We start from the raw sequence: 288,358 nt of genomic DNA on the forward strand, positions 1-288,358 counted from the left end.
GAAGCACTGAGTTATAACTATGTCCTTTATTTTTAAGCTCTATGAAGTTTTAACTATGCTCAGATAGCAAATATAAAAAATAAGCTAAAACACTACACCAAATCCTAATTTCCCTGGCCTGATTTCACGCCTGAGGATTTACAGAATTGAAAATTAAGTTTCTCTCATAATAAATAATAAATAACTGCAGCCTGAATGACTTAACCCTGGGCCAAGATTAGATGACTGCATCAGGAACCAGGCATTACTCTGTTTTACAACAAAAACAGTTTATTTGTGATCCTTGTTTTATACTCTATACATCCTTCACAAATTTAATTTTACATAATCTGAGACTTCATTTAAAACAAACTTTGAGCGGCTAGTTTTTCCCCTAGAACAGAAGGGCTGGTATAAGTTATTATCGGAAAATGAGGTAACGTTTCACAGAACTAGGTTTTTTGTTGGGGGTAAGGGAATGGAAGGGGTAGAGGGGTGTGTGTGTATGTGTGTGTATGTGCGCGCGCACGTGCCCACGCGCATATTTGAGTGTGTGTGTGCGTGTGTTTTTCCTCAAGTTTTAGAGAACTAAATTTGCATTTGTTAAAATCAAAAAATCAAAAGTAGGAAAAGATGTTCTTTACAAATCATTTTTGCGCAAGTTATATGTTCAAAGGAAACCGGATAAAAAGGCTTGTTCTCTCTTCTAATATTCGGGACTGGACTGGATTGTTGCTCAATCAATAGGAATTAGCTTCAGCCATTTGCTAAAAGAATGAGTAGTGGGGAACTGGATAGGTTGGGAATTTCATAACGGGCAACAGAACCATTCTCTTGGGTAAACCTACAGAGAGAAGAAACGGAGAGGACTCCAAATGAGTTTAACAATCCAAAAATCAGGTTAAAAATTCTTAACAGTAATAATATTAACCCTTTCCAGATTAGTCAGTCAATGCATTTGGTTTTAGGAGAGGTCCAGCAATTAGCATCACAAATGTATTCTTTTATTAGGTATGATATTTTGCCTGACAATGACTGCTTTGGGATTCATCTTCTTCTCTCCCCTCCCCCAAAATACAAATTTTCTCTCTCCTCCCCCAAAATATAAATGTAAGTAAGTGATCACTTACTATGATACTATTTTGTAATAATAATACTATTTGGTTGTAATTCTGAAATCACTTTCAAAATACAAATGGCTTTTCTCAAAAGTTTGGTTATGTTTTCTGGGACCAAAATAAATTGTGAAAGTCAAGCCCAACTCTGTCTCTGGAGATTAGCCAACTGGGCTACGGAAGCCCCAACCAATAGAATCCTTAACAAAGGAGAGGGCAACATAACGATAATATTGGCATGGCAAATCTGGAAAGATTAATGGCTTGCTGAAGAATTTCATGATTAAATCAGTTCTTGTGGCCTCGCAAACTTCTGCATACTCAGATAGGTTTTGAAAATCAGCTCCTATTTCTATTCGCTCAGATTTAACCTATATAGAAATCACAAAGCAGCAACAGCAGGTATTTCAGAGCACCAGATGATCAGAGGAACGTTTCCCAACATGCAACAGCTTTACAAAGGCCAAAAGACATGTTTCCCTTACAGCCAAAAGAAAGCGCCATTTAAGTAGTTTTGCATCACAAGAACATTTCTTTAAAAAAAAAAAAAAAACCCTCTTTATGTGGAAAAATGGGGGCATCTTAATATCACACATTTTTGAAGTCAGTTATATGGGACAAAGAGAATGGGAACATTTGCAAGTCAGGCTCTATGTGGACAGAAGCACAGTATTAACAGGACAGAGAATAGTGATTAGGTAAAGAGCAATGGAAGGAATAAAGAATATAGTTTGGACAGAGGATAAAACTGATATAGAAAAGTGTATGCTACCCCTATACTAAGTGGTAATCATTCAATATGTGTTTATATGTTTGATTTATGAGCTCAGATCTAGATTTTAGTACTAATTTCTACCACTTACCAATCAAACACGGGCAAGTTAAGCTCTTTAAAACTCGGTTTGCTCATCTGTAAAATGGAGTCAAATCACTTCCCCAATTTTGTAAGATTATAAGAATCAAATGAGAATGTATACATTTAACTTTGAAACTTTCTATTCTCATTAATCATTCTTATTTTCAGCAGAGAATTAGAAAGTAGAAGAAATTTAAAAACCAGACAATAAAGGAGATTTTAAATTTTAAGCTTAGAAAGAAATACAAAACTTTTGCAACTGAAAAGAGAATTCATGAACTCAGTAGATTAATTTCAATACCTTTATCATTTTTTCCTCATTTGTCTGTGATAATTTGTTACGTCCTTGGACTAGCATGTGCGAGACAAGGAAAAAAATTTCTAAAAATACTAATTATGTACATTAGTTTGGCAAGAAATGGAAGGATGAGAACAGGAATCCTTAAAAAAAGAAAAGAAAAGAAAAGAAAAGAAAAGAAAAGAAAAGAAAAGAAAAGAAAAGAAAAGAAAAGAAAAGAAAAGAAAAGAAAAGAAAAGAAAAGAAAAAAGAAAAGAAAAGAAAAGAAAAGAAAAGAAAAGAAAAGAAAAGAAAAGAAAAGAAAAGAAAAGAAAAGAAAAGAAAAGAAAAGAAAAGAAAAGAAAAGAAACAGAGCACAGGACCCTACACATAATATTCCTAATAATGTTTATCAGAAGGAATTGCTGAATGCTAAAATTTTCATCAGATGGTTTTAGGAGAACAAAAACTTATCTGCATGTAGAGCTTTACATATATGATCTCATTTGATCCTTCCAAGTCTATGAGATAGTTAACAAGTCACACTTCTATGGCATATTGTAAATACTATACTCACAACAATGTTTGAAGGCCCACCATTTTATCATCATCATTATTATTACTCTATTTCCATTTTACAGATGACAAAATTGAGTTGTTGTAAAACTATTAAGTGCTAGAACCAGAAATCAGACTCAGATCTTCTGACTCTAAGATTTGACCACTGTTATCACTGTGTGAATAATTGTCCTCTCTATCTCACAGACCTGCCTCCCAGCAGGTGGCAAAGTCATAACTCAAAACAGATCTTTTGACTCTAGATATAATGTGTGATAAAACTGGTACTTGATGACTAAAAGAACATCTAAAATCCATTTGGACTTTACTATATTCTGCCAAGATGTGTCTTTCATTTTATTGGGAATATATACTAATACAAATTCCTAAGATAGGTATGACCATTATAACAGGATCAAAAAAGGTTTCCATTTGACAGTAGTTTTAAGTCAAAGGCATAACAATGGTAAATGCAATTAGAAAGTATAAAAGCACCAAGATAAGGGCATTATCTAATATGGTTGCTAGTGATCATGTTAAAGATTTTTCCTGGTACTCTAAATACACTACTCACTTCTCTACATGTGCATACACATACACAACCGACATTTTTTTCTTTCTTTCTTTTTTTTTTTGCTGAGGCAATTGGGGTTAAGTGACTTGCCCAGGGTCACACAGGTAGGACATGTTAAGTGTCTGAGGCCAGAATTGAACTCAAGTCTTCCTGACTTCAGGGCTGGTGCTCTGTCCACTGTGCCACCTAGCTGCCCCACAACAGACATTTTTCAAACAACTAATTCAAAAACATGGAGCCCAAGTTAGGGCAAGTATGTATGATCATATTACTGACTCCAAAATGTTCTGCCTCCATTACCACATAAAACTCATTCAAAGTTACCAAAAGAGCCAGGTGGGACAAAACCCATGATTGGCTATTAGTCTTTCTACTGCTTACTCAGTGGTGAAAGAAGATTTCATCCAGCCAACTGAAATCTTCCCTAGAACTTCCATGTTCTCTTTAGAACAGCCAGTCAGTGAGATTATGGAGAGTTATAAAGGACCTTGGAAAAAATCACTGAGTCCAATTGCCTCATTTGAGAAGATGAAAATGGAGCCCAGAAAGCAAAAACTGACTTGCCCAGTGTCAGAGGATGACTTCAGTAAAGCCAGATTTAAAATCTGGTGTCCTGGCTCCCAAGATAAATTCCATTACACTATCCTCTCATTCTTTTCTCTAGACCTTTAATCTATACTGGGATTTAACTCCCAGTTTATATTCTGAAGAAATGAATTGCTACCTGGTTTTTATTGTACTTTCCTAAGTCTTATCACTAAGGTTCAGAAGTATTATAGCTAATTAGGGTTACCTACAACTGAGAGCAGCCTATACAATTTGCACATCCCCAGAATTTAATCCTGCATCACATACTTGTGGCCCTGAGGTTGTCTTTGAATGGAGTGTAAATTGGCTGTAAGGAGAACTCATTAAAATAGTCAAATTCAGTATAAGAAAACAGGCAGTTAGACAAGCAGTCCTTCAACAACCAGGAAAAGCAACAAAGGAAGGAAGCTACTCCAACCAAACCAAGAACCACAAGGTTATGGCATTATTCAGAGTGAATTTTAGTGTGGTCACCATACTAATTGAGTTTCTTAGGGTCCCTCTAGTTAATTGATACGAACCCTGAAATCAAACTGGAGTTTGAACTGCTGGGATAGAGTCAGGAATGGCAGAGGTCAGTAAGAGGTTGTACATACCATAGGCTGGAGCAGCTGTGCTATAGCCATAGGGTGTGCCGTAACCTAGAGCAAACAATGAGATAAGAGATCAAGGCTTTAAAAATTAAAACCAAACCGCACTCATAAAAATGAGCTAGTACATTCACTAAAATATAGAACATTAGAGTTGCAATGATCCTTAAAGATAGAAGTATCCTTAAAACATGTCAGATCTAGAAGGAATCCTAGAAAAATATCTTTATACTAATGATTCTCACTCCTCTATTTCCTTTACAATTTACAAATCAATTGACTGTACACCTGAAATGAAGAAAGAACAATGATTATCACACCCATTTTAGCAGCTAGGGAAATTAAGAAGAGAACAGAACTGATTTGCCCACATACATAGGACTGGTAAATATTAAGTAAAACAGAGGTGGAGCCAAAATGGTGGAGAAAAGGCAGCAACTTGCCTGAGTTTCCCCCAAAACTACAAAAAATACCTTTAAATAATGCCAGAACCCACAAAAGGATAGGGTGAAACAGTTTTCCAGCTAAATGTAATTCAAAAGATCTGTAGGAAAAGTATGTTACACCTAGATGAGAGTGGAGCAGAGTTCAGCACAAATGCACCAGCATGGACCCAACCACAGACCAGGAGTAGGCCTTGGGGGTGACTATCAGCAGTGACAGTGGCTGTATCTAGTAGCTCTCCGTCCACAGACAATAAGGGGGTCAAGGGTCAAACAAGTGAACAGAAGGAGATTACAGGGATTTCTTTCCCAGCCCTTTTCTTTTGCCCACACTCAAATCTGGGTCGTGGCCCCAGAGGGAGGAGCAGCATTAGCACACCAGAGTTTGAAACAAATGTGAAGCAGGAACCTTTAAGGGGCAGAAAAGAGTACTGGCCACTTATTGACCAGAGGGGCAGGAAATATACCTCTCCTTAGATCATACCATCTTACAAGAGCCAAAAACAGGGATCACTAGAAATATCTCTGGAAAAAAACAGCATAAAACCTCTAAAGCCCTACTTTACCAAAAAGCAAGAAACAGACTGGGAAAACCAAGTAAAAACCAGGGAAAATTCTGACAAACAATTAATACAACAAACTTTGGGACCTAGAGCAGGGAAATCCTAGTATGAGTCCTAATTGGCGCTAATATTTTTTTCCCTCTCAGGAAAGAGCAATCACATCCCATGTCTAAACTTCAGTGTCTTCATTTCTAAAACTGACTGGGCTGGATACATGAAAGGACCTTAAAGATCATATAGTTCAATCCAACTTTAATTTAAGTATCTGCTCAAAGGAACAAAATCAGAAATGTGAACGCCTGTCTTTCTCTTATAGCTCAAATTCAAATTTCCCTTCTATCATGCTATTTTCTGTCAATCCCTGCAAGTTTTATAGAGTATAATGCAAAAAAGCATAGAAATCTGTGAAGAACTGGATTATATCCCATGTCTTCTTATTCCAGGTACAGAATTTCTCTTACCATTCTAAATTCTTTTATCAAGTTAAAGACCAGCAAAAATTAATTTTCATCTGTAAATTTTTACTTAGAGCTTTAAGAAAACCAATATTCACTTGCAAGCATCTGTAAAAGACAATAGTTAACAAGGACATCACAGACACAAGCAAACTAAACATGAATTACTTGATGAATTTACATGTAAGAAAAAGAAAAATAATAATCGCAACTCACATTTACAAAACATTTTGTAGTAACAAAACCCATTCACTTTTATCTCCCATGTGACTCTAAGAGAGAGTTAACCATGGTTTAAGATTTCCTCACTTATCACCAAAAAGGATTGGTAAACAGAGAGAAAAACTTGGGAGATTACTTAAAACAATCTTTTCGTGATGTTGGTAGAGAAATTGATATATCCACAATCATTCAAGGATTTTTATAAAGGTATTAAGGAGCAGATGAAATGAATTTTTCACGATTATATCAATGACTGGTACTAACTCAGGTTTTCTCACCTCAAGTCACAGCTTTTGCCTTCACATCACAGCCATGTATCCAAGGCCTTTAGGTTAAGTTATTGTATTTCCTAATCTTATAATAGGGAAAAGCATTATGGTTGAGTGGCGAAAAGATACTATGGATTTAATCAGTAAACTTGAATTTGAATCATAGTTTTACTTTATGACCTTAGTAAATTCCCCTGGATATTGGGGGGAGGTTTCTCATCTAAAAAATATCAGCAATAATAACAGCTGCAGAAATCAAATGGATCATTGTAAGATTGATTTGTAACCAAAAAATGCTCTATAAATTTAATATTAGAAAGGACATCTCTTTACCATGAGCTCACTCAAGTAGTGAACATAAGTAGTAAGCATGAGACACAAAAATAAATCAGAAGAAACAAAATAATGTTAACAAAAGAAAGCCTACCTCTACACATATCAACTCCAGGCAAATATATTATACATCAATTACTATTTCAATTACATCAGTAAATAAATCAATAAAGATACTATTCAAAGTATGCCAGCTTCCATAATAGAGCTCTTTTAAAAAAATAAAAAGCAGAGCCACACGAAAAATTGAGCTATAGGAAAATATGGTGAACACATTTTTTAAAACTCAGGAGATAACAGGTCTGAAGTAAATTCATTTCTCTGATACTTCTCAGTTGTATAAAATCATACCACCACTCATTTTACAAATAAAGATTAACTCAAATCTTATGCCACTTTCTTTTAAAAAAAAAAAAAAATCCCATCAGCTCCTTTTCATGAGGAAATGTGAGCTCCAACAGTCATCTAATAACAAAAATACTAATTTTCAAAGATGAAGACATTGGAGAATGTCAAGAAGAGACAGGATATATATATTTATGTCCCTTGCTCTAGTTATATCATATGTGAAATATTAAGTCCAAGTGTAGCTGACACAATTTCAAGAATAACACTGACAAGCTAAAACTTCTAGAGAGGAGAGTAAAGGGTCTGGTAACCATAATATATATACACACACATAATATGTCAAAAGTTAACAGCTATAGCCCTTTGAAGGTTGAAATAATAAAAACACAATGAATTTATTAGGAGACCTGGGTTCAAGTCTCATTTTTAGTACTTATTAGATGTGAGCAAATTATAATTGGAGTGTCAATCCTCATATGTCAAACAAAATGCAGCAATATCAGCAACTATTTACAGAGAATTGTAAACACAAGGTTTTTATTAATAAAGCACTTCAGAAAGTTAGAGAAAGCCAAATATTATAATCATGAATTCAAAGAACTAGAGAAAAATATTGGGTTATAAATGGAAAGAGGATTACTGTCTTCAAGGATTTGAAGGGCTGTACTGGAGAGAACTAAGAAGTTACAAGGAAGTAAGTTTCAAAAGGAAAAACAAAATCAGAGAACTTCAGAGCTAAAAAGGATCTCAGAAATTTAGTTCAACTCCCTCCATATGTGCAAGAACATGTCTCTAACATGAATTAAAAACAATGTTCAGAACATTAAATTTTCTCATATTTAATCTCATCTAGTGCTACTTCTTCTAAATAACTCAGTAGAAGCTTTTTTTTTTTTTTTTTAAAGTACACATATTGGAGCAGCTACATGGTGCAATGGAACGAGCACTAGCCCAGACGTCAGGAGGACCTGAGTTCAAATCTAGTCTCAGACCCTTAACACTTCCTGGGTGTGTGACTCTGGCTAAGTCACAATCCCAATTGCCTCAGGGAAAAAAAAAAAAGCGAGAGAGAGAAATAGAAAAAAAGAGAGAGAAAAAGAGAGAGAGAGAGAGAGAGAGAGAGAGAGAGAGAGAGAGAGAGAGCGCGAGCGCGCATATATTATAGAATGATTTTATGTTAATCAGTTTATACACATTTATATCACTCAATAAGCATTGCTTGCTATGAGGTATATGCTTAGGATATAAATATAAATAATGTAACAATCCCAATTCTCAAGGATGCACAGTCTAACTAGGGAAACAAGTACACAGAAACCTATTAGCAGAATAAATATAAAATAAAAAATAAATACAAGGTAGTCTGAGAGTAAGAGTACAAAGGCTTCATGCACACAATATGTAGGAGGAAGAAAAGAATGACACAAGACAGGAATAAACAGAGTTTTATTTCAAATGCAGAGGAAAGCTATTGCCAAGGTATGGTGATGAGAAATGGAATACCACATGAAAGGAAGACAAAGATGAACAAAGTAGTTGCAACATGCTGCCTAAGGAGTAGTAGTATCCAGTAAGTCTGGAAAGATGTAGAGAGCCACCAAGGTATAGAAGGTATTAAAAACTAAACAAAAGAGTTTATATTTGATTGTAGGAGTAAAAAGGAAGAACTTGGAACTGCCTCGACAGGGAAAGTGACATGATCAGACGCTAAGAAAATCATTTTGGTTACAACAGGGAGGAAAGAGTAGAATGAAAGAAAAAACAAACAAAAAAAAAAAATTAAAGCAGCAGAACCAATGAGGAAGCAAGGTAATAATCTAGGTGAAAGATGACATTGAAATAGCTTAGAAAGTAGGGATGGGATATAGAAATGGTACGACCTAGCAACTGAGAAGATATGTGGGATAAGAAACAGTGAGGAATTGAGCATAATGCTAAGGATATGAAACTTAAGAGATGCCTTTGACAAAAATAAGGAACTGGTAAGAAAAGTGGGTTCTGAAGGAATGAAAATGAGCTGTTTTGGACATGACTATTTTGAGATGTCTCTAGGATATCTACAACTAGACAATTATTGATATAGGACAGAAGCTTAAGAGATTCAAGACTAAATATGCAGCACTGTGACTCATCTGCATATAGATTATTTTTAATCCAAAGGGAGTTTATGTATTCTTAGTAATACAATGATGCAGGACAGTTATAAAGGACTCATGATGAAAAATACTATTCACCTCCTGAGAAAGAACTGATAGACTCTGAATTCAGATCAAAGCATACTACTTTTCACTTTGTTTTTTTCCATGGGTAATTTTTTTGGTCTGTGGCTTTTTTTTCTCACAATATGACTAATATAAAAATGTTTTTCATGACAGCATAAGCTATATCAAATTTCTTCTTTCTCAATGGGGGAGGGAAAGAATTTGGAATTCAAAATTTTAAACATGAATATAAAAACTGTTTTTACATTTAATTAGAAAAATAAAGTATTTTTTATGAATTTTAAAAAAAAATTTTAAGGGAGTGATGAAGTCACCAAGAGTATAAGAAAGAAGGGCCAATGAGAGAGCTTTAGGAAATATTCAGTTAGGGGCCATGACATGGAAGAAAATCCAGCAACAGAAATAGAGGAATAATCTGAAAAATTAGGGAAAAAACAAGGAATATAATACTATCAAGAAAACCCATAGAAAAGTATTCAAGAGAAGAAGGGAGTCAACAGTGTCAACTGCAGCATATAGCTACATCAAGAAATAATGAGAATCAAGAAAAGACCATCAGTTAAGTGAGAGGATGAGATGAAATGAGATACCACACTATCAAGAGTTATAAGGAAGAGGCAGAGAAGTAAATATAATGAGTATAGACAGCTTTTACAAGGATACAGAAAGAGGGGTTGATAGGATCTAGTATGAGTTTTTAAAGAAAGGGGGGAAATAAGAGAATGTCTGAAGGCAGTGAGGAAGGAACAATTAAACACAGAGAGGTTTAAAGGAGAAAGAAAAGGAATGGGAACAGCGAGAGGAGAGGAAAGGGAGGAAGGGGATAAAGGGCACCTCATTAATGGAGCCTAGGCAAAAGGAGGAGAGAATAGAGAGTGCCATCAAGGAGTTCTGAGATGAAAAGAAGAGGAGGAAATTCAACAGCAATGATCTCAGCATTTTATTCTTTTGTGTATCTGCAGGCAGCACAATGTACTGTCAAGATCTGAATGCAAACCCAGGTCTTCTATTTACTAGTCATTTGGCCCTGGACTAATCTTTTCACCATTCAACTAGTTTCCTCATCTGCCAAACAGGATTAACATGAGAGGTGTGGTTTGTAAAACATGAAGCACTTGAGAAATGGAAGATTGTTGTTTTGGTTTAATTTTTTTTTTAAAACACCCCAAAGACTAAGGATGGGGAGAGGGGGTGTAATTGTCAAAGTTCAGTTGAGGAAGAAAGTCAAAATCTTTTGGAGATAGATAGGCTTGGAGACCCAATTTCAAATTTGGCCTCTGATCAAGTAATTTAACCTGTCTTCCTAATCAATCGTAAAATAGGGATCATAGCAAAGATCAAATGAATATTTATAGAACATTTGTCATAGCACACTGCTTGAGACAAAGTAAGTACTGATTGCTTATCCCCACCCCACCCCACCCCAAATATGGTATCCTACCTGGAGCTATGTAACCAGGGGCAGCTGCAGCGCCAACAAAAGCTCCTCTTGCCAGGGTTCCTCTTCCTCTTCCTCGAGCTGCCTGGACAGCTGCGGACACAGCTGTATTTACTACACCCTTGGCCTGTTACCAATAACATACTGTTAATTACTTATAGAAATTGGAAATGTAATCATCTTACCTCTTTAATGCATATATTATAAACATATCAAGATACTGAAAAAGACCTACAGTTTCATAAGATTATATGTTCTTTCTACTGACACAAATCCCAATCCTTTTATTTCATAGTGAGATAATATATTTTTTTAAACTCATGGTTACCAATTTTCTGGTTGAATCTTTATTTCCATGACTAGACAAGTCCTTAGAGGTTATTGACAAGTCTGTCATTGGGCTATAAATTCAAAGACATTCAAGTTTAAGCACTACTAGAATTTGTACTCTGTGGTGATTTTCTTCTTTAAAATAATACTGGTTCTCTCTGGGAGGTTTCTTGGGGAGGTTTTCTGGAAGCAGCCTTAGTTTCAGTTAAAAGTAATAATAATCTCAAAATGCAAGCCAGCTGATAAAATGCAAACGTTTATTTTTTTTCCTTCCAAAACAGCCCGGTTAGTTTTTCTTAGAGGCCTATCTTTTTGCTTGGTTCCAAGAGCTCTTGCAGTTGTCCTTGTCTCTGCTTTCTTCAGCCTCCAGCCAGCACCAAGATGAAAGTTGGAATGGAATCTGTCTTGCCTCCAAGAGAGGGCTTGTGGGCTTCTTCCCAGAGTGCTCCTCTCCGATCCCTGGCAATGTTCTGAAGTAATTCACTTGAATGGCTTCCTGAAGCTCTATTTATGCTCCTTCTCCAAGAGTGGGATTGTGGGTTTTCTCCCAGAGTGCTCTCTGGCCCTAAGAGCTTCAAGGGAGGTGTGAATTCACAAAGTTACAAAGTTAACTTTGTGAATCTCCCATACTTGTGAACTCCAATGAGTATTTAAATACTTCTTGCTTATATGAGCTCTCTAAAGGTGTGAACACAAGCATTGTTTCTATCAGTTGTACTTAGTACCTTGTTTCTTCTGGCCCATAACATCTCCTTGTAAGCTCAGATCAATCATACTGAACCATGCTAAATTAGATAATTATTGTCTCTATCAACTCTAATGACTTAACAATTTGTAAAGATTCCAACAGTACTTCACTGGCACAATACTGTTGGAATCTTTACAAACTGTTAAGTCATTAGAGTTGATAAGAGACAATAATTATCTAACCTAGTGTCAGAAGATATCATGTCTGTCATTCAAGGACAAGCTGAGAAAAGTACAAAAGCTCATCATCAGAAAGCTAGATATAGAAACTCAGAAAAATGTCTAAAGTGTAGAAAGGATTATAATCTGTGTCAGTAAAAGTGGAATCCAAACTAATATAGATTTCTGTAGAGTTCAAATAATGTTACAGTTCTTATTGTTTCTCCTGTGCAACAAGTCTGGTAGTTAAAACTAATAAAAGTTGTGAATTCTACTACAAAATACTGTATCACAAAAGAAAAGAATCAGACAATCCATCAAAAGTTGACCCATCCATCACTAGATTATTTCAACATATATCTGGAAAAATATTATTAACATCAAAATGAAACCCAGGGAAGCCTTTAGGATTTTGAAGCCATGGTCACTAAAAATGATTTTAAAGACCTCTATCTTTAGAAGACTTTTATTTAAATTCCAGCTCTTAAAGTAACAAGCTGTAGCAATTCTTAGAAAAGTGACTTCCCCTCTCAATGACTCAGTTTCTATAAAATGTTGATAACATGCATTGTTGACCTTACTGTAAAATACTGTAAAATAATAACTTTGTAAGCCTTTAAGCATAATAGCCATTATTATTACCAACATTTAAACAATTCCCAAGCAAAATTCAACTTGTAGGGGAGAAGGAAGATTTGAAATAGTGCTGAAAATAAAATAAGACAATGTTGGTAAAATTTGATAATTCCTTTCTAAAAAGGACTTACAACTTTATGTCCACTTCTAATTTAAATATCAGAAATTACTATGTTCGTATCCAAACGATGAATTTAGTGATCTAAGAAATAGATGTCAAAGAAAAACACTTTTTAATTTATTCAAAAGCATCTCATCCTCTTCCATCCCTTTAGCTTTTTTTCTGTTACAACTATATTATGTTCCACTGACAAAGTAATTTTCACAAGAAAAAAGTTAAGACCATAAGCCATACCTGAGGAATAATCTTCTTTTTCTTATTATTTGCTGCATTGGGTCCTGAAAATAGCTTCTCCAGGGCAGCTAATGCTGCACTGGCTTTTGCTACCTTCTTATTTGGACCTGCACCACGGAATTTCTGTCCATCTACTTCTACCTGAAATAAAAAGTTGCACTTTTACTCATGAAAGCAACCATATTTTACTTCACTAAGATTTTTAAACAGAAATACATTAAATTTGGAGGGAAATTCTGCCCTTTTTCCCCAATACCAGGACATGAAATTATCTAAGTGTAAAACAGCAGATACCACAAGGACCTTAAGTTAAAAGATGTCCCCAAAAATTATTCTCAAATGGATAAGAGTATTTTTTCCTCTCTATTTTCTATAGATGTCAAGATGAGCTATTTGACCATCTATCCTCCTTTTACCCTTTTTTCTTTATGAGAAAAAATAAAAGTAAAGCATTTCTTGCTTTCATCCACAACCTTTTCAGCTCCAATGATATTAGTGATACCTTGCCTATAACCTCTACCTACTGGTCCTAGTTTTGACCAAAGTAAGCCAAACCAGACACAGTGTAGATTTCCAATGCATTTCCTAAACACAATGCTCCAAATATAATAGAATAAAAACAGAAGAAAATGGGACTAACAACTCTTTTGCCCTAAATACTGGTCTTTTATTCAGGAAATGTAAAGCTACAACTTTCCTGGAAGACAGATCCTTTGAAATGACTCAAAGATTGGCTCCCACCCTTATTAAACTCACCTCCATAACAAATCGCTTATCATGGCTTCCACCCGTTTCAGAGATGAGTTCATATTTGAGACCTCTTCTTTTTTCATTGAGCTCCATGACAGGGTTCTTACCACTCGCTGTAAGGATAGGGCCCTGAGTTCTTACCTGAGAAAACAAAAGAAAACTTGGGAAAATGTATCATAAAATTTCACAAATCTGAGTAGCCTAATTCAGAAAGTAACTTGCTGGAGGGGGGGGGGGGGGGGGCGCGCAACTTAGCAGAAATACACAATTTAAAGCTAGAAATCAAGTATTGTTATATCCATCACATAGACGAAGAAATCAATTTAGCAGACAAAACACTCTTTAAATAAACCAATCTATGTCCTATAATTTACTTATTAAATGATTTCTACATTGCAAAGTATGGCTAAGAGCAGAAATGGAGAAGGAACTCATTTACAAAGGAGAAACAAAAACATTCTCAATGGGAAGGAGCAAAATGAGTTATCCAAAATCATATTCCTACTGGGGCATAAAATAAAAATGTAGAATAAAAAGATCATACATGATTTGAAGTCAAAAGATCCAAATTTAAATATAGCACCAAAATTTATTCTCTCAGTGAATATAGGCAAGTCACTTTCCTTTCTGAGGCTCAATTCAATCATCTATAAAAATGAAAGAATAATTCCTGCACTACTGACCAAATATGATTAGATTATATTCTGTAAACCAAAAGGATAAGCAGAAATTGGAGCAGTAATTACTCATTAGCTCAATTTCCTCATCTGGAAAATAGAGTTAATAACTTGCACTACCTTGCTTCACAGTATAGTATAAAGTACTATATAAACATTAGTAAACATTTTTAATTTTCTAAGAATCTAAGACTTCATGTCAAGTGTCTATCCTCCCTTTCCCTGACAGATTATATGATATACTTTCATATCTTAGACAACAGTCTTTTTAACTTATAGTTGAAGATTTTATCACTGTTACTCCAATCTGGTGATAGAGCCTCTGTGAACTTAATTAGGCTGTTTCTAAGATGACAGATGGTCTTCCCATTTTGGTAACATTTGCCAAAACTTCTAGTTTAATTACAAAACCTTCAAAAACCTAGGATTATCTCCTCAACATAACAAGGTACTACATCATTGAAAATACTGAAGAGGATTCTGAAAATCATATATTGCTATCAAAATTTGGCCATTATCAAGAAGAGGTATAGAATCCAAGTATCCCAAATCAGTGTTCATTCTTAGCCACCTTTCCAAACTACTCCATTCTCAAAAAAGAAAAGTAGTTTTTCAGCCACTGTAGCTATTCACCAATATTTAATCTAAGAAAGCATCACTACACCTTCCATTTTAAGAAAGGCATATAAAATAATCACATACCAGAGGAAACATTACACATCATTAATAAAAGGCTGCAAATCTATAGGTCTAATAAGGGCTTTTCTTTCAACAAGCCTATATAAGTAAGAAGTGAAGATATTATTCCATTTTACAGATGGGTAACTGATACTAATACACAACTTGTCAGGATCTACAGTTAATAAATGACACTATTATTCTTATTATTAAGTCTCTTAATTAGCCAGTGTGTGTTTGTTAAAAGGATTATGTTTATCATAGTCTGGGGAAAAGTCCAAGAAGTATAATTTCAACAAATCTTCTTACTTCTTTGGCAGGAAACACTTTTACTTAAGAACATATTAACTCCAAGCTCATATTTAAAACTTGCATTTCAGTTTCTAAAATCTTTTTTTTTAAGTTGATAAAAAATAACTTACGAAAACTAGGTTTTTATTATTGCCTCTACCCACTCATTAAGTTATGCTCCCATGCTTCCACATGGGGAGATTATAATCTCAGCCTTGAAGATCGTACTACAGCAAAGCATAAATTCTGACAACTTCTACCAAATTGGAAAGCTTCACACATGGGCCCAAGAAACTATGTCTGCTATCAGAACAGTATGATAACTTAAGTATAGCGAGTCTTATCATCACTGAAGAAAGTTTTACATTCATAGCAAACACTGACCCTAAGGATCTGATTCCCAATCTTTCTTGAGTATGATCAATTTCTTAACTACTACCATAGGAGAATCTGCAAAAGTTTGCATTAATAATTATAAATGGTGATGAAAACAACAATGCTTGGTACATATAGGAATTCATAAATCCCTTTCAATAACTCCGCAAACCCCCAGTAGTCCAATACTCATAGGCTAGGAACATTCCTAGGGCTGATATCTGTATTAAAAAAACCAGCCACAGCAATAAGAACTATCAAAGTAAAAAATTAATTGATTATTCCTTGTCTGCCAATCAAGTCTAAGACTATTTTTCAAAAATGTGACAGGTTTCATTGGTGATATCACTTCTTTTTTGTTTTGTGTAACTGGATGAATGAGATAGATGGAAGGGTATGAACCTTTGCTTCTTTATGACTATAATGTTGCATTTCATAGACAATTATATATAAAACCCAAGAATGTATCCTTATATATATACTAACAAAATCAATGTGTCTCTCTCTCTCTGGTTCATATTATCACAGGCCATATTGGTTTCCTCTTCTCATGTACCACAGAAAAAATCTTATATATGCATCTGGTTTTGTAATTATTTTGAATTTCAGTCTTTCCTGATGAAACACTTATTTACTACATGTTACCATTCTTGTGCCATCTCCCCAAATAGATGGGTCATTTTCTTCTAGAAAGGGACCATACCTTACATTTCTTTTCTTTCCAGAGTGCCTGAAAAAGCTGGACATACAACACATGTCAAAAATCAATAAGGCCGTGACTGTTGTGGACAATGAATGAAAATTTCATCAAAACAAAATTTTCTTTAGTCATACTGAAAAAAAGTTTTTCTAAATGCCTTTAAATTCAGTGAGAGATATCTTCTGAGGAAATAATGTGAAATTCACATTCTTGGCTCACAATGGCAGAAATTAACAGTATTTTCCATTTTAAACTATTTTCTATATATTATCTCATTTCATCTACAGAATATTGCACAAAATGTTACTCCTCCCATTCAAAGAAACTCACCCACGGTCAATGATAATAAGTTTAGACTCCAACCTTGATCTACTGACTCCTAGGTGGTCTAGCCTCTTATATAATTGCCAATATAATATTCATTCCACCTATAAGACTCCCATCAAACACTCAATTTCAGAGAGCAGGCACTCTAAAGTTAGGGCAAATTCGATGTTTTAAATTTAAAGCTTAAGCAGCTTGCTTTTCATATAACAAGTCTTTAAATATTACCAAGTCTTTAAATATTACCAATTGATGGTAAGCATAGAGGTTTCATGGACCCTCTGTAGATGTTACTGACAAACCTCCTTGTCACATCCAGGTTTTAAATAACTAATACACACACACACACACACACACACACACACACACACACACACACAATCATACCTCTAAGGTACTGGAGGTTTCGGTTGTAGAATTTCCAGTATTATTGCTTGAGTTTGAAGACACTGTTTCATTTTTGCCTTCATTATCTGACTTTTCATCAGAGCTCATACATTCAATATCTGCATCAAAACCTGTAGGATAGCCCATTGCCTGCAAAACCTAAATGAATCAAAATAAAATGCAAAATAGTTAAAATTAATAAACTTTAAATTAAATTAATTTAAACTACCACAGATCTAAATATATGGATGAAAGGAAATTTTAGTTTGGGAGTGGGGGGTGAGGAGGAGGTTATCAGTGATATATTGTAATTGTTGTTAGAAGAGGAGATAAATTAAACGTTAGAAAAATCAAGTTCAGACAATGACAGAAATGAAATTCTAAATTTTTTTCTACACTCCCTATTCTATATAGTCACATCTTGATTAGATTCTAAGTGACATCAGATTATATATATATATATATACATATATATATATATAGATATATATAGATATAGAGATACAGATACAGATATAGATATATATAGATAGATATGTAAATATAAAACCATTATCTATATATATAACTACTTAAACAACTAAATGATTACTCATCAATGTACTCAAATATGAGAAAAATGTATTATTTTGGAGGCAAAATTTTAGAATATATAGATAAATAAGCCCAATGAATTTACCTTCACTGCTACATGAAGTTTTGCTGTTTTCTTAGATGGTCCTGATGCTTCATATGTTGTGCCATCCACATCTACAGACATTGTAAAGACAGGTGCATGAACAGGGCCAGACTGGGATAAGAGTTTATACTGGAGACCAGGTCTGATCTGGTTTAGCCTCATCAGAGCATTCATTAGATCTATTGCTTTACTGTCCAGAACTATGAAAAGATGGGAAATAATAAGAAAAAAGAATGAGAAAAGCATTATTATTCTTACAGATAAATAAGTGACCTTTGCTCCAGAAAAACAACAACAGTTTCAAAAGAGGGGGTTTAAGCATGGCACATAGTTGGCCAAAAATCTGCTTTCACTTCGTGTGGTTTAATTCATGGAAACTTCAAGATTCTTCACACCTCACATCAAAAACCACTTCCTATTTAAGGTGGGGCTTTCCTGGGCACCCACTCCTCAAAAAAAAAAAAAAAGGTTCTTAAGATATGTACATGTTGTAATAATTCCCTTAATAAACTATAAGCTCCTTGTAGTTAAGACTATGTTCTTTTTGTTTCTGTATCCTCAGAACAGAGCATAATGTCAGATACACAAGAAATCAATCAGAATGTAAGCTGACTGGTAATTCAAAATTTAAAATTTGGCAGGGTAGGTTCCTACTCCATTATTAAACATCACAGTCCCTCCACAACTAAGTCAACAACTAATAACTAAACTCTTATTTTCAATATTGTATATTTTATGCACTTATATAGTCATATGCCATTCTATTCCACCAGCAGCCATGACTGGAACAAAATAATCATGAGGTGATGGCTAAGTGCTCAATAGTGAAGACCTTTCCTGTCCTTAATAAGGCTGGTCCCAGCCCTTTAAGATATCTCAATGCTGTAGAATTTGCCAAAGCATGCATTTGGCTAGAACAGCCTATCCAAAATCCTGTGTCATCTCCATACCACAATGAAGCATCAGAGTACAGCTCTGACAGAAGAGATTTTCTCACTATCCTCACTTAATTCAATATTTTGAATGAAGGAGTTATCATTATACTGTAGTGAGTTATTCCTTCCATTGACATAAAATGCAATCTATTAAATGGTCTTCATGAAAATCCTTGATTCAAAAGAAAAATTTTTTCATCCAGTGGTCAACTTTCTTATAAAAATCCTCTTATGCTCTTCTAAACTGATCCTTAGATAACACAAACATTGGGTTGGCAAGACTGACTCAAAGCCTATTCTATGGGTATAATTTTTGTGAAGAGTCATCTTCACAGCATGATGAATCATGTGTAGATGACTTTAGAAGAGTTAACCTGAATAATAATTTCTATGTTTGGAACTATGAACCTAACCTTGAAAAATATTGCATTATTGCTCATGAACAGTAAAATGAATTTAAGAAATTAAAGCAGAGACTCAAGAGATAGTCACATTACATTAAACATCTGTATTTACCTTTCAATAGTCTCAAAACTCATTAATTTTTTAACTTCTTTGTCTATTAGATACTAGTGTCTTTTCCAGATCATATCTATTTTAACTGAATAAACATGAGAAATACAATCTATACATACTCTTTCTTAAGTTTCGCTTCATCTTTTTATTGGGATCTTTATCATCTAATCCATCTTCAAAAGGTCTCTTCAGAGCTGAAGAACCAGCACCTGAGAAAAGTTAGTCAAAAATGGAATTAAGAAATGTCATCACACTTCTGTCACCCAAAACAATATACAAAACATTGTCATCCCAACAATTCCTTGAAAACTGTAGCAAAAGGCATTATTACCGCCATTTTACAGATGAAAAAAAATGAGGCTAAGGTAAAGATACATAGTCAAGTCAACACTCAAAACGCATCTTTACTAATGCCCAATTCCAGTATATTTTCAACTATATCCAGCTGTTTCATTTCTTTCACATAAGATTAATATTCTGAAAAGGCAACTTTACAAACCTCTTAGCCTAATAGAGTTTCTTATGACAAATGTTGTCTGATTATATTTGTGCCATTTGATTTAAAAATAAAGCTGCTATTATACAAACTGAAGTGTGTCATAAACAGGCAAATGTCTTGTCACTACCTTTACTTTGGGGAATAATTTTACTTCTCGTGGAACCCTCAACTGTATAGTTCCTAAAAGTTCTAATCAAGTCTATGAACTCGATGTGCTTTTAAAGAACAAAAGTATTTAGAAATAGACCATATAGTATCCCTTCTCATCTCTGCTTACCAAAAAATTTCCCTTTGAATACTTATTTCATGGACCACTTGAAGTCTTCCCTAGCTACTCTTTTATAGCTCTTATTTTCAATATTGTACATTTTGTGCACTTATCTTATATATAGTCATATGCCATTCTATTCCATCAGCATAATAATATTATTATTATTTAAGTTTCTTCAATGCAATTGGAAGCTCTTTGAAAACCAAAAATCGTCTTTCTTTTAAATGCCTATCACAAAGTTGAGCATACAGTAAGGTACTCAACAAAATCTGTCAATAACAAGGGAAAACTCTGCTGAACAGGATCAGATTAGGTCAGATACCTTATTTTTGATAGAAAAATAGCAACTTATATTTGCACAGCATTTAACATATACTGTTACTCTTGACAACCCATTAGCAGTAGAAAATTCAATTATTAACATATCTATTTTATGAGTAAGAACGATAAAATTTCAGAGGAATAAAAAATGAACACAGGAGAAAATGCTGAAAGGGATATTAAAGAACATGTAATCTACACTTTTAACTTAAAAATAAGGGAACTGAAGCCAGAAATATGAAGTGATCTTGCCTAAAAGATGTTTACACATTACAACCATTATCCTAAAAGGCCATATCCTTTTCCCAAAATCTGCTTGTATAAGACCTTCAACTTGTATAAAAAAGTGAATTTTATAAAACCATCACATTTAATAAACTGTTAATTATAAGCAATAGCCATATCACCTACAATTGTAATTTTATGTATTTATATTTATGTTTAGAAAAGGGTGGGGAGTCTTATTTTAGTTTTGGACCATAGAATAACTAGTAAAACCAAGATTCTAACACAGGTCTGATTGTTCAAGTCCCCTATATCACTTAAACTACAGGTTCAAAGATAATTTCAACAAGTTTCACAATTCAAAAGCTGAACAATTCTAATCCAAATCTTTTTGTTTAATGTTAAGGGTGCCAAAGAGGTAAGGAATGCTGATGGAAGAAACTTACAAAATCATCTCAGCTAGGTAGAATGTAAGGAGGCCTTAGAGATTTATGCAATGCAATCTAATCATGTCAAGAAGAGAAAAATGAAAGCCAAAGAGGTTAAGTGATTTGCCAAAGTTCAGACAGTAGAAAGCCAGGATAGAGAACCTCGGTCTGCTGGCTTTTTTCCCAGGGCTCTTGTCTCTACATTCTTTAATGCTCAATAAACTAACACTACAATAGAAATAATCACAAAAGATTGTAACAATACTTATAGAGATTAACTTCATATTCTGTAATCAAGATTTACTGTCTCAGACTAAATATTGAATTTACACTTCCCATTTAGATTAACCTTGATGTCCATTCCGATAGAAAATGATATATGCTTTGTATTACAAATCAAATACAACACATAAAATGTTGAACATGTTAAGCTTAGAGATGGCAGACTTGGAGAAAAGTTAAGAGTAAACAAGTTCTGTTCCAAACACACTCCAGTTCATCAAAAGCTGCTTCCTTCAGCCTGGTAAGAATTCAGAGATTAGCTTAAAAGTAAAAAAGGTAAACAAATTTGCAGCCCAACTATGTAAACATAGCTTTATCTGCTATGAGCAAGTCATTCAAAGAAAGAATAAACTCCAAGAGCATGAGGGAAACTTTAAAAATTATCGAATTACTTCATTTCACAGTAGAGGGGAAAAAAAGCCTAGAGAAAGGAAGTGTTCTGCCCAAGTATTATCTCCTTCCAAAAATGTACCAGAAAACATTTTAAACAATTTTTTAAATTATTAAAAAATAAAAATACTTTTAAAATATCAATGGAAATGATTCTCTTTAAAAATGTTTGGTTTTTATTCAATAAGACAGTAGCAACATAATGTAGTTGAATAAGCACAAGATAATAATATCTACTCATTAACCTCTCCAAGTTTGTTTCTTCAACTCATGCAACATCGGCTAGTATAATTTAAACTACTTGAGGATACCGACTATCTAAGTTTTGTACCTATATGCACCAGAATCCAGGCACAGTACTTAGCAAGAGTGGTAAGTATAACGATTTAGCTTATCTAGAAAATGGAGAATTTGGTTTCATATAATAAGCACTTAGATAAAGATTCAATGGAGAACTCAAATATAATAATTACATTAAAGTAATTATGGCAAAATGAAATTATTATTCATATCTTTACCAAACTGTTTCAGGACTGTTTTTTTAAATAAAGGGGCTACAAAAACAAATCCTTATTACTCATATCAAATTCCTGTCCCCAGAAAATAATATTCACATAAAACTTATGGGATCATATTAAAAAGAGAATCATCGAATATTCTATCGAGCATTTTCATAAAGATGGGATAATTTTCTTTAATGCCAAAGAAAGAGCATATAGTATATGAAAATAACACTGGATTTAGGTCTCCTCTTTAATACTGTCACTGTGACTCTATTGTACTCTTTCCTCAATTATAATATCAGGGGACTTAACTCACAAGAGTCTTTCCCAAAATGGTTGTAAGGAAAATACTTTGTAAACCTTAAAAGACTTTGAGTTTTTTATTAATGTTTTATTGTATCAACACAGTTGGACTTTAAGGATCTTATTAACAGATATTAATACATCAGAATTGGAGAGGGTCTTAGAAGTTATAGCTTAGAAGTGACCTTACAGATTATTTAATCCAAAACAAAATACTATTTTCCTGATTAGAAAACTAAAATTAAAGCACATAATGGCTAATTTGATTCCATTGAATGTGAAAATTAACTAAACAATACATTTGGACATGATTTGGTGAAATGATATAGATTCAATAGGGAACCTAACATATCAGAGGCACTAGTTGAGAAATATTTGATAATTACCATTCTCCTTGGGTGGATTCATAGTACTGGCAAATGAAATACTACTGACACAAAACTTTTTCAAGGCAAGCAAACTCATTTTAGAAAAGCTGGATTAAGTATATACTTCCAAAGTCAAGGAAATAGAAAGTTTTTTGTTCTAAAGAATATACCTTTCCATATTTCTGTAAATGTGGCTAACTCTGTAACACCAAGTATAAAACTGCAAGTAAAATAATTTATTCTGGCAATCATTTATTAAAGGAATATTGTAACAAATTCCTACATTAAGTACTATCAATAATAGACAAAATTCTCTTATCTTAGAAGAGAATAATTTGTTAGAAACAGAAAGAAACTTAAGAGATAAAGTAATCTAACTACCCCAGTTAAGATCAAAAGCCCAGAGAGGTCTAGTGACTTTTTTAAGGAAAGCCATGATTAAATCTCCTGATTGAATTAAATTCTCTTCCCTGAACACTAAGCTAAGAAAAGGCCATGAGTAAAGACTAAAAGAAAGAGGGAAGTCTTTTTACTTTTTTTCAAGTGCCTTAAATATATAGCTAAATTTCACTGACAGAATAATAGGAAAACAGACTGAAAGCTTGAAAGAATCTTATAAGACCATCTACTCAACTCCCCTGATTTTAGCAGAAGAAACTGAGTCCTAGAAAGGTTAAATGACTTATCCAAAGTCACAAAAGGTAATAAATGTAAGAACTAGTATTCGAAATCCTAAATTCAGCACTCTATTACTCCTCTCAGAATATAATATGTTAAGAACTCAACAGAATTTAAAACAGAGAATTGTTAGAGATGTTAGACATGGAAGGTTCCTCAGGCCCCAATGTTGAAAATTCATTCCAATTTCTCCCCTTCCCCCCCCCCCAATTTTTTTTTTTAATTACTCACCTTCTTTGTCTGTAACAGACCAGGAATATTTTTGGAAAGGCTTATTAGATGGGAGGGGATCCATCTCCAGTACTTTGTAAATCTGACCAAAAGCTGATAGTCTGAGTGCATGCTAAAGGAAAAAAAAAAAAAATCTCATATATTCCCCATTAAATAACATGCAAGCCCCCTCCACCCAAATCCTGAAACAGCAGTAAAAAAAAGACATGGTTATCAAGAGAAAAAACATCTCATCTTAAAGCCGAAAATTTAAGACTAACAGAGCAAAGGATATGTGTTCCATCAAAATTGAATCATAGAATCAATTACAGTCTACTATTTCTCAACCTGAACAGAAATCCCTATTACAATGTCCTAGATAAGTTGTCATCTAATCTCTGCTTTGCACACCTCTAGTGATGGGGATCTAAGTACTTTACCAAGGAAACCCAGTATACTTTTAGATAAACAGTAATTCTTGTCTCTTCTTCATTCTTCCCACTTTTGTCTTCTGAGGTCAAGTCAAAAAATTTAATTCCACTTCACATGATAGGCTTATCAATAATCGAAGATCAATGTCTTCATAAGCTGTCACTTCTCCAATTCCCTAATGTGGTTCTTTGTACAACACGTTTTCCAATCCCACTAGTCTGATGACCTTCTCTTTTGTAGATCCTCTCTAGGTTATCAATCTTTCTGCTATTGTTTGGTTTCCAGAATTTGGAAACAACACTCTAAATGCTGTTTGATTAATGTAGTGGTAAATAGTAACATTATATCTATCTGATCCTGAACACTAAGCACTCTGAACATCATTCATTATACAGCTTATTAGAGCACATTAGCTCTTTGGTTGCAACGTCACACTATTTTATTTTTATTGATCTTGTGATTCACTAAAACCTCAGTCTTTTATCACATGAACTGTTGTTATATACCAATACCTCCCCCATTTTGTTAATGGGCAGAAATTTTTTTAGAACTCTCTATCCACTAAAATGCTTCTAAAAGAACCAATTTCAAAGGATTTATTCTACTTTTACTCACAAAATGTTAGCTAGATCCAGCTCCTTAAGATTAATATATTTTACCTGGGCGCTGTGTGTAATATCTTCTTTTTGTTGAATTGTCATATAACTCAATGCATCAGTTGGATCCCTCTCACAGGGATCATGGAGACCTGGCCCCCCTATAAGAAAAGAAGAAAAATCCCAGGTACAATTTAGAAAGCAGCTCAAGTTTAGAAGAAATGGATTCAAGTTAGCTGTTAAGAGTTAAGGACAGGACTGCATGTTCTCACATTTAACTTCTCTCCCTATTAGAACCATGAACTTTAATAGAAGCCATTAATTTAGAAAAGGCCAAAATTACATCTAATTTTGAAAAGGACAGGTTTATGAGATTGAAAACTGATAGGGACCTTAGAGGTGGTCAAATTACTGGGAGGGAAAATGATTTGCCTAAGATTATAGAGAAATTTTTTTGGCAAAAACACTTAAGGTGAGTCAACTCTCTAAAAAGTTAATATCAAAAAATGTATTTGGCATTTTCCCGATCCCACATCTATAGGAATTTATATATATATATAAAAATATATTTTATATATATATAAAATATATAAAGCATGATTTACACTTCCCATACAAGCCCCAAATCCTTAAAGGGATCATAATATGAAAATAAGACTATAATTTACCTGCCCACACACACACAGTCATAGCTACATATTTCATGATTTCTTTTAAAACCTCCATGAAACAAACAAAAAAGTCTATTTTTCCAAACACAGATATGTAAATAAAGCAATACCACAATCAGCATCCTGCATTATTAGTACCTTTGTGTTAGTAAACAGAAAACTTGGATTATGTCTAAAAGATGAGCTTTTCCAATGTAACTTTTCAAATTCCCTCACTCTTCTAAGAATTCCAAAGGGAATGCCTCCCCCACACTACTGTACTGTGCAGAGCACACATTTTGCAGACATTTTAAAAATAGACAGATGAGATTTTACTTATTTTTGCTCTCAGAGTTTAAAACCCTTACCAGGAAGAAGTATTCCAGATGCCAAACACTCCATTACTCGTCTCAAAGCCTCCCCAGCGCCCAAAGGTCTATTACAGGTACCTATAGACTTTTCACATATAAGCTCTAGTGGCTAAAAGATATTAAATTACAAATTAGTACATGCATCAAGTGTTAAAAGGAATCCAGTTAAAATGTGAGCTAATAACTCACTATGAAGATTTGAACAAGTCACTTCTCCTCTCTAGATTTCAATTCTCTCATCTATAAAATAAAGGGGTTAGACTAGATGATCTACAAGATTCACTTTCAGTTCTAACATTCTATGTCCTATGTTCTAACATTCACAAACTCACAGAACTACAGAGGGCAAGAACATTTTTAACATAGGACAAAGACTATTAAAATCAGAAAGTGCCTTGATCATAGAATGTTAGAATCTAGGAATGTTAAAAGTTGGACAACCTCAGAAAATAAAGAGTGCTTAACTATGTAACAAAGAATATCACACTAGATAAGACCTTAGAGACCAGCTAATTCAATCCCCTCATTTTAAACATGAGGAAGCTGAAGATGAGAAAGGCGAAGTGACTTGCCAAAGGTCACATAGCTAGCTGGACAAAACATTCAAACAGCAAACAGCATCACAAACATCACAAGAGGAAATTGTCCCAAGTGGCCTCTGCCAACCACTTAAAATAAGTAAAGGGGCATGATCATGTGCCCCTTCTTAAAAATATTACTCATAATGATTTTAGACAGCTTAATCAGATCAGAAAAAAAAAACATTTTCTTGATTTGTGGATTTTTTTTTCAATTTTTGCTTCATATTATATTAATGTTGTTGCTAGAGATGACTTTTTACTTCAATGGCATTTTCAATGGATCTATAATAAAGGATAGGATGAAGTCCACCATGGGAATTCCCATGTCAAATAAGGTTTGCAATACAATTAAGCACTAAATATAAATAAGCACTATATACGAATATACGCATATAATGTTCACTACTATAAATTCAAGGATACCTATTATAGTTTCAAAATTTAAGAGAAAAAAAGACATCCTTTTAAGATACCAGACTCAACCATTTTCAACTACAAACAATAAAAATAATTTCAAAAGGCCAAGGCTTAATGGCATTTATATGAGCATTCTATTATATGGGCAGATTTTTTTTTTTAATGCCTTTTGGAAATATTTGCCCAAGAAGCTCAAAAAAAGATGACAACAAAATAGGTCTTTCAAAGATAATGAAAGAAGGCATCTATTTTGCATTGAAGTACTGTGGTACTCAACTTCTAGCTGGATATTCCCAAATTTACAATATAAAATTTAAGTGGAGCTTATAATCTCAAAGCAATGCATAGTGATGATAAATAAGAACACATGTTAGAAAGAAAGAAAGAAAGAGAAAGAGAGGGAGGGAGGAAGGGAGAGAGACAGGAATGGAAGGAGGGAGGGAAGGAGGAAAGGAAGGAGGGAAAGAAAGAAAAACTTTTAAGTGCTATTTAACATGGCAATTTTATGATTGTCTTTTTGGTATATTATATATGACTTTCAAAGGCATTTAATTTTAAAGGTAAGCCCTATATTCAGATTAACAGACTGCAATCATATATTGGGTGGTTACCCTTGTTAAGATTACAAACTCCATGACTGGAGATTAGATCTGGAAGGGGAAGTTAAAAATTATCATGTCCAACACTCTTAATTTTACAAATAAAGAAGGGAAATTATTTGAAGGTTACACCTATTAAATAACAGAGGTGAAACCTTATTTAATTATCTTTGTATTATCTCTCTTGCTGTCTAGCACAGAGCACTACTCATAGAAGACACTTAGTAAATCATTTCTGAGTGAATGGTGAGAAATAAACTAAGGATGTTCACAGCACTAATACTGGAAAATAAAACCATAACATGCACATGGGACAAGATGAGAAGTGCCAGGGGCAAATAATAAGACTTCAAAGGGGCTCATATCTGAAAAGGGAGCATCTGATAAGGCATTTCTCAACTATTTCCTAATGAAACAAAATCAGGACTATTAAAATTCAGCAGGAACACATAGTATTTCTGAATGCTTCCACAAAATAGAAGCCTAGCATTTGTCAGTTTACCCATTAGCCATTTTTTACGTACTTACCCATCCTTTTAATGGAGCCCATGTGGGTACTCTGTTGCACAAATCACGCAGAATGCGGAGGACAATTACACATGATTTTAGTCCATTTGCCCTTGCCTAAAACAAACAAAAGGGTTCCAATACACCTACTGAAATCCATTCTTCATTTTATGTACATTGGCCTTGGATAGGTCCTTTATAAAATGATTACTAATTAGCCAGTTAATAAATCAAAATTCATGCAAACAAACAAACAACAACAACAACAAAATAAAGCAAGATTTGTGTTTAGAAAGGCAGGCTCAAAAGTAAAAGAGGGAAGCTTAATGTTAAAATTGCTTTTGTAGCCTCATGATAAACAGATACCCATTAACGTTCTACTCATCTATAACTTTTTCACATTCCCCAGACTATTTTGTTTTGTTTTGTTTTTTAATCACCTGAATTTCAAAGAACTAGACATCAAACAAGTACTGATTCATAGGACATATGACCTAGAAGAGGTTTTGGAACAGGAGTATTCAAATGGGATAGAAGCACAAAATAGAATCAAAACTATATAAAAATTCAAGCTGTACAGAGGCCTTATAAGACATCTACCTCACATTCCAAACAAGTGACTTGACCAAGGTCTTTGGAACCAAATCCTTCTGGATTCTCAGACTGGTATGTATTTCGGCTAAAATATGTTGCCAACTCAAGCTGCTCCAGTCAATATTGACAATCTAACCCTCATAAGGCTACAATAACAATGAGGTAAGAACAAATAGCCAACCTGAAACCATTTGGCATGTCGGAGAGACGCCAAGGCGTTCAGGCATTTCTGCCTGTCCAATAAGTCCGGTGGATCTTTCATCGAAACATTTTCTACTGGTAAAATGGGATAAAAAGAGACAGATACAATTTGACCAAGGGGTTTCTGTCACATTACCAAAAAAAAAAAAAAAAAAACAAAAACAAACAAACAAAAACAAAAACAAAACAAAAATTGCAGCAGCATCTCAGTGAGCTAATAAGACTCCCAGAAGGTTTAATGGTGTTTTAAGAAGTGCACAGTTATTTAATTCAACAGCCATTAAAAGCAATAATGTGCACATGTATAAAATATAATATAAAGGCATTCACTCAGCATACAGATCAATGACCATTGCTACATACAGTCTGGGATCTTATTAAAAATGTATAACGGTAACACATTGTTGCAGGGCAAAAAATAGGGATGTAGCACTTTTTCCTTTTTACTTAGAGATGACATTTAAATAGGAATTACTGAGCAACAGTTAATTTCGTTTTTCTAGAAATGGTTTGGGCCCTTGGTCAGCTTATATTTAATCAAAGATTACTTATAAAAAGATTGGCTAAATTCTCCATAGTTATGTGAAACTGCTTATTAACTAAAACTGTGACCCACTGAACCCAAGGTTAAATCCCCTAAATCATCTAGGAGATGTGTGCCTCAGCTCCTTCTCCAAGTAAAAAGTTATCATGGTGGCTTTAAAGGTTTCAAGCTTCCTGTGCATTTTATTTTTAATTTCCATTTAAAACAATAATAATAATAAATATCATTATGTTGCTTAAAATTTGGAGGCTAAATCCATATTGGAAAAGAAATGTATAATATATAAATAATTGTTAATGATACCAACATGTTAAGTAGAGAATTTTAGTACTTCTCTTGCAATAATTATGAGGTGAATGATGCATCTCTATTTTACAACATATTTTTGTTGTAACATACAATATATTTTTACAATGAGGCATAAAGATATTAACTTGATGTGGATCATGCAGCTAATAACTGTCAGACAAGATTTAAGCTAGAGTCTTTCAACAATAGGCCAATGCTATTTTTACTAAAACACAGTGTTTCTAATAGCTATAATCTGGTAAGAGGAGAAAGGAAGGATATACACATCTGATATGGAATATGTAGTCAAAACTAAGATAACGTGTCTACTGCAGTGTAAACCTCTTATGGGCAAGATCAAGTTATATTCATCTATCTCCTCCAAAGTCTAGTATGAAGTCCTATACACAGCAACATCATATATGCTGGTAAAATGATAAACAAATTTCCCACATATATGGCAAAATTACTGTGAGTTTGGTTTTTTTTTTTTTTTTTTTTTTTTTTTTTTTAAAGCTGGGGGCTTGGTAAATACAAAATAGACCCCATGGGTCAATTCCCAACTCATTACTTGAAATAAGTCAGAATAGGCATTATTTACTGTCATTTTTTAGGAACTTCATTTTTGTGCAGCTCAATGTGTTCAGACTTTTTTCATTAATATAGAAATAAGGAGGAATGGGAAAAGAGAAGGGAAAGGAAAAAGAATAAAGGATTCACAGAGCAGGAGGACAATAAGGAGAACAAAAAGGAGAAAGGAGGATTAAGAGGGAAAAGTAGGGGAATGGAGAGGTATAGAAGGTTCCTAGAAGGAATTCTTAACTTAGGGTCCCCATGAATCTAGTTTTTTTTTCTTTGTAATCTTATTAATTTTATCTTTATAAAAATATTATTTTGAGAGGATATCCCACCAGCTTCCCTGAACTGTCAAGGGGAATCCATGACACACTTACCATCACCCCTCCAAAATTATAAAACCCCATCTAAAAGGGTTAAAATATTTTAACATTAATGTCTCTACTTCCTACAGAGTATTAGGGAAACTATTACTTTAAATTCAATATGTATTTTGGCAAATAAAAAAAAAACTTAAAGCTAAGCTGTATAGTGCTACAGAGGACAAACCTTTCAGCAGTTTTTGTCATTTTGTGGTACACTCAGCTAGTTGTGTTCACCAAAGGATGAAGTGCTACATGCTTATTTTCTGACCTGTTGAGCCCAAAAGCAGATATTTGCATGTGTTCCCAAAATCCATCGAAATGTAAACCACAACACCAGGCAAGGCTGGCTTTCAAACCCTTTTTCCACAACAGTAGTAAGGGTCAAAAGATGGTTGTTATCTTTAGTGATTTTTCTAGAATAGAAAAATTCCATTGTTTGCAAAACTTTATTGGTTAACATTTGGTTCTTGGGGTTCAAGACCCAAATCCTTTTAGAGAGTACTTGTACTGGCTTTGTTACATTAGTACCTAAAATATAACTGTGGGCAATACATGCAAGCATCTGCAAAAAAGCTCATATAGCAGGTAAAACAACTACTATCAATTATCAATGAGTAATTAGAATTGTTTGAAAAGTTAGAAATGGCAAAAGTTGACTGAATGCAAAGCAGTTTAAATCACCAAAGGGGACTGAAACTGAATATTCTGTTCTCAGTACTATTTTAGAGGGCTAGAATGTCAAGAATAGAAGGACCTCACAAATCATAGCATTCACTCCTTACCCTAATGCTAAACAGTTTTACAACTAATAATGACTGTCATAAACATGTTAAAATAGTAATAAATTTATACACATTATTTTATGAAATGGAGAGATTTGAGGGTTTTGGGGGGTGTTCTAGGGATTGGGGGATTGATTGGGGAGTTAGGTATGTTATAGTCAAATTGCAGGGCTAAAAAATTTTTCCTTGACTTTCACTCAGTATAATAACTGAACTCAAACTCTTATATGTACTTTGTAGTTGACAGAACATAACAGAACAGCCTCTTCCAAATACTCCTGAAAAGGTAGGTGGCAAGATAAGTGTGTTTTATCCACATACAACTTAACTCAAATACAGGACTCAAATACAGGTCTTATGAGCCTATATTCTGACTCAGATTCGATTCTTAGGTCTCCCACTTCATAACTGTATGGTATTAGGGAACAAATGGAAGTGACCATGCTGCCATGGATAGTCAGCAACTAATTTTAATAACATCTCACTGTTACTGAAAGGAAATCTGGCATCAGGATGCCAAAAAAATAGAAGAACTATCTTTCACTTGGATATCACATTCAGTTCCCCAAGTAGACATTCATTATCTTACAGAATGTTTACATTATTTTGTTGCAGACAGTCAACATTTGGTGCAAAATTCTACAGGAAAAAAAAGAAAGAAAAAAAAAAGAGGAAGAAAGGAACAGGCAGTGAAGAGAAGACTATATTCCTTTTTACACCAACATCAGAATGGCCATGTTTCTTCATGCTCTGCTGGTCAGGAAGTGAACTACTCAAGATTTTCCAATATTTGGGAGGTTGTGGTTTCGTGGTTGGTTTCAGTTTTTTTTTAATTAAATAAGAAGGGGATAACATGTAAATGTTTGTTTAAAATTTCTTTTTAATCAAACATTATACAGTCAAATTCCAGCAAACAAAATAAGATATTTACAAATTCTCTCTACTTATTTTCCCTTGCTAGTGGCTTCCAAAATACTTTTTACCTTCTGAATCAGATAACTATCTTATACTTACAGAATTTTAGGGTTGAAAGGGACCTTAAGTGATCATCTGGTCCAGTGTTTCCCAACTGTCAGTCTGTGGAAAATTTTTTTACCAATCCACAAAACTTTTAACAATAACAGCAGCTAACATTTACCTAGCATTTCATCGTTTACAAAGTGCTTTATGTAAACCTATTCATTTGATTCTCATAACAGCCTAGGGAGAGAAGTGTTAAATGGATAACTGTTTTATAAATGAGGAAATAAAGCTCAAGAAAAGAAATGTGACTTGCTCAAGGTCACACAGCTATTAAACCAAGATTAAACCTAAGCCTTTTGAGTCTGAAGTCAGTTCTCTTCCAACTATTTTATACTGCAGCCCCAGTACTTTAGCATAGTGCTCAGCACTTAATGCAGGACTACTGGCTAATTTTTTTTATGCTTCCAATGCCTATCTACATTGCACTATACTATACTCTAAAATTTTGTTTTATTAATGAGGTTTTCTATTGAAACCATCATCTAATGCACATCAAATGTTTGTTGGAGTTGACTGACATGACTACCTAATAGGTTCTTTTTTCTAATGAAAATTCCTCCTTTCTACCAGGTGTACTACCTGTAGAAAGCCATTACACTGAAGCTGAAGGGGGAAGAGAAAGCCATCCACAGAAGAGAATTTAAGTATTTTACTAGTTTGGATTGAGAAACACTAAACTAGTCCAAGTACCTCATTTTATAAGGAAAAGAATTGCCTGCTTTATTTCTTTACAGATAATATTATAAGGTCTTTTTTATTGGACTAACCCATTTAAAAGTTCAATCCTAAATTTAAGAGTCAGAAGACCTAGATACCTGTCATATGATTCTGGAAAGTCACTTCACTATTCTAATCTTCAGTTTTCTCATCTATAAAATGAAGAAACTGGGCTCTATGTTCTCTAAAGTTCTTCATATCTAAGATGCTATTAAACAGTTATAATTAAAAAAAAAAAGAATGTCACAAATTTGAGATTAGAGGAATACAAAATTGGAAGAAACTCTGGAGACATTTAACTCTCATTTCATAAATAAGGAAAGTGAGTCAAACAGAAGTGAATTATATCCAAAATAAGTAGTAGATCTACTATTTGAATTCAGGTCTTGTAACTCCAAATCCAACTTACTTTTCTACATTGTTTCAACAGCAGATAGTTGAGCTCCCAACTTAGTTTGCAAAATGTAACATCACAGCAAAATTTCATGTGCTTAGGTTGTTGACTACTTGATTTATGAAGTAAACAGTCTTCAAAAGGCTGTATGTGCTCTTGAAGAAAATGTCTTTAACATGTTTGTGAAAAAGCAACTATGAAGAACTGTTGCTTTACCCAGCAAAACATGTTTGAAGACTCCAATTTTACATTACTGGACAAGTTTCAAAATAGGAGTTTCAATTTGCTAAATAGAAAAACTAAACTTCTAAAAAAATGAAAACAACTTCAAGGAATATTAATGGAGAAGCAACATGATGGAGCAAAAATGAGGAAAGCTGAATTCTACCTTTTACCTTGCTAATTTACAGTGGTACTGACTAAGAAAAGGCTACTTCCCATCAGTGGGATGCTTTCATTTATTAAATGACATAAAGAAATTATCAAGATAAATGCTAAAATTGTGTTTTATTTATGAAATTTTCTACCAAAACCATCATCTACTTATTTCTTTTCTAGTGACCAGTGAGCATTATTGTGTTGTGATCCATTATTTCTGTTAAGATTTTAATACTATTCTTATTTTAGAGAAGGAAAATTTAAAAAGATCCAAATACAACCATAGAAAAGAAAAACTGAAGTCCAGAGAAAGAAAAATTGACTTGTCCAAAGTCGTGCAATTAAATAAGTGGGTAAGGAAGAATCAAACCTATGACTTGAGTGTTGGCCAATTCAGTGTTAAGCATATAAGTTCATTAAATCTTAATTGTTTAGTGGGTAGGAGTATAAATACTTACTGATGAAGCAAAAAGAGCATGTTTGTATAAACCTTGCTATTTCAGTCCATAAACAGACTCTAACATAATTAGTGAGGAGTTCGAAAGTCTTTTAATTCAATGTGCAGAATAGGAAGTTTTTAGCATAAGTGTGAAAACTGCCAATTATGTGACCTTGGCCAAATCATTTAATAGTCCCTCTGTGAGCTTCAGTTGTTTCACCTATAAAATAACATTATTGCCTAACACTACTTTTGGGGAAAGTATAAAATGGTAAATTATTATTATGATTAATTCATTCACCTGCAAACCCACTCTGGATCTTATTTTGGAAAAACATGGTAAAAGCAAAGTGACTTTAAAAAAAATAAAAAGGATAAGGAAGGGCAAGCATATAAAAATATTATTCAGCAATAGGGCATGAAGGCACAAAAAAATTCATGAACAATGTAAGCACTGAAAGAGAAGTCCATTATGCCTAACCACGTTTTAATTGATTAGATGTTAATCACTAGAATCAAACCATACAAAAAGGAAATCTTGGTCAGTTTCTCTCACTGCCCTTAAAGAATGCTAATTACTTTACCTCCTAAAGAAAATATTGTGTTACACATATGAATAAGCATAAACAAAACTTGATTAAAAATGGCAGCTAGTCTTCTGAATCCTATAATCTCTAAAAATGAATTATTCGCTTATGCTAGGCTCTTCATGGCTCTATAAATAACTTGGAAATAAACTGACATTTTAAACTACAAGGTCTAAGAGAAAAGGGCCTGTCTTTCACCTAAGCTCATATCACACTCAGTGTTTAGCAGAAAGGTCTACATATAAGCAGGGGATTAATGTTTTGTATACTGGGTGAAACTAATTAGATCAAGGCTAGACAGAGAAATAATTCAGGTTTTTTTTTTTTTTTCTTTAAACTACGAATCAATTTTAAAAAGCATTTATTAAGTGCTTATTATGTGCAAAGAACTTGTGTATAAACACATACATATACATAAGTGTGTATGTTTGTGTTTTTATTTTCATTTGTTCCCCACACACATATTCTCTTTATATACATAGGTAAGAGGAGTGTATGTATGCATAGCCTCAGCAGAGAAAATACCAACAAACTGAATACAGAAAGAGAACTGTGGTATGAATTCAGAGAAAATAATTATCTTCTCATAGAATCTAAAAATGTTGGAAGATACTAGTTTAAATTCTGACTGAAGCATGACCCACCAAGCAAATGGTTACTGGGCCACTTAATTATAGTATCTACAGTAAAAAAGAACTCTCTAATGTCAAGTAATTTCATTTTTGAAAAGCTCAGATTCTTGTTCAGAAAAAAGTTATATTAGATAGCTATTAAGATCACTTAAGTATAAGACTCTTGCAAAGTTCTTCCTTACATATAAGTGAATACTATGTCTATACATCTACTGTGGTTTTTAGTCTCTTTCCCAAAAACTAGCAAAAAAATCTATCTGTTCTTCCACACAAAAGCCACTGAAAAAATTATCATGTTCCTTTTCTAATGTTAAACAACTCAACTTCCTTCAATGTAGCTTCTTAAGTTAATAGTTTGAAATGATGGACATCCTTCTCTCAGCACACGTCAATTTGTCAAAAAACCTCCTAAAATGTGGCACTCAGAACTAAACATTTTATTCTAGAGGTAGAAACAATGCAAGTAAATATTAAACTTCATTCCACTAATAAATTTTTAGCACAGCCATTAATGAATTCAAGAGTCTTTTAATTCAAAAGCCATAATGAGAAGCTATTATTGCCAGTTCTGACAACTGCAAACTATGCAATCGTAGGCAAATCACTCAGCCTCTTTTATTTTCAATTTCCTCATCTGTAAAATGAGAATATTTATTATTTAATTGTAGGACAACAATCACCACTGTGCCCTCACCCCCACCTCCCAATGCTGTATACCAGACCTTCTATTGAAAGCAACCGGAAAAAAAAAAAAAATCACAATTTTTTTGATTATCACATCACAATGCTGACTCAAACATTAATGAACAACCAAGTCTTTTTCACACTAATTGCTATTTAACGACTTATCTTACTGTGAGATTTTTACTTCAACCACTATTAGTCTGCACCCAGTAGATATATAAAGAGGCCTTCTGAAAGTACTTTCTGCAATATTTTCTTATCAATTATTACAAGTACTAGAAGACAAAAACTGTGTGGTAAATTTTGTCTCTAAGATCCCAGACTTGAATAATCCACTATCCTATCCTAGGATGGGTTCATGCTTTAAGAGTTGCCTGCCAGATAACAATGCAAGTAAAGTTCACTAACTCAACTTTTCCATAAACCTTTGAAAATCTACACTATCCAATAATGGATAAATTCTATTCCAACCCAAACCATAGTTATCATTTCAGCTTCTCTGAACGTCTGGCTTATAACAGTACCATACTTTGAATGGGTGGTGGGGTGAGGGGGTCATCAATAAATCACATCTTTGCATTTTACTTTTTGCAGTACCTTCAAATCCCAGCTAACTGATCTATAAAACCTCTCCTAATATCCCCACATTTTACAGTTATCTCTCCTTTGCCCAATTCCACATTCTAGTGGTGTTTATATTATATTCATATTATTATATCCCACCTCACCCTTGCACAAGAGATTAAGTTCCATTTTCAAAAAATTCAATCAATAAAGTATTTCATGCTATTGAGACAAAATTTCTGTTTCTTCTACCATTCAAACTCATTCTTCTCTTGAGAGCTTATTATATGACAACAATAAAAATTAGTAATACAGGCATAAAATTAGAGCCAATTTCAACCAGAGAATTATCTGAAAGGACTAACACCAAGAATCTAGTCTTGCAGTCAATCACATTATATCATTCATTATCATCATTCTTACTATTTTCAACAAATGACCATCTCTAGCCTGTACTCAAAAAATTTTCAGTAAACAGTTCAACTCACTCTTGAACAACTCTGTTAGGAAGTCTTCCCTTATATTAAGCCAAAATATATTCTAATATTCTAGTGATCTGTTTCCCTGGATGAAGGCTTTATTTGAGTCTGTAATAAGAGAACAGACAACAGATAGAGGGGTAGAAATCAAGCTAAGGGGAAACCAACTTATGGGAAAGTCAAAAAAAGAGAAGGAAAGAAGGACATAGGAAATAGCCAATGGAGTCATGGAACTGTGTAGCCTAAAAAGGAAAGAAGTCTCATGTCTTTTTTTGTTTGTTTGTTTGTTTGTTTACTAATAGCTGCAAGAAATTATGCTAAGGATAAATTCAAAGGGTTCCTGAATAAACAGGAAAATTAAGAAAAACTTTAGATCTTTCTCCTAACTCCCCCCAACTCTTTCAATCTAAATCCTTCAAGTTTGTAAAGGGCTAGAACTGTGGAGAAGTATACTTGAAACTAGGATACTTACAAGGTGTTTACTCAGTGGAATTGATGAGATAATGGTTCTCTAGTCCACATATATCTAGTTTGATATAATGATATAATCACTCTAGATTGGCTTATACCCAGTATGCTATTACAATGTAATTAATTGTAATACAGTATTTAAGGGCTGAGAGAACTGGTGACAAGGTCAGTCAATCAGAGTGAACAGACTGTGAAGGAGACAATAAAAACTATCCTCATGGTGACTATCCTGCTGAGACCAAGGCCCATCCAAAGGACCTTCAGAAAGCTAGCCCAGATATTACACAAGTTGATTTGGAGCTTCCAAAAGCCCTACCAAAGAGCAGAGTCATCTTTGGAGAAGTTCAAATTTCACATCAAGTAAATCACAAAGAACACAAAAAGCAATCCAGAGAACTAGGGCAACTCTTGTGGACAACTATTTATTATAAATGGTAAAGAAAGGATTCTTTTCATTCTCAAAGAATATCTGAAGAAAAAGTTCTAAATCAACAATTTCAATTAAGTTTTTTTTAATATTCTGTATGCTCACTAGAAAGCTGTCTCTAAGCTCTTTGTTTTCAAAGAACTCTATTACAGATTCTTATAAGTGGATAAAGAACACTGTTTATCAAATCTAACTAAAGACCTAAGAAAGAGTTCCATTTCCAATTAATTAAAGCTGGGTGATTCTCAGGAAGTCATCTGAACCTCTTTATGCCTCAATTTCTCACATACCTACCTCAGAATTGTGGAATATGTTTTATACATATTTAAATGTCATAAAAATATGAGTGCAAATGTGAAACCACCCTAAAAGTAGAAATGTTTATTCTCTGATAACCCAGAGTCCTTGGAAGGCATCTTTAAACCTACAATTAAACAAAATTCTGTTCTACATCACCAGGGGAAAGAGCATGAAAAACAATCAAATCTGGTATAGTAAGAATAAGTTTTAAAAAAACTTAAATATTAACTGTCTAGAAAGGGGCAGACTAGACCATGAAAAGGACCTGATAATTGACAAGCACCACTCTTTGACAAATGAGAAAACTGAGATCCAGAAAGAAGTGATTTGCCAATGTTTGAATAGTTTTAATGACAGACCAATCTCCTTACTCTCAGTCTAGAGCTCTTTCTACCATAATACTTTCTTCAAAGAAAGATCTTTTAAAAGGGTCTTTCAAAGGCCAAGTTATATTTTACATGAAAATAAACAGTCATCATGGTCTGAATTTAAGAAAGTTCTATAGTCAAGCATGCTATAAGATTTTTAAGAAAATGATTAGGGGGCAGCTAGGTGACACAGTGGATAGAGCACTAGCCCTGAAGTCAGGAGGACCTGAGTTCAAATCTAATCTCACTTAACATTCCTAGCTGTGTGACCCTGGGCAAGTCACTTAACCCCAATTGCCTCAGCAAAAAGAAATAGGAAAATAATTAAACATAGCTCCATTGCTATGCCATTTAATTATTCTACTCAGGCAAAAATTACTAGCTTCCAAATAATCTCAGATGACATCTGATGTCTCTGAATTCAATGAATGGATTCCCAAAACTAAACTACAAAATCACTCTTTTGTCCTAACAACTGTTCAACTTTTTTCTAGCAGTCACAGGTAACATAAACTGTGATGCTACAGATACATTTTTACATAGCTAGTGTTCATGAAGAATTGCAAACCTAACAAAAAAAAATTCTAAAGATAATGAAAGCAAGAAATGTACATATACACAGATGAATCTAAACTAGCAACTCTCTTAATGTCAAATTTTAAAAATATGATTCACTAATTATATCTACTGGCTGGAGTGAAAGTCATTTTAAGATTCAAAATTTTAAAGACTGTCTCAATTCTATTTGTATAGCCCAAAACTCACAACTAAAAAATATTAAATGCTTAATATAATGGTGAAAGCAGTCTCTGCTGTCCTTATCATCTATCTGAACCTAAGTGAGAAACTGACCAATATTTCTTAATGTACTGGAACTTCAAGTGTGAGAATTGACATATGTACAGATGGAAAAATAACAAGAAGTTTCCCACATTGGTCTAGATGAATCCAACTGCCTATATTGTAATGACAGAAATTAGCCAGTTGGTCAAAGGTCTGACAAATATGGTAAAACAAGACTCTAAGAACAAAATTGGGGAGAGAGAATGAAATTGAAAGCAAATATTGATAAGATAAAAAAACTCTTCAAAATTAAAAAGAATCTTTTCATCCTTGTGTACATCTCTGCCACTGACCCGGATCAGAAGTTTTCCACAAATCAGAAGCAAGTCTTCGTGAATTCTTGTGACAAAGCTCCAACACCTGGTGGGCAATCTGTTAATATTTACACTCAGCTAACTCTATGCTGAGATAGGATGATTCTTGAACAAGAGACATTTCATTACTGAACCCCTAATTCAAAGATATTCCCAACTTGAACTCACTGTTATAATCTTTGAAGTTGCAGGATCATCTCCAGGGACAAGGATTTAAAACAGTAAATGGGAGGGAAATGGAAAGAGAAGGTAGTGAAGGGAACAATCTATCTCATATCTTTATTGTCTCCAGATTAACAATTTCCCATCTTTCTTATGCTAAATCACTGTTGAATGTTCCCCAATATACAACACGTGGTAGGCATTCAACAACCAGGAAATATCGTGAAGTATAATTTCTCCAGATAAACTCAGAACACTACATGGAGTGTTAGAAATCTCAAGAGGAAATATGTAGTGTGTGTAAACATTTTCAGAAATAAATTTCCAACTCATCTCCCAAGTAGGATCTCTAATATTAAAAAATAAACATACATGAGCATATTTGTAGGTACATATGATTAGATAACAAAAGGATCTAAGCTACAACTGAGAAGATAACATTTACAATTTACAATAGCATTTAAAAGGGTGATGTGCAAACAAGACTTATTTAAGAAATCACCAACATATATAATACCAATTTAAGACTACGTACTAGACCATAAAATCCATCACACTAACCAAAGTCATGATGTGTTTAAATGAGTACCAACTATGCATAACAAATTTAAATAAAGCAAAATGAGGTCCTCAAAAGCTATTAAACTATAGTAGTCATGATAGGATTCTAAAAATAAGCACAGGGTTTTTCACACATTAAACATTCTATACATTTCTACCCTGAACTCTTTACCAAATATGCAAAAATACATATTTGGTTATTTTTAATGTTACAAACATAAGACAAGAAAGAACAGTTATATGCTCAAATCTATATGACATAGCCAACATAACATCTGAGATAGAAGTCTTATGTAAATAAAATTAAAAGGGGGGGGAAAAAAAGCTTTATATACCTCCATCTTTCTTCTCCAATTCATCTCTAATTAGAGGAGAAGTAAGTATCACCTTCAGCGTTAACGTGGGCTCTTTTGTATTTCGGATAATAATAGATGCCTCTTTTATACACTGCTCCACTTCATATCTCTCTTCTGTAAGTTTCTGAAAGTCACCAAATAAGATCTTTATAATGTCCAATTAATTAGAATTACAAATCACATAAAAAAGAAATGTTTGTACTATATGTAAAAGGATCTCAAACTGCAATAATGAGCTAATATTATTGTGTTTAAAAAAGCCCTCCAAATGTCTGCTCAACAATGGATACCTATTTCCTTCCAAATTACTTGGTTCAAAATTAACAAAAACTCTTTTATTGTGGCTAGAGGCAAGTTGGTGATTAAGAGTGCTGGGCTTATAGTTGAGAAAACTCTGAATTCAAATCACCACACCAAGGCTCTCCACTTTTAATTATTGGAGATATATTATTAAAAAATAGACTATATGGGAGTGCCCTAAACCAGCAGTTTACCTGGATATATCTTCTCAAACTATTAATTTCTAAGTCCTCATAAAAAAATTAAATGGGGGGGAGAGAACAGAAAGGAGATGGGGAGATTGTTTTGTTTTTTAAAAGCATGTAAGCATGAATAAAAACAGGGAGCCATAGTAATCTGTCTTCAGTGGATGAAAGCCAAAAACCGGGCCCTTTTTGAAGTTGAGAGATTGATGAGACTCAAGATTACAGGACAAGCATTTGATATTCACAGGGAAATAAGATTATGTGATATATTAACAGTACAATCACATTACAATTTAATGTCCTGGCACAATATAGCAATCACCTTCCAATCATTTCAATGCTTTGCAAATATAGAGGCATGCTCGTAATATTCAATACTTTTTGCACATCCACAGGAAAAAAAATCACTGGATGTACAAATCAGGATGCAAGTCCTGATTCCAAATCAATTTAGCTACCTATCTAGAATCAGAAAAGTCACTTTATTTTCTTGCATATCAGTTTCCTCATTTCCAAATGAGGGAAGAGAATTGGATCTCTAAGATTTATCCAGCCCCAATGTCCCTATCAATGTCTGCATCTATGGAGTGTCTTTGCTAACATGAAGGACCAGTGAAAACTATCTGACAAAAAAAAAGGTCAAAGAATCTGACCCAAAAATCTCATAGCTCCACAAAGGAAAATGTGCATTACATCCCCGTGTATGAGGTAGCAAAACAAAATTATATGAAAATAGAATCACACAGTAATAAATGGGGATCAGAGATAAGATAAAATAATTTGAAAGATCATTTATTCCTCATTTGACAGATGAATAAACTGAGGCCCAGATGCAAGAAATAAGTTATCATACAGGAATTAGTATTACAACTAATATAAAACCCTGGTGTCCTAGTTCAAAGTCTAATACTATTTCCATGACACTAATATATTAAACCTAGAGTCAAGTAGCAGTTGAAAATCCAGTTATAAAAACTAGATAGTAATGCAAACTGGGACAAATAATTTCACTTGACAAAATCAGTATCATTGATAAAATAATGTTAATATTTCATTTGGCTAATCCTCAAGTGTTAACAGAAATGTGAATTGTTATAACTGTTACTACCATTTCATATCTTTTAATTCCTGACTCAGTATTTAAAATTCACAAAAGCATTATTATCCTATACCATATTCCCAAACATTCAGAATAACTATGAGAAAATTAAAATTTTTCTATCATCTTGGAAACAATTTCGTAAGTATAACACTAAGAGGAGAAAACAGTCTTCCTATTTTAGACATGAAATTAAGAACTGAAGCAAAATAGGATTTTGAGTTTGCCATCAGTTAACCCATTATATCTTCAACATGAATAAAAAGGTTTCAGTGTGCTGTTTAGTTTCTCCCTATAAACTGATTTTTTTTGGCTCTTAAATGATCAAAAATTTTTGAATATATCTGGGCATGTATCAAATTTAGGGGGGAAAGATGTCCTTTTTTTATTAGGGATCAGTCTGGTAAAATTAAGAGTACAAGAAGACACAAGATGAATGAGGCAAAGCAATGAAGAAAAGCTAACAAAGTGCTTCAGAAAATTCTAACCCCAATATGAATACAAGAATTGAGTCAAAAAACAACATGAATATGTGCACTGAGAGACAAATTTGAGTCAGGGATATCAAAAATAGCCCTGAAAGGCGAGCTCTATAGGAAGACTATCCATTTATGCCAAGGATTAGACACAGATTATTACGAAAACAGAACTCCTGGATCAAAGCAGATCAACGAGGAGACAACTATAATAGTTGAAATAGGTAATAGGGATTAAGAGTGATAGCTTAGCAAATGAGAAAATGACAGATGTCAAGAGATATTTTAAAGGTACAAAAAAGGCAGCAATTATCAGGATATGGAAAATAAAGAACAACAAACAAGTTGAGGATGACTCTCAAGCCTTAAAACCTAGATGACTCGGAGGCTGATATCACCATCAGAAAAAAAGTTTAAAAAAATGTTCAGTCTAGGTAAAATAATAAGCCTTATTTGGACCTATTGACTTTTAGATATCTATGGGATATACACTTGAATATGACTGAAAGAATATGTTCAAAAGGACATTTAATTGGAGAAGTAGAACTAGAGGTCAAAAGATAGATGAGTGTTGAGCATAGAAATCTTGAAGCAATCTGAAAAAATGATAAGTGAAGCCATTAAACTAATAATTCTCAAAAGAGGAAAGGGGCTCAGGACAGAGCCCTGGTTAGGGATAGAATGTGAAGGATAAGGGTACAAGACACATAGAAAAGGAAAAGCAGATAGGAGAACCAGGAGAGGAAATAATAAGGAAACACTATAAGAACAGAGTAATCAGGAGCAATCAGCAGTCAACACAGTCAACAGTTAAATTATGACAATAAGTCAAAAAGAATGAGGAGTGAAAAATAGCTGTTGAATTTAGGGATAGAGATTGCTGATAAATTAAGTTTCAGTCTAGTGGCAGAGTGCAAGGGGTTAATAATTAGATGAAAAGTAAAAGTAACAAGGATAGAAAACTTTTTCTAGGATTTGGGCAATAAAAGGGAGATATTTAATACAAAAGTTTAATAGCTTGAAGGGATAACAAAGTCAAATGAAGGTTTTATAAAGACAGGAGAGACCTTTAGTTGTTTGTCAACAGCAGGAAAGGAGTCAAGAGATGAAAGAGGGAAGATCATAAAGAGGAGAACCCAAAGGAAGAAAGAAGCTTTCCAGGAGATGGCATAAAATGAGATCAAAAGTACAAGAGGAAGGATTAGCACAGTAAATGGATCCCTTTTCCTCCAAGACTAGAGCAAAGGATGAGAGAATGATGAATCATATTGAAAAGATCTGAATAATAGAATTAGGGAAGGCATTATAACACAGGACCTGAAATGTTTCTAACAAGCATGAAGTAAGGACTTCTGCTGGAGAGGTAAGAATTAAGTGTAATTAATTTAGAGGCTTGAGAAGACTAGGTTTGGAACAGGTGGAAGTCAATCAAAAAAGGATAGAGCTTGTAATGAGGGAGCAGTTAAGATTAAATAAATTTGTAATGGACCCAGTCACGAATATTCTTTGAGGTCTTCTAGCAATGTTCAGCAGGCTGAGAAAAAAAGGATGGTATGCATGACAAAATCTTTGCATTTCACAAAGCACTTTCCTCAAAACAATGCTATGATGAGGAAACAGAAGACAAACTTAGAAGGATAAAATACTATCCTAATGTCATATAGCTAATAAATGCAAAGTTGGAATGAAACTCAGGTCTCCTAATGCCAAATTCGGTATTCTTCACATTGTGCCTGTTCTATTTCTTACACACATTAGAGAAAAATTGGAGCAATAAAAAGAACTTTTATATTTTGTTTTGTTCTGCTTGATCTGTGATTTCATCAATGTAAAAACACTCCTAACAGAAAAATTCTTCACAACGATGTAGACTGGCAAGTTACCTACAACTTAAGAATGAAGAGAAAATCATATTCGGATAAATTTTAGCTATTTTCATTCTTATAAAAGGGATTATTAAGAACAGGACTTATAAGCAGAACAGACCTTTAAAAATTGCCTACTCTAATCTCATTTACAGATTAAAAAATTGAGGCCCACAAAATTTAAGTCATAGCTTGCCTAAGATCATACTGATGATACAAAGTGACAAAGCCAGGATTCAAACCAAAGTCCAGAGACACCAAGCCTAGAACTCTTTCCACTGTCCATTCTGCCTCTTGAATCAAAAGAGAAAAAACAATTTTATGGTTTGTACTCTGTGGAGTGTCATTTCCCATCGGAATGGTGAACAATAACTGAAGAGTTGATTACTATAACAAGCTGTGAAATCATGAGTTTTAGATTCATAAAAGAGTAAGATGAAAAGATGTTATGTTCATAAATCTAACTAAATATCAGAACTGGAAGAAGCATTAGTAAATATCTAACTCACCTGTTGACCTGATAATTTAACAAGTTACTACCAAGTTTCTAAAACTTAAAAACTTCTAAAATTCTATAATTATCTTTACATCAAAAATTGAAGGACCTGTCATTAAATTAAATTATTAATTTTTAAAGGAAGCTTGGATCATGCTTATTATTAATCTTAAAATTTTGCAAAACAGGAAAATAATCACTAAAAAAAAGTGGGGGGGGGGGTTAACAACCTACTGACTTCAAAGAATGAGGAAAGGATTTTTGGAATATTTAAGCACTCTAGAAATATGTATTATCATTTAGGAGAAATTACATGATGTACGTAATGTAAAAGAGCCTTGGAGTCAATTCCTTCTAACTCTATAAAAGTATGATTTCATAAAACCTAGGTTCAAATTCCAGCTCAATACTTACTAGCTGTGTGACCAGGGACAAGTAACTTCCCTTCTCCGCAATTCCATTTCCTCATAACTAAAAAAGAAAGAATATGTGCAATTCCTACCTCACAAGGCTGTTGTGGGGAAAATGTTCAATGACCCTTAAAATGCTAGTAAGTTATCCTGGAAAACCTCCAGTCTTCCAAGTTTTCCAAAGATTTAGTGACAATTTCAAGTAAAATCAAATAAAAAAAAAATATATATATATATATATTTAAGCATCACACTAAGTTCTGGAGAAATAAGGATAGAAAGCTATATAACCTGTCAAGGAACTTAAAATTCATTTAAGTTTATATTGAATCACCCCATTAGTCCTTCCAGCTTTATGGAGCCCACAGTTCTATGAAGTTCATGCCAAAAGAATTAGTTGAAGAGAGTTTGGGTTTTGGTTTGTTTGATTATACACATATACATATATGCAAAATTAAGTGCAAACATTTCAATTTTCATCCTTTATGTCACACAGCTAAGCTCACAGACTTATACTTTAAAATTTGGGGGTTTTTTAAGTCTGGCTTTTAACCACGTTATTTAAATGAAACTGTTTTCTTCAAAGCTACCAAAGACCTCTAAATGCTAAATTTAATTAACCTTTTCTCAATCTTCATCCTTTTCATAACACTGCTCTCTCCTGATCTTCCAATTTATTTGACTGTTCCTTCTTAAGTCTTCTTTACTAGATCTTTATCTAGGTTGTACCACTAACCTTGAATGTCTCCCAAGAGTGGTCCTGGGCTTTTTTTTTTTTCTCTTTTCTCTCTATACTTTTTCACTTGATCTTATCTGCTTTCATAGTTACAACTATGAACTCCATTCAATTCATTGTCAGACATGAGTAGGCTACTAACCCCACTGTTGACCTCCAGCATCACGTTACAAACTATTTACCAGACATCTTGAAATGGATGTCATGTAGAAATTTTAAACTCAGTATGTGCAAAACTGAACAAAATCTCTTTCCCAAAAAAATTTTCTCTTCTTCCTAATCTCTATTGTTCATATTACTACCATTCTCCAGTAATCACGTAAGTATTATACTTAATTTTCCCCTCTCTCAACCTCTCCCCATCTTCCCCCAAAATCTGGTGCCAAGACTTATCAATTCTACCTTCAAAGTGTTTTTCCTATACACTTTCTTTCCTCTAACACTGCTATCACCTTGGCACAAGTCCTAATCATTTCACACATGGATTATTGCAAAAACCTGTTAGCTGGTCTCCCTATCCCCTTCAGTTTATCCTCCACTAAGCTATCAAAGTAGCCTGACTAATCCTAATATTCAATAAAATTCTGTGACTCCCTATTACCACTAGGATGAAACAGATCTTCTGGTTTTTAAAGTCCTTCATTATCTAGCCTCCACCTATTTGTCTACCTTCTTCCACTTTATTCTTCTTCACTTATCTGTAATTCAGACATCAGGTGCCTTACCATTCCTCCAACTAGACAATGTGTCTCCTGACTTCATATTTTCACTGATTATCCCTCATGACTAGAATGTTCTCTCTCCTCATCTACATATCCTGCCTTTCCTGGTTTCCTTTTAAATCTCAACTAAAATCCCATCTCCTTTATATTTAAAAAAAAAAAAAAATTTAAAAGCCCTTCCTGGTGCTCCTTTATGTAAGTGACTTCTCTCCAAAATTATCGCAAATATTACTTATATAAGTGTATCTTAAAAATCTTAGTGTGGTTTTAAATTATTATTTAAATCCATATGTTTAATTAAACTACTAAAGCTTAAAATTACAGTGACTTCTGAGTGATTTTGCATATCTTATTTGTATACAGCAGTTTGCATGCTGCCTCATTAGACTGTTGAGTTCCATAAGAGCAGAAAACAAAAGGGGTGTTTGCCTTTCTTTTTTCCCCAGAGCTCAGCACAATGACTGGCATATAGTAGATGCTTAACAAATACTTTCTGACTTGAATGGACATTTACTACTTTTACCTGTGCAAAATCTATCTGTAGGGATAATTTTATAATTTAGAACTCACCTGAATCTGAATAGGAAGATTGTCTTTGACAGTATGTAATAGAGTTTCCGTGGGTTTATCTTTGCACATCAGAACCAACTCAAGGTCCATATCATCTTTTATCAGCAAGCCTTTTGCAACTAAGCCAATTCTCATTACACCACAGAGTGTCCGGCCACCTTGATCCCTTTTAAAAGAAAATTTTGAATGATTATTTCTACACATGTATGCCAGGGTATTTCACAGTTTAAATATACAACTAAGGAGTACATATATGAAGAATAAAATAAAAGAATAAAAAGAAAAAAAGAAAATCCTAAAAGTTCTGCTTTCCTATTAATATGACAGAAAAGAAAGATGTTACATGCTTTGTATGGAGGAGGAAACCAAGGCTCCAAAGTAAACAAGTTACCCAAGATACAGGGCTTTTAACAGTGGAATAGCAATATAAATTTAGTCATTAGTACAGAAAATATATCAAATGATCTTGGCTAAGTTATTTAATCAGTCTGTGCCTCAGTTTGCTCCCCTAAACAATGAATTTCATCATTCCAGGTGTTTATTCTGAAATTGAATCAGTAATCGTGGAAATCATTACAACCTCAAGATATTTTAGAACTCCTGAGAATCTCATTCTATAGAATACGTTGGGGAAAGAATTACTATTTTCATCTTTAAATTATAATGAAAATGTTAGGTTTCTTCTCTACTATTACAATTGTAAAAAAAAAAAAAAATTAAGGGGCTAAGTAGAAAACACAAAACTGCTGAGAGCAAAACCAGACAGCCCTGAAAATTATGTAAAATCACCAACAAAAAGTTATACAAACATCAAGGGACTTACATTTTCTCTGAAACCAGGAAAAACTTCCAGAGAATGACTCCTAAATCACTTCTTTCTTGATAATATTGCCCGCCAAGAGTGTTATCTTAGTGTCTTTCTAACAATAAAAGCCTTTTTTTTTAAAATCACAGCCCGCCTACCTTGGTGCTTTGGAGAGCAAGAATCTCGCACTCATCCTTGCCACACAACCCTACCCTCATCAAGACCACTGAAAGAGTTTCTAGGACCAAGAACCAAAAAAATCTGAGTTCTGTTTCTTTCACTAGCTCACATGATGATCTGGGACAAGTCATTTTATTTCCCTTGGTCTGGTTTCCCAAATATCCAATTAAAAGGTTGAAGGAATTAATCTCTTAAGATCTCTTTACTCCAAATTCTATGATACCACGATTTGTTACATAAGGTTATGGAGAGAGAAAATGACGGACAGAACACAAAATGACAAAGAAGTACAGCATTGTTTTTATGGTCCTATTTAGCTATAAAACCATATGGTTCTAAGACTGTTTTGAACTATTGAACAGATTACACTGTGGGAATATTAAATAGAAAAAAATGCTTAAGATATGGTTCTTGCTCTCAATTGAAGCTAACTGGGAAAACAAGGCATAAATCAAGTTACCTCTTTGAGACTCAGTTTCCAATCTATTAAAAAGAGGATAATACTTTGCACATCTATTGTGAAAAACTTTTAACAATGCTATAGGAATATGAGCACCAAACATATCTGAAACACAATAAAGCAAAGACAAACATCAAAACCTGTAAGAGTTTACAGAAGAGTATCATCAATGTGGGTTAAAATTATGGAGGAGGGTCTCCTAAAGAAGAGGATACTTGACTCATTTAAATTTAAAAAAGTGTTCCAAGGGGGACTGTGGCAAAAAATAGAAATACAAGCCAACCAAATCTGGGCAGACAATGACAGCCTGAAGCAGTGATCTATGGGAGAAGACCATTTGATTTCAGGTAAAGAATGTGGGGTGAATCCTTGCTATATTTCTTACTTTATGGCATTTCCATAAAGTAAGCCAATTCATTTCCCTTCTCTATATCTCAGAATATTTAAAAAAAAAAAAACAACTGAACTCTATTTTTTCTAACACTAAATCCATGATCACAGGAGAGGTAAAAAGTTGAAAAGCAAGACTCTAGGAATATTGTGGAAGTAGCTAAATACTAAATTAAGAATGTAAAAAAAAAAAAGAAAGAATGTAAATTTTATCCCATGTACAGTGAAGGTAGTGTAGTAGAGAAGTGATTACAGTAATGAGCAAAGCTTCTAATATTACTCTGCCAACAACATGCAGAATAAATGAAAAGGACCAGAGAGAGCGCTTATTAAAGCTCTTGTGAAATGTCAATGTTTCAAAGACTAATGATACTGGTAAGGGATACATTTAAGAGGCAAAAGCATCATTTTAAACAAAACATCTGAAGAATTTATGAGACAACTCAAAATTTCCCAACTGAGGTGGCTTCAAAATCTCCTAATCAGAAAGATTTGTGAACTCTAAACTGCTTTATCATTTAAAAAAAAAAAAGCATACATGACAATAAACTCTTAAGCAATTAGCTTGTTTGTTCAAAATTAAAAAAAAAAAAAAGATGATTCATTAATTTTTTATTTGTTCTTGCCTCCTGGGAAGCTGAACTATGAAAGCAGGTCGTTTCTCCAGCAATGAACAGTTATAAAATGTTCCACTCTTCGAGAGAGGAGATTGGAGATGATGTCTAAATATTTAATTGCTCTATAGTCACTCCTGATTACCTAACCAAGACAGACAAAGGGGTGGCACGAATAATCCACAACAGCAATTAATGGAGGAGGAAGGGAAATTATTTGATTTGTTAAATATACACTATCCCCACAACAAATTTACCTTCCTATTTTGATCAGATGGTAAACTAGTTTACAAGTCATCTTAACTGAAAAACAGAATCTCAGAATATTAGAGCTGAATGATATCTTAAACCACCATTCAGAATGTGATCACAGAACATAAAAGTATAAAGACTATAGCATGTTTGAATATAGTATTCAGAGTTAGAAACTGCATTAATGATTCAACAAAACATTTATTAATTACTTAATATGCATAGAGCATTAAACACCAGAGGATATAAAAATGAAAGAAATTCCCTAATCTGTTGAAATTCACACTCAAGTAGAGATATAACATATGCACATATAGTAATATAAAATGAAGAATAAAAAATACTTGAAAAGGATAAAAAGTTATTCAAGAAGAAAGAGGAGGAAATTTTTAAATACATAGCTCAATAAAGGCTTCATGAAACAAAGAAGTAATAGCATCTGAAGGAATGCTAGCCTACCTTGCTTTATGTGGAAACTGAGGCAGGCCCAGAAACATTAATTCATGGTCATATACTTAGTTAAGTTAGTTCCAGAGCCAACTCTAGCAAATTCCAATTTGTGGCCCTTCTAGATTACCATTTCTGATTTTGAGTATAATGTTAGGGAGAGATGCTATCATCTTTGGTTTAAATATTTACCAAATTACTCCATAAATTGCATTATCCATGTGGCCAGTATTGACTTTATTCACATAACCAACTTTGTTACAAATCCCAAAGTTAATTCTGAAGCCCATAAATCTTTGAACCTTTAAAATACAGTGACTTCACCAAGTTAAACAACAGTTACCTGGAGAGCTTTTCCAGAGTATGCCAGTTCTGGATAAAAATATCTTTCAAGTTAAGATTCGTTAAGAATCCAGGCACTTACCTAAGTACATTCTAAATTTGTTTAAAGGTGGAACTGTTCAATATCCATATCATTCAGAGAAATAAAAAAGAGATTATTGAATGACCGATCTCATTAAGACTTCACATAAGTCCCAAGTTCACCAGAAAGATTTGAAAAGGTCATTATGTATTTTATTTACATTAGAAGGGTACTGAAGTACTGCCAAGGGACTGAGAAAAAGTCTCTATCTAACATTCTATATTATGTATTTTGGCCACTTATTAGGGCTGTCCTAAAATGGAATGGTTGCCTCAAGAGAGGGAGTTCCTCCATCTCCTGAAGTCTTCAAGTAAATGCTGAATGATCACTTGTAAGGAATGACTGCAAAAGGAATTTACATTATGAAATGGATAACAGGAATCTTAAAGCCCATCCACATCAGTAATTCTAAGACATCACCAAATATAATGTATCTTCTCCAAGAACAAAGCTATCAAATAAACTCTACTTCAGCAGAAAGGGACCATAAGGAATAGAATGTTGTTATTATGAAAGGCACTAAAAGAATTTATTCTCAAATATAGAGTAGAATTTTAATTGATCCAATGATTCTGAAAAGAAATGTGGAATTATGCTAAGAAATAACTTAAAAATATTCCTAACATAAGGCCCAGAAATCTCACGGCTAGTAGTAGGTCAGACAAAAATTAAGATCTCAAATATGCCTAATATTGTAATAGTATTTTTCTGGAAACCAAACAAACTATAAAACCAAGTAGATGCCTGTCAATTGAGGGATGGCTAAACAAACTGCAGTAAAAGAAAATAATGAAATATTACTGTCCCTTTAGAAAAGATAGCATGACATACACTTTCAGATTCAAATTAAGTGTTGCTTAGTTTTGTTGGGACTTTTTTTTTTCTTTCTAGGGTTTTTGTTTGTTCAGACAAGGGGACATTCAGAAACAAAGGTAATATAAAGGAAAAGAGGCTGAAAAGATTTTAAATTCTTTCCTTCCAAATTTCCAAATTTATTTTATTTGAAGAAATAGATTAAGCAAAAAACAAACAAACAAACAAACAAACAGAAAAGCAATACAAAACAAAAGAATATTGTCATGTGCCCAGCAGACCATCAGGGAGGATTCAAAATATATAATAAATACCAATTTAATAAAGTATATATAATAGTAGAAAAAATTAAATTCATAAGTGTCGATCTTGTTCTTTATTTCCTTGTAAATTGTTCTTTTGTTATCTGCTGTGCACTTTTTCCCCCTTTCATGCTCCCGAAAACAGGCTATCGTTAAGAAAGGATATATTAATATATACATATGTGTGTGTAAACACACAAACCCACCTTTACCTCCCTTTCATTCTCCCCACTCTCAAAGCAAGCTACAGTTAAGAAATATATTTATGTATACATATGTAGAAAAATGTTAAATTCTTTAAAAAGTCATCGACTTCAATACCTTCATTTGACAAATAAAAATGTTGCCACCCAGAGAGGTGAAATCATTTGACAAAAGACCACAAGCGCACAACCTAGATATGCTAGCTCCTAGTTCATGCTTCCCGTCTCAGTTCAGTGTGCTATCCACATCACTATCATCTTCATTTTAAATTTATTTTCATGCAATGTTGACTATTAAGATTTTAAATGACTTATACTATAATGCCCATCATCCTCTCTTCAACAAATGCTATTGCTAGTTATTTCAAATAAATCAAAGGGGAAAAAAAATCTTAGAAAGTTTTCTGAGAGAAAATTAAAAAACAAAAATAGATTTTTCACTGTTATATCCTGGCTACTAATGGGACAGTGAAATCTGTCACAAGATGGTTGTTAAGGAATAAACTCTGTAGATCTTCAAGAAATACATAAATGAGAATTGTTAAAGCAATTTTAGGCCTTCTTTCTAGAGTCCGCTAACAATTTAAAATTTCAAAGTGCCCACCTGTCAGAAAATCACTTTAATAAATGCTAATTTACTTGAGGTGGTGAAGCCCTTAAGAATGATTTAATTTAATAGTACTCTCAAGGCTACTCAGCCTTGGGAATGATGCAGTTAAGAAAAGTCATATTTCTCCTCTTAGACATGGGGATTGCCCATAATTTCCCCTGTACAGCCATGATGCTAAGTCCAAAAGATTGCTAGCTATCAGATAACCCACCCTCTGGCTAATAATAACAGGATCAAGAATGAGGTACCTACAAGTTAATGCAGGCACAATACAAAATTGGATGTTCACCACTTGACCCAGTAATGTTTCAGGCTTAAAAAAACACACTTCCAGAAGGTACTTCCTTCCTCCACCACCACCACCCTTCCATGAAGTTAGCACATCAGTGACATGAAGTACCTGGCTTCCTTTCTCTTACTTTTCTTTTTTTCCTCTTTATTTTATTCTGTTTGTTCTTTCACATTATATTTTGGGGGATTTTCTTTTTAATTAAAGCTTTTTATTTTCAAAATATATTCATGGATAATTTTCAACATTCATCCTTATGTTCTAAATTATTTCCCTCCCTTCCCCCTACTCCACTCCCTCCCCCAATAGGCAAATGATCCAATATATGTAAAACACCTGCAATTCTCCTATACATATTTCTACAATTATCATGCTGCACAGGAAAAATCAGATCAAAAAAAAATGCAAGTAAACAACAAAAAAGTGAAAACACTATGTTGTGGTCTACATTCAGTTCCTATACTCCTCTCACGGTTTAGAAATGGTTTTCTTCATCACAAGACCATTGGAACTGGCCTCAATCATATCTCACTGTTAACATCTCTCATTTTTCTCTATAAATTTACTTGCTTCTTAATCTTTGTCATCTATCTCTTTTGGAATTTAGCTTTAATTGTCATTACCATTATAACAAACTTAATCTCTTGACTTAAGAGATGGATCTGAGTCTGCAAAATCTTTTGAGATACTTCATGATGACATTGACATTTTGGGGCCCCCCTTGAAACCTAACAGACCAACTTCCGTATCCAGTTACTTCCTAGTTACACTCATATATGTCAAGAAACATGTTGCACAGTAAAGCATTATAAAAATCAATTGACTTACTTAGCAGAGTTGTCTCCAGCTTCATCCTTTTTCACATCTACATCTCCCTCTGTTTTCCCAGATTTACTCATTTCATCCATCCAATCTGAGACATGTTTAAGGGCACATTCAACAGTGGATACCATATTCTGAACAGCTTCAAGTTCCTCTGGAGATGGATAAATTGTTGAATGTTTCACCATGACATGGCGATCATCATTAGCAAAAGATCTGATAGATCTCTGTCAGAAAAGTAAGGGAAGGAAATGTTACTAGGCTGAGATAATAAAAGTAGCTTCCGATACTATATAGCTTTATGGCTTACAGTAGGCAGCATCAAATCTTATTTCAACTTTACAAATGCAAAACTAGAGGCTCACAAAGGCTGCAATGTTTTTTTGGATAAGAACCATGGGGCTAACTCAAACTTCTAATCCTTAAGGCCATACAACTCTTTCTCCTACAATGCACTGCCTCTTGAAAATTTCTGGATTATAAGGATTAGCCCAAATGACATTTAAAAATTGTCTCTAAATATGAACACTTGTCAAAGAAAACTACAAACTTTAAAAAAAAAAAAAAAAAGAAGTGAAAGAATGTTCCAAACGACTAAAAATTCTAAAAATACAATCACAAACAAACCTTGGAGTTTCATCTCACACCAAGCAAATTGGCAAAGATTAAAAACATAAGAATAGTGGCATACTAATGCACTGTTAGTAAAGCTATAAATTGGTCCAGAGATCCAGGAAAGAAAATTAAAGCCATACTAAGAAAACATCCAAATCCTTCAGCTGAGATGCATCTACACCTCAAAGGAGATCAATAATTTTTAAAAAGGTTCTATATACATCAAAATACTTATATCATACTTTATGCAGTAGCAAAGAACTGGAAGCAATGCCCATTAATCGAGGAATGGCTAAACAAGTTATAAAATGTAATGTAATGATATATTACTGGACTGTAAGAAATTACAAATCTGATAAATGCAAATAATCACAGGAAAACATATAAACTGATGAAAAGTAGAAACAAAAAAAAAAAAACAAGGATTAAAATAATAATAGTAATGATAACTGGATGCTACGTAATTATAACAATTCTGAATGTGAAAGTACAGATGTTAAACTTTTTTTGTTTAGTTCTATTAAGCTAGACTTTTTCCCCCTGTTTTTATTATTTGTTATTAAGAGATGCATCTCTACTGTTCAATTCTGCACATATATATTGTATCTAGGATATACTGCAACATATTGAACATGTATAGAACTGCTTGCCATCTGGGGGAGGGGGTGGAGGGAGGGAGAGGAAAATCGGAACAGAAGTGAGTGCAAGGGATAATGTTGTAAAAAATTATCCAGGCATGGGTTCTATCAATAAAAAATTTTAATTATGAAAAAAAAATTTTTTGAAGATTTTAACCCCACAAAAATAAAGACATTTGCCTTTTCAAAAAAAAAAAAAAAAAAAAAAAAAAACGTAGAGATACTCTGAGAAGTGAAGGTACACTGGGGAATGCAAGTATTTTTAAAATCAAAGTTATCAATAAAACTATGAAAAATAAAGTTTGCTAGGGGTGGGGAGAGTTTAAAAGCATTTAATTTGTTTTTTAATTTTTCAAAAAGTGATAGAAGACTTCTATAACCATCAGTTGCTGAGAAGGGATAATAGAACCTCATTTTATATTGGTCTTAGAGCTCATACAATAATTTATAGAGAAAGATCTCAAACTGTTTGGTCTGAAAGTAGTTTCAAAGGCATTAGAACAATTACTTAAATACACTGGTGAGGAAGAGTAAGGTTGGGAGGGAGGGGAATTTCAACACAAAGAAGTTCTAACAAGAATTTCTAGTATAATACTCTTTTATAAGCTAGACTTGCATATGGAACAATTAAATGGAGTGCATGTTTGTCATTCTAAGACTAGATCAATTAATTGGAGATGCCCATTACTAAAGTCTGATCAGAATAGTTTAGTCTATGGAAGTGTTAAAGGTCAACAATCTCCATCATGAGAACCCATACTAAAAAAATAAGTGATCATGAAACATTAAAAAATGTCATCTACTGAAATTGAAGTTCTCTATTGTCATGTGAAAAAATGCTCTAAATCGTTATTGATTAAAGAAATACAAATTAAAATAACTCTGAGGTATCACCTCATTCCTCAGATTGGCTAAATTGATAGGAAAAGATAATGACAATTGTTGGAGAAGATATGGGAAAACTAGGACACTAATGCATTGTTGGTGGAGTGGTGGAACGATCCAATCATTCTGGAGAGCAATTTGGAGCTATTCCCAAAAGGCTATAAAACTGTACATAACCTCTGATTCAGCAGTGTCTCTACTATGTCTGTATCCCAGGGAAATCATAAAAGAAGGAAAAAGATCCACATGTGCAAAAATGTTAGTAGCTCTTTTTGTGGTAACAAAGAATTGGAAAATAAGTAGATGCCCATCGATTGAGGAATGGCTGAATAAGTTATGGTATATGAAGGTAATGGAATATTATTGTTCCAAAAAAAAAAAAAAAGAAAGAAAGAAAAAAGGGAAAAAAAAAAAAAGATGAATAAGCTGATTTTAGAAAGGCCTGGTAAGATTTACATGAACTAATGCTTAGTGAAACAAGCAAAACCAGCAATATATTGTATACAGTAACAAGAAGAATGTTCGATGATCAACTATGAAAGGCTTGGTTCTTCTCAGTGGTTCAGTGATCCAAAGCAATCCCAATAGACCTGGACAAAAAAATCCAATCTGCATTCAGAAAAAACTATGGAGATTGAATGTAAATCAATACATCCTATGTTCACTTCTTTTTGTTGTTTTCTCTCTCAGTTTTTCCCTTTTGTCTGATTTTTCTCTCCAATATGGATTCATAAAACAATGTGTAACTTAGGAAAATAAACAATTAAAAAAAAAAAAGTCATCTACTCACATCTGTAGAATGTTTTAAAGTATGCAGTGCATTTTCCTTAACATAATCTTGTAACATATAAAAATAATCACTGCTCTTTTGACAGATGAAGAAACAACATCACCTGGATGTGAAATGACTTGACCAACATCATGATCAGCTAAGTACTGGAGCAGAAAGTACTACACCCAAGTCCAGAATTCAAAGTTCTTCCCTTTCCAGCACAGTGCAAATCATTATAATCCTTATAAGTTACAATTTATAACAGTTACATATTATAACACTATTACTGCAATATAGTAACAGTAAAATTAATTAGAACTGGCACTTTACAAAGCAATCTTGGGAGAGAAGCAGAGTATACTATTCCCATTTGTCAGATGAGGAAATTGCAGCTTTAAAGAGGTGAAGTTATTTTTCCAGGGACACAAGGCTAAAAAAACACAGCCAGGATTCAAACTACAATGGTTGTTCCAATAAACCTCTATGCTGCCCCTAATCAATATACTCTAGTATACAGTTAATATGATCTTTCTGCTTTTTACCAAGGATTAAAAGATTCTAAAGTCATTAATTCATTGTTGACTTAGAATAAGTTGATTTATAAAACAGGTTTACAGTTTTAACAACCACTTCCCAGAGAGAGAGAGAAGTGAAAGAACTGCATTTTACAAATGCAGAATCTGGGTCACAGAAAGGTTAAGTGACTTAACAAAAGTTCATGAAATAAGTTTGAAACAAGAATGACATCAAGATCACTCTATTTTCTGGACAATTTACATACCTGATAATTTTACCTCTGAAAAACAGGTGCAGCTCTCATAAAATAAAGGAGAATGGTACTATAGTCCATACACACATAGAACCCAGTCCTTCTGTCCCTCTAGTATAAATAAACTACTCATCCTGCCCTTCTCCTCAGCTGTTTCTCACTCACCTCACCTGGGCACTATATCTTCAGTTCCAAAGCCTCTCTCCATTTAATTGTGACAAGAGTCTTAAGATTTGAGAGCAGAAGAAACTATCCCTTCTAACTGCAAAGGATACAACTGAGTCACGGAAAAAAAAAGACATTTGTTCATGGTCCTCAGACAATAAATACACAGTCTACTTCAAGGGCAATGTTTGAAACTTTCCTGTTTGGTAAACCTGGCAGAACTTGTGCTCCATGGGCACAGACTTTGTGCCCAGGGATTTCTCCGTAACATGATGAAAACATCAAGGGAGGTATATGTTTTTAAAAGAAAAAAAAATGACCTTGAAATAGAAGTCTAGAAGCAATTCATATAAACTATAGTTCAAGGTCATTTAGTTATCTGTAACAGTTTGCCAGTTTTATTAGAAAACATTATTTATGAACATTCTCTCATTTGAATTTAATAATTCATGGCCAGCAGGCTCACAGGGCTCCATTTTGTGGTTTAAAGAACACTATAATATATCATACCTCATCTGCTTTGCTTCAATAGCAGCACAGTGCCATCTCTGTCCCTAGCACTGAGCCAAAAAATTAACACCTTTTTCTAATGTTAACTTTTCAAATATCAAGTTAAAAGACTTTGAATAAGATCAAGAGAATTAGTGAAAATTACCTACCATGATTTGCTAAAATGTTTTAGCTTCTTTTTTTCCGTTCTTTTTCCCTCTTCCTTGTTGTCTTCAATAGACACTGTTTTGTGAGACAGAACCTCCTCATAAGCCTTTTAGTCCCCTGACAGACTGAGTTAATGTGGCAAAGATGCCCCAAGAACTACTCTCTGGAAAACACCTGAAAGAGGAATAAGGGGGGAAGGGGGAAGAAGGGGAGAACAACACATCTTTTTTAAAAAGTTAAGTTGTGATTACTATCAAGTCTGTGTCTAACTCAACATAATGCTACTAACTAAAAGGCAAAAGGTTTTAAAGAAAATCATGGGGATTTTGTTTTGCTTTTTAAAAAGCTCATAGGTACAGAAAATGGACGTTTGAGGGCATAATATGGATTATAATATAATAATATGGGTTAATTTAGGTAATATATTTGTACCTGAAAACGTAATAGTAATAACAGAAGCATCTATATTCAATAAGTGCTTAGACAAGCTTGTATAATACTTATCTCACAATTAACTTATGGAGTTAGGCATTATATCATTCCCATTTTATCAGTAATGATTTTTCTTACAATTATATAATTTCCTTACTGATATATTCCTAAAATACTTTGCCTGACCTATCCTTTTACAGCCTGACACCCCAACCTACTTTGCATCATACTACTTATATCATCATGCTCCCACCTCACCCTATTTTCCCTCCTTCAAATACCAATTAATTCCTTGGGAATAAGGATTTCTTTTTAAGAAGTTATGTCCTCATTGTTTTGCACATAATAAATGTCTAAATGTTAGTTGAATGTATTTCTATCAAACTTTACAAAATGATTTTCTCACATAACCATGAGAAGCAAGCAGTGCAGAGATTTTCACCCCCATTTTCCAGCTAAGAAAACTAAGACTCAGAAAATTGGAGTGATTTTCCCAAGAGCTAGTCAGTGCTGGAACAATGATTTAAATCCAAGTCCTGACTCCAAGTTCAGAATTTTTCCCATTGCACCAAAGCAATCTTTTCTCTGGATTCACTTAATTACAACAAGCTAACACTAGATAAATCATTTTATTTTGGCATTGGTGTTCTCATCTATAAAATGGCAAAATAAGTTATTACCTCCTTACCTAGTTTTCCGAGAATGAACCAAAGTCAAGGTACTTTCAGCTAGATTAAGACCTAGATTTGTCTAAATCTCTAACATAATGTTTAAATCCATTAGGTCTCAACTCCTTTGTATTTTATTTTGTACAACTTTTGCAGGGACCAATTTATTCCATTGTTTAGAAAAATGTGAATGTGTCAAGCATCAGTGAAACAATTCTGGAATTATTATATATAATCCATGCAGTTTCCAAACAAAGCAAACCTAGAGAGTTAATACCAAAATACAACAGGTGTTTCAGTTGCAGAGGTAGCAAAGGGAGTAATTAAAACTGTTTATCACCTAACTCAAAACAAGGGAAAATTGTTTCCCTTCTATTTAAAATACCTCTCCATTGAAAAGATATTTACAAGATGAATACTAACAACTTAACCAATAGAAATAGCTGCTCTATCTTCTGTCCTCCGAAGAAAGTCCCACTAGTTTTTTTCAGTGGATGCATGTAAGAAATACAGTGTCTTATACGGTAGACACATACACAACTGTGTCCAACTGATAAGCCAACTATGTATGACCTACATGCAAAATTATCCATGTCATTACTCAAAATTCTGTGAGTTCAGCAAACTCACCTAAATTATATCACTACTTAGGTTTAGTGATTTCAAAAGGTTCTAATGAATGAAAGCTATTTAAATTAATATTCTGATGATAATGAAGATAAAATATAGTTAATAATAATATTCATTAAAGTGCTCCCCCCCTCCTCCATTAAATCCTAGCTCAATTTCTTACTACTATTGTCAAGTCACTTCACTTCTCTAGGTCACAGTTTCTAAACCTGTAACACAAAATTGGAGTAGATAATTTCTAAGGCATCTTCATATCTTAAATCCTATAGCAAAAGACCACTCGGAATTTTTTGTTTATTTTACTATTTATTGTGATGAAAAACAGAATGATCTTAGTAGATAAGAGCACTGTGCTCAGACTCAGGAAGACCTAATCATAAATCCTATTTCTGACACTTAAGAGCACATCATTGTGACTCAACTGAGTCTTGAGACCTATGACATATGCACTAAATTAGAGATGAGTTTCAGTTTGATCTGCTGGTATATAGAAAGCTTCCATCACTGGAGCTCTCTACACTAATGAAATGCCATTCAATAACTCTAGTTATTGAAATTATTGAAATGCTTTCAATAATATTTACAGATACTTTTAAGATTAGCTACTTACCCAAAACACTCTTAGAAAGAACATACCCCCAAATGAATATAATTAAGAAATATGCAATGACTATTATATTTGACCAGTGTTTTATTGCCTCTTTACAGTGATTTTATTTACATTATTGTGGTAATATAAAACCCACTAGCGAAAGAAAAAAAGAGGGGCAAAAAAGGGGAATAGAAAATAGTACCTAAGTTGTACTCTTCAAAATAACTATTTATGCTTTATTGTAAGATTAATTAAGGTATTCCTGTTCCTGAATGTGTATCAAGTTCTGTAATCCTATACTACTTTATAAAAGAAGGCCCTAATGCTCCCCAAAAAAGTTAAGTATCTATGTCTGCTATATCTTCCTGAGACAAAAAATTGGATATCAAATACCAAAACAAAAAAGTGGTACTTTAGTAGTACTTATTAATGAAGTTTATGAGATAAGGGTGGCTTTTAATTTTGTTAACAATATGGAGTGGGGGGATGGGATGGAAAAGGAAGCTAAGATACCCCAATTTTGTTAATACAACTTCAGAAAATGCATCTTTTCTCATTTTAGCAAAAATGAAAACCCACAGCTTTAAAATATGCCTTCAATTCATAAAGCTGGAACACACAGAATTTTTTTTTTTTTTTTTACTGTACTATAGACTATAGACTACTTCTAGAAAAAAATATGCTAGATCCTTCTGTAATATAATAATTTTATTTCTGGGCCTTTGCCAACACACTCTACTCTCTGGCACCATCTACCACAGTTTGGAAACTGTTATCTGGGTCAGAAAAGACAAGTTGCTTTCTGGAGCTCAGTTCCTTCAGCAAAGTATGGATATTATAATTTCACCTTTTCAGAAACATCCTTTCAAATAACAGGGGACTCAACAGATTGTCTAAAAAGAGGAAAAGAGGTTCAGGTCAGGTTGGGGAATGGGAAGAAACAAAAATAGTTTATATGTCATTCAGGAGTTGGATCAGGCCCCTAGCTATTACACTTGAACTCTAAGTGAAACAGGAAGACAAAGTCTACACCCCCTCCCCCCAAAAAAACTATAAAACTTAAAAGCACTATGAAAAGAAAGGGTATTATCATTATTAATACATAAGGAAATGAAATGGATATTTATACACATACATAAAATCCTTTGAGATTTGTGAATTAACAACATTCATGAGTTGGTGAGGAAAGAGAATCTGCTGAGGACACTCTGCACATGACTGGGCTGGTCTCTAATATACACACCATTCCTTACTATCTTGCCTTAAAAGAGCAGAACCTTCTAGGAGGCTGAAAAAGCAGCTACTATGGCTACTACAATCTACTATGGCTAAGATTCCAATCCAGGTCAGGGAATACAAAGCTCAGACCAATAGCAAAGAACTCAGACCACTTTAAGAGTACTGAAATCTTTCAACTGCCAAGTCTCCAGCATTACCTGGCCCTGTAATCCTGAAAAACACAACACTAATAATAATGCAAGAAAGTAGCAACAAAAGTGCTAAGGTTCTAATCCCAACATAAATCCAAAGTCAGACCTGGAAGACTGTACAAACCAAAAAAATAACTTAATTATGTAAAAAAAGGCTGTTATGGTGACAAAAGCTCAACACCAAAATCCAGATGAGAATGATTCCAAAACATATACAAGTAAAACCTCAAAGAAAAATGTAGTTTTGGCATAAAGTCAACTAGAATTGCTGATAGAAAATTTAAAAAGTTTGAAAAGTATTTATCAATGAAATGAGAGCTCTTCAGAACCAAAAACCTGTACATAATAACAGCCAAGATTATGTGATAATCAACTGGGATGGACTTGTCTCTTCTCAGCAATACAGTAATTCAAGGCAACACCAATAGACTTGGGATAGAAAATGCCAACCACATCCAGAAAGAAAACTATGGAAACTGAATTTGCATCAAAATATAGTATATTCACCATTTTTTGTTTTTCTTTCTAATGTTTTTTCCCTTTTTGGTCTGATTTTTCTTGCACAACATGACAAATATGGAATTAAATTAAATTAAAATCATTATACATGTTTAACATATCAGATTGCTTGCTGTCTTAGGGAGAGGAGAGGAAGGAGGGAAGGAGCAAAATTTGTCAGACAATCTTTTTTCTTTTAAATAGTATTTTATTTTTCCAAATATATGTAAGAGTAGTAAGCTAGATTTTACAAAGAGAGTACCAGCCCTGGAGTCAAGAGCATCTGACTTCAAATTCAGTCTCAAACACTTAACACTTATTAGCTGTGTGACCCTAGGCAAGTCACCTAACCCAACTGCCTCACCCCCCACAAAAAATAATAAAACCCCAAATTCATCAAAGATAGTGTCACCATTCACCTTTGCAAAAAGCTCATGTTCCAAATTTTTCTCCCTCTCTCCCCACTTCTCTCTTCCCTAACTCAGAAAGCAATCTGAAATAGGTTAAACATGTAAAATTTTTTTAAACATATTTCTGTATCTGTCATGCTGTACCAAAAAAATCAGACCAAATGGGGGGAAAAAACAAGAGAAAGAAAAAGCAAACAACAAAACAAAAAAAGGCAAAAATACTATGCTTTGAACCACATTTTTTCTCCATAGTTCTTTCTGAATGGGATGCTTTGAATCATCTCATTGCTGAATAGAGCCAAGTCCATCACAAAATCTTGTTCTTACTGTGTATAATGCTTTCTTGGTTCTGCTCACTTCACTTAGCATCAGTTCTTGTCCAGACTTTTCCTCTATGTACATTTTTTAATGTGAGCTTTTATATTTAGGTTACAATTCCATCTGCAACTCATTGTGGCATATGTAAGATAAAAGTCTAGTAAGACTTTTGGGGGAAAGAGGATATAAAAACTTGGTTTTTTCCAGGAGTTATCAAATTGCAAAATTTCCCTTCAAGCAGTTCGTTTTATAAATTTATCAAAGATTTGATCACTGAATTTGTTTCTGATTCTTGCTTATCTCAATTTCACCACTGATCAACTTTTCTATTTTTTAACTAGCACCAAATAGGTTTGACAATTACCAGTTTATAACTGAGGTCTGTAAGTGCTTCATATCCCAATCAGTTGCCCATTCTGACCACTTTACCAACTCTTGCCACCTCATGCTACTAAGAACTTCTGGAATAGACTAGAAAATGAATCAATAAATATTAAGGACCTGTTATATGCTAGCCACTGTGTTTGTGCTAAGACCACCAGAAAAAAATCTCCAAAACCAATACTATTACATATCTTTGGAAAAGATATATCAGTCTGCCAACCAATAGATCATCTCATCATTCCTATACAACTCCTTTTCCTGGACATCACTCATTCCCACAGATGAGTTTCTCCCCAGTCCCTATCCCCTACTAAAATGTAAACTTCCTGAAAACACTTTGTATGCTAGAGTATAGCAGAGTGCCTAGCATAAAGAAAGCATTTGAGATTTTTTTTTCATTTATTCTTCCCCCTTCCTTAAATTATTATTTCCCCTAAGAGAACTAGAATTCTTTTGTTCCTCCAAATGAATTCTATTTTTTTAAATCTAGTACTAAAATTCTTTTGTTAATTGGATTAATAAGGCACAGTCTAATCTGTAGATTAACTGAACAAATATCATTACTTTCACCATATTGACATGACCCTACTAAGAGCAATGAATCTATCTTTAATTATTCAAGTTGACCTTATTATGATTAAGTATTTGTTTTAAATGTGTCCAAATACTATATTTCTGCATTTCTTTTAAATAGGACTTCTCTATAATTTAATGACTCCTGTTCTTGAGATATAGAAAGTCATGCTGTTTAGTTATATATAGTGCTACCTTACTTGAGTTATTCTATAAATAAAATTTTCTTTTGTCCAGACTATAATATACAAATGGATACAAGGTTTATATAGGTAATCAGTACACATATCTTAAGGCATTAAAGATAAGAGAATAAAGTGGATCTAAAAATTATAGAGGAAGAAGAGAGGAGCCTGAAATGCATCTGGAAAACTTTTATTTATTTATTTTTATTAAAGCTTTTTATTTACAAAACACTGACCCTTGCAAAACCTTGTGTTCCAAATTTTCCCCTCCTTCCTCCCCACTCCCTCCGTCCCCTAGATGGCAGATAATCCAATACATGTATACATATTTATAGTTATCTTGCTGCACAAGAAAAATCAGATCAAGAAGGGAAAAAAACTGAGAAAGAAAACAAAATGCAAGCAAACAACAGAAAAAGTGAAAGTTCTATGTTGTGATCCACATTCAGTTCCCACAGTCCTCTCTATGGGTAAAGATGGCTCTCTTCATCATAAGACCATTGGAACTGATCTGAATCATCTCATTGTTGTAAAGAGCCATGTCCATTGCATAATTGTCATATAATCTTGTTGCTGTATACAATAATCTTCTGGTCCTGTTACTTAGCATCAGTTCATGTAAGTCTCTCCAGACCTCTCTCAAATCATCCTGCTGGTCATTTCTTACAGAACAATAATATTCCACAACATTCATATGCCATAACTTATTCAGCCATTCTCCCACTCAGTTTCCACTTTTTTGCTACTACAAAAAGGACTGCCACAAACATTTTTGCACATATGGTTCCCTTTCCCTCCTTTAAGATCTCTTTGGGATATAAGCCCAGTAGAAACACTTTTGCAGTGTTTTTAATGAATCCTAACCATCTCTTCTTTGACACAAAGGCCCATCTTCACAGTACCAATATTGTTCCTACAATACTAGAGGGCTGCAAATCACAATACCACAGTTTCTGAAGAATTAAAATTTCAGTTTATACAAAGGCACAAATAAACCGTATTATTAACGATGCAAACCAGAAGTGGTACAAAATATATATACAAAATCAGAAAAGGAGTTAAGCTAATCAATTAGCCCTAAGGGCAAGATATAACAGAAAAACATACCATGTGTGCTATTAGCATTTATGGGCTACAAATGAAATCCATTAAAAAATGTATCCCTAGCACACTCTACTACCAAGCTTCATTCACAAGCCATTTATTGATATATAAATATTATCACTTCCATTTTACATATGACTGAGGTTCCAAAAGCTTCATTTCTTATAATTATTACTTATCCCTAATCATAAAATATACCTAGGAGCCAGGATTCAAGCATAAGTTTTCTGATATCTAGACTAGTATTCGTCCCACTGTACACAAGCAGCCAATATATACCTTTCTTTTCTAAGCAGTAAGGCACACTTTTTCTTCAGTTGGAAATTTTTAAGAGATTGACTTTGTCTTTGAAGAAAACAGAAAACTTCAAGATCCTTAATAAGAAATATTCAAAATGTTCCGCTGCCTCCATCTATTCCAAATCCTCACAAAGATGAGGAAAATGAAGCCTAAGATCATGGGCGTTGCAACAAAGGACAAGAACGGAAAAGGGTAGAGAAAGAGTAGATTAAGGAAGATGTTAGTCCTAAAGAAAACAAAGTCTAAAAATGAACACAAATAATTATAGCTATTTTTGAGATAGCAAAAAATGGAAATGTGAGGTGTCCATAACTAAAGAATATGAATACGTTATAATATATAAATGCAGATAGTAACTTCTTTAAAGTCAGAGAATATAAAAATGTTTTTTGATTAATCATTAATAGAATGCTAATTTGCTATAAAAAATGAAGGAAATGATTATAGACAACTAAGAGACCAAAATGAAGTAGAGTCAGAACAATTTACACAGGGGGCAGCTAGGTGGCGCAGTGGATAAAGCACCAACCCTGAAGTCAGGAGGACCTGAGTTCAAATCTGGTCTCAGACACTGTCTAGCTGTGTGACCCTGGGCAAGTCACTTAACCCCAATTGCCTCAGCAAAAAAAAAAAAAAGAACAATTTACACAAATATAACAATATTGTAAAGTTAAGTTTAAAAGGCCTAGGAATTCAAAAAATTGTGTTGAACAACCATTCTGTTTTTCCTTTTTTATTTTGGGAAGTGGGAGAGACAAAGTTAATTTTTGCTAGTTGAAAATAACAAAATTTGATTTTTTTTCCTAAAAAGTAAGTTATTTGAGAACAGGAATCATTTCTTTATATCCCCAAGGATATTGTATATACAGTGCCTGGTGCTAGTAAAATTCTTAATAAATGCTTTCTGATTGGAGGATGAAAAAAAAAGCTGGGGGTATGTTATAGATACCAGAGAGAATCTATACCTGTATCCTTCTAAAGCTAAATATGACCAAAACTATTGAGAAATTCTACTCAATGTTCTTTTATTGTCAGGAGGTAAAGCTGGATTCTAAATGGGAAATTCTAAATGTTTTCCCTATAAAACTTAAAAATTCACTTTATACTCAACAAATTCATCAGATTATTATGTGTCAATTGCATTACATCTGGATAGTGTGTCTACTGTCTGTCATCCTGCCCCCTCACACACACACACACAGAGTTTTCTCCCAGACATGTTATTCTGAGGTCTATTACCTAAGGCAGATAAGTCCCAGGGCCTCAAAATAAGAGCATGAAGGAAGATCTCTTCTAAGACTCTTCCAGATTCTTCTAATTTCAATAAACTATGACTTAGTTCCATGGTTCTGGTAGCAATTTTACTAGATAAACTTGAAGGTCACTTCAAACTCTTTCAGTGCAACAGTTACCTTGAAAATATGAAGTTAGCATCGTGCATAAAAAGTAACACCAAAGTCTTACTATGAAACCTCACTATGAAGGTAGCCATGGGCTCCCAGGGTTCTGCTAGCAAAGTACAATCTCTGCATGGTCCTACTAAATTGGAAAAGATTTCAGTGTAAGATCAATAATGGATTATCTATATATCTTTTTGAGGTCCAACCTAACTAAGGGAAAGATTGATCACCAAGTTAGTTACCAGGGAAATAAATTTTGAGGTCAAAACAACTCTTGACAATTATCTAATAAGCAGTCAAATTCTAACTGGCATTATTGAAAATAAAGTCCACACTGATAAAGCCAAAAGTCATTAAAGTATTTTAAATAGGAGTTACATGACAAAGATTACTGAATATGGAATCAAACAAATCTCCTTTCTGTTTCTTAATACCTGTGTGACCTTGGGACAATTTCAACAAGTGACCATTTCTAGCCTATACTCAAAAGATTTTCAGTAAACTGTTCAACTTACAGCTCACAACTCTGTTAGGAAATCTTCCCTTATATTAAGTCAAAATATATTCTAATATTCTAGTAATTTGTTTCCCTAGATGAAGGCTTTATTTGAGTCTGTGATAAGAGGACAGAAAACAGGCACGCTAAGGGAAAACCAACTTATGGGAAAGTCAAAAAATTCTGACAAAGTACTCTCCTTTTTTGTCTCAATTTCCTCATATGTAAAATGAGAAATTGGATTAGATAATATCTAAGATCTCTTCCATCTCCAAATCCAAGACAGCAGGAGGTATTAACAACACTTCTTCATTAGCAACAAAGACTTGGGATTTGAAATCTACTAAAACTAAATACGTAATTTAACAAGATTAACACAAAATATGTAGACTTCATGTTCAACATTACCCATGCTTGCAATAAATGGGAAAATATTTACTCTGAATATGTAAATATTTATTATTCCTACTTCACATATGATGTAAATGAAACTCAAAGTAATGAAAGTCATTTGCCTAATAATCCTACAAATATATATTCAACCCAGAATTCAAATCAAAATATTCAGATACCATGTCTGATAGTCTTCCTCATATAATGATAAACTTTCTCCATAAGAACTCATTAGAGACTACGCAGGACCATTTTTTAGAATACAAAAGTACTTATTACCCATGAATTAAAAGAGTAATATGGAATATTCTATGAATAATACAGAAAACAGTATAGCACAGAATTTAAAATATTGGGCTCAAGATCTGGAAAACATGGGTTCAAATCCTGAAAAATCACTTACCTTCCTCAATATACAGGTAACTCTAAAACCACAAGTTATAAAACAGATACCAACCTGTATTGGAAAGTGTGCCTCACTACAAAAATGAAATTACAGGTCCCAGCAAAAAACAAAGACAGCTTCTGCTTTGGTTCTTTATATCTCGGTTTCTATCTATAAAATAAGAGGCTTAACAGAACCTTCTCAGGTGCCTTTCAACCTGCTCTAACATTCTATATTTGTTGTCTAACATTCTATGACTATGACTTAAGGTCTTTGGTAAATTTAATTTGATTCTATGAAGTGGGGAGGGGAGAAAGATTCTTCCTAAGAACAGGAAGAAGAGGAAAAGGGGAAGAAAACAAATTATAGGTGAATCATAATAAGCTTGTATTTCCTATACTTCTCAAAATTTGATGCATTTTACCTCCAATCTATGATCAATAAGTGTCACATAATTAAGCTGAAGAGGTTTCCATACTAAAAATATTTGCTCTGAAAATTTAAAATAAAAATTACTCAAAACACAAGAGTTAAAGAAATAAGACGATGCTTAGAAAAATTAGGGTTTGTAGATTTTTTTAAAAATGAAGCTACAACACCCAAAGAAAGAACACTGGGAAACGAATGTGAACTATCTGCATTTTTGTTTTTCTTTCCGGGTTATTTACACCTTCTGAATCCAATTCTCCCTGTGCAACAAGAAAACTGTTTGATTCTGCAAACATATATTGTATCTAGGATATACTGCAACATATCCAACATATATAGGACTGCTTGCCATCTAGGGGAGGGGGTGGAGGGAGGGAGGGGAAAAATTGGAACAGAAATGAGTGCAAGGGATAATGTTGTAAAAAAATTACCCTGACATGGATTCTGTCAATATAAAGTAATTATTAAATATAAAAATATATATATTTTTTTTTAAAAAATGAAGCTACAGGTAAGTATTTTGGATTTTAGTTGGGCAATACAGCAAAGATTGGTTTAATTTCATCTTTATTACTGGTATATACTCTTTTCATTTCTTATACTAATAATTTGGTCTTCTTTTTTTGAATTATATTAAACAATGTCTCGTCTCATTGGTTTTTTTAATAATACCAACTCAGCTTCATTTATCAATTCAATAGTTTTTTTACATGCAGTTTTATTAATGTCACCATTAATATTTAGGATTTCCAATTTAAAGAGTTTGGGGGGGTTTTAATTTGATCTTTTTTTTAGCTTTTTCAGTTGAATCTCCAAATAACTGGTCTACTCTTTCTTCATTTTATTCATATAAGAACTTAAAAGATATACTTTCCTGATTACTGCTTTTCCTGTATCTCCTAAGTCATGTTGCCACATGACTGTCATTTTCTTTAAAGAATTTTTTTTCCCTATGCTTTCATCTCACTCATTCTTTAAAATTAGGCTGTTTATATGTCCAAACTGTGCATAGCCTTTGATCCAGCAGTGTTTCTACTGGGCTTATATCCCAAAGCAATCTTAAAGGAGGGAGGAAGAGACCCATATGTGCAAAAGTGTTTGTGGCAGCCCTTTTTGTAATGGCAAGAAACTGGAAACTTGAGTAGATGCTCATCAGTTGGGAAATGGATGAATAAGTTATGAATGTTATGGGATATTATTGTTCTATATGAAATGATCAGGAGGATGATTTTAGAAAGACCTAGAAAGACTCATATGAATTGATACTAAGTGAATTGATACTAAGTGAAGTGAGCAGAACCATTGTACATGGCAACAAGAAAACTATACAAAAATCAATTCTGATGGATGTGGCAAACAAGATGATTGACGCCAATTTCAAGTCTTGTGATGGAGAGACCCATCTGCATCCAGAGAGAGGACTATAGGAGTGTGGCTCACAACATATTATTTTTACATTTTTTGTTGTTGCTTGCATTTTGTTTTCGTTCTCTTTTTTTTTTTTACTTTTTGATCTGATTTTTCTTGTGCATCATGATAATTGTATAAATATGTATACATATATTGGATTTAATATATTTTTAACATGTTTAACATAAAAAAAAAAAAAAGGGATTAGGTTTCCATTTAGTTGTTTCGACGATTCCATGGTCCCTTAATATAATTTTATTATACTGTAATCATGAAAGGAAGTATCTTAACACTTCTGCTTTTAACTATTAATATTTTTATGCCCTAATATATGGTCAATATTTGTAATATTACCTTGTACTGATAAGAAAAAGGTGTATTCTTTTCTATCCCCGTTCAATTCTCTTCAGATATCTGGTTTATCTAAAATTCTATTTACTTCCTTAAAGTAAATAGGTCTTTATTTTTAAAGCTCTTATTCTGAATAGAAGATTAATGCCTTCCATTATTGTAATACTAATATTTATTTCCATCTATAATTCTTTTAAATTTTCTTCTAAAAATTTAGATACTATAGTATTTGTTGTATATAGATTTAATATTTATATTACTTAACTATGGTATCTTTTATTATAATGCAATTAAGCTGTTTATTACTTTAATTAAATCTATTTGTTTTAACTTTTTCTGAGATCATGATTGCTAACGGCTTTGTTTTTGCATCTGCTGCTGAATAACAAAGTCGACGTGATTCCTTTATTTTAACTGTGTCTCATTCTTAAATGTGTTTTTTATAAGGAGCATATTGTCACTTTCTGATTTTTAATCCATTCTGCTATACCTTTTATGGATGAGTTGATCTAATTCACATTCAAACTTGTTATTACTATTTGTGTATCTCTCTATCCTATTTTTCCTCACCACCATCCTCCTGAACCTCTTTTTATCCTATTTTTCCTCTATTTATAATACTACCTCCCTAATCCATACTTTTTTAAAGAATCTTTCCCTTATCCTCTACACTATTCTATATTCTACCCACTCCTCTAAGAATCTCTCCCTATTCCTTTCCTACCACCCTACTAAATCTTAATCTAAATGCCCTTCTAAAGAAATGCCACATCTCTGTTCCCCTTTCCATTTACCCTGTTTCCTCATCTTTTTAATCTCTTTATAAATTTAGAGGACTGTTTAAGCCTTCTAGATGTATATGTTGTTCTCTCTTTAACCCAGATGTGATGAGAATAAGGTTCCAGTCCAGCCCTCAAACCCCATGGTTTTTTCTCCATCACTTCTTCCGCTCATGCCTCATCTATATGAGATAAACTGGTAGGAAAAGGAGCAATTATTTTTGAGAATCATCCCGTCACTCAGTTCAGCCCAAAACTTACTTTCTTTTTTTTTTTTTTTTTTTTTGACTTGAAAAAATATTTATTTAAAGCACTGCTAAACAACCTATAGGCATTTTGGCATACCTGAAATATTAAAAGAAGAGAAAAGCTTACAGTAAACTAGGTAATCTCCAATAAAGAATCTGTGGGAGATAATAAAGAAAAATAACCTAAGACAAAAAAAAAAAAAAAAGGAGAAATTTAGAGCTCATATTAATGAGAAAGAGTATCCACACTATTAAAAATCATCAATCCACTAAAGAGCCAAAATAGCCTTAATTAAAATAATTTTCTTCCAAAACTTACTTTCAAATCACACAAGGCCAGATGACAATCTTGAGAATATTGATAGAGGCAGCTAGATGATGCAGTGGATAAAGCACCAGGTCTTAAAACGGGAGGGTCTGAGTTCAAATCCTGCCTCAGATACTAATACTTCCCAACTGTGTGACTCTGGGCAAGTCACTTAACCCTAATTGCCTCAATAAAAAAGAAAAAAAGGTAATACTGATAACACTTTCACATATAAATAGTAAATATTTTGGGGTTTTTTGATGATCTTAGATGTTTACCTTTATAATTCTTCAGGATCTTATATGTCAAATTTTCCATTAAGTTCTGGTACTTTTGTGACAAATACCTGAAAATATACTAAGTCACTTGTAATGGGCTGAGGCTTGAGTTGAGGGTCCCAAGCACATGAGGCTAAATAGTAATTGGACCATACCCTATTAATATATAAGCTTGGAGAAAGAATGGCCCCGCCCACTCTTTGTGCAAGTCTTGATGTGTTGTATAGGAAATGACGATTTTGGTGGGTGGAGGCAGGGGAGTGGAAAAGGAAGGGGAAGGAGAGACTTTTGGCATTGCTATTGCGTCGGTTTGCTCAGCGCAGACTGCTCTCTGTTAGCCGGCTTCCTGTCACAGCTACCCATGTTGCTATCGCAATCTTTATTCACCTCTTCACTTTAATAAATATTTAATAAATATTGAAGATTTTTCCCTTAACCTGAATTCCTGACTCCAGCTGATTTTAAATACGCGGTCATTACATTTGGCGCCCAAGCGTGGGAACCAAGGACCCTACTTTCACTGAAGAAGTCTCCAGTGACCAGGAACTTAGGTGAGTATAAGACAAACAGGGAACTTATTTTCTTAAAGACTAAAGCAGTAACTTTTTGGCTGAAATGGGACAGATCCTAGGTAAAGATTCTCCATCCCCCACTCCAACCCCCCCAACCCCAGCCCCACCCAGGAGTGGTGCTATAGAAAGCCTGCGTGATCTGATAGAAGATCAAGGGCTACTTGTAACTTGGGAACAGGCAGCTAGACTTCTGGGTATATTAAAATGCACCTCCTCTTGGTTCTTAGAGGTAGAGCAAATCTCTCTAGATAACTGGGCATTGGTTGATCAACAGCTCTCCGACCTGTCCTCAGTCAGTTCCCTTCGAGGCATTCTATTTATACAATACTATACTGTTGGCCTTAAAATACCATATAAGTTCTAGGAGAAAAGGAAAAAACTCTAGGAATAGCCAAAGGGGGAAGCCTGAGATAAAGGAGGAAGACAAAGAACAGATTAATGGCCATATCCCCACAGGGCATGGAGGCTTAAGTGAGGCTCAAGGGTGGGGTTGAATCTGAGGCAGCTTCAGCCCCACCTGAGGAGCAGGTAATTGGCTCTCCTCCATCAACTCCACCCTCCAGGATGGAAGGAGGAGGGGGAGTGGGGGGGGGGGGGGAGAGTGACAGTACCAGCACCTCCCACCCAGCATCCAGTTGCTCCTTTGAGTAGATTGCAAAAGGGACTAATTAAGGCCAAAGAAGAAGGGAGAAATGTATTGGAATTCCAACACCACATTTTTCCAGTTATTCAACAGTTTAATTCTTCAGGTCAAGAAAGTAGAAGATACTCTCCTTTTGATATAGAAATCCTCAAAGACCTGAAAAAAGCTTACACTCTTTATGGGGCTACATCAACTTATGTTAAGATGTTATTACAGAATTTGGCTTTTGAAATCTTGACCCCTAATGACTGGAAATCTATAGCAAAGATATGCCTAGAATCTGGACAAAACTACTTGTGGCTTTCTGAATATAGTGAAAATAGTCAAAGTGGAGTTCATGCTGCAATCACCTATGACCTACTAACAGGTGTCAGTCCTTATGCAGATGTCGCAGTACAAATTAATTATTCTATAGCAGCATATGAGCAAATTGCTGCTAATGCTATCAAAGCGTGGGCTGCTCTCCACAATAAAGACGACAAGGGGGGGGCCTTCACAAAAATAACACAAGGGCCAAATGAACCCTTTGCTGACTTTGTGGGATGTTTGCACACCGCTATCACAAGAACAAATGGAGAAAATCCAATAACAGACATTTTGATAAGGCAACTTGCTAAGGAAAATGCTAATGAGGTTTGCAGAAGAATTATACTAGGACTGTGCAAGGATGCTCCTTTAGAGGAGATCATAAGACGCTGTGCCACAGTGGGCACAGATGCCTTTTATACCCAGGCTATGGTGCAGACTTCCCAAAATTCAAACATGGGAAGACAAGAGTCCCTCTTGGCAAGGGACTTCCAGAGAGATTCGTAGATGCTTTCAGTGTGGAAAAGTAGGACATCTGAAAGCTCAATATTGGTATAGAGATAGAATGGGAAAACAGGGTGGGAGAACAAGACCCAATACCCCATGTCCAAAATGCAACAGAGGATTCCATTGGGCCTCAGAATATAGACAGATTCAGGGAAACGGGATGAGGGGCCCAGCCCCAGGGCCCAAGGCAAAAAACACTTGGGGCATGATGGCAGCCAATGGTGCACCCAGAGAGTTCCTAGAAGTCCAGTACCCAGACATGACCAATCAGCCAGAAAGCCATATGATGGGAAAAGGGGATTATACAGTCAACCAGCCAGGAAGCAACCTGATGGCAGAAGGGAATTACAATCGGAGAGAATAGAGCTGTATGCAGCTGGGACAACTGAGATACCCCCTGGAGAGGTGAAATCTGTTCCTCTCCAGCCTATGGATCCCCTACCTCCAGGCACAGTAGGCTTGACCATTTCACCTCCTTTTTGTATGTACAAAACAGTGTCCATCCACACACTGATGTGGGAAACTGGGGAATGTGTAGATAATATCCCAGTCACTAATACAGGTAGACAATGTGTGACTTATCACCCAGGAGAAGTAGTAGCATCAGGTTTACTCATACAGAATCCTAATAAGCAACCTGGTGATAGTCACCCAGATTCTGACTCCAGACCACAAAATCCAGGAATATACTGGACAGCAGCTGTAACAGCTGACCGCCCTATGCTCACGATCTATATAAATGGCCTACCACTGGAAGGATTGGTAGACACAGGTGCAGATCGTACAGTTATTAGAGGTGCCAACTGGCCCAGTCACTGGCCAAAGATTAAAGCAGACACCTATATGTCTGGAGTAGGAGGATCAATAGCACCTGAAGTTAGTGCTGCCCCTATGAGATAGACTTTTGAAGGCAAAACAGGAGTTTTTACTCCTTTTATAGTTGAAAAACTCCCCATCAATCTGTGGGGAAGAGACGTTTTACAACAATTAGGGTTAAAAATGAGTACTTCGGTTTTTTTAAGCAGGGCTGCTGTTGAAGACCTGCCAACACTTTCACCTGTTCCTATCCAATGGAAAACTGATATACCAGTGTGGATAGAACAGTGGCACTTAGGTAGCGATAAAATTCAGGCCTTATTAGATATAGTACAGGAGCAGCTTGAACAAGGACATTTACAACCTTCTCTAAGTCCTTGGAATTCCCCAGTGTTCGTTGTAAAAAAGAAATCGGGAAAATGGAGGATGCTCACTGATTTAAGAAAAGTAAATGAACAGATGGAAACTATGGGAACTCTTCATCCTGGACTTCCATCTCCTACACAATTGCCTAGAGAGTGGCCTCTTTGGGTCATCGATATTAAGGATTGTTTCTATTCTATCCCTCTGGATAAGGAGGATATGAAAGTGCCCAGCGTTAACTTAGCTGAGCCTTATAAAAGATATGAATGGACAGTTTTGCCACAGGGAATGAAAAACAGCCCCACTATGTGTCAAATGTATGTTGCTGCTGCTCTTACTCCAATAAGAAAAGCATTTCCAAAAGTTATGCTATTACATTATATGGATGATATATTGGGATGTGCACCTGAGGAACAAATGCTAGAAGCATGTCTACAAAAGACCATAGAAACACTAAGATACTACAAATTATACATAGCTGAAGAGAAAATTCAAAGACATGCTCCTTTTCAATATTTAGGATATGAAGTATACCCTAAGGTACTTACAGGACAAAAACTGTCCTTAAGAACAGAGAAGCTAAACACCTTAAATGATTTTCAGAAATTGATAGGAGATATCCAATGGATGCGACCAGTGTTAGGCTTGACTACCTATCAGTTACAACCATTATATGATATTTTAAGGGGAGACAGTGCTTTAGATTCACCACGCCAGCTTACAAAAGAAGCTCAAGAGGCTTTGAGAAAAGTTGAACTGGCTTTATCCAATGTGGTTGAAAGAGTCACTCAAAAACCCTTGGAAATATCAGTTTTTGCCACACAAGAGGCACCCACAGCAGTCCTTCATCAAGGAGACAGTATGATAGAGTGGGTGAACCTCCCGGCACAACCAGAACAAAGCCTTACTCCTTACCCAGTGCTTGTGGCTAGAATTTTGTTAAAGGCCATTAAGCGAGCAGTACAATTATCTGGGGCAAGACCTGATAAGATATACACCTTTTACACCAATACACAAATTAATGTGTGTTGTGAGACCATCCCAGAGTGGCAAATTTTATTAGCCATGGCTCCAAATTCTACACATGGGTCTCCATTAAAGATAACCAGACTTTTACATAATTGGCGATGGATTCTTGAAGAAAAAATTTCTATAAAGTTCCTCTTAAAGGACCATCTTTACAGATGCATCCAAACACATATCTGTGCTGTATACTTTCATGAGTTAACTATAGAGTAGTCAGAACTCCTTTTCAGTCCACTCATCAGAACGAATTAATATGCAATCATGTTAGTTCTCACTTATTACCCAGGAGACATAAATATAATATCTGATTCAGCCTATTCAGTAGGTGTGGTACAAAGAATTGCCACAGCCCAAATAAAATTTGCAGCTTCTAATATCTATCAGCTCTTTAAGGAACTTCAGGAGCAAGTGAGAAAACATCCAGGTAAGATTTATATCTTGCATGTCCACTCACATAGTGGACTCCCAGGCCCTATTTTTGATGGGAATTCAAAGGCAGATAGCCTTTTAACTATGTTAGCCAGTACACCTTTATTTCAGGAGGCCCAGGAATCCCCTTCTAAATACCATCAGGCTGCTCGAGCTTTGCGTTTACAATTTGGGATAACAAAAGAGGAAGCTAGGAGCATAGTAAAAAGCTGTACAGCTTGCCTTCCTTTCCAGGCTCCTACACTGCCTCCAGGGAAGAACCCTCGTGGTTTGAGACCCAATGAAATCTGGCAAATGGATGTGACCCATTATAAATCTTTCGGTCGTCTGTCTTTTATCCATGTTGTGGTAGACACCTTTTCAGGATTCACTTTTGCCATACCAGCAGCAAAAGAGACAGCCCGAGTGGTCACTGAATTCCTCATGCAAGCATTTGCCATTATGGGTGTGCCACAAGCAATAAAAACAGACAATGGTCCTGCATATACCTCCAACCATTTTGCACACTTTTGTGCACAGTATAAGATTTTACACACCACTGGCATACCCTTTAATCCTCAAGGACAGGCAATAGTAGAGAGGAGAAACAGACATTAAGACGCTCCTCCAAAAACAAAAGGGGGAGCCACAGGTAACCCTAGAGAACTACTAAATCTAGCACTCTATACTATTAACTTCTTGATTTTTGACAAAGATGCACTGGCTCCGGCAGACAGGTTTTATAACCCACCTGAAGGGCAATGTCCAGTGCGAGCAGCTCCACTATCTTCAGATAATCGCCAGGTGATGTGGAGAGACCCAGAAAGTGGTGAATGGAAGGGACCAGATAGGCTAACTGCTTGGGGGAGAGGGTTTGCTTGTATCTCTACAGGTGGAGAAGGAATCAGATGGGTGCCAACAAGCCGCATTCGCCTTGTCCATCGCAGAGAGACGGAGCAGACCCTTGAAATGAAGGAGAAGACTCAAGAAACATCGGGTGGTTCTGTTGCTGATTGTGCTCACCATTGAAAGAGTGTGGCAGTTATGGCAATAAAAAGTACATTCACAATCACACAAGACCTACCAGTAGCTATAATAAAAGACTACAAGTCTTGGAATACTATATATCAAAGATCTATAGTAGTAGGGCTGTGGCAGAAGATGTAATAGCCAGCAAAATTGAAGATAATATTAAACAAAAGAATATGGATACTTAATGAATTGCCAGATTTTCAGGATTGTGATAACCTGAATTTAGTAGAAAATCTAACATAAATGTCAACATCAAAGATTAATTTCAAGGGATTCAACAAGGACAAACTGTTTAGGTTTTATGCATGGAAATGTAAATTACATATCTAAGACCATCATTAGTAATTTGGGTAATTCAAAATAAAAATTGGGATAGAATTTAATATGATGTGATTCTAAAATGTAAAACCATGCAGGAAAAGATTTTAAAAGAGTAGTTATATTAAAATAATGAGGTATAAGAGAAGGCTAGTATTTCAGAAATCCTATTCTCATTGGGAATGGCTAAAGAGGGATCAATATACATACATACACACACACATATATATATACACATACATACATATACATACATACATACACACACATATATATCCAAAGGGTATAAAACCCTCCAAAATTTATAAAGATATAAAGAAGAGGATGGAATAGGATAGGTGGAGGTATAGAAGAGTGTGTGATATTAATAGGACTGGGATAAAGAGGGAGGGAAAAAATGAGGGGAAAGAATAAGGCAAGGGTAGGGGAAAAGGTTTAAGTTATAACAAGGCAAGCTAATAGAAACAACTGAATGGCAAATAATAGTAAAGCAGAAGAGTTAGCAGGGATAAGAAATAAGATATCTACAAATATAATTAACAATGATCAAGAGTAGAATTCACTGGAAAAAAAAGTAGGAGTAGTAATCATCAATGTTAGACAAAGTCAAAATTTAAAAAGATTTAATCAAGAAATATCTACATTATACATCAGACATGTTGATGCTGTTTTAGATGTATATATCTGTAAGCAAATATATGTATGTGTGTATATATGCAAGTGTATATATGTGATGTAATTAATGTATACACATAAATATAATCCATGCTTGAGAAGGTAAAAGGAGAAAGGGGATAAAAAAAAAAAATCAAGTAAAATGTACACAGCAGATAAGAGAAAACCTACAAAGAAATACAGAAAAAATGGATAGTTCTGAATATTATCTTCTGTTATTATATATGCTTGCTTGAAATGGAAATTTATTTTTACATATTTTGAATATTTTTGTGTTCTGAAATGACAAATTTTTTTCTTTTTCTTTTTTTCCTATTTAAGTTTTAAATAAGTAAATGCCTTTTTTTAAAAAGAAGGATTTAGCATCCTTCTTTCATAGAAATACTGCTGAACTGATATTCTTAATACTTGGGTTCTACCCAACAATATATTAATTTATTTTCTGACATTAGGCAAATCATCTTTCCTTAATGAATTTTAATGTTTTCATCTACTTAATGAAAGGGTCGAATTTAGTGCAAGGTTTCTGAACTTTTTTATGTGTCAGGGACCTCTGTGGTAGCCTGGCAAAGCCTCTGAACCACTTTTGAGAATATTTTTTAAATGTAAATGCCTAAGGTTGCAAAGGAAATAAATTTTAATAATATATCAATCAAAATATTTTAAAAACACATTGCCAGATTCCAAATTACCAAAGGAAGGAAAAAGTTAAACTATGTTTTAAGAAATCCTGGATCAGATAACTCTCTAAGATGATCTCCACTTCTTTTTTATGATTCCATGATTCCATTTTATTTCTGTTACTGAATGAGATGATATTTACAAAGGACCAATGCTCTGAATACAGTTAGGTTCCTCATAAATGCTTATTCTCTCCCCCCATTCCCTCTACTTTATAAAGAAACTGGATACTCAGAAAACTAAAGTGATTTATCCAAGGTAGTAGGTGGCAAAGCCAAAACTCACCCATGCACCTTAACATCAAGTTCAGCACTGACAAAACATTGTTTTTTATTTATGGTTGTGATAACTAAAAAATGATTTCTTCAAGTCATTCCAATGGACACTTTCTACATATATTTTAAAACCACATTCTTAAATATAATTAGCAAGGCATAAAAAAAACATTTAATTTCTCTCATTTTATTCTGAGCTTGATCTTCTTAACAGGAATTTGTCCAATAGTTTGCACTCTTGAAATAAAATTTCCCATTGTCCTTTCCTGATGATATTTGAAGACACTTTTAATGCTGCAAATCGACACTAGTTCCTTAGCTACATATTTGTTTTTCAACTTGTTAAAAAGATTAATGAGCTTTAGTTTTAACGCACTTCCAGGCTGTCGGTTCCAGTGCCTCAATGACTTTATATGATTTTATAGAAATAAAATTTTAACAGAAGCCAGTTTTTTACCAATTATTTTTCGAGGTATGCTGTTGAGCAGCCTCAGGGTAATCATAGCATCCTGAAATGACCAAATTAAGCAATGCCTATGTTAGGTTCAAATACCGCATATTCTTAGATCCCTTCTTATTCTGATATACTATTCTATAAGATCCTTTCTAGGACTGTATGTTCTAGCCCCTGCTCCATTTAGATGCCCCATGTTAGCAAGTTGGCAAGCAAGACTTATTTTCCTGAGTTCAAATTTGTCCATATGTGATCCTAGGCAAATTATTTAAACTTGTTTGCCTGAGTTTCCTAATGTGTAAAATAGGCTGGAGAAAGAGAAAACAACTCCAGTTTACGAAAAAAACCCTAAATGGGATCACAGTCTCTGATAACTGAAAATGATGGAACAAAAACGTTCTAGTATTATATTCTTAGTTTCTTCAAGTTTTATAACTATGACTACTTGTAAATTTAGTTGATGTTTCTACAATTCCTATGCTTTTGCTTTAACAACCTTCCTTATTACATTTTCTCTTCAGTGTTAAACTCATTTAACAATGATTTAACCAGGTCTTCTATCTCTCTAGTTCAAGGGTGTAAAAACTTGTTTTTAAAATATCTTGTTAACAATATTTCAATATATTTGGGTTCTAAATATTATTCCATATGATTCCATATAACTTTTGCCAGAATGCCAAAAGGATCCATGACAGAAAAAAAAAAATTAAGAAATCTTGCCATACTCAGAATTCATATTCTCAATCAAGACTCCTTCTCAGGTGAACTGTTTTTTCTTGATAAAATACACCATTAAGAAATGTTTTAGGAATTATATGACACATGTAACCCGCCCCCCACACACACACAGAAATAAAACTAAAATTACAATGAAATGAAATGAGATATAGATCAAACCCGTTATCCTGTCTGCTACTGGTATTGTGCCAAAGATGTTTTCAATGAACCTTCAAAGGGTAAGCTTACAAACTTATACACTCAAGTATAAAAGGAAATTGTTTCATGCACCTGTGCAATAAGCCACATAACACAGAAAATAGGTTATTGACTTGTTGCGGGATCATTTCTATCTAAATCTCATGATAAAAGATGGGAAAAGCATAATTACAACATTTATACAGTGCTCCAAGGCTGGCAATGCACTTTACAATTTATTATCTAATTAACATCTAAATAAATCTTTTCCCAATTTAACAGAATAGAAATTACAAAATAATTCAGAAGTTAAAAGTAATTTGCTAAGAGCTAGCATGTAGTATGCACTACATGCACATTGCTTTATTATATTAAATGGATATTATTATATTACATATGGATTGGCTATCAAACCTATACACAAAATGTAACTTGAAAGCCCCACATTTTTTCTGTATCTTCATGCAGAATCACTATCCAGAAGAATCAGATCTAAGTGGAAACATTCACCCTAATGCCAGCAAATTAAACTTCCTAACATTCACGTTCTTTCAAAGCATCAACAGAACACCTAAAAGCTAACTCAACTTTATAATTCAAGACCTCCGTGATCTTACCCCAATTCACCTATCCAACATTTTTTTTTGTCGACACTATTCTGGATCTTCTTACTTCACCATCAGTATAAATTTTCCAACTTGACATGAAATCTTTGTTCATACTGTCACTAAACTCTTCATCCCAGCAGATCATTTCAGTACTGGAATGTACACCTAGGAAGTACCATTAGCTCATTTGGTTCCTCTCAGACCCTCCCAAACAATCCTGGATTCCTCTATTATGTACCATATGACCTTCCCTCTACCCCTTTCTAGCTTCCGTTTGTGTGTTTTCTTCCCCTATTAAAATGAGTTCTTTGAGGGAAGCAACTGTCTTTTGTTTTTACTTAGATTTATTTCAAAAAACTTAGCACAGTAGTTGGCCAATACTAAGAACTTAATGAATGCTGAATGATTGACTAAAATGAAATGTCCTCACCATTTTTCTGAATTTCCTCAGAAATTTCCTTCTCATTCGTGAGAGAACTTGATTCTAAGATCTATGAGAGTAGAAACTAGTCTCTTCATGCATAATTTCAATATCAATGGGCACATTATGTGCCTTTCAACCTTACTCCACACCACTTCCTCCTTCACATATTACTTTCCCAAAACACAGGCCACACTTACTAGCCTCTATACTTTTATTTGTTCATTTGAAATGGCCTCCATTCTTATCTGACTCAATGTAACTTCAATTATCACCCTTTCCCCCATCAAATCTTCACTGATCTTCCTCAACTAAAGAGATTTTTCCCTCTTGTGCACTTTGCTCTTATGTGCTCTATATTATATTTATCTCATTAATCACCACTCAGACTAAAAACTAGAAGAACTGTACCTTTTTAAGTTATCCACACACACAAATTAATAAATATTTAGTAAATAAATCAAACTATGTTCCTCCATATCAAAAGACAGGTAGGTATCTAAGTACCTAAGAGATATTATTAATCTGGAAATGTTTCAAGTACAAGCCTAATGATGCATATCTAATCAAAGAACCAGACTTACTAATAAAAGCAAAAAAATAAGGCACCAGAAGATGCACTCAGGGGCCACAGCAAATCATAAATAGCACTTAAGCTAAGCTCAGTGACCTGTGGAGTAGAGATGTGGGAAGAAGATGATCTCTCAATGGGCCAATATTCATCATGCTGAATCACAGATCTTTGAAGGACTAAAAATTATATGTCAATTGGGAAATGACTTTTTGTGGCAGCAAAGAACTAGAAACAAAGTAGATGTCCAAAAATTGGAAAATGACTAAACAATACTAAATCAATTGTGATACATTAATCTAATGGAATACTATTAGTATAACAGATAATGAGCATGAAGAATGAAACAAAACTATCACCTTTGTCAACTGTGATAAACTTGGCTCTTTTCAACAATGAAGTGATTCAGGGCAAATCCAACAGACCTGAGACAGAAAGAGCCATTTGCACTCAAAGAGAGGACATATTTTCACTTTGTTATTGTTTGCTTGCTTCTTTTTTTTCCTCACATCTTTTCTTTTTCTTTTTTTTTTTGGATCAGATTTTTCTTGTACAACACGATAAATGTAAAAATATGTTTGGAAGAATTGCACATATTTAACTTTTATTGGATTGCTTGCTATCTAGGAGGAGAAAGATGGAGAAGGAGGAAGAAAAACTGGGACAAGGATTTTGCAAGGATGAATGTTAAAAACTGTCTTTGCATGTATTTTGAAAAAATAGTTTTTGTTTTTGTTTTTTTGTTTTTTGTTTGTTTTTTTTTGCTGAGGCAATTGGAAAATGGCTAATTGCCCAGGATCACACAGCTAGGAAGTGTTAAGTATCTGAGGTCAAATTTGAATTTAGGTCCTCCTGACTTCTGGGCTGGTGCTCTGTCTCTCCTGTGCCACCTAGCTGCCCCAAAAGCTATTTTTTTAAAGAGTAAACCTTCCAAAGAGATAGGGAAGAGAGAGAGTGATGTCAACCTGAGAAACAAAATGAAATGAAATGTAGGAAGGCAGAAATAGTAAATGCTTTCTTTTCAGCTCACGATGCAATAAAAACTACATTCAACAAAAAGTTAGGGGTAAATAGACCAAAAAGTAATTGGAAATTAAATAATCTCATCTTAAAGAATGATTGGGTGAAACAGCAAATTATAGACACAATTAATAACTTCATTCAAGATAATGACAATAATGAGACATCATACCAAAATTTTTGGGATGCAGCCAAAGCAGTAATAAAGGGAAACTTTATATCTTTAGAGGCTTACTTGAATAAAATAGAGAAAAAGATCAATGAATTGGGCTTGCAACTTAAAAAAGCTAGGAAAAAACCAGATTTAAAACCCCCAATCAAATACTAAATGTGAAATTCTAAAATTAAAAGGAGAAATTAATAATATTGAAAGTAAAAAAACTAATTAATAAATAAAACTAACAGCTGGTTTTATGAAAAAAACCAATAAAATGGGTAAATTGGTAAATCTGATTAGAAAAAGTTAAGAGGAAAATCAAATTATTAATCTTAAAAACTAAAAGGGGAACTGTCACCAATGAAGAGGAAATTAGAGCAATAATAAGGAATTATTTTGCCCAACTTTATGCCAATAAATTTGATAACTTAAGTGAAATGTATGACTACCTGCAAAAATATAGCCTTCCCAGATTAACAGAGAAGGAAGTAAATTACTTAAATAGTCCCATCTCAGAAAAAGAAATAGAACAAGCTATTAATCAACTCCCTAAAAAAAAATCCCCAGGATCAGATGGATTTACATGTGAATTCTACCAAACATTTAAAGAATAATTAGCCCCAATGCTATATAAACTATTTGAAAAAATAGGAAATGAAAGAGTTCTACCAAATTCCTTTTATGACACAGACATGGTACTGATACCTACAGCAGATAGGTTGAAAACAGGGAAAGAAAATTACAGACCAATCTCCCTAATGAATATTGATGCTAAAATTTTAAACAAGATATTAGCAAAAAAACTACATAAAATCATCCATAATACATCATGATCAAGTAGGATTTATACCAGGAAGGCAGAGCTGGTTCAATATTAGGTAAACTATTAGTATAATTGACCATATTATAATAACCAAATTAACAAAAACCATATGATCATCCCAATAGATGCAGAAAAAGCATTTGATAAAATCCAACATCCATTCCTATTAAAAAATACCTGACCATTTATTTATTCCTATGGAATAAATGGTCTTTTCCTGAAAATAATCAGAAGCATCTATTTAAAACCAGCAGTAAGCATCATATATATGGGGATAAACTAGAACCATTCCCAATATCAGGAGTGAAAGAAACAAGGTTGCCCTTTATCACCATTACTATTCAATAACATATTAGAAATGCTAGCTTTGGCAATTAAGAGCTGAGAAAGAAATTAAAGGAATTACGAGTAGGTAATGAGGAAACCAAATTATCAGTCTTTGCTGATGATATGATGGTATACTTAGAGAACCCCAGAGATTCTATTAAAAAGCTATTAGAAATAATCCACAACTTTAGCAAAGTTGCAGGATACAAAATAAACCTACATTAAGTCATCAGCATTCTTATGTATCACTAACAAAATCCAACAGAGTTACAAAGAGAAATTCCATTTAAATTAACTACTGACAGTATAAAATATTTAGGAATCTATCTGCCAAGGGAAAAACAGAAACTACATGAGCAAAACTCTTTCCACACAAATAAAGTCAGATCTAATCAATTGGAAAAATATTAAATGCTCTTGGATTGGGCGAGAAAATATAATAAAGATGACAATACTACCTAAACTAATCTATTTATTTAGCGCTATACCAGACTCCCAAAAAACTATTTTAATGACCTAGAAAAAATAACAAAGTTCATAGGGAAAAACAAAAAGTCAAGAATTTCAAGGGAATTAATGAAAAAAAAAAAATCAAATGAAGGTGGCCTAGCTGTACCAGATCTAAAATATATTATAAAGCAGCGGTTAGCAAAACCATTTGGTATTGGCTAAGAAATAGACTAGTTGATCAGTGGAATAAGTTAGATTCAAAGGACAAAACAGCCAATAACTTTAATAATCTAGTGTATGACCAACCCAAAGACCCCAGTTTTTGGGATAAGAACTCACTGACAAAAATTGCTAAGAAAATTGGAAATTAGTATGGCAGAAACTAGGCATTGACCCACACTTAACACCGTACACCAATATAAGGTCAAAATGGGTTCGTGACCTAGGCATAAAGAATGGATTATAAATAAATTGAAAGAGCATAGGATAGTTACCTCTCAGACCTGTAGAAGAGGAAGGAATTTATAACCAAAGAAAAACTAGAGATCATTATTGATCACAAAATAGAAAAAATTTGATTACATCAAATTGAAAGGTTTTTGCATAAACAAAACTAATGCAGACAAGATTAGAAGGGAAGCAATAAACTGGGAAAACATTTTTACAGTCAAAGGTTCTGAGAAAGGCCTCATTTCCAAACTTTTATAGAGAATTGACTCTATAAGAAATCAAGCCATTCTCCAATTGATAAATGGTCAAAGGATATGAACAGATAATTCTCAGACAAAGAAATGAAACTATTTCTAGCCATATGAAAAGATGCTCCAAGTCTTTATTAATCAGAGAAATGCAAATTAAGACAACTCTGAGATACCACTACGCACCTGTCAGATTGGCTAGAATGACAGGGAAAGATAATACGGAATGTTGGAGGGGATGTGGGAAAACAGGGACACTGATACATTGTTGGTGGAATTGTGAATACATCCAGCCATTCTGGAAAGCGATTTGGAACTATGCTCAAAAAGTTATCAAACTGTGCATACCCTTTGAACCAGCAGGGTTACTTCTGGGCTTATATCCCAAAGAGATTTTAAAGAGGGGAAAGGGACCTGTATGTGCAAGAATGTTTGTGGCAGCCTTCTTTGTAGTGGCCAGAAACTGGAAACTGAGTAGATGCCCATCAATTGGAGAATGGCTGAATAAATTGTGGTATATGAACATTATGGAATATTATTGTTCTGTAAGAAATGACCAACAGGATGATTTCAGAAAGGCCTGGAGAGACTTACGTGAACTGATGCTGAGTGAAATGAGCAGGACCAGAAGATTATTATATACTTCAACAATAATACTATATGATGATCAATTCTGATGGACGTGGCCCTCTTCAACAATGAGATAAACCAAATCAGTTCCAATAGAGCAGTAATGAACTGAACCAGCTACACCCAGGGAAAGAACTCTGGGAGATGACTATGAACCACTACATAGAATTCCCAATCCCTCTATTCTTGTCCACCTGCATTTTTTATTTCCTTCATAGGTTAATTGTACACTATTTCAAAGTCCGACTCTTTTTATACAACAAAATAATCATTTGGACATGTATACATATATTGTATTTATACTTTAACATATTTAACACATATTGGTCAATCTGCCATCTGGGGGAAGGAGGGAAAAAATTGGAACAAAAGGGTTTGCAACTGTCAATGTTGAAAAATTACCTATGCATATATCTTGTAAATAAACAGCTATAATAATAAAGAGAGAGAGAGAGAGAGAGAACATACCTTCCAAAGAGGTGGGGGAGAGAGAGGGTAATGTCATTGAAACTTGAGAAGATATATGAACAAAATGAAATGCACAGAACCAGGAGAACAATACAAATCTATTGTAAAGACAAATAACTTAAAGATTTGAGAATTCTGATCAACACAATCACCAAAGTTCCACCTGCTAGAAATAGAGGTGATGTACTCAATGCAGATTAAGATATATGTTTTGTTTTGTTTTGTTTTGTTTTAAAAAACATATTTAATATGTGAATGAGCAGACAAAATGCCAAGGAATTAGGAATATTAATCTTTCTGAGTTTAAATCTGGCCTCAGGCTAGCTATATGAACTCTGGGCAAATTAAGCATTATTTGCCTAAGTTTCCTCATCTATAAAATTAGCTGGAGAAGGAAATAGCAAATCAGTCTAGCATCTTTTTCAAGGAAACTCCAAATGGAATAACAAAAAGTTGGACACAACTGAAGATGACTGTATAAAATGTGGGAATATTTTGTTTCAACTACATGTTTGTGACAGGTTTTGGTTTTCTTGGGTTTTAATGAAGGAGATAATTCAGAGTTGAAAAGAAAATTGAATTTAAAAAATAAAATAAGTATGAAGAATACACAGAAAAAATTTAAAAAATTAATCAAATATCCTTGATGATAATACAGAAGTTTTTTAAAAGAGGATAGGATTTGGAAGAAAAGAAAATGAGTTCAGTTTTAGACAGGTGTTTAAGATATATACACAAGACATCCAGTTTGAGATATCCAATAAGCAGCTAGAGATATGTAACTCTTGGAACATAATCTCAAATTGCTTTTCAAAATGACTAGACCAATTCAAAGTTCTAGCAATAATTTATTAGTAGAATATGTATTCCTAAGTGGCTGCTGTTCTTATTCCTTCCTTCCCTTCTGTCAAGATTGCTTAAAAGTAGCTCCTCTCAGTCAACCTCACCAAAAAAAAAAAAAAAAAAAATCTAAGTATAATTCACTCAAGTTATCAAAAACAACAACATAACTAGTCTAATGGCTTAAAATAATCATCCTAATGTTTCAAAATGTTTCTGGCACTTCAGAGTGACAAGTAATGTCTTATTATTTGGATCATTTTTTAAGCTTTCAATAACAAACCACCAACCACAACCACAATTCACATTTCCATAGTGTTTTGAGGTTTGGCAAAGCACCTTCCCTCACAACCACCCTATAATGCAGATAGCATATATGCTATTATCCCCCCTTTACAGCTAAGGAAAGGTTAAATGTCTTCTCCAAAGTCATACAATTAAAATCCCAATTGGAACCAAGGCCTCCAGAATCTAAGCATAGTACTTTCTACTATACCGCACTGCTTCTCTGAAAGCATCTATGATTTATTACTAAAAGAAAAAAAGCTTTCTTTAGATGGATTGCCTTTAGAAAATTGAAAAGATAGACTGATTAGTTGTCCTTTGTTCTTGAAGAGAACCAAGATGACATCACTGTTGGATAAGTAACAATGTATCCAACTGTGACTGATAAAGTATACTTAAAAAGGAAGGAAAGATGTTAGCCTGTTGCCTTATTAGAGAGCTTTATCTAGATTCAAAAAGTGGTTCAAAGAGCTGTGGATGGAAGTGGTTAAATAATATGAACCTTTAATTCACATCAACAATATCCAAATCCAGTAAATGGCATTTACCAAGTTAAAAGTCATTTTGGGAATGGATTTGAAAAAGATGATATCAGGAGAATTTTTTTCCCTGTAAAAATCCCCACTCAGATTGCCCAAAAATATTTGGTAAAATGAAGGGGGCTGGGTTAAGCATGAAACATGCCTTTCCCCTTCTGCTGCTAGAGATAATAAAGCTAATAATCCTAGAGCTCTAGATTTCTAAAGTACAATGGGCTAATAAAGCTCATAGGGTATCCAAGGCCATTTCCAGTTTTTCTGATCTGAGATGGCTCTGGAGGAAAAAGTGAGACTGGTTACCTTGCACAGTCCTCCTTCCCTTAAATCCAATTCACTTGCATGCCATGGCATCACTTCTCTGATGTCATGGTCCCCTTTAAATACAACAACAAGGAACCAATATAATGAGCACCAAAAAGAGATCATCAGGTTGCCTTAAGAAGGGACAAACTGACCCAAGTCAGAAATAGAGTACATCAAAGCTTCTGAAGCAATTAATAATGGAATGAGGCCCATGTGAAATTATTGCACTTCCAGCATGGACAAGATAGGGAGACCCTGTGATAATGATATAAAAGGATAATGGAAGAGGAGCATAAAAGAAGATGGAAGGTGGGACAAAGAAAGAGAAATTAAGGACTAAATGAAGCATGAAGTTGCTTTTAGCATGTGCCCAAAGGCAACAAGAAACATCTTTTCATGAGACATAGTAGGGTCACCTGATAATAGAAAGTCTTAATATAATTCTAAGTTTTAATAGCTATGCATTAATAATGATGTTATGAAGTTAAAAAGAATTCATAGGTCTCAGGTATAATGGATATGAAATGTAAAACACAAGATTTAGAATAAACCTTAGAAACTATATAGTCAAAAGAAGTATGAGGATGTCATATTAGGATTTAGGGGAAATCAGCTGTCTCTCAAATATCCCTGTAAAATTCTAAAAATGAATCAGAAGGAATAGGGATAAAAAAAACAAAGAAAATCAGCTATAAAACTCTTTTAGCCCGTTCAAAACTACTCAAAACCACTGCTAGAATCCTATGAAAGTAGAGCAGTGATAGCTAAGTAGAAAGCAAGATGTAAAGCAGTTTAGTCTGACAAGAAAAAGACAAAGCCAGAACAGAACTCACCTTGAGATGACACCCATTCCCTCCAGCAAGAGACAAACATTCAGACAACCTATGTATGAACCACTGCCTGGAGAAGCCCAATCTACCATTCAGGCAGCCAAGAACTAAATCACAACACAAGACATAGCTAGACAATTCCTGCAAAGGTAGGGCCTGCCATTGGCCCTTGAAATCAAGAGTATACCATTATTTGACTCAATCATAACCCCATTTTCTCAGGGGAGAGGGAGAGAGGGAAAGAGAGGGAGAGAGAAAGAGAGGAGAGAAGAAGAGGAAAGAAAGAGGGAGAGGAGAGGGAGGAGAGGAGAGGGAGGAGAGGAGAGGAGAAGGAGAGAGGGGGGGAAGAGAGGGAAGGGATTTTTTCTCATTTTTTTCCTTTTTGATCTGATTTTTCTTGTGCATCATAAATATGGAAATATGTACAGAATAATTTCTTTCTACTAACACAATAAAAGATACTGTATTTGTTGAAATTAAGTTTTGGATAGGAAACCCAAAAAAGAGAGAGACAAGAGATAGAATACACAGAGACAGAGTGTTAGAATGTAGGTGTATACATATATTTAATATGCACAACTCATTATCGCCTACATTTATGTAAAACATGCATATGACATCCATGAAAACAATTACTAACAGTAAACACATATCCCTGTTTGTTGCAGAACGGTAATGATGGAATGTGATGACAAAATGACATGTATGTTTTCAAAGTTTCATTTTACTTAGATATATTTTCTGGTTAAAGGGAAAGATGCTTTCTCCCAAATGTCTCATATACATACACACATACATACATATACATACACATATGTTTCTTTATCTCTTAACAGTGAGCAAAATGGTTTGCATATAATTACTGAGTTTAAAATTTGTTAGATGAGTAAATGATAATCAAAAATAAACACAAATAGAGACTCATCACCTTTGAGCTGTCAAGTTTGATAAATCGTAAAACATTAGAACATTAAAGGAGCTACCTCAAAACCTTCAAAGTTTTCTAGTCTAATTCTCTCATTCCTTGAAAAGAGAAAGTTGAGATCCAGAGAAGTAACTTGTCCAAAACTTAACACTTATCTAAATTGTGAGAGTAGAACCCATTTCCTAACTCCCAGGCCAGTGCTTTTGGATAATTAATGATCCACGAACTACTCAAGGAATTACCATTCTTTGCAGAGTTTGAGGATATTCATTCTCTGAGTCAGAGGCTCTCAAGCAGCATAGATATAAATGAACTGCCCAAAAGTAAACAAAAACATTGAAAGCTAGTGTATTAAATCAAGCACAAAAACTGACAATTTTCCAGATGCTCTAGAGCTCAAAAGCTGTCAAAATTGGTAGCATGGACTAATTTTTTTAATGGTGTAAATCACAATCATCCGTGAATGTATAAAAAGGAACAATTTTTAAAGAAAAATACACCTCTGTGTTTACTCAAGCCAATGAAAGATTTACTCCCAATACCTTCAATTCAATTAAAAAAAAAAAAAACCCAGTAAGCAAGGCCTTGTGCTTTCCACTAGAGAAAACTTTGGTATCAGGAGGAACACAACACTTAAAAATTATTAAGGAACCTCAATATTTTTATGTAGGTTACAACTATCGATATTTATCACATTAAAAATAAAAAGCCTTAGTTAGAGTTCCTATGAAAGTAGTCCTGACCTCACAGGCCCTCTGAAACAATTTTTAAGAACATCTGTATTAGATGATACAAAGAGTTTTCACAGTACAGAGCCTGCTCTCAACACTTCTCATCTAATGGGGAAACAGGTGCTCTAGAAGGGCAAAACATACTAGGAAACTGCATTACAAGAGTTCTGAAAGACACAGGCAAAGTATTATAATAAATTTGAAGGAGAAATCACTTTGATCTGGAAAGATAAGAAAAGGCTACTTTAGAGAATACTGAAGAAAGAGGTATCTGAATAAGGTCTGAAAAGAAGACATTTCAACAGGTTGAAATAAGAAAAAAGGAATACTTTCTAAATATGGGCATGAAAAAAATAGGTAGAGAGAGATGGGAGATAGCAGAATGAGAATGGAGGACACAAGAGTCAGGATGAACTTAAAAAATTATACAATATCTACCAGGGACAAGTAAAATAATTTGGAATCAGATTACTCAGAGCCTTGGATGCTTAAGTATCAACTAACGACATAAATTTAACTTTACACATCTTATAGAAAAGAATGTAAATACCCAGTGCCTCATGAATTATATAAGCATACATTCTTCAAACATGTATTAGGTATCTGCCATATGCAACGAGAGGCAGTGAGTGTTAAATAGTAGATAGAGAGTTGGGCTGGCTTAAATCAGAAAGACCAGGTTTCAAGTCCAAACTCTCATTCATGGCTATCTGACCCTTGGTAAGTCACTTAAATTTATAGTCCAGGCAACCAAGATTATAAATTAAAATATGCCATTCTGTGCTAGTAAAGGGAGTTTCCTAAGTAGGATTCTCTCACTGAAATGAAATCACACTAAACAGCCAAAAAAAAAAAAAAACACTAAAACAAAAGAACGTACGATGCATTATGCTCGCTGATGACATGATAAAAATATAAAATGATTATGACAAAAGCAAAATTTCCCTGTACTGCATTCTGTCAAATTTTCTATTCCTTATAGAAGAAATTCCTACTTTTGGTGAGAACTAGACAAGCTGCCTTTTAAATATTTCTTCTAACTCTAAGCACAAAGCACATCTCTTTAAATTTAAATTACAACATGTTAACAAATGAAAGAACCATCTCATCTATCCCCCTATTTCTCCAAATGAAAAAAAATGAGCAACATTTTAAGAACACTGACAAGTTGAAGCACATACAGAAGATGGTTACTAGAATGACAAGAAGACAAGAAACCAAACAACATAAAAGATTAAAGTAATAGAGGATATAGAAGACATTTAAAGTCCAAAAAATAAGACTTGAGGGTAAATGAAAAACATCTTCAATACCTGAAAGGAGTGAAAGGATTAGATTTTTTTTCCTCTTTGATCCTAATGAGTAGAGAATTCAGAAAAGAATGAGCAAGTTAACATGGATCAGTGTAAAAAGCAAAAAATTCACAATCCCTCACCCCAAGGTAGTTGTGAGTAAAATAAATTATAAAAAAGGCAGAATAGTAAAGGGGGAAAAAATAGTTACTGGAATATGAAGACTATCCCTGGTCATATCTAAAGCTTGGGCTTTGATTTCCTCATGTGTAAATTAGAGGGATTGAATGGATAACTTCTAACAGTCTATCCAGCTCTAAATCTACAGTATGATTCTATATAAACATCTTTATACACTTAAGAGATCACTATCCTTCAAGATTTCCCAGAATACTCTGCCCACATTAATCTTTGTCTTTTTTTGAAGTCTTGTTTCTTTATCTGGTCAATATTCTAATTTAGCATTTAATATTTTTTCTGACATTCTTTTCCACTGCCACTAATACCTTTGCCCTCCCAAGTCAGAAAGAAATCATGCCCACTAGAAAAGTCCCCATATGGAGCACTGTATCCATCTATAGATGTCTTATTTTGAAAACACGGAAAAACTAGAAGACGTATAGTGGAGTATAATTATGATGGTGAGGGTTAGAAGACCAAGTCCTACAAGACTTTCTAATTAGGAACTTAAACTTCCTAAACTATCCACCTTCACTCAACTTCAAGAATTGGCTATATATACACAGTGTTCCTCACAATATCCCACAAGTATTACTACACTTTCCTTGTGCTATGGAATCTCAAATTATATATATAAAATATTCAACCCTAATTTCCTGCTCATTTACCTCCATTACTCCTCCATAAACCTATTCTTCACACCAAAATTGTTGGGATAAAGTCAAAGCAATCCATAAAGGAAAATAAATGCCTCTCTCTAAATACTTTCATCAATAAGAGAGATATGACCCTGGGCAAGTTACTTAACCCCAATTGCCTAAGGCCAAAAAAAAAAAAAAAAAATTAAAATGTCCAATAGAATGAAAAACGGAACACCTAACCCAACAGAGGGAGAAAAAAATGTTAAACTAAAATAAGTGAGTTTTCAAAGAAAAAAAGCCCAGAAGCATAAAGATTTGCATGTAAAATCTAACACTAAAAAAAAGTAAATTCCAATATTACAAAATCAATCTGAAAAAATCGAAAACAAAAATAGAAAAAAAAGAATAGGTCCTATCAAATTTCTTGTTGAAATACAAATAATGATATTGATACCTAAACCAGAAAAAGTCAATACAAAACCAATCTGAAAAAATCAAAAACAAAAAAAGAAAAAAGAATAGATCTTATCAAATTTCTTGTTGAAATACAAATAATGATATTGATGCCTAAATCAGAAAGAGGCAAACACAAAAAAGACAAATATAATTCACTGTTCCAAATGAATAGATATAAAATTCTTAAGTTAAATGATAACAAAGGATATCATAGTAAAATTTCAAAAATTTTAAGCTAAGATCAGATTGGATTTACTTATACTAAGAATATAAAACTGATTCTATTATTAGAAAATTATAAGCATAATTTGACTGTGTTAATCATTAATAAAAACCATAATCATTTGAGAGAAGTCACAAAGACTCAGGACTAACCTAACTAAACAATAATACATCCTTTGTCCCAATGATACCACTATAAGAGATACTTAAGAGATCAAAGAGAAAAAATGATCCATATGTTCCAAAAATATTTATTGCAACTGTTTGTGTGGTGGCAAAAAATAAAAAAAATTTAAAAAGTGGAAAAAAACAGAATGTCCATTGACTGGAGCACTTAATAAACAAGTTGTAATATATAAATGTTATAGAGTATTATTTTCCTGTAAAAAATAATGAAGACCCAAATGAAATGATATACAAAAGTAAACAGAACCAGAAAAGCAATTTATATAACAAAAAATATTGTATAGCTAAATAAGTTATGGTATATGAATGTAATGGAATATTATTATTCTATAAGAAACAATCAGCAGGATGATTTCAAGGAGTCTTACATGAATTGATGCTATGTAAAGTAAGCGGAACCAGGAGATCATTGTATATGGCAATAGCAAGATTACGTGATGATCAATTCTGATGGGCATGGCTCTTTTCAACAATGAGATGATTCAGGCCAATTCCAACAATCTTGTGATATAGAGAGCCAACTACACCCAGAGAGAAAACTGTGGGAACGAAAACTATGGGAACTGAACGTGGATCACAACACAGCATATTTACATTTTTTATTGTTTTGCTTGCTTGCTTGCTTTTTTCTTTCTCACTTTTTTCCTTTTTGATCTATTTTTTCTTGTGCAGCATGACAAACATAGAAATATGTTTTAGAAGAACTGCACATATTTAACCTATATTGGATTACTTGCTGTCTGGGCGGGGGGAGTTGGGGAGAAGGAATGAGAAAAATTTAGAACACAAGGTTTTGCAAAAGATAAATGTTGAAAACTTTTTTTTTGAAAATAAAAAGCTATTATTAAAAAAAAATTGTAAAGACAAACAACTTTAAAAGACTGATTAACTCAATATCCAGCCACAATTCCAAAGGACACATGATAAAACAAGCTACCTACCTCTTGACAGAGACTTTTTTGTACACAAACAATTCTAGATTTTCTTTTGTTTGACTCTAAATTATCTGGACAGGTATTCTGGTTTTTTTTTTTTTTTTCTTTCGAAAGGGGGCAGAATAAAACTGTACTTTCATTGAAAAAAAAATTTTAATTTTTTCCCCAGCTTTTTTCTCCTTCTATATCACAAATTCTAAGAGTGATCATCCTTCTGTATAAGGCTCCCAGCATTCCATTCTGACCAACCAATTCCTTCTGATTGATGAGAACCACATCCAGAATACAATGTTTCCATTTCTTGGTTCCTCCAAGTCAAGAAATTATTTAAATGCTTAATTTTTGGCAGAGAGTGCTCCAACAGATTTATAGGAAACTGAAACATTCCATACGATTACCATATCATGTCTTCACAACAGGGTTTCAATGTTTCCTACATTTATGTATTTCCTTTCTTTAACTGGTCTATTCCAATTTAGTCTATGCCAATGATAATATTGCTCCTGTTTTACCTCCAGTAATCTTCACTCAAAAGCTCTCTACTTTACTGACTCTTTGAATGTATTTTGTTTCAGTCCTTTATCTTCAAACTCACTCCTTTTGGCCCCTGAATTCTCTCAAATGAGCACAGCTTCAAATATTGAATGCTATTCCACCTTTTCCCTTTTACTTATACTATTTCTTTTGAATGAGTTATATATCCCTTTTACAATTGTACTTCCATAATGGGACTCATTTCACCAAGACTCATTGTCGGGTAATAAGGCAAAATTTACTTGCTTACATTCAGATCTCTAATTAGCTTTCCATTTTACCTACACTTGGTGATTTTGTTTATAAACATATGAAGCCCCTTTCTAGGATTCCTTTTCCTGGTTTCTGGAAATCTTTGCATTTATTATTATTCTTTTATATTGTAGCTACTATTATATCAAATTTGGTGGACAGACACAAATAGGTCCTTTCTTTTCCTTGGCAAATTTTGTTTTGACATATACTTTCAAATATCCAGACTACTGGCCCAAAGTATAATTGCCCCAAAATAGTTAAGCAAAACCAGTATACTACAATAAGTGCAATTGTTAGTCAAACACTGTTTTCTTAACTAGCTCTGCTCATTTCCTAAAATTGATTCTCTACTTCAGATCTTGTCTTCAATTAAGAAGTAGTAATGAAAATACTACCTGAGGTCCCTAAGGTCTTCAGTCTCTTTTCTTTCAATAATCCTCTGCATCTGCCTCTAAATTCAAAAGAATAAAGTATGGATTGTTACACAGTCTGAGCATTTAATAATGTTTCAAATACTAAAATATGCAATAGTATGGAAGATCTTAAACTGGAGTCAGAGAACCTAGAGGTTTTTTTTAAATATATTATTTCAAATAATTGTTCTTTTTGTCACTTTTTATACATTAAAAACATTTATCTTTATTTCATTAGACTATCTAAAATTTATCATTTCCATCAATTATTTTAAAATATGTCAACCCTAAAATGTCTTTCTAAAATTTCCACTCACTGCTCCTGGTTTTGTCATAAAGGAAAATGTCTGATTTCTATTCCAAACAATAGTGTTTCAAGATAGTTATGTCTTTCCTCAATAACCTCACTCTCAAAACTCTTCTGCAAGCTAAAAATTCCCTTTCTTTTTACAACATAGGTCTGATTCTAATCTGTTTTTATCTCTTCATTTTATGAAAGAGCATAAGTACAAAAAAAGTGTAGTCACTTCAGTGTCACAGAAGCAAGACCGCCAAATCCATGATCATCATTTCACAGCTTTGAAGACCTCAAGGATCAATTTAAAAAGTTGTGTATTCTTCAACTCCATACGCAGAAACCATCCTAGGCTCTAATAGGCCAATTTACACCTTATTTAATTGGGATTTTGGCCTCTACTTCCCACAAAAATAATCCTGGGGAAAAAAGAGAATCCAAAATTCAAACCTCAGCTAACTCTCTCAAATGTAGATCAAACCAATAGCAAGAGAAGGCAATATAGGTTATTTTTGTATTTAAAAAAAGTTTCTTTTTGAAGAAGTTGAGTGAAAGTTGAAAAGTCTATAAAAGTATATTTATCAATTAAACTTTTGTAGTTATAAAATGCAGCAATTCATTTGACTAACAATGAAAAATCTTGCTAAGCAAATCTTACCATTCTTCATTTAAGATTCGTGACCTAGATCCAAACATAAAAGGAAAACCCATTCACAATATTCATAATTTATACTATTCATAAATAACATGAACAAATGTATAATATTTCACTGGAAATGTACATTTCGAGTAAATTACAAAACTCCAGTGATGATCTTTTAAGGAAAAGACAATTGGGAAAGCAAAGCCAATCAGGCAGAGAAAAAACAGGGACCTAAGTTCTCCCCAAAATCCCTCCAATAACGTTCAAAAATGGCCTAAGACAAATTCTAGCAATTCTAGCAGAATCCACAAAAAAATTGGATGAAACAATATTCTTTTTTTTTATCTTATTTTTATTTTATATTTATTTTTTAACACACAATGACTTATGAATCATGCTAGAGAAAAAAAATCAGAGCAAGAGGTTTAAAGCTTGGGATTAAAAAAAAACAACAACAACAGAAAAAAGAAATGAACATAGCATGTGTGGGTTTAGATTCAGTCTCCTTAGTTGTTTCTCTGGATGCAGATGGCCATTTTCTGACCAAGTCTTGAAACAATTTTCTATCCAAAGACAAATTACAGTAAAAATGTTGCACCTGGGTGAGGCTGAAGTGAAAACAGAAATCCAGAAAACCAGCAATAGGCCCAGAGAGCAACTAAGTCATGACAGTGGCAGTTTCCAGACCTCTCAACTCACAGGCAATAAGGGAACTAGACAGCTGGTCAGAAGATTACAGAACTTTCTTTGCTACTAGAGTCCTGAGTGTTAGTCCAAGGCTAAGAAGAAGCACTAGCATATGCAAGTCCAAGGTGGAAAAAGTGCTTCTAGTCACTTACAGGCCAGAAGAGTAATAAATACACTTCCCTGTAGATCATACTACATTGAAAGAATGGAAAACTTGCAGATCCTCAGAATTATCTCAGAAAACTGCCCCCCCCCCCAAAAAGACTGAAGCTTGGAACATTATATTCCATGAGCCCCACTTTCACTGAAGCTTGGAACATTAAATTCACTTTCGCATATAGTTAAAAGTCAAAAAATAGGCTAGAAAATTGATCAAACAGCAGAAAAAATTCAAGACTAGAAAGTCACCATGACGGCAGGGATGATCAAACACAAAGACAGAAGACAATAAGGTCAAAACTATTACATCCAAAGCCTCAAAGAAAAAAATATGAATTGGTCTCAGGCCATGGAAGGGATCAAAAAAGAATCTTAAAAATCAAGAAAATTGGAGGAAAACTTGGGAAGAGAAATAAAAAATTGATAAAAGAAAATCACTAAAAAGTCAACAGTATGGTAAAAGACAAAAAAAAAAAACTGAAGAAAATAACTTTGAGACACTGAGAAACAAAAACAAATCTAAAGAATGAAAAAAAAAAAAGGAAGAAAATGTTTAATATCTCATTGGAAAACTGACTTGGAAAACAGACTGAAGAGAGCTAACTTAAGAATTGTTAAGCTACCTGAAACCATGATTTTAAAAAAGAGCTTAGACAGCATCTTTCAAGATATTATCAAGGAAAACTGTTTTGATATTCTAGAACCAGAAAGTAAGAAACATGAAAAAAATCTACCAATTATCTCCTAAAAGAGATCCCAAAATGAAACCTCCCAAGAATATTATAGCCAAATTACAAAGCTCCCAAGTTTAGGAAAAAAATAACAGTCAAAAAAAAAAAAAAAAAAAAAGATTCAAATTTTGTGGAGCCACATTCAATACAAGATTTAGCAGTTTCTACATTAAAGATTTGAAGAACTTGGAATATGATATTCTGAAGGACAAAAGAGCAAAAAACATAATCAAAAATTAACAAAACTGAGTATTATTCCAAGGAGGGAAAATAGGCATTCAGTAAAAGAGAGGACTTTGAAGCATTCCTGGTGAAAAGACCAGTGCCGAATAAAAAAATCTGATTTTCAAATACAACATGCAAGAGAAGCATAAAAAAATAAACAGGAAAGAGAAATTCAAAGGAATTCAATATGGCTAAACTTTTCTACAAAGGAAAATGATGATTTCATCAAAGGGTATGAAGAGGTAGTTTTCAGATGAAATAATCAAAACTATCTACTATCATATAAAAACTTATTTAAATCACTCCTGGTAAGAGAAATACAAATTAAACTCTTGCACTACCACCTACAACTATCAGATTGGCTAATATGACAAAAAAGGAAAATGATAAGTGTTGGAGGGCACTATTGGTGATTTTGTAGAACAGTTTGGAACTATGCCCAAAAGAGCTAAAAAATCATGCATACCACCCTTTGATCAAGAAATGCAAATCCTAAGTCTGTATCACAGAGAGATAAAAAACAAAATGGAAAAGGACCTGTATGTACAAAAATATGTATATATTTCTATGATGGCAAAGAATTAGAAAATGATGGAATGTCCATCCAACTAAAGCTGAACAAGTTGTGATTGTGGGTAGAATATACTAGTTATAATTATGAGCAGGATTTCTCAGAAAAACCTGTAAAGATTTACATAAACTGATGCAAAATGAAATGAGCATTAATAGGAGAACAGTGAATACAGTTATAGCAATAAAATATGATGGTCAAAAACATGATGATAACGAATGACTTGTACTCTTGGCAATACATAGTAATCCAAAACAATTCTGAAGGACCTACAATGAAAAAACTATACATTTCCAAAAAACTAATTGATTACAAATTGAAGCATACTGTTTTGTGTGTGTGTGTGTGTGTGTTTTCTTTCACCATAGATCTAGCATGGAAATGTTCAACATGACTACATGTGTATAATCTATTCAAATTGCTTTGCTTCTCAATGAGGCAGGAAGAAAGGGAATTTGAAACTCAAAAAACCATTTTTAAACATGTTAACTATTTTTACATGTAATTGAAGGGGGAAATAGAATATTAAATTTTTTAAAACGGAAAAGAACTGATTAGAAATCAGGAAACCCAAGTTTTAGACTTGCCTATCAAGCCTCTTCTACATCTAACATTCTATGTTCCAGAAGTGCTTGTAGCTCTGACATTCTGACTCTTCAAATCTTTAAGAAAAGATTCAAGGGCAGCTAGGTGGCTCAGTGGATCGAGCATTAACCCTGAGCTCAAATCTGATCTCAGACACTTAACACCTCCTAGGTGTGTGACCCTGGTCAAGTCACAACCCCAAATGCCTCGGGAGGAAGAGAGAGGGAAGGGGAGAGAAATTCAACTCCATCACAAATAAAAATGGCCACATTTCCCACTAAATATCAGAGGACACCAAAAAAGAAAAAACAAACAAACCTACATAACAACATATTCTGATGACTGTAGGTGAGAAACACAACATGGCTAGCAGGGAATTCTGACAGAATTACGTGCTCAAGTTCATATTTCTTTTGCCTTAAACTGTACTGATGTAATAATAATAAAAAAAGGATTTATCTTTTCAAATAAAGATGCAATTTAATTTTTAAATCCTGGAATTAAAAAACTCAAAAATTTAGCAACACACAATGGATATGACATAACAAGGTTTGACATTCATCTGCTGTTTAAAGCTTTTAAATGATAAGGTCATTTTAAAATACATGTAATCATTTTACAAGTTCAGAAAACCACAAATTACAGACCTAAAACCACCAACTATTCAAAGGAAAATTGTAGCTTATAAAATGCTGGCTGACTGCCCATATAAATATCCTCTCCCTTCCAGTTCTGTATGCCACAATAGGCATTTTACACACAAAAAAAAAAAAAAAAAAAAAAAAAACACCCCACAACCTATTATTCAATCCAAAAAGCTAAAAAGCAAAAAATAAGCCAATTTTAGGCTAACAAAGTAATAGTAACTAAAGGTTAAGAGAAAATAGTAAGCTTAAAAATGAGTCAAGAAACCCTTACAACCTTTCTCCAACAAAATATTCTACTCAAGACTTCTCAAAAAAATATTACTTTGGACAGAAGCTGAGGAAAGGAAAGAAAAGGTGATTCCAACAGGCACACATTCCTTTCTCACCACTTTATAAAATGTGTGTATATGTATACACATCTATTTTTTAAATCATATAAAATGAAAACCTGAGAAATCAAATCTGATTCAGTGTAAAGAACTGAATAAAATATATTTTTTCTAGAATGAAGGAAGAAAGATTTAACTCAAAGAACATAAAAAAATCAGAAATGGAAATACTAAGACCTTGGACCAGCTTGTTACAGTTAAAATAACACTTTTAAATCACATAATTCAAAGTCTTAGTATGCCCAAGTGCAAATTTGGGCAAGTTTCTCTAAGCCTTAGAGTTACCAATAACCAAAATACTTCTATTACAAGAAATAAAGTAATGAAAGTCCTTTGTCACTTAAAAAAAGGCAAATAAATGTGAACTATTATCATTTTGTTATTATGGAACAAAAACGGATTGAAAAATCCCACAAATTCCTATTTCTCAATGTGAACAATGACAAGTAAAATTATATATAACACATCTTAATTAGTGACCAAACTGAACTGAGAACAACACGATTCCATGTATTCCTAAATTCCAAATTCATGGTCACATATAAAATTAACCAATATTCTAAATAGTAAAAAAAATCTCTAAGACATTCTTGAAATGTTTGATATTCTCTGCCCAATTTTACTTTGTCCACAGTACAAGAATCTTGAAAGTACTTTTACTATGAAACATGGATACCACCAGTTGAACTAAACATCCTGTCCTTAAAGTCCCCATTAGATGAGCTTTCATCTTTTTATTTGTAGTCAAGCTACTGATGACATCACATTTTCTAAAATATTAACCTAATTTTGCAAAGTTTTTTATATATTGTTTGATTTTCATGCTCCTATGATGAGAAAAACTTAATATTAACAAGACTAATTTCCCCCAAATAATACTGTTATTATATTAAGAAAACTAGTGTTTTGTTGAGTCATTTCAGTCATATGCCAACTCTCCATGACCCTATTTGGGAACTTCCTGGCAAAGATACAGAAGTGATTTGCCAGCTCATTTTACAGATAAGGAACTGGGTCAAAGAAGGGTAACTGACTTGCCTAGGGCCACATAGCTAGGTGATTATTCTCCCAACTAGAGGGCCATTCTCTAATCACTAAGCTGTCCCAAATAACTGGGGTAGAAGTGTTCAAAACAAGAAAAATTTCATGGGTGTATACGTTGTAAATATTCTTTCCTTCTTCAATATACAGAACCCTTTCCTCAGCTAAAATATGGCAGAGTAAGAAAAATATCCCCATCCAACATCATTGACCTGTCAGCCTCTGACAGATAGCCTCTCTAGAGCCTTATGCTAGGCACCATCTAGCTTTTCAATCCCCTATTATCTTCCTTGAGGTCTCCAAGGTAAGTAATAAACATGAGCAGAGTATAACTATTTTTTTTAAATAGCTAAGAAGCTAGAATTTACATTCACCATGAGGTTTTCAAAGCAATATCCACAAACCAGTGATAATGGGAACAAAGGCAGAGTGGTATTAAAGAAACACTAAACTGGGAACTTGATTTGTATTCATACTTTTGTGGCAAACTAAGTTGTAGGTCTAACAATTTCTATATTTATGTTTTGGGGCTTTAAAACTCGTCATTGTACAGGAGCAAGGCAATTTGAAATGTTACCAAACACCACCTTAAATAGGCCTTTTCTGAGCAACCATTTGGAATTTGATCTACAGAGAAAGCATTAAGGATCCCCTCTCCTCAGTAAAATAAGACTTCTTTCAAAATTGCTCCAAAAATTCTAATCAGGAAACTAAAAAAGCCACCTTAGCACCACATGGTAATTCTCACATCTGAAGAGGTCACCTCTACCTACATAGCCTTGTTAATATATTGCTTAGTAACAATGTTTTTAGTAATCACTACTTAAGGAAGAATTCTGCAAAGTATTTTGTATGTTTTGGATATTCAAGTATGCCCCTGCCAAATTGATCTGATCATTGTCCCCATGTGCTCCCTCACAATTATATCTTTTTTTTCAACTGGTCTCCCAAGAAGATTATTATACAAATTCTAACTTTTTAAAAACTCCATCAGCATTTACTGTCTACCACATTCATTTAATACAAGAGATAGTACACTAAGATGGATTGGAAAGGGTCTTAGATTAAGTCCAAGGACACCTGGAATCAAATCCAAACTCTTGACACATTTATTAGATGTGACATTGGAAAAAATTTACCCTATTTCTGAACTTCAATTCCTAATCATTGTGCTGACATAACAGTCCTTATACTATTATCCTGCAACAGAATTATAAGTAAAAGACTTTGGCAAGCAAATATTAACCTATATAATTGTAAGAAATGGGATTTTGCAATCTTGGTTGTTTTGCTTCCACAGGTGTCCTTGAGAAAAGATAATTGGTTCCAGGGAAATGTGATATGGAAAGGGAGTTTGTCGCTTGAACAAGGAAGGACTTATGGGTAGACATGAGCAATACCACAAGTTCAAAGAACCAAAGGAAGAACTGCTCTGGTCATAGTTGGCTTAAAAGTGGGTATATTACATATCTTATAAGGGAGCACGGTAACCTGGGGCTAAGAAAAGTCCATAAAACGGCTTGACCTGACCTCTGTAGGTTCCATTCTATGGAACTTATACCTATTCCTGAAAGAAATTAATCTTTCCTACAATCATCAGTGAGTCAGTAGAATTCTTGGTTGTCAGCAAGAAAATGCAACCCAGTAATTTCAACAAAACCATGGATCAGCTCCAGTGTCCCCCTCTCATATGCCATCCAAGATCTTAGGACCACATTGGTAACTAAGACCACTGAGGAATCCAAGAAATCATAAAGGGAAAAAGAAGTTAGGTTCCATGGAAACCAGGCAACCCTGTGCACAGGCCAAAGGTAATTACGAACATGGACTATGTAGTATTGCCTTTGGTGGCTGAGGAATCTTGCAGGAGTATGAAGTCTCAAACAAATTCCCAAAAGATGGGGGATTTAATGGCACCAAGAGATAATAAGGGAACCCCTATGAACATACTTCTCAATAGTCTTAGATGAGAGAGGATGTAAGGAAATCTAGGGTTGAGTAAGTATTAGTGATCTGGGATCATTGGAATGTAGAAAGGATTGTACAGGATGTTTATAAGAAACTCTAGGGGAAGAGGAATAAAGATTGGGGCCCCAGAAGAGACTTTCTCAAGGAAACAGGGAAGAAACAACTCTGTACTAGTCAGAAAAAAAAGGAATCGAAAAGCTAGCTCGCTCGCGTTCTCTCTCTCTCTCTCTCTCTCTCTCTCTCTCTCTCATGCGCGCGCGCACGCACGCATGTATGTTGTTTTTTATGTTTCTTTTAGCTGAATTACAAATCCATTTATGATTTAAAATTGCTTGTTTTGTATCTTTGTTTTAAATCTTTGCCTGTTAAGCAATTTGATTCAAACTAACCTGAATTTTTCTTAAAAGTTAAGCTTTCCAGCAGTCATCAAAATCATTTGGTACTGGCTAAAAAAATAAAGAGTAGTTGTTCAGTTAAATAAGTTAGGTTCACCAACTAAGGCACCAACAGTTAATGACTAGTAATCTAATGTTTCATAAACCGAAAGACTCCAGCCCCTAAGAACTCACTATTTGACAAAAATTCTTGGGAAAATTGGAAAACAGTATGGCAGAAACTAGGCATTGATCAATACCTAACACCCTATATACCAAGATAAGGTCAAAATGGGTCCATGATTTAGATACAAAGGGATATTATAAAGCAATTTAGGAGAAGGGATAGTCTACCTTTCAGATCTATGGAAAAGAAAAGAATTTATGGTCAAAGGCAAACTAGAGAAATAACATTATGGACTGCAAACTGGATCATTTTGATTATATTAAATTAAAAAGGTTTTATACAAACAAAACCAACGTAGGTAAGATAAAAAGGGAAGCAGAAAACTGGGGGAGGGGGGGTAGAAGGGGGAGGAATTTATATACAAGGGTTCTGATAAAAGCCTCATTTCTAAAATTTATAAGAATACAAAGTCATTTTCCAATTAATAAATGATCAAATAAATGACAAATGAAATTTTAAAATTTCTGTTCATATGAAAATGCTCTAAATCATTACTGTTAGAGAAATACAAATTAATAACTCTGAGGTACCACTACACAACTTTCAGATTGGCTGACAGGAAACGATAATGATAAATGTTGGAGGAAATGTGGGAAAACTGGAATACTAATAACACTGTTGGTGGAGTTGTGAACTGATGTAACCATTCTGGAAAGCAATTTGGAACTATTTCCAAAGGGCTGTCAAACTATGCACACTCTTTAACCTAACAGGGTCTATATTCTAGAGAGATCATAAAAAAGGAAAAAGGACCCACATGTACAAAAAATGTTTGTAGCAGCTTTTTGTGGTAGTAGGATGATTTCATAGAGGCCTGGAGAGACTTATATGAAACTGATGCTAAATCAAGTGACTAGAACCAAGAGAACATTGTATACAGTAACAACAAGATTATGATGATCAATTCTGATGGATGTGGCTCTTTTCAACAATGAGATAATTCAGGCCAGTTCCAATGATCTTGTGATGAAGAGAACCATCTACACCCAGAGAGAGGACTGTGGAAACTGAGAGTGGATCACAACATAGAACTTTCACTCTTTCTGTTGTTTGCTTGCATTTATTTTTTTTCTCAAATTTTTTTCCTTTTTGATCTGATTTTTTTCTTGTGTAGTAAGACAATTATATAAATATATTATATATTATAATTATATAAAATATATTACATATTAATATATAAATATTAATTATATGTAATATATAATGTATTTATAATATAATATGTTGTATATTATATATTTATGTAAATATAAGCATATTATTATATTTTATATAACATATAAAATACCTTATTTACATCCCTACATAGGATGATGATACTTGGAACTCATGAGAACTTTATCTTCCATTAGGGCAATTAGAGGGAGTACATAGAGACAAGAGGTATAAGTAGAAGCCGACTCTGATGTGATGCTATTAAAGAAAGATATTAAGGAGTAGAAAAAAGATTGTAGTATGAGGAGAAGGGGAAGGTAAAATGGACCCAATTAAATCACATAAAAAGGCACAAAAGATCAAGGGAGGGGTATCCACTGGCTGAAGCTTGGTCTCATCAGTTTTGGCTCAAAGAAGGAAAAATATATGCATTCCATTTGTACAGAAATTATATGAATATGTATGCATATACTGGATTTAACATATATTGGTTAAAGCAGTAATGTTCTGAGGAATAAGGATTTTAGTGTCAGAGTGAGAACCATAACTTAGGTCTTCTCATTCATCTTGGTCCAAGGTTATTTCTCTTTAACTATACTATCCTGCTTTAACCATCACTAATTCTCTGTTTTATTTTTTTATGGACTTGGCAAGGCTCTTACTCTCTTTTTATTTCCCATTACTCCTTTAAAATGAATTAAGGTATGAGCCTAGATCATGTTTAAAGACTGTTCTAATTGTAATGATCTATGTCTTTTGTTTAATCACAAAACAACATAAATGTAAAAGGAGTTAAAGAAAATTATCTCTAGAATTACAGAAATTTATCAATGGAGATTATAGAGGTCATCTACAATCCAATGTATACCTAAACAGGAATCCCTGAATAAGAGGAGTGGAATACATTGTTAGTGGAACTAGAAATGGTCAACCATTCTGGAAATCAATTTGTAATTATGACAAGATAATAAAGAGGTGTGTAGTACAAAGAACTGGAAACAAAGTAGATGTTCAAGAATTGAGAATGGGAGGGGAGAGGGGAGAGGAGGTGTATTACATAAATGTAAAGGAATATTACTACACAGTAAGAAACAACTAATATGATAAACTCAGAAATCATGGGGAAATTTATACAAATTGGAGCAGAGAAAAGCAAGAAGAACCAGAAAAACAATACAACCAATACTAACTGTAATGAAAAGAAAAATAATGAAAAGTTGAACCCTATAAATATAAAGACAATGAATGACCCAAAAGAAGAGATGAGAATATATAAATTTCCCCACTGTCTTTACAGAGGTGGGGTACCGCTGGTGTGGAAGACAGTAAATGTTATTAGACTCAGGAATTATATTGGTTAGTTCTGCTAAACTGCCTTTTTTTTCCTATTTATTTTAATATTCTTTGTTACAAGAAATAGCTTTCTGGGGAGGGGAAAGAGGATTATTTTCTGTATTCATAGTGTATTCATAACTTAAAGTGATGGTAAAATCTAAAACACAGCAACATCTTTGACAACTAGTCAGTCTTCAATTAAAGGGAAATACACAATTTTTGAGACAATTTATTTTGGATACACCAAACTGTTAGAAAATTTTCTTTAAGAAACGACCAGCAGGACAATTTCAGTTTGACTTACATGATCTGATGCTAAATGAAGTGAATAGAACCAAGATAACATTGTACACAGCAACAAGATTATGTGATGTGGCTAGAAGCTGGAAAATGAAAGGATGCCCATTGACTGGAGAATGGTTGAGTAAATTGTGGTATATGAACTTTATGGAATATTATTGTTCTGTAAGGAATAACCAGCAGGATGAATACAGAGAGGACTGGCGAGACTTACATGAACTGATGCTAAGTGAAATGAGCAGAACCAGGAGATCATTATATACCTCAATAATGATACTGTTTGAGGATGTATTCTGATGGAAGTGGATCTCTTCGAGAAAGAGAGCTAATTCAGTTTCAATTGATCAAAGACAGACAGAAGCAGCTACACCCAAAGAAAGAACACTGGGAAATGAATATAAACTGCTTGCATTTTTGTTTTTCTTCCCGGGTTATTTATACCTTCTGAATTCAATTCTCCCTGTGCAACAAGAAAATTGTTCGGTTCTACATACATATATTGTATCTAGGATATACTGTAACCTATTCAACATGTAAAGAACTGCTTGCCATCTGGGGGAGGGGATGGAGGGAGGGAGGGGAAAAATCAGAACAGAAGTGAATGCAAGGGATAATGCTGTAAAAAATTACCCTGGCATGGGGTCTATCAATAAAAAAGGTATTAAAAAAAATTATGTGATGAACAACTCTGATGGACTTGGTTCTATTCCACAATGAGGTGATTCAGAACAATTCCAACAAGCCAAAAAGAGGATTATATTTTCACTTTTTTTGTTACTTGCTTTCTTTTTTTCCCCTTTTTTCCCTTTTTGATCTGACTTTTCTTGTGCAGCATGATAAATGTGGAAACATGTTTAGAAGAACTGCACATGTTTAACCTATATTGGATTACTTGGTATCTAGGGGAGAGAAAGGGGGAAGGAAGAAAAATTTGGAACACAAAATTTTACAAAGGTGAATGTTTTAAACTATCTTTGCATGTATTTTGAAAATAAAAAGCTATTATTTAAAAAAAAAGAAATAAAGAAAATTTTCTTTAAATTGAGATAAAATCTATTATCACTATAACTTCCTTCCATCAACTACTTCTAGTTATGCCCTGAAGCCTATCAGATTTCTTCCAGGTCCAATGCATTATGTTCAATCCCAGAGACCTCTACAATGACCTATCAGTTTCAAGTACCACTATCAACCTAAGCTAATTAATGGTTCTTGATTTTTATGCCCCTTCAAATTTATTCTCATCATGGAAGGCATCTCGCATTCCTTCCCTTTCTCTTTCTCTTCCCCCATTCCAGTCTCCTCATTATTTTAAATTTCCCCCCCCTTTTTTTTTTGCTATACACCACTACTTTCTAAAAATTCACCCCCATTTTGCTATTAAACAACTTTAGGGAAAAAGCTTGTAAAATGAAAAAATCAGTATAGAAAAGCAATATCAATCTATATAGTTACAATGTCAAAAAATACACCTTTGAGTTCATTCTTGAGACCATCACTTGTTGTGTAAGTAGATAAATAACATGCTTTAAATAGGTCCTCTTAAGCCATAGTTCATCAATGTTTTCAACAAAGGTCTCAAGTCTTTTAAATCTGTTTTCCTTAAACTATTAGCATAATTGACCACATCAATAACAAAACTAACAAATTATATAACTACCTCAATAGAAGTAGAAAAAGATTTTGTCAAAAAATAGCACCCATTATTACTATTAAAAATACTGAAGAGCATAGGAATAAATGTAGCTTTCCTTAAAATGATAAATAGTATCTAAAACCCTCACCAAGTTTAACCTGCAATAGGGATAAGCTAGAAATCCTCTCAACAAGATCAGGAATGAAGCACGAATACCCTTTATCTTCACCATTATTCAGTATAGTATTAGAAATAATTGCTTTAACAAGAAAAAAAAAAAAGAAAGAAATTGAAAGGATTAGAATAGGCAATGAAGAAATAAAGCTGTCATTCTTTGAAAATGATTTGATTGTGCACAGAAAATCCTAGAGAATCAATTAAAAATAATGTAGCAGTCGCAGTATATGAAATAAACTCATAAATCATCAGAATATCTACACATGACCAACAAAGATCAGCAACAAGAAATAGAAAAAGAAATTCCATTTACAATAACTGTAAACAATATTTATGGGAGTCTACTTGCCAAGACAAACCAAAAAACTGTATGAACACAATTACAAAACACTTTTCACACAGTCAAATCTAAACAACTCTTTATTGTTCATGGGAGGGCTGAGCTAATGTAATAAAAATGACAAATCTACCTAACAATTTACTTATTCAGTCCCATACCAACCAAATTAGTAACAAACTTCATCAGAAAGAACAAAAGGTCAAGAACATCAAGGGAATTAATGAAAAAATGCAAAAGAAGGTGGTCTAACTTTCTCAAGCTATATTATAAGGCATCAATCATCAAAACTAGTTGGAACAAGCTAAGAAACAAAAGTGGTAGATCAATAGAATAGATTAGGGTACACAAGACACTATTGCCAATAAACACAGTAACTCAGTGTGCTGGATAAAGCACTATTTGATAAAAATTGCTGGGAAAATAGGAAAGCAGTACAGCTGAAACTAGGCACAGAACAACATCTCACACTACATCAAGATAAGGTCAAAAACGGGTACATGAATTTAGACATAAAGGACGATACCATAAAGAAATTAGGAGAGCAAATAATAGTTTACTTATCAAATTTATGAAGAAAAGAATTTATGACCAAAAAAAGAGAACAAGATCATTATGAAATGCAAAAAAGATCACTTTAATTACATTTAAAAGGTTTTATACAATCAATGCAACCAACATTAAAAGGAAAGCAGAAATGTCTCTGATAAAAGGCCTCATTTTTGAAATCTATAGAGAACTGAGTCAAATTTATAATACAAGTCATTCTAATTAATAAATGAACAGATAGGTTTTAAATTTAAAAAAAAATAAAGCTTTCTATAGGCACATGAAAAAATGCTCTAAATCACTATTAATTAGAGAAATACAAATTTTTAAAAATTTGAGGTATCACCTTACATCTATCAGATTGGATAATATGACAGAAAAGGAAAATGATAAATGTTGGAGATGTGAGAAAATTTGATCCATTAGGTCTATATCCCCAAAGATATCCAACATAAAAAAGGAAAAAGATTGATATGTACAAAAATATTTATAGCAGATCTTTTTGTGGTGGCAAAAATCCTGGAAATTGGGGAAGGGTTCAACAAGTAGTGGTTTATGAATGTAATAGAATAATACTGTGCTATAATAAATGATGAGCAGGCTGATCCCAGAAAAACCAGGAAATACATGAATTGATGCTGAGCAAAGCAAGCAGAACCAGGAGAACATTGTACATAGTAACAGCAACATTGTATGATAATTTTGATAGACTTAGCTCTTCTCAACAATATTATAATCCAACACAATTCCAAAAGACTCATTACAGAAAAACTATTCACATCCAGTTCTTTAACTATAGAGTCTGACTGCAAATCAATGCATACAGTTTTTACTTTGGGGGAGAGGAGGGAGAATTTGGTTGTGGGGATGACTTTTCCTTCATATTCTGTTTCTTGTTTCACAACATGAGTAAGTTGGAAATACATTTATATGACTGTACATGTACAACCTACCTCAGACTGATTACCATCTTGGGGAGGAGAGAAGAGAGGGAAATATAATTTGGAACTCAAAATCTTATTTTAAAAATGAATGTTAAAAACTATCTTTACTTGTAATTGGCAAAAATAAAATACTATTTAAAAAACTCTTTGCCTTTACGTTTTTGCTGTTTCTTCTCCTGGTTCTATCAATTCTCTCTTTCAGTTCAAATTACCCAGGAATCTCTTGAAATTATTTCTTTTATAACTTATGATGCAGCAATAATCCATTAAATATACATTTTATTCAGCTATTCACCAATGATTGCAACTCCTCCTGAAAACCTGGTTCTCTGTATCTCTTTCATATACACATCCTTTTAATACCTGCTTCTAGATCATGAAATTTCACTTGAAACTATTTCCTCCCCATTACTACTTCTTTATCCCTTTCTCCCATTCTCACTTCAAATGAACACTCTCTCCCCCAACTCATATTTGTTAATATTTTCCTCATTCTTTCAAATTATGAAGTAGCAAATTTCACCTCCTTTTTCCTTTCTACATTAGTTTATTCCTTTTAGCCCTCCTTCTCTTTCCCCCTTTAAAATTCTCAGAACAGAATCAATCCTTCCTAAGGTCCTCTTTTTTTTTTTTTTTTTAAATTTAACTTCTACCTAAATATGCTTTAAAAGACATTCAATTCCCTCTTCCTCTATCAAAATGTTAAGCCTTTCAAGAAAGAGCTGTCTTATTTAAGAGCTTATTATACTGCCTGGTACATAGTAAGTGCTCAATAAATGACAACTTTATTGCACAGGTCCTTCTAATTGCTCAAATAAATTTACATTCCAAGGTTTCTCTGTAGTCTCCAGTTATTATTTCAAAGTTCCAATTCAGCTCTGGTCTTTTCATCAGAAATGCTTCAACATGCTGTTTCAGATGCAAAATCAAGATAGATACCCAAGTAGTATTACAGCAAGGTCCCATTCCTTACACTTTTACCAAATGCCTTCCAATCTAGCTCTAGAAACTTCACCATACAAGTCCAAATCAAGAAAACCAATAAAAATTACAGTCACTTCTCCAGTTTAACTTGGCATTGGGAGCAGGGGGTCTGAAGACACTAGGCATTGGGTCTGGATAGGCAAGCAGCATATCAGTGCAGAAATTCCAACTTTAGCCTCACACCAGTAAAGTAGGAACAAGTCTAGAGACCTCTGAATCAACATCAGTACTAACAGAGACACCATTAACAACTTGAAAGATCAGCAGAAAAGTTCTGTGGCAACAGGGTGAGAGTCCAGGACACAATCTCAATGCAGGCCATGATAGCATAGCCCCGGCCCCAGCACTAGCAAAGCAAGACTCCTTGCAGCTTCTTAACAGCTACAAAAGAGCAGGAACATTCCCAACAGTTCCAGGGCAGAAAAAAGAGATTGTAGTCAGGTCTTTCAGATCTCTGAAAACAGCTACACAAAACTATCGAAGCTTGGGACAGTGCATCCTCTACCCCAGAAACAGAGTCCTACTTTAACAAAGATTTAAAAGCCAAATAATAAGCTAAGAAAATGAGCAGACAGCAAAAAAAGTTTTTGACTATAGAAAGTTACTACAATGATAAGGAATATTAAAAAACACACTCGGAAGAAGCTAACAAAGTCAAAGCGCTCCTGCATAAGAGAATAACAAGAATTGAGTTCAGGCCATGGAAGAGCTCAAAAGGGATTTTGGAAATCGAGAAAGGAAAAACTAGGAAAAGAAATAAGAGCAATACAAAAGATAATCCAAAGAGCTAATCAGGAGGAAAATGCCTTAAAAAACATCAAAACTGGCAATTGGGAAAGGAGGTATAAAAGCTCACTGAAGAAATCAAGATACAATAAAGCAAAACCCCAAAAATGTGAAATATCTTGTTGGAAAAACAAATGACCTGGAAAACAGATCCAGAAGAGATAACTTAAAAATTATTGGTCTGCCTGAAAGGCATGATAATTTAAAAAAAAAAAAAAAAAAAAAAGAAAGAAAGAAAGAAAGAAAAAAGAGCATGACATAATCTTTAAAGAAATTATCAAGGAAAACTGTCCTAATATTCTAGAACCAGAAGGTAAAATATAAATTGAAAGAATCCACCAATCATCTCCCAAGATCCCAAAATGAAACTTTCCCAGGAATATTATAGCCAAATTCCAGAAATCCCAGGTGAAGGATAAAGTATTGCAAGCATCCAGAAAGAAACAATTCAAGTAAAGTGGAGCCACTCAGGATAACACAAGATTTAGCAGCTTCTACATTAAAGGATTGGAAGGCTTGAAATATGATATTCTGGAGGGCAAGAGAATTAGGGATTACAACCAAGAATTACCTATCCAGCAAAACTGAGTATAATCCTTCAGAGGAAAAGGTGGACATTCAATAAAATAGAAGACTTTCAAGCATTCTTGATGAAAAAACCAGAGTTGAATGGAAAAATCTAATTTTTAAATATAGGACTCTGAAGAGGCATAAGGAAGTAACAAGAAAAGTGATATAAAGGACTTAATAAGGTTTGTTTACATTCCTACATGAAAGGATGATAGCTGTAAAACTCATTAAAACTTTCTCATAGAAGTTTGAAGAACAGAATATAAAAGTATAGTATCTTTTAAAAATGATGAAATTAAGGAGACGGGAATGTACTAGGAGAAAGGGAAAGAAGAAGTGTTAATGGTATAAATTAAAAAGAGGCAATAAAAAGCTTTTACAGTTGAGAGGATGACAGGGAGGAGAGTTATAGTGAGTCACTCTTATTCTCATCAGAACTGGCTCAAAAAGGAAATAACAGACACTCAATATGGATATAGAAATCTATCTTAGCCTGCAAGAAAATAGAAGGGGAATGGGATGATACAAGAAAGGGAGAGAATAACAAAGAGGTACACAGTGAGGCCACCCCACATGAGAAACTAAATACTTCTGAGGAGGGACAGGGTGAAAGAGAACAGAATGGGGGAAATATAGTTAGCAATAGTAATTGTAAAAAGAATTCTGAAGCACATTTCTCTGATAAAATCTTATTTCTCAAACATAGAGGGAACTGAATCAAGTTTATAAAAAGTAAGAACCATGCCCCAACTGATAAAGGATCAAATGATCTATGCCTAAAGGGCTATAAACTCATGCATACCCTTTAACCTAACTATCACTACTAGGCATGAATAACATAAGAAATGTATTATTTAATTAATAATAATAAAATAAAAGGAAAAGAATCTATATGTACAAAAATATTTATAGCAGTTATCTTCTCAGGGCAAAAAAGTGGAAATTGACGTGACGTCCATTTATGGAAGAATGGTTGAATGGTATGTTGATTGCCATGGAATGTTACTGCTCCATGAGAAATGATGAGCAGGATGCTCTCAGAAAAAAAAACCTGGAATTCAATCCATGACTTCAAGCAAAGTGAAAAGTACTGTATACAAAGTAATAGCAATGTTCTGGGATAACCAATTGTAAATGACATTGCTATTCTCAACAGTATAATGATACATACATACCTACTCAAAAGGACTTAAGGATGAAAAATTCTATCCATAACCAAGAAATTGTGTCTGAATATAGATTATAGCACTGAGTCTCATTCATATCTTTTTCTTTCTCTCAGCTTTATTTTTCTTGAGTGTTTGGGGTTTTTTTTAATTAGAGTGGGACATCTATGTTTTTCACAACACTACTTTTCTGGAAATATTTTGCATAACTTTGCATGTGGTTTCTTAGGGTGGGAATAAGGGAGAGAATCTGGAGCTCAAACATTAGAATAAATGTAAAAAAAATTGTTTTAAATGTAACTGGAGAAAATATTAAATAAATTTTTAAAAAACAAACAATTCAGGTACCAATAAAGTAAAGATCACACAAAACTTATCAGCCACAAATAGAAAAGAAGCAGAGACTTGGAATACAACACCATAGAATGCAAAGGATAAAATAGGCTCACAACAAGAATAACTTATGCAGCAAAAAATGAGTAAAATCCTCCAAGGGAGAAGATGATTCTGGTAAATTTCAAGCTCTCCCGATATCCCACACAAATAGAACAAATTTGCACCTCTCAGCTAACTCTTGAAAAATCAAGACTTGGGCAGACCATGGGTCTTCCTGATACAACCTTAGAAGATCTGAAGAAAAGACCAGAGGGACTAAACCAGTGTGAAGTGCAAACACTTCCCCTTAAGCTCCACAAAAACACCAAGTACGGAGCCCTGGGGCTAGCTGGTTAAGGCTGGAGCCTCAGCAGAAGCCACAGAAACTTTCACCTCCAAGATTGTTTCTGGAATCCAGGTCTGAGTTCAAGAAGACTGAGGGAACCTCAGATGGTCAGGAACACCAGGCCTAGTTGTGTTGTAAAGATGAACCTAGCTGAGAAGGAATATCTTGCATGCAGAGGCAGTTGCGCCTCTGTTGAGAACTTGGGAGAATGGAGCTATTGCTTTCAGGTTCCTGGTCAAAGGGGAGAACTGAAGTGAAGACAGACACATCATTCCCCAGCCCAGGATTAGAGGTACTTACAATATTAATACCTCTTATTAAAAAAAAAAAAAATGAACTGGCAAAGAAGAATGAATCCCAACATAAAAACATACTATAGGAATAAGGAAGACTGGGGTTCATCTTCAGAGAACACTGAAGTAAAAAAAAGCTTCTACTTCAAAGAGTAATATGAAATGGCTCTCTACCCAGAGAGAATTTATAGAAAAAATAAAAAAAGAATTTAAAAATCAAACGAGACATTGAAGAAAAATTTTTAAAACACCCAAAAAAAGTTCAACTAGAAAAGGGTCTGTTAGAGTCTCAAAGACAAAAATAACTCTTTGAAAATTAGAATTGGATAAGGGGGAAATGGTGAATCTATGAGACCAAGGAATAACAAAACAGATCATCAATTAAAAAAAAAAAAAAAAAAAACAGAAGAGAATGTGAAACATAAGAAAAACGACAGATTTGGAGAACAGATCAAGAAGAGAAAATATAAAAATTGGACTACCTGCAAGTTGTGACTAAAAAAAAAGGGTCTTTTGACACAATAATGCAAGAATAAAAAAAGGCGCATAGCACAGAACAAAAGAACAATTTACAAGGAAGTAAAGATGAACACTCATGAATATAATTTCTTCTACTAATACACTTTCTTGAACTGGTATTTGTTGTTAGATATTTAGAATCCTCCCTGATGTTCTGCTGGCCACATAATAATGTTCTCTTTTGTTTTGTTTCATTTTGTTTTATATTCCTGTTTTTCTTTTTTCTTATTCTGTTTCTTTAAATAAAATAAATGTGGAAAAAGAAAATAAAATCCTAAGAGGAAAAACGAACCTTTAATCAAATCAGGGACGCTAAACATCACTAATGAAAAGACCTGAACTGGACAGAAACTTTAAAGTATGAAAAAGGAATCAAGAAAAACATAAAAGGGTAAACATGAACAATCACAAGAGACTAAACAAAGATAAACTATCTCCATTCTAATATAGAAAAATGATGTCCTTTTCCCTCTTCTCAAAACTTATCATCAAAGGGTCATTATTAGGAAGTTTAATTCAAAAGAGGGTCTAAGAACAGTTTTGTTTATTTAAAAAAAAAAAAGGAAAGGAAAGGAAAAAAGAAATAAAATATGTGAGAGAAAGGGACATAAAGATTAAGGAAAATTATCTCACATAATCAGGATGTACAAGTACATGACTATACAAATAAGAAGGAAGGAAGGGAGAACAGGAGACACTTGAATCTCACTTTCATCTGGTCAGAGAAGGAAATACATAAACCCCAAAAGTTGGATACAGAAAGGAAGAGAGAAAAGGGTATAAAAGAGGAAGGGGGAGTATTAGTCTTAAGCAAAACAAACTGAGCGTATGTAAAAATACAGCAATTCTTTTCTGTGGGGATGATTTGACAAAGGGCTGAACAAGATATGGTATATATGACACAATACTACTGTTATAACATGGGAAAACTTGTATGAATTGATGTAAATGGAACCAAGATAATTTATATAATGGCAACAATAATATAGCTAAAATTGAAACTGAAAAGATCTATAAACTCTGATCAGTCTTGTGACAAAACAATTCCAGAGGATTTTCTGAAAGAAGTCTCAGGGTACAGAATAAGACAAAATGGGGGAAAGAAGCATGGCCAATGTAAAAATGTGTTTTGCTTGACTGTAAATGTTTGTAAGGGAAAAGGAGGGAGGTAGGAGGCATTCCATGCTTAACAGGAGGAGGGAAGGAACAAGAGGGAGGGGAGGAAGGAAGGAAAAAAAGAAGTGAAAGGAGGGAGGCAGGCAAGGAAGGAGGGAAAATCCTCTACTCCATTAAACATCCATTTTTCTCCAGGAGGTCTATACTGTAGAATAAATTTGGACAACTTTCCTTTGAAATAATATATTCCAAGATCTCTCCCTTGCTGTAGAAGCTTCAAGATTTTGCATAATACTTAAGACTCTTTTGGTCCTTAAAGTCCTACTTTCTGGATTCTTATAGCATTTTTCCTGTGACATGGAAACTCAAAGATTTTAGAGATTTTTTTTTTTAATTTTAAGAATGTATTTTACATCTTTTGTTTTTTACACTGCCTAGATTCTTATGTTCTTCCCCTCCTCCCAAAGAGCCATATAACAAAGTTGGGTTTTTTTGTTTTTACAGAAAGAAAAAAAGACAAAACACCTAGGAAAACTGATCAATACATAAAATAACTGATATTTTATGCAAACACTCCACACTTGGGGATCACAACCTTTGCAAAGGAACATGGGAGTTTTTTCTGATATCAAAATTTTAATTTTAGCATTCCTTAGACTTTTTTCTTTTCAAGTTCCCTTTAGTAGGTCAGTGGAATCAAATTCAAGTAAAAATAGGGGCCACTAATCCATAAGGATTCCTAAGAGCCATATGACTTACTTTTTAAATATATTATCTATGTTTTGTTGTATTTTATATTATGATACATATGTCCCAATTATATTTTAATTTGGTTCTGACTGCACTCAATGGTTTTGCAAGTGGACCAGCTTTCCTTTCTGGTGTATTCTCCTTTCCCTGGGATACCTGGGACTTCTGAAAGTTCAATTAAAAGAACATCATTCTGGCCTATGGGCTCACTTCTATTCTCGAATTTGTTTATAATAATGATGATGACGACTCACATTACTATAGCATGGTATGATTTATAAAGCACTTTCCTCATAAATAAATATTAAGCATATGCTGTAGATGAGGAAAGTATTACAAGAGTATGGTATGGAGTATAACTTCATTTTTAAATCCTACAATTAACAACTACCATATCGAGAACATCTCATCAGATGAAACTCCTTCAATGAGGATTTGTACCTTTGATCCCATTCTCTCTAAATAGTCCCCATAATCACTGCCTCTAAATTATATATATATATGTTTATATTCTGCTATTTATAACCCACCCAGATAGCTTTCATGTTAAAACATTTTACTTGACCCTTATATCTCCTCAAACTGTTATCCTATATTTCTTCTTTGAAAGCTAAATTCTGAGAAAAAGCTATATGCCCTCTCTTTGCTTCCACTTATTCTCTTCTTATTCACTTCTAAACTACATGCAATCTACCTTTAGATATTATCACTCAAATGAAATGCCTCTCTTTATCAAGAATCTTTTTAACTGACAAATCCCACCACTGCCTTTTCTTAATATTCATACTTCTTGGGCTCTCTAGAGCATCTGACAGTGCTGACCACCCTCTGCTCTAAGAAATGTTCTCCTCTAGGATTTCCTCTTCGAGGTTTTCACGAAACTGCTCTCTTGAGGTTCTCCTCCTGCCTGTGTGCCTGGCCCTTCTGAGTCTTCTTTGTTGGATCCTTCAGCCCCTAACTGTGAGTACACTACAAAACTTAATCCTCAGCTCCTTTCTGTTAAAAACAAGGAAATCCTTATCTGTCACGTACAGGCTGTTTTTAGGGATCTGGGGAAGAGTTGCATTTTTAATATTTTATTTTTCCCCAATTTTACATCAAGAAAACTTGAACATTCATTTTTACAGGATTTTGAGTATCATTTTTTTTTCTTTCCTTCCTCCCTCCTTCTCCTCCCCTTTTCTAAAGATGGTAGGCAATATGATGGTTTACATGTGCTATTATCTAAAATATATTTGCATTTTAGTCAGTTGTGAAAGAAATAGACCAAATGGGGGGGGGGGGGAGTCTGGGGGGAGGGGAGAGGAACACACAAGGAAAAAAAATATTTCAATCAAACAATTGGGGGGAGGAAGACAGTAGAGAGACTCTCTCTTCCAGGCTGAACTATGGCCTATGGTCTTCTCAGAATAAGATTTTTAAATACATAAAATGCATATATAGAATTACAGAAGATTTTTTTTTAAAATTCACAGCTGATACTTAGGAACTCTGATCCACACAATTATATATTAATTCCACAGGATTCATGCTGAAACATACTACCCAGATAGAGCTGATGGATTCAAAAGCTTGGAATGAAACACATTTTCTTTTTTATAGGGGGTGGGCCAATGTGGGAATTTGATTTGCCTAACAATACATACAGGTTGGTTTTTCTTTCCTTCTCAAGGGGTAGAGAAGATGGGAAGGAGGGAGGAAGAATACAGAACCGAAAGTAAAAGACATTTTTTTTTTAAAACTTCACAGATCCTGGAGAACTAATTGGCACAATGCATGGAGCACCAGCCCTGGAGTCAAAAGGATCTGAGTTCAAATCTAGCTTCAAAAGACTAGCTATGTACGTGAAATGAGCAGGACCAGGAGATCATTGTACATGGCAACAGCAGTATTATACAACAATAAACTCTGATGGAAATAACTTTTCAAAAGAGATGATTGAGACCAGTTCCAATCATCTTGTGATGAAGAGAGCCATCTACAATCTACATCCAGAGAAACAGATGTGAGAACATGGATCATAACATAGTATTTTCACTTTCAGTTGTTTGCTTGCATTTTGTTTTCTTATTTTCTTTCCTTTTTTATCTGATTTTTCTTATGCAAGATAATTGTATAAATATATTTATACATATTGGATTTAACATATATTTTGACATGTATAACATATATTGAATTGCTTGCCATCAAGGGGAGGGGGTAGAGGGAAAGGGGAAAATTTGGAACACAAGGCTATTCAAAAGTCAATGTTGAAAAATCATCCGTACATATGTTTTGAAAATAAAAAGCTTTACTATTAGAAATAATTCATAATTTTAGCAAAGTAGCAGGATACAAAATAAATCCCCATAAATCCTCAGCATTCTTATACACCACCAACAAAATCCAAGAGCAAGAGATACAAAGAGAAATTCCATTCAAAATAACTGTTGATAGCATAAAATATTTGGGAATCTACCTACCAAAGGAAAGTCAGGAATTATATGAGCAAAATTACAAAAAAGTTTTCACACAAATAAAGTCAGACTTAAATAATTGGAAAAATATTAAGTGCTCTTGGATAGGCCAAGCGAATATAATAAAGATGACAATACTCCCTAAACTAATCTATTTATTTAGTGCTATACCAATCAGACTTCCAAGAAAATATTTTAATGATTTAGAAAAAATAACAACAAAATTCATATGGAACAATAAAAAGTCGAGAATCTCAAGGGAATTAATGAAAAAAAAATCAAATGAAGGTGGCCTAGCTGTACCTGATCTTAAATTATATTATAAAGCAGCAGTCACCAAAACCATTTGGTATTGGCTTAGAAATAGATTAGTTGATCAGTGGAAAAGGTTAGGTTCACAAGACAGAATAGTCAACTATAGCAATCTAGTGTTTGACAAACCCAAAGATTCTAAATTTTGGGATAAGATTTCATTATTTGATAAAAACTGCTGGGATAACTGGAAATTAGTATGGCAGAAATTAGGCAAGGACCCACACTTAACACCACATACCAAGATAAGATCAAAATGGGTCCATGACCTAGGCATAAAGAACAAGATTATAAATAAATTAGAGGAACATAGGATAGTTTATCTCTCAGACTTGTGGAGGAGAAAGAAATTTGTGACCAAAGATGAACTAGAGACCATTACCGATCACAAAATAGAAAATTTTGATTATATCAAATTAAAAAGCCTTTGTACAAACAGAACGAATGCAAACAAGATTAGTAGGGAAGCAACAAACTGGGAAAACATCTTTACAATTAAAGGTTCTGATAAAGGCCTCATTTCCAAAATATATAGAGAACTGACTCAAATTTATAAGAAATCAAGCCATTCTCCAATTGATAAATGGTCAAAGGATATGAACAGACAATTTTCAGATGAAGAAATTGAAACTATTACCACTCACATGAAAGAGTGTTCCAAATCACTATTGATCAGAGAAATGCAAATTAAGACAACTCTGAGATATCACTACACACCTGTCAGATTGGCTAAGATGACAGGAAAAAATAATGATGAATGTTGGAGGGGATGCGGGAAAACGGGGACACTGATGCATTGTTGGTGGAGTTGTGAACGAATCCAGCCATTCTGGAGAGCAATCTGGAATTATGCCCAAAAAGTTATCAAACTGTGCATACCCTTTGATCCAGCAGTGTTTCTATTGGGCTTATACCCCAAAGAGATACTAAAAAAGGGAAAGGGACCTGTATGTGCCAAAATGTTTGTGGCAGCCCTATTTGTAGTGGCTAGAAACTGGAAAATGAATGGATGCCCATCAATTGGAGAATGGCTGGGTAAATTGTGGTATATGAATGTTATGGAATATTATTGCTCTGTAAGGAATGACCAGCAGGATGAATACAGAGAGGCTTGGAGAGACCTACATGGACTGATGCTAAGTGAGATGAGCAGAACCAGGAGATCATTATACACTTCGACAACGATATTGTATGAGGATGTATTCTGATGGAAGTGGATTTCTCTGACAAAGAGACTTAACTGAGTTTCATTGGAGAAATGATGGACAGAAACAGCTACACCCAAAGAAGGAACACTGGGAAATGAATGTGAACTATTTGATTTTGATTTTCTTCCTGAGTTATTTTTACCTTCTGAATCCAATTCTCCCTGTGCAGCGGGAGAACTGTTCGGTTCTGCAAATATGTATTGTATCTAGGATATACTGCAACATATTTAACATATATATAGGACTGCTTGCCATCTTGGGGGGGGGGGGAAGGGAGGGAGGGGAAAAAACGAAACATAAGTGATTGCAAGGGATAATGCTGTGTAAAAATTATCCTGGCATGGATTCTGTCAATACAAAGTTATTATTAAATAAAATTAAATTTAAAAAAAAAAAAAGGGAAAAAAAAAAGAAAAAAAAAGAAAATAAAAAGCTTTAATTTAAAAAAAAAAAACAAGAATGCAATGAAAGACAATATTTAATAAAGAAAAAGAAAAAAAAAAGAATAGCTATGTGACCAAAGACAAAAGTCACTTAATCCTGACTGCCTCAAAAAATTAAACAAAATAAAATTCACAAACCCCAGCTTAAGAATATTCTTTCTTGGTGACCTTATCAATTCTCTAGAATTCAATTATCATTTCTATACAGATGACTATTATTAGAGCTCTAGATGTATACATCCTTAATCTCTTCCCTGAACTATATTGAAGTCTATATTACCAACTGTCTATTGAAAATTTCAAAGTAGATATCCCATAGGTATCTCAAACTTAACATGTCTAACAAGCAGAAGTCATCTTCTCCCATGTCCCCAAACTTACCTATTTCTCTTATGGCTACTACAATCTTTCTAGTCACCTAGATTCATAATCCAATCATTATCAACTCTTCTCTCCCTCATTCCCCATTTCTAAATGCCAAATCTTGTCTATCTACCTCCACAACGCATCTTACATATATCGTCTTCTCTCAGCTCATAGCATCCTCATCCATTCTTTCAATAGCCTTCTAATTGGCCTCCCAGTATCCAGTTTCCCTCTCCAATCCCTCCTCCACAAAGTTGCCGAAGTCATATCCCAGAAACAAAGACCTGATTATAATTACACCCTTTCCTCAATAAACTCTACCTTAGAATAAAACACAAATTTCTTACTTTTCCAGTATTATAAATCACTCCCTCTTCCTGCATTCTATCTTATAGTCCCATCCATCACATGACCTCCTTTTTTAGTTCCCTATGCCAGTAATACACCCCCCTCCTTCTTGGAATTTCCAAATTCCTTCAAAGTTCACTTCAAACTTCACCTCTTATGTGGTTTTCCTGATTACCCAAGTTGCTCATATCTTACCCCTAAAGACCTCCTATTTATTTTGAAATAGTTTGAACATATTTATCTTTGTACATGCAATATAAGTAAGCTCCTCAGAAACAGGAGCTATTTATTTTTTGCCTTGGCTTAACCACACAAAGCTTTGTGCCTCACACACAGTAGGAGTTTAGTAAATGATTGCTGAATGACTTTGAAGCTATCCAATAGTTAACTCCCTCAACTATCATTCTCATAACCTAGTCAATCAATTTCCACCTCCTGAAAAAGAAAAGTACCTACACAAAGCAGGAGTTTTAATATTTTTTAAATGACTAACTGAACTGTCCAAAGTCACACAGTTATTAAATTATAAGAACTGGTATTTAAAAAGCTTATAAGCACAAATCAGGTAGTCTTTCCTTCAAAGAATTAGCAATTTGGCACAATACTTCAGATAAGTTTTCTCTGAAAGGTTGCCAATACATGTTCCTTGTACCTTGATTTCTCCACATTTAAAAAAGTCTATCAGCATTATCATTTATTTCAGTTAACACTGGAATTCAGACTGTTTGGTTCTGCAAATATGTATTGTATCTAGGATATACTGCAACATATTTAACATATATAGGACTGCTTGCCATCTGGGGAGGGGGGTGGAGAGAGGGAGGGGAAAAATCAAAACATAAGCGAGTGCAAGGGATAATGTTGTAAAAAATTACCCTGGCATGGATTCTGTCAATACAAAGTTATTATTAAATAAAATAAAACTTTAAAAAAAAAGAGTTAATGGTGAAAAATTATCCATGCATATGTTTTGAAAATAAAAAGTTTTAATTAAAAAAAAAAAATACTGGAGTTCAGAAGCCAGCATCATAACTCTTTCATACACTCAAAAAAATGGGGCAGGAAGGAGACAGAAGAGGGAGAAAGAGAGGAGCAATTACAGTAAATCGTCTTATCCAGGGTTAAATAGCTTGTTAAGTGTCTGAGACTAAATTTTATCTCAGGTCTTCCTTCTCTCTCCAAGGCCAGTACTCTATCCAAGGAGCTACCTAGATGCCCTTACAAAAATTTGTTATGGGACTATCTGATGCCAAATACCATGCATGATGTTATGAAATAAAAAAGGAAATACTATATTGTTGCTGCTGTCATGGAATCGAACACACAACTCTCTGTGTGTATTTTACATCAAACGCTGTGTTAGGTCCTGAAGGAGATAAAAGGATAATTATCTTTTTAAAATATGTAGTTCTTACTATGCCCCTGTGCATAATACCCTTTGAACCAGCGGTGTCTCTACTGGGCCTATATCTCAAAGAGATCTTAAAGGAGGGAAAGGGACCCACATGTGCAAAAATGTTTGTGGCAGTCCTTTTTGTAGTGGCAAGGAACTGGAAACTGAGTGGATACCCATTAGTTGGAGAATGGCTGAATAAATTATGGTATATGAATGTTATGGAATACTATCATTCTGTAAGAAATGATCAGCAGGATGATTTCAGAAAGAACTGGAGAAAGTTACATGAATTGATGCTAAGTGAAACAAGCAGAGCTAGGAGATCATTATACACAGCAACAACAAGACTATACAATGATCAATTCTGATGGACATGGCTATCTTCAACAATGAGATGATTCAAACCAGTTTCCAATGGTCTTGTGATGAAGAAAGCCATCTACAACCAGACAGAGGACTGTGGGAACTGAGTGTGGTTTTCACTCTTTTTGTTCTTTGCTTACATTATTTTCTTTCTAATTTTTTTCCCTTTTTTTGTTTGATTTTTCTTGTGCAGGAAGATAAATGTGTAAATATGTGTGCATATATTGGATTTAATATATTTTTACCATGCTTTAAAAAACAAATAAATAAATAAATAGCTGTGTAGTCCTTGCCTTCATGAAGTATATAATCCAGCAGGAGACAAAATACAAAAAGACACAAATTTACCACAGGAGGAAAAATTGTACAACAGAAAATAATAGTAAAATGTGCTGAGGGTACAAAGCACTAAGGCTAAAAGGAAAGCAACCTTATTGGGATAGAATGGGAAAAGTAAGAAAGCAAAAAAGGATTCCTAGAGAACATGGTGTTTGAAGTAGGCCTTGAAGAATCGACAAGATTCCAATAATCAGAGATGGATGAGAATCACACTAGGCATGGGAAAGATTGTTAACAAAAGTTGAAGCAAGACAAGCCTAAGAGAAGGAATTGGAAGTCATCTAGTTTTGGCATGTGGATCAGGGCTTCAAGAGACAAAACTAGGAAAATATTGAGTGCAGTAGATAAAATAAGGACTGCTTTGAATAGCAATTTAGAAATTTGGATTTTATTATAAAGATAACAGAAAGTCAATGAATGTCTCTATGAACAAAAATGGCAATTTCAGAGCTTTGCATAATTGTAACTCACATTTCTATATAGCTTTTTAAGATGTACAAAGTACCTTCCTCCCAGCTATCCTAATAATATAATTATTCCTATTTTATTGATAAATTAAGACTCAACGAATTAAAGAATTTTCAAGGTCATACAGCAAATAAGTCTGAAAGGCTAATGTCTAACACGAAAACAAAATTATCACAACAGAATAATAAGGGAGAGAGGAAATGACTTGCATGCATATAGTCATATAAGAAATGAGTAGAGGGCCATATCTCAAATCCAGGTCTTTTAATTCCTAAATGCTGTGTTCTTTCCATACACCTCACAACCTTATTAAGTTGCATTATAGCTTGTAGGGATTACTACAAATAATGTTTGGTTAAGTTCCAGATTCATTTGATAGTAAATAGGAAAATGGAAAAAGCACCTACTTTTTCCCTTTCACAAAGTATCTCCCCCCTCATTCCCTTATAAAAATAAATCCAAGAATAGTAATTTCCAGAAAGGTTGGTTAAACCCAAAGTAAAAATAGCATCAGCAATATACAAGGGGTGGTCTTTGTATTTACATCAACTATCAATATAAATGAGCAATGCTCCTACACTTCACAGAATAATTATATTGACAGTCTACTATGTATAAAAATTATGTACCTAAGAGGCTCATAAGCTGACAGAAGGGAGGGGAAAGAGAGGTACAGAATATTAGTCATTTCCAAAATATTCTATTTAAATATCTGTGCTATGAAAAAACCTATTTATTATCACTTATAAAATCATAAATTCAGAGCTGGAAAAGAACCCCAAAGGTCATCTAAGGCTGCTTCATTTTACAGAGGAGTAAGCAGGCAGAATACATTTATTCTAATTCTGACTCTTGTGACCTTGGACAAGTCACTTCAAGTCTCTCTACCTGTTTCTCCATATTCAAAATGAAAAAAAGTCAGACTAGATAAATGATTTGTTAACCTGGGGGTCCATTAACTTGTTTCAAAACATTGTGGTACAGGTATTTCAATAATCGGTATCCTTTATAAGCTTTGCATTTAAAAACATTTTAAGAAGGAGCCCAATGATTTCACTAAACTGTCAAGGAGTCCATGACACAAAAAAAGGTTAAAAAGCCCTGATTTAACGTGGCCCTCTTCAACAATGAGATGAACCAAATCAGTCCCAATAGAGCAGTAATGAACTGAACAAGCTACACCCAGGGAAAGAACTCTGGGAGATGACTATGAACCACTACATAGAATTCCCAATCCCTCTATTCTTGTGCGCCTGCATTTTTGATTTCCTTCACAGGCTAACTTGTACACTATTTCAAAGTCTGACTCTTTTTGTACAGCAAAATAACTATGGACATGTATACATATATTGTACTTAACTTATACTTTAACATATTTAACATCATTGGTCAACTTACCATCTGGGGGAAGGGATGGGAGGAAGGAAGGAAAAAGTTGGAACAAAAGGATTTGCAACTGTCAGTGCTGAAAAATTACCTATGCATATATCTTGTAAATAAAAAGCTGTAATAAAAAAAATAATAATAACATTTTTTTTAAAGCCCTGATTTAGAGAAACCCTAATCTAGTCCTTTAGCTCCAATGTTCTAACATTTTATTCTGGGTTCTAAAGTCTCAAACTGTGACATGCCATGATTTTGGGATTGTAACAACAGACAAAAAAATACATAGCACACTAAACTCTTTCTGAAATTAGATTTTAAGACAGTTTATCCTGCACTGAAATGGTTAAATTCATTTCAGTGAACAAAAGTTAAGCAGACCAATGGGAGATTATGAAAAGCCCTGGCACCTGAAATATACTGCAGATGAGCAAAAAACTGCAGGTGCAGAGCAGTAAAGAGCTACACCTTACCAGTGACCTAGAAATGCCAAGGGATTTATTACACAACCTGCTGCAGAATTCTCACTTTTCAAATGGAAATGAGCCATGAAGTCACACAATTCAAAAAGGACTGTGATTTTATTATAGAGACAAACAATTGTAACCATTTGAATTCTACTAAAGTTGAATAAACTAATGAATACAATATTTCTGATAAAGTTGTATTATGCCAAGTTAAATATAACCAGGAAACCAAACACCTGGATCCCTGAGCTACTTATCAAATAAGGTTACATTTAAAGAACACCATGACATAATAGAAAGAGCACCAGACAAGTTCACCAACTCAACTACTTTAACTTACTCAGTTATCTGACCTTGAGAAAGACATTTCACCTCTATGAGCCCAAGTTTCCTCCATTCTCTAAAATTAGGGGGATGGACAAGACCATTTTAAAATTCTCTTCCACTTCTAACATTCTGTCCTCAGGTTCTTTCCAAGTCTAATATTCATGACTGTATGACCCTGAATGATTCTATAACCCTGAATTCAAGAAATCCTCAAATTAGGTATAGATACATTCATCAACTCACTAAACAGAGGAGATATATATATTTCACTTACATTAAATATTGATCCTCCAATTTCACACCAATATTTGATTATATCTACTCATTATTTCATTCTTTCCATTTTAATTACCATATAAATTTAACTAACATCTCAATAGTTTCCTAAAATTAGACTATGAAGTTTATAATTACCTAGTCAAGGACAGTTTTTCTACAGCTGAAGAGATTCTGAAAAACAATAAATCTTCCAACTTAAAAAAACTATGTGAAAACAAAAATGAGGCAAAATGCAAAAGGCATCTCAATTGTTCCACAATCTAGTGAACCCTTTCAGTCAACAGAAAGAGAAATTACCACTCAAGGGGAATGTCTCAACCCTCTGGTGAAATAAATTAATGACTAATAAAGCAATTTACTATTTACATTTTGCCATAAAGCTCAATGTCACAACCCTCTGGTGAAATAAATTAACAGATAATAAAGCAATTTACTATTTACATTTTGCGGCAATCATGACCAGCATTTGAAAGCTTTTCAAAACTAAGAAAACAAAACCACAACACACAAATTTTTAAATCATTCCCTCAGAAAGAGTTGTGAACTGTCAACAGGATTAGAAATCATGCAGCTGCATCACAACAGAGCAGTTAGGTATTGGGGAGATAAGCAGTGGACTAGAGAGATTCGAGTTATCTTGGATCTGTAACTAACTTTCCAGGTGATCTTGGGGAAAATCATTTCACCTCTCTAAGCCTCAGTACCTTTATCCATAAAAAAGGGACTAGACTAGATGAATTCTAAAATTTCTTCTAGCACCAAGATTCTGTATTTTAACGTTCTGTTTTATAAGATGCTTTCCAGCTCACTCTAATTCTGAGTTTAGAAATTAACTAAAATAAAAATGAAAAGATGAACATCCAAATTAAATGCACTTGCTCTGAGGGGAGATGTCATTTCTCTTTTCAAGTTATTCAAAAAGACAATGAAAATTCAACTTTGATTAAATACTGCGAAACTTATTGCAAAGGGTCATTATCTGTTCTTAATTACTCAGAGGTTTAGCAGCCCAAACTGACTTAGGTTAGTTTCTGTGGATGATTAAGCAATATAACATGTCCCTCACAAGCAATTATGACTGAAGAATCTAGCCCAGCAGAGTAGTCAATAATAGAATGCTGCCTACATGAGATAACTATGTATTCTATAAAGCAAGAGTTAGCCTCATTTTGCAAAGCAACTACAATTCAAGGAAACAGAATTTCTCCTTCATCTAATGTTCCCACTGAACATCCAAATGACACAGTATAAAAAGCATTAACTACTATTACATTCTACAGAAAGGAGTGGGGGATGGAAAAGGAGAGAAAGAAATCTTTATAATCAATATTTATTTAGCTTTATTCTTTCAAAGGGACTCAAACTTAATATAAACTATTCTCAATTCTCTTGAGATACTGAAGGATCAGGTTTCTGTAGGGGAAAGAAGTATAAAGGGGATTAAGTGTCCCATCCAGCAAGTCACTGGGAAAATAGAAACTGGAACCCACTTATGTAGACTCCCAAGTCCAAAGTATTCAGGAAACAGTCTGAATTCAAAGGTTTCTAAGTTTGGAATATTTTGAAGAATCCAGAAATTATTGTCCTTAGGCTTAAAACTTCATAAGGTTCTGAAGTATAACAAGTATGCTAAGTAGCACTAGAATACTAGATCTCAATTTCCTATGTGTTAAAACAAAGTGCAGACAATTTCTAACACCCCTCTCCCAGTTCTAACATTCTATATTCTAAAGTCATTTACTTTCTAGCTCTAACAATGTTTGATTTTCTTCTATCCTAGATCACTCATGGCCTCACACAAAAAATGGGAAATGCAAAAGAAAAAATTAGCAATGTCCATAAGAATTTTCAAAGGTTACCCTCAGTCTTCTGGTCCAAAACTATTTAAATCACTGCCAAAGAATTAAGATCAAACATAACTGCCAATAACAGTATTACCTATGGAAATAGGATTATCACACCTCAGAACTTCCAGTAGATGTCTCAGTATGTATATCTGGAATCTGTAGCAACTCATCCTCAAAAACATTCCCCTTTTTCAAAAAGAAAACATGGAATATATGCATGTTCTTAGTTTTGCTACTTCATGATTTGGATTTTTAAAAATCTATTAGGCTGAAGATAGTATATTCTAACAGAATAATAAATTCAAAATGTGCACCGTTCCAAATTCAAATTATTTTAAGCTTGGCCTCTTCTTCACTTAACCTTCCTCTGTTTATAGTTAAAATTCAAGCAAAGAGATCTCAAAAAAATATCCTTAACTAAAAATGTTCAGACATTTTCTAAATTGTCAAAAGTTGAAACAATTGTGCAGAAAGCTAAAAGTCTTGTTTTAAAAACACACAAAAAACATTTTATCACATTGTATGAAATCTAAGAAGTAATACCATTTCTGATGAATATGATCAAATTAGCCATTAAGATGTCAATAGACTAAATTTAGGGACTCCAAAAAGGAAAAACTTTCTCTACCTAGAACTGACCTATTAGGGAACTAACCCTCTAGCTTACTGAGACAGTCAAAAGCAAGTTTCTTTGATCCTTCCAAATCCCAAAGAATGTAACACTAGCCACAGAACACAAAGTGGGAATGGCACTAAAATGTCTGTCCTCAAACCCCTAAGAGTTATTTCCCCATGTCTTGGCAGGCTAGTGGAACAGTTCCTGCACCAGCCACACAGAACCTACTCTCTTTAACTCTAAAGCTAGCTGCCCAGGAAGAAGCCAGGCCGGCCCAGTAGCATGCCAAATAACAGACCCAAAAAGGCGCTAATAGTAAAATAAATTCCTGCAGACCTATTTTCTCATTGTGAGGCCCTCAGAGAACAAAGCGACAAAACTAGAAGATATCAAGTATTCCATCCCAATGACTAGGTCACAAGGACAAAATTCACGTTTTACCTAAAAACCAAACTCAATTAACCAAAACACCACAATATTCTAGAATCTCCCCAGCAAGTCTCCAGCCACTAGCAAGGCCCAGAAGCATAAAAGATACATGAAAGAACAACTAAGTGAAAGTTTTTTTTTTTTTTTTCATTTAACAGATGCTTTACTGGACTTTTGTGTCCAAAAACACAAAAACAAAACAGTAAGCAGCCACAGTTCATACATACTCAGAACACTTCTTTACATACTAAATTATAAAGACAGCAGGATGCTACGGTATTGAATATAGAACTGGAAAACTTGAGTTGCAATCTCAATTCTGCTAATTACTACTTATGAGACCCTGACCAAGTCACTTTAAGAGGATTGGAATAGATGACTTCTAAATTCCTTCCCAGCATTCTGTGACTTATGAAATTTAAAGAGTCCCTTGAAGCTTGAAGTCCAGACCTGGCTCCTCACTTTAAAATGACCTCTAATTGTCTCTAAGTGTGTAGTCCATCATCAAAAAACAATTACCTTCCAATTTTCTGTTGTTCTCCCAATTACATCTTATCTGCGAAGTTTGAGAATTCATATTATCCTCCAGCTCAATATTCTTAGCACACACAAGTTCAGATCTTTTAGCTCTAAGCGTCATCCTTCTAACAGTGCAGAGGGTTGCCCCAAAATCTCAAAGTTTTTCCCAACCCTCCTCTCCATGCTTCCTTGAATCTTGCAATTCTGCACTTAATATTACTTAAATTTATGGTTCCAAACAATTTGACAACTCTGTGAGGTAATTCAAGTATTATTTTTCAGAATTTTGCAGATAAGGACCAAGGTTCAAAAAGGTTCATGTTGTGTCCATAACTAGTAAGTGTAAGAGTTTAAATCCAAATTGTCTAACTTGAAGACTGCTTCAAAAAAGCTGCTTCTCATTTATCCCCTCCCCATTCATTCTAAGGTCTGCAACCATGTCCAACTAACCTCCTTTGTCCTAACCAATGTTTTTCCATCTCAGGAGATATGTCATTCAACTTCGCTATCATAAATAACTGGAATTTTGTCTCCAAGATATTACCTCAATATTCTATTAAGCTCAAAATGCATAAACCTGATCAATTTTCCAAAACCCTAGCACCCTAGCATTCCCTTCCACTTTCTGCTCTAACAAAATCCAAATACATACATACACACACACACCCCCTCCCTCTATACACTAACCAAAATGCATAAACCTGATCAATTTTCTAAAACCCTAGCATCCTAACATTCCCTTCCACTTTCTGCTCTAAACACACACACACACACACACACACACACACACACACACACACACACACAAAATCTCTGCCCACCTACTAGCTAACTTACAATTTATCTGGGCATGACCTCACCAAAAATCCTCCACCCGACCCAAGTCTTCCTCCTTAGAATAAATATCCCAAATCATTTAGTCTTCCTCTGCATGCCAATAACACACCCCTTCCCACTATAACCTCTTGTACTCCCTTAACTCACTATATTGATCCTTCCTACCTCTACCATTCACTCTACCCACCCCACCCTACCCCCGCTTCTCTCTCCCTATTTTTGACCCCCACCCATACTCTCACCTGATCCTCGGCCTCCAACCTTCACTCTCTTCTCCATCCTTGAACCTTCTCCCTCTTCCTCGAGCCTCATTTCTCTCCCTGAACCTCACCCCGATCTTCTAGGCCCTCACTCCCACTTCGAGTCCTCGACCCTCCCATTATCCTCTCCCCATTTTCAATTCTCCCTTCAGTCCTTCCACACATTCCCTCGACCACCCTCCCAATCCGCCCCCACCCCATCCCTAACACATAGGTCCCATCCTATACCACCCGCCTCTCCCCTTCCCGGATCCGCTGGTGTTGAGCGCGGGCTCCCTCTCCCACACATATCTCATGCTTCATCTTCGTCCTCTTCCCCCTCCCCCTCCTTCTCCAAAGGTGAATATACCGTCCTGCCCTTGTCGTTCCCGGGACGCGGCGGCAGCGGATACAAAGCCCGCCCATCCTCCCTACCGGGGCCGGGCCCCAGAGAGGTGGGGGAGGCGCTAGAATCCTTCTCCCAGTTCCAAGCTCCCCGGGGCTCCCGCGGCCACGGCTGCTGCTGCTAGGGACACACACAATAAACAATGCGGAGCAGCGCTCGGCCGGCTCCCAACCGCCACAACGGCCGCAGTCAACCGCCTCCAACCGCCGACTGCCCGCCCGCCCCTAGACGCCTACCCGAGCCGGCGCCCAGTCCCCGCTGCCGGGCCCAAACCCGGGTTCCCTCTGGGTTCCCCGCACCACCGCCGCCGCCGCCGCCGCCGCCTCCTCAGCTCCGGCTCCTCGGTCTAGCGGCGGCGGCTCCGGCTCCTACTGCTGTTGCTGCTGCTGCCGCGGCTGCTCTGGCGGAGAGCGGGGCTTCGGCGGCGAGCACGTGACCATTCTGGCTCCTCTCATTGGTAGGCCCGGGGAAGGGGCGGGCCCCGTCGCCGCTGAGGAACGGAAGCCCGCCCCTAGCTCTCGCTTTTCCCCCCTCCCTTTCCTTCTCTCTCTTTCACCCCTCCTGTCCGTAGTGCCGCACCTGAGAGCCTGAGCCAGCGCCCGCCGCCGCTTGCGCCAACTACGCACCTGGGACGCGCTAGTGCGCACGCGTGGGAACTGCCGACTCGGCCGGCCGCACCTGCCCGGGCCAGAGCGACCGAAACTCTATCCCTGCTTCCCTCTGGCCCCTCCCCTTCCCTTACTCCCCACGTTCCCAGGGCTACACCTGAGCCCTGCTGCGCCATTGTCAGAGCGAGGGACCTTGGAGCGCGCGCTGGTTTCGTGTTCGGGGAGCGGAAACTCTGACGCTTCCTGGAGGAGGCGGAGGCGACCGGATTCCTTATCTAAGAGCCGGCCTGGCTCTAGTTATCGGCAGAGGATTGCTCCCTGCGGTGATTTTCGAGGCAGTTTCCAGACAGAAGGAAATAGTGGCGACTGGGAGGGAGGAAAGATTTTTTAAATGATGGGAGTTAGGGGGTGGTCTTTTATAGAAAACGACCGGCTTCACAGCTAGAAGGCAGCAGGATTCATTAAAAAGAACACTAGATTTGAGTCTGAGGTGTCGATTCGAGTCCTCTCGCTGCTATTTGCCATGTATGACCTTGGCGGAGGGCAGTTGGCTCTCCACCTGCTGTAAAATGAGGAAATCCGACTAGAGTCCTCGCAATCCGATTCAAATCTTCAATAAATGCTTCTTTGGTTTATTTAAATGATCCTAGGTGCTTCGTGACCAGTACAATGGACAAAAGTGCTTCCATTAACATCTATGTAACCTTAACAAATCAATTTCCTCTTCAAATGCAGAAGGAAGTGTACTAGAGGGGCTTTTTTTGTGACAATGTGAAATTATTTAATCAAACTTTCTTCTATTACAGAAGAAGCTGGAACTAGAGGAATGAATGTTTAGTTTTGTTTTTTAGCTACAGGTATTGAATGCTTGAGAAGTGCGAGGCAAAGTGCTAAGTACTTCAGGGATGATAATAGCTGTGCCTTCTAGGAGCTTACATTCTAACGGGGTAGGATAAATAAGATAATTTGTCCATGGCCACATATTGATTGAATGACTCAGTTTGGGTGAGAACTCTGGAGAATCTGCCCCTGTTACTATGTCACTAATACTAAAATCCATGCATTCTCACTTCTTACTATCCTTCACCTTTAATATGAGTCCCAAATCTTGCTTGAAAATTAAGCCATGCCCATGGACCCACACTTAACACCATATACCAAGATAAGATCAAAATGGGTCCATGACCTAGGCATAAAGAACGAGATTATAAATAAATTAGAGGAACATAGGATAGTTTATCTCTCAGACTTGTGGAGGAGAAAGAAATTTGTGACCAAAGATGAACTAGAGACCATTACTGATCACAAAATAGAAAATTTTGATTACATCAAATTAAAAAGCCTTTGTACAAACAAAACTAATGAAAACAAGATTAGAAGGGAAGCAACAAACTGGGAAAACATTTTCACAGTTAAAGGTTCTGATAAAGGCCTCATTTCTAAAATATATAGAGAACTGACTCAAATTTATAAGAAATCAAGCCATTCTCCAATTGATAAATGGTCAAAGGATATGAACAGACAATTTTCAGAGGATGAAATTGAAACTATTACTACTCATATGAAAGAGTGTTCCAAATCATTATTGATCAGAGAAATGCAAATTAAGACAACTCTGAGATACTACTACACACCTGTCAGATTGGCTAAGATGACAGGAAAAAATAATGATGAATGTTGGAGGGGATGCGGGAAAACTGGGACACTAATGCATTGTTGGTGGAGTTGTGAACGAATCCAACCATTCTGGAGAGCAATCTGGAATTATGCCCAAAAAATTATCAAATTGTGCATACCCCTTGATCCAGCAGTGTTTCTATTGGGCTTATATCCCAAAGAAATACTAAAGAAGGGAAAGGGACCTGTATGTGCCAAAATGTTTGTGGCAGCCCTATTTGTAGTGGCTAGAAACTGGAAAATGAATGGTTGCCCATCAATTGGAGAATGGCTGGGTAAATTGTGGTATATGAATGTTATGGAATATTATTGTTCTGTAAGAAATGACCAGCAGGATGAATACAGAGAGGACTGGCTAGACTTACATGAACTGATGCTAAGTGAAATGAGCAGAACCAGGAGATCATTATACACTTCGACAACGATATTGTATGAGGACATATTTTGATGGAAGTGGATTTCTTTGACAAAGACACCTAACTGAGTTTCAATTGATAAATGATGGACAAAAGCAGCTACACCCAAAGAAAGAACACTGGGAAACGAATGTGAACTGTCTGCATTTTTGTTTTTCTTCCCGGGTTATTTATACCTTCTGAATCCAATTCTCCCTATGCAGCAAGAGAACTGTTCAGTTCTACAAACATATATTGTATCTAGGATATACTGCAACATATCCAACATATAAAGGACTGCTTGCCATCTAAGGGAGGGGATGGAGGGAGGGAGGAGAAAAAAATCGGAAAAGAAACGAGTGCAAGGGATAATGTTGTCAATATAAAGTAATCATTAAATAAAAATTTAAAAAAAAAAGAAAATTAAGCCATGCCAAATATGTATACATATATTGTATTTAACATACTTTAATATATTTAACATGTATTGGTATACCTGCCATCTGGGCGAGGGGGAGGAGGGGAGGAGGGGAAAAGTTGGAACAGAAGGTTTTGCAAGGGTCAATGCTGAAAAATTACCCATGCATATATCATGTAAATAAAAAGCTATAATAATTTTTTTTTAAAAAGAAAGAAAATTAAACCATACCTAAATGGTTATAGAACCATAGATCTAGAGCTGGGATACCTATCAGAGAGACTTGCCCTAAGTCACACAGATCATAGGATCATAAATTTAAAGTTAAAAAGCATTTTGGAAATGTTTGTGGCAGCCCTGTTTGTAGTGGTTAGAAACTGGAAAATGAATGGATACACATCAATTGGAGAATGGTTGGGTAAATTGTGGTATATGAATGTTATAGAATATTATTGTTTTGTAAGAAATAACCAGCAGGATGAATACAGAGAGGCTTGGAGAGACTTACACGAACTGATGCTAAGTGAAATGAGCAGAACCAGGAGATCATTATATACTTCAACAACGATATTGTATGAGGATGTATTCTGATGGAAGTGGATTTCTTTGACAAAGATTTAACTCAGTTGCAACTGATCAATGATGGACGGAAGCAGCTACACCCAAAGAAAGAACACTGGGAAATGAATGTAAACTGTTTGCATTTTTGTTTTTCTTCCTGGGTTATTTCTACCTTCTGAATCCAATTCTTCCTGTGCAACAAGAGAACTGTTGGGTTCTGCACATATATATCGTATCTAGGATATACTGCGACATATTTAACATATATAGGACTGCTTGCCATCTGGGGGAGGGGGTGGAGGGAGGAAGGGGAAAAATCGGAACAGAAGTGAATGCAAGGGATAATGTTGTAAAAAAATTACCCCGGCATGGGTTCTGTCAATAAAAAGTTATTATATTAAAAAAAAAAAAGCATTTTGGAGATCATTAATTAGTCCAACCCTCTCATTTTACAGATGAAGAAATTGGTTCTTAAAAGTTGACTTTCCCAAAGGGAGAAGTGAACAAGTCTTTATTAAGTACTTACAATGTGTCATACACTGTGCTGTTTTCTACAAAATATTCCATCTCTTCCTCACAATAATCTGGGTGATTAGTGCTGTTATTATTCCCATTTTACAGTTGAAAAAACTGAAGCAAACGTGTTAAGTGATGGAGCTAATGAGTGACTGAAACCAGATTTGATCCCAGGTACTCTGACTTCAGGCTCAGGAATCCTCTACACCAACTAGCTGCCCCCACAGTAATACAAGTAGTAAGTGGGAGAGCTAAAATTTGAATCCAGATTATTTTCTGATTCCAAATCCAGTTCTCTTTCTAGTATATTTCATCCATAACCCTCATTAGGCCATTTTCTTGAAACCTCTGTGCATTTAGTTAGCTTTTATGAATGTATCCTATATCCCCAATACAATCAAAAGTTACTGGACCACAGGTCTGGACAGTCTAGAAAATAGAATCAAAATAGAATCAAGAGTTCTAGTACCTGTCAATCCAATTCAACTCCATAATTTTTGTGGGGTAGAATCAGATACACCGTAAATTAAACCTTCAAAGAGGTACATTTTCTTTTAGTTACAAAGCTACTAAGTAGGGTCTTATAATGCTGTTAGATAAGTACCAAGCAAGCATTTATTATATAGTGCCTACCATATATGTAGAATTTCTTATTGTATGCTTGGAGTTCATAAACTAATATGAAAAGCACTCCCAAAATAAGTTGACTTTGAATGGACCCAGGATGCCTCCCTCTGCTATCTCTTAGAATTCATCTCAAGTGTCTGTTCCTACATTAGACCTTGGATGATTCCAAAGTGGTGAATGTTCTCCCTTTCCCCTCCTTACAACCCCTCAAAAAATTATTTTGTCTTATTTCCCAATCTGTGATTTCAGTGATATAGCAAAACAGTTTGACACCTGTACTGCACTTTGTAATCTTAGACCACAAAGGTTAAGTGATTTACTCAGTCAGTGAGCCAACATGCAAAAGACAAGAATTGCAGCTAGGAATTCCTGGATCTGAAGAAAACTTTTATCCACAAGGCAACTCTCTACCCCCTTCACCATATAGTCTCTATAATCAGCATTCACTCTGTATAAATTTTATATGAACTCATCTATGTATTCTTGTTTCCCCTCAACAAAATATATTGATATGAGAGAGATTGTCTTTTGTCATATTCCTAGCACCTAACATGGCATATTAAGGATGCATAAAAATGTTGATCTGAATTAAATTGTTGAAAATGGGAAGTTAGGGAGTTGATTCATATTTGGACAATGGACAAAAAGCCTTATACAGATAAAATCAGCTTTATTCATTGTTCACACTTTTGTCAAATGTATTATCCAGCTGTCCTGAGCCTGTCCAAGGGAAGTAGTAGCTCGAAAGCCTATTTTAGGCAGAATCAAAGAAAGTTACATTAATACTCTATGAACTTCCTGCCACCACTCTAATACTCTTTTAAGGTCCTTGCTGTACACTATATATTCTATATACCTCTATATCTCTAATTTGAGGAAAATCACATAGCCAAGGTGAAGGAATGACTTCAAATTAGAGTCACAAAGTCATAAAGCTGAAAGAGGTTAGCACCAAAGAAAAGACTAAGGATACTAAGATGTGAGGTAAGGAAGACTAAATTGCAGAAATGGAGATAGCATATGCAAAGACATGGAAGTAAAAGACAGAATACTGATTTTGGAGAATTGTGAGTAGGCTACAAAGCAGAACACAAACTACATTAGGGTTTTACATCAGACTACAGAACATTGGTACATAGAACATGATGCCTAACTTTAGAGATCATCTACTCTGAGTTCTTAGTTTGCAGAAGAGGAAACATGTTGAGAAAGAATATAATGAGTTAGTGGCAAGGTAAGACTAGAACCCAATATTCTAGATTTCATCTTAAATCTTCCTTTAGCTCTTGGTGAAGTAAAACTGCATTCTTTAACATTAAAACATAACTACAAAAATCAAATATATTAATTCTCCAATCAGCATTCTCACCCCATTCCTCTCATTTTCCCAAACATCCTTCCCCTACCCTCATTCCAAAAAGTCATAGTATTTTTCAAGTTTTCTCAAGTTTAAATTTTTAAAAATAACTTGTTATACAAGTGTAAAAAATAGCATCTGAACCTTTTGTTTAAGTGTGAAACACACTTTGGTCATGACTCAATCGTGGTTGAACAAACATTTACCAAAGTTTCCATAAAGAATAGACAAAGGAAGCCAAAGAAAGCCAAAGAAATGACAGCCTTTAACTTATCCCCTCACCTCCAGAAGGGCACCAAAAGGAAAAAAAGTGCCAGAGAAAATTCTTAGGTACTAAGATACAACTGGTCAATGGATAAGCCTCCTTAGCCTTAGAAGTGGGGTTTTGATGCAAGTTTTCATCGGATTTACTACTTTTATGTGATTTAAAGGATCATAGATTTAGAGCTGGAAGGGACTCTAAAAGCCAACAAATCTAACCTAATTTTACAGGGACTAAGACCCAGAAACTTGCCCAAAGTTCCATAGAAAACACAGGATCTGAACTCAGATTCTCTGACAAAATATAAACAAGTCTATACAATACTAAGGGATATATGGTTTAGGCATTCCTATATATGGACTACAATTTTTTTTTTGTTACTCTGATAGCCCAAACTCTCTATTGAATGGTATATTTAGCACTTAGAAAATGGATTTTAGTAGACTTGCAAAGTGGCCACCTGAATGGGATGCTTACCCACCCACCCCCAGGTGCTATCTAAACCATCAAAACCCTGAAATATGCACTAGACAAAATATTTTTTTTAATCCAACAAGAAACAACAATAAATGACTTCTTCCTATCCCAGAGCCACACAAAAAGTCACACCCAGGGCCCACTAGCACATCCAATGACCAAGATAGGGCAGATACAATATGGAATCAGATTACCAAGGACACAAGTATATGGAAGCAGAGATTCCCTGAGAAAGTCTTAAAGTGGGCTAGAAAGCCTCAGGACTGGAATTTTGGAAGCTTTAGGGAGCAACAAGTAAGCAAGATCCAACAACTCCATAGATGCAACAGCAACCTCTGAGGACCCTAACTAGAGGTACCAGAAAGGGGTTGTGAGCCTGTGAACTTAAAGCAGAGGGGTCAAAACCTGGAAGTTGAAAGTCAGTTTAAAAAAATCCATATGATCCAGAGTGAGACCAAGCAGAACCAACTATTCCATCTAAAAGGGTAACAGGGAGCAATCAGACCCTGACGCAAAGCTCTAATTCAGAAACTCAAACTGGAACAATGAATAAATACAAGAAATCACTATCCAGTATTATAGTTTCAAATCTGCAATTTGCAAAACTGCAATCAGATATAAAAAGGAAAAAATGGATTTTCTACAAGTACTACATGAATAGCCTAGATGAAATGGAACAAGTGCTAAAAAAAATTTTTTTTCTAATTAAAGCTCTTGAAGAGAGAATTGGAATGGGAATATTTTGTTTTGTTTTTTGTTTGCTTTTTTGTTGAGGCAATTGGGGTTAAGTGACTTTCCCACACAGCTAGGAAGTGTTAAGTATCTGAGGTCAAATTTGAACTCAGGTCCTCCTAACTTCAAGGCTGGTGCTTTATCCACTGTGCTACCTAGCTGCCCCAATAGGAATAATTTTTAAAAGAGAAACTAGCAAACCTTGCTGAAGAAATATAATCCCTGAAAACTACAATAGACCAAACATAAAACAGCAAGAAATATTTTTTTAAATCCAAAGATTTAAAAAAATAGAAAAAAATGCAAGATATCCAAGATAAAAAACTATTAATCTTCTTGAAAACCATACCCAAAAAAAGAAAGAAAATTCATCAATCCCTTCCTGAAATGAACCAGAAATGCCATAGCCAAAATTCATGTCTTATAGCTCTTGTGTCAAAGGAAAAAAGAAAGCCATAAGTATCCAGAAAGAAGCAATTTATATACAAAGGCATTGTCCCATAAGTTTGGCAGCTTTACCAAAAAAATCAAAGGATCTTGGTGTTAAAAATAACACTGGACACTGAAAATCAGTTATCAAGAAAAATTTATTAAAGAAGAATTTTAAGGAATCATCTTAACCTTTCTGGCCTGAAGCAGGCCCCACTCCTCTTGGGGAAAGAGTGTGCTCTGAGTACAGAAATGGGTGACCCTTTATACTTGCTCGTCTGATGCAACTCCTCCCTTCAAAAAAAGGATTAGTCCATTTTATCCAGGTTACAGTCTTTCTGATATGTCCAAAACATGTTTCCCCTTAATACGTATAAAATTCGCCCCACCCCATCATACATCCCATGTTCAAAAATGGCAGAAAACTCCTCCCCTGGGGTATGTTGTTTAATATTCAATTAGCCTATTAAGCAAGCAATAGTAGTGATTTGGTCAAGACAGGTCATTGACCCCAACTAGTTTGGGCTGGAGAGGCTATTATCTTTAGTTTGTGGTTTTCTCAAAACCACAAGACTTTTTGATTGGCTGAATCTACTTGTGCCTTCCAACCTCCCCCCCCCCACCCACCTACCCAATTTCTTATTTGCTCAAGGCTTCTATTGATCACTTAATTGTTCTGTGAATCTTAATATTCCTTAACCTCTCACATTCTGAAAACCTCTTGGTCAGTGATACCCACTATCCCAATCAAAACTTGCAGTACTGTGGAAGCCCAACTTTTCAGCATTTTTTACTGAAGACCAAAGACCAAAGATAAATATATATATTTATTTGTACACATATACACATATATACACAAACACATACATGCATGTACACTTACATACATGCATGCATACATAAATAGGCTTACAATTAAAACAACTTACTCTAGAAAGCTTAGTAATATCCTACAGGAAATAAAATGTTGGCTTTTTAATCAAATAAAGTACTTTCAAGCATTTCTCACTAAAAGTCAAAGCTGAGAAGGAAGTTTGAAATGCAAATCTCAGAGTCCAAAGAATTCTCTAAAGGTAAATGTATTTAAACAATTGAAAGGAGCTTTATGATGATGTAGTGCTACATTTTTTCCCCCAAAAGTTTTTTTTTTAATTAAAAAAAAAGAATAGAAAACAGAAAAGGAAAGCAAAACAAAACAAAACACTGTCAAGTGCCTGGCAGAACATCAGGGAGGATTCAAAATATTTAATAAGTGACCAGTTCAAGAAAGAATATACAATAGTAGAAGAAATTATATTTATGAGTATTCATCTTTTCTTTGCTTCCTTGTAGTTTGTTTTTTTTGTTTTCTGCTGTATCCTTTTTTTACTTTATTCTTTTTTTCCCCTTTCATACTCTTCCCTCCAAGCAGGCTCTAGTTAAACACTGATATATTTATATACGAATATACAAATATATACCTCCATATGTATACAGACAGACACACACAACTGCCCACACATACACATATATACATGTACATTCAGACCAACCCATAGGCTTACACATATATAATATATATACATACATAAAGCAGCATGCATACATATCTACATATATTCATATATAGATATACACACACATTTACCCATATATAAATATGCATCTAAAACAATATTTGTATGACTGACATAATGTAGACTTCTCTCTTGACTGAATTTTTTAAGTTTGACTTTGTCAGGAAAACATCTTCACAGTTAAAGGTTCTGATAAAGGCCTCATTTCCAAAATATATAGAGAACTGACTCAAATTTATAAGAAATCAAGCCATTCTCCAATTGATAAATGGTCAAAGGATATGAACAGACAATTCTCAGATGATGAAATTGAAACTATTACCACTCATATGAAAGTATTCCAAATCACTATTGATCAGAGAAATGCAAATTAGGACAACTCTGAGATACCACTACACACCTGTCAGATTGGCCAAGATGACAGGAAAAAATAATGATGAATGTTGGAGGGGATGCGGGAAAACTGGGACACTGATGCATTGTTGGTGGAGTTGTGAACGAATCCAACCATTCTGGAGAGCAATCTGGAATTATGCCCAAAAAGTTATCAAACTGTGCATACCCTTTGATCCAGCAGTGTTTCTACTGGGCTTATACCCCAAAGAGATACTAAAGAAAGGAAAGGGACCTGTATGTGCCAAAATGTTTGTGGCAGCCCTGTTTGTAGTGGCGAGAAGCTGGAAACTGAATGGATGCCCATCAATTGGAGAATGGTTGAGTAAATTGTGGTATATGAACGTTATGGAATATTATTGTTCTGTAAGGAACGACCAGCAGGATGAATACAGAGAGGACTGGCGAGACTTACATGAACTGATGCTGAGTGAAATGAGCAGAACCAGGAGATCATTATATACCTCAACAATGATACTGCTTGAGGATGTATTCTGATGGAAGTGGACCTCTTCGCTAAAGAGAGCCTTAATTGATCAAAGATGGGCAGAAGCAGCTACACCCAGAGAAAGAACACTGGAAATGAATATAAACTGCTTGCATTTATGTTTTTCCTCCCGGGTTATTTATACCTTCTGAATTCAATTCTCCCTGTGCAACAAGAAAACTGTTCGGTTCTGCACACATATATTGTATCTAGGATATACTGTAACCTATTCAACATGTAAAGGACTGCTTGCCATCTGGGGGAAGGGGTGGAGGGAGGGAGGGGAAAAATCGGAACAGAAATGAATGCAAGGGATAATGCTGTAAAAAATTACCCTGGCATGCGTTCTATCAATAAAAAATTATTAAAAAAAAAAAAAAGTCAGATCATACTCAACTTTGCCCCAGTCTTTTGAGCTACTCAATAGTTGATGTCAATCTAAACCATATGATAAGCATTTACATGTAAAAACCACAAACAATTTGTCCATATTAAGTTCCTCGAAATTGATATTTGATATTGGCTCTTATATGTTAAATTTTCTTTTAAGTTCAGGTTTGGTTGAAAGAAAGTCCTGAAAATCTGCAAGTTAATTGAATGTCCATTTTTTTTTCCATTCAATATTATGGATAATGTTTAACATAAATTGAATTACTTGCTATATAGGGGAAGGAGTGGGGAGAAGAGGGGAAAAATTGGAACACAAGGTTTTGCAAGGGTTAATGTTGAAAAATTATCCATGCATATTTTTGAAAATTAAAAAGTTTTAATAAAAAAATCTAAAAATGTTGTGGATAATTTTGCTGGATATGATATTTTTTGCTATAGGCCTAGTTCTTTTGATTGCCAATATATATGATTCTAGGATCTGTGGTCTTTTATTCTAATTGTAGCTCCAGTGTATTTGTTTTCTTGTTTCTTGAAATTTTTACTCTTTGATCTGGGGCTGTGGAAATTTGTTTTCCATAAAGGATCTTTTTTGAGATGGTGATTGGTGGATTTTTTCTTTTTTTATTTTATCCTCTTGTGCTATTACTCTAGGACAAGTTATTATTTCTTGCATTATTGGGGCAAGTTTCTCTTTTTTTGGTCATAGCTTTCATGTAGTCCTATTATTCTTATTTCTTCTTTTTCTATTCTCCAGATCCATTGTTTTTCTTATGATTCACATTCTGTTCTATTTTTCCATTCCTTATATATTGGTTTGTTATTTCTTGGTCTTTTATCGCTTCACTGGCTTCCCCTTTGCCCAATTCTAATTTTCAGAGTTATTTTCATCTTTGAAACTCTGTATTTCCTTTTTTAATTGGTTAATTTTTAAAAACATTCTTGTTTTTCTTGGGTTTTTTTAAAAAAGTTTTTCTTCAATGTCTCTCATTTGATTTTTAAATTCTTTTTGAGTTCTATAAATTCTCTCTGAGTAGGGAGCTATTTAACATTACTCTTTGGGGCAGAATAAGCTTTTTTTATTTGTGTCCTTCTCTCAAGATGTACTTGTTATTAGTAAATATTAGTGTAAGCACCTCTAGTCCTGGGGTGGGGGATGGTGCCCCTGGATTCACTTCAGTCTGCCTCTCACCTGGAACCCCAAACCAAAACTCTGCCCTCCTGCAGTGCCAGTCCCACTGTTTCTGCACTCACCTCTTGACCTCTCACCCAGGATCTGGCCTCTGCAGCCCAGCTGAGGTTCATTCAGACCCCCAACTCCTCACACACTGGAGGAAGTGATGGGTCCTGTGGCTCCTACTTAGGCTCCAGCCAAGCCCAGCTGGCCCCAGGGGTCCCCACTTGGTCTTTCTGCCAAGCCAACCTGGAAGTGTTTGCACTTCCCTCTGGTTAATCCTAGAATCTTTCTTTGAATCTTCTTGGATTGTACCAGGAGGCCTCCTGTTCTGCCCCAAATCTTCTTGATTTTCCACATCTATGTTCACCCTAAGGCACAAATTTGTTCTGTTTATAGGGGAAATCTGGAGAGTCTGAAATTGCCATTTTCCCAGGATCCTCTCCCTAGTGCTAACAGAAGAAAAGACACAAACGCCTCTTCAATATTTTAATTTCTTCAAAGGGCATTCTTTTGATTTCTCCCTTGTGCCTTCAACATTGGAAAATCTCATAAACCTATAAGATTAAATCAAAATTTGTCTAAATATTAAAAACTTACTGCTCCCTGTTGTTGGAGGATAGAGCCATGATCTCTAAAACCACCATTTAAGGGGAAGATCCCAGAACAGCCAGCTCCTTATTTCCCTGTTTTTGGACTTTGGACTTGTTTATATTACTATGCCTAGTGCCTTTTCCTAGCCCTTTTTATTTTTCTTTTATATATCTTCCCCTCACTAAATTGTAAGCTTTTTGAGGGTAGGAACTATTTTTTTATTTGTATTTGCATCCCCAGTATTTAGCACAGTGTCTGGCATATAGTAGATGCTTAATAAATGTTTATTGACTATTAAAAGAAATAAGAAAAACAAGGAAGAAGTAAGAGATTGATTCTGTTCTAAGGATTTTAAGAAGCTATACACTAGTGTAGAAAGGAAGAAAAAGGTAGAATTTACTGCTTCTTATATTTGGAGGGTGTTAAAAGAATATACAAACTTTTAGGAAGGCAGTGGGGGAATAAGCATCAAATGAACCTAACTGTTATGAACAATAATCAAAAAGAGTGTTGAATATACACATAGAGAATTTGGTCTAAAAATACATCAAACTCAACAGGGAAACAAGTGGGAAGGGGTGGTAAAGAGGGAAGATTAAATACCTGCAATGGAATGATCACAAGGAAAACAAACTTTCAGATTTTTGAGGAGAGGAGCTTAAAAGGGTAAAAAAGAAAGAAAGTAGAATTTAAGGGAGGGCCTTGGGCCACTTCTTGTAAATATATGGAGAATGGCTGAAAAAATTGTATATGAAGGTACTGGATTATTATTGCTTCATAAGAAATGGTGAAAGAGATGATTTTAGAGAATACTGAACAATAATGTTCATACTTTCTTCAGGCTGAAGACCAATGACATCATGAAGGTAACATTTTGACTTTCACTAGAATTGGATGAATGAGGCAGAGTTATACAACCACATCAGTCTTCATCAGTCTCTCCTCCAGAGTCATCAAAGTCCACTGGCAAGACAAAGGTCAAGAAACTGGGTATGGTCTGGGATTTAGTAGTACCCTTGGCCTTTCTAAGTTAAAGTTCTTCCCAGGTCTCAATTTGTCTGAGGCCATGCCCATTCTAACGAAAGATGATCAATTTATCATCACAAAGATATGAATCGGGGAAGGGAAGACCCTTGTAGTTTCTGGCCAGAACAAAAAAAAAATTATTATTTATACTCATTCTAAGATATGAAAATCTAAATTATGAGGCTTGAATTGGGAGTATTTTTGTCCATTAAATGAAAGCCAGAAGGCTTTGGGTTTTAAAATGAAGTCAAGTATCTCCATTTAAAAGATAATGGCTTAGGAGCAGGTAGGTGGCTCAGTGGATAGAACACCAGCCCTAAAGTCAAGCCCTAAGTTCAAATCTGGCCTCAGACACTTAACACTTCCTGGTTGTGTGACTTTGGGCAAGTCACTTAACCCCAATTGCCTTAAAAAAAAAAAGTCTATTTTTTTGGAGCTATATTTCAAAAAAATAAAAAATGAAAACCATAAAGAACAAAAAGTAAATTCTCCCAGCTTAAAAAAAAAGAAGATGATGATGAAAAAGAGGAAAAGGAAGAAGAAGGAGGAGGAGGAGCATTCCCAACATCTGTTTAAATTGGCAAGTTGGGTCCCCAGAGGACAATGACTATTACTCTGAGATAACATGGTAAACCCAGTTAATATAAAACACCTCCATGCAAGCAAGTAGTAAGCTTAAACTAGACCACCATAATTGCAGCAAGGCATATGTTTTAGAAATATGTGTGACAAGGTTTAACTCACAATACCTGCTCTAGAAGTCCTCTGTGTGTAGAGGCAGAACCCTTGTTATTGTTTGACCTGTGTTCTCCAGACAATATGAACTGAATCAAAGTAAAGTGAACAGAATAGGGACAATAAACAACACTGTTTAAAAAAACAACTATGAAGACTTGAGTACTGACAGATCATGATTCTGGAGGCCCTATGTAATGAAGCACATTTCTTAATGGATATGGTGTACAGAAGATACAAAAAAAACACAATTTTTTGGATATAGTCATTGTATGGGTTCATTTTGTTTGACTTCTTTATCATGAGTTTTTACTTGTCTTTTTTTCCTCTTTTTTATTCTATGTTAATGGGAGGGGTAAGTGGGTTAGGTTAGCAATAGTGAAAAAAAAAAAGGTAAGGGGGTCCATTCTAATTTTTTTTATTAGAAATAAACTAACTAACTAATAGAACTAACAAGCAGGGCAATTTTGGAAGTAATATGTAGAATCTGTTATCTATTTGGATTCAAGTTTCTTATGTAATTCTCTTTTTGCGATCTGTGTGTATGGAAATAATCTTTTTTTTTTTTTTGATGGCCAAGTTTTGTTTTGTTTTTAAAGAAAATGGATTTGTAGTCAAGAGACCTACATCCAAATTTTGGTAGTGTTACTAGCTGTTTTGCTTTTGGCAACTCCCTTGACCTCTATGAGCCTTAGTTTATGACTTATGGAGCATCTTCTTCCTCAAAATAACCCTATAAGGTAGGTAGTGCAGGCATTATCACAGGTAAGGACACCAAAATTCATAGACTCACCAGAGGCTCAGAGCAAGAAAATTTTGGAGTCCAAGCTGGCATTCGTTTTTTAATAAGAACAGAGAAAAAAATTAACATGCCCAAAGTCCTTCTGACCCTCCAGATCAATGTTCTACTTACCACAACACACTATCACTCTTTTGTTCCCAGACTGGGCTTCTTACTTATTAATCATGGTTCTGTGTTAGAGATAGGGGCAAATAAAGATGAAATTATTAATGTGCATATGTTAAAGTTTATAAGACACCTTCACCACAAACTTATAGGGAAAGTTAAGTGAAAATTTTTTAGTCCTATTTAACAGATAAGTAAATTGAAGGTTGAAGAGATGAAGTGACTTATCCAAGGTTTGCACAATTAACTTTTAAGTTTAGAATGTAGATTTGAGCTCAAATCTTCTGATTCCAGTGTTCTTTCCAATTCAACACAACAAGACAAGGTCCATAAACTTATGAAGAAAAGTCTAGGTAGAAGGTAAATTAGAGGGGTCTGCAGAAAATGATGGTATATTACAGTAGAGAATCACAAAAGTCTATGTGAGATCTATCATTTATTTCATTGATCAAACATCTATCAGAGACAGTAGTTACCAACTTTAGGGACACTGGATCAGTACTAGGGTATTCCCAAGCAATTGACATTTTAGTTGGGCTTTAAAGAACAAGTAAGAAAAAGTAACCAAAAAATATAAGACAAAGATAAGTTATTTCGACCATGACAAACAGAATGAACAAAAACACAGAGATGGGAGGATGCAAGATAAGTACTTAGGGAAGAGAGTAAAAACAAGTTGGATAGAGTGTAGGATGGTAGGAGGGTTTCCAATTCCAGAATGAAATCATGCTAGAAGGGAGGGTAAGATGGCAGCAGGTTGTAGAAAGCCTTGATTGTCAGACAAAAGAATTTGAAGTTTACCTGGTAAATAATAGGATGCTGTAAAGCACACAGAAATGTTGGAACACAAAAATATTAGACCTGGAAAGTACCTTTAAAGATAATCTAGACACAATTATTTTACAGATGAGGAAACAACCTATTGCCTATGCTACTATTTAGTTCCCGTTTAAGATCCTTAGGGCTCTTTTTTTGGCCTCTATGTTCACCCTCCATTGCTTCTTTTCCTGTTTCTCAAAGTCTATATTATAGTGAAAATATTGTTATTAATATTTTGCTTTTAAAAAGAACCAATAATTTCACAGGTATTGGCAAAATCACTTCAGTAGCTATAGTACTGAGACCTGAATCCTTAGCCTAGCTCACTTCATGACTTTGAGTCTCAGTAAATCATTTCAGCTGGCTAATGGGTAAATACAACAGTGTTCTGTACTTTTCATTTAATTTTGTATATCATCAACCATAACCTTCCTGAGAAAGACAGAATGTTGTGTTGGAAAGAACACTGATTCTGGAGTCAGTAAACTGAGGGCTGTGTCCCAGTTTGTCCACTTAACTAGCAGTTTGACTTCCATTAAGTCCTTTCTCTTCTCTGCTCCTGTTTCTCATCTGCAAAATGGAGGTAATAATTTCCATCCTACTAACCTTTATGAGGAAAAGTATCTAAACTAGAATCCATGAATTCTTATCTAATTTTGGCCCCATAACAGCTAGGTCAGATTGCTGTCTGCCAACTGCTAAGGTGATTAATAAAACCCTAGTTAATTAATAAGAAAAAAATTCCCTCTTGGCTCACTGTACAGTAGAGAGGCAGAGAAAATCTTATGCAAAAAGATAAAAATTACATTGATGTTGTCCTTTCGCTGTCTCATTGGAAGAGACATCCTTACCCTGGCATTTGAGGGTTTTCATAATCTGATCTGAGTCTACTTTTCCTGCTGCATCAACATGTTTCCTCTAGCTTTATTTTCTCAGTGTATCCAATGCCACACCTTAGTTCTAAAGTCTCTTCTAGTTCTAACGTTCGATTTTCTAACATCTCTTAAGTCTCTTCTAGTTCCAACGTTCGATTTTCTAACATCTCTTACGTTCTCTGCTCTGAAGTCTCTTCTGATTCCAACATTCTATGATTTTACGATTCTAAATCTGACCAAAAAAAGAAATATCCTGATATCTTTCCTCCTGGTTCTAATGCTGACTCCCTGTGGCAGTGGTCCTCAAAGTATAGTCCAAAGAATTGTTGGGGTCTCTGAAACCCTTTCAGAGGGTCTACAAATTCAAAATTATTTTTTATTTCTAATATAGTAAATAGCTATAAATATAACCCATGTGAACAAAAACTCTTTGAACAAACCCTCAATAGTTGTTTTTTTTTTTTTTAACAACATGTAGATACTGAGAACAAAAGTTTGAGAACCACTGCCCTGTGGGAACCTGAACAACTTTCTCCCTGATAATAGGCCTTGCATAATTGTAAAATGAGAAGGTTGATCTAGGTGATCATTTAAAACTGCTCCATACTCTAACAAGGAACCCTCATGTATATTGCTTTAAGTGTGATCACTAAATGTATTTGGATTATGAAGGATGAAGTAATAGGCATTACTCCAAACAATCAATCCAATCAATTAACAAGTATTTATATCAAGGGCTTATATGTGCTCCCGCTGATCTTGGTATCCAAAAAAAAAAAAAAAAAAAGGTAAAAAAAAGTCCCTATCCTCAAACTTATATTCTCTAGGGGAGGCAACATGTATATAAAGAAATATATACAGATTTAATACTATCCAGAGAATTTTCTTAATCTTCATTCATTCCTTTGTGTTCTTATTAGACAGGTTGTCCTGAAAGTCTTAGTTCAGTTTTAGGGCATTAAAAGTTAAAATGGCACTAAGACTTTTGGGGGACAGCCTGTATAACTCTCTGGAGTTATAGTTCTAATTTGGATCAGCAGAGCCAGAGCACCTTTCTGAATTTTCAGTACCTAAAAATGTTTTCAGCCGTTATATTCACTATAAATTAATAAGCTAATACCTGTCAACCCACCCGGATGGCAAGAATTCAGAGTTGACAGGTATTAGTCTATTAAAAAACCTTCACCCAGAATACAGCATGGGTTAATATCATTTTTTCCTTAAAATTTTAGCATAATTAAATCATAGAATGCTAAAGCGGGAATGAACTTTAGAACCTGACATGTTAGAACTTTGTTAGAACTAGAAAGAGATTTTGAAACATATAGTTGGAGCCAAAAGAAGCCTTCAAAATGATATAGTCCAAATGCAGTCAGTAAGTCAATAAACAATTATTAAATGCTTGGTATGGACCAGGCATTCTTCTCTAAGCACTGAGAATACAAAGAAAGTTAAGAAATAATTTCTGCCCTGAAAGTGCTCACATTCTAATCAAGGAGACAACATGCAAACAACTATGTACAAACAAGCTATATAGAACAGACATAGGAAATAATCAAGAGGTGGGTGAGATTTTAGCTGAGACTTGAAGGAAGGCAAAGAAAACAGGAGGTGGAAATATGGTGTAAGAGCATTTCAGATATGAGAGATAACCAGGGAAAACGACTGGATTTGGAAGATAGAGGGTCAATCAGTCAATTAACAAAAGTGTTCACTAGCAACTAGATAAGCATTGGGGATCGAAAGAAAGACAAAAAGTAATTCCTGTTCTCAAGGAGCTCACATTCAAAGGATGGAGACAACTAAGCACAAGATATATACAGATGCAAACAATTAAGCTCAGACAAGATATATACAGAAGAGATGGAAATCGGTCTTAAAAGGAAGGCACTAGCAGTAGAGAGAGTGAGACAGGGGAAGACCTGAAAAAAGTGGAATGTGAACTGAGTCTTTTCTTATTTACAAGATGAGAAAACAGTCTCAGAGAAGGGGAGCATTTTTCTCAAAGCTCCATATCTAGTTAAAGACTTCAAAGCAGTGTAAGAAGAATCCTTGATTTGCCATTGGAAATGAAATCTCAAATCTGTCACATGACCTGCATAATCTTTGGTGAGTCACTAACTCTCTCTTGGCCCCAACTTTCTTGTTTATAAAATGATCTCTGAGACCATTATGAACACAGCTCATCTAACTACCAAACCCAAGGTCTTTTCATTCAACATTTCATCAGACACACCTTACAGGTCTGGGATCGCCCATAAATAAGAAGTATTTTTAAGGCAAGAACAATAAAGATTTCATTCAATCTCCAGTATTGTGAAGGCAGCTGGATGGCACTGTGGAAAGGGCACTAGTGAAGACCTGAATTCAAATCCAGCCTCAGATATTTATTGGTTGTTTGACTCTGAGCAAGTCACTTAACCCTGCTTGCCTCAGTTTCCTCATCTGTAAAATGAGCTGGAGAAGGAAATAGCAAACCACTCCAGTATCTTTGACAAGAAAACAGCTACTCCTTGTCTTGCTCTGTCCTACTAAAATGTTCTACTCTTCCTGACAGGACTCAAACAAGTGAACAGCAACAAAAATTCATGTGAGCTTGAGCAATCACTTAACATCTCTGCGCCTTAGTTTTTTCATCTGTAAAATGAGAGTGATGGACCACAGGGTCTCTGAGGCTCCTTTTAGCTCCTGATTTATTACCTTAGGATCCTCCTCCCAATGTAAAGCATGGAAAAGTCAATGTGCACCACTCAGCTAATAAATGGGGACAGGAACTAGATCTGTTAGTTAATTAGTATAGGGGAGTAGTAGGTGAAGCGACTACCTCCACCTATGTAGAACGCTGCCTTCTCAATCTTCCTGGCTTCAAGGCCAGTTCTCTATCCACTAAAGGAGGCAGCATCCCTGGAAACTCTGATGTGTAGCACAAAAACTGTGCATAAACCTAAGGTTTCTTTTTGCTATTTATCTGAAAAGAGGACCTTTTTATGTGAAAGAATATAGCAAGACAAGCAAAATAAAGCATAGTTTCCTATAGTTACTTTTGCTGATGTTTATAATTTGTCTATTCAAATACTTTGTGTGTCATTATTTTCTGTCATCATTTCAATAGTTAGATATTGCCTCTATATGATCAACCATTTTTATTTTGTCAATCATATTACTGAAAGTCATATTAAAGAGAAATGAAATATAATTATAAAGGGCAGGAGAGCTTTATCCAGCAATCCACATTCCAAAACAGTGAAGAAAGGTATCTGCTCTCTTTATCTAGAATTGAGGCTTATAGAGTGCCAGACAGGGCTTTAAAAGCTGCACCTCCAAGTTCATCCATCACATGGAGGACAATATCACCTCAAATCAAAAGAAAAATGCATTTGTGGCTTTGAAGGAAAATCACTTTCAGAAAAATGCTGGCTCCAACATCTGAGGCTTTCCTAAGTTCTATTTACTTAAAGCAGAAAGAAAAGACTATCAGGTCAAAAGCCAAGGTCTGTGATGGGCTTTGCAGAAAGAGGGCTTTCTTTTATATGACCCAGTAACCACAGATGTATACAGGGTACAAATTGGGAGCTCAGCGAAACATTGAAGCAGCAATACTTCTTTCTACCTGTCCCCTTTCTTTGGAATCTGCTACTTCACATTTCTATCCCCACTACTCAAAAAAAGACCCTCATCTCATCTTACCTGGACGGTTGCCTGCCTCCTACCTAAGGGAGTATCTTCCCTCTTCTGACAGAATCATCTTCCTAACACACAGTTCTAAGGGTTTTTAAAAAACCTTCAATGACTTCCCAGAGTCTACCAAAATCATCATCAGCAGTAGCAGCAGCAGCACCACAATCTTTTTCTCCATCATTTCCTTTTTCTTTTTTTCCCTCCTCCTCCTCCTCCTCCTTTTCTTTTTCCTCTTTTTCTCTTCTCCTCCTCTTTCTCCTCCTCTCCTCTTTCCTTCTCCTCCTCCTCCTCCTTCTTCTCTACCTTCTCCTCTTCTTTCTTCTCCTCCTCCTTCTCCTCCTTCTCTTCCTTCTTCCTCCTTCTCCTCCTCTTTCTTCTCCTTCTCCTCCTCCTCCTCCTTCTTCTCCTTTTCCCTTCCTTCATGGCTCAACTCAAGCACTACCTCTTTCCTGACCACCCACTAGTCTCCAGGTAATCCCACTTTGACCTGATCTCTATTTCCTCCACTATACCTATTTCACTTACCTTTATACCACTGTTATTTTTACCTTTCTCTCTCATCTGTTAGATTGTACCCTTAAGGACAGAGCCTGGGTTGTCTATGTGTCTCTAATACCAGATCAAGGACTTATACTTACTTAATATTAATCAGTGTTTGTTGAATTTAATTTAAAAATTAAATACATAGCTGAAGGAGGGAAATGGAAATGGCCTGAAAGCAAGACATCTTCAGAACGAGGCATTACTTTATGGGCCCTGTATGGCTATTGTCACTGATGACCCTTGGGGAGTCTCAGAGGCTTCTTCAGAAAAGCAGTTCTGGCAGGTCCTGCCAATCTGGAAGGGACAGCTAGGGGTGTGGTGGATAAGGTGCTGAGCTTGGAGTCAGGAAAACTCATCTTCCTGAGTTCTATTCTGGCCTTAGATACTTGCTAGCCATGTGACTCCGGCCAAGTCACTGTTTGTCTTAGTTTCCTCATCTGTAAAATGATCTGGAGAATGGAAAGTCGCTCCAGTATCTTTGCCAAGAAAACTCCAAATGAAGTCATAAAGAGTCAGACAAGACTGAAAGACACCTGAACATGAACCATTTGAGGCAGCTGGGTGGCTCAGTGGATAGGTTCTAGGCTTGGTGATGACTTAGCTATGTGCCCCTGGGCAAGTCACTTCATCTGCTAGATAAGGAAATAGTGCACTATTCCTCCACTAGCATGGAGTGCTAGGTATGGTCCCTGGAATGATTCATGACTGAACAATAACAACATGTGCTACATTCTGTGCTAAGTGATGGGAATACCAAGAAAAGCAAAAACTGCTCTCAAGGACCTCATAGTCTAACCTTAGAATATAAAACATGGAAAATTAGAACCAGAAGGAATTTTAAAACCCAATATTGGAACACAGAAAGGAGCATGTTAGAACCTTAGAATTTTAAAACATGTAATGCAAGAACACAGAAGACAGAATGTTAGAGCTTAAAGGGACTTTTGTCCACAAAGTGTAAAAGTGTAGTGGACTAGTTCTGAGTGAAATAAAGACTTACATCGGCAAAGTTGCCTATGGCCTAAGGAGTCAGTCTGGGGATATTTGGTTACACTGCTCTTGTGAGTGAGCAAGATCAGAAGCTATTCTAGGAAGCACCCTAGGAAATGAGCCAAAAATCATAAATAAAAGAAGTCAAACAGGTCTAGTGACCATATCAAATTTGATGTTCTGGAAGAACATGGTAAATAGAATATCTCTGGAGAAATAGTTATTTAAAAAGAGAAAGGAAAAATGTAGTTGTCTTAAGTGGTGTATTAAATTAAAGAGTGGGATTTTGAACTAGAGGATCTGGGTTCAAATCTTGACTTTGCTACTTAATATGTATTGGATTAATTCATATGACTTCTTTGGGCCTCAGTTTCTTCATGTATAAAATGAAGGATTGGATTATCTATATCAGATTTTTAACGTGTGTGTGTGTGTGTGTGTGTGTCTCTATATAATATATTATTATATAGAGACTTTTTGGCAGACTAGGAAGTCAATGGATTCTTCAAAATAATATTTTAGGTGTATAAAAAAATAATGCAAAGAAAACCTATTTTATTGAACTATAGTTACCAAGATACCGTTCCAAAAAAGTTTGCCGGTCCCAGGGAAAGAACCTTCAGATTATTAAGATCTAAATTTTCTTCCCACTATAAAGCCTATATGATCCTAAGAATTAACTGTAAGCAGTGGGTGCTGGTGAGAATGGCAAAGTTCAGGAAAACCTGAAGGTTTGCAAAGACTAAAAGACAGACATCCCAGGAAAAGGTGAGAGGTGTGAGTACCTTAATTACAAAGGAAGGGGTGGGGGGAACAATGATATTCCTCCAGTGCATAGACTACTTTCACACCTTTGTCCCTAGCTACTCAGCAACTTAAGAATCACCAAGAAGGATGGAAGGTAAAAAATGACTAAACTGAACTTATTCATCCCAAGGCAACACCAATGACTTAAAGAGGAGAGGAAAATTTGAATTAGAAATAATTAGTTGAAAAGCTAAGGATAGTTCTCTTGCTGACTCAGCTGGGTAACTCAAGCTAAAGAACAGTATTATTGGTGTGAGCCTTTGGCTGAAAATGGGGAAAAAAAATTGCAACTACACATTGAAGAGTAAAGCAGGAGATCAGCATGTAAGTCTGTCTAGCAGAGAGATCCCACCCTGCTGAGGAAGCTGTACAGTCAACCTAGAGAATTGTCTGACCCTACCTATTAGCCCCAGAAGTTAGCATAGTACCTGGATTCTTAACCAGTCTTCTACTTTCCTAAATTCTGTATGTTTGTCAGAGACATATTCAATTAGTTGCCAACTATAATAAATTCTACATATACATTTCTTGTATCTATCTCCTCTAAATTCACAATTTCCTTCAATTACTTTGCAATTAGTGATGATGTCCCAGTACCATAGAAATGCTTTGGAACCATATTGTTTTTGCTCTGCTATTTAAATAAATAACTTCTTAAAGAACTAAGTCTACTAGCTAATTAAGGGGAAGGATGGGGGCAGCTAGGTGGATAGAGTACTTGGACTGAAATTGGGAAGACTCAACTTAGTGAGTTCAAATCTGGGTTCAGTCACTGTGTGACTGTGGGCAAATCAATCTTGTTGCCTCAGTTTCCTCATCTGTAAAATGACCCAGAGAAGGAAATGACAAAGATACTCCTGTAGCTTTGCCAAGAAAACTCCAAATGGGGTCACGAAGAGTCAGATACAACTAAAAGATGACACAACTCAAAATGACCTAACAAAATACCAGTGGAGGCTCAAGAACTAGCATTGAAGACTCTGGATCCTCACAATTCCTACCAGAATTCTGGGGATAATAACAGCATTCTTCTAGGAACCTAATCAACCAGTGATTAAAAGAACTGAGCAAGTGAGCCTCAAGAGGGTTATAGAGTTCATAAGATTGAGCAGAGAGGTTACATTTTCAGGCATATGCTTTATCAACCAAGAAGATTATGATGAATCCTAACGTGGAAAAAACTTGAGGCAAGAAGATCAACTAAAAAGTTATTGCAATAGTCCAGGTAAGAGAGGCTTAAGAGCCTGAACTGTGAAAGTAAAGAGAAAGGAACATAGCTACAGAAGTGTAAAGAAAGAAATGACAAGGGCTAACAAATGATTGAATATGTGGGGGGAACAAAAGAAAATTATCTCTCTGTCTCTTGTCTTTCTGTCTCTGTCCCTGCCTGTGTCTCCCTCTGTCTCTCTCTCTCCCTTTATTTCCCTGTTTTTCCCTACTTCTTGTCTTATTTGTTCAACTGCTCAGTCTTTGTGAAATTATCATTCATTTTCTATCATCTAAGCATGTGTGTATCTCAAAGCTTTATACTGGGTCTCTACCCTTCTTTGATTATCTTATCAGCTCCCAATATTCAATTATTATCTCTTTTTTAGAGGACTTTCAAATTCTTGTATTTAGCCCCCATCCCTCTCCTGAACTCTGATATTGCATTAACAATTGCCTACTTGATATCTCCATTTAGATGATTAAACCCTCTTACTTTCCCTTTCTGCTGGGGACATACGTTTCTAGTCATGTAAGTATGCAAGCTCAGAGTGAGTTTTCAATATTTCCTTTCCTTCATTTTCCATATCCAATTAGTTGCCAAGAACCATTAATTCTACCTGTAAATATCTCTTGTACTCTCTTTCATCTCTTTATCTACCACTCTCTTTCATCTCTTTAACCTATATTAATGGCAATTACTTTGTAGTTGGTGATGATCTCCTTATTTTCAAACTCTTAGTTCTTCTTAATTCTCAACACAGATTCTTTTTTTAAAAATTTTTATTAGTGCTTTTTATTTACAAAACATATACATGGACAATTTTTCAACATTGACCCTTGCAAAGACTTCTGTTTCAAATTATCCCCTCCTTCCCTCCATCCCCTCCCCTAGATGGCAGATAATCCAATACATGTTAAATATGTTATAATATATGTTAAATCCAATATGTATACATATTTATATAGTTATCTTACTGCATAAAAAAATCAGATCAACTAGGAAGAAAAAAAAAACCTGGGAAAGAAAACAAAATATAAGCAACAACAGAAAGAGTAAAAATGCTATGTTGTGGTTCACACTCATTTCCCACATGCCTCTCTCTGGGTGTAGGGGGTTCTCTTCATCACAAGAACATTGGAACTGGCATCAATTATCACACTATTGAAGAGAGCCACGCCCATCAGAATTGATTATTGTATAGTCTTGTTGACTCATACAATGATCTTCTGGTTCTGTTCATTTCACTCAGCATCAGCTCATGTAAGTCTCTCCAGGTCTCTCTGAAATCATCCTGCTGGTCATTCCTTACAGAACAATAATATTCCATAACATTCATATACCACAACTTCTTCAGCCATTCTCCAATTGATGGGCATCCACTCAATTTCCAGTTTCTTGCTACTACAAAGAGAGCTGCCTCAAACATTTTTGCACATACAGGTCCCTTTCCCTTCTTTAAAATTTCTTTGGGATAAAAGCCCAGTAATAACATTGTTGGGTCAATGGGTATGCACAGTTTGATAGCTTTTTGAGCATAATTCCAAATTGCTCTCCAGAATGGCTGGATCCATTCACAACTTCACCAACAATGCATCAGTGTCCCAGTTTTCCCGCATCCCCTCCAACCTTTGTCACTATCTTTTCCTGTCATAACAGCCAATCTGACAGGTGTGTAGTGGTATCTCAGGGTTGTCTTAATTTGCTTTTATCTGATTAATAATGATTAGAGCACCTTTTTATATGACTAGAAATAGTTTCAGTTTTTTCATCTGAAAATTGTTTATTCATATCCTATGACTATCAATTGGGGAATGGCTTGAATTCTTATAAATTTGAGTCAATTCTCTATATATTTTAGAAATAAGGCCTTTATCAGAATCTCTGAATGTAAAAATATTTTCCCAGTTTATTGCTTCCCTTCTAATCTTGTCTGTATTAGCTTTGTTTTTATAAAAACCTTTTAACTTAATATAATCAAAATTATCTATTTAGTATTCAGTTATGAGTTCCAGTTCTTCTTTGGTCACAAATTCCTTCCTCCTCCACAGGTCTGAGAGGTAAACTACTATTTTCTTCTAATTTGTTATAATATCATTCTTTATGATTAAAAAACCCATTTTGACCATATCTTGGTATACAGTATTATGCATGAGTCAATGCCTAGTTTCTGTCATACTAGTTTCCAATTTTCCCAGCAGTTTTTGTCAAATAGTGAATTCTTATTCCAAAAGCTAGAGTTTCTGAGTTTGCCAAATACTAGATTGCTATAGTCATTGAAAATTTTGTCCTGTGAACCTAACCTATTCCACTGATCAACTGCTCTATTTTTTAGCCACTACCAAATGGTTTTGGTGACTTCTGCTTTATAATATAGTTTTATATCAGGTACAGTTAGGCCACCTTTATTTGCTTTTTTTTTTCATTTGTTCCCTTGAAATTCTTGACCTTTTGTTCTTCCAGATGAATTTCGTTGTTATTTTTTTCTAGGTCAGTAAAATAGTTTCTTGGGAGTTTAATCGGTATAGCACAAAATAAATAGATTAGGTAGTAATGTCATCTTTATTATATTCGCTCGATCTATCTAAGAGCACTTGATATTTTTCCAATTGATTGGATCTGACGTTATTTTTGTGGAAAGTGTTTTGTAGTTTTGCTCATATAGTTCCTAACTTTCCCTTGGCAAATACATTCCCAAATATTTTATACTATTAACAGTTATTTTAAATGGAATTTCTCTTTGTATCTCCTGCTGTTGGATTTTGTTATTGATGTATAAGAATGTTGATGATTCAAGTGGATTTATTTTGTATCTGCAACTTTGCTAAAGTTGTGGATTATTTCTATCAATACAGATTCTTAAAGTATAGGTCTAATAACACAAAAAAGTAGTTACATGTTAAATTTCGTGATCATAAGTACTATAGGAATTTGGAGGAGCTAGAAAAGTCATGGAAGGCTTCCTAGGAGAGGAATACCTTGAATTGGATCTTTTTTTTAATGCAACTTTTAAGAAAGTTAATTTTGTTTTAATTTTTTCTTTTTTTATTGTGTTTTTAATTTAATAAAAAATAGAAAAGTAGAAAAGAAAAACAAATTTTTAAAAAAAAAGCAGAACATTGTCATGTGCCCAGCAGAATGCCAAAGAAGGATTCAAAATATAACAATGAATTTCCAGTTCAAGAAAGGATATATAATAATAAAAAAATTATATTCATGAATGTCCATTTTTTCTTTATTTCCTTGTAGGTTGTTCTTTTGTTCTCTGCTGTGCACCTTTTTTACTTTGTTCTTTTTTTCTCCCTTTCATTCCTTGCCCAAACAGGCTATAATTAAGCAAAGATACATTTAATAAATATACATGTACACACATATACATATATCTATATACATAAATACATAGCGCAACATACATACATATCTACATATACTCAAAGATATATATACACACATTTACCCATATATAAACATGAGTCTAAAACAATATTAGTGTACATTATACATTTCTCTCTTATGTGAATCTTCAAGTTTGACTAAGATCAATGACTACTAGTCATTTTTTTTCCTAATAAATCTAACTCCTGACTATGTCATAGTATTTGTGTATATCTCTTTTTTCCTATCTCTGCTAAGTCTACTTTAATTTTGCTCCTTAACTTGCCTTGCTATTACTTAACTTCTCCCCATCCATGGATCCCTCCTTTATCTTCTTCCCTGCCTTTGCTTTCCCTTTCACCCATCCCTACCCTCTTATTTTCTTATACCCATCATGGTATATATGTAATAGTGCCTATTTAACCCATTCCCTATATGAGTAAGTTTTCAGGACATCCCCCTCTAATAGAACAGGACCTGAAATTATATTTTATTGTTTATTATTGTGGCTGCTGATAATTCCTGTACAATTCTAATTGTAGCTCTAGCACCTTGAATTGAATCTTAAAAGATGAGACAAGATTCAAGTAGGTAGAATATAGAGAGAAAAACATTTCAGAAGTCATAAGCAAAGATAGAGAGACAGAAAGTGTATTTCACCACAAATATAGAAATATGTCTGAGAATAGAGTTATCTTGATGGGGTAAAAAATAGGGGTGCAAGCCCCCTTATTTCTAGGACAACAGGACTCGAACCCATACCAAAGGACTCAAAACCCTTTGTGCTTCCATTACACCACACCCTAGTAAGGTCAGCTAAATAAGCTAGAATTACAGAGCTGGAAGGAACCTTAGATGTCAACCAATACAACTTCTCACTCAATGCCTGAATCTCTTCTATAGCATTTCTGATAAGGAATCATCCATTTTCCACTTGAAAATGTTTAGTGATAGAAATCCCATTACCTCCAAAGCTGGTCTACCACATTGCTAATAGCTAAATTGTTAGGAAATGTTTTCTTTTTGCTGAAGGTGTGTTTGTGTGTGTGTGTGTATGTGTGTGTATGTGTGTGTATGTGTGTGTATCCTCAAAATCAAGCTCCTTAGAATTGCCCTTATTAACTCTTTTCTATCCACAAGTACCATTATTCCACATAATAAACTTTTAAATATATTAAAATTGTCATCATGTCACCCTCTAAGTCTTCTTTTCTCCATAAAGTCCACAGTCATTTAAACTTAAAATGGATACCTGAATCTGTTCCATTTATTCACTAGCTCATTAATCTTGAAATTTTAGATTATACCATATAACAAGTTCAACTAATAAAGTCACTAAACCTTTCATATTTTTTCTGTACATATTTTCTTTTTTATTATAGCTTTTTACTTACAAGATATATGCATGGATAATTTTTCAACATTGATCCTTACAAAACCTTCTCTTCCAATTTTTCTTTTTCCCCCCACCCCTCCCCTAGATGGTAGGTAGACCAATATATGTTAAATACGTTAAAGGATATGTTAAATACATTATACATATCCATACAGTTATTTTGCTGCACAAGAAGAATCAACTTTGAAATAATGTAAAATTAGCCTGTGGAGGAAATCAAAAATGCAAGCGGACAAAAACAGAGGGAGTGGAAATGCTATGTTGTGGTCCACACTCATTTCCCATAGTTCTTTTTCTGGGTGTAGATGATTTTCTTTATTATTGAACAAATGGAACTGATTTGGTTCATCTCATTGTGGAAGAGAGCCACGTTCATCAGAATAGATCATCGTACAGTACTGTTATTGAAATATATAATGATCTTCTGGTCCTGCTCATTTCACTCAGCATCAGTTCATATATATATTCTCTTAATACAATTCCCAATTCTATGTACAAGGAGACATATTAAGGCTGGTTCTAAGGCAAATACATGGATAGAAATGAAATACTATCCTCCATTTTTATAACTTTGTATAGTCTCCATTAAAGTCTTTGCTTAATTAACACAAGAAGATGAAAATGGTTTCTCAGAGGAAATGCTAAAAAGAGCATAGTTCCTATAAAGTATCTGTCTAGGGGAGTATTTTTTATGTGGTTGAATCAGTCTGACTTATTACCATCCTGGTCCCACATGATGATGGTTTTGGAACCCTATCAAGTCATGAAGACTCTCCTCAAAATTGTGAGGAACTTATGATATCCATCAATAAAGATGTGAAATCAAGGTTCTTTTGAAGTATTGGAAAGGCTTTTCTTTCATTATCTCTTTTACATGTATTTTCTTAGATCTACAGAATTGAACTATTAATGAATTATTAAATTGGAATATGGAATACTAGAACATAGTACATAATAAGTTTGGAAGAGCTAATCCATAGAATTTTAGAGCTAAGAAAGGACTATACAACAAAATATTAGAGCATAGACTGTTTTTTTTGTTGTTGTTGTTGTTATTGTTGTTGTTTTTTTAATAACTTTTTATTGATAGAACCCATGCCAGGGTAATTTTTTACAACATTATCCCTTGTACTCTCTTCTGTTCCAATTTTTCCCCTCCCTCTACCCCCTCCCCCAGATGGGAAGCAGTCTTTTACATGTTGAATAGGTTACAGTATATCCTAGATACAATATATGTGTGCAGAACCGAAAAGTTTACCCTTTTGCACAGGGAGAATTGGATTCAGAAGGTATAAATAACCCAGGAAGAAAAACAAAAATGCAAGCAGTTTATATTCATTTCCCAGTGTTCTTTCTTTGGGTGTAGCTGCTTCTCTATCCATCCTTGATCAATTGAAACTGAATTAGCTCTCTTTATCAAAGTGATCCACTTCCATCAGAATACATCCTCATACAGTATCATTGTTGAGGTATATAATGATCTGGTTCTGCTCATTTCACTCAGCATCAGTTCATGTAAGTCTCTCCAAGCCTCTCTGTATTTATCCTGCTGGTCATTTCTTACAGAACAATAATATTCCATAACATTCATATACCACAATTTACCCAACCATTCTCCACCTGATGGGCATCCATTCATTTTCCAGTTTCTAGCCACTACAAACAGGGTTGCCACAAACATTTTGGCACATACAGGTCCCTTTCCCTTCTTTAGCATCTCTTTGGGGTATAAGCCCAGTAGAAACACTGCTGGATCAAAGGGTATGCACAGTTTGATAACTTTTTGAGCATAGGTCCAAATGAGCATAGACTATTAAGAGATCCTATAGTCTAATTTGCTCATTTGACATATGAAGAAACAGAGTCAGACGAATGACTCACTAAAGATCACACAAATAGTAAGGGAGTGGGAATGGGAGCCCCCAAATCAACCAATCAATCAGCAAGTACCATTAGGCCCTGATGTATGCTGAGCATATTATCAATTGGGAAGTAAGTTATTATTCATTTTCATATCCGATCTCAGTAAATGTTTATTGAATTGATTAATTGATTGGCTTAAACAAGGAATATTTCTAGAGGGTTATTGAATTGAATTGAATTGCAGTCACTTTAAATAGTTTACCTTGGAATAATTATCCAGGAGAGGGCACTAAGTGCCAGGCAGGATGCGGTGGAGGCCAGGAAGACAAATAGCATCCAGCATCCCTCCTACCCAAGCCCTCTAGGATGAAAAATCCATTAGCTTCAAACAAGAAGCAGGTTAAGTGGGGTCAGACTACAAGACTGTGGCAAAAAGCCAATTCTAACAATCAATTCATCTAATGACACTATTGTCCAAATTTCATGTTTTCAATACAATCCAACAAGCATTTATTAAACACCTATTATTTGCCAGACAATGTAACAAAGACCTTAAAGAGACAAAGATAAAAAACAGTGTGTATCTCTACCCTCAGAGAGCTTACATTCACCAGGGAGATAGAGGGATATAACCTGAAAAGAAATAAACATATGCATGACACATTTAAAAATGGATTATATTAATTATTTTTATTTTTATATCACAATAATTTCTGGATAATATATATCTATTCCAGAATTGAGCCCTCTTTTATGAAAAAAGAAAAATAGTTAAGCAGAAATGACCAGTGTACTTATCTGACAATGCATTCAACACTATGTCTCCATAATCCCTTGTTTCTCTGCCAAAAGAAGGGAAGTTTGTTTCATCATCTCTTCTCTGGGACCAATATTGGTTTTTTCACTTACTCACAGTATGACTTCCTTTTAGTTAAAGGTGCTAATTTGAGGAGAGAAAGAATACCAGCATCTAGAAAGCAATGAATTAGAAAAAAGGAAACCTGGGTTCTTCTTTGAAATCTACCACTAACTAGATATGCTGGGGAAAGTCACTTTAAGCTATAAACAACTAAAAGAATTAATTAATGAATATGTACAGAAATAGATAAATAAAACACTCCTTAAAAAAAAAAAACCCGAGAGATCAATTTACACAGTGACCTCAATCACATAAAGGAAGAGTATTGAAAATACATCAGAACTCTGAACAACCGTGACCTAGCTTGATTTTAGACAATCAAGGACAAAATCTGCCTCCCTCCTCTAGGCAGAGGAGGGGTAGACTAAAGGTGCCCAGTGAACCACGTATCAGTCATGGCCAATACGTTGGCTTACTTTGCTTAACCATACTTCTGTGTCACAAGGGAGGATTTTATTGGGAGAAGGGGAGGTCATTGGAAAGTGACAGCAATGCGAAAAAGTCATCAATAAAGCATTTTTAAAAATGAGAGTCACTTAATCTTTTTGGATCTTTGCTTTTTCATCTGCAAATTGAGGAGATATTAGACTAGATGACCTCTGAGGTACCTTCTAGCTCTGAATCGATGACCCTATGATCCTATGATTCTTTAAGTCAATAATTTCACCACTGGAAAATAAACCTAGTTTGGAAACAAAGAATGGTAATGTAGATATTTTAGAAGAGAAAGGGAATTGAGAAATGATAAAGAGCTGACCTAAAAAATACCCAGAGGCACACTATTGGCCAGTTGAGTGAAAACCAAGAAGAAAAGCAGCTAAAAATATAACCAAAAAATAGAAGAAGGAAATGTATGTGCAGATAATACTGTCCTTTCTGTAGCAATATGTGAACAATGAGCTCTGAAAGAACTTTGGCTTCCCTTCCCCTTTCCTTGCCTTTCCTTTCCTTGTGAGCTCCATTGTGTCGCCCTGGGAGAGGTAGAAGTGGCCCTAGTTTCTCACCACAGCTAGGTGACACAGTGGTTAGAGCACCAGTCCTGGAGTCAGGAAGTTTCATTTTCCTGACTCAACTGGCCTCAGACACTTCCTAGCTGCGTGACCCTGAGCAAGTCATTTAACCCTGCTTGCCTCAGTTTCTCTTCTTAAAAATGAACTCCAGCTCAGGAAATGGCCAACTACTCCAAGATCTTTGCAGAAAATCCCAAATGGGGTCACAAAAAGTCAAAATGACTGAAAACAACTGAAAATGACCATCGACAAAAGTTTCTTACCACATGTCCCCAGACTGACTTGGTACTGGGTAGTGTCAGGACAGGGATGGAATAATTCAGCTTTGAGGGCTTGTAGTTTGTGGCTAGGTGAGGTAGGAGGATGTGGGAAAGGCAATTTGTTCACCTTGAGCCTAACCTTCAGCCAGGGTCTCTTCCCATGATTCCTCTGTCAGCAGGGGTATTGCTTGGGGATATGTCATAACCCATTACTGGAATCTCTGCTTGTGACTTCTCCTTTCTCATGTTTCTCCCTCCACTCTCTACCTTCTCAATGAACAACTGTGACCCATGATAAACAAAGGACCCATGATGAGGTATACTTACCCACTTCTCCTAACAGAACAGTGATAGACTCAAGATACAGAATAGATAGACATTTCTTAACAAATGTAGGATTTTTTTCCCCTTAACAATGCATAGTTGTTAAAAAAAAAATTTTCTTTTTCTTTTTTCACTGAGGGAAAGTAGGCAGGAGGGAGAGAAAATAAAAGTTTATTAATTGAAAACTGTTCAGTCTACTCTCTCTACAACTGTAGATTTTTCTTAAAACACTTTTTTAAGACATTAATCTATGTTACTCCTCTGCTCAAGAAACTTTTGTGGCTCCTTATTGTCTCTAGCACAAAAAACAAATTGCTCTGGTGTATATTTAAAGCCTTTCAAACTCTGATCTCAGGATTAGTACATATTATTATCCTTCACATACTCTACATTTCTGCCTAACAAGCCTCCTTGTTGTTTCCCAAGTTTGATATTTCATATTTTAGCTCTGAGATTATGCACAAACTGTCTGTCATTCTCTTCCTAATCTCTACCTCTTATAATACCTAGTTTCTTTGTTCAAGTATCATGTTCTATGGGAAGTCTTTCTCAATCTCCATAACTGTTGGTGGTCTCTCCTCAGATTATCATATATGTGAGTGTATGTGTATATATGTTTACATAGTAAGCCCTCCTTGAGGAGAAGAATTACTTTCCATTTTATATTTTTATTGCACAGTGCTTTATTTTTTATTTTTTTAATTATAGCTTTTTATTTTCAAAATATATACATGGATAATTTTTGATCTTCACCCCTACAAAACCCTATGTTCTAATTTTTTTCCCTCTCTTCCTCTCCTTCCCTTCCCCAGTTGGCAAGTGATCCAATATATGTTAAATATGTGTAATTCCTCTATCTATATTTCCACAAATTCATACTGCACAAGAAAAATCAGATCAAAAAGGGAAAAAATGAAAAAGAAAACAAATGCAAGCAAACAACAACAAAAAGAGTAAAAATGCTATGATGTAGTCCACACTCAGTTCCCATGGTTTTCTCTCTGGGTGTAGATGGCTCTCTTCATCACAAGATCACTGAAACTGGTCTGAATTATCTCATTCATTGTTGAAGAGAGCCACATCCATCAGAACTGATCATCCTATCATATTGTTGTTGCCGTGTATAATGATCTCCTGCTTCTGCTCATTTCACTTAGCATCAGCTCGTGTACTCTCCAGGCCTCTCTGTATTCATCCATTGCACAGTGCTTTAAACACAGCTGGTCTTTAATGAATACTTATGGAATCAGGTTGTTTCTAGCCCCTTTAATTCCAAAGTACTTGTCTGTGACTTCCCCTTTACCACCCTTCCCCTCCATTCTTAGTGTCTCTGTGTTTCCCTGTTTCAAGGCTGTTCCTATGCTACCTACTGGACCTAGGCTCCCTTGTTTTAGCTTTTCCATTCCAGCATCTCTGCCTATATATCTGCCTATACTTCTTCCTGTCTCACGTTCTCTGCACATGATCCCTGTTTCAAGGGGCGTGTTAATAAATGTTTTTAACAACTGGCTCTCAAAACAAATTATACAGTTTAAGTCTGATGTATATATTTCCATTTTCTCTCTCATTTTCTTAAGTCTGATCAGTCAACAAAACAACAAATCAAGCCCTGATTTGCAACATTCACTCATATCTGAGGTGTAAATCCTGAATCTGAAGCTTTAACAATTGGCTCTAGCAAGCTATATGCTCCTGCTTATACCTTTGGAGATTCTGCCTGCTGATCCATCCCAAGGTCTATCTGCAAGCCCTAAATCCTCAGGGTCTTTTCCTGTGCTCCCCCTTCCCCAGGCTTTTTGCCTATGATAGATCCACCCCCAGCATTCCTACTTTTAGTTCCTCACTCTGTGGATCTTTCTCTGTAGCTACTACATAAAAGCCCCTCTCCAAGAGTTACCTCAGTCTCTCTTCCCTGAAGGTTGCAGTTCCAAGCCCTAAAATCCCCTACCCAACAATTCTGAATGTAAAAAGCCTGAGAAACCCTCAGATCTCTCTGCAGTGCCATCAGGCCCAGTTCTGAGACAACCAGCTCCAACCCACGCGGCCACCTGTTTGCTACCACCAAAAATAAACGGGGCTGGGAAGCTGGAGGGGGATGGGAATGTTTCTGCAAATTGTACCGTTTGCTCCCACAAAGGCAGGATTTTTCTGGGTGGTGGGTGAAATATGGTACAATAGGGAGGTCTTTGAACTTGGGAGTCAAAAGATACAGATTCAAATCCTGCTTTTGTTATTTACTACTCATGTAATCCTGGGACAATAATGGGAGCTGACATTTTTATAGCACTTCAAGCTTTGCAAAATGCTTTACATAAATTATCTCTTTTGATCCTTGAAGCATCCTGTGAAGCACAAATTAAAGGTATTATTATCCTGCTGCCAACACCCAGTGCCTGCCTGCCTCCACTTCCTCTCCTAAACCTCCTACAATCTGGCTTTCAACCTCACCACTGAACTGAAACTGCTCTCTAAAGTTATCCAGTCATCTCCCCATTGCCCAAACTGATGACTTTTGTTCTCTCCTCATCCTTCTTGAACTCTGTAAGCATTAGACACTATTGAGCATCCTCTCCTTCTGAACTCTTTCTCTTTAAGTTTTCCTCTGAGGTTTGGGGTGAAACCATCTGATCCCATTTTAACCTTGATATCCTAACTAAATGGCACCTAGGTACCTAGGGTACCCACATGGAAAAAGGAATCATTCTCTAATGCCATTGTCTTAAGCCCTTTGATTTCTTCCTTACAAGATTATTGGTTGAGAATCAATATTGTTAGCCAAGCCTTATGTAGATTTTTTTTAAAGTAATAACTATGTCAATATAATAAAAACACCTGGTACAAATGGCACAGTGGACAGAGTGCTGGACCTGAAGTCAGGAAGACTTGAATTCAAATGTAATCTCAGACATTTCCTAATTGTGTGACCCTGAGCAAATCACTTAATCCTGTTTGCCTCAGTTTCCTCATCTGTAAAATGAGCTGGAGAAGGAAATGGCAACCTACTCTAGTTCTTTGCCAAGAAAACCCCAGATAGATCATGAACAGTTGCACACAACTCAACAACAAAGGCTCTAACTAGGTAAGGACATCTATCAATCAATTAATTTCTCATAGGCCTTTGATACCCCTCAAGAATCCTGTTCCAGTGTGCAGAGGAAAGTTGGCTGAACCTCAAGGATCATCTATAAATTATCAAGTGAGTTGAGAAGAGTTGAATTCCAGAAACTGGAGCAAGCACAGCTTTCCAGCACATCCTGGAGGGGCAGTGCTTGGGAGGGAGGAGACTTAGCTTTGTCTGGAGACCAGCTCTCCTTCTCCCCTTACCTCTTTTACTGTAGTATAATCTCGAGAGCTCTGAGAGCCAGAGGATTTTGGACTTCCCATCTTCCTACCGGAGGTCTAGCATCCTTTTTTCTTCCTATCTCTCCTTCCCAGAGACAGGAGTATCAGCATGAGGTGCTCAGAAAAGATAGGACTTATGACAAAGGAAGCACAGCAAAGAAACTACCCCTGGGTACCTCACAAATGATGGGAAAGGATGGTTAGCACCCTGGATCTGTGAATTACCTCTTGCCCTTAGGTGCTCTCTAAACCTGAGCCTGCTATTCCTTGAACCCTATGTGCATGTGGGAAGAAGCACATCACAGACCCTGGGGGAATGTTTTGTACCAGATGTTTTCATAATACTTAGTTCATGTTTCTTTTTTAAAAACTACACAAGGTTGGCTGATAATATTGATTCTCAACTGATAATTTTGATGGGGAAGCACATCTCTGGGGGCTTGAATCAAAAGCATTAGAGAATGATTATTTCCTCCTCGTGGGTATCCTAGGCCTCTGATAGGGCAATGTAACTAGCCTAGCTCTGAGGGTCCAACTTGTGAATGGGAGCAGAACTTCTAGGAATTGGTATGGCCTACATTCAGGGCATCGCTTTCTCAAGCTGCCTAAAAGAGATCTTAATTTCTCTCCAAACCACTCCACTTCCAAACTTCCCTATTTCTACTGGTGGTACCAGCTTCCTTTCAATCATTCAGGTGGACAACCTTGGGGTCATTCTCAAATCTTTGCTGTCACTCACTCCACCTGTCCAATATGTTCTAAATCTTGTACTTTCCCACTCTTCCGCATCTCTCATACCCTCCTCTTCTCTTCATTCATGTAGCTCACCTTGGTTTAGAACTTCATCATCTCCTACCTGATTTATTGCAATAGCCTAATTGCTCTCCCTACCTCAAACCTATCGTCATTCCAATCCATCTTTCATAGAGGGCCCAAGGTAATTTCCCCACGTCTGACCATCATTCCTTTACTCAGTAAGCTTCTGGGGATTCCAATTACCTGAAGGAATTAGTGTAAACCCCTCTATTTGTCATATAAACCCTTCAAAGCCTGACAACAACCAGCTTTTCCAACTTTCCAATATATTATTCCTCTTTCCTCACTATATGACCCAGTCAAATAGTCTTCCTATTGTTCTTCATTTCCTGCCTCTTTTCTATAGCACTTGCTGTCTCTTATATTTAGAATGTAATCTCTCACCAACTGGTCCTATTAGAATCACTCATTTCCTTGGAGAGTCAGTTGAAGTACATGAAGTCCTTCCTGATTCCCCTCTCCATTGTGGCACATTGTGGCAGGGCCTGGGGCAAGGAAGACCTGAGTTAAAATCCAGTCTCAGACCCTTCCTAGTCATTTAACCTTTGTCTAATTCAATTTTCTTAATTGTAAAATGGGAATCATGATAGCACGTACTTCCCATGGGTCTTATGAGAATCAATAAAGACAACATTGCAAACTACTCTTAACACAGTGCCTGGCACAGAGTAGGTGCTTTATAAATGGTTTAACAAAGAAAGAGATAATATCTATACAGGGCTTAACAGTGCCTGGACATAGTAGGTGCTTTAGAAATGCTTCCTTCCTTCTTCCCTCCTTTCTTTTTACCACAATACCTTGTATCTATTACAATTTGTCTCACACACACACACACACACACACACACACACACACACACACACACATAAAAGATTTATATTGTTTCCTTCAGTGAACTGTGAGATCCATGAGGCTGACTTTCATTTTTATCTTTGTATCACTAGCATTCAGCACCATATAGTGAGTGATTCATAAATGCTTGTGAATTGATTGTTTGACTCCCATTTTACAGATGAGTATACTAAGTGTAAATGATACTCATGATTACAGTTAGGGAAGGAGGTAGGATTTGAATCCATGTATTTTAAACTCCAAGTCCAAAATCTTACTCCCTATTCTTCCTGGATTTCAATGAAGACATTGGACATCTGGAGATCTGGAATTCTGATCATCAGAGGACCTCATACTCTGGAACTTGCACAAAACATTTTTGTGACTTTGGGTAAGTGACTTAAACTTTCCTGGCCTTATTTTCCCTCATATGTGAATTGAAGGGGCTGGGAATAGATGGCCCCTCAAATTCTTTCTACATTTATGACCCTATGGTCTCCTCTGAGCTCTAAAATATTCTATAATTTAAAGTCCATTCTACTTCTGACATTCTATGTTATAAGTTCCCTTTCAGCTCTACATTTTTCGATTTAATTCTTTTCCTGGCTGGTGTCACACAGGGAATGATTATCTTGTTCTTTGAAGGGTCAGTGGTTTGAAGGATTTTTGAGGAAGAGAAACACAAAGAAACTCTCCTGGGAGGGCATGAGCATCCTATGAAAATATATTATGTCTTCCAGCTCTACTCAGGAAAGGAAGAAATGAATACCAATACCAAACCCCACTTGTCCCTTTTTACCACTTCACTCAGTCCTCCCTGATGCTATCCTCTATCATATACTTTTTTTTAAAAATTCCATTTCTTTCCCCTGAAACAACCTCCAAGGTGTTAGTATTATTATCCCCAATTTTAAGAGGAGGGTCACACAGTTAGAGAACGACAAGCCCAGAACTTTTGAATCTAAATCAAAGATTCTTTCCACTGAAAATAATAACTTACATATACATCATATTTCATAGTTTATAAAGTGTTTTATAATCATTATCTTATTTGATTTTAATAATATTCCAATGACACAAACTATAGCTATTCTCATTTTGTAGACAAAGAAACTGAGACTCAGAGAATCATGGATTTGGTGCTGGAAGAGACTTATAAGATCATTTAATCCAAATTTGATCCAAACCCATTCTTTTTACAGATGAGAAAACTGAGGTCCAAAAAATTACTCAGCTAAGATTATTCCAGTAGATATAGTGAGGATGGCAAATCCAAGTATTGTCCTTCTTGGATCTTCCTTGCTACACTGATAAGGGCTTTTTTCTGCATTGAACATAACATACCAGGTAAAAACATTTGAAGTCAACTGATTAAGGCATAAAGCTGAACCACATCCTCAGCCTTGGCCTTAAAAAGGAAGAGCAGACACAAACAGATGGAGAGAACCAGGGTAATGAGAGATATAGATAGCAGAGGAGATACATTCAGAGACTAGGACTCAGTTTGCTGGAGGGGGGGGCTCCAGGGAAATTCTTGGCCAGAGGAAAAGAGAAAACCATATGGTCCCAGAGAAGGCAGTGGCCAAAGGCAGCGGCACAATCACAGGGAGTTCCTGGGCCAAGTTAGTATCTATAAAAACTCAAGGTAGCAGCAGTGAAGTAATAATGGTGGGATGGAGGAGAAAATTTCCTGGATGATCAGAAAAATTTCAGGATCAAAAGTCCTGAACATTGATAAATTTCTGAATAATACTGAACTCTTGAACCATCAGGAGTTGGATCCAACTAGCACCAAGGGATAGAGTCACAATTTGAAAGACCAAATCTCAACCTTATTCTCTACTTGTGCAGTGAGTTAAGTAAGAAGACTTTTAAAATTGAACACAATCTGTGTAAACTCACAGTTCTAGTTTTAGGCCATAAGTATCAGAGCTAAGATTGAAATTTAAGTCTTCTGGCCCCAGATCAAGTGAATCTTTCTCTCTCTATCATATCATACATCTTTTCAAGGCTTGGTATCTCCATATTACCTATGAAGAAGATGAGATCCAGAGAAATTAAGTGACTTGTTTAAGGTAAATATGTGACAGTAAGAATTTCAACCCCTATCTTCTTTTTTAAATTAAAATTTCTTTTTTATTTAACAGTATTTTATTTTTCCATTTAGATGTACTTCAACATTCATTTTTGTAGGATTTTGAATTCCAAATTTTTTCTCTCTCCCTTCCTTATCTCTCCCCTCCAAGACAGTAAGCAATCTGATATAGGATACACATGTACAATCATTTTAAACATATTTTCATGTTTGTCATGTTGTGAAAGAAAAATCAGAACAAAAAGGGGAAAAAACCATGAGAAAGAAAAAAGCAAGCAAACAAAAAATATGAAAATACTGTGCTTTAGATCCATATTCAGTCTCCATACTTCTCTATTTGGATGTGGATGGCTCTATCACAAATCTGTTGGAATTGAGTCATTTCACTGTTGAAGAGCCAAGCTATCACAGCTAATCATCACATAATCTTGTTATATACAATGGTTCTGCTCACTTCACTCAGCATAGATTCATGTAAGTCTTTTCAGGCTTTTCTGAAATCAGCCTGGTCATCATTTCTTATAGAACAATAATATTCCATTACATTCATTTACCATAACTTAACTCAGCCATTCTCCAACTGATGGGCGTCCACTCAGTTTCTAGTTTCTTGCTACTACAAAAAGGGCTGCCACAAACATTTTTGCACAGGTGGATCCTTTTCTCTCTTTTATGATCTATTTGGGATACAGACCTAGTAAAGACACTGCTGGATGAAAGGGTATATAGTCCTTTGGACACCATTTGAGAGCTCTTTGGTATATGAACCTATTTCTTTTGAGATAAAGTCTAATACTTGCTATCTTACACCAATGTGAAGTGACTAAGTTTCACAGATATAGTAAGGGTGAGAACCTGATCTTGAATCCATGGTTCCTAAAATCAAGTGCCATGCTTTGTCCTATTGTCATTCCTGGTTTCCAAACAGTGTACTTGGTCTTTATCTCCTACAGATAAACTATCTCTGTTCTTGAAAGCCATTCATGTTCAATTCTATGGGAATATATCTTTCTTTGGTCCATCTTGGGGTGGGGGTAGGGGGGATTATGTCTTCCTTGTACAAACAAAGCAACCAATGCAGGTGGGACCCACTATATAGTGTGAGGGGAAGGGCCAACAGTTTGACATATCTAGTTCTTTTTCCTTTTTCTCAAGGAGCGTTTAAGTGGAGATTATAACAAAATGTGGGCTTTACTCAGCCAGTTGGATGTCACAGGCCTTGCTTCTCTTCATGGAAATTAGAACTCAGAGGGAAGATTAAAGAGCCTTCAAATATAGACTATCAGAGCTGAAAGAATCTTTAGGACACAGAACAACCGAGTTGGAAGGGACATTAAAACAAAGGATGTTAGAAAATAGAATGTCAGACTTACATGAACTGATGCTAAGTGAAATAAGCAGAACCAGGAGATCATCATATACCTCAACAACGATACTGTATGAAGATGTATTCTGATGGAAGGGGATCTCTTCGATAAAGAGAGCTAAATCAGTTTCAATTGATCAAGGATGGACAGAAGCAGCTACACCCAAAGAAAGAAAACTGGGAAATGAATATAAACTGTTTGCAGTTTGGTTTTTCTTCCCGGGTTATTTATACCTTCTGAATCCAATTCTCCCTGTGCAACAAGAAAACTGTTCAGTTCTGCACACATATATTATATCTAGGATATACTGTAACCTATTTAACATATAAAGGACTGCTTGCCATCTGGGGGAGGGGGTGAAGGGAGGGAGGGGGAAAATCGGAACAGAAGTGAGTGCAAGGGATAATGCTGTAAAAAAAAATTACCCTGGCATGGGTTCTGTCAATAAAAAGTTATTTAAAAAAAAAAAAAAAAGATAAAGAGACCTAAAAAAAAAAAAAAAAAAGAAAAAGAAAAAGAAGAGAAAACAGAATGTCAGAAATGGAAGAAACCCTAGAAAGTGGAATGTTAAGGGTTAGAAGAGTCTTAGAATTTTATATCTTGCAGGGCAACCTAGAAACTCATATTAGAAATAAAGGGTCACCTCTTAGATCTAGACTGGGAAGACTCCAATGGCATCTAGCTCAATTATCTCCTTTTACAGATGAGAAAACTTATGTCCAAGAATGTGAAATCACTCAGAGAGTTAAAGGAGGGTTTCAGATGTGGGTCTCTGGCTCAAGTGCTGTCTCATTACATTGTACTACATTGATAAGCCATCTGTCACCCTTTAGCCTTTTGTTTCTAGGAAGGCAGTCTCTGGGAGAGTCTCTCACCAACCGTTTTATTGGAGAAGCAAGGCAGGACAGCATAGCTCTGGGAGAGCTTTTTTGTGCTATGCACAAAAAGACTCAGCAATTTGGAAGACCCACAACCATAATATAAACCGTGAGAAATTCAAGTTAGCATTACTGCCATTACCTCCTCATCTCCCCTCAATGGTTGGCTAGGTCCATACAACAAAGTAGCCAAGCTAGAGAGTTAAGTACCTGGGGACTCAGGAAAAGCCTACTAGGACTATGCATGTCCTATTACCATCAAGGGTAGTCTTGCCTTTGTGTTACCATTGCCCATGGCCTTGTTCTTTAGAAGGAAAGAGCACTAAAATGAAAATAAGAAAAGGGGATGAGGGCTCCTTTTCTGAATCTTTGAGTCTTCAGTATTTGTTCAAAGCATCAGCACAAAGATCTAGGAATATTTGTCCTGGAGAATAAGAGACCTTGACAGCTTTCCCAATATTTGAAGGACTTTCAGGAGCAAGGAATTAGATCAATTCTGCTTATCCCTGGAGAGCAGTTTTCAGAGTAATAGAGGGAGAGAGTCATCAAATTTTGTTTCAACACAAAAAGGACATTCCTAAACAATCAAAGTTGAGATAGCTTTATAATATAGTGAACTCCTCATTACTAGAGATATCCAGTATGTTTTGTTTATTTTGTTAAATATTTCCTAATAAAAAAAATTTTCATATTCATTTTTCAAAATTTTGAGTTCTAAATGCTCTTTTTTCCTTTTCTTCCACCTCTTCCTCATCCCTTGAGAAAACAAGCACTATGATATCGATTGTTTATATGAAGTCATGCAAACATTGAATCATTGGAATGATTCAAGAAAAGGCTAAGTGCCCACTGTCAGAATGTTGTATGTGGGTGTGGGTGTGTGTGTGTGGGGGAATTCCTGATCAAGAAAAGGGTTGCTATAATTGACCTGGGAAGCCCCTTCCCACTCTGAGATTATATGACTGTATACTTAGATAGATGAAACTTTGTATCTCAAAATAGGGATGGAAAAGAAAGATTTCTAACAGGAGCTGTCATGAAGACAAATTTATTTCCTTGGAAGATTGTGAATTCTATCTCTGGAAGTCATCAGGGAGAAGTTTTGTCAGGAATGTTGATAAAGGGGATAGATTACTGGACCCAAAGTTAGGAAGACCTGAGTTGAAATCTAGCTCAAGACATTTAGTAGCTGTGTGACCCTTGAGCAAATCATATAACCTCTGTTTCACAAGGAGAACTCAGTTTTCTCATCTGTAAAATGGGAACAATAATAGCACTTTCCTTTCAGTGTTGTCGTAAAGATAAAATGTGATAATATATTTTGTAAACTTTAAGGCACTATTTAAGTGCTAGCAACTATGATTGTGTATATTCTAGGATTCCATGATTTGTCCCAGACCTACCTTGATGGGGTGAAGGTGATCATGATCATGGATCATAAGATTTAGAGCCATAAAATTAACCAGTTAATTCCCCTCCCACTTATCCTATTTTACAGAAGGGAAAAGTGAGGTGTAGAAAAAAGTGACTTATCTCAGTATATTCAGTAAGGAAGCAGCAGAAGTAGAATTCTAACTCAGTCCTCTGGCTAAATCCAGAGTTCTTAAACACTGGGCAAGGGCAGTCCCAGCAGGGCTTAGGCTTCTGAGCCCAGGGTCTGGGCCAGGCAGGCTTGAAGTCTGCTGGGAGCTATCTAACCATCTGGTCCCTCCCACCCTGGCCTGCTAGTGCAGGGGATATGACCATGTATGGTTTTAAGTAAATGGTTTCTCTTCCTCTCCCTCCCTCTCTTCCTTTTTAATCATGGGGATTCTGAATAATTTACCCGTGTGGTCGGCAGCTGACCACTGTGTTCCAACCATGGGGGAAATCAATGGGATCAGTGGGGCCTGCCCAAGCCCCTGGGAGGCCATAAAGGTGCCGGGAGTAGGCAGGGATTATGCCTTGTCTCACCCACTGTATAGCTTTAAGCATCTGGGCTCATGGGGGATGGCTCCTTCCCCCCGACCCCTTTACCTGCCCCTTAGCAAATAACTCAGGACAAAGTGTCAGAGGACTCAATGATGTCTTTTCAATCAGTTCCCCATGGTAGGGACTCACAGCACATGATCCCTTCCATCGTCCTCAAATTCCAACTCATCACCCCCTGGAACTCCCAGGTACCAACCCCATTTAACCTAACATCAAAATACCCCGTACCTTGTGAAATACCAGGTCTTCTCCCTTCTACACTTCTTCTCTCTCCCTTCTTTTCTTCCTTGCTTTCTTCCTTGCTTTCTTCCTTCCTTCCATCCTTCTTTCTTTCCTTTCCTTCCTTCCTTCCTTCCTTCCTTCCTACTTTCCTTCCTTCCTTCCTTCCTTCCTACTTTCCTTCCTTCCTTCCTTCCTTCCTTCCTTCCTTCCTTCCTTCCTTCCTTCCTTCCTTCCTTCCTTCCTTCCCTTTCTTCTTCCCAGAACCATAGAAACTTTGAGTTGTCTGGTTTCAAATTTGATCCCAGTCTATATAAACCCAACTTTAGTGCCAGGCTATAATGATCAGAAGTGGTATTCAGACATAGGTCTTTTTGACTCCAAATCCAGTGACTTTCTATATTGCACATTACAGGTTCCCAAATATTATTATGATCATATTACATATGAAGAAATTGAGGCTAAAATCTGCTTCTCTTAATCTTCTATCCATTGATTCTAATACAGAATCATAGAATGATTTTTAAGATTAGAAAATTATCTCATATCCTGTGTAGTATAACTGAAACCTGATTAAGAATTCCTCATATGTCATTGAAAGACAGGAAACTCACCATTCACAGAGGCAGAGGTAACCATCCCACTTTTAGTTTAGTTTCTTTAGAGAGGCAAAAACTTTAAAGTGTTATATAAATAGTGTTATTATTACTACATTTGTATAGTTCATTGTGATTTTAAAAACACTTTATACCCATGATCTCATATGATCCTAATAACAGCCTTCTGAGGTAAGTAGCATTTGACAGGTAAGTAGGCCATTTGACAGAGGAGGCAATTGAGGCTCAAAGAGAGAAAGCAACAATAGTGATTATAATTATATATTTTTAAAGCTTTTTAATTTTCAAAAGATATGCATGGATAATTTTGCAACATTAACCCTTGCAAAACCTTGTGTTCCAATTTCCCACCCTTCTTCTCACCCACTCCCCTAGATAGCAATAATCCAATTTATGTTAACCATGGTAAAAATATTTTAAATTTAAATTAAAAATTTAAATAAATAAATATGCAGACATATTTATGCAATTATATTGATGCCTACGAGAACTCAAATCAAAAAGGAAAAAATGAGGAAGAAAATAAAATGCAAACAAACAACAGCAAAAAGAATTAAAATGCTATGTTGTGGTCCACACTAAGTTCCCATAGTCCTCTCCTTGGATGTAGATGGTTCTCATCATCACAAGATCATTGGAACTGGCCTCAATCATCTATTGTTGAAAATGCCACTTTGCCCAGAATGGATCATCATATGATCTTGTTGCTGCCATGTACATTAATGATCTTCTGGTTCTGCTCATTTCATTCAGCATCAGTTCATGTAAGTTTCTCCAAGGCTCTCTGTATTTATCCTGCTGGTCATTTCTTATAGAACAATAGTATTCCATATCATTCATATACCACAATTTATTCAGCCATTCTTCTCTTGCCACTACAAACGTTTCTGCACATGTGGGTCCCTTTCCCTCCTTTATGATCTCTTTGGGATATAAGCCCAGTAGAAACACTGCTGGATCAAAGGGTATGCACAGTTTTATAGCTCTTTGAGCATAGTTCCAAATTGCTTTCCAAAATGATTGGGTCAGTTCACAATTCTACCAACAATGCATTAGTGTCCCTGTTTTCCCACATCCCCTCCAACATTCTGCATTATCTTTCCCTGTCATTCTAGCCAATCTGAGAGGTGTGTAGTGGTATCTCAGAGTTGTCTTAATTTGCATTCCTCTGATCAATAGTGATTTAGAGACCTTTTTATATAACTAGAAATGGTTTTAATTTCTTCATCTGAAAACTGTCTGTTCCCAACAGGATGATTTCAGAAAGGACTGGAGAGACTTACATGAACTGATGCTGAGTGAAATGAGCAGAACCAGGAGATCATTATATACTTCAACAACAATACTATATGATGATCAATTCTGATGGATGTGGCCATCTTCAGCAATGAGATGAACCAAATCAGTTCCAATAGAGCAGTAATGAATTGAACCAGCTACATTCAGGGAAAGATCTCTGGGAGATAACTAAGAACCATTACATTGAATTCCCAATCCCTATATTTTTGTCCACCTGCATTTTTTATTTCCTTCACAGGCTAATGTACACTATTTCAAAGTCTGACTCTTTTTATACAGCAAAATAACTGTTTGGATATGTATACATATATTGTATTTAATTTATACTTTAACATATTTAACATATATTGGTCAACCTGCCATCTGGGGGGAGGGGGCAGGAGAAAAATAATTTGTAACTGTCAATGCTGAAAAATTATCTATGCATATATTTGTAAATAAAAAGCTATAATAAAAAATAATAATAAATTTTTAAAAATGAAAACTGTCTGTTCATATATTTTGACCATTTAAGTGATTATAATTATAGCAATTTATTAATAGTTCATTGTAATTATTCTCATTTGACAAATTAGAAAACTGTGATCTCAAGGATAAGAAATCACTTCCCAAAGGTAACAAGTCATAAGATTCAAACTCTTGTAAGTCCAGGACTTTTGTCTTCAAATCCAGGGTCCTTTTTGTTCCTCACTTCCTTTCTCCTCCTGTAAGAGTAGAAAGTAATTACTTTGAGGTAAATATGATCAGGAAAAACTTTCTGGTGACTCTCGGGTCAAAGCCTTTCTCTTTGCCAAGGCACAAGAGATCCCATATTGGAAATCTCCTTTTCTCCAGCATTGATCCCTTTAGCATCCCCACTCTTTCACTTAGATTCAATTGTTTTTTGTCTTGTTCTCTTTTCTTATTAGCTACAAATATGCCATGTATCTCCCATCCTCAAAAAAAAAACTGCCCCTTCCTACTAACTAATGTCTTATATCTTTCTTCCCTTTTGTGGCTAAACTCTAGGAGAAGGCTATTTAGACCAGGTGCCTGGACTCTCTTCCTCTCACTACCTTCCTAATCCCCTATAATTTGACTTGCACTTTCATCATTCAACTGAAACTCCTCTCTTCAGAGTTACCAAATATATTTTAATTGTAAAGTCTAATGTTACTTCTCAATATTCATTTTTCTTAACCTTTCTGCAGCCTTTGACACAAAAAATAACCTTTTTCTCCTTGATGTTTCCTTCTCTCTAGGTAAAAACCTAGACACTGTTCTCTTGTTTCTCCAACTTTTTTGATCTCTCCCTTGCCATCCCCTTCGGTGGATCTTCATCTGAGTCACAACTGCTAACATTCCCCAAGGAATTCTGGACTCTCTTCTTCCTTTCTACTATTTCACTTGATGAGCTCATCAGTTCCTATGGTTCAATTGATCATTTCTATGCAAATGATTCTCAGATTTATTTTCTAGCCCTATCATCTCTGTTAACCTCCAGTCTCCAGTCCCTGACTGTCTTTTAAATAGTGAGCTGGATGGCCTACCTTAAATTCAACATGTCCAAAAATGAACTTATTCTATGCCAAAACTCTTCCCTCTTCCTAATTTCTCTATTACTATTGAGAGGGCCACCATCCTCCTAGTCCAGCGGGCTTGCAATCTAAGTGTCATTCTTGACTTCTCACAAACTCTCATCCCCCATATTCAATCTATTGTCAAGTCCTATAAATTTTACCTGTGTAACATCTCTCACATACACCCTTCTCTTCTTTGACATTGGTACAGTCCCTCATCATGGTGTGCATGGAATATTTTAACAGCTGATGGTGGGTATCCGGCTCAAGTCTTCCCTCCCACCAATCCACCTCCCACCAAATTGTTCTTCTTAAAATATATTGTTCAGGCAAGTCTGACTCTTCATAACCTTAAGGGCCACACCATCCATGGGGTTTTCTTGGCAAAGATACTAGAGTAATTTGCCGTTTCCTTCTCCAGTGGATTAAGACAAATAGATGTTAGATGATTTATCCAGGGTCCTACAGCAATTGCCTGAGATTTGAACTCAAGTTTTCCTAACTCCAGGCCCAGTGCTCTAAACACTGAGCCATCTAGCTGCCTCCTTTCTAAAATGTAGATCTGATTTTATCACCTTCCTCTTTAATAAAAACCTAGTGGGTCCCTATTGCCTCCAGGATCAAACATGAAATTCTCTGCCTGGCTTTCAAAGCCTTTCAGAACCTGGCCTCTTACACTTTCCAATCTTCTTACACCTTACTCCTTTTCACTTATTCTGAAACCTGGTGACATATGCCTCTTTGATGTTCCCTGCACAAAATGCTCGGTCTGCCAGCGGCAATCATTCCCACTGGCTGTCCCCTGTGCCTGGAACGATGTTTGCCTCCTTAACCTGGCTGCCTTCTTTAAGTCTCATCAGTAGTCTCACCCATGAGAAGTCTTTCTTAGACTTCAGTGCCTTCCCTCTGAGACCACCTCCAGTTTAGCTATACGTGTCTTGTTTGTCCATAGTTGTTTGCATGCTCTATCCCATTTGACAGAATGAGATTTTTTTTTTTGCCTTTCTTTGTATCCCAGATTAGCATCCTGTCACGTCTCAGATAACATTTTAGTTATTTCTTGCACCTCTCTATTCATTTAGGATATAAATTCGTGTATTGTTATTAATCCCCCTCTGCTACACTATGAGCTGTCTCGTAATCCTTCCAGGTTCAGCAAAAGCTTTACACACGGTAGGTGCTTAATAAATGTTTGCTGAACAAATGAAAATATTGCTCATTCCTGATGAGGAAGCAGCTTTCTTAAAACTCAGCTCCCATTTCATGTTGCAATAATCCCTGACCATACTTGGGAGAGCATAGGATCTTAGAGTTGGAAAGGAATTCAGAGATCCCCTAATGCGGCTCCTTCATCTCACAGAGGAGGAACAGATGGATCCCAAGGTCACACAGGGAGTGAGCACAAGATTCAGGACTTGCACCCAGTCCCTAGGAATCCAAGCCCACGGCGCTCTCCCTGCTCCCAGCTGTCTGTCTTTTGCTGTCTCCCCAGCTCCTCTGAATTTCTCACACCGTAGCTTCTGTGTCCCCCACTTGACCTGACAAATAAACATAGCAGGCATCTTTAACAGCAGTAAGGACGGGGTTATGAGTTTTTATTTATATCATTTGCTATTTGATAACCAAAATGTCGTCAGCTAATTCTAATTACTTATTTAAGGCCATTGATTCTTTGGGTTTCTGCTGGGAGGCCTAACGGAATTGTATGTCACACAAATAGCCCACTAGCTGCCTACAAATTAAGACAAGCAGACAGGCCGCTGCAGCCTTGCAATAACCAGGCAGAAGGTTTATTTTAGCCTAAGCTCGGTGTGAAATATTTATGGGCTGATTTAAATACCAAGGAGTTGTTGGTACCCGCACCAACATCCCTGCCCACATTCTGCCTCTCCCCCCATCCACTGCCTCTCTCATCTGTGTCGCACGGCCAGTATCCTGGGCAGGGGTCCCCGGTCAGCTGGATACCGAGGCGGGGGTGATGTCCTACTCCCAGGGTCTATTTCCCATCTTCTCTCCTGGAGGCTGGCTCAGCCTTAAAGAAGCTGGGTCAAAGAGACATGATACATTGCTAAGAGCCCAGGTATTAAAGCCAGAAGACCGGGGCTTGGGTACCTGCTCCATTTCCTACTAGCCGTACGAGTAAAGCATATAAGTTCTAGCTTTCTCTCTGGGAAACAGGAATGCTAATGCTTGCATTTTCTCTTTTAGAGGGTTAGTGTTTGCAGAGGCTTTCAGAAAAGTGGTATAGAACTGCAAATATTAGAAGCTGTAGACTGTTAGATTCAGTTCCACCAGAATTTGTTAATCACCTATCATCAACATGACATTAGGAATACAAACACAAAAATATAGTCCTGCCCTCAAGCAGCCCTCATTCTACTGGGGTGGGGTGCAACATATACACAGATAGGTAAAAACAAAACAGTTTGAAGAGGAAGGTAGTAGTAGTGACTTGGGGGACAGTGGTGATGGTGAGGCTCAAGAAGGGGGATGCTCGAAGTGACATTGAACTAAATCTTGAAGGACTCTATAGTTTTTAAGAGGCAGAGGTAGGGATGGAGTGAATTCAGGGGATGGGGAGGAGGTAATTCTATTGCAAAAGCAAAGAGATAGCAGTTTGTCTGTGAAAGAGAGAAGATGTATAGGATATAGTATATATTATAAGAGAGAATAGCAGGGTCAAGTGAAATCTTTTAATAATGGGAAAGACCTGAACCTACTCATATGTAGCAGACATCGAACAATTGGATAGCCAAGGAGAGACTGAAGAGGAGAAGGAAAAAATTATTAGAGAAGGATAGTGGAGGTCATCAATGTCACCTTCCTTCCCTCCCTTGGTTCCCAGAATGCATGGATATTCCCTGCCTGTTTCTGGCCAACCGTGTGACTCAGCATTTGAACGCACTGAAGAAGAGCAACTCTGGCTTTTCTGATCGTGTGATGTTCTGGAACATAGGGTCTCCCCTCTCCTGTGATGGCTGCCATGCTGTATCTGGACTCCACATGCCTAGAAGCCTCAGCTTCTATAGCCTTTGCTAGGGAATTTTCACCTCTGGTACACTCACATGCTAAACTGCACATGTGGTTGGCTAGAATCAGGTAGAGAATTCTCTCGTGGGCTAGCAACTCCTGGAAGAGTGGGAAAGGGAAGAGATCAAGGGCACTAATAGAGAAGATGGCTTTGGCAAGGGGAAGAACCTTCTCAGACTGTGACAATGGGAGAAAGAACAAGGGATAAGGCGGAAGGATCTGGGGTCTGAGGAGCTTGCCACAGTTAGCCTAGGGTCTTTCAGGAAACAAAGAGAGGTTCTCTTCTGAGCGAGCAGAGAGAGTGCTGGGGAAGAGAAGGCATTTAGAACGGTTCCCACAGCAAGTGTGATTGAGACTACAGCAAAGAATGAAAGAAAGAATTATCGTACAGCGGAGAAAAGCCCAGAGCACACTTCTCTATCCCCCCACAGAGACAAGGCCAGGGAACCTGATTCTAAGAGAGTTTCAATGACGAAGAGTGGAAGTGCCTTGGAGAGACTTGTGAGTATCGTTCAGACATTCTCTCTCCAGTTCTGGTCCGCCAACCATGTGAATGGCAGTCTCTTCAATTTGTCTGGATTTGTTGAACCAAAACTGGGTGCAGGGGGCGGCTTCAAAGGACCTCTTATTCCCTCAGTTTGATTTTTTCTTTGAATCACTTCTACCTGTGAGACAATGTCTGGCGAGAGACAATGTTGGAAGAAGAAAGCTTACCCTGCTTTGTTCTTTCTGTTAAAGTGACAGAGATTAAGTGGGAGGCTATGAGCTTGTAAGTTTTCAAAGGTCAGGAGAGTGAGCCATCTGTGAGTCTCCACAAATGGAGGCTTCCGTTTATGGCCTTAGAGAAGACACTCCAGTCCCTTAGGGAATAATCGTAGAACCCTGGATCAGAGAGGTGGCAAGCCTGACTCTTAGAGAAGAAGTCCAGAGCATACTCATTATACCTACTTTTTCTCCTAGTCAGTGCTTCAAAGGACATGGGAGCATGAACACATAGATATGGGAGGGGATGAGTATCTTTCAGCAAGAGCCAGGTTTTTATGAGGGCAAGAAAATTTTAAAAATGTTAGAGGGAGAAATCTAGGATGATAGAAAATTTGTTAGGAAAGAAATGTGCCCTCATTTCATTACCAACAAACAAAGGAAGGGAAGGGAAGAGAGGGGAAGGGAGGGGAAAAGAAGGAAAGGGAAAGGACTAAGTATATAGTATCTATTATGTGCCAGACATACTAAATTCTTTTTACAAATATAATTTCATTTGATCCTCACAACAACCCTGTGAGATAGGTGCTGTTATTACAACTGAGGAAACTGAGGCAAATAAAATAGAAGGATAGAAGAATGGGGACTGAAGAAAGGTAGAATTGAGATGGACAAGAAAGAGAGAATAATTCTCTCTTGGTAGCAGGGGAAAGGTATTTTTACCTAGCAGATCTTAGTTATAAATCACAGGAATTAAAAAAAGGATAAGGCAGGAGTTTACTAACTATTGAAAATCCCTGTGATGTTGAAGCTGGGCCTTCCATATGTACATCTGTATCAGCACACACCTTCGTGTCTTCCAGATCACTGGAGCTATGGTCTTGATTACCCTCATGCTCTTTCTCACATACCAGGGTTGAACAGTAGGGAGAGTGGGTTGTATAAATACCTGGTGATAAGGTCCCTGGGAGCCTGACTGAACTGACAGACAATACATGTCCAGACGATCTCTCGAGGGTGAAACATCTGATTTGTCTCCGGCTGAGCCTAGGATGGGAAGCCTTGGTCCTAGCAGAGTCATGGTGGTGAAAGCCCTACTGTTTGATGGGTAGAGCAGTGCACAGAGCAGCAAGAACGTGTGTTTGCCTGGGGGGCTGGACTTCAAATCCCTGTCTGTCTATACAAGTGACCCTGAAGATGGACATTTCCAGCTCTGGTGACAAGCCCATGAGTCGGGGAGGTCACATCTTAGGGACTGATTGGAAGTGGGAGGTGGTTCCTGCAACTACAGCAGTTCTGTGAGAGAAGACAAACCACTTCCAGGAGAAACCACTAAGAAGAGTCTGGGTCTTGGGCTAGAGCCAAGATGTGTCCTAACTCGTCAGGAGATTTTGGCTTTGTGAGCTCCTCAGAATGCAGATCTGAGGCAAATAGGAATTTTCTGCTCAGCAGCCCCATGAGGTATTCCATAGAGGAGAGTACATCAAATGTGTTAATTCACATATTCAAAAGCCTTATGGAACTTTTGCTTCAATTATTTCTTTTGTGATAGAGGAAATAAATACGTGTCCTATATTTGCTGTCTGGAACTTTGTTCAGTGAGTATTTTTTTCTAGAAGAAAGCTTGATAATCTTTTCTTTGGAGGGGGGAAACTCTAGACATGAACTATCTTGAGGCTTTAACTAAAAGATTATTGAAAGACTTTCAGTGTTTGACTTTTATAAATAAGTTTGACTATTATAAATACCCAAATTAATCATAAAGGACATATGAAGAAAGATTGCATCCAGAGAAAGAATTGACATATAGAAATATGTATAGAATCATTTTACATGTTTATATGTACATACATACACACATATATATGTATCTATGTGTGTATGTATGTATATGTATTTATATTTATACATACATACATCTATTTGTGTCTAATAGTGACTATCTCTAAGGTAGGAGGAAAAGTGAAGAAAAAAAGAAATTTACATAATAACTATTGTATATTTAAAAAGAATAAAAAGTTGCATATGGTAGATTTGCAGTTTCATGTTCAATCATTCTTTGTAAAATACAATGTTATGGAAATACTTGTTTTATTCCACAAATTAAAAATAAAATAAATTTTAAAAAAAGAAATTACCCTCTAAACTTTGGAAATGGAAATATAGTGAACCAGAGAATGGGAAGACAAAAGGCCTGATTCCTTCTCTTTGAGGCAGATTCACCCAGGACTAAAACTGATCGTTGGGGGTCACCTCTGTGGATGACAAGCCAAAAAGAATTATGCATATGTTTCTTTCCCCCTACAACTTTATTCATAGTCTTTAGATGGGAATTTGGAGTACTAGGCCAGGTACTAAGGAAAGTCTGGAGACTGAGGCACTCCTCTGCAGGTTTGTTTTAGAATGAGCTGATGCAGATCAAGCTTCCAGCATCACTTGGCAGTTTGCAGACATAGCATCCTGCAGCAGCTGCTCCAATCTACATCCCTAGCGGAGAAACACATTGACTTGTTCACACTCAGTGTGACTCATAGGGAAAGTGTTTCATTAGGAAGGATATTAATAAACTGAAGAGTGTCCTGAGGAGGAAAACCAGGATGATGAAGGGCTTTGAGTTCATGACAAAAGAACATTACCTGAAGGAATTGGGTATGTTTAGTCTGGAAAAGAGGAGGGGGCAGGGAGGGAAGAACATGAAAGTGGCTGACCTCATAGAACAAAGATTAGATTTGTTCTGCTTTGCTTCAGAGAATAAAAGTAGGAACGATGGGTGCAAAGTTGCAAAGAAGCAATTTTAGGCTTGATTTAAGGGGAAAAAAAATCCTAACAATTAGAAATAACCAAAAATGGAAACGGTTGCCTTGGGAGGTGGTGAATTTCCACACATTGGAGGTATTTCAGGAAAGACCGGATAGCCACTAAAGTGGTGATTCTTTTTTTGTATATGAGTTCAGACTGGATGGTTATTAAGATTCCCTCCAAAACTGAAATTCTTGTTGAAAAAGTAATTCAGAAAACTTATATTTTTCCCCAGTGTAATGGAATAAGTATTGGACATGGGTTCAGAAAGATCTGGTGAAGCTGGAGAGAGAGTCATAGATCTGGAATCCAAAAGACTCAAGTTTAAATCTGGCCTCAGACACTAACTAGCTGTGTTACTTTAGGCAAATAGCTTAACCTGTCTGCCTCAGTTTCTTCATCTATAAAATGGAGATAATAATACCACTTACCTCCTAGGGTTGCTGTAATAATCAAATGAGATTATAATTGTAAAGTGTCTTACATGGTTCTGGGCACATAATAAACGTTCTATAATTGTTAGCTATTATTATTATAATTATTAAATTCTGCTTCAGAAACTTACTAGCTGCTCAGCTCTGGGCAAATCGTCTGTTAAATGGAGATCATGGTACTTACCTCCCAGGGTCGTTATGAGGATCACATGAGATAAGAATTGTAAAGTTAACACAGTGCTTGGCATAAAGTATACATAATAAATAGATATTTGTTGCCTTCCTTCATCTACAGATAATGTTGATGAGGAAGCTGAGGGATGAAGTAATTTGCCCAAAGTCATAAAGATCGGAAGGAGCAGAACAGGAGACTCTAACCTGATATTTTCCAGAGCTTTTTTTCTACCATGCCTAGTTGAAAAATTTGAGGAGTCAAAAGACAGGAGCAGCAGCTGTACAGTCTCTCTGGAGTTCTCCCCGAGAGCAGACTAGGGAAAGAAAAGCCAGTGGCCAAGGAATGTGCCCCCTTCCACCCAGTAGATAATAGAAGGTCCCACCCTCTTTCTTCTTTCCAGTCCTAGGCAGCCAGGGGAGAGGAATTCCTACAGATTAGCAAACATCTGCATTCTACTTTTCCCTAGGCCAGAAGAGAAATTTCCCTGCATTACTGGCTCAGTGATTTTTGCCCTCCATTTTTCTTAAGGAGGAGACATGGTTTAAGAATCTCTTTATGGTTTGTCTTTCCAGTTTTCTTTTGTTTTGTTTTGGTTTTTTGTTTTTTTGAAGAACAGCTTGAGAATTTTGTGTTAGTGACCTTGGAGTTATAGAATGTTAGATAATAGAATATAGATTATTAGAGCTTGAAGGGGACTTTTGAACAAGAGAATGTTAGAAAATAAGAACTATAATGTTAGGTTTGGAAGAGACATTGAAGAAGTTAAGGAGTCCTCTGCTAATTAGGCACTGCAGACTTTAACTATTCTTAGGTTTCTTTGGATCTAGGTTAACATGCACCTGGAACACTGACATGAGCATTCTATAGCTGTAGCACTTGCCTCCTCCCCTTCCATTCTAGTCATCTTTCTCCTTCCCCTTCTCCCCCTCCCTCTCTTCCTCTTCTACTCCCTTCTCCTTCTAATTCTCCTCTCTCTGTGTCTCTCTGTCTCTCTCTGTCTCCTCTCTGTCTCTGTGTCTCTGTGTTTGTCTCTCTCTCTCTGTGTCTCTCTTTGTCTCTCTTTCTTCTCCTCTCTCCTTTCCTCTTTCCCTCCCTCCCTTCTTTTCTCTCCCTCTTCCTATTCCTCCCCCTTTCTCCCTTCTTCTTCCTCTTCCTCTCTCTTTCTCTCTCTCTTTCTTTCTCTCTCTCTCTCTCTCTTTCCTCTCTCTCTCTCTCTCTCTCTCTCTCTCTCTCTCTCTCTCTCTCTCTTTCTCTCTTCCCCCCCCCCCTCTCCCTCTCTCTCTCTCCTCTCTCTCCATATGGTGTTCCCAATTTGTTCAGATTTCTTAGCTTCTTTCAGGACTTGCCTTTTCTGCTCCCAATTGCTAGCATTACACTGTGGAAATCAGCCCTAGGACCCAGAACCAAACAATCTTAATGGCCAAAGGAGATCTACCTTGTTCTAGAGTGTTCTAGACTCACAATTCAAGACTTATTACCACACTGAAAACAGAATGGGTTCTGAGGGTTTATACCAAGAACTTTGAAAAGCCTCCTGAAACTGCCCACAGTTTGGTATATTCGGTATCTCCTTCCACCATTCAGAGTAACACTCTTTAAGCTTCAGAACCATTAAGGCAAATATTGAATTCCTATCTTCTGCCTCCTTGATATTTTATTACATACTTCCATGTGTTTTCTTCTACAATTAGCAGCGTAAATAGACCTCTTGACCCAGAAAACCTCCCCTGAGAATCCCCAATTCTCTACTCATCTTGGACCAGGTTCAGTCCTGGAGGTGCCCATGTCAAAAGAGAAGATTCAAGCTTTTTCTTTTTGTCGCTGACAATAACTCAACAAGAATTTATCAAGCATTTGCTGCCATTGTTGTTCAGCCCTTCAGTCACTCTTCATGACCCCATGGTCCACTGCAAGCCAATATTGTCCATGGGGTTTTCTTGGCAAAGGTGCTGAAGTGGTTTGCCATTTCCTTCTCTGGTGGAGTAAGGCAAATATTTACTGTGTGTCAAATACTGTTTTGCAAAACTTTTGCAAACTATATACATTAGAGTTACTGTTAACATTATTATCAAGTAGACTAACAACTCACTCCAAAACTGAGATTGGACAATTTGTTTCCCCTTTTGGGAGCCTGTTTTGGACCCTCAAAGACCTCCAGAGGTTCTCAACCTGGGGTCCATAGACCCCAAATGGCTAGATTTCAGGAAGGCCCATGTACTTAAATGGAAAAAGATTTATATCTTTGTCTTCGCTGACCTCTCACCAAAACATAGCATTTCCTTCAGTTCTGTGGACAGGCCACACACATTATTCTGAGAAGCAGTCACCAGACTGCAAACATAGAACTGAGTCAAATTTATACCAAAAAAATAATAATAAGAGCCATGCCCCAATTGATAAATGATTAAAAGATGTGATCTGGGTTCAGAGGGCTATAAATTCATGGATATCCTTTGTCAGGCATGAATACAAAAAGAGTTTCAAAATAATAGAAAAGTAATCTATATATACAAAAAATATTCATAGTAGCTCTCTTCTCAAGGAAAGAAAATTGAAAATTGAGGGGACGCTCATCAATTGGGGAATGGCTCAATAAAGTGTGGTATGTGTTTGCGATGGAATATTATTATTCTATGGGAAATGATGAGCAGGATGCTCTCAGAAAAAAACAAACAAACAAACAAATCTGGAAAGTTTTCCATGAACTCAAGCAAAGTAAATATACTGTATACAAAGTAATAGCAATGTTCTGGGATGACCAGCTGTAAATGACTTTGCTATTCTCAGCAATACAAGGACCTATAATTACTTGATGAACTTATGATGAAAAATCCTAACTATACCCAGAGAAGGAATTGTGTCTGAAAACAGATGGAAGCATTCTCTCTCTGTCTGTCTCTCTCTGTGTTTCTGTCTGTCTGTCTTTGTCTCTTTCTCTCTCTCTTTTTTGAAACTTAATTTTTCTTGAGGGCTTTATCTTCATTAGAGTAGGAGATCTATGTTGTCTTTCACACTTGACTTTTATGGAAATGTTTTGCATAACTTCACATATGGTTTTTTAATTGTAAGTGAGAATAAGGGAGAGAACCTAGAACTCAAAAAATTTAAAAACAAATGAAAAAATTTGTTTTAAATGTAACTGGGGAAATATTAAATAAATCAATCAAATACAAATTACAAATAGAGCAACGGTATCAAACTCCAAAAGAAAAAGGGGTCACTAATCTGTATGCATGAATAGCCAAGTGGCACAGTGGCTTGAGTGCTGATCTTGGAGTCATTAGACTCGTTGAATTCAAATCCAGACACTTCCTAGCTGTGTGACCTCGGGCAAATCATTTAATCCTCAGTTTCCTCTTCTGTAAAATGGAAAGGAAGAAAATGGCTGGAGAAGGAAATGGAAAACTCTGTATCTTTACCAAGAAAACCCAAATGCAGTGATGTAGATTTGAAAATGACTAAAACGACTGAACAGCAACACAATAGACCTTTTTTTTTTTACAAAAGAATATTTACTTCAAAAAGTACAAAAAACACAAACTTGTTACTTACAAGTGAGAGTCACAATGTTCCTCCCCACCTCCAACACCACACTCTCGCTACCCCTCACCCCAACCACCACCATGACCTCAGTTTATCCAGAGGGGAAGAGGATTAGGTTCATAACTGGGCTGGATTTTCAAAGAGCTCAATCCCATTTTCAAGTCCAAACCCCACCTTGGGCTGGATTCCCAAGCACCTTCATCTGCAATTCTGGCTCCAAGATGGTCCTGGCTATAAGTGCTGGGTCTGGTCTGGATTACCTCTCCAACCTGAATCTGAGGATAAGCAAACAAAATAGCCAGGCCCATACCTCACAACTGGGCTAAAAGAAAGGCAAACAGGGGAAGGCAAGTCTTCTTTCTCTCTCTGGTATGTCCCGACATAGTAGGGGACATACCATATTGACTTAATTTTAAAATATAATATTATCTATGTTATATTGTTTATTATTATTTATTATATTTTTTGTTATTGTTAAAAATTTCCTGATTATGTTTAAATCTGTTTAAATCCCTTTTTGGGAGAACAAATTTTCTCTTCGGTAAATCAGAAGTAGTCATACTTACACTATCTGCCTCACAGGGGAGCTATAAGGAAAGTGCTTTAGAAATGTGAAAACTATTATTACTACCCTGAAAGGGTGCTGCCCGAAGAGCCACATGAATGAGGAAGGCCACTTGGTCTGTGTTTCTCTCCCATTGATTTATTTTGCAAATATTCATTCAATCATGGGATTCAGGGTTGTAGATCATGTACAATCCAGTCCCTTCACTTCACAGATGAGGACATTCATTTGACAAATATTCATTCAATACATAATTAATAAAAACCTTCCTCCTAATATTCTATGGTCCCATGTGTCTATAAAGTAGATGTTAAACATAATACGGGACAAATAAGTGGTTTAGCAGACAGAGCCTGGAGTCAGGAAGACCTGAATTTAAAACAGGTCTCATATGCTTACTAGCTGTGTGACCCTGGGCAAGTCACATAACCAGGTGTGCCTCAGTTTCCTCATCTGTAAAATGGGCTGCAGAAGGAAATGGCAGATCATTCCAGTATCTGTGCCAAGAAATCCCCAAACAGGGTCACAAAGAATCAGATTTTGTTGGAATCCTTACTAACTGCTAAGTAGTTAGAGTTGATCTAATCTTACAAAAAGATGTTTTGGGCAGAACCTGAAACAAGGTACTAAGTAGAAAACCCATAATCCCTCTCTCTCGTATCCCACAATTCCTCCCTCTTGGATAAAAGAAACAGACAGAAGCTCTCGGTCAGATTTCAGTAGAGTTACGCCAGAAGCCCTCTCTCCGAGGCAAGGCAGAATATTTTCCACTTGGCTGGCTGGTGGCAGAAGTGTTCTTCGGAGAGTGAAGATGCTACAAGTCGAGATTTCAGCGGAATGACATGAAGAGTTGGAGCTGGCTGGAGGCTGAAGAAAACTGAGGCAGAGGCTGAAGGACCAGACCTTTGGATTTGGTGACATTTGGAGAGAGCTCTTGGAACCAAGCAGAGAGATAGGCCTCTAAGCTAATCGGGCTATATTGGAGATATTAAAAGATCTGAACTTTTATCACCTGGCTGTGTTTTGAGAAGAAAAAGATCACAACATTTTGGCGCCCTCAACGTGGGGCTAACAGACCCTTCAGTGGATTTCAGTGGAAAAGCTACGATCCTGATCCAGTGGAAAAGACTCTTCAACCCAGAAATTAGAGTGAGTACAACAAAGAAATTTTGTTAAAAGAGTTAAAGTAGAATTTCATCTAAGATGGGACAGATATTTAGAAAACAGCCTGTTTCTGTTCAAGGAAAATGTTTAGAGAGCATTGTCAAAATTATGGAAAGCCAAGGTTTAATTATAAGTTTACAGCAAATCACTGAATTTTTACAAACTGTAAAGGACATATGTCCTTGTTTCTCTCTTGATAAGGAATTAGATTTAAATGAATGGAAATTGGTTGGAGAGGATCTTTGTCAATTCTATGATAAAAATGGGCCTAACTCAATAATTAATACATATAATGTAATACAATTGGCTATAAGAAGTTATTTAAGTGATAGAATGATGAAAAGGAAAGTACAGGAGGAAGAAATGCCAACTTTACTAGGTGAAAAGGAGGACGAATCAGATGAGAATGGAGTTAATTACAATTCTGAGTATGATACTTCACAGCAGGAGGAATTAAGTGATTCCACATCTCATGACCCTCCCCCCGCAATTAACCGTTCATGGGTGGAACAAGGGGGAGGGAGAGAGACAGAAACACAGTCAACTTCTCCTGTAAAGCAGAATTTGACAAGATTAGAAAAGGCATTAATGAAAGCAAAAAATGAAGGAGAAGATATATCTGATTTTATAAATGCATATCCTGTGATTGAAGAGCTCAACTCCTCAGGTCAAAAAGAGAGAAGATACACTCCTTTTAATTTGGGAAAAATTAAAGATTTGAAAAAGGGTTGCACTATTTATGGGGCTACATCATCTTATGTGAAGATGTTACTGGATAATTTGTCTTATGAAATCTTAACCCCGAATGACTGGAAATCCATAGTGAAAACTTGTCTAGAACCGGGACAAAATTTATTGTGGCTTTCGGAGTTTCATGAATTATGTAGGATTCAAGCCCAACGCAATAGGCAAACAGGAGCTATTGTACAAGTTGCTTTTGACCAACTAGCTGGTGAAGGTCAGTATGCAGAGAGTTCAGAACAGATTTATTATCCCATAACAGTGTATGAGCAAATTTCTAAGGCTGCAATAAAAGCTTGGAATTCTCCCCCTGGACAGAAAGATGGAAATAATGCTTTCACAAAAATAGAGCAAGGTCCCAATGAACCTTTTGCAGATTTTGTGGGACGTTTACAAACAGCTGTAATAAGAACCATTGGAAATAATGCAGCCACAGAAATAATGACTAGACATTTGGCTAAGGAAAATGCCAATGAGGTTTGCAAGAGAATTATATGGGGGCTAGACAAAAATGCTTCTTTAGAGGAGATCATTAGACGCTGTGCCACAGTGGGCACAAATGCTTATTATACCCAGACTATGATGAACATGGAAAGACAAGGTCCTTCTTGGCAAAGGAATTATAGAGAAACTCGTCGATGTTTTCAGTGCAGAAAAATTGGACATTTGAGAGCTCAATGTAGAAATGGAGATAGAGCGAGAAGACAGGGTGAGAGAAAACCCAAAACTCCATGTCCAAAATGTAATCAAGGCTTTCACTGGGCCTCTAAATGTATATTGACCCAGAGGAATGAGAGGCAGGACCCAGCTCCAAAGTATCAATCAAAGGACAGGTGGGGCATGATAGCAGCTGAGGTTACACCCAGAGAGACTTTAGAAATTCAGAACTCTGATGTCATCAACCAACAGAAAAGCAATCAGGATTACAGTTGGGAAGAATACAGGCCTTTTAAGACAACAAGACAATATCCAATGCAAACAGCTCCAATGTAATTACCAGATGATGAGGAGAAATCCCAAAAGTGGTAAACAGAAGAGAATTAGATAGGTTAACTGCTTGGGGAAGAGGATCTGCTTATATTTCCACAGGTGGAAAAGGAATCAGATGGCTAACAATGAGACTGTCAAAAGAATTTTAAAATCTTCAGCTTTCAGTTCCTGAAAAACCAGCAAGAATCACTGGATTCCCTGAGATGAAAAATTGTTGATGAGACTTTTGCAGTACTTCAGGGCTTACAGGAACTATTAGATTCCTGGCGCATGAACTAATGAACAATGGATTCCTTATGGACTATTTCTAGGACTTATGGACATTTGTAAATTTTCAGGTCGATTTATGTTGTTACATTACTACTAGCCTGTGTTATATTACTATGTGCTTATGTATTTTAAGCAATTGCAAGAATCATTGGATTTCTTGAGATGAAAGATTGTTGATGAGACTTTTGCAGTAGTTAAATTTTCATGTTGATTCATGTTATTTGTTACATTACCACTAGCCTGTGTTATATTGCTGTGTGCTTTTGTAAATTATGTATAATGCCTCCCATATTGATGGATTTATGTATACCATGTATATCTGTTACAAAGTTCTGGCCCATATTGATGGATTTATGTGTACCTCCTCAGGAACCCCCTATGTTTTAAAACAAAAGAAAGGGGGAGATGTTGGAATCCTTACTAACTGCTAAGTAGTTAGAGTTGATCTAATCTTACAAAAAGATGTTTTGGGCAGAACCTGAAACAAGGTACTAAGTAGAAAACCCATAATCCCTCTCTCTCGTATCCCACAATTCCTCCCTCTTGGATAAAAGAAACAGACAGAAGCTCTCGGTCAGATTTCAGTAGAGTTACGCCAGAAGCCCTCTCTCCGAGGCAAGGCAGAATATTTTCCACTTGGCTGGCTGGTGGCAGAAGTGTTCTTCGGAGAGTGAAGATGCTACAAGTCGAGATTTCAGCGGAATGACATGAAGAGTTGGAGCTGGCTGGAGGCTGAAGAAAACTGAGGCAGAGGCTGAAGGACCAGACCTTTGGATTTGGTGACATTTGGAGAGAGCTCTTGGAACCAAGCAGAGAGATAGGCCTCTAAGCTAACCGGGCTATATTGGGACAATAAAAGATCTGAACTTTTATCACCTGGCTGCGTTTTGAGAAGAAAAAGCTCACCACAAGATTTGACTGAACTGTTTGAGTAACAACAAAAAGGAATAGAACCATTTGGAACAGGAGTTCCCTCACTCACGTAAATTACAATCTAGTAACAAGAAAGCTATAGGGGAAAGTTTTCTGGAGGAAGAGGCATTTCATATGGACTTAAAGGACAAGTTGGATTTTGTCAGGGGATGTTGCTGGGGGGAGGAGATGGAATTCTGAGATTGGGTGACTGCTGGGCAAAAGCATAGAACAGAGGCAGCAGAGCAGGAATGTGAAGCAAACACTGAGTTAGAGGGGCTGGCATATAGAGTACTTACAGGGAAGCAGCAGGAGATAAAACAAGTGAGGTAGGTTAGAATCAGTTGGTGGGGGGCCTGAGAGCCAGGCTTAAGGAGTTTGAAATTTGTCTCAGATTTTGGGGGACTTTTTGTTTGTTTTGTTTTGTTTTTGAGCCAATGAATAAAGGGATCTGAGTCACATTTAGTAGGATTAATCTGGAAGAGTCATCAAGGTCTCATTTTGAACAATAAGGAACTCTCTTGGGACTCTCACTTTCCTTCCCATCCCCTTCTCATTTTTATAACTCCTCTGGTTTCTTTATTTATGCAAGGAGCGGCTTGATTCTCCTAGGATCCAGAGTTTTGGTATCCTCTTCCCTCTCTCCAAAACTCCACATATCCAGTATGTTTTTAAGTCCTGATGGGTCTGCTGCTAGTACCCAGTCTGTTCTCAGCTTCTCCTTTCTTTTTTAATTTTGTTTTTTTTAATTTATAACTTTTCAAAAATGAGATGAGCATTTCCATACATAGGAGAAGCCATGAACCTACATCATGTACATCTTGCTTCTTTCTTCAAATATTTTACAAAACCAACATGTTATTTTTCTTTTTAAAATTTATTTTACTTTTTTTCCATATGAAGAGAATAGCTTCCCCCTTCTCACCTCATTGAGAAAGCAAGAAAAACAAAATTTTTTCTTAGAAACATACATAATCAAGCAAAAGAAATTCCCACATCGGCCAATCCAAAAAAATTGCCTCAATTTGCAGTCTAAGTCTATCAGACTTAGTAAATAAATCTCAGCAAATAGAATCTAAAAAGTAGATTCCCCCTTCTTCTCCTTCCCTTCAACTAGTCCTATTCATTAGTTTTAAATTTTCATTTTCTGTGCTCCTTTCCAGAGACAATTTCTCTCATTCCCTTCATAGCTTGTTTAATCATAGGAACTCTGGAATTGTGATTGGTCATGGTTCAGTGTTATCTTCAAAGCTATCCTGCTTGGCTATTTTTTATTGATGTTCCTTCCCTTCTCTTTTGTGAATTTTTAACATGCTTCAAAAAACCTCTTTTCCAATTTCTCTCTCCTTCTTTCCCTCCTTCCTCCCTCCCTCCCTCTCTCCCTCTCTTCTTTCCTCCATCCTTTCCTTTTCTTCCTCTTTTTCTCCCATCCTCTTTCTTTCCTTCCCTTCCTCCCTTCCCTTCCTCTCTTCCTTCTTCTTCTTCTTCTTCTTCTTCTTCTTCTTCTTCTTCTTCTTCTTCTTCTTCTTCTCTTCTTCTTCTTCTCTTCTTCTTCTTCTTCTTCTTCTTCTTCTTCTTCTTCTTCTTCTTCTTCTTCTTCTTCTTCTTCTTCTTCTTCTTCTTCTTCTTCTTCTCTCTCTCTCTCTCTCTCTCTTTCTCTCTCTCTCTCTCCTCTCTCTCTGGCATTTTGGTAGCTTTCACTTTCCTCTTTCCAACTTTTAATAAAGTGAAAGAAGTTGAGAAAGAAATTTAAATAAATGCAAAACCTTTATATTAAATATGTATAATCAAGCAACAAATCCCTACATTGGTCATGTTGGTAAAGGCATGTCTTATTCTGCAACCTTGAGTTGTAAGTTGGGGTGAGGGCAATAACAGCAATCTCCTGGAATCATGCTTTGTCATTGTTAAGAAAGTACTAAATTCTTTTTTTTTAGCTGTAATTAGGTGATGAAATGCATGGAGTGCTATATCTTCAGTAACCAAGATCTGAGTTCAAAATCCAGCTGTCAGACATTTGTTAGATGTGTAACTCTTGGCAAGTTACTTGATTTCTGTTTGCCTTATTTTCTCCAATTGTAAAATGGGATAATAACAATACCTACTTTGTAGGATTGTTGTGAGGATCAAATGTGATTATATTTGTAAATTGCTCGTATGTTGCCTGGCACATAGTAGATGCTATACAAATGCTTCCCTTCTCCTTCTTCCTTCATTATAGAAATTGTTCTCCATGTTTTTCTCACTTTAATATGCATTAATTCATACAAGTCTTCTTAAAGTTGCCTGAAACTATTTTTTCCATTATTTCTTATGACCATAATATTCCATTCCATACACATATCATAATTTCCCCAACCATTTGCCAATTGATGGACATTCCCTCAGTTTTACACAAAAGAGCTACTATCAATATTTTTGTATATGTGGGTCCTTTTCCTCTTTCAAGTTATGATCTTCCCCCTCTTCTATTGTAAACATAGTACTGTGTCTCTTCAGTTATTTTATTTATATCTTATTTAAGGTGGTTGTTCTCTGTGGCTTGTTTGACCTCCCCCCCAATCCCTTTTGCATTGAAGTTTTACTTATTAATTTTTTTTCTTGTTTTCATCTAGTTATTTATTCTTCCCCTCTACTTTTTTCTCTTAACAAAGTAGATTCTTCTTCTTCTGTCCTTCAACAACTCTTGTTCATTAGTTTTTTAATTTTCATTTTTGTACTCCTTTCCAGAGAGACTTTCTCTCACTCTCTTCATTTTCTATCCTCATTCAAGAGAATGAGTGCATGACCCCTATAATTGTCTAGTACTTCTCTATTCTCTTTATTCCTCACAGAATCAAAATTTGCTGGGCTCTCTCCTGTAGGCAGTTTCTGCTACTACCTTGAAGAGTTTGCCCTGTGGATTATTCCTTTCCATTGTGCAAGAGTGAAGCTAATTCCTGCAGATGATATGAGGGTACTGCCCCACGATAGGACAGCCCTCTACCAGCATCCCTTATTATGCAGTCTGCTATTGATCCGTACTTTTCCTGTGTTTACTTCTTTCCCCATTTGACTCAACATTATCTTCCTGCCAAGTTGCCCTAGGAGTTCCAACTACTCCTCTCTCTCCAACTCTCTCATCCCCACCAACCCTCCCAGATAGGACTATTGATTTATCTATTTGTTTGTAACTCCTGATCTTGTGGATATCTTTGTTAACATCAGTCTCTCCCCATTTATTTCCCTCTTCTTGGTCATTTTCTGACTCCCTTCCCTCTGATGGTAATTTCTTTGGAGGTGATTCTTAAAGTCCCTCCCCCTAATCTCAGAATTTATTACTTTGTGATCTTGACCAAGTCACTTAATCTCTTCCTGCCTCAATTTCTTCATCTATAAAATAGGAATACTCATAGTATTTAACTCTGAGTTGTGAAAATAAATTGAGATAGTATTTGTAAATACTTTGTAAACCTTAAAGCACCATAAAATCCTAGCTAGCTATTGTTCCAGATCTAAATTTCATGATACAAGGCCTGCTCACCGTTTTTTTTTTTTTTTAATGTGCCATGTTGTGACCTAGACTACTCATTATGTCTAGATTACTTTCCCTCCCCCTCTCCTTCCCCCTATACTTTTCTCAGTCCCTTAAAACCCAACTCAAGGGCTATTTCCACCAGAAAGTCCACCCTATTAGTCGTGATCTTTTTCTTATCAATTAATCATTCAACAAACATTTATTAATCTCCTGTTATGTACCAGGAACAGAGGTAGGTGATAGAGATACAAAAAGAGACAAAAAACACTGAGAGCTTAGATTTTAATGGAAGAGACAATATACAAACAAATATAAACAAAGCAACTATATATAGGATAAATAGGAAATAATTACAGAGGGAAGGCACTAGAATTAAGAGGGGTTGGAAAAGACTTCCTGTGAATGACAGGGATTTAGTTGTGACTTAAAGGAATCCAGGGAAGCCAGGAGGCAAAAATGATGAAGGAGAACATTTCAGGTATGAATGATAACTGATGAAAATGCCTAGAGGTGAGAAATGAAGTGTCTTGTTAGTGGAATAGCCAGGAGGTCAGTGTTGCTGGATTAAAGAATATGGGTTGGGTAGTAAGGTATAAGAAGACTGGAAAGGCAATTCAGAGCTTTGTTATGAAGGACTTTGGATGCCAAACAGAATATTTTGTATTTGATCCTGGAGAATATTTTGCATTTTATAGGGAATCACTGGATTTTATTGAATAAGAGAAAGACATGATTAGACCTGTATTTTACGAAAATCACTTTAGTGGCTGAATGAAGGATGGATTGGGGTGGGAATAGATTCAAGCAATTAGACCCACTAGTAGGCTATTGCAATAATCCAAGCATAAGAAAATAAAGATCTGCACCTGTGTGGTGACAGTGTCAGAGAAGAGAAGAGGATGTTTATGACAGATCCTGCAGAGCTGAAATCAGCAGACCTTGGCAACGGCTTCGACATGAAAGTGGGAGATACTGAAGAGTCCAAGATGACTCCTAGGTCTTGAGTCTGAGAGGATGGAGTTGCCCTTTACAGTAATTGGGAAAGTAGGAGAGGAAGAGTTTAGGGGAAAAATAATGAGTTCAGTTTGGACGTGTTGAGTTTAAGATGTCTACAGGACATCCAGTTGGAGATGCCTTTCAGATCTCAAAAAGTACTTTGTTTTGCTTCTATCTGATGTGCTTTAAAACATTTTATAGAACTTTTTGTTTCTATATTTCAATCATTTTGAACCCACAGGTGTTCTTGTGATAAAGAAAAATAGTGAAGCAGAAATTATTTGATACAATGTCTACATCTGACAATGTCTACAATATTCTGATCTACCAGTCAGTACCCTGCCTCCCAACTGTGAGAAGAGAGGGAAATAAGCATCTTTCATTATCAATAGATAATGGGACCTTTATGGATTTTTCCAGGTATTCAGAGTTTGACTTACTTTTAGTAATCTTTTCATGTAATATAATGCACTTTTCATGTAATATAATGAATTACATTTATCTGTATTTGTGTTTGATCTCCCTTTCCATCTCTTTTCACTCGGGTGTTTGTTGACTTGAATACGGGCTTTATTTCTAGTCTAGCCTCATGTTTGGAAATTGATGAAAATGCTGGAAATTCAGGCCAGTCATTTCAAAGTAGAGGTCTGAAGCCCCTGCAGCTTCTTCCCACAAGACCACAGAGACTCTGCCGCCATCACCTAAGCAGTGTTTATTCTGATTGGTGCACAATACCAGTGTCTTTCACTGCCTGAAACCTCCAAAAACACCTGTCTCCTGGGGCTTCCAGCTCCTCAGCCCCCCCACAGAGCAGTGAGGGGGGAAAACAGTGGACAAACCCTCCCAACAGACGTCCTTCCAGCTGTATACGGGGAGAAGTGAAGGGAGAGAGGGATGCTGCTTCCAGCCCTCGGGCTCTGGCCACATGTACCGAATATCTGGACAATAGTAATGTCTAACATTTCTGTAGTATTTTAGATCTACAAAGTGCTAGTTATTCACTATGGAGTTTGAACATCAGATAATCCACTGAGGGAAGACACTATTCCACGATTATTTTGGAGTATGGTAAAGCAGAAAAAGTCCTGGGCTTGGACATGGATTTGGAGACACAGATTTGATTTCAGACTATCAAACTTATTAACTTTGTGATCATGGATAAATTCGCTAATCCCTCTGGGCCTATAGTTCCTCCTCTGTAAAGTGGGATAACAATAAAAATAGCACTCTTTCATAGGATATTCTGATGAAAATATTCTGTAACCTTTAAAGGGCTTTGGGTATATAAGTGGTTGTCATCCCCATCTGATACCCAGAGAAGGGAAGGAACTTGTCCAAGTTGAGTGGCAACTGGAATTTAATCCTCCTGACTCAAAACCCAGCTCTCTTTTCCTACTGTGTCAAGGAGAATTTAAAATTTTTAATATACATAATTTATAATTTGATGTATTTGGGATCTAATGAATCTAGAATTTTCTAAATTTGGTCAGTTATCTGGATTATTTCAGATACTTTTTTTTAAGAGAGGTTTTTTTTTTTTTTTTTTGGCAACTGAAAGAGCCATCTGGCAGGGCTCCTCCAGATGGAGCCTGAATGGATTTCCCCAGGGAACCAAGGGAGTTTGGGGGTGAGTGTGGGGAGGAAGATTGTTAATGTGCCTGTGACTGCCCTCAAAGAGCATGAAAATCATTAAACAGGTTCCTTGGAGGAGTGAGGTGCTGGGAAAGGACTGCCCCATGGGATTGGTAGTTGGTGAAAGCTTCAATCAGAGATCTGAGTGATGTCTGTGCTTCTGGGCAGCTAGGAGGAGGATCGCCCTGATGAGGCCCTGTGCAGAAGGAAGCTAAAAATATGCCTCAGCAGAGCCTGCAGAGATGAACAGTGAGCTGTGCTTTTCCAAGCAGGAGCAAGGTCCCAGTCAGCCTTTCTTGGTATCGTCCCTTTTCCTGCTCCCCCCTACCCTTAACCCATCCCCAGATCTCTCAATCTTCCATCCTCAATTGTAGCAGACAAAGTCTTGGCTTTCTGAGTCTGCAATGTTGTAGCCTTTAAGCCTAGAAAGGATTGTCACAATGTTCTATTCCAACCCCTCAAGAGAATCTAGTTCTAGAGAGAAGAAAGTTGTCCAAGTAGCAGAGGTGAATTTTGAATCCAAGCCTTCTGATTAGAAATCTAATGTCAGTTCATCTGGGTGCTTCTATTTCACCTTGGATCTCAAACTCAATTATGCTTTAAATCCCAATTCATCTTCTTCCCCAACCTATCCCTCCAATCTGAACCTCCTTTAAACCTCCTTATTTCTGATGGAGTCACCATCCAATCAGCTAGGTTTCTAATCTCAGTCATCCTTAATTTTTCCTTCTCCTTCAATCCCCCATGTCCAATTAGTTTTCAAGTCCTGTTGATTTGATTCTCAGCCATCATCATAGTTCAGCATCTCATTATCTGTCACTTGGGCTATTGCCATAGCCTCCTAATTGATTTCCCTTACTCCTGCTCATACTTTTTTTAAGCCAATATAATCTTTTTTGGGAGGAGAGTAATTTTATTTAAAAATAATAATAGCTTTTTATTTTTCAAAAAACACACAAAGATAGTTTTCAACATTCACTTTTGCAAAACCTTGTGTTCCAAATTTTTCTTCATCTCTTCTCCTTTCTCCCTTCCCTTAGAAAGCAAGTAATTCAATATAGGTTAAATGTGTGCAATTCTTCTAAACATATTTCCACATTTATCATGCTGTACAAAAAAATCATATCAAAAAGAAAAAAACAAGCAAGCAAAGAACAGGAGTGAAAAACATGATCCTTCTAAAAACAGAGATCTGACCATGTAATTGTCCTATACACAAAACTTTCAATGGATCCCTGTTACCTCTAAGATCAAATACTAACCCTCGATTAGCATTCAAAGTCTGCTACAATTTCACTAAAACTATCTTTCCAGGTTTATTTCACACTCTTTTTCTTTATGAACTCTCCATTCTAGACAAATAAATTACTAAACTGTTCCTCAAATTCAACACTCCCATCTCTTACCTCTAGGCACTCTCTCATGTGAGTCATCTCTCCAACCTGTCTCCCAGAACGCATTCCTTCTTCATCTCTGCCTTTCAAAATTGTTATCTTTCCTTAATATTTAGTTCAGTTTCCACCTTACCACTAAATACTTTTTAAATTCCCCATTGTTAGTTCTCTCTCTAAATTATTTTATATTTACTTAACTATTATAACTCACTAAAATGCAAATTCCTTGAGAGCAGAGAATGCTTTTTTTAGTCCTTATATCTCCAGTGCTTAGTATGAAGTCTTGCACCAAGATGACTAATAAATATTTGTTGAATTGAATTTAATAGATGTTTTTAGCCATGTCTGACTCTTTATGATCCATTTTGGAGTTTCTTGGCAGAGATATTGGAGTGGTTTGACATTTCCTTCCCCAGATTGTTTTACAGATGAGAAAAAGTAAACTGGTTTAAGTGACTTGTCCAGAGTCACATAGCTAATAAGTGGTCACAAAGCTGGAAATATGTCCTTATTCTAAAATCAGATTTGATGTCAGGAAAATGAGTCTTCCTGATTCCTGGCTCAGCACTCTAGCCACTGTATAAACTGGCTGCCCACTTAAAAGGGACTTAATTACTGTTTTTTGAATTTAACTTTTTGACTTCCAATATTCAATGTTCTATGACATTTTGTGTGTTTATATGCTTTCCAACTCTTATGTTTTATATTCTAAGTTCTGACATCCTGTGCTCCCCTTAGGAGAAGGGAAGGGAGTAAATAAAAATCGGGTTTCTCAAGAATGATAAATTGCTATAGTGTTAGTTGGCCAATCTAATGTTCTTTCCCTCTTATTTTCCTTCCTTTGTCCCCAACTATCTTTTTTTCTTGGTCTGCTCAGTGTCTAATCAATCAATAAACATTTATCACTCATAGCTTGCCAGGCACTGTGCTAAATGCTAGGAATTCAAAGATAAAAATTAAATCATTCTTGCCTTCAAGGAGATTATGTTCTATCAGAAGAGATAATACATACCCATAAAAAGTATAATCCTTGGTTTAAAAGCCAGTGATTAATTAGTTATTCAATATTCAGGATTTGCATAAGGAAGACCTAGAAAGAGGAGACATCCTGATCTTTTCAGGGTTTCCCTCAGCTCTAAAGAAGATATGCCATCCCAATCTTTCTTCAGATCCCAAGAAGGGAAAATAAGACTTTGAGAGGAAGCTTCCATATTGAAGATCTGGTAATTATTAACATGACCCTATCTGCAGGCTTCTACACAGGAATCTTTGGAGAATTTTTCTTCTTGGTTGAGTTGAGTTATCTCACTCCCAAAATGAGAGCTAATTCATTTTGTGCGTCATATGTTATATATTCTCCTATGTATACTTTCTCTGATTTCTGTTTTGTTATTGACTTGTATAATGAGTTTGCTTGCTATTTGCTATATGTATTTATTATGGAACTGGAATCTGGTGGGAAGTTAAGCCTTACATATATATCTTGGGATACTTCTTTCCCATTACAATATTATTGTTATTATTATTATTACTTATAATCGTTTTCCTAGTTCTGCTCACCTCATCTTGTACCATTTTATCCAAGTCTTCCCAGATTTTTCTGAAACCATCCCATTCATCATTTCTAATAGAACAATAGTATTCATCATATTCATATAATATAATTTGTTCAGTCATTTCTTAATTGATAGGCATCCCCTCAGTTTCCAATTTTTGCTACCATAAAAAGAAATGTCATAAATATTTCCCTTTCCCTTTCTCTGATTTCTTTGATGCATAGACCTCTGAATAAAAGGATAAATACAATTTAATAGCTTTTTTGGTCATAGTTTCAAATTGTTTTCCAGATTGACTAGACCAATTCACAGGTTCACCAACAGTATATTAATTTACCTGATTTCTTCCAGCTTTTCCAGCTCTTCTTTTCATTTTCCTCCCCCCAACACATACACACTTTAAAAAGAACTGACAATCTGATGGGGCTGAGGCAGTATCTCAGACTTATTTTATTTGCAGTCCTCTACTTATTAGTAATTTAGAACATTTTTCATATGGCTGTTGACAGCTTGGATTTTTTTTCCCTCTTAACACTGCTTATTCATATCCCAATAGGTCTTATTCTTAGAAATTTTAATCAGTTCTCTATATATGTTAGATCATTTTCAAAACTTGTGGCAAAGATTTTTCCCCTTGTTTTCTTTCTTCTAATTTTATCTATATTGTGCAAAAACCTTTTTAATATTATGTGGTCAAAAATGTCCATTTTACATCCTGTGAGCTTCTCTATTTTTTGTCTAGTCACAAACTCTTCCACTATCCATAAATCTGGCAGGTAATTTCTTCTATGCTCTTCTAATTTATGTTTATGATGTTACCTTTGATGTCTAAATCATGAATCCATTTGGAACCTGTCTTGGTAAGACAGTGTAAGATATCCTGCACTTAGTTCCTGTCACACTGTTTTCCAGTTTTCCCCAAAATTTTTGTCAGATAGTAAATTTTTATCTCAATAGCTGGAAGCTTTGTGCTTATAAAATACTAGACCACTGTGTTGTTTGCTTTGCTATATTTTGTATGGAATCTGTTTCCACTGATCATACTCTTTGTTTTTTACCCACTACCAAACTGCTTTGATAATTATAATTTTGTAGTATAGTTAAGATCTGGGACTGCTAGGATCCTTTTCTCCCCACTTTTTCATTACTTTACTTGAGGTTCGTGATCTTAAGTCTTGAGAATTTTGATGAATTCTGTTAATGTTTCTTCCAGCTCTATAAAGTAATTCTTTGGTAATTTAATTGTTATGGCACCAAATAAATAAAATAATTTAGCTAATATTGTCATTTTATCATATTGGCTTGACCTACCTATGAACAATTTGTATTTCTCCAATTATTTAGATATGTCTTTATTTTTATAAAGAATATTTTGTAATTGTGTTCATATATTTCCTGTGTATGTCCTAGAAGATAGACACTAAAGTATTATGTACATTTTGTAATTATTTTAAATGTTTTTCTCTTTTAATTTCTTCCTGCTAGATTTTGTTTATAATATACAGAAATGTTGATGATATGTGTGAGTTTATTTTGTATCCTTCAAATTTGCTAAAGTTAAGTTTTTCAGTTAGTTTTTAGTCAACTCTTTAGTCTTCTATAAGCAAAATATCATCTGCCAAAAAATATTTTTATTTGGTTTTTTGCCTATGCTTATTCTTTACCTGCTAGTACAGGAGACAGAGAACCAATCCTGGAGTCAGAACAATCTGAATTAAAAATCTGGACTCAAACATTTATTAGCTGTGTGACCCTGGGTAAGTCACTTATATCTCATTTCCTCATCTATAAAATGAGCCAAAGTAGGAAATGGCAAATCATTCCAGTATTTTTGCCAACAAAACTCTAAATAGAGTCATAGAGAGTCACGTACAATTGGAATGACATAATAACAACAACAGCAACAACAAAATTCCTTCAATTCATTTTTCTAGTTTTACTGTGATAGCTATTGTTTGTCCTTCATTCTCAAAGAGGACCATAATATCAGGGAGATGATCCTATGACATGCAAGTGAATTGGATTTAAGTGAGGAAGTGCTAGGCAAGGTCACCTGCCTTACCCCAGAGCCATCAGGGTTCAGTGGCAAGATATAGATCAAGACAACTGGAGATGACTAATACCTAGCATTTCTAGCACAATAATAAATAGTGATGATAATAATGGACATCTCTACTTTACTCCTGATCTTTTTGAAAAGGTCTCTGGCTTAACTCCATTACATTTAAAACTAGTTCTTGGTTTAAGATAGATAACTACTTATCATTTTAAGAAGAACCCTATTTATTCTCACATTTGCTAGTGTTTTAATAAGAATGTAAATTGTATCTTATCAAAAGCTTTGTCTGCATTAATTGATGTAATTGTATGGTTTTTGCTATTTTTGTTATTGATGCTGTCAATTATGTTTATAATTTCCTAACATATAATCAGCTTTTCATATTTGGTACAAGTTCAGTTTGGTATCTGTAATATGTTGCTGTAGTCTTCTTGCTAATTTATTCAAAATTTTTGCATCAATATTCATTAGTTTTCTTTCTTTGTTTTGACTCTTCCCTTGTTTAAGCATCAAGACTATATTTGTGTCATGGAAAGCATTTGGTTGGATGCTTTCTTATCTTATTTTTTCTAAACAGATTATATCATATTAATTATTCTTTAAACATTTGATGGAATGCATTTATAAATCTATCTGATATTGCCTTTTTTTCTTTGGGAGTTTATCTATTTATATATTTTTTAAGATAGAGTTATTTAAATGCTCTATTTCTTATTCAGTTAACATGAACAACATATATTTTTGTCAATATTCATCAATTTCCTTACATTGTCAGTTTTGTCAGCAGATATTTAGATGAAACAGTTCCTAATAATTGTTTTTATTTCTTCATTGGTTTTGAATTCACTTTTTTAAAAATGCTGACAATTTGTTTTTCTTCTTTCTTTTCTAAAATCAAATTACCAAATGACTTATCTATTTTATTAGTTTTTTTAAGATCCTACTTTATTAAATCAATAGTTTTTTTGGGGGAGGGTTGCTTTCAGTTTTTACATGTTGATGATTTTTAATTTGGTGTTTAATTGAACTTTTAAATTTATTGGTTTTTCTTTTTTTTAGTTATATACTCAATTCATTAATCTGCTCTTTCTTTCTTTATTGATGAAAATGTTTAGAGATATAAATTTCTCCCTAAGTAATGTTTTGGCTGCATTCCACAAATTTTGGTATGTTGTCTAATGTTGCTATTATCTTTCGTTAAATTATTGATCGTTTCTAGGATTTATTCTTTAGGATTAAGTTATTTAGGTTCTAATTAATTTTTAATCTTTGCTTCAAAAGCCCTTTCTTCAATGTAATATTTACTGCATTATATCAGTAAAAGATAGTTAATATTTCTGTTTTTCTACATTTGTTTGTGAAGTTTTTATGCCCTAACACATAGTCAATTTTTCTAAAAGTATCAAAGAAATAGGTACACTCCTTTCTGTTCCCATCCAATGTTCTTTAGAGATCTAGGATATCTTACTTTTCTAAAATTCTTTTTAGGTTCTTTATTTTTCTTTTGCTTGTTTTTTTGTTTTTTTTTTTTGTTTTGTTTTGTTTTGTTTTGTTTTGTTGTTGTTGTTGTTGTTGTTGTTGTTGTTTTGCTATGATTCTGGCTACTTCTAATAGTTTTAAATTTGACCCATGTGTGCTGGATTTGGGCTGCAATATTATTGAAAATTTACATTTTGGGATTTCTTTCTGGAGGTGACCAGTAGATTCTTTCAATTTCTACTTCCCCCTCTGTTTTCAAAAGATCCAGTTTTTCTTTGGCAATTTCATGAAATACGATGTCTAAGCTCTTTTTTTCTGGTCATGACTTTTAGGTAGTCTAGTGATTCTTAAATTATCTCTTCTCATTATATTTTCTAGGTCATTTTGTTTTTGCTATTACATACCCCACCTTTTCTTTTTTCTGTCTTTTGACTTTGATTTAATATTTCTTATTGTTTCATAAAATCATTGACTTCCTTTTGGTTCATCCTAATTTTCTTTCCTTTCCTTTCCTTTTTTTTTTTTTTTTTTTTTTTTTTTTGCTGAGGCAATTGGGATAAAGTGACTTGCCCAGGATGGGTTAAGTGTCTGAAGTCAAATTTGAACTCAGGTCCTCCTGACTTCAGGGCTGGTGCTCTATTCACTGCCCCTTCATTGTAATTTTCAAGGAGTTATTTTTGGAAGATAAGATTTCATATCTCTTGTTCTAAGTTGTTATTTTTCTTTTTAATATCTTTTTTTCCATATCTCCCATCTCTTTCCTCATTTTCTCCTCTATTATTTTTGTTTTTTTAATCATTTTTAGGTAAATCCCCCCAAGTCCCCAAAACCAACTCCCCAAAAACCCCTCCTTAATTCTTCTAGCCTGTGAGTTTTTAGCACTCCCAAAGTGATGTAATTGGGGTAGAGTCTGCTCATTGTCCTCCTAGTCAGAACTCTGTATGTTCTTGACCCAGGTGTGGGTCTTTCAACTTGACCCTAGTTAAGACCTTTAGTAGACTGCTGCTGGACTTAGCCACTGAGTCCAGAGCTGGGATGAGCTCTATGTTCAGAATGACTGAATTGCAGGCTCCCCTTTGGGCTAGGACTTCTACACTGGTATTCCAATTGAGGCTTCCACTCTGGGCTGGAAACTAGGTTCCAGCATGCATCAGAGCTTCTGTACCATTTGCTTTTGGACCTATTCTTTGTTCAGTACATAGCTAGGACCCATGATCCCTCCTCTCCACCATTGCTATTTGCAGATTGTGCCCCGCTGAGTATGACTGGGGAACTAGTAATCAATTAGCTAGGGGAGAGACGGTGCTCATTTCTGTATCTTGTGTTAGTTTAGGGACTGCCTATAATTTTTTCCTACCCAGATGCTTCCTGTCCTGATGTTGGTCTTAGATATCCTTCAGCCTCTAAGTGCCGCCATGTGTAGTGTTGGCCAGATTCTATCCTCAGGGTTCCAGACCTGTCTCTCCCTAAACTGCCCTGAAAAAATGACTCACTAACTTTTCTTGGTGTTCTTAATCAGAATTGTCTGATGTATTTTCTGGATCTTTGTGGAGGTTTGATAGGGATACAAAGCTGTACTAGGAGTAGTCTACCATCTTGCCTCCCAAGATAATAAATGCAGAGAAATATACAGAGAAAGGTAAGCAGAACAAAGAGAACAATTTATACAGTAACAACAACATTGGAAAGACAAACTATTTTAAAATGATCTGTGCAATGACCAACTGGGATTACAGAAGACTGGTGCTGAATTTGGCTACCAGTCTTCTGACAGGGAGATGATGGATTCAAGATGAAGACTGAGACACATTTCTGGACATGGACAATGCGGGAATTTGTTCTGCTTAACTGTACACACCTGCTACAAAGTTTTTCTTTCTTTTTTTCTTTTAAGTGGAAGGGGTAGGAAAGAGATAGAATACATGCTATTAGTTGAAAGATTAAAATAAAATAAAAAGATAATTCATTCTGGTTTTGTACATTTTGAAATTGAAATGTCCATGGGATACCTAGTTGGAAATATTTAAAAGGCAATTGATGTGATGTGAGAATGGAATTTAGGAATGAAATTATGACTGGATATATAATTCTAAGTATATAATCTGCATAAAGGTACTCCATAATCTATGGGAGTCAGTGAGGCTAACAAGAAAGAAGTATAGAAAGAGAAGAGGGCCATGTACAGAGCCTTGAGGTATACCCACAATTGGCAGAATACTACAAAAAATATTTGAAAAGGAAAAGTCGGATAAGAGAACAACAAAGAATATGTGTGTGTCACATATGTCACAGAAATCCAGAGGGAATAGAGTATTTAGAGAAGGAATGAGTGATCAAAAGTGTTAAATGCTGTATAGAAATCAAGAAGAATGGGAAAAGGCTATCAGAGTTAGGGCTTAAAAAGTCATTGGTAACATTGGAAAGAGTAGTTTCAGTTGAATGATGAAATGTGAAGCCAGATAGAAAGGAATGAGAGGAGGAAAAATGAATGACACAGAGAAAGGTTTTTCTAGTTTTGATATAAAAGAGAAGAAAGATTTAGAACAATAGTTTGAGGGGATAAAAGTAAAGATTTTTTTTAATGGGATGACCTGGGTGCATTTGCAACCAGCAGGAATCAGCCTGTGGATCTCTAGAAATTTATATAGTGAGGAAAGGGATAATTGTGAGGGCTGTCTTTTGGAGAAGATCCGAGGGTATGGGATCAAGATTATAAACAGAAGGATTGGCATTTGGGAGAGGAGCCACCTCTTCATCAGAAACTGGAGTAAAGGAGGAGAGAAAGAGAGATGATGCCATGGGTTTTGAAATGCAGAGAAGGGAAGAAAAAAGGAACTTAACAGCAAATATCCTAACAGCAAAACTCGATGCTAAGAGGGTGGGGAGAGGGAGTGGAGTCCATATGTTGTACTGTTCTGCTCCGTATTTATAGTGGCATCATGAGCCCCTCCTCCCTCTTCACCCATTTGGGCCAAGACAAGCTTCCTCCAGGATGTTTGGCTGCCTACCTCTCCCTGGACTGGTTTCCTAGGGTATTCTGAGACCAAGCAAGAAGAGGAGAGGGGAGATAGATTCTTGCCTGCCTCGTTCTGGGGTACCCTGGGAGCTCACTGGCTCTGAGGGGCCCCAGGGGGCTTCATCTCTGCTACTACCCATCCGTCCATTCCAGAGGTCCCCTTCCTACAGCACTCCAGCCCCTTTCTCTGGCTTCAGGATTTGCTGGAGATGCCAGGAAAGCTTGAGCCAACTTGGAGCAAATGATTGGGAAGCATAATAACCCATCCCTGAGAATGGAGACTTGTTAAAAACTTTGGGAAAATTGAGCCTTCCTTGGTTTGGTGCTTCCTGCTCCTCAAGACTGGCATATCAGGGAGGACAAGGGAAGGGAGAGGAGGCCATAGGAGAATGTGTATATCTGAAACCAAACAGCTCTCATTTGGAGCATATGGAGTGAGAGCTAATGGCTCTGGAGGTAGGAGAAGTAAGTCTGCTCACCCAAGACAGGCGGTTGTTTAGGCAAAGAAAAAGAAGAGGAGGAGGAGGAGGAGGAGGAGGGAGGAAAGAGTCAACCTTCCTGTGAGGGAAGAAAACCAGACTCCACGTGGAACTAACTGCCTAGAAAGTGTCTGGGCTGAGTGGAGCTGGGCTTGTGTTGTGGAGGCAGGGAATGAGGCACAATATCTGGGCACCTCCCAGAGGCCTCCAGGCTTCCTTACACACCAGTGTGAATACACACACACACACACACACACACACACACACACACACACACACACACAGAGTCTCTGCCTGTCTGTCCCTCCCTCCTTTTTTCCTCTCCCTCTCTCTGTCTCTCTGTCTCTCTCTCTCTCTCTGTGTCTCTGTCTCTCTCTATCTCTGTTTCTCTGTCTCTCTCTGTAGCTCTCTCTGTCTCTGTCTCTCTCTCTCTCTCTCTCTCTCTCTGTTTCTCTGTCTCTGTCTCTGTCTCTCTGTCTCTGTCTCTCTGTATCTCTCTCTCTCTCTCTCTCTCTCTGTGTCTGTCTCTTCTCCTCACCCCATCTCCCTTCCTTCAGGCTGGCCCTTATTCCAAGTGAGAGCAATCAGAGAGAACTGGTAAGAAAGACTCATGTAGCACTAAGTCCTGCCAATTTACCTCTGAAAAGTCTTTCACTTTTCTCCCCTTTTCCCACTTCCCTTGGTAAAACCCTCCTTGAACTATTGCAGTAGCAGTTTATTAACTAGCTTCTTGCTGCAATCTTTCCCATATAATTCGTTCTGAATATTCACCACTATAAGATTAATCTTTCTAGTGCATCAGTCTGTCTGTCCAGGCCACTTCCTCACTCAAAAACCTTCAGTGGCTCCCTGTTGCCACTGATAAATTCCTAGCTTATGGTCCAGAAGCCTAGCTCTGAGTTTATTCAGATAAGTTTACTTTTGGATGATTTCTCACAAATCACTCTCCTTGGCCCCCCACCATTGTTGCCCTGCCAGACCATCCCAGCAGGAAGCACATGAAATCAATGCAAAAAAGGACTTTTGATCACAACAGGCTAGTAAGGTTGGTCAAAGATATTGAATTCAGCAGCAACATTTACAGCACTCACCAATGGCTGCTTTCCTCCAATTGCCTCTTGAGAATGTAAGCTCCACATCCATCCTTCCTGGGTCCCCAGCCCAGCAGAAGCAGGACAGGGAACAGAACATCTGGAGCACTTTCTCTGCTGAGCCTTCCCATTCTAATCCTGCTTGACTGTCTGGGTGCCGAGTGCTGTCATCTCTCCACGGAGTTGGGGCTCACAGGTAGGTCTAGCTCTCCCAGGCTGTGCCTACACCTCCATTCTTTGCCATTGTCTGTTGTAGTTTCCAGCCTAATTGGGTTCCCCCTATCTCTGTCCTTGTTCTCTGCTGCTGTGCATGGACATTATGTTTTCATGAGATTCTCCCAGTCTTTAAAAAAAATTATTGCTTTTTGTCCTTCATTCTTGAAGAGGACCATGGCATTATGGAGGGGATGCCATAACGAGCATGTTGGATTTAAGTGAGGGAGGCTGGGCAAAGTCACCTGTCTCACCTTCCCCTCCAGAGCCATCTGGTCCAGTGGCCAGACATCAAGGTGACTGCAGGTGACCCTGGATGAAAAATGCCCTGATTTTGCTAGATTTTGCTTTGCTTTAGATTGATGCACAGCTTTCTGTGGAACACAAAGACTTTTCCCCAGTAATTGAGATCCTTTTCAGGATTTGTGAAGAAAAATAATACCTTCCCTTCTGCATGTTCCCTTAACCTGTTAAAATTGCAATTTCTAGGAATTTCATCAGGTATACTTGTACACTTGTACATATTGGTACTCTTGAAGGATATACATAAGCATTATATATATGTATGTATGTGTGTGTGCATATATATGTATGTACATATATATAAACATTTATCAATTGGTATATGTCAAAGTCATCAATTAATTTTCCAAAATATACATCAGTACATAGTATATAACATCCACATTACTATCATATGTAGCAGTCTAAATATATCAGTCACATGTGGAAACCAAATATGTAATACATACAGCAAAAAATGTATACATCGTTGTGGGAAAGAGAAAGGGAAAAGGAAGAGAATAAGCATTTTTCTGGCACCTATTATATGCCAACCACTGTGCCAAGTGATTTTTAACATACTATCTCACTAGATTTTGACAACAACTTGGTAAGGTAGGCACTATTATTATCCCCATTTTACAGATGAGAAAACTGAGTCATATAAAGGTCAAATGACTTATTTAGGGTCACACAGCTAATTAGTGCCTGAGGGCAGATTTGAACTCAATTTTTCCAAACTCTAGACCCAGTTCTCTAGCTCAAAGCCTCTTAAACTGGGAACTGTGAGCTCATGTGAAGTTACATAATATATGTGGAGGTTGTAAAACTGTGATTTATTATCAATAAATGTTTGATTTTCATACATATTTTATATATCTATATACCTGAGGTCACATAAAAATTTCTCAAGTGGAAACGGGTCACAAGTGGAAATGTTTAAGAAGCCCTGCTCTAGCCAATGCATCATCTAGCTGCCTCATAGTGGCAGAGTAAATGCCAAATGAAGAGACTATATATATATAAACCATAATATTCATTTACTTCATTCACCAAATATTTATTAAATACCTACTATGTGTTAGATTTGCCCTTTGCTGGTAATAAAAGACAAAAATAAAATAGGAGTTTATTTTCTTTTGATGGAAAACAATATGTACACCAAAAAGTAAATACAAACTATGTAGAGAAACCTGTTGTGATAGCTTTCCTCTTGGATAGATGTTCCCTCTCTGGATAGTGTCAGAAATTGAATAAGAAAAAAATTATATCTTTATTTTCATTAACTCTTGATTTCCTTTGTAATTATTTAAGTTTTATTATATACATTGAAAAATGTTTTTCTGAGTATTCTGAAAAGTTCATATGTTTAATCAGATTTAAAAAAGGATCCATGACACAAAAAAAGTTTAAGAAATCTTGCCTTAGTAGCCTTTCATGGACTTTTATGTTCCAGACAAAATGACATACTTGCTGTTCTTAAACTTTTTTGTTAAATTTATGGACCCCTTCTCAGAATACTCAGGATAACATTTTTCAATGCATATAATAAAACCCAGAAAATTAACTCTCTGTCTCAGTTTTTTTAACTGCAAAATGGACTGGATAATAATAGCACCTACCTCCCTGAGTTGTTGTCAAAGTCCAGCGAGATGATATTTATAAAACACTTAGTGTAGTGTCTGGCAAATAATAGGTGCTAGAAAAATGCTCCTCCTTGTTCCTTTCCCTTCCCCACTATGATGTATGTGTTATGCATTAGTAGGTGACAGTTGGGTTGAGCATAGAAGAAATGAGAGGGTGATGATTCTAGTAGGTGGAGGTGAGGAGGAAGGGGATTTCAGGCAGGCTTGTGCAAAAGTCTGGAGGCAGGAGATAGAGCGGTATAAGTGGGGAACAGCAAGTATGTCATTTTGTCTGGAACAAAAAATCCATGAAGGAGAGTGGTATGCAATTAGACTCGGAAGCCAAGCTGACTCCAGCTTGTGAAGGGCTTTCAAAGTCAAACAGAAGTCTGTTTTTATTATAAAGACAAGAGAAAGCCACTAGAACTTCTTTAAGCAAGAGAATTATGTGATTAGACCCATGTTCAGGAATATCCATTTGGCAGCTGGATGTAGGATGCCTTGGAAAGAGAAGAGATGGTCAATTAATAAACAATTATTAAATGCCTATTATTTACCGGACACCGTACTAAGAACAAGGCCAAAGATAGTCTCCGTCCTTGAGGATCTCATAACCAAAGAGATAGGAGGCAAGTAATCTGGTCAGGAAGCCCTGGCAATCATCCACTTGAGAAGGGAGGAAGGCCTGATCCAGAGCGGTAGCCTCTATCACAGAGCATCACATACGAGGGTTTTATATAGCAGAACAACTACAGGAGACACACCTAACATCACAAGCTGAGCTCTCCTGCCAGGGCACACATGCACACAGTCAATGAGCATCATCTAGATACCTGCAGAATCATCTTTCTCTTTCCTAGAGCATCCGTCAAACTGGTCCCTGGCCAGCACTTTTGCAATGACTTCCTTTCAGTTTTCCAAACTCAGTTCCACTGGCCTGTAGCTTGAATTCTGAACTCCCAGTTGACCCAGCCTGACTCTCCTTATCATCAAGCCCTCTGGGCTTCAGTCACATGTCTGAACTTGGAAATGACCTAGACTGGTATTACAGCTGTTTCCAGCCCCTACAAACACCAATTCTATGCGTAGTCTCCCTTCTCCTAGGACTGGAGTATTAGGAAAGGAAAGGAAACCCCTCCTACCTTGTCACAGCAGATCTTCCCTGGGAACTCACACTGTCCCACAAGACCCTACCAACATGCTCTTTCCTCTGCAATCTGATGGCACACACCTTCTCCATACTGAGTCACTTCTAGTTCCAACAATTCCTCAGAAACTTGTGGTGGCTGATTCTTCCCTGCCTCCTCTGTCCTCCTGGTGGTGAGACAACTTTAGGATGGTAAGCAGGTGGCCCACTTGTCCAGTTCTCCATGATTCTTGTCTCACTGGCAGCAAGGAGTCCAATGAACTCCTCAGCACCCTGAGCTTTCTCCAGGGTTGTTCTATAGACAAGCAGATTGTGAGATCTTTCAACTACTTCACATAGATGACTCTCCACTAGTCTGAAAATATGTCTTTTTCCTGGACAGCAAAGTTTCTTTTTTTAAAAATAATTAATATATTTTTGTTTTTACTTGATCTAAATTTCTGACACATAAGATTTCTTAGTAGGACTTTATACTTTAAATTACAGTTTCTGACAATGAACTTGAACATAATGTGGTTGATTGTTCTCTCTGAGCTTTACTGTATAGAAGCCATAACTGGCATTGGGCAGCCTTCAGCCAATATCTCAGCCAAGAGACACACTGGTTACGAGTCTCCTGTCTTCCTCATCTTCTGAGGCTCCAAAGTACAAATCAATGGATAAATGTGTCTCTTAACCAAAAATTGGCAAGTATGGGGAAAAGTCTATGGCGTCATCCCTAATGGCATTATAGGCATACCCTCAAAATGCTGCATGCTGACTATACTGAGCTCTAGACTTGGCTCTCAAGTTCCCCAACAGTAGTTCACGACTGTGTGATTAAAACATCCTGACGTTGGAGCTCTCCAAGGATGGTAGGTATAGCTCTAGAATTCTTGATTCTTGCCAAAGCTAACATCTCCTTGAGTAGTATGCTTTCAAAATCTTGACCTTTGCCAGAGAGATCCTGGCAGGGAAACCTTTATCCTAAGAAATACATTTCCCATAACACCTTGGCGACCACAGGAGCTATGTGCCTGGCATCTAGTAGGTGCTTAATAAATACTTGTTGATTGATTGGTTGGTTGGCTATACTTGTCCATAACAGGTGAAATTGTTTGCAACCACTAAAATGCACCTTGTGTTTTTCCTATCTCTATCCAGGAGTTTAAAAATTTCATGCACAAGAGTTCCAAAGGACCACTGCTATTTATACTCTTCAGATGCACAGTATGAATTGATAGGATTTCCTTGAATATATCAAGGGTCTTGTGCTTCCTACAGATATTGGCTGCCATCTTGTGTCAGTAGAATTTATTTTATAATAGCTCTATAGTTTATTCTTGGCAAAAGTGACCCAAAGCTGTCATGTGGGGCTTTGTGGTCATAGGGCAATAGATCTTGGAGAATACCTCATATTAAATCGGTTCTCCTCTAGATGGTATTTCATTTATCACAAAACTCCCATCTTCTGCTATATTCTCAATAGAATATCCTCTGGCAAATAAAATTTGAACCTCTAAGGGTCACATCCTTATTTTTTTGGTGGGAGATTCAGTCATTTCTCATTGACTTTCATCACTGAGTTGTCCCACTGTAATGGGCTGAAGCTCTTGAGTCGTTGCACTGAGGTCCCGAGCACGTGAGGCTAATAGCAATTGGACAATACTCTATTAATATATGCTTGGAGAAAGAATGACCCCACCCACTCTCTGTGCAGGTTTTGATGTGTTGTATAGGAGATGACGTAGAGACGATTTGGTGGGTGGAGTGAGAAAGCCAGAGGCACTGCTGGCCGGATTCATGTCTCGACTACTCTCACTTCGCCATTCCCCTTCACCTCCACAAAGAATAAAGATCAAGGATTTTCCCTTATTCTGACTCCGGCTGATTTTAATATACTCGGGGTGCTAAATGCGGTCATCACATCCCACCATCAAAAGGACAACCAAGGTAGGGATGGTTGGTCCAACATGACAAAATTTCTATCCATTGATGGTACTCTGTCTCATACTTTCAACTACTTTCATGTATCTAGGCCTTCATACCTGTCACAGATCACTTTCATTCATCCATGGTACAACTGTGGCTTTGAGGACACAGGCCTATGGGACAGAGTCTACATTTATCTTCTCTGGTTGATTGGTCAGTAAATCAACCTGGTTCCCTGAGGGTAAAATATGTTGAACTCATGGTTGGTTTGCATACAAACCATCTCTACCAGACACTAAAGATATTAGTGCTGGTCAGATGATAGCAGGGGTTAGGACCAATTTTTACTTGAATTCAAACTCCATAAATTCAACTTCAAAACTTCTCAGTGACAGTTCATTTCAAAGCTACTTCAAAGCTACAGTCTACTTCAGAATGAAATAATGATGCTCAGATTTGTGAAGCTGTTTGCCATACATAACACAAATAGCTGACTTGGACTTGCCCTGGACAACACTCATGTATGTTTGAGGTAGTTGATCAAGGCCCAGAAGACTTGATCTCATTTCTCTTCTCAGTGGTCTATTAAAAAATATCTAAGGAATCAGATCAGAGGGCCCTCTTTTTAATCCTTCTGTTTTTAGTTTTTGTCTGCTAGGATAGAATTACAGATTTAGAGCTAGACAGAAACTCAGAAGGCCTTTAAATCCAATCCCATCATCTTAGGAAATTGAGATCAATTGAGGCCCTTAGAGACTAAGTGTTACCCCAATGACAGAGTCAAGATTTGAATCCAGATTCTCTGACACCAAATCCAAAATTTGCTACCTTGTACCACACTGCCTCCATGATGAGTTCAATAACTGACAATGGCTTAAATCTTCACAGATGTGAAGTTAAAGGCTTTTGCTTTTTAAAAAAATCTTTGAAGATGGCCAAGTGATGCATTCTTCTATCTTCTTGCACTTAATCAATGAATAGGTCAATCCAGCATTTATTAAGAACCTAGTATGTATCAGCCAGTGAGTTAGGTGTTACAGATATATAGATACCAAGAATGAAACAATACCTGCCTTTAAGGAGCATATTTTCTATCAGGTGAAACAATATATGCTCATCTAAGTGCATGCAGAATATGGATGCTATTGTTTGTCCATTGCAGAGAAGACCAATGACATTATGGGCGATGTTTTGACCTATGAGTGCATTGGATTTAAGTGAGCTAGAGATGTACAAAGCCATCACCCCATTGTTTCAGAGTCATTATAGTCCAGTGACAAGACAAAAGTCAGGCTGACTGGTGATGGCTTGGATGCAGCGTATGACTTTGACATCTTTAATGTCTGATCAAGCTCTAAGCACTTCACAGCCGCCTTGGGCAGCCAGTTGGAACAGATTGTTCCCATCAGCCCATTCCACTGGGATGGATTGCTCAGAGTGGCCATTCCCCTAACTCACCGATGGGTTTAAGGTCTGCCACCCAGTTTGGCTTTTGTGCTGAAATGGTTTGCACTAAGGGTGGCTGCAGGACAAGTTACAAGGTTTTACAGACCCAGATGAAAATTGGGGAACACCAATACTGAGCAGCTCTGAAAAGGGATAGTGCTCAATGAACATACCACATACCCCAGAGATGGATGAGAACAGAGAAAAAGCCACGGGATTTGGAAACTAAGTTATTAGAGGTCAGCTAGGTGGGGCAGTGGATAGAGCACATGTGATATGTAAGCAAGACACTTAACCCCAATTGCCTCAGCAAAAAAGAAGGAGGAGGAGGAGGAGGAGGAGGAGGAGGAGGAGAGGAGGAGGAGGAGGAGGAGAAGAAGAAGAAGAAGAAAGAAGAAGAAGAAGAAGAAGAAGAAGAAGAAGAAGAAGAAGAAGAAGAAGAAGAAGAAGAAGAAGAAGAAGAAGAAAGAAGAAAGAAGAAGAAGAAAGAAGAAGAAAGAAGAAGAAGAAGAAGAAGAAGAAGAAGAAGAAGAAGAAGAAGAAGAAGAAAGAAGAAGAAAGAAGAAGAGAAGAAGAAAGAAGAAAGAAGAAGAAAGAAGAAAGAAGAAGAAGAAGAAGAAGAAGAAGAAGAAGAAGAAAGAAGAAGAAGAAGAAGAAGAAGAAAGAAGAAGAAAAGAAGAAGAAGAAGAAGGAAAGAAAGACAGAAGAAGAAAGAAGAAGAAGAAGAAGAAGAAGAAGAAGAAGAAGAAGAAGTTATTAGGAACAAAGTTAGCACTGAATAAGTACTTCTTGGTTGAACCACATCCCACTATTCATTCAATAATGTGTGAAGAGGAGCAAAGAAAGGCTGCTTCCTCATGCTCTTCCAAATTAGAACATCACATATCAACATTTCTAAGTAATTCATGTCACCAACTGATTTTTCCATGAGCCATTAAAAAATGGCAGTTGCCCCAGAAATTTCTTTTGCATGCACTCAAACTGCCCAATGGAAAACCATCTTCCCCTTATGTTCTTTTGCCATGGAGATTGGATGGTACTGACCACATAAGTTCAACATTAAGAGCTACTGGCTGCCAGCAGACAGACCATGGTATCCTGTACCCATGTACTGTTTTCCCTTATTTCTTTTATTCCAAGTTCCACAATCCACGCACATACAAATCTTTCTAGTTTCCTTTTGTGCTATCCCAATAATTGAGGGATGTGGACTATAGGGATCCTGGACTTTATCATGGATTATAGGGCTGTTGTTCTTTTGGGTCATTCCTGAGGTCTTCCACCTAACCAGTGATGTCCAGTTGTTTTCAGTCACATCCTATCTGGAATTTTCATGGCATAGATACAAGAGAGCGGTTTGCCATTTCCTTTTCTAGCTCAGTTTACAAATGAGGACCTGAGGCAAATAGGGTTAAATGACTTTTCCAGGGTCCAATAGCCAGTAAGTAAAAGCAGATATGAACTCATCTCTAGACTCCCAATCTGATGCTCCATCCACTCTGCCATCCCGTTGCCCCATTTAAAAACAGTTGTAGCAAATACAACTTCTTTGGCTGTGTTCTTCTGGATCTGTCGCCAAAGCAGACTGCCTTGACTTCTGGTCCCAAACGTCTTTGTTCATGCAGCAGGAGGGGTACCACACACTGTGCAATCTTCCAGCAGCTTGCCTCAAGTGCCATCCGGGATACGGGAAGGCCTTTTCTTTGGCATCTTGAGATGTGCTGGAACCAGAAGGAGCTGGCTTTTTTTCACTTTTTTAAACCAATCTCTATCTTACTCTCTTTACTATTCTCATTTCTAATTTCTTTACGAGGGCTCTCAGCTCTAAGTAAGCAAGAGGCAATTGTTGCTATTCAATTAATGATAGATATTTCAACCAGAAACTGACGTCCTTGACTTCCTGAATCAACCTAACAGCATCCTATTGGTTCTATAGGTACTACCCACCGGAGGGGGTTTGGATTGGAGGGGAAGCCGCTATCTGTATAAACAGAGGGAATAACCCCAGTGAAATAATAGATCCTTTAAATAATGAAGTAAATCTTATGTAGAAGGCCCCATCTGGTATTTCAGGAATAAGGCAATAAGCATGATATATGCCTCGCAGTACAATAGCTAGCTTTTATATATAAGTATTTTACAAATGGTATCTCATTTGATTTTCATAACTACTGAGGTAGGTGCTATTATTACCCTCATTTTACAGATGAGGAAACTGAGGCACAGAATAATGAAATAACTTTTCCTGGATCCCATAGCTAGCAAGCATCTAAGGATGAATTTGAACTCAGGTCTTCTACTCTATCCACCGAGCAGCCCAGCTTCCTCTACCAGCTGATGGGGACAAAGACATATACACATATAATTATTTTGCCAGGAAGGGTAAGATAAGTGAAAGAGAAAATCATAAAATGTGTTTCAAAAAATGTGAAGAGAATGAGAGAGTATTTTCAACTTGGGAAGAGGAGGGAAGCAGATCAGAGAAGGCTTCAGGGAAAAGATGGCATTTATTTAGACCTTTGAAAGTGGAGAGGGACTTCAGTGAACAGAGATGGAAATAGAGGTGTATAATCCAGATATAGGAGACAAGGGGGAGAGGGAGTGAGGAAAATGGTATGAGCCAAGACAGGAGGGGATGGGAGAGGGGAGGAAGTTTAGAGGAAGGAGGATGATCTTGACTGATGCATAGAGAGATATGTGAGCAAGGCTAATTTGAGATAAGATTAGAGAAGATTGGGGCCATATTAAGAAGAGTTTTGAATGTTAGACAAAGGAATTTATGTATTATCTGGCAGGCAATGGGGAGCCAAGGAAGGTTATTTTTTCATTTTTTTATTAAATCTTTTTATTTTCAAAACATATCCATGGATAATTTTTCAACATCGACCCTTGTATTCCAAATTTCTTCCTCCTTCCCACCACAGGTGGTTATTAAGCAGAGGATGGGCACGAGCAGAGTGGTATAGGAAGATTGCAGCCAAGTGATCAATGGTTTGAGGAGAAGAGGAACAGGAGACAACACTTTTATGCAATGTAATATGCAATGAATTTGTAATCAGAAGTCAGGGGCTCAAATCTTAGCTCTGATAATTGATATCTAAGGTTTCTTCCACCTCTTACAATCCAAGAACATCTAATCTTTATCTGGCACCAGGAGGGACTGCCAAACAATGGTAGATTCTTTTTTCTTCTTCTCTCTAGGCCAACTGGTTGGGTGAGCTTCCCAGCACAGATCCTCGGGGAATGGGTCAGAGGAAAAGGAGGCATTATTATTAAGAGGTTATATTATATATACATATATATACACATACATGTATATATATACACACACACACATATATACATATATTATATATACATATATATATATATAAATAAAATATTAAGCTCACCTAAGCCAACCCCCTCATCTTACAGGCCTAGGGTGTCAACTAAATTGCCCAAAGTCATAAAGAAGTCAGGACCAGGATTTGGAAGCAAGAAGAATACTTGGCTTCAGTCTTCCTGTGCCAGTTTCCAGGCCCTTAGAAGAAATGGCTACCATTGTTTTCACCTCTCCACTTGCTGCCCAAGAAACACCTCAGAATTTTTGTCCCCACTGCCCAGTGCCTACCTCACCTCCACCTTCCCTGCAGGGAGTGCATGGAGCCAGTTCTGATCCGTGTTTCACCTTCCTGTGAAAATGCCCCTTTTGCACATGGCCTGGTCTGTTAGGTAAAATCCCCTTTGGTTCAGATCATGGTGGCAAGGGTGGCAATGAGAGGCCTTGAATCTGGAGGAGGATTTTGATGTCACATGACCCAAGTACCTCATTTGACAGATGAGAAAGCAGCCACAGAGAGAAGGGACTTGGCTAGAATATACCTATGGTGTTATCAAAGACAAGCCCCAAACAGTGGGTCTGCCAGCTCCCCAGCCCGCAGGTGAGAGTCTTTTCCTCTCTACCCACCATGGTTTATTTCACTGACAGGCTTGAGTCAGCCCCATCTCAGGGAGAAGATCTTAGGGCCTATAATTACCTACTCTGGAAAGAACCCTGAATCAAATCAGGAGGCCTGCACACGAGTCCTGACTTCTATACTTTAGCCAGGTGGTTTTGGCTACTTGACGTCTATCTCAGGAGTTCTGTCTGTAATAGCTACAGCAATAATAACATCAACATACATATATATAAATTTATGTTTTATATATATTATATATTAATTATATGTATATGTGTATTTTTTTTTACAATCTTGTAAGATAGATAGTATGAAAATAATTATCCTCATTTTGCAGATGAGAATACTGAGGTTCTTTAAGCAACTTAAACTAGCAAATTTCAGGTGTAGGATTAGGACCTGTCTACTCCATCATACTGCCAGCACCAGGATGGCACTATCTTTACAATCATCATCAAGCTCAGGATTGTTATAAAAATCAAAAGTGACAATTTAGATAAAATGCTTTGTGAATCTTAAATTGCTATGGAAATCTGAACTAATATTAACCAATAACATCAATACTAATAATTCAACTACCATACTTAACAGTAGAGTATTATGTTATATAATGTATATAATATATAAACATATATTGAATTATAGACAGAGTTCTATAGTGACTAGATAAGTAGGGAGGAAGGAAAGAAGCATTTTTTAAGCCCTATTATGTGCCAGGCACTTTACTAATATCTCATTTGATCTTTACTACTCCAAAAGGTAGTGATTGTTATTCCCATTTTATAATTGAGTAAACTGAGTCAGACTGAGGTTAAATGCAGGGTCACTTGGCTTTTAAGTGTCTGAGACTCAGGTCTTCCTGATTCTAGGCCTAGTGTCTATTCTACTCCACTGTGGCATCAACTGTGCCATTTAGCTGCCTACAGAGTGACAAGAAGTCCCGTCTTTGCCACAACCCTGGCTTCATAACACTGGACACATCACTTAGCCCATCAGTGCCCCCAGACAACACTCTAAGACTTCGCTGTAGAATAGGTGCCAAGTTAAATAGGTATGAGGTCTTTAATGGCGTTCTCTACCCTCAGTGAAATCACATGCTTGAATTTTTAAAAATCAATTATCCTGCCCCTCTACACCTGCCTCCAACCATAATGGTCCTTTCCACCTGCAGTGCTAGCTTCCAGAAGTCAGAAACTGCCTCTAGATAAGTAGTCTTAGTTTGTACAGACTTGTACATTTATTCTTGAACAACTTCAAAAGGTCTTTGGCTCATTTGTCACACTATCATTGCCGCCATTGCAGGAAGAAATACAAGAAATCAGGACAACAAAGGAAATTCAGTCTCAGCAGAATTGTTCTGATTAAATGGGTAAAGAGCTTTGGATAATGCTCTTTGGGTAAAGAGCTACATTTCACTCTACTCCTCTCTTTACTCAGCACGACAAATGTGCAATGGAGGAATTAATCCGTATGCTTTTCAGGAGCATAAATAATAACCCATATGTGTATAGTGCTTTACAAAGTGCTTTTACAACCATTATCTCATTTGGTCCTCACAACTGCTCTGTGAGCTTGGCAAGACAGGGATTGTTGTTCCCATTTTAGTGATCAGTCAATCAATCAGCATGCATTTATTAAGTGCCTAGTATAGTGCCAGGCTCTGCGCTAGATGAAGCTAGGAAGATAAAAATGAAACAAATCTTGCATTTAAGAAGCATACATGCATAAGGAAAGGAGGAGGGAAGGAAGGAAAGAATAAAAGGAAGCAAAGAAAGAACACAGAAGGAAAGGAGAAAAAGGAAGGAAGTCTTTATTAAATGTCTACTATGAATGGCACTGTGCAAATTTATTTCATTTGATCCTTACAACAGGCTTGATAGGGATAATAGTTTTACAGGTGAAGAAATTGAGGTTCTTAGAGTAGAATGACTAGTCTGAGGTTGTGGCAGAAGCAGGACTTTACCCTGGGTCTCCTAATTCCAATTCCAATGCTCTTTTTACTAGACTACATTGTATATTCCAGCAGTTTGATCTTGAGCATGTAACTTCCTTTTTCTACCTCAGTTTCCTCATCTGTAAAACAGGGATGGTGCATGTCACCATAACAGTGAATGTAAACTTGCTAATTAAGTGAGAAAAGGGGATTTTAATGATAGGAAAGGGGCTGACTCCTGCTAACATATCTATATTCTTTGTCCCCATTCCTCTAGCCAATGGCCAGATGGGAGTGTGCCTTAGAATATAGCTCCCCCCAAAAATAGAGCTCCCTCTCGGCTACAGCTTTTGTCGGGTTGCAGTCTCCCACCCTCCCAGAGGCCTCCTGGCAGTTTAAAAATAACCATGTTTTCTCGAGTGGGTGCTCTGCAAATATTCTGTACACATGACAAGCTGTGGTTGGTAAGAGGGGATTTGTGGAAAGGAGTGCGGTAGAGGGACCATGGCATATAGAATTTTAGAGCTAGAAGAGACCTTAGAGCATATGATATTAGAGCTGGGATGGTGCTCAGAACATAGGAGAGCAGAGAGGGGATGGCTCTTGGATCATAAGAAATCACAGCTGGGAGGGTCCTTATTACGTGAGGCTTCAGAGCTGAGACGGCCCTTAGAACGTGAGACCTTGAAGCTGGGAGGGTCCTTATTACGTGAGGCTTCGGAGCTGAGACGGCCCTTAGAATGTGAGGCAAAGCTGGGAGGGTGCTTAGAACGTGAGGCTTCGGAGATGGAAGGGCCCTTAGAACATCAAAGGTTGGAGCTGGGAGGGCGCTTAGACCGTGTGGCTTCGAAACTGTAAAGGTCCTTAGAACGTGAGACCTTGAAGCTGGGAGGGTGCTTAGAACGTGAGGCTTCAGAGCTGAGACAGCCCTTAGAACGTGAGGCAAAGCTGGGAGGGTGCTTAGAACATGAAGCTTTGGAGATGGAAGGGCCCTTAGAACATCAAAGGTTGGAGCTGGGAGGGCGCTTAGACCGTGTGGCTTCGAAACTGTAAAGGTCCTTAGAACGTGAGGCCTTGAAGCTGGGAGGGTGCTTAGAACGTGAGGCTTCAGGACTGGAAGGGCCCTTAGAACATGAGGACTCGGAGCTGGGAGGGCGCGTATAACGTGAGGCCTTGAAGCTGGGAGGGCGTTTAGAATGTGAGGCCTCGGAGCTGAGAGAGCCCTGGGAACATGAGGACTCAGAGCTGGAAGGGCGCTTATAATGTGAGCCCTCAGAGCTGGAAGGGCGCTTATAATGTGAGCCCTCAGAGCTGGGAGGACTCTTAGAACGTGAGGCCTTGAAGCTGTAAGAGAACTTAGAACGTGAGGTGTCGGATCTGGGAGTGCGCTTAGAATGTGAGGACTCGGAGCTGAGAAAGTGCTTAGAATGTGAGGCTTCAGAGCTGGGAGGACTCTTAGAACGTGAGGCCTTGAAGCTGTAAGAGAACTTAGAATGTGAGGCTTCAGAGCTGGGAGGACTCTTAGAACGTGAGGCCTTGAAGCTGTAAGAGAACTTAGAATGTGAGGCTTCAGAGCTGGGAGGGCCCTTAGAACGTAAGGACTCGGAGCTGGGAGGGCGCTTAGAACGTGTCGCCTCAGAGCTGAGAGGGCGCTGAGAATGTGAGGCTTCAGAGCTGAGAGGGCCCTTAGAACGTGAGGCCTCAGAGCTGAGAGGGCGCTGAGAATGTGAGGCTTCAGAGCTGAGAGGGCGCTGAGAATATGACGCCTCAGAGTTGAGAGGGCGCTTAGAAGGTGAGGCCTTGGAACTGGGAGAGCGCTTATAATGTGAGGCCTCAGAGCTGAGAGGGCGCTTAGAACGTGAGGCTTCAGAGCTGAGAGGGTGCTTAGAATGCGAGGCCTTGGAGCTGAGAGGGCCCTTAGAACGTGAGGCATCAGAGCTGAGAGGGCGCTTATAATGCAAGGCCTCGGAGCTGGGAAGGCGCTTAGAACGTGAGGCCTTAGAGCTGAGAGGGTGCTTAGATCGTGAGGCCTTGAAGCTGGGAGAGCGCTTGCAATGTGAGGCCTTAGAGCTGAGAGGGCGCATAGAATGTGAGGCTTCAGAGATGGGAGGGCGCTTATCCCGTAAGCTCTCAGAGCTGGGAGAGCGCTTAGAACGTGAGGCTTCAGAGATGGGAGGGCCCTTATTACGTGAGGCTTCAGAGCTGAGAGGGCGCTTAGAACGCAAGACCTCGGAGCTGGGCGAGCCCTTAGAACGTGAGGCTTCAGAGATGGGAGGGCACTTATCACGTAAGCTCTCAGAGCTGGGAGAGGGCTTAGAACGTGAGGCTTCAGAGATGGGAGGGCCCTTATTACGTGAGGCTTCAGAGCTGAGAGGGCGCTTAGAACGTGAGGTGTTGGAGCTGGGAGGGCCCTTATTATATGAGGCTTCAGAGCTGAGAGGGCGCTTATTACGTGAGGCTTCAGAGCTGAGAGGGCGCTTAGAACGTGAGGTGTTGGAGCTGGGAGGGCCCTTATTACGTGAGGCTTCAGAGCTGAGAGGGCGCTTATTACGTGAGGCGTGGGAGCTGAGAGGGCGCTTAGAATGTGAGGCGTTGGAACTGGGCGAGCCCTTATTACGTGAGGCTTCAGAGCTGAGAGGGCGCTTAGAACGCAAGACCTCGGAGCTGGGCGAGCCCTTAGAACGTGAGGTTTCAGAGATGGGAGGGCCCTTATTACGTGAGGCTTCAGAGCTGAGAGGGCGCTTAGAACGCAAGACCTCGGAGCTGGGCGAGCCCTTAGAACGTGAGGCTTCAGAGATGGGAGGGCGCTTATCACATAAGCTCTCAGAGCTGGGAGAGGGCTTAGAACATGAGGCTTCAGAGATGGGAGGGCCCTTATTACGTGAGGCTTCAGAGCTGAGAGGGCGCTTAGAACGTGAGGTGTTGGAGCTGGGAGGGCCCTTATTACGTGAGGCTTCAGAGCTGAGAGGGCGCTTAGAATGTGAGGCGCTGGAACTGGGCGAGCCCTTAGAACGTGAGGCTTCAGAGCTGGGAGGGCCCTTATTACGTGAGGCTTCAGAGCTGAGAGGGCGCTTATTACGTGAGGCTTCAGAGCTGAGAGGGCCCTTATTACGTGAGGCTTCAGAGCTGGGAGGGCCCTTATTACGTGAGGCTTCAGAGCTGAGAGGGCGCTTATTACGTGAGGCCTCGGAGCTGGGAGGGTGCTTTTTATGTGAGGCGTTGGAACTGGGTGAGCCCTTAGAATGTGAGGCTTCAGAGATGGGAGGGCGCTTATAACGTAAGCTCTCAGAGCTGGGAGGGCGTTTAGAACGTGAGGCTTCGGAGCTGGGAGAACGCTTATTACATGAGGCATCGGAGCTGGGAGGGCGCTTAGAACGTGAGGCCTCGGAGCTGGGAGGGCGCTTATTATGTGAGGCATCAGAGCTGAAAGAGTGCTTAGAACGTGAGGCGTCGGAGCTGAGAGGGCGCTTAGAATCGGAGCTGGGAGGGCGCTTATTACGTGAGGCATCAGAGTTGAAAGAGCGCTTAGAACGTGAGGCGTGGGAGCTGAGAGGGCGCTTAGAACGTGAGGCGTCAGAGCTGGGAGGGCGCTTATTACGTGAGGCGTCAGAGCTGAGAGGGCGCTTAGTACGTGAGGCTTCGGAGCTGAGAGGGCGCTTATTACATGAGGCGTGGGAGCTGAGAGAGTGCTTAGAACGGAGGCGTCAGAGCTGGGAGGGCGCTTATTACGTGAGGCGTGGAGCTGAGAGAGCGCTTAGAACGTGAGGCGTGGGAGCTGGGAGGGCGCTTATTACGTGAGGCATCAGAGCTGAGAGAGCGCTTAGAACGTGAGGCGTGGGAGCTGGGAGGGCCCTTATTACGTGAAGCATCAGAGCTGGGTGGGCCCTTAGAATGTGAGGCATCGGAGCTGGGAGGGCCCTTATTGCGTGAGGCTTCAGAGCTGACAGGGCGCTTATTATGTGAGGCTTTGGAGCTGGGAGGGCCCTTATTATGTGAGGCTTCGGAGCTGAGAGGGCCCTTAGTACGTGAGGCTTCAGAGCTGAGAGGGCGCTTAGAACGTGAGACTTGGGAGCTGAGAGGGCGCTTATTACATGAGGCGTTGGAGCTGAGAGGGCGCTTATTATGTGAGGCCTCGGAGCTGGGAGGGTGCTTAGTACGTGAGGCTTCGGAGCTGGGAGGGCGCTTAGTACGTGAGGCTTCGGAGCTGAGAGGGCGCTTAGTACATGAGGCGTCGGAGCTCGGAGGTGCTGAGTACGTGAGGCTTCGGAGCTGAGAGGGCGCTTATTACGTGAGGCCTCGGAGCTCGGAGGGTGCTGAGTACGTGAGGCTTCAGAGCTGAGAGGGCGCTTAGTACGTGAGGCTTCGGAGCTGAGAGGGCGCTTAGTACATGAGGCTTCGGAGCTGAGAGGGCGCTTAGTACGTGAGGCTTCGGAGCTGGGAGGGCGCTTAGTACGTGAGGCTTCGGAGCTGAGAGGGCGCTTATTACGTGAGGCTTCGGAGCTGGAGGGCGCTTAGTACGTGAGGCTTCGGAGCTGAGAGGGCGCTTATTACGTGAGGCTTCAGAGCTGAGAGGGCGCTTAGTACGTGAGGCGTCGGAGCTGGGAGGGCGCTTAGAACATGAGGTGTTGGAGCTGGGAGGGCCCTTATTACGTGAGGCTTCAGAGCTGAGAGGGCGCTTAGAATGTGAGGCGCTGGAACTGGGCGAGCCCTTAGAACGTGAGGCTTCAGAGCTGGGAGGGCCCTTATTACGTGAGGCTTCAGAGCTGAGAGGGCGCTTATACGTGAGGCTTCAGAGCTGAGAGGGCCCTTATTACGTGAGGCTTCAGAGCTGGGAGGGCCCTTATTACGTGAGGCTTCAGAGCTGAGAGGGCGCTTATTACGTGAGGCCTCGGAGCTGGGAGGGTGCTTTTTATGTGAGGCGTTGGAACTGGGTGAGCCCTTAGAATGTGAGGCTTCAGAGATGGGAGGGCGCTTATAACGTAAGCTCTCAGAGCTGGGAGGGCGTTTAGAACGTGAGGCTTCGGAGCTGGGAGAACGCTTATTACATGAGGCATCGGAGCTGGGAGGGCGCTTAGAACGTGAGGCCTCGGAGCTGGGAGGGCGCTTATTATGTGAGGCATCAGAGCTGAAAGAGTGCTTAGAACGTGAGGCGTCGGAGCTGAGAGGGCGCTTAGAATCGGAGCTGGGAGGGCGCTTATTACGTGAGGCATCAGAGCTGAGAGGGCGCTTAGAATGTGAGGCGTTGGAGCTGAGAGGGCGCTTAGAACGTGAGGCGTCAGAGCTGGGAGGGCGCTTATTACGTGAGGCGTCAGAGCTGGGAGGGCGCTTATTACGTGAGGCGTCAGAGCTGAAAGAGCGCTTAGAACGTGAGGCGTGGGAGCTGAGAGGGCGCTTAGAACGTGAGGCGTCAGAGCTGGGAGGGCGCTTATTACATGAGGCGTGGGAGCTGAGAGAGTGCTTAGAACGGGAGGCGTCAGAGCTGGGAGGGCGCTTATTACGTGAGGCGTCAGAGCTGAGAGAGCGCTTAGAACGTGAGGCGTGGGAGCTGAGAGGGCGCTTATTACGTGAGGCATCAGAGCTGAGAGAGCGCTTAGAACGTGAGGCGTGGGAGCTGGGAGGGCCCTTATTACGTGAAGCATCAGAGCTGGGTGGGCCCTTAGAATGTGAGGCATCGGAGCTGGGAGGGCCCTTATTGCGTGAGGCTTCAGAGCTGACAGGGCGCTTATTATGTGAGGCTTTGGAGCTGGGAGGGCCCTTATTATGTGAGGCTTCGGAGCTGAGAGGGCCCTTAGTACGTGAGGCTTCAGAGCTGAGAGGGCGCTTAGAACGTGAGACTTGGGAGCTGAGAGGGCGCTTATTACATGAGGCGTTGGAGCTGAGAGGGCGCTTATTATGTGAGGCCTCGGAGCTGGGAGGGCGCTTAGTACGTGAGGCTTCGGAGCTGAGAGGGCGCTTAGTACGTGAGGCTTCGGAGCTGAGAGGGCGCTTAGTACGTGAGGCGTCGGAGCTCGGAGGGTGCTGAGTACGTGAGGCTTCGGAGCTGAGAGGGCGCTTATTACGTGAGGCGTCGGAGCTCGGAGGGCGCTTAGTACGTGAGGCTTCGGAGCTGAGAGGGCGCTTAGTACGTGAGGCTTCGGAGCTGAGAGGGCGCTTAGAACGTGAGGCTTCGGAGCTGAGAGGGCGCTTAGAACGTGAGGCTTCGGAGCTGGGAGGGCGCTTAGTACGTGAGGCTTCGGAGCTGAGAGGGCGCTTATTACGTGAGGCGTCGGAGCTCGGAGGGTGCTGAGTACGTGAGGCTTCGGAGCTGGGAGGGCGCTTAGAACGTGAGGCTTCGGAGCTGGGAGGGCGCTTAGTACGTGAGGCTTCGGAGCTGGGAGGGCGCTTAGAACGTGAGGCTTCGGAGCTGGGAGGGCGCTTAGAACGTGAGGCTTCGGAGCTGGGAGGGCGCTTAGAACGTGAGGCTTCGGAGCTGGGAGGGCCCTTAGAACACAGAAGGGCAGAGCAAGAAGAAACCATTGAGCTTGTAAAACCAAACATTTTATAGATGAAGGAACTGAGGCCCAGAATGGGAACTGTTTTGACTAGGATCACAGTAGTGTGTCACAGAGCTGGGAAGAGAACAGAAAGCTAGAATTTAAATGTCACTTCAAGATTTGCAAAGCAACTATATGTGTGTCATCTCATTTGAACCTTGCAATAACCCTGCTGTTCCGATACCCATTTTACACACGAGGAAACAGAGGCTCAATGACTTGCTCAGGGTCATGGAACTAGTATCTGAAGTAAGATTTGAACTCAAGTCTTCCTAACTGCAGGCAGAGTCCTCTGTGCACAGAATCATCTAGCTGCTGCTGTTCATAGGCCTTCCTAGTGTCCTTTTTACTATTCATTGGTTCCAAAATGGGACCTGGGAACTTCAGACCCTTTTAAGGAGTCAATGAGATTAAAACTACTTTCATGATAATTAATATTATCTTAATTAAGATTAGTAATTAATATAATCTTAATAGATTTTTTTATTTCCAATGTGAATATATCAATAAATCAGCATCAAGCTGAGTGAAATGAGCAGGACCAGATCATCATATACTTCAACAACAATACTATATAATGATCAATTCTGATGGACGTGGCTATCTCCAGGAATGAGATGAACCAAATCAGTTCCAATAAAGCCATAATGAACTGAACCAGCTACACCCAAAGACAGACCTCTGGGAGATGACTAAGAACCATTTTCCCAATCCCTCTATTTTTGTCCGCCTGCATTTTTGATTTCCTTCACAGGCTACTTGTACACTATTTCAAAGTCCAATTCTTTTTGTGCAGCAAAATAACTGTTAGGACATGTATACTTATATTGTATTTAATTTATTCTTTAACATATTTAACATGTATTGGTCAACCTACCATCAGGGGGAGCAGGGAAGGAGGGGAAAAATTGGAACAAAAGGTTTGGCAATTGTCAATGCTGTAAAATTACCCATGCATGTAACTTGTAAATTAAAAAGCTATAATAAAAATTTTTTTTTAAAAATCAGCATCAATCAAATATAAATATCAAATAAATGTCAAAAGATAAAACCCACATAAACAAAAGCTCTTTGGGAGGAACTCAATAATTTTTTAAAATATTAAGAGATCCTGAGACTAAAAAGTTTGAGAGTCTCTATACTATGTTGTGCACAAGGATAATGTTTCCTTTGCCAAATTTCCAAGTTAATTTTTTTTGCTTTATTTTTTGCTGCGGCAATTGGGGTCAAGTGACTTGCCCAGGGTTATACAACTAGGAAGTATTAAGATGTATGAGGCCAGATTTGAGCTCAGGTCCTCCTGACTTCAGGGCTGGTGTTCTATCCACTACACCAACTAGATCCTCCAATTTTTTTACTTTAGGTAAAGAGCTACATTTAAGTTGTTTTCACTGGGTATCAGGAATTACAATATTGATCCTGGAGCCCACTGGAGTAAAGCAACATGTCTGATTCCTGTCTCAAAATCCTTTAGACTTTTGACCCTGACTTGATCCCCAGTTTTTAGATTCTGGGACATTAGCTTTCAATTGATCTCCAGCTTCTGTCACCCCATCTTCCCTGTATTCTGATCCTGGTATCCCATGCCAACATCCAATCAACACCAGACCATAAACTCTAAGGTTCTAATCTTTTATATATCTATGTCTAGCTAGTCTTATATCCAGTCTCTTCCCCCTGGCTCTTGGATTCCAATTTCCAATTCAGTGTCCAGGATTAGTCCCATCCCCTAACTCTGAACTCCTAGTCTTGCTTTTGATCCATAGTCTGAAACATTCCTTCTGATCTAGAAAGGGAAAATTCCCTAGTTCATTGGTCTCCCTCTTGCTCTACCTCAATTATCAGGTAAGTTAAAAACTGGGTTGAGAAAGAGTTGTGCCATCATCAGGGAGATGAACCAGATCAGTATGAGATACAGTTCCAGCTCCCCCTCCAGTCCCCTTCCTGCCTTAATAGCCCCTATGCTTTCCCACCCTTTCCAAGTCTCTCTCTGTCCCAAAGGTAAAGGCCAGTTTCTCTTCTGCATCTTCCCTTATGCCTTTTTTATTTCCTTTTTAAAAACATCAACAACAAAAAAACCTTGTGTTACTGTGAACAGTGCAAAATTATATGAAACTGGAAAAAAAAAAAAGCCAAAAAAACCTCCCAACTGCTTGAGAGAACATAGCTATAAATACCCTGACAGGAGCTGAAAGTTTCCACCAACTCCAACTTCCTGCCAAATGATGGCTGAATGAGAAGAAGGCTGAGGCCCTGAGGTGTCGGTGGCTTAAATAAAAACAGCAAAAACATCCTTCTGCTCTTCTGATGCTATGGGGAGCACAACTTGTCTGGTTATCTCGGAGAAGGAGAACTGGGGTGGTGAAAGGCAATCTGGGTCTTCCTCTTGCTATATTCAAGCTCCTGGATGAAAGCCCAGCTGGAAGTGTGAACAGTGGGAAGAAGACTGGACCAAAGGAAGGAGAAAGCCACACTCCAGGGCAGACTGTAGGACTTCTCTCTCAAGGGCAGTTTTCTCATTTATAAGATGAGGGGCTCACTGCATTAGATGGATGATGTCTAAAGTCCCTCCCGCTTCTGATGTTTTCTGCTCTCTCTCCTAACATTCTAGATTCTAAGGTCCCTCCCAGAATGTTCCAACATTCCATATTCTAGCATTCATCTGATGCTGCTTTCTATCCTATATCAGAACACGGAGGATTCAGGCTTGGAATCATACCATCACAGACCATCAGACTCTGTAAAGAGTGAAATTTCAGGCACCATGACCCGCTTAGGCAGTTATGGAGCACCAGTTTCTCTTTGGACAACTATATAGGAAGGAACAGCTCCTATTCCTCTATCTCAGAATCCTGAAAGGCAGAGCAGGACAGGAAGGACTTCTGAGTCTTGGTCTTCCCTTATCATGAAGCAAAGACAATACTTTACTAGTGTCCAGCTGGTCCCTTCAGTCTCTGATCAGTGAAAGCATCAATAGGCACCAAGAGGTGTTTCAAGGAGCTAAGAGAACAATTGTAATTAATAAAAAACATGTTTCTGTAGTGCTTAAGGTTTATAAAGCATCTTCCTCTAAACAAGTCTGTGAGATAGGATGATGTGACTATTATTATCTCCATCGGATAGATGAACAAATTAAGGCCCAAAGGAATAAAGTCATTTTGTCTAGGTTCGTATATCTAGTAAGTGTCAGTACTAGGATTAGAACTCAGGTCTGCTAACTCCAAGAATCATGCTCTTGATACCTCAAGGACCTCAAAGGGTCACCTGAGTTCTCAGGTCATGCGTGTATGTGTGTGTGTGTGTGTGTGTGTGTGGTCTGGTACAATGCAGCTTTTTCTCTGGTCCAATCCTGGAGAGGGGAACATTATTCAGGGTCTTTCTTAGGCCAGCAGAGCTTTAAAAAAAAAAAAAAAAAAAAAAAAAAAGTCAGCAGAAAAAATTCTGACAGGCCTGCAAAAAACAACCCTGTGGGTTTAGCCCTTGGGGAGGGGGAGGGAGAGAAGAAGGGAGGGGGGGATGCAGAAAGGTGCATGAATAATTTAAAGGGAAATGATACAGCTGGCTGGTTGCAGTCAGACAGCCCAGAGAATGAGAGCTCTTCCAAATCCGGTTAGAAAGTGTGCTCCAGTGGCGCCGTGGCAGGGAGCTATCATTCTTACCCTCAGAGGAGGACACTGGGGGAAGGGGAAATCCAGAAGTCCCACCACTTATCCACCCAGTCTCCACTTCAGCATCCCCCTCCCTCCGGTCATGGACAGGACTTAGAAAATAAGAACAAACTGCAGAACTGCATGACAGGGGAGGTGCCCCCTGGAAGGGAAGGAGAGACCATGGGAGAATGGCTCAGCAGCCCTAAGTCTGGGGAAACTTCAGATCTTAACCCAGAAAACTTTTTTGGGGGGGAGTGGGGTGGGAGAGAAATACAAGCTCAGTCTAGTCAAAGTGCAATTATCTTATTCTTTCTGTGGGTATCCAGAGAGTAGGGAAGCATCATGGTGTAGGGAAGAGAGCTGGCACTGAAAACTTGAGTTCAAATCCTGTCTCTGTGATCCTGGATAAGTCATTCTCTTAAGTATTCTAGGCCACCTATCAAACTTGAGGGTCCACAGGTCAAGTAGGGCCAGAACCGAATTAAAATGTAATTCGAAAATGTTTAACAAAAGAAATAAAGATATATCACAGATAAGGTTGGCAGTTTTCTAAATCACTATGGTTGTCACTGCAGTTCCCCCCACATCACTGCTCTAGACTACCCTTTAGAACTATCAGCTGCAGAAAAAGTATTTACACATAGTGTAGAGGGAGTTTCCCCTCTCAGGAATTCCCTGTACCAGTGAAATCAGAGGTCCGGTGCTGGCCCTACCTATCTGCTGTATGACTTTGAATAAATCATTTGACCTCTATGAGCCTCAGTTTTTTCATCTGCAAAATGTGTATGTATGTATTTGGGGGGGAAACATGGTTTAGACTTAGGGGTCGCTAACCCTTAAAACCTTTGCTCTAACATCCCTTGTTCCTGTGTTCATAACTGAAGGTCCCCTTTAGAGCAATATCCTCTAATCTGTGTGATTGGGCCAGTGTTCATAGATGGAGAAGCTGACTGTGGACATATTTTGAGGCTGGTTTGCTGGGCAGTAGAAATGCCTTTAGCAGTGATCCCAGGGAAAATCAGGCTACCGGTTGAGGCCTTCAGAGTTAGATTCTGACCTCCTCCCCTTCCCCAGCCTGCCAGGAACTGGCACTCAAGGGAGCAGCATCTTGCGGGCAGCCCTTATCTTGTAACTGGGCCTTGGGAGGTGATTTCTATCTCTTACAACATGATTAATAGATGTGCAACCAATTCTGGAGAGGAGAAACCTGTTAATGGATTATTTATTTAACAGCAACTGCTGGTGCTGGAAGGTTAGGTTGGGGGAAGGGGAGCATGACCGAGAAGGGATGTTAAATTTAAGGGCTCTGTAGGGAGGTTTATGGCTCAAGGACACACTGGGATTGGACCGTCCTGTAGCCCTTTTCTCAGACTAAATAATAGCAGGGATACCTTACTGTGTCTGGTCCTTTACACTTCATGAAAGCACTTTTTTGTTCAAGTATTGTTGTTTGGTCAAGTTATTGTTAACCTCACAACCACCACAGTGGAGGTTTTATCAGTCTCGTTTCCTTAAAGAAAAAACCGAGGCCAGAAGAAAGCCTGACCTAAGGATATTAATTTTCATTTTCTTGACACACATTAAGGTTTGCCTTGTAACAAGGTACATAAAACAAGGATTCTTGAGGCAGCTAGGGGGGTCTGCAGTCAGGAAGACCTAAGTTGATCTGGCCTCAGAAGCTTATTAGCTGTTAAGACACTTAAATCCTTTGCCTCAATTTCCTCATTTATAAAATGGAGGTAATAATAACCCTGTTAGGATAAAATGAGGTCAAATATGCTAGAAATGCTAACGATTATTATCCCCATTTCACAGATGAGGAAATTGAGGCCTGAAAAGATTGAGATTTCCCCAAGGTCATATAGCTAAATAAGTACATTCAAACTCATGTCTTTTGTCTCCAAATCTAGCGCCCTTTCTGCTGTGCCAGTACAACTACAAAGCATCAAAACTCTAAGGCAACTTACAACAAGATGCCAGAAGCTAGAATATTTTTGGTGTCTTTATAATTGTAATGGAGGTGATCTAGGGTCCCACAGATGGAGAGGGGGCTCTGTTGATTACTCCCACTACTTTCATTTCTGAACATTTCTTTTTCCCTTCCCTAAGCAACAAATTATCCCTTGAAATAAAGAATTATTGTTGTTCAATTGTTTCAGTCACTTCTGACTCTTCATGACCCCATTTGGGGTTTTCTTGGCAAAGATACGGGAGTGGTTTATGATTTCCTTCTCCAGCTCATTTTACAGATGAGAAACCTGAAGCAGAAAGGGTTAAGTGACTTGCCCAGGATCACACAGTTACTAAGTGACTGAAGCCAAATTTAAAGTGAGATCTTTCTGACTCTAGTTAGGCCTTCAATTCTATTCATTGCACAGCCCAGTTGTAGGTAACAACAAATAACAAAAGAAAAACAAAAAAGAAATTCATCAAACCCTCCACCACATTCACACTGAATCTGACCATGCCCACAATTAAAACACAGAATGGTGAACTAGAGGGAAGCTTAGAGATGCTTTAAGGAAGCCCAGGGCCAGAGAAAACAAGCTAAGGTCACACAGCAAGTTGGGGGCCTGAGCTTCCCACTCCTGAATCCCAGGCTTAGGGTTCCAGCTGTCCTGGCCCGGGTTGCTAGGCCTGGCCCCTCCCAGTGCTGGCAGCCACTGGAGGCCGGGGCTGCTGAGGCTGACCCTGGCTCCCGGTGGGCTGCTCGCTGCCCCGTGCCCAGAACTGACTGCACATCCGAGAAGGATCAATTCCACCTCCTTCCGAGACAGAAGGCAGGCAAAAGCTGGGATGGCATTTTTCTGGGTTTCTGCTTATGAAGGCCAGGGCTTGGGGGTGGGGAGGATTGTAAAGCTGCTTCAGGACAAAAAGGGTCTTAATTCAGGGTCTCTGCTCTTGCTCTTTTTTAAAAAATATTTTAGGAACTGTATTTTACTACAATGGATGTCCTTGATATCCCTATGTATTTTATTTTATACATTTTTTCTGGGGAAAGGTGGACTTCAGGCTGCCTGAAGGCTGTCCACCATCATACCAAAAACACACACACAACAACAACAAAACAGATTAAAGGCTTGTAGACTAGAGTGTTCAGATCAGAGCTCCCCACTTAGTCAATGAGACTGAGGACCTGAAGTAATAGCTGTCTCTGGAAAGTTTTCTATGGTCATTGCCAGCAGCAGCCCTGCAAATCCCAGAGGGGTGTGTGTGTGTGTGTGTGTGTGTGTGTGTGTGTGTGTGTGAGAGAGAGAGAGAGAGAGAGACAGAGAGACAGAGAGACAGAGAGAGGAGAGAAACATGACAGGGATAGAGAGACAGACAGAAAAATACAGACACAGACAAAGACACAGAGAGGTAAGAGGGAAAAAAGAGAAAGGCAGTGGTATTTGAGTGTGACAGAACTCCAGCATCTCAGCCATGGAAGGTCCTCTAATCCAAGCTCCATGTGAACACACCTCTCCTGTGTCCCTCATCATCCATAATACACTTTCCAAATGAAGCTTTTCAGGGAAAAGAACCCCTGTCTCCCAAGGCAGCCCCTTCCACTTTGGGATGGTTCTAAAGATTACCTCATTTTTCCTTCGGTTTCCACCTCTTGCTTCTGGCTCTCTTTTCTGAGGTGAGAGAACTCCACCTTCTATATCACAATTTTCCCAAGATTTACTAATATCCCTGAGGTCTTCCCTTAGGTCCTCTTTTCTCTAGACTGAGTATCTCCAGCTTCTTCAAGCAGTGCTTAAGTCCTGGCCTCTTGGTCTCTCTCCCATCCTGGCCACCCTTCTCAAGATGCTCTCAAACTGGGCATGTCCTTTCTATTATATTGTGTATATGATGCTGAATTGAACTCAGTAGTCCAGTTGTGTTCTAAACAGGGCAGAGGACAGTAAGACTGTCTATCTCCCCTTTTGTTTAGCATCCTGTACCTTCCTTGTCAGGAGAAGGGAAGAGAACAGACATTTATGAAGCATCAATTATGTGCCAGCACCATTCTAAGTGCTGTGTAATTATTACCTCATTTGATTCTCATAACAACCCTAGGAGGCAGATGCTATTATGACAGTTGAGGAAACTGAGGCACATAGCAGTTACATGATTTGCTCAGAGTCCCACAACTAGTAAGTGTCTAAGGCCATCCTTGGACTCAGGTCTTCCATCTCCATGTCCAGTGCTCACTCTATACTTTATCACTTTGGTACTGGCTGTGATTATATTAGTTATTTTGGTTTCTGTGACATGCTTGACCACTAAAATCCTCAGAAATTTTTTCGAATTGTTTAACCATCCCTCCATATCCTAAACTTTAAAAACCCAATTGTATAATATTATATTTTATGCCCATGATTTGGCCCATTATAGTCTATCAAACTCTTTTCAGATCTCATATGTTGTGAAATGAGATGACATATGTAAAGCGCTTTACAAACCTTTTTTAAAGTTTGTTTTAAATCTAAATGCAAAAGAGGAAAAGAAAAAGAATTGTCATATATACAGAAGAACATAAAAGAACATATTCAAAATATAAAGCAAAAAATTTCCATTTCAAAAAAGCCTATATAATAAATACTATACCTTGTCTTTAAAATTGTCCATCTTTTTTTTTGCTTCCTTGTAGGTTTTCCTTTGTTTTCTGCTAAGCACTTTTCATTTTCTTCTTTTTCCTTTTTCTTCCTCCCTCTCCCCCAAGAAAACTACAATTAAATGCAGATATAGACACACACACATATACATGCATATACACATTACATATACATAGCTAACTATAATCATACACAAATAATATATATACATATACATATACACTCCTAAGTATCTATGTAAGATTGTACTATGCTTGTTTGTGCTTTCTCTAAAGATAGATAACATCTTCCTTCGTAAGTCCAAATCTTTCCAACATTTTCTAATTCTACCTCCTCATCATTTCCTATAATCACAGCAATAATCCAACCTTATACTGTCTATTTTGCAAACTTTAAGGTATTATTTAAATCTCCTTATTATTAGTCATTATAGATACTATCATTCACCAAATTAGCTTTTCCTCCCATTTTTGTATTATTTGCAGATTTGACCAACACACATCATTATTACTTTAGCTGAGTCATTGAAAAAATTTATAAACAACATAGGGCCAAGCATAAAATCCTATAACGCTCCACCACAGACATCCTTCCCAGTTGACTTGACCCAGTTGTGACTATTCTCCTACTTCTCATGTGAGGTAATTAAACCAGCTCTAAATTCCTGGGGCCTGAAACCTGGAGGCATGAATTCCTCACCCCTCTCACTCACCTGCCCATTGCAGTTGTTGCCAAGGCCTGGCAGTTTCACCTCTGCAACAACTCTCCAATATACCCTCTTCTCTTCTTTGGCACTGGTGCAGGCCCTCATCACTTCCCACCCGGATTACTGCCTGCCGTGGGTCAGTCTGCCTCAAGTCTCTCCCCACTCCAGTCCATTCTCCATTCAGTCACTAAAGTGATTTCCCTAAAACTCAGGTCACATCATGTCACCCTACTCAATAAACCCCAGTGGCTCCCTATTGCCTCAAAAAACAAATAGAAAATGCTCTGTTTGGCATTCAGATCCCTTCACAGACTAACTCTCTCCTATCTTTCCAGTCTTTTTATACATTACTTCCCAACATGCATGCTTTCACCTAGTGACACTGGCCTCCTGGCTATTCCACAAACCAGATTCTCCATTTCTTAACTCTGGACATTTTCTGTGGCTGTCCTCCATGGGGCTAGAACTCTGTCCTTCCTCTGCTCCAACTACTAACCTTCCTGGCTTCCTTTAAGTCCTGAATAAAATCCCACCTTCTACAGGAAGCCTTCCCCACCCCTTAGTTCTACTGCCTTTCTTCTATTAGTTATTTCCTACTTATCCTGTACATAGGTTGCTTTGTATATATTTGTTTGCATGTTGTCTCTCTCTTCAGATTGTAACCTTCTTGAGGGCAGGTACTGTTTATTATCTCTTTCTGCATCTGTAGCACTTTATACAATGCCTTATATATAGCAGGTATTTATTAAGTGTTTATTGATTGATTAAATCCATATTACTATACTATTATATAGTCCACAAGGACTATACATGTGCTTATGGATATATATGTATGTGTTAAGATATATGTGTGTGTGTGTGTGTGTGTGTGTAAAACAGCCATATGTGTGTATTTTATGTAATATACACATGTATCTACATAGATATTTGAATAGGGCATATATGTGCTTTTTTGAATATATGTATTGATTAGATTTGTGTATGTTTATTATATGCCTAAAAGGAATGGGAATACTATAGTCATGAAAATATTAAAAATGAGTATTTCTCAGAGAACAATGAGATGTGGAAGAATGGGTATGAGGAGACTAAATAAAGAATTGCTAAAGAAAAATAGGAGTAACAAACTGCTAAAAAAGATTATTCAAGAAAAAGAAAATGGACTAGTAATGTGACTAAAACCAGGGGTTCATTACTTTCCAGTGGACAGCCTGGTGCTGGTACCAGGATGCTCAGAGAAATGGTGAAAGAACCTTCTAGTGAATATGGAGCCATGGATATGGACCAGGACCAGCCAGGATGGGCAAGCAAGAATTGAAGGGAAGAAGGATAGTCACACTAATAAAATCACAAACACATGTGAGTGCCTGAGTATCCATTTATCAATTCTATTTCAGCATCTTCTTCCCCAACCCAAATCCCTATTGTCTTCTGAAGGCCTGTCTAAAGGAATGAAGTAATTGAGAAAAATGATGAGAAATTAAAGAAGAAAACTGATATTTCTTCTCTGGAGTAGAGGTCTTATAGGGCAACTCCTTGTTAATATCTGCCTAAACTATTCTGAACCCAAGTTGAAACCTAAAGGAGGACAAGGACTTTGCCAGACAGAAGTGAGAAGGGAGTGTATTCCAGGCTTGTGAATGGCAGGAGATGGAACATTGAATTGGGGCCAGCTTTGGCTAGAACATAAGAGTTCAGACAAGGAGAGAAGGAGAAACCACATGGAATAATGGATAGTGAGCCCCAGAGATAAGAAAACTTAGATTCTGGTCTTGGACACATTGGGATCGTGTGACACAACATGCAACCTTTTAGCTTCCAAGCAACCCTCTAAGACTTTAAATTGCAGAACAATTGCAAGTCTATGTTGATAGGAATTTCCTTTACCAACAAAGTCACAGATAGGAAAAAAAAACACAACAAAAAAGAAAAAGAGAAAACTGGAAAGGCAAGTAGGAGCTAAAAATATGGAGAACCTTGAATTCCAGGCTGAGAAATTTGTATTTATCTCAAAAGCAATAGGGAACCACTGAAGGCTTTTGAGTGGAGGAGTGATACAGGCCTATTTCTTGTGAACATTTTTGGGGGCAGTTATATAAAAGATGGGTAAGAGAGGAAAGAGCTAGGAAGCAGGAACTAAGACAAGGCTATTTTGAGTGCCGAATGACACATGTTTTTTGGATACTGTTGAAGTGAAAATGTGTTTTTCTTGGTTATGCACATTTGCTGCAAGGATTTAATTTTTGTTTTTCTTTCTTCAATAATTGGTAGGGTGATGGAGAAAGTCAATTATTGTTAATTAAAAACAAATTTTTAAAAGAAGACTATTAAAGTACTCCAAAAAAGAGATGATAAAAACTGATCTTGGGTATTGGCTTGAGAGTATAGAAGAGAGGGTCAGTATGGGAATTGGTGGGGAAACCACACCTATGAAATCTATTAATGGATTAAAAGAGGGAGGGCAGGAGATGAGAGAAAAAAGAAGAGTCAAAAATGATTCTGAAGTTATGATCCAAGAATCAGGGGGAGCCTTGATTTGGATTTGACTTTTAGATGGCACCTGGTATTTCTCTGTCATTGTATTTTCAAGTTAAACTTCTTTACCAGCCCAATCTAGAAATGGAGGTACAGTTTCTTCCTCTGGGCAACAAGGTCTAATAGGATTAGAATCTCTTGGGCCCCTTCTAACTCTAAAGTTCTATGTTCTGCTTTCAAACTTTCTATGTTCTTGGCTTCCTCCCAGCTCTGACATTCTGTGTTTTCACATCCTTTCCAGATCTGACATTCTCACATTTTATGGTTCTTTTCAGTTCTAACAATCTATATTTTTGGGTCCTTTCCATCATTTAGGATTCTATATTTCCAGGTTTTGCATATCATTCTCAACTGATGTTCTATTTTGATGTCTCATCTCAGCCTAGGGCTGACCCTGAGTTCTCAAAGGCAACAGGCAGCAAATAAGTTCTGCTTGATCTTTTCAATCTCCAAAAACTTCAAGTTGCAGGCAGTGATTGATGTCTGGTTTTATGTTTTATTTGTTTTGTTTTTTTACCTAGAACCAATTTAGGTAAATTCAAAGAGTCTCATCACATTTTTTGATGAATTTTTCACTCACAACTGGTCTCAAACATCATCTATGAAGTCACAGAGGGATTGTAATCTGAATAAAATCACAGATTCTTGAAAAAGAGTTGAGGTTTCTCAGAAAGGAGATTCCACATCAGTACCTAAAAAGAATTGTTTCATGATGGATAGAGAGCTAGACTCAGAATCAGGAAGGCCTGAATTCAAGTGCCACCTGGGACATGTAAGTGGGAGAACCATCTAACCTCTCAGGACCTTTGGCCACACTACCAATTACAATTGGGTATGGGAGGTATGATCCAGTCTGCATTAGTAGGTCTTCATACCAGTAAAGTTTCAGGTCATTTCAAATGTCTGTTGGACTCTCAACAAAGACAAGATCTGATTGGGGTGGATTGTGTCTATGTGCCGTGGAAGTTGCATTCATTCTGGTGTGGGAAAAAACTACTTAATAGGAAGATCACTAGATGCTGTTCTGATCTTGAGGATAAGAAGATTTTTTTAGGGGTTGGAAAGGGAAAAAGAATCTCTCTGCTTTTTTTTTTTCCAAGACCACTGAAGAGTAGCATGGATTATTAGATCTGAGTGAACAGTAGGTTATGAAATTCTTCTCTTAATTGAACCTCAACTTTTTTAGATGCAGAATGGGGATAACAATACTTCCCTCCCTTAGCTCACAGGGCTATTGGAAGGGAAGTACTTTGTAAACTATAAAAGCTCTCTAGAAAGAAATGCTATCATTATTAATAAGATCCCTGGGCTGGCTTTCAAGGGAAAATGCTTTGTGGACCTTGAAGGGTTTTATAGATGTGAATTCTCATCCTTAATGGGAATTATTCTAGGGTAAATGAGGTCTGAGGGGCCTGAGAAGATCTGATCACTCTGAGAGCTTACCCCCTCTCCCCATGACAAGGCACTGGAGAGAAGGGTCCCTGGGACTGCCCAGATCTTGACATTCCTTCTTTCCCCAGAGCACCACACACACACACACACCCCAATTAAAAGTCCTGCTTTCCTTTGCATGGCTCCCTTCCCTTTTCTGTCTCCCCCTCCCCCCATTTAAGTACCTAATATTCCCATTCCTCAATGGATTATGATCTCATCGGTGTGGGGCAGATGGCAGCCCTTCCAAGCCTTCTCATCCTCATCTTGAGCAATGCTTGTTCCCATCCCTCTATAAATCCTCCACAGAGTCCTTCCCTCAGTCTTTTTAATATTTCATGGCTACCAGGGCAGTACTCAGGCCGTCCATCTGCTATTCCTTTCATTTGGCTACAAGAGGAGCCCATAGGGGACAGTGGAGAATGTAATAGGGAGCGAGGGGGCTGGAGATTGGGAAGGGGAAAGAGGGAGTCTGGGAGCAGCAAGCCCCAAAGCTCCTGGGTATTTCTTTATCTCCTGGGAACAGCAGGTGGCCAGCCCCTCCCAGCAGTACCAGATCTCAGCCCCCTAGAAAGCCAGGTTGCCCAGGGGTAAGGACAATAGCTCCTCACACTCAGTACAGCATTGGAAACCGACTGCAACCTGCTTGTATTCACCATCTGTCTTTATATGAGCATCCCAGCTAACATTTACACTGTACTTTAAAGTCTGCAGAGTGCTCCACAGATATTCACTTTTTGCTTCCTGGAAACAATCCTGTGTAAGAAATATTAGGTGTATTAGTATCTCATCTTACAGATAAGGAAATAGAGGCTCCAAGAGTCGGCTTCTCTGACTACTCACACAGCTAGCAAGCCTCAGAGGAGAGCTTTCGATCCAGGTCTGCCCTGATTCTGCATCTGGGAACCTTTCCACCACACCACATTTCTGGGGTCATCCACGCTATAATTTTGTGAGCCTGTAGAATCCTATGATTTGAAGATCTTCTCCTGGAGAATATTGGCTTAAAAAGATAGGCTTGGGGAGAAGTGAATGAAAGCTTGGGTTGTGTTGCCAGTCAATGAGGCAAGTTGGCAACAACAAAAGCGAGTGGTTGGAGAAGTGGAAGGTGAATGAATGATGAATCTGTAAAAATCAACGGGTGGTTTGGGTCAGTGGTGAAGGATTCTTTTGGACAACTCCAAAGGTACTTCTGAAGAGTATAATTATAGGGAGAGTCTGAGCTGGTCAATGGCTGACCACTTCTTTGCACTGTGGCTTTGGTCTGGGACTACTTGCCCAATTTTCTAGCATGCAAGAAATCATGAAGATGTCAGCATAATGAAGATCTTGATAGTCCATGGCTCAGCTGATGAAACATATCTCTTTCTCTTAGTGCAAGAAAAAGATTCATCAGGGATGGGTCCAACTGCTCTTTGGTTTATCCAGTCTACAATGATTTGATGACAAATGAGACATCACTGAAGACCAAACCACAGAGAAAAGCAGAGTTCACCAAACCCATCACTACATTTTTTCATGACAGTAGGATGCCGGTCAGGGAGCCTCAAAAGCCTGAGACTGAGAAACTCCACAAAAATCCAGGTTAGGGAAGAAGAAACAAACTAATCACTTCCAGAAACAACTGCCTTTTCTGTGAGCTCCTCCATTAGACTGTGGGCTTCTGGTGATCAAGGACAATTTTGGGGAGCAGGCTGGATTGGGGAGTGCTGCCAGCATCTGGCATATGATGGACACTTAATAAATGCTAACTGACTGTGCCTGAAATTCATGCTAACCATGGAAAACAGAACACATACTTATTTAAAAAACAAATGATAATAAAAATAAACAACTGGCAGATCCAAAACTAAAACAGAATAAAATAAAGAATGTTAAAAATCTCTTGTGTTTTGTAATGAAATCCTACCCCCTTCTGGATCAATAAGATTTACCAACGTGGAGCCAAGAATTGAGAGCTACCATCTAGTTAGCTAGGTCAGGTTCAGTTTGCACAGCTGCCATGCTCAATTTGCCTCCAAGCTTCCAAAGTTTGTGATTTGGTAAATGGAGTGAATTCGATGGAGGAACTTTGGAATGAGTTTTTCCTACCTCTGTCTGCATATCTACTCTTATACCATAATTTCCTAACAGTCAATATTTTTATCTTATTCTATCATTTCTTCCTTTTATTGTTAACTCTTTTATCTATCTCCTTTAGGGATTCGGACAAAAATACAATAGCGTTTATTTGCAGAACTGTTTTCTTTTAGTTTTGTATTCATTCGATTGAATGAATGAATTTATAACAAAATAGTATATAGTACTCACAGATGTGAATTTCTCCAAAACCGACCATGGGATGAAGAGAGTCTTTTGAATGTCAGATTCTGTGGCTTGTGTCAAGTCATTGACACATTGACAAGTCAATGACTTTTTCAGTCATTTTTTTTTGTATTTCTTTTTGTATTTCTTAATTTCTGTTTTATGTGTCTCTTATAAACTATCATTTTCTAAATTATCTTTTTCAACAAAAGGAAAAAAGAAACTCCAAAGAGGGAGCAAGTAAGAAGCAAAGTTCAGTTTGAAATAATTTGAAACCATTACACAATTTCTTAAATGTGATCTTGTTCAATCAGTAAAGGAGCAAAGTAAATAGAATCTGGGCATGAGTCGGCAGGACCCAAATTCAAATCCAGCCTCAGATATTTATTAGCTGGGTGATCCTTCTAGTCATTTAACTTCAACTATAAAATAAAGATAATTATAGCAGCTCCCCATAGGGATTTGGCAAAACTTAAATAAAATAATACTTGTCCAGGTAGCTAGATAGCACAGGTGACAGAGCACCAGCCCTGAAGTCAAGAGGAACTGAGTTAATGTTTTCTAATTGTGTGACTCTAGGCAAGTCATTTAACCCAAATTGCCTCAAAAAAATTAATAATACTTGTAAAAATGTTTAGCACAGTGCCTGGTGCATAATAGGGGCTTGATAAATGCTTATTCCTTCTCTCTTTCCTTCTCATTCAACTCTGAGCTCTAGTCCCCCCCCCCAATATTCAGGATAATAACAATAATATATTCTTATAATAATACAAAGTGGGTAATACTTTATTGTATTACATAATAATTATATTATAATAAAGTATATAATACTTTAAAGTTTACAGGCACTTGACATGTTATCTCATTTGAGCTTCACAATCCAGGGAGGAAGGTGCCATGGGAGGAAATTAAAGCTGGGAGGAGTTAAATGATCAGCATCCCTCAACTACTAGGAAGAATTTGAACTCAAAACTCAGGTCTAAATTCAGGATACTAGGACTAATTCCTGACAGATTAGTTCAATGAACTACCCTTCTAACCGCATACCATAATCTCAAGAATTTGCATCCTGTGTCCATTTGGTCTTTGCAGTGTGGATATCTAGGCTCATCACTTAGGAACCCCTGGGGATTTCATTGAGTTTTTGTGATGTTCTAGGACCATTATGACAAGCAACATGGCACAGAGTCACTCAGTCACCTAGCCTGCTAATCAATGGGTGACTGCCTTCAGAGCCAGAGATCTGGGTTAGAATCCCAGCTCTGACACTTACCTGTGAATTTTTGGATTACTCACATTCCCCCTTTCTGTGACTCAGTCTTCTCATCTATAAAATGAAGATGTTGGACTGTATGATTTTTTATTTTTTGCTGAGGCAATTGGAGGTAAGTGACTTGCCAAGATCACACAGCTAGGAAGTATGAAATGTCTGAGGTCAGATTTGAACTGAACAAACGTCTAACCACTGTGCTCTCTAGCTACCCCCTGGACTATGTAATTTTTAAGGTCCCTTTCATCTCTAAATCTCTGATCTCTACAATCTACAGGGAAGCCCCCTTCTATTTGGATTCTAATGAAGGATAACCTCCATTAAAGCAGAGAAAAACAATTTCAATGAGCCTATCTTTCTGTTTTTTGCCTCCGGTGATGCTGACACCCCGTGGATCATTGAACAAAGTCATCTCTATGATTGCATCAATCAAAGAATCTGAATCTAAAAATATGCATTCGAAACATATTATTGGGGAAAGCCTTGGGGGAGGCTGTATCTGATAAAGATGATATTTCCTTTTTTATTATCCTAATAAACTTGACAGACATCAACAAACAAGAACATTTCCCAGTACTGAAAAGAAAAAAAGGACTACATATAAACCTATGAACCTCCACTGTGTGCAGTTTGGTTTTTTAAAGGCCTATTTCTTTTTGAACATGGAAGAACTAACACTACCCTGCTTGTCTCTGTCCCCTCCTGACCTTCTGCCTACTCTCTTATGAGTATTTTTAAATGATTCACTAATGCCCTTTCTCTCCCTCTTCCCCCATCCCCCACCCTTTTTAACCTCCTCTCCTTAAAGCCAAGTCATCCAAATTAAGTTTCCTTAAGATCCCTCCCTTTCTTCCTACCTTCAGCCCCCTAAAAAATCCCTCCTTGGTAATAAATATAGTCAGGCAAAACAAATCCACATGCAGGCTATGTCTGAAAGTGTTTGTCTCATTCTGTTCCACTGGTCTTTTTAAGACAGTTTTTCTTTAACAAGTCAAAAGCTTCTTTGTAATTAAAAAATATGAAACAGCAAGACTCGGTATCCTGTACATCTCTCGGCCAACTGGGTGAATGTGAATATGACTGTTGTAGAAAATTGCCAGGTACCCAAACTGTCAGGAAATGATGGTTTTGGAGGACTGGGCAAAACATCAGACCTAGGAAAATTACAAATTGCTCTGGCCTCTAGTGGCCAGCTAGCATTCTATTTGGGTCTAAAAATCTTCCTTCACAGCCTGAAAACTTAGATCTCAGAAGGCCTCTCTGGGACTCGAGTTCCTTGTTTGTAAAATGAGAAAGTTGAAGATGATAATCTCTGAAGCTTTTTCCAAGTTTACATCTGTGATCCATCCTGCTGAAGAAGAAGAGGAAGGAAAGGGAAAGGGAGGGGAGCTGAGCCTGAAATAGGACCTTGGGAGCCACCTGCTGTCCAGTGGAGAAATATCATCCCCTTGACCTACCACACTTTTCAGGAAAAACCCCACGAGTTTAGGAATTTTCACAAAATCGTTCCTTGATGTCCTAAGAGCTATAATTTACCCCTCCTACTGATGCTTGACTCCTGGGAACTCACTTGGGGAAGCAGCCTGGTGTACTGGGAAGAGTGGGAGTTAGGAAACTTGTCTTTAATAAAGTGCTAGGATGCTACAGCTGGAAAGAGGGGATCTGGAAGTATAGAACATGTGGAACATAGAATTGTTAATGATGGTCATATTGACAGGTGAGAGCCGGAGGACAATCAAGACTGTGGGAGGAATTAAGATCATGCTTAATGAGGATTTTTAGTCTGGAAAAGAAAAAAATTCTGGTTATGTGGGGCAGGAAGGGAGGGAGATGAGAGAGAGAAAGAAAGAAACAGAGACAGAGAAGTAGGGAGGGAAAGAGAGAGAGGACAAGAGAGATGGATACAGAGAGAGACAGAGAGACAGAGGACCCAATCATTATCTTCAAGTTTAATTTGAAGGGCTAATGAGGACTGGCCAACGAGAGCCCAGATTTGGTGAATCTGTGTCCAGAGATGCAGGATTACATGGAAGGGAGGGGATGACCTCTTTACTCCACAGAGTTTGCGCAGGTAGATGTTCTGGAACATATTCCTGGCTACTTGCCTCGTGGTGTTGAAGAAGAATTTTGGGTGCCTGCTGAGAGAGCATTCAAAGGCCTTAACAGAGGGAGAGTCTTTCCCCTTCTTGTTGGCCAGCTTGCTTAGAAAGAGTTCTTAGAGCTCCAGAGAGATGAATTGAAGGGATGTTTTTGTGCTTTGGTTCTTGCTAGAGGTTTTCAATAATTATCCCATTGCAAAAGCTAATTGATTGTAACTGGTTAATTGATCATATTAAAGAGAAAAGAACTAATTAAATTGATAGAGGGCATTTGTCCATCAACATTCAGGGAGTGGGCATCTTTGGTAAGTTTTATGGTCATGTGTGAAGACAATAAGTAGAAAGCTCTGGTTCTCTGCAGGCACGGGCTCCTGGCCACTGGCCGCTCCTGTGACCTGTGGAAGGAGGTTTATGTTTGTTTTGCTTCGGCCCACCGAGGAGAACTAGGAACAGGGTGTGGGGGGAGTTATAAGAAAGGCAGATTTGACTTGGCATGAGGAAAATCTTAAAAGTTGAGCTCTCCCCTAATAGCATGGGCTACCCTGGGAGGTAATGAGCTTCTCATCACTGGAGATCTACGAGCATGACTACTTGCCAGAGATGTTTTAGATGGGGATTCCTCAGATCTGAGATCCTGTAACTTCAAAACTTAGAATGTTGGAACTGGAAGAGAACTTAGAGATCATCAACTCTCTCCCATACCATTTTGTAGTGGAGGAAATGTAGGAGAGGTGAGATCCAAGGTCACACAAAGACCTAGAACTAAGACTTCTTTACCATAAACAAGTCCCTGTGATCTTGCAACTGCAGTGCAATACCTCTCATTACCTAGTAATTCTATTTAGTATTTGATCTTAGATAAGTCATTCTCCCAATTTAGCATTCACTTTTCCCATCTCTTCAATGAGGATTAAAAAACCTATTATCCTCAACTAACAAGATTTTGGGAAGATTGCCATGAGATAAAGGCTTGGGGAAGCCTCTTAGAAAGTTAAGAGTTGGGAAAGGACAGGAGAGTTAAGTGAGTAGAAAGTGAGAGCAATGCAAAAAAAAAAAAAAAAAAAAAGACAAGCATCAATAAAACATTAAAAAATACAAAAAAGAAAAGAAATAGGTTGAAAAGGGGGATTTGTCACTACCTTATTAAACGTATGCCTTTCAAAAACAAACAATTGGAAAAAATATAAAATCATTCAAAAAACCCCAAATCCTCCTGATTCCAAATTAGATTGCCACACCACAAGTGCCAAGTCATGCAGTTACTAAAGTTTCTTGGGGAAGAATCAATCTCTTACAGAAAAAAGGGAAGGCAATTTGAGACCAGGGTTGATGAGGGAAAGAGATAGTTAATTTGTTTTTTAAAGGAAACTGTTATCAGAGTAGCCTTTGTCTTACTCTTGAGGGCACAGAATTGTTTCATATTATCCTGCATTTTCTGCTTCTTTGGGTTCTTTAAAGAAGGAGAAATAAATCTGGGCAAAAATTCTTTTTTTTTTTTTTAAAGGGGAAGGAAGGAAAGAAAGGAAGGAAGGACGGAAGAAAGAAAGAAAAGAAGAAAGGAAGGAAAGAAAGGAAAGAAGGGAAAGAAGGAAAGAAAGAAAAGTACTGGAAGAAGGGAAAAAGAAAGGAAGGAAGGAGGGAGGGAGGAAAACAGGAAGGAAAGAAGGAAGAAAGAAAGAAAGAAATATGGAAGGAAAGAAAGAAAAAGAAGGAAGGAAGGGAATAAAATAAAGAAAAAGAGGGAAAGAAATAAAGAAGAAAAGAAAGAGAAAGAAAGAAAGGAAAGAAGGAAAGAACGAAAGAAAGAAAAAGAAGGAAGGAAGGAGGGAGGGAGGAAAACAGGAAGGAAAGAAAGGAAAGAAGGAAGGAAGAAAGAAAGATGGAAGGAAAGAAAGAAAAAGAAGGAAGAAAGGGAATAAAATAAAGAAAGAAAAAGAGGGAAAGAAATAAAGAAAGAAGAAAGAGAAAGGAAGAAAAGAAAGAAAGAAAGAGTCAAAGAAAAAGTCTAATATGAAGGGTTAGGATGGAGACTTTTCCCTGTTGTCTTCTCTGACCTGGGCCAAAGAGGTCAGGAAAGATAGAAAGTTCCTGCCTCCCTCTAGTCTTACCTAGCAGCCATTATGGCCAGTTTGGTCACATGGGTCCCTTCTGCTCTGCCATGCATAGACAAACAAACCTTTATCTTTCCTCCCTCCTTTCTACTATCTCTCCTTTGTTTTCACCTACCTCTATTTCCTCTTTCCTCCTTTTACTGTTTTTACCTTTCTTTTCTTCTCTCTCACTTCTTTTTCTCTTCTTTATACCTTTCCCCCTTTATCATCTTTCTTCTTCATCCTCTCTTATTCTTTCTCTGCCCTTTTTTCTCTCATTTCTTTTTCTTTCTCTTTCCTTATTGTTGATCCACTTCCTATCTTTCCCTTATCTCTTCCTCCACCCCTAACATCTCTTTCCCTTTTTACCTCTCCTGTCTTTCTTAATCTCTTTCCTTCCTGATCACTTTTATTCTCTTCTTTCTTTTTATCTACCTTTTTCTCTTTTACTTCTTTTTTCTTTCGTTTGTCTCTTTTTCTATCTTCTTTTTTTCTCTATTTCTTTCCCTTCCCCTTTCTGTTATTCTTGTGGGTTTTCTCTTTCTTTCTCTTCTCCCTTTCATCTCTTTTTTCTTCTCCCCTTATTCTTACTCTCTCCTCTTCCTTTATTATCTGTCTTCTACTTTCTTACTTTCTCTCCCTTCTCTTTGTCTCTTTCTTCTTTTCTGTTTTTTTTTTTTTTTTTTTTTTTTTTTTTTTTTTACCTCTCTCCCACTCCTTTAATAACAATGGTAGAAAGAGCACTAGATTTAGAACCAGAAGAAAACTAGGTTCAAAACACAACTTTGGTAGGATTTGAGCTCAAGAATCCTGATTCCAGTTCCAACTCCCTTACTACTGAATATACTTGAGAGGCCGGGATTATTGTTGTTGTTGTTGTTGTTGTTTTTTCCTAATCATTGTACCCAAACTCCCTCCCCCTTGACTACCTATGAACATGCACTAATTTTGGCACCTTGCACATTTGTTCAGCTGTTTTCAGTAATATCCAACTCTTTGTGAGCCCATTTAGAGGTTTTTTTTTTTTTTTGGCAAAGATACTGAAGTGATTTGCCATTTCCTTTTACAGATTTTACAGATAAAGAAAATAAGGTTTAAAAAAAAAAGGTTAAGTGACTGACCTAGGATTGCACAAGTAATATTTGAGGCCAAATTTGAATTCAGGAAGATGAGATCAGGTAAACTCCAGGCCCAGAACTCTAACCAGTATACAATCTAGTTTCTCTTATCTTATACTTAGTGGATGCTTAATAAATGAAACCCATTTAAAAAAAAATTAGTTTTAACTCTTTCTGGTTTTAAGACTGGGTGAGTCATTTATTTGAATGTATTTCCTTATCTGAAGAATGGGAATAATTATAATCAAAATTCTCTTAAGTATTGTGAGGAAAATGCTTTTTTCTTTGATTTGTTTTTTTTTGGACATCATCTATGTTTTATTGAATTTTTGTAAAATATTCCATAATTCATTTTAATCTGGTTTGGCCTTGTTCAGAAGTATTGTGAGCCCAAGGAACCACTGATCAATTAAATGACTCATTCATGATACTGCAACTTAAATGTCTTTTTTGTCTTTGTTTTCATTTTTCATTCTGTTTTTTAAACAATAGCTTTTTATTATCAAAACATATGCAAAGGTAGTTTTCAATACTCACCCTTGCAAAACTTTGTGTTCCAACTTTTTCTCCCTCCCTTCCTCTCACTCCCTCCCCTAGACAGCAAGCAGCCCAATGTATATCAGATATGTGCAATTCTTTTACATATAAGAGGAAAGTGATTTGTAAACCTTAAATTACTATAGACATTACTCTCTTTTCTTAAAATATAAAATAATGTTTAATCTACAAAGGGCTGGGCAGTACATTTGAGTCTGGATTGGACGCCACAACAGGCAAACATGCCTGGGGAAAACTGCTCAGAGTTAAAGAGGGCAGAGATAAGGATCACTTGAAACAATGGAGGACTTTGATGGAAGAACTCTCAGACTGAATCAAAATACAGATTCTAGTTCAGCCACCTATTCACTGAGCAACTTCAAGCAAGTTCCTTTTGTTCTCAGAGCTTTAGTTTGCTCTTCTGTAAAAAGAGATTAAAATAGCCAGTGTCCTCAGCCCGTTTCGGTTTTTAACATCAATGTTCTCCACTTTCTTTCAGCGCCAACAATCATGAGACCATCAAAAGTAAGAGATCCTGTCTATTGGGAGAATAAGACCAAAACTGATCTCAGCGCTCCCTCTAGTGGAACTGAGAAGGCAATCCTTCCTCTAATTTTTTTCCTTTCTCCAAGATGAAGGACCATGACATCGGAAGGTGATGCTAGGACATGCAAGTGAGTGGACTGGAGTGAGGGAGGCTGTGCAAAGTCACCAGTCTCACTTCCTCCTCTGGAACTTTAGCCTACTATTTGACTCATTCCTTTTTTTTCCCTTTCCTTTCCTTTTCTTTCTTTTCATTTTCTTTTTCTTTTTTTTTTAAGCTGAGGCAATTGGGGTTAAGTGACTTGCCCAGGGTCACAGCTAGGAAGTGTTAAATGTCTAAGACCATATTTGAACTCAGGTCCTCCTGACTTCAGGGCTGGTGCTCTATCCACTGCACCACCTAGCTGCCCCTATCGGACTCATTCCTATCTTTAATCTTATCATCCTATTTTCTAGGAAGAAAGTACCAAACACAGAGTTTTCTATTGCATTGTGGCCAGCAAATCCTGATAGAAGCAGATTAAAATATAGTTGGAAAATAGTTAATACAATAAATAAATAAGGAAGGGTGCATTGGCCAGATATTGATCAGGACGATTTGAAATGGCCCTGGATGCAGTGGGAGACCTGGGCCTTTTAAAGCTAAGAATGTCTAAACCTCTGTTACTTTGGGATTAGGGTCTGTGACAGAAGCCAGCTCTTTCTTTTCTTAGCAAAAAAGAGGAGGCTTAGTTTCCCTGGCCAGATGAGGAAACATATTCAGTCTCAATAACATGACTCAGAAATCACAAAATTGTGTTGAGTCTACTTACTAGCCGGGCGACTTTGACCAACCATCTCTGAGGCTCATTTTCAACATCTAGAAAATGGTAATTATAATAATATTCACAAAATATGCGAGTAGGAAGGAATTTAATTTAGTCTTGCCAGTACCTGAACCAGAACCCCTTTATAACATATTTGATAATAAATTATCTCTCATTTGCTAGATCTTAAAGAAGGAATTCACCACCTCCTGAGGCAACCCATTTCACTTGCAGATACTAATTATATTTTTAAAATATGTTTTTAAAATTTTATTTTTACATTTCTCCCAGGATCACTCTTTCTCCCTTCCCAGAGAGCCATTCATTCTAAGTAACAATTAGCATTTTAAAGACTAAAAAAAAAAAAAAAAAAAGAGGAAAAATCATTATAATTGATCAATGTGTTGAAAAAGTCACCTCTGCAAAGGGTTGTGTATGTAGGGAGGGGAATCTTCTCATATTTCTTCTTTTGGCTATTCTAGTTCTTTGTAATTTTGAATAATTAATTTTTGATTTTGTGTGTACAATTGTTTTTTTCCTATTTACATTGTTGTAGTTCCTGTATATATTGTTTCTTAGCTATGCTTTACTCTACATCAGTTCACATAGATTTTCCATGCTTCTCTGCATTCATCATATTTTTTATTTCTAACAGTATAATAATATTTCATTCCATTCACATGCCACAAGTTCAGATGTTCCAAATAGTTAAAAATGATAGAAAGTCTACATAAGAATTTGATATCTGACTTACTTGGGCTAGTGCTTGCATTGAAAAATTAACTAGATGAAACAAAACATTACCTAAGAAAAAGGAAGTCAGAGGATATGGATTTGAATCCTGTCTCTACAACTTACTAGTCTTGTGAAACTGAGTCAATCTCTTGCAGAATTTTAGGGATCATCTAGGTCAGTCTATACTCATTCTCCAGGAGTCTTAGTTTTCCTATCTATAAAAATTAGGGGTTGGGCTTGAAAATGTCTTCTGCCTCTAAATCCCATGAACCTGTAATATCACAAGATTGATATGAAGAAAATGCTTTATAAAGCATTAGAAACATGGGATCTATTATTATTTCTACTTCTCCACTAGTCCTGTTTCCAGATCTGGTAAAAGAATCTTTCCTGGCAATGGATGTTATGCCATCTGGACAGATTTATAAAACAAGAATTAGAGAACTTTTTCTTTGTCATGTCCTTTTCTCCCTTTTATAGAAAGTTAGTGTTAGATGAGCTTTAGACCACAGAATGCTAGAACTTAGTGGAATCTTGGAAAATAGAATGTTAGAAGTGAACACAATACAGAATGCTATAGTTGAAGTAGATCTAAGAATAAATCAAAGAGTTGAAAGGAAATTTAAAGTATAAAAAATTAGAATATGGAATCGATTAGTCAATCAACAATCATTTATTGAATGCCAGGAACTGTGCTAGACAGTGGGGAAAGAAATACAAACAATTTGCACCTTTGATACATAATGTATGTAGGATACAAGTATGTAAAAAGACATAATTCTTGCCCTGCCTCTTATACTGCACAGTAGTAAGATAATGAATTCTGTTTTTGGACATGAGGAATTAGAAAGATCTATAAAATATCCAGATGAAAATATACAATAGGTAATTTGTGATGTGGAATGTGGACCTCAGGAGAGAGGCTAACCATCTGAGAATCATGCTAATTAAAACTTATGGAAGCTGATGAAATCATTAAGAAAAAAAATATTTAGAGAGAAAAGAAGGTTCCTAGAATGTCGGAATTGAGTATATCTTAGAATAAACAATTTTTGGAACTTAGAAAGTAGAATGATGGAACTGGGAGGTACTTTAGAAATGAACTTAATGGAACTTAGCCCCTTCATTTTATAGAGAATTTGCTCTCTTTGATCATTATGAATACAAAAGGGACCAATACTGATTTTTCTTGCATAACACAACAAATATGAAAATATGTTTAAAAGAATTGCCCATATTTAACCTATATCAGATTGCTTGCTGTCTTGGGGAGGGAGGAGATAAAGAAAGGAGGAAGAAAAATCTGGAACACAAAGTCTTACAAAAATTAATGTTGAAAGCTATCTTTATATTATTTGCAAAATAAAATACTATTGAAAATTTTTTAAAATAAAAATAAAATATAATGACTGGAAAAAATGGGGAGGAGGACCACCAGGTCTGGGTTGGGATTCACATTAATGCAACAGAACAAGAGGAGAAAACCCAGAGATGAAGGGAAAGGTAGGTCTGTTTTATATAGCCTCTGAGTGTCAGTCTTCCTTTTATTTGTTTGTTTTTGTTTTTAATCAGTACCATGGTGTTCTCCACCGGGAAGCTTATCTTTATTGCTACCCTTATAGCTCTCCTCTGCTCACCTACTTCATACCGGGGTTCCATAAACCTGATGAAAGGAGACAACACAGATCTGACACTTTTGGAGAAATGGAAAATTTGCCATCTGCTTGGAGAGAGGAATGCACAGCTAGTGTGGGCAAGAGCAATCTAAAATCTAGATTCCCTCTTTCCTCTAGAGCAGGGGTTTAATCTTAAGGGATGGTGAAATTAACTGGGAAAAAAAAGTCTTCATTTGCATAAAATTAGTTTCATTGCAATTTTATGCGTTTCATTTTAGGGTATTTAAAAACATTATTCTGAGAAGAGGTATATGGGTTTCACCAGACTGCCAAAGGGGTCGAGGACACAATAAAGATCTGATTTTTAGTCCTTTATCCTTTTGAACCCCAATTCTCCTGGACTAATTTCTTCCTCCACAAATATTATCTCCCTTCCTAAACTTTCTCTCTTGGGCCTCCTGATCCCTAAACAGTATGTTCTATGCCCCTTCCCAACCAGTTTATCTGACTATTTTCAAAAGTGACCACAAAGGGGCGCCTGAAAGAACCTGGGGCTTTTTCTTTGTCCTTAAAGTAGTGGAGATGCTAAAGACAGTATTAAGGCTTCTCCTGTTCCCCGGAGATTGTCTATTCTCAGGAAAGAGGCTTATGGAGACAGCCTCCATAACCATGGAGAACCTTTCCCTTTCCAAGTCTCTAGAATTCTCCTAGAGAATTTAGGAAGTTAGGGAAGGTACCTTGTGGACTGGTCCCACTATGAGAGGAAGACCAGGGTGGAGTGAGCCAGCACTGACAGTTACTTGCTGTGATCTTGGCAAGTGAAGTGACCCTTTAAATGCCATCTGGCTTGAAGGCCTGTGCTTTTATTATTCAATATTTCAGTGTTTCAAAAAATCTTATCTATATTCATTTCAACATATCCATGCCTTTTTAGTCTATTCAGACTGTTTTCCATGTCTTTTTTAACTTGGATCCAACCAATAGGGTAAGAAGACTTTACTTTATCACTGAACTTTTATCATAAAAAAGCACCAGTGCAGCCCTTGAGATATTTTCCTTTTACCTCTAATTCTTACTCCACAATCAGCCTACCTTCTTTTCCATTTTTATATGTCCTAGGTGATGTCATTTAGCCACTTCTTTTGGGCAAGTCCTTTTTGGAATTATGCTGCAGGCTACTTATGTCCACTATACATTTGTTCACTGATCCTTGAGTTGCATTCAAGCTCGATTCTTTGAGATTGTGATGTTCCATGAATTATTAAAATACATCATTAACAGGAGGTTACTGGTGGGAAAAAGATGAATTTTTGTTTCAGGAAACAGATTAGGATGGTTTAAAGTGCTACATCATTTCTCTCAAATGCATTCCAGCCTGTCTGCTCCATCAGCTATTTAATTCTGGGCCTACCACAGCTCAGCTGTCTGCTGGCAATGCATGCCCCCAGATATTTGCATTAATGGACCATCCATCCAAATGCAGATCATAGTAAGGATAGTGATCATTTTTTATCCATTAGTTCTTTTCTTGTGGAAATTATTTCACCAAACTCTTTTTAGTAGCTGTGAGTTTCAATCGGGAGATTGTGCAATGTTGGATCAATTGTATGGGAAGGTGTGGCCAGTTGAAGAATATTGTTTGCAAAAATCCTTCCCAGTTGCCTACAATAGCCCTGTGAAGCAGTTACATAACATTATTGAATTTAGAAAACTAGCTATCATACCCAGAATCTAGGTGTAGATAACAAAAGCTAAAAAGATCTTGTTGGGCTAGAACATTGGTCTGAAGATGAAATTTTATGGGATAAATGCAGTTTCACTTTTATTTTAAAAAATCTACTTCACAAGGACAAGACAAGGGAAACATGCTTACATATGGGTTTGTCTTAAAGAGAACTGCATGTTTAGGTGGTCTGCAAATTCAATTGGTATAAAAAGTGTAAAGTGGGTAATATAATAATATGTGCAAAATTCAACAATATTTGCAATACTTAGCACATTACCTGGCACAAAATAGGTGTTTAATAAATATTTATTCCCTTTCCTATCCCCAGGGTCAAAGGGCTAATTGTCACATTATTTTCTTTTCTAGAGACCCCATTTTAGGAAGGACATTGAGAGCATCCAGAGGAGGAAATGATTCTCCTATGGACTTGAAAAAAGTAGGTATGAAAGTCACCAGATACACCAGTCTTTCTTCTTTTTTTTTGAGGATCCATGATCCACCCTATCCTACCCCAAATCTTTGGTATCTTCTGCTTTTATGGAAAATTTAAGAATTCATCTTTCCGTTTTCAAAATCGCATCACCTCTGCTAAGGATCACATTTAATTCAATTCAACAAGCTTTTATTAAGTAACTACCATATACAAGGCATCAGTAGCCTGGTGATAGCTGGATTTAGAGCACAGTTTCAAGTACTTTCTCTGACACATTCTGGGTGTGACACTTGACAAGCTACTTAAGTCCCCCTGTCCTGGGCAGCTCTTGAAGTTCTAAGGCAAAGAGAAGGCCATGAGCAGCATGGGTAAAAGATTTTCTAATGTAGCAGTTCCCAATTCTAGGGACATCAAAAAGTCCCTATCCCTGTGTGTAAGACAAAATATTGAAGAAACAAAAATTAAACACAGACCATCTGATTCGACCCTTATCTGGACAAGAATCTCCTTGACAACATATGGGACAAATGCTCACCTACTTATTTCTTAAAGAATGTCAGTGATGGGAAGCTATCTTCCCCTCCTCCCATTCCCCTTTCTCCTTCCCTCCCAAGCCAAACAAACTCCACTTAGGGACAATTCTTAAGATTAGCAGTTTTGCTTTATACCATATTTAAATTTCTCTCTCTACATCATCTATCCAATATTCCTACTTCAGTCTTTTAAGGCCAAACAGAGCAAGTTTAACCCCTTCTCCACATGAGAACTTATCATGTCTTCTTACCTATGCCCCCTTCCCCCTTCCCTTCTTCAGGAGAGAAACACCTTTAATTTCATAATTATTGTATTTCAGTAATATTGTATTTTCCTTATTTCACTTGGAGGTCATTTCAAGCCTTCAGAGACCATGCTACGGGAGGACAAACTTCATCCAATAGGTGTTCCTAACCTGATAAAGGCTTCAGATACAGTCTGAAGCTCATCCTCTCCTACTTTATGGGCTAGGGATGAATTTTTCTGATCATATAAACTCTGGAAGATCACCAGCTGAGTTCTAGAGAAGTGCTGATCTTTAGACACAGACCAAATTAAGGAGCTTGGAAGGGCTATGTTACACTGATCGGTTTGTAAATTATCCTCTGCTAAATTGGGAGCTCCAGGGGACCAGGAAAAAAGTATTATCTAAATCTGGTATCTCCCCAGTTTAGTCTAGTCTGGTACTCTGCACACAATATGCCCTTGATAAATGTTGAAATAAGTCTCCCAACACCCTCAATGAGATAGATAATACTACTACCATTATACCCATTTTTCAAATGAGCAGATTGTGACTCCGAAAGGTCCTTATTGTCTCTGTCTTTTCGTTTCCTTTTTAAAAAAATAATAGCTTTTTATTTTTCAAAATACATACAAAAATAGTTTTCATCATTCACCCTTGCCAAAAAAACCTTGAGTTACAAATTTTTCTTCCTCTCTCCTTGCATTTCCCCTCCCCTAGACAGCAAGTAATTAGATATAGCTTAGACATGTGTAATTCTTCTCAACATATTTCCACATTTACATGTTACACAAGAAAAATCAGATCAAGAGGGGGGAAAATGAGAAAGAAAAAAAACTAGCAAGCAAACAACTATAACAAAGGTGAAAATACTATGTTGTGATCCACATTCAGTCCCAACAGTCTCTGGGTTCAGGTGGCTTTCTCCATCAGTCTATTGGAATTAGACCGAATCACCGTGCCCCTCCATCAAAACTGATCATCCTATGACCTTTTTATATCTGTGTACAGTATTCTCTTGCTTCTCCTCACTTCACTTAGCTTCAGTTCATGTAAGTCTTTCCAGGCATTTTCTGAAATCATCCTGCTGATAGTTTCTTATAGAACGATAATATTACATAATATTCATATACCATAATTTATTCAGCCATTCCCCAGCTGAGGAGCACCTCCGCAGTTTCCAGTTCCTTTCTGGCTTTTCATCTACCGAGTCTCCTCCCCACTACATTCCTACAATCCTAAGGTTTGGGGTTCATGTCTTCTGCAAGCAGCATTTCTAAAGCAGCATCTACTGCTGGTCCTCCCTTCCATTTCTCTTTTCCTGCTTTCATTCAGAACTTTCTGAATGGACAATGGACCAGAGTTAGAGACAGGCCTCCAGGAGCACCTGGTCTAATTGGGAAGGGGAGGAGAGAACTAAGGACATAAGGACTTGTTCCATCACTTTGGGACAAGTGTCAGTGATGACAAATACAGTGTAGATGGGTTTTCTGTCTCTGAGTGTCTGGCATTCTTGCTCTGCTCCCCCTATCCCTGTTCTTCAAGACCCAGCTCTTAGGTTACCTCCTGGTGTAGGCTAGAGAACATTCACTAGTCACTTTTCTTCTCTAAAAGCTTGGGGGAGGGATTACAAAAAGGAAATGAAGGAAGCCTGGGGAGAAGAGAGAGGTAGGTTAAACTAAGTGAGTGCTTTTATCTTTAATTTTTTTTTTTCTATGTGAATTCTAAAGTCCCTTCTAATTCCTTTTTCCCCTGATTTGTGAATTTTCTCTAGTAGAGAATGATGTTTCCCTTCCTTGGACACTTCATAGCTTTTGGAAGGTAGCTCTTGGCCTAGGTATTCAGACTATTTTGATATAATAAGTATTTGTAGCCTTCTTTCTTGGCCTGTTTCCTTCAACATAAGACGAGGGGGTTACATTAGATCAAGGGTTCTTAACTTGGAGTCCATGGAGCGGGTGGATAGACTTCAGGGTAGCTGTTAACACGGATGGGAAAAAAATTACATCTTTATTTTCAGTAATCTCTAAATGAAATTCAGTATTTCCTTTCACTTTGAATTTAAAACCCAACGCATTATTCTGAGAATAGGTCCCTGGGCTTCATCAGACTAACAAAAGGGTCCATGACACAAAAAGGTTTTAAGAACCCCTGTTCTAAGTGATTTCTAAAGGTCCTTCTCACCCTCAATCCTATAATCCTTCCAGAAGATTTTGTGCTTGGGGAGGGCAAGGACTCTTTGTATTCCCAGGCTAAGCACAAGCCAGGCTCTGTGGGAGCCCTTAATAAATGTTGGCCTGAATGGAATTGAATTGGGGTAGGGGCTGAGTTGAGAGATGGAGAGACAGTGACTTGGAGGTTTCCCACTCAGACTTATACCTCCATTCGGAGCCAGGCAGATAGAAGACGCTCATTGGCAGAGCTTGGGGTCCTGGCAGAGGGGGGCGGGGTGGGGGCGGGGGTGGGATTGTTCCAGAGGGAGGGGAGAAGGCAGCCTCTTCTCCCTTAGGAGTACTTGGGCCCCTGGAGTGAAGATCTGTTCAGGCCTTTTGTTTGGGAGGGTGCAGCTCTGCTTGGGTCCTTCCCCACCTGACTTAGAAGTTTGTTCCTAAGAGTAGAGGGGTTTGGGAAGAGCCTTCTCCTGCACACTCCCATTGTCTCCTGATGCTCTTTCCCTCCCCCAGAGCCTCGGCTGGCCTGGGTCTCTATCTTTCCCCTCTCCTCCCTCCAGGGAGGGTTTAGCTGCTAAGGGGCTGGGACAACATCCACCGAATTAGTGCCGGTCTATTCCCTGAAAGGGGAGGGAAGGGGGATGGGGGAGTGAGGTTAGGATAGGAGAGGAGGGGAGGGGAAGGGGGAAAGGAGGAAAAGGAGGAGGGAGGGAAGGGAACGGGGGGAGGGGATAAGAAGGGCTGGGAAGAAGGAGAGAAGGCAGAGAGGGGGAAGGGACGAGGGCCCGGGAGCCCAAACCATGCGGGGCCACTGCCACCACCAGGAGCATCCCTCAGCGCCCCAGCGCGCCAGCCCGGCCAGGTGATGGAGTTGGAGCCGTCTGATTCCCGCTCCCGATCCCTTCTCTCGCTCCCGCTCCTGCTCCTGCTCCTGTTGCCCCTGTCCCTGTCCTTGTCTCTGCCCCAGGAACTGTCGCGGGAAACCTCCGGTGAGTTGTTGCTTCGGGGGCTTAGGCGGTGCCCGGGGCTGGGGACAGGGCGGCCAGACTCGTGCTCCTTGCGGGCTAGTGGGGGCACCCGCGGACGTGGAAGAGGGGACCGCGCTGGGGGAGGAGGAGGAGGAGAATGGGACGGGATGGGGTCGTCTCCCTCACCATGGGGGAGACCTGAGTGGCGGGTCTGTTCCGGAAGGAGGGAGAGGGAGAGGGACCTCGGTGCGCTGCCCGAGACAGGCGCTGCCTCATTGAATGGGGAGAAGGGTGGAGGGCCGGGATTAAGCGCACTTTGTGACTGTTATGTGTACAGGTGTGAACTGAGCGGTCCGCGTGCCTGGGGCGGGCGTGAGGGGCGGGAGTTGTGAGTAGATGGTACGCGACCTATCCGGAGAGAGTTGTGTGCTGCTTTGGGGGGCAGATTCTCCCTAAGACACGGTGTTTGAGTAGGGGTTGTGGGGCCCGCCTGGGTGGGGGAGCATGTGATAGTTTGGATTATGTGATGAGCGGGTGCTATATGTGGTATAAGTTGGGGGAATTTGCAGATATGAATTGTGAGATGTATAATGGGGTGAGTTGTGGGCTTCTTGTGCAATTCGGAGGCCATTCAGTTCAGCCTCCTCATTTTATAGATGAAGAAACTGAGGCACAGAGAGGTTAAGTGCCAGCCTGTCTGAGGTGATATGGAGGCAGCACTCTGCAGTGTGTGTGCATGTAGGTAGGTTTCAGGGGAGTGGAAAGGGGAGTAAGTTTTGGTGTGTGTAGGCGTGAGCGGCTGAGTGTTCTCTTAGGGTTATTTGACTTGGAGGCTGTTTCATGGGGTGTGATATGTGGCGCAAGCTGTGCGCTGAGCCAAGTTGATGGGGGGTTGCTGTGTCCCCTGGGCTCTATGGTCCTCTGAAAAAGGAAAACAGAAAACCTCTTTCCCGTTCTTCCCCCCAGCCCCGGGAAGGGAAAGATGGGAATCTTTGAAGAGCCATAGGGCAAGGAAGTATCCCAGGAAGAGGGTGAAACTATGAATTGTGTGTGTGTGAGTGTGTGTGACAGAGAGACAGAGAGAGAAGAAGAGACAGAGACAGAGATAGAGAGTAGAGGAGAGAAAGGGAGTGAAAGAGAGATCCTGGAAAGTTGGAAAGCTCTGTGTTGCTCTGAAGGTTAGGGTGGGGACTCGGAAATATTGTGGGGGTCCTAGTTAGAGAAAACTTAGGGGACTCCTTCCAGTTTCCTTTGGCATGCAACCACACAATACATAATCACACAGTGATGGTCACATAGTGTCTCTTAAATGACTATACACGGTCACACAGACATATGTATGTCATATGCACCCTGACATATTTTCACACAACCACACATAGTCATACACCCTATCCTAGGCACTCAAACCTTCCCTCTCCCTCCTTTCTTCCCATTCCCCCCAGTGCAGACTATATTTGTCCTATCTTCCATTTAGGTCTGGTGCTTGATTGGAGCCCTTGACAAGGCCCCTGTCCTTTAAGGGCCTCTTTTCTCTTCAGAAAAGCATTCAAACTTTGAAGCAAAGTTGACTGCCCTCCTCCCCCTCCCCCTTTTGTCTGGTGAGCTGGCTCCTGGGGCCTGGAATTTCTCTTCCCTGAAGAGGGAAAACCAGGGAGGCCCAGGCCTTGGGTAGCTTTTGTTTGGATCACTATGGCTACAACTGCCAAGCTGGAAACCACTGTTAGTTGGTCCCTAACCATCCCTCCTCTCTCCTCCCTTCCATCATTGGTGAGGAGTGGGGGAGTACATGCCAGAAAGCTGGATGGAAGATTGAGGGAGAGGTTGTGGAAACTTGGGTCTCTGAGCTAACAATATGACCAGAACTGGTCCCAGCCCATCTCCTCAGGTTCCTGAAGGATTAAGAGTTGAAAGTTATAGGCTAAAAAACTTTTTTCATTTTGTTAAAATTTATCCAGGGCATAAACTTATGTTCTGAGCTCCCTTACGTTTTGGTCCCTAGGTCACTGGGGAACTAGGGACCTCTCAGAGTCAAATCTGTCCCTCTCAGGTCCATGACATATACTTATAAAAACAAACATCTTAGACACACTTTGTAAATATTTGTGTAGCAACTTATAAACCAAGAATAGCTATCTAAATGTAACAGTCTTTTTATTATCATATAGTTTAGGACATGGTCACAAGTTCATGCTAAAAATTAAGAACAAGATAGTCACATTTAATCTTATTCATATAGGTATGTATGTATATATATATATACACACACACACACACACATACCTGTATGCAGATATAATCATAAATAAAATCATATAGTCTTTCACATCCACATTGACATATCCCCACAAACATAGATATAATGGCCACACACATAGATACAATCATATAAATGAAGTCACATTCTTGGATAAACATGTATGTCAATATGTAATCATGGACATACTCAAATAGTCATGTAAACATATAACCAATTACTCAGACATAGTCATACATACATACAAATCCTGTCTCAACTAGGGTTTTCTTGACACAGATACTGGAGTGGCTTGCCATTTCCTTCTCCAGCTCATTTTATAGTTGAGGAATTAAGACAATGAATAGGGTTAAGTGACTTAACTAGGGTTACCCAGTTAGAAAGTGTCTGAGATCAGATTTGAACTCATGAAGATATGTCTTTGTGATTCCAAGCCCAGTGCTCTATCCACTGTACCACCCAGCAAATTCACATAAGCAAATACAGCACTAGAATTAGATTTCTAATTGAGCTGGGAAATTGAATTTGGAGGCTGTGTTCATGTCTCTCTGATCATGGGAGATGAGGGATATCAATTTTGGGATAATCTTGGAACCCTGTGGATAGGCCAGCTGATTCCAGCCCTGGTATGGTGGGTTTGATTTGCCACAGACCTAGGTTTTGCCCCTCAATTGGGGCCTTCCAGGCTGCAGGACCTCTTCCTCTAAAAAGCTATCCCTCTTCCCTCACAATCAGCACAGAGGCCTAACAGTTTCCATGGAGAAGCCTAGAGTATCTCTGTAAATCTGCCAGGCCAGGGAGGATGCCATTACACAAAGGTCCCTTCATTTCTAATCCCTAATTCCAGACTCCTGAGGTGAGAATATAGGGGAAGGAGGATGGCAGATTGAGATGGGAGAAGACAATTAGCAAAGCTCGTGTAACCAGGAAGTAGATAAGATCTTGGGGGTTAGGGGAGCTCATATTTTGAGATGGAAGGGATTTTGTTTATGTAAGTTACTTAACAAAGCACCTCAGATATGTAACCACATTTGATCCTCATAAAAATCCTATGAGGTAGGTGCTTTTCTTAAATTGAATTAATGTAAAGGTTTGCTATTAATAAAAAGTGCTTAATATATTGAAAGCACTGTGTTAACTATAAGGCAGAGAGAAACGGGAGAAAAAAAGACTTTCCCTGATCTCAATGAGTCCTAATTCTAAGTGGGGAGACAACATCTATAGGAAGTTTGTTTCAAGTGAGAGGCAAAGGTTGCATAGTTCTCAGGATGCAACAGCATTCTCATTGATTAAATTATACCCATCTCTGATGTTGAACAGTTTAATAGTTCCAAGGACTTTAGTATTGAGAAATTTATTTTCTAAGTCTGTAGTTGTGGCTGCTAAGGATACAGGGGCTGAAGTATCCCCAGCCAAATCTACAGTATTGAAGGCCACTGATGTCTGTATAGTTTTTGATACCGGTAGTTTGGTTTTATTCTTTTTCTAATCAAATTAACCAAAGGTTTATCTATTTTGTTGTTGTTGTTGTTGTTGTTGTTTTTCATAAAATCATTGACTCTTAGTTTTATTTATTTGTTCAATAGTTTTCTTTCAATTTTATTAATCTCTCCTTTGATTTTTAGAATTTCTAATTTAGTATTTAATTGGGAGTTTTAATTTGTCTTTTTCTAGCTTTTTTAGTCGCTTGACCAGTCTATTGATTTCCTCTTTCTTTATTTTATTCATGTAAGCCCCTGATATCTTCTAATAATGTCATAGGCTGCTCTCTGTAGGCCAACTCCCAGTGATGTTCCTAAACACTACTCATTCAGATCAATGTTAAATAACTCACCCACAGAGTCACACAGCTGGAAAATGCCCAAGGCCAGATCTGAATCCATGTCAGCACTATCCACGACATCAGAGTGCCTCTACTGAGTTGCTTCTATCTTTTCCATGCTTACGCAGGGCCATCAGTCTCAGTCTCAGTGATTGTCCTGAATTGTAATGGTAGCTAAGTAATGTCTAAGTTTACCAAAGAGTTTCTTAATGCAAGGCGGGAGTGGGGAGAAAGAGACAGAGACAGAGAGAGAGAAGAGAAACAGAGACAGAAACGCGCGCGCGCGCGCGCACACACACACACACACACACACACACACACACACACACCAGAGAGAAACAGAGAGACAGAGAGATACAGAGACAAAGAGAGAGAAGAGAGACAGAGAGAGACAGACACACACAGAGAGACAGACAGAGGAGACAGAGAGACACAGAGAGAGAGACAGACAGAGACAGAGCCTTTGATGCCCCTGCAGCTCTAAATCTAAAATCCTTTATGCTAATGCCTGTGTCATAAATGGAAACAGACAGTAGCTTTCTATTTGACATATTTACACACAATTTGCACACAGTTTCTGTTAAGCTTTGTTATCTAGTTTCCAAGCTTCAGTGGAGTTAGAAAAGGAGACTGTTCCTTTACAATGTTATTGAGTCAAACTGTTATACAGGATTATAGGTCTAGAGTGAGACGGGATGTCAGAGGTCTTCTGAAAAAATTATTGATAACTTTTGTTTTTACATTGGCAAAATTTTCCCATTTTCCCCTCTTTTCCCCTTCCCAGAGAGTCATCCTATATTAACAAACTATTTTTATAAGAAAAAAATGAAAAAAATAGTAATGCTGATTAACATATTGAAAAACTCTGGAAATATAGGCAATATTCCATACCTATGGACCATCCACCTCTGCAAAGGAGTTGAAGTGAGGACTACCTTCTCATATTTTTTCTTGGGGGCCATTTTTGTTCTTCATAATTTTGTAACATTGATTTGAATTGTTTCATAATTGTTTTTTTCCATTTACATTGTTGCAGTCATATATGTTGTTCTTTTTATTATTCTTAGCCTACAAATTTTAGCTTTTTGAAGAACTGATTTTATTTCATATCATAAATATAAGGGGCAGCATAGTATAGTAGGCAAAGCACTAGATTTTCAAATTCAGAAAATCTGGGTGCCAATTGTGCTTCAGACAGACACTATGGCTATGTGACCGTAAGCAAGACAATAAAACTCATTGCTCCTTCTTCTAAAAAATGTGCTTGTCAATGACCTCTTAAGTTCTTTCTAGTTTTATATCTTTAAATCTACATTACTATGGTCTTATTCAAATCCTGCTGCTATCACATATTGGCCATATGACCCTTGACAAGTCACCTAATCTCTCAGATATCTCCTTAAGAAATTTTTCAATGAAGACTCAGAGATTAGTCACCAATCTACATCAATGGAAAGTTTATAACTGGAATTCCCAAAGGGTGAAATCATAGACCTAGGCCCCATTTAGATGTATTTTAAATTTTATATCAGAGGAGTTTTACATCAACCTTATCTATTCTGACTGATATATTTGAGGGACAGTAAGGTTTAAATGAAAAAATGCTGGCATAATGAGACCTGAAGGAAATTCCTTCCTATTCTGAACCTCAGTTTGGAAAATGTGGATAATAACACAAATGCTACTTGTCTCATAGAGTTTTTATGGGGAAAATGCTTTTAAAATTGTAAAGAGCTAGAGAGTTGGAATTTTTATTATAATTCAACACTTTAAAAGAGCTTTGATGTTTTCTTCATTGACAATTGATCACAATCTCTTCTTTGCCTTAGATGGTTTCTTGAGTTGCTAATGCCAAAAATGTTCACAAAATATTAGGTTTGGAAGGGACTTCAGAGTGCTTCTAGTCCAACACATGTAGTCCATCAGTCAGTCAACAAGCATTTATTATTAAACATTTACTATGTGCCATGCACTATGGTAAGCCCTGGGAAAACAAAGAAAGATAATAACAGTCCCTTCCCTCAAGAAGCTCACATTTCAGTGAAGGAGATCAAAGTTACAACTCTCTATGTAAGATATACATGGAGTAGGTAGGAGGTATTTTCAGAGGGAAGGCTATGATGAGAAATGGGAAGAACTTCCTCCAGAAAGGGGCAATTCTGAGTCTTAAACAAATTTTTTTTATTTGCATTTCTTTTTTTTTTTTTTTTTTTGAGAAAGAGACCAAATTCTTCATTTATTTTTAACATTCATTTTTCAAAAAATTTAAATAGAGTTCCAAATTCTCTCCCTCCTTAACAGACCCTCCCTTACCCATTGAGAAGGCAAGCAATATGATATCAATTGTACATGTGAAATGATGAAAAATATTATTTCCATATTAGCCTTATCACAAAAATGAAGAAAAATAAAATGAAAAAATATACTTTAAATTGCAAAGTTCAGAAGTTCTCTTTCTGAAGGTGGTTATCATTTGTCATCTATTTGTACTGAATCTTGAAGGAAGCCTGGGGAAACTGCAAGGTAAAAGACTAGGGGAAGAACCTTTCTAACAAGTAGTTATCTAGCTTCTACTTATACGCATCAAGTAGCGGATAATTCATTCTGCAACATCTATCCTTTGCTCCTAGCTCTGTAATAAAGCAAAAAAAAAAAAAAAAAAAAAAAAAAAAAAAAAAAAAAAAAAGGAAAAAGTCTTTTCCACGGAACAACTTTCAAAGACTTGAAAACCTTTACCATATTTGCTCCTAAGCCTTCTCTTCTCTGGACTAAATCTCCTCATCGCCTTGATCTTTGCTTTTCCTGAGTCCTGGTTGGTTTTTAAGGCAACCATCTGGTGCTGGGAATAGGGCCTCTTCTCACCAGCCTGTGTTCGGTTGGCCTGACCAGGACTACCTTCATCCCTAGGGAAAGATATTTTTATTTTCTTACTTAACTTGTTCACTACAAATAGAAAAACCAAACAATCAGTCACGAGGATCTCCAAAAACAAGGATCAGCCCTTGTTTAGGAAATGCTGGTAATGGCCCCCATTTCCACGCTTCTTTACAGCCCTTTGCTCCTAACAACTATGTAAGGTAGATAGCTCAAGTACAGGGATTCCTTTTTTACAAGTGAGGAAACAGACTCAGAGGAACAAGAAGAACTTGCTTTGGGTCGACAAAATAATAACAGTTTGCATCTATCTTGTTCACAAAGAACTTGTGCACGTGACTCAAATAATCCTGTGTAACTTATGTAGTATCAACCCTATTTTACAGCCCAGTAAACTAAGGTGAAGTGATGGGCTATTAGCTGTCTGGAACTGAGATCTCCTGATTTCAGGTCCAAGGTGCTTTCCTGAGGACTCTGGAGTCCGTGATCTCTAGGGTCCCCTGTAGATTTGAAATCCTTTGGCCTTTTTGCCTTAGCTCTGGCCCCTGGGCCTCCCCCTCCCCCAGCTCAGGCTTTAGGACAGGTTGGGGAACAGGCCAGGCCCTCCTGCTAATCCCGTGGCCTGCTCAGGTCAGGCAGAATGAGGTGGGGAGGTCACAAGGGATCTGCTAATGTAAGCACATGCAGATCTGTAGCTATGGCAACAGGCCACCTCCCAATCTGGCCTTCCCAGCCCACCAGGGATGCTCCCCCTCTTCCCTAACCCTCCCTCCACATCCTCCCTAGTCCATGGTTCTGAAGCCTGAGCAAAGAACCAGCTTATCTTAGTGTCTGTTCATTTCTGGGAGAAGGGAATGTTGTCCAGGGCCTCTATTCCAGGTCCTCCTGTCGTCGTCCCCCCCCCCCCCCCCCGGGGTATATGGGTAGGGGGCTAAACCCAGGCCTGAAGCCTTAAGTATCCATTCTGTCGTTTCCTGCCTTAAGATAATGTAGATATTGTTGTTTGGGGCAGAGAAAACCGAGGAGGGGCAGTATCATTGTTTTCACATATCTGAGAGGCCGTCATGTGGAAGAGGGATTACCCTCGTTCTACTTGACCCAAGAGGCCAGAACTCAGATCAGGGGGTGGGGAAGCTGCAGACAGGCAGCCTTCAATTAGAAGGAAAAACTTTCTAATGGCAGTCAGTGGGAGAAAATGAGGGCATTGGACTTGTTTTGTGAAAAATATTTTGATAATCATTTTTCAATATCATTGATTTCTTATGTAATTTTGTGAGTTATAGTTTATGCACTGAAAATTGTAACTTTGAGAAGGGACCCATAGGCTTTACCAGACAGGTTACAAAAAAGGCTAAGATTTCCTGGACTATAGATGATCCTTAAGATCTCTTGCAGTTCTAAACCCTAAGAACCTGTGATAGGTGGAAGTTACTTGGAGGCAGACCTGCACTTCCTAACAATCAAGAGTAATTCAGAATGTTAAAGGGCTGATTTCCAAGGCAAGGAGCTCAGCACCATTGTGAATCCTTGTTCATAGGGCCTGGATGGCCCTTTAATGTCATCTGTTTAAAGGGGAGTTGCTGCTTGGGGTGGGGATTTCCACGGAAGTTCCCTTACAACTCTTAGATTCTATCATCTTAAATTCTAAAGTCCCTCCCAGCTCTAGTCTTCAATGTTCTAAGGTCCCTTCCAGTTCTAATATGTTCTCTGGCAATTTCCAGTTCTAACCTTTTATGTTCTAAGGTCCTTTAATGTCTAACTTCTTGTAATGTTCCTTCTAGCTCTAACCTATGTTCTAAGGTCTTCTTCAACTATTATATTCCATGCTTTGGAGTCCCTTCCAGTTCTAATACCTTATGTTCTGAGGTTCTTTTTGGCTCTAACCGTCTGTGTTCTGTTTTTACAATCTATGTTCTAAGCTCTCTTTTGCCTCAGAATATAGAATGTTTGGTACAAAATATTAAAGCTAGAAGAGCTTGTATTAGAACAGCCTTTTTGAACAAAGAATTATTAGCTCACATTTACAAAGAACTTTGAGTTTACTAAAGCACTTTTCTTACTACAAAGAATTACTTCGTTTTTGCAGATGAAGAATCCGAGAATCAAACGAGTTAAGTGACTTGTCCATATTCACATAGCTAAGAACTGTAGGAGCTGACTCTGGAGTTGCTCTCTTTTAAACCCCAATTTGATGCTCTTTCTATAGCATCAGCTCTTTGACACTCAATATGTATGAGGGTCTTTGAAAAATGGAAAGAGCTACAGAAATGTCAGCTTGTAAGAGCATTATTACCTGTCATTCTCAGTTTCTTTGTTCCTATTAGGGAATGGCCAGTCAATCTTCTGCCTTCCTTATAACTCCACGGCTCTTGTCTCCTACCCTTATCCTCTAGCTGACACACGGATGATGAGCCAGGTCCTGGCCTTTGGCCCCTGACCCCAACTGGAATGTGAAGTGTGGATGAAGTATCAGAGAGTTATCAGGAAGGGGCGTTATGGAGGGGGGAGCGCTAAGGGTTTGAAGTTTGAGGGACCAGGTCCTCTGGTTAGTGTCAGGGAGACATCTCTGGCTGGGGGGAGGGCAGGGTAACAAAACAGAGCTGGTGGGCTTCTGGCCAGAGAGCAGAGTTTGCCGCTTCATCCATCTCCTGAAGATATTCAGGCTGTAGGGGAAGAGCCATTCTCCTTTATTGAAGAGCCAGCGCTGGATCTGGACTCTCAGGAGTCCAGCTCTGCACTGATTAATTTATTGCTTTGGATGAGTCACCTTTCCTTCCTCAATTTTGCCTTAGTTTGCTCATCTATAAAATGAAGAGATTTGGATTGGATGATTTCTAAAATCCCTTCCACTTGAAAAAAAAAAAAAAAAAGAGCATTCTTTGAGTATAAGTCTCTGCCCTCTGGGCTCCCATCAAGTTTTGAGGGCCCTTTCTGGGTCCTGGACAACTGGCCCAGCATCCTGGCTTATCTCTCAGCCTCCAGCAATGTTAGTGGCCAGAACAGACTCCCAGAAAGCCTCCCTCCCTCCCGGAAGGCAAAGAATGCCTCCACCTCTTCCAGGAAGTCAGCACTCGGGGCTGGCAGCTGGGGAAGAGTAGCTTCTGTGGGATGCCCAGTAATTCAGCAAGTCAGCGCTTCCCTGCCTGCATGCCGGGCACTCAGGCAGAAAACAAGCGCCTGGAATTCAGGGCAGAGAGGGGAGGGGGCAGAAAGGGGGAAGGGAGAACAGTCTGGGATGGAAGTCTGGAGGAGTTGGTTCTGGACTGGGGCAGGGAAAAGTTCTGGAATGGGACTCAGGAAATCTGGGCTTTAGCCCCAAGTCTAACCTGCAGTCAGGCATTTCCCCTCCCTAGGTCTCAGTTTCCTTATCTGAAAAATGGGGATGATAAGCCCTGTCTTGTCCCCTTCCTGGGGGATATCAAATGAAATGACAGATGAACAAGAGAAAAAATCCTGGTCCTGTAGGTTTTAACACTTTCTACAGTTTTTTTCTTACACTATCCCTAGGAGATCAGGGGATAGCATACCCATTTGACAGATGGGGAAACTGATTAAGGCAATGTGTTAAAGCTCACATGGCTAATATAAACTGGAATTAGAATTCAGGTTTCCCGTCCTCTACTCTGCTGCTCTTTCTACACCCTCATTTCCCATTTCTCCCAGATCAATCCGCAAAATACAAATCATTCAGAAGAGTGGAGAACCATGGGCTGGCAATTAGTGCTCTCACATGATAAAATAATATTCACCTTAGTTTCTGTAAAGTCTCAAATAATTGTCCAAGAAACTGATGAGAATTTCCCTGCATAGGGATCTCAGAAGAGGGCAAACCCCTAAAAATGGGAAATCTGTGCCTGCAGTGGAGAAGGAACCATTCTTAAGATGGACCTGCTGGGTGGGAGAGGGAGGGCAGGTGAGGAAGGCTCTCCGTGGTCCTGGCTTTGGATACAGGGAAATACTCTTGGCTTTGGAGCCTGAGGACTGGAGTTTGTGTCACACTGCCAGCATGACTTATGTAAAACCTTGGGCACATTGCTCAAGCTCCTGGGCCTCAGTTTGTCCACCATATAGGAGTTGGAAGAGGTGACCCTTCCGGTTCTAGATCTAGTTCGATATCCCAATTTTACAGAGGAGGAAATCGAGGCAGACAGTTACGTGACTTTCCCAGGAATATACAAGAAGTACGTCTCTGAGAGAGGATATGACTATGTTTTCCCAACCCCAGATCCAGTTTCTCATTAACTTTGGAGCTGGAACAGGCCTACCATCCTCATTTTAAAAATGAGGAAAATAAGATGCAGAGAGAAGTTAAGTCTTAAGATAAGACCCAATTGTGGTTGTATTTTCTCACTGTGTTCGCTGTCTACTTCCTTAAGACTGGAGGGAGGAGGGAAATCACTTTATAACATTTTAAATGCTAGAGAAATTGTAGTTATTATTTCTTTTTGTGGAAGCAGGTGAACTGGCAACTCTATCTCCCCGTGAAATTGGAGATGTTTTTGAGATAGAGCTTCAAAGTCGGAGGCCTGTGTCTTAGGGTCAACCCTAAGGCTTTCCCCTCACCCCCTCCTCTTCCCAGGGCCTCACGGGAGGCTTCTGGGGGAACTTTGGAGCGAGAATGTGTCTAGGGAGGAAGGAGAGAGGCTATCCACATGCAGAACTACAAAAATTCCTCTCCAAAGTCCATCCCAAACACCTTCCCCCTTATCAAAACACTTAGGAAGCCTAGGATCTTGGGGGAGGGGCAGAAGCAAGGTCCATGAGGGAATCTCAGAACAATAGCTAGCTCTTATGCTTTAAGGCTCACGTGTTTGCAAGAACAAACATCACAGCTTTCCCTAGCTCCCTTTTGATCTATCATTTGTTGGCATAAGATATTAAATGGGAATTTGGGGGAGTTTTGAGGAAGCAGCAGATAACATGTGAAGGTCAGCAGATGTCAGGCAAATTTCAGAAACTCAGAAGTGCATAAAATATATGTACAATATCACATAATCGCAACACAGTTTATCTTTTAATACCATAATGATTCAAGCTTCTGGTACAAAGGGAGGTGTACAATTGAACAATTCTGTATGCAACATAGTGAGTTTTTAGAAAGGAATATTTACTTCAAAATGTATAATCACAAATATACAAGCTTACTCCTAAACAAAAAACAATAGCTAGAAGTTATACATTTACACTAATGTTCCAGATTGTGGGGCACTGTACTCCAAACCTTCCGGATGTGGGAGGGGTTTTGTATATCTCATTTTATCCTTACAACAACCTGGGGAAAGTAGATGCTTTATATCTGCATTTTACAGATGAGGAAATTGAGGCAGACAGCAGTTAAGTGACTTTCCCAGGATCATACAACTTGTAAGTCTCTGGAGACAGAATTTGAATTTAGGTCTTCCTAACTCCAGGTGCAGTTTTCTATCTACACCAGGAGGTATTTTAGAGGACAACAAATCTACCACCCTCATTTTAAAGACGAGAAAACTGAGACGTTAAATGACTTCCCAGAGTCACCCGAATAATAAATGTCTGATGCTGGATTTAAATTCAGATCCTCCTGGTTCTCGTCCAGAATTCTGTCCACAATAATAGTATGTTCCCTCCAGAACATAGAATACTATGTTCCCTCTGTGGCCCCCCAAAACCATCTTGTTTCCAGCCCCTTTGCTTTGCATGGGACCTTGGGGATGCCCTTCTGCAGCCAAGTGCTCCTTCTAAAACTGACATTTATTTACCTCTTCATCCCGTCTTGTTCTGGGTTTGAGATGGAAACTGCTGGTCCTGCTTCAGTGCTGGAATCAGGAAATATAACCCGGAATATTTATTAGCTGTGTCATCCTGGAGGAGTCACCTCAGTTTCCTCATGAGCTGGAGAGGGAAATGGCAAAGCGCTCTGGTATTTCTGCCAAGAGTCCAAAGATAGTTTGATGGAGAAGGTGACACTAGATTTGAACTCAGGGCCGAGAGTGGCTCAACAGGCCAAGAAGGGGAGGGAGGGAATTCTGGGCTGGGGGGACAGTGAGAGCAAAACCAAAGGGCGGAAGCCCAGGTGACCTTGAGGGGGGGAATTCTTGGATCAGGATCAGGTCGGGGCTCCAGCTCGGGAAGGGCCTTGAAGGCCGGACAGGCAGGCCGGAGCTTGGTTCTGACGGCTGTGGGAGCTCCCAGTGTGGAGGGGACAGTGTGGGATTCTGCGCGTGTGTGGGATGGTTTGGGGGGGGTTACAAGGCTGGCACTGCCGAGCTTGGGGGTGGGGAGGGTGCTAAGTTCGGGCCCAGCTGTGGATGGGTCACTGCCAAGCCTGAGCCGTCTCTGTGGGCCTGTACAGCAGGGGGTGCCCAGTGGTCTCAAAGGTCTCCCCAGGCCTGATGCCCAGTTTTCTGTCTCCTCCGCAGGAACCCCGTCCTCGCCAGGCTCCGGCAGCTGCTCGTCAGACCCCTGCGCCCATGGGGGCACCTGCCAGAGCACCAGCGCTGGCGGCTTCCTGTGTGTCTGTCCCACGGAGCCCGTGGCCTACACGGGGGCCCTCTGTGAGGAGCTCTACGACGCCTGCTCTGAGCGGGTCTGTCCCCACAACCAGACCTGTCACGCAGCCCCAGGGGCTCTGAACCACACCTGCCGCTGCCCTCCCGGCTCCTGGGGCCCCGCCTGCGGCGCGGCCGACTGCGGGGACGATGGCTGTCCTCGGGAGCTGTGCCACGCAGCCCTGCCACCATGGGGGCACCTGCCTGGCAGCAGGGGCCGGCTCTGCTTGCCTCTGCCCCCCGGGGTGGACGGGCCCTCTGTGTGAGGAGGACGTGGACGAGTGCGCGTCGGGGCCCTGCCAGAATGGGGCTCTCTGTGTGGATGGCCCAGGGGGGTTCCTGTGCTACTGTGTGCCGGGCTTCCAGGGCCCACGCTGCGAGCTGGACATCAATGAGTGCGCGTCCAGGCCCTGTAAGCACGAAGCATCCTGTGTCAATCGTGTGGATGGCTACCAGTGCCTTTGTTCCCCTGGCTACGCAGGTGAGACCCGGCAGGTCCCAGGGACCCAGCCCGGGGAAGGGGAGCTGGAGTCCAGAGACCCAGGGGCACCGGGCGAGGGGGCAGGAAAAAAAGAGTCCATCCCAGGGGTGAGGGAAAAAAGACCCGTCCCGGGCAATTTCAGGGGAAGGCCCTGAGCAGAAAGGCTCCCGAAGTAGCATCATCCCCTTTTGGTTTAAGGGAAAACTGAGGATCAAAAAGGGGAATTGAATTAAAAATGGCGAGCCTTACAGACCATGCAAGCCAAGTGGGAAATTCAGGTCCAGGATTGTGATTAACTCAACTGAAATCACAGCTCACAGGTTAATGAGGAAGACATCAGAGAAGGGGGCTCTGGGAGGGGGTCTTCAGAGCTCTCTGGTCCTAGAAGCCCTCTGGGAGATGGAGGGGAGGGATGTGTGTGAGTAGGTATTTATATGTGCATGTTTTGGTATGTGATCACATATGTATATTCACACGCACATGTTTGTGTCAGTGTGTGTCTGAGTGTGTTCCGGCTGTGTGTGTAAGAGAGGGGGGCTGTCTTTTTGCCTGGGTGACTCAATGGGCCTTGATGGCTGCAGTTATGCCCTTCCTCCTTCTCTTCTCCTCCTTGTCCATTCCTCCTTCCCTCCTCTTCCCTCCTTCTCCTCCCTCCTCCTCCTTCCCACTCCTCCCCCCTCCTCCTTCCCACTCCTCCCTTCACCTCCCCTCCCAGGCAGGGCAGTGAGGCCTGGAATTCAGGCCGGCTCTCTCCCCTAGCACTGGCAGGCACGGGAGCCTGGGGAGCTGGGGGCCTGCCAGGATGTGCCTAGAGAGGAATCTGGGGTCACCAGGTGGGAGGAGTAGCGGGCAACTCCTTCTCTGAGTCATCGCTTCTGGAAGCCTGCCTGGGGAGGGGGACTGGGAGGGGGCCTCCCAGTGCAGGGGGGTGGGGTGGGGGTGGCCACCAGGCCTGGTCTAGTGCAGTGAGGAGATGGAGACTCCAAGGACTTGCTCAACCACTTGTTCTCTGGGTGACTTCAGATGAGTTACCCCCTTCTCTGGGCTGAATTTCCCCTCTAGAAATTGAGGGGTCAGATTAGATGGTCTGTAAGTTCCCTTCTAGTTCAAGTTTTAATTCAATTTCCCTCTCTGATCTTCAGATTCCTCTTATTCAGAAAACTAGCAGCCTCACAAGGTTCGGAAGAAAATGTGAACTCTAAATGTCTGTTTATATGTGTGTGCTTGCCTTGAAGGGATTTACTAACCCTTCCTCGAGGCCCTTATTCTAATCCTGGGCCTTGTACTTTTGCCCTTTATCACTTGGGCCACGGCTACCTGGGGTCTTGAAATTGCTGAGGATCAGCTTTGGGGAATTGGGGAGAAGGGAAAGCACCCCCAATCTCTGGGTCAGCACTGAGCTCTGAGTCTTGTTCTGGGCCTTCAGGAAGTCTCAATGGAATAAAGGAGTCCAGTGGGAAACCATGAAATCCCATATATTATCTCTAATCAAGTTCTCTCTCTCTCTCTCTCTCTCTCTGCCTCTCTGTCTCTTGCCCTTTCCCCCCTCCCTCTCCTTTTCTGTTCCCTCTTTCTTTCTCCCTCCAATCTCTTTCTCTCCTTCTCTCTCTCGCCTTCTTTTTTCTTTCTGTCTCTCTTTCCCTCTCCTTCTTCCCCTCCCTTTCTTTCTCCTTCTTTCTTTATTCTCCCAATCTCTATCTCTCCCTCTCTCTCCTTCTCTCTCTCTCTGTCTCTCTCTCCCTCTCCTCCTCCCTCTCCTTTCCTCCCCACTTTCTTTCTCTCCCTCCCGTTTCTCTTTCTCGATCCCTCTTTCTCCCCATGCTGGTCTTCACTTCCCCTCCTCTGTCTCAGGTCTGAACTGTGAGACAGAAATAGATGAATGTGAGTCAGAGCCCTGCCAGAATGGGGGTTCCTGCCTGGACGGCGTTGGCACCTACCAGTGTCTTTGTTCCCCGGGTTTCACTGGACATAACTGCCAGGTGGACATCGATGAGTGTGAGAGTCAGCCTTGTGCCAATGGAGGCCTATGCCAGAACTTGATCGATAGGTGAGAGCCCTGGGGACAGGCCGAATGCCACGCTGACCTCAGGCCCCTCCTGGGCCCCTGAGGGAACTCAGGCAAGAGGATGGGGTCTCAGAACTTTAGCAGCTTTGAGTCAGAGGCCCTGCTCTTCCGTTACCTTCAGGGGAGCAAGAGGGGTACCCCATGGTCTGCAATGTGTAGTATTATTATACAGCCTTTCTTGAAATTGAAATTTATTGCTTTCTACTTCGAATTTCCTATGTTTTGCTGTGCACGTGCATTGTTCTTTAATTTTCCTACTTTCTATTTAAGTTTAAAAAAATTTTTTTTAAAGTAAAAAAAAAAGTCCATGGTCTGAGGCTAATGGAGGAAGACAGAAAGTTTAATTCACCGATCAGTCTTCCTTCAGCCCCAGGCGGAAAAAGCAAACTCATTCTCTTCCATAAAGCCCATGAGGGGTTATCAGCAACATCATCACAGTACATAAGGCTGGGTTCTTTGGGCTGGGGAACCTAGAAGAGCCAAACGCGCTGCTCCCTGCCCCCATCAAGCCTGAGCTCTAGGAAACGAGATGGACGCCCAGAGAAGCAGCTTTTTTGGCCAGGACTACAAGGAGTGGTTTCGAGGGTGCTTCCTGTGCGGAAGCTCTCTCCTAGGCAGATCATTCTGGTCTGCACTTACCGGTTCAGAGACTTGGGCCCTAAGGGGTGAGATGACTTGGCCAGAGTCAGTCAGGACGGGCCAGAACTCCCTCTGAGAGCAGTTCACTCTCCATTATTCTTCATATACTCAGAATTTACAAAGTGAAATGCTTAAAAATAAAAAAAGGCGAACTAACTTAGTACGAGCTGCACACAGCCGGCTGGCACGGGGCCTGGCACGGGAGCCGCACGCGCCTAGATTTGGGGGTTGAGTCCTGCTCTTGCCGCTAATTCACCTTGTGCCCTTGGGCACACTCACCTTGCCTCTCCTGGGCTCAGTTTCCCTCTCTGTGAAAGGGGAGAGAGGGGGGTGGGTGGGGGGGTGGCTAGGGGATTTCTTGGGCTCCTCCCTAGGGCATTGGGCTGGCTCGGCACTCACGTCGCAGAGCCGGCCCCGGGGGGCTGGGGAGGGTCGGGCCCGCAGCCCCGTGACCCCTGGTCCTGCCTCTGCCCCAGGTTCCGGTGCGACTGCGGCGGGACCGGCTTCGAGGGCGCTCTCTGCGAGGTGGAAGTGCTGGAGTGCCTGTCCGGCCCGTGCCTGCACAATGCCACCTGTCTGGACGGGCTGGGCAACTACACGTGTGTCTGCCTGCCAGGTACGTGGGCCGGCCCGTGCTGGCCAACAGCTCCTCGCCGCCCCTCCGCCTTCTCGGTGTTATCCCACCCCACGCACGGCCTTGCTCCCAAAGCTCAGCAGGGCCCAGGACGGTTTCTTGCCCGTCTAAATCCCTTCTCCCCGGGGCCTGGTTTCCCCCTCGGCTACACTGAGTGGGCCCGACTAAGTCTGCAGCTTGCAATTCCACGCGCATCGTGCGCACACACTGTGTGAGGGACTCGGCCTTGTTCGTGTGTACGTATTGACACGTTTGGTTTGTGTCGCACAAGCCCGTGGGGGTGAGGGGACCTACATCTCCCTGTGGGCACTGTTCCAGGCTACCACGGGGAGCACTGCGAGATGGATGAGGACGACTGCGCGGGGGACCCCTGCCTCCACGGGGGCCTCTGTCTCCAGCGATCCAATCAGTCCCTCTACGGGGGGGCCCACGCTGCCCTTCCCGGGACCTTCAGCTACAGCTCGGCGGCCGGCTTTGTGTGCCAGTGCTTGCCTGGCTTTGCGGGTGAGTGGGACTTGGGGCCCTGCCCCCCGTTCCCTGGGACCCTGGCGGAGGACCCGAGAGACAGCGCTAGGGAGGAGGGATGCAGGAGAAGCAGGGGGCTGGGCAGTGGGTGCTCCAGGCCAAGAGAACGCCGCAGGGATGCCGAGCCAGGCTGTGAGCGGTACGGAGGGAAGGCACAAAGGGGCGTCAGGAGACACAGGTGGAATCCAGCTTGCCCCGCTCACAGAAGCCTGCTCACGCTGCAGTCCCTGTTCTCCGGCCATGTTGTTTCATTGCCATTTACCGGCTGTGTGACTTTGGATACCTCTCAGTGTCTTGATTTTCTAACTAAAGTGCAGGAACTGGACTAAATCATCCCAGGACCCCATCTCTGGCCCCTGGCCTTTCAGCCCTGGTGCCCAGCCTGAGGGGGGCCCTGCCTTGGGGGGCCCGGTGGGCGTCAGAGAAGGGGGTCTCTCACTTTCTCCGGGACTGAATGAGGACTTGACCGTTCTGCTCACAGGGGACAACTGCTCCGTGGATGTGAATGAGTGCGAGTCCCACCCCTGCCAGAACGGAGGGACCTGTGAGGATCTTCCCAACAGCTTCCAGTGCCACTGCCTGGCAGGGTACACAGGTGCTTGAGGGGGGATGGGGAGGGCTTGGGGTGTGTGCCCTTTACCTGGGAGGGGGTCATTAGGCCTGCGCTCTCTTGTCTCGGCCCTTCTTCTCTGGGGAGGACCGTGGGCAGTTCAGGGAAGAGCCCCGCCTTGTTCCTGAATTCTTTGTCACTGTGTAACTGGGCATTCATTAACTCAATCCATTGTGTTTTCCTTTTCTTCACTACTTAGTCATCCATTTCGCTCACTCATTTACTTCATTCATTCACTTAGCCACTCACTGGTAAATCTGAGTGTGCTGGAAGAATTAAAAGTACTGAGTGATTAAGCATTTCCTTATTTCTCCCATCATGTACTCATTCATTTGTTCATTTGTTTACTCCATTCATTCACGGAGCCCATTATCCACTCCTTAACCCCCACCTTCTCTCTCCAAGAATCTCCCAAGTGCTCCCACTATGTCTAGCCTTGTGCTTTTATGCAGAGAACTGCAGAAGACCCAGACCTGGTTTGGGAGTCCTTAGAGCCTAGAAGTGAATCTGTAGTCAGAGAAACTGGGTCCAAATCTTAGCACAGGGCACAGTGAAGAGAGCACCAGCCCTGAAATCAGGAGGGCCTGAGTTCAAATCTGGACTCAGACACTTAACACTTCCTGGCTGTGTGACCCTGAGCAAGTCACTTAACCCCAATTGCTTCAGACAAAAAAAGTGTTAATAAATCCTACGTTAATAATATACTTTGCCACTTTGCCTCTCTGGTCCTCAGTTTCCTCCCCTGTAAAATGATAGGATTGGACTAGATTAGAAGTTCTGGGGATTGTGAATTTGTTTTTAAAAACTATTTTGGTAGCTGTATTTCAATATAATTGGTTTCCTTTGTACTCCTATGTATTTTATTTTATGCACTAAGAAATATTTTCCCGAGAATGGATCATTATGGTTTCACTAGAATGCTTTGAGTGTCCGAGACACACACAAAAATAAAGGACACCTGGAGTAAAGGATATCACCTAAAGTGTCTGTTCGTTTAGGCCCTAAATTCTGTGATCCCATGACCGTGTTTGTTCTAGGATTAGTCACGCCGGAGAGGAAGGCCATGAGTTGTGGGGGCAGGGAAAGAATCCCCTGGTTGCACAAGGCAACCAATTTCTCAGGGAATCTGAGTTGAGGCAGCACTTCAGCTAGGATCTAGATGTTCCTGGGTCAAAATCCCCTGGATAACACTCCTGACAAATGGTCACCCAGCCTTTATTTGAAGCTCTTTAGTGACAGGAAACTCACCATTTAAATACGTATTCTTTTTCATTTTTGGACAGCTCTCCTTGATAGAAAACATGTCCTTACGTCAAGCCCTGTTTGCCCACCCTTTGCCTCCAGTTCTGCCCTCTGGGGCAGGCAGAACCATTCTAATGCCTCTTCCTCAGGAAAGCTCTTCAGGTCCTTGAAGACAGTGATTATGATCATACCCTTCTTTTTCCCCCTCCCTCCCCCAAGCCTTCTCTTCTCCAGGACAAAGATCTCTACTTCCTTCATCCAATTCTCAAGTGGCTGGATCCCTAGTTCTCTCATCCATGCTATCCTCTTCTGATGTGTTCTGGTCTCCTTTTTTAAAAGTAGTGATAGCATTTGTTTTTATATCACTTCCACTTCCCAATATCTGCTATCATTTCTCTCTCTCCCAGAGAGCTTTCTCTTTAAACAAAGAACAAGAAAGTTCAGCAGAACATTGACCAGGTTTAACACTATAGTGTTCCATATCCACAGTGCCCTCCGAAAAAAGAGAGGGGGAGAAATTCTCATATCTCTTCTTTGGGCCCAAGTTTGAGTATTATAACCGCTATTTCCATTTACACTGTAGTCCTTACATGGATCTACCTATATATTTTTATAAACTATATATATATATCCATTTGTTTTTTTAAGTTCTAATTTAATCTGCATTCTTTATTACATACACATTGCTTATGACAGTATTATTCCATTTCATTCATATACAATTTGTTTAGCCATTCTCCAACTGGTAGATATCAGTTTTGTTTCCATTTCTTTGATATTAAAAAAAAAAAGTGCTGCTATAAATATTTCGAGATACATAGGATCCTCCTCCTCATTCCTCTTCCTCCTCCTTTCTCTCTTTTCCTCCTCCTCCTTCCTCTTCCTCCTTTTCCCCCCTCTTTTCTCCCTCCCCTCCCCCTCTTCCTCCTCCTCCTTCCTCTTCCCTCTTCTTCTCCTCCTCATCCTCCTTTCATGAGCAATGTCCTTTCTCATGTTAACTGTCTCTGAACTTCTGCCTCTGGATGGTGCCATGGGTATTCTCCATATCTCCTGCAGGGTGATGATTGAGGCAAGTCAGGGATGAAGGAAGGACTTTGAGAAGTGGAGCTTTCCAGGATAAGAGGATAAGATGGTAATAGGGTCAGGGACCTAATGAGATTAAAAAAACCCATTCTGGGAGCTGTGTGCCATCTGCTTTCTCTACTTGTCCTCAGTTCCCTACCAGGTATTGGTAGCAATAGGGCAGGGGTTTCCCCTTGACCCCTTTCTCTTTTTCTCTCTTCTCATTCTGTATCTCTCTCTGTCTTCCTCTTTCTCTCTGTCTCTGTCTTCCTCCTCTTTCTCTTTCTCCTCATTCTTTTTCTCTCCATCCCTCTCTCTCTTTCCCTCTCCTTCCTCCCCTCTCAATCTCTTTCTCCCTTACTGCTTCTTTCATATCAGGAGCTGGTGGGTGTGGGCCCCAGGGAGTCTTGTGGCCCACAGTAAGGAGTTTGATGAAAAAAGCCCTGCATCAGGGGCTAGCGTGTCCTTGGTTCCAATCCCAGGACCTCCATTTACTACCTGTTTGAGCATGGACAAATCGCTGCTCCCCTTTGTATCCATTTTCCTCATGTGTAAGGTCTTAGGAGACCTGCTTTCTTGTCCCTCCTCACCACTAATTAACAGTGTGACTTTTGATGTCTATTAAATGACACATCTCTGGATCTTAGTTATTCATCAGTAAAATAAAGGGGTTGGATGAAATGTTAATTAGAGGACTTTCAGCCCTTAAACCGATGATTCCTGTTTCTGTGACTTATTACTTGTACAACCCTGAAAAAACCCTATCTTCTTTCAGAATCTCAGTCTTTTTCTCTATAAGGTGGAGATCAAAGCTCTAGAGCTGGATCTCAGAAGCTATCTAGTCCAATCTCATTTTTCAGATGAGGAAACTGAGGTCCAGAGAAAGAAGTGCTCTTTCTAAGGTCCCATAGGAAGTAAGCATCAATTGT

At 37.5% G+C, this 288,358-nt stretch overlaps 2 protein-coding genes across 7 annotated transcripts in view; one reads left to right on the forward strand and one right to left on the reverse strand.

The window, feature by feature from the left end:
• Positions 1–252: 252 nt before the first annotated feature.
• Positions 253–134,984, reverse strand: STRBP (spermatid perinuclear RNA binding protein). 6 transcript variants are annotated; one of them, XM_051979605.1, is made up of 18 exons: positions 134,876–134,984; positions 59,023–59,194; positions 54,526–54,746; positions 47,909–48,074; positions 41,029–41,173; positions 28,776–28,870; positions 28,022–28,117; positions 25,894–26,005; positions 24,939–25,036; positions 23,869–23,980; positions 19,489–19,578; positions 17,919–18,118; positions 17,240–17,398; positions 13,814–13,948; positions 13,058–13,198; positions 10,834–10,957; positions 4,469–4,588; positions 253–823 (listed from the first exon to the last, which is right to left on the reverse strand). In XM_051979605.1, exons 2-17 carry the CDS (start codon positions 59,023–59,025, stop codon positions 4,476–4,478), a joined length of 2,010 nt encoding a protein of 669 aa, XP_051835565.1. In that variant the 5' UTR covers positions 59,026–59,194; positions 134,876–134,984; the 3' UTR covers positions 253–823; positions 4,469–4,475. The 6 variants fall into 6 exon arrangements, with proteins under 6 accessions (XP_051835565.1, XP_051835564.1, XP_051835563.1 ...); XM_051979604.1 differs by having other exon boundaries at positions 4,544–4,588; positions 28,776–28,867; positions 134,876–134,976; XM_051979603.1 differs by having other exon boundaries at positions 4,544–4,588; positions 134,876–134,975.
• Positions 134,985–280,055: 145,071 nt separating this feature from the next.
• Positions 280,056–288,358, forward strand: part of CRB2 (crumbs cell polarity complex component 2) — a 23,772-nt gene continuing 15,469 nt past the window's right edge. Inside the window, exons 1-5 of the mRNA XM_051979610.1 lie at positions 280,056–280,652; positions 282,504–282,699; positions 283,833–283,972; positions 284,309–284,494; positions 284,997–285,110. Of these exons, the coding sequence (XP_051835570.1) occupies positions 280,322–280,652; positions 282,504–282,699; positions 283,833–283,972; positions 284,309–284,494; positions 284,997–285,110 (967 nt within the window). The 5' untranslated portion in view covers positions 280,056–280,321. The remainder of the gene's footprint in view (positions 280,653–282,503; positions 282,700–283,832; positions 283,973–284,308; positions 284,495–284,996; positions 285,111–288,358) is intronic.

This window comes from Antechinus flavipes, chromosome 2, assembly GCF_016432865.1.
Source record: "Antechinus flavipes isolate AdamAnt ecotype Samford, QLD, Australia chromosome 2, AdamAnt_v2, whole genome shotgun sequence".
Classification (NCBI taxonomy): domain Eukaryota; kingdom Metazoa; phylum Chordata; class Mammalia; order Dasyuromorphia; family Dasyuridae; genus Antechinus; species Antechinus flavipes.

What these genes read in the sequence shown, in the direction of transcription:
- STRBP (XM_051979603.1), bottom strand. An exon ending in GCTGGAGACAACTCTGCTAA is followed by an intron (nt 48,075 to 54,525) that starts GTAAGTCAATTG and finishes TTCTTTTAAAAG; the next exon opens with GGATCAAGGTGGCCGGACAC. An exon ending in GACATGCCAAATGGTTTCAG is followed by an intron (nt 28,118 to 28,775) that starts GTTGGCTATTTG and finishes TGTTTGTTTTAG; the next exon opens with GCAAGGGCAAATGGACTAAA.